General features: G+C 43.9%; 4 protein-coding genes and 1 long non-coding RNA gene across 33 annotated transcripts; 2 read left to right on the top strand and 3 right to left on the bottom strand.

Moving 5' to 3' along the window:
* Positions 1–6,009: 6,009 nt before the first annotated feature.
* Positions 6,010–13,473, top strand: RNF139 (ring finger protein 139). The gene is made up of 2 exons (XM_065054372.1): positions 6,010–6,423; positions 11,417–13,473. Exons 1-2 carry the CDS (start codon positions 6,243–6,245, stop codon positions 13,225–13,227), a joined length of 1,992 nt encoding a protein of 663 aa, XP_064910444.1. The 5' UTR covers positions 6,010–6,242; the 3' UTR covers positions 13,228–13,473.
* A 522-nt stretch (positions 13,474–13,995) lies between these two features.
* On the bottom strand, positions 13,996–31,233 carry TATDN1 (TatD DNase domain containing 1). 7 transcript variants are annotated; one of them, XM_065054388.1, is made up of 12 exons: positions 31,157–31,233; positions 28,976–29,041; positions 28,331–28,380; positions 26,378–26,441; positions 25,021–25,164; positions 24,882–24,924; positions 20,436–20,521; positions 20,271–20,311; positions 18,793–18,869; positions 18,032–18,102; positions 17,114–17,240; positions 13,996–14,260 (listed from the first exon to the last, which is right to left on the bottom strand). In XM_065054388.1, the coding sequence occupies exons 1-12, from the start codon at positions 31,176–31,178 to the stop codon at positions 14,158–14,160; spliced, it is 894 nt and encodes a 297-aa protein (XP_064910460.1). In that variant the 5' UTR covers positions 31,179–31,233; the 3' UTR covers positions 13,996–14,157. The 7 variants fall into 7 exon arrangements, with proteins under 7 accessions (XP_064910460.1, XP_064910462.1, XP_064910461.1 ...); XM_065054390.1 differs by having other exon boundaries at positions 31,135–31,213; XM_065054389.1 differs by lacking the exon at positions 31,157–31,233 and adding an exon at positions 30,757–30,975.
* NDUFB9 (NADH:ubiquinone oxidoreductase subunit B9) lies at positions 31,222–36,083 on the top strand. The gene is made up of 4 exons (XM_005507318.2): positions 31,222–31,366; positions 32,067–32,259; positions 34,739–34,852; positions 35,837–36,083. Exons 1-4 carry the CDS (start codon positions 31,281–31,283, stop codon positions 35,966–35,968), a joined length of 525 nt encoding a protein of 174 aa, XP_005507375.2. The 5' UTR covers positions 31,222–31,280; the 3' UTR covers positions 35,969–36,083.
* A 905-nt stretch (positions 36,084–36,988) lies between these two features.
* On the bottom strand, positions 36,989–166,038 carry MTSS1 (MTSS I-BAR domain containing 1). 23 transcript variants are annotated; one of them, XM_021294253.2, is made up of 16 exons: positions 165,308–166,038; positions 148,344–148,405; positions 145,544–145,617; positions 72,286–72,370; positions 70,937–71,028; positions 69,160–69,234; positions 63,526–63,537; positions 57,736–57,893; positions 56,395–56,502; positions 55,453–55,550; positions 53,214–53,424; positions 45,462–45,581; positions 44,297–44,491; positions 42,044–42,208; positions 41,144–41,306; positions 36,989–39,753 (listed from the first exon to the last, which is right to left on the bottom strand). In XM_021294253.2, exons 1-16 carry the CDS (start codon positions 165,377–165,379, stop codon positions 39,209–39,211), a joined length of 2,235 nt encoding a protein of 744 aa, XP_021149928.2. In that variant the 5' UTR covers positions 165,380–166,038; the 3' UTR covers positions 36,989–39,208. The 23 variants fall into 23 exon arrangements, with proteins under 23 accessions (XP_021149928.2, XP_021149929.2, XP_064910446.1 ...); XM_021294254.2 differs by having other exon boundaries at positions 41,144–41,303; positions 165,308–166,037; XM_065054374.1 differs by having other exon boundaries at positions 36,989–39,900; positions 53,214–53,340; positions 165,308–166,036.
* A 12,375-nt stretch (positions 166,039–178,413) lies between these two features.
* LOC135578698 (uncharacterized) lies at positions 178,414–192,492 on the bottom strand. Its single transcript, XR_010470788.1, has 2 exons — positions 187,869–192,492; positions 178,414–186,711 (listed from the first exon to the last, which is right to left on the bottom strand). It is a non-coding gene; the product is annotated as an uncharacterized LOC135578698 (long non-coding RNA).
* Positions 192,493–211,683: the final 19,191 nt, after the last annotated feature.

The following is a 211,683-nucleotide window of genomic DNA, read 5'->3' on the forward strand; positions in this document are numbered from 1 at the left end:
ATATCTGAAACAGTTCTACAAGGCTTTTGCTTTGCATATATTGAATTAGAATTGCCAGATCTTGCCTCTGAGCTGTACAACTCACCACATGCAGCCACGTACCACCTTGTAAAGGGGAAATAAGTTGCGTGTAATCTATTATTATTTTTGTTAGCTTTAAAAGCAACATGTAGAGCGAAGTTCTATATGTACTGATGCTATTTGCATTTTCAAAGGGAAGATTTGCATTAGTGAGGTTAAAAATTAACACTGGATCTGCATTTTATTTATTCTGTTTACAACACAAAGCATGGCTGCGATCAGGGAAACTGCTTTGAGGGCAGCATTTGCTCTTCCACGTGCTCCACACAAAATATCACAATCATTTCTATTTCTCCCTCTCAGTCAGGCAGACAGTTTCTGAACTGTTGTCTGGCATTTGAAAAAAATGAGCTGCACCAGCTGTCAGGCTTTTCCAGCTTCCCACCTGTTTTAGGAAAGACAAGTTTTTCTGTGAACAAATAGATAATGAGCTCACAAGAAGTAACAGCTCAGACCAGATACAGAACAGAAAGTAATATAAAAATAAAAAAAACACTGAATATTAATTCCTAGGACAATTTTCAAGCATCTGCTCTGAAATACTGTAGATACATATTTTACTACTTTAGCATTCTAGGGTTATTTTTACTCAGTATATAATTTGTGGTAAAGCATCCTGCTTTTTCTGCCAAGGATTAATAAAAGGACTAGGGGGCTGGGGAAACAGTTAAGAGACTGCGACACCCATCAGGCAAGAACATAATATTGCCTGTCTCTAGCAAGATGCACTTGAAAAATCAAACATCATGGCAGGAGAAAAAGGCATACTTGGCAGTAATTGGAAAAAAAAAAAAAAGAAAAAATAAAAGAAGAAGATTTTAAATTATTCTTCCTTTTTGCTTGCTTAGTTAAGTCTTTAAATCAGGTCTGGAATGCATAGTTCACAGCTCTGAAAAAGAAAGCAAACCTCTGCAGCAGAAGCCACAATATGTGTGTGTGGCGAGTTAGGAAAGACATTTCTCCATGTAGTGCTTGGAAAACAACACAACAACAACAGTGTAGGTGAAAGATCAGGGAGGAGCGATCTCCAGTGGAGCATTTCCCAAAGGCCCCAGCACAAAGAACTGGAGCCAAGAAAGCCAAAAGTGAGCACTGCCCTCAGCACAGAGCCTCCTGGCAGAAGCCGGGCAGCATAGCTCTGCTGGGCAACCCTACTGTGATGTCCACATCTGCCATCCTCACCAAGGCCGGTGGCAGGTGGGACATCTCTCCTGTAGCCAGAGAGACACCAGAAAGGGGCTGCAGACATATTCCAGACCTCTCTCTTTTCTTGTCTCCTTGCTAAGTATACTGGTCACAGTTAGGAAATGAGAGAAAAATGCCAGTGAGCAATTGTTGCCATAATTCATTCTCTTTACACACATTTTCAGAGGAGACAAAACTCAAAGGCTCTTTCTCTGCACAGTTTTATAGAAAATTGTACAGCCATAAACAGCAAGGTCTAACCTGTTTATTTGCAATCATCTCTTTAGAGAGTATGAGAAAGTCTGTCATTAAAGGAATACATGGAAAATTACAGAACTAAGAGATGTTCCTCATGCAGATGATGCACTTGCATGTGAGCCTTGTCTCCTGTCACAGATGACCAAGACTCATCTCTGTGTTTTGGCTCTCCAGTGTGTGCCTCACTCTGTCAAGACAGAAATGCCTCTTCTAGGCTTCTTGAACATTCCAAGTGAGCATTCTCTGCAAATAACAAACATAAAACTGCCTTCCTTCATTGAGCGAAACAGAACGAGCGCTCATGTGTTACAGACATTGTCACTTCACACAGATGTGAACTCAAAATCAATCTTTCACACAAACAAGTTATTGCAATTTTTGTCAGATGTTTACTAGGAGTATATTGCTTTCTGCTTTCTTAGCTTCTTTTAAGAAATGCTAACTAACCCCATGGCATTTCACTGTAGAGAAGGAAAAAAACCACAAACTTAATACAATAACAAATCTTAAGCACATTAACTTTAATACGGAAATTCTTAATATACTGGAAAGGTATACAATATTTACATATTTTACCTTAGCTTTTCAAATATTATCTGGATTTGCTCTTTTTCTTTTCAGAAGAAGACAAACTGTTCTTGGGTAAAGATTACTGGTGTCTTTAATTATAATATTAAAAATAGTCATGAGTGTAAATTGTTTCCATTGAGCCTTAAGTAGTAATTTGTTAGTCTTTATATATTTCACAAGTACCACATTGGAAGTGCCACATGAGAAAGTCGATCTGTACCAAGCTGCAGAACAAGTCAGATGTCTGTGCATCTCTCTGCGTTAGCTGGCAATTAATTCTCATTAGTGGCCACCACCACTGCATTCAGGCGGGCAGGACTGATGGCACAAGCTGTTCGCCACAGGAGGTGACGAGCAGCCTCACCGAGGCACAGCTGGGTGTCACCCGCATGCCAAACCCACCCGAGCCAGCACTGATTGTACACTGAGATCTGGCTTTAAGAAAAATGCAGATACACTGGCCTCTTTTATGCTAGAATATCATCCCAGGAGAAGAAAATCCACTTTAGGTTCCTTTCATGATTATTGGGTTTTGTTTCAGTTCAAAATATAGACGTCCGTACTGATTGTAGTGAAAGAGCTGTCATGACAAAATGAAAGATATACTGTACAGAGCTTTCTTCTTATGTAAAGAATGCAAAATGATATTGGGTGATTCACTGTAAAAGGTATCTGAGAAGGAGAAATGAAATTTGGAAATAGTTAATAGATTGCTACATTCGTTGCAAACTAAAATGAATTTTTGTTGTGCATATTTTGCACTGTTTTTCTTAGCAGCCAACTCTTTTTCATTCTTAAAAAATGTATTGTCATTGTATCAGGCTAAATGTACTTGTGGTATTTCAAGGCAAAGATATCGTGTGTATTTAAAGCATTTCAGGATCTTGTAGTTAGAAAAAAAATCTGCATTTTTATTCTTATAAAAATGTGATTTTTGCAAGACCATGTGATTTCACAATGGCTGATGAAAGCACTGGCATGAATCCAATGAAGCCTTTGCCTTGAGGGGCTCATGAGAGCACTTAAACTAAAGCAGGAGCTTTAAAAACTCAAAGGTTGTTTTGCCAAAAAGTGATTTTAGATGTGGCCATCCTATATGGGCACAGACCCTAAACACAGCCTTGGCAGACTGGCATAGAGGTAATGCAGTTCTGCCATTCTGTAAGATAATAAAGGTTGCTTTGTGTCTGGGTATTTCAGCGCACGCTACTTACACAGCTGTGGTTCACAGAAATCATCAGACACTGCACTTGATAATTTGAATTTATGCAGTTCCTCTTGTTCTACAAATCTCAAAAATGTTAATACCTTTTGAAAAAAATTATATGAACTTTGACTACTCTAAACTGTCAAAAAAAATTTCGTTTTTACATGACTGAGAGTAAATCTCAAACCTTCTGACCCACGTTGAACAAAACATGTGACTTACATTTGTTATTGAAATAAATGGATCTATGACTTTCTGACTCACAGAGTGAGACGGGAGGTGTATTAAACTATTTGGAAAGTATTTTCCGGTGGTAAGTTTTTATTTATTATGAAACGGCTCCTGGGGTGTGTTCTCTTGTGCAGCTGTGTCATGGGGTGTGGGTCAGACACCTGGCACGTTCACCACGTCAGCTACGCTCTGCCACAACCACACGCGGAGCAAACTTCACTTGGGAGTTCAGGACTGTTTGCCCTTAACAATCAATCTATCTAGACAAATAAAGGAGCTTTCTACTTAATTTGTATGTTAGTTTATGAACAAGAAGTTCCCAACTAAGAGAACTTGTTTTAATGGGACTATCAAGATGAATTTGCTTAGAATAGGATTTAACCCCCAGATTTACAAATAAGTTGAGACTGTATTTAGCCCTAGAAATAACACGATAAATTTTCCTGAATTTGTACATATAACCAAACTGAATTCAGTAGAATCATGCTTGTGTAACAAAGTTGAATTTAGTTCATTATTCCGCATTTGAAACTACGTATTGCAAATTGCAAAATTAAATATATCCAGTGAGTGTCATCTTCTTACGTATTGTATGCATGATAATCATGTTTAGATTTTTTTTTTAATTGAACTTAAATGAAAAGTAGAAGTCTTAAACATCACAACAAGTTTTCTGAAGAACATGCGTAAAAAATGGTTGAATTTGATCTGCTATGCTTTGCTAACACTAGGATTTCTGGAATGTTTGCAGCCTGGAACTGTTCATGCACAAAATAATTTGTAGATATCCATGACTGTACTTACGTGCCTAAATAACAGCTGTAAAATATGCCTGTAAATACACATATTAAACCTGAAAATTGATGTAACGGATTCTATTTAATCCACATGTCCTTAAAGCAACATAAATATGTACTAGAGCATTGCCTCTGATCCTGAAGCCTGTATTGCAAATATAGATTTAAGACTCTTGTATGAGCATATTAAATGAAGTTGGAAAGGCCTTGAGAGCGCATGAAATTCCATTTCCTCAAATGGTGTTTTAACTTGTGGATTTATTGAAGTTACACCTCATATAAATAAATATTTTCACGTGGATTATTGAGAACTATTAAGTACCCAGACCTGATTGACTTACATTGATTTTAATTTCTAATCAAATATTTTTTATTTATATTCAGCAGCCTTATACTTAGTTGAGGAGTAAAAATTATTCAGGCAAGTCTGAATCATGGTGATTCAGCCATCTTCAAATCTAGGTGAAATAAACACGTCTCACATTTTAAACCCTAACCTCTATTATTTGGCTTGCGGATACTTACTGGGCCAGAGTTACGCCTTTCAGCATGTGATTAAAACATGCACTTTGTCCACATCCATGGATTTTGAAACACAATCCTTTAGCAATCTGGCAGCATTTCTGGCTTTGTTAGCACAGGGCATCGCTTAGGAAAGCTCCTCTGCAATGCTGTCATTGCCCGGTCCAAAATCCTTTCAAAATAATAGAAAGGCTTCCGAGGGCTTAATCCAGGAGCCCGTCGGGCCCAGGCCCGGGCTGTGTGGGCAGGTGGAGCTGGAGGCTGGAGTGGGAATCGCAGCACAGCAAAGGCCAACGGGCACCAAAACTATTTCAGCTGCGGCCTGAAACTGGCTTTTCATTGCACAAGCGATGGAGCGGGAAATGCCTCTGTTTCAGATGGACTAACGTTGATTACACATTTGTGTTCTATTTATTTTAAAATTGAGTCAGCGTGAAGTTTCTAATAGCCCCTGTATCTGTGCCTTCTGTGGAGATGTATAAGTAAGGAACCGATTTCCAAGGAAAATGCCTTTTTTTCCATATGATCCCACTCGATGGCTACGCACTGAACAAGACAGGGCTTTTGCGTCACACACGAAGGAATAGAAATTCTGCATGACCCTCGCTTAATTAAAAGCTCGTTGGCTCTCTAGGCTCGCTGTGTGGCCGGGCAGTGCTGGCGCGGGAGCCGGGGAACCAGCAGCCCTGTCAGTCGGGCGGGAACCGCCTGTCAGTCAGGCCCGCACAGCAAACACGAGGTTTATTCTTTTAAAAGGACTCCGCGATGCAGCAGCGGCTTCAGGAACATGAGGGCTGACCCCATGTTATGTTTTACGTCATAGAAGGGGCGCTTTGTTTCGCCTCGCTGCTGCAGCCGCGCCAGGCGGGGCAGGGTGAAGCCTCCCGGGGGCACGCCAAGGCGCACCCCGCCCCGGCTCGGAAATGCCACTCGGACCGACTCCTGCTCCCGCAGCCCGCTGCCCCCCGCCGTGCAGCCTCCCGCGGTGCGCAGGGGCCCGGCACCAGCCCGGCTCCTCCGCCGGGGCCGCGCAGGGGACGAGCCGCTCCCGGGGACCCACGGACCGACCGGCCGCCTCAGGCGGCGCGTGCGGGTCCCCTCAGCCGCCTGAGGGCTGGGCGGGAAGCAGCGCGCGCCGGCCGCCTCCTTCCGCGTGGGAGCCGGGGGCGGGGCCGCGCACTGCACCGCCCGCATGGCCCCGCCCCCCGGCCCCGCCCCCGCAGCCCGGCTGGAGCGCGCAGGAACATGGAGGCGGCGGCGCGGGCGGGCGCCCGGGCGGGGGGCGCGGGGCGGTAGTGAGCCCACCGGCCGCCTTCCCTCAGCCCCGCCGCGCCCGCCCACGCCGCTCCTTAAGAGGCGGGAGAGGGGGGCTGCCGGCCTCCGCGCGGGGAATGGCGGTCCCGGGCCCTCCGCAGCTCCCGTGGCTGCGGCTGGGCCCGCGGCTGCGGGCCGGGCTGGAGGTCGCGCTGCGGGTGCCCAGCCTGTTCCTCATCGACGCCATCTTCAACTCGGCCCCGCTGCCCGGGGGCTCCCTGAGCGCCGCGCTCCTGGGCGTGCTGCTGCGGCTGCTGGGTGAGACACCTTCCCCTCCCACCCCGCCGCCCTTCCCCGCCCGTCGCGCAGCTCTGGCCTTGGGGTGCCGGGGGGTCGGTGCCCCCGCCGGGCCGCGCTCCGGGCCCGTCCTCGCCGCCTCTGCCCCCGCTGGCCTTGTTTGAGCCGCGCGCAGCGCACGGGCGCCGCTTCGGTCCCCCAGCGCCGCGCCGGCTGCTGCCGCGGCTGCCGCTCTCCTGCCATGTCTCTCACCCCTTCCCTCCCCTCCGAGTCTCTGCCCGGGGTCGGTCATCCCCCCCCGCCCCAGCGCCTGCACCGCAGTGCCGTGTGCCCTCCATCCCCGGCTCCCAGCGCCCATCGGGAGGGATGGGACGGGACGGCCCCTCCGCCTCCCACCGCTGTCCCCGCGGCGGTGTCAGCCCGGAGGCGCAGGGACGCGGCGGAGCGGCGCCCCGGGCGTGGCGGGGCCGCTCGCCATGTGCGCGGGGACCCGGGGCCGTGGCCTGCGCCGCGGCGGAAAACGTGACTCCGCGGATATAGATTATTATGGCTTTTAAAGCATTATGGATAGCGTAATGTCTTCCCGAAACACGCTGCGAAATCCTTATTTTAGGAACAGCAGTTCAGATATGCAGGAAATGTGGTTCCCAAATGGAAGAGAAGTCTCTTGAAACTTGCCGTTCGTTATTTTTAAGCTTTTTTTTCTTCCCTGGGATGAAGGCTGAGAATGACTGCTGTAACTAGGTGATACTATTTTCAGTATTATTTGTAAGCGTGGGTTCCAGCGGGGTTGGAGCCCTGTTGTGCTGACTGCCGTGCTGGCGATGCCGCATCGTGGAGCTGTGGATCCTGAGGCGGGAAGGAAAGAAAAATCCAAAATGCAGCTGGAGTTTCTTGCAGGCCTGTGACGTGTTGGTAGCGTGTTTTGTTTGATGGTTGTAGCAGAAAAAAGTCGGAAGGAAGTAGGTGGTATGGCTGTTGGGAAGAGCGGTGAAAAGCAAGGGTGCGCAGTGAGAGGTGCAGTGGTGACGGCATTGCAGAAGTTGAGGAGCGCAGGAGAAGCAAAGGGTAACCCATAGTGAGCCGGGGGTGAGAGGAGAGCAAACAGAGAAAGTGACAAAGCAGGCGCTTGGCTTGGGTGGCTCCTGCTTCCGTAAAGGGTGCCAGTTGATGTCACTGCTGGTGTGAGCAGCGAGGCTGAGGAGATCCAGACTTGCAGCCTTGGCCTGGCCTTGCAGCCGTACCTCTGGGACGGAGAAGAGGTGCCTCCTCCCGCTCCCCATGTTCTGGAATCACTGAGTGTTTCCCACTGAAAATTCCTTTTTAAAAACATTGCGTTGAAGTGCCTCACCAGCATAACTTTAGGAGTCCTTTGTCGGATGAGCCAGGGGCTGTAGAAGTGCCTTGAAATTACTCCCACGTACATCCCACCCACCCTTCAGTGGGTGTGTTATTTGGTGATCTCTAAGTGTGTGATATTGGGATTAACAGATTAAGGCGCTTTCCAGGATTGTGTTTATATGATCACTTTTCTGGATTGGGAGAAGAAGTGGGTAATCTCTGCCTCCTACAAAAGAGCTTTGGGAACAGATTATGCCAAGAGACTTATCTTGCACTTTGAATCGAGGGGTCTGTGGTTCTTGCCTTTCCAAAATTAAAGAAAAATTAAAATGTAACCACTTAATGTTAAAGATCTTCCCTGTGGTTCAGACAACAGAGTGCTTTTGCATCTATTTTTTCCTTATCTGAATTTAAGGATTACAGGGTTGGGGTTTTGCTGTTGTTCAGATAAACCAAAAATACTTGGGTTTGGATCATTCTGTATTTAAATAGTGGGGAAGTTGCCCTTTTAGTTACCATTTTCAGGCTTTGAAAGACTGATCCAAATTTTTCCTGCAGCACGATACTATTTAGCATAGGATAAACATGCATTTTACATTCTAGATACAAAGATTGTTGCTCTGGAGAGATTTGGTGGCTTTCAGGGGTGCTGTTGAACAACTCTGAAGTATTCTGTGAGCACAGCTCTTCAAGAACGCCAGGATTCCTCAGTTGGATTATTGCATCACATATTTTCTATACAAGTACATAGAGTTACAGCACAGAACCAAGTTCTATGACTGGAGCACAGTTTTTCTTTTTTCATTAACCTTGCTTTGTCTCCAGCACAATGTTTACCTTTCATACCATTGCATGTGATTTAAGTCTCTCATTTCCAGCAGAACCACCACCCCCAGGAGTGTGAGATTGTAACTTCAGACGGCAGCCCGTCCTCAGCGAGGATGCTGATTTTGGAGAGGCTTACTATAGATACTATAGGCTGTAGAAAGATGTGGAAGCACACAGAACAGCTGGGACTAGGGAAAAAAAAAAATTTGTCAGTTCCATGTGATTAAAGTATTCATGTGTAAAGGTAATTGAACTCCGCAACTGACTGGAAGTTGAATCCTAGGTAGTGTGCTACTGTACCGACAAATTGCAGGAGTTAAAGGAAAAAAGAGACACAAATTATTTTAAAAGTAAATGTTTGTGGTTTGATTAAATGCTGTGTTCAGAGGCCATACTGTAGACAGTTGGTGATGGGGTGGCACAGGGAGGAACAGTAAAGAAGAGAAGAAGTATAAACAGAAATAGGAGATGCATCTTCTCAAAGATGCAGAGGGAAAATGGGAAAAGATTTGCTGTTTGGTGGCACAGGCAGGAACAGTAAGGATGAGAAGCAGTATAAACAGGAGATGCATCTTCTCAAAGAAGGAACTGCAGAGGGAAAATGAGAAAAGATTTGCTGTTTGGTGAACACTTTGCAGGACAGGGGAAAGTCTCTTCATGGCAAGATGGGCCGAATGACACAAGTGGCGATGGGGGAGAGGAGAGGAGCGCTCACCTCCCCTCCTGACACTTGAGGAACCTCCTGTAGTCTTTGAGGTTCCTTTGGGGGTTTTTGACTTTTCCACACAAGCGCTGACAGAAATGCTTTCTCTCTTGTTAGTCCCCCTTTAGAGGAACCACTAGGCCTGGCTTTTCTATGGGCTCACTCTAGCCCTGTTTTTAGGGATGTCTTGCACGTGGAACACCAGTGTTTTAGGGTGACCTATAGTATCCAAACACAGGCCTGTGACTGCAACTGTCAGGAAGAAAAGTAAGTTCTGTTAGCAGGTGTGTTTCAGAGCAGCCTGCTTAGTTCAAAATGTGTCTCCTTCGGCATAAATGATCAGAATTATATAAATAAGGAGCTGTTACAGGCATGTGAGCCTTTTCTGTGACTTCTGAGGGAAGGCCAAGGGTACAACCTTGTCAGCAGCGTTACTTTTCCTGTAGTGTTCATGGTGGTATGTATGCAGGAAAAGCAATAAAATTGTCCAGCGTATTTAAAAATAAGTGCTGTATGTAACGAATATGCTGCTTTTCATGCAAGAACTGAGCTATGATACAAGGCACTTTCTGAAAACCGATTGAGGCTTTTCCTTGGTCAACTTCACAAGGTTACGAGGTTAATGATTAGTTGAGGAGAGTGGTTTTATATCAGCCAGTGCTGCTGCCAAACAAGACTGGTAAGGAGCATTAAGAACTGTTTTGTAGTCTGTCTTTTGCTATTGAATCATGTTGACACTCTCCCATCTATTCAGTTCAGGGTGGGTGGTGGTGTTTGGGCTCTTTTTGATACAAGCAACTGGTAACACTACTGGTGGAATCAAATACTGGTTCTTAGAAAAAAAATTTATTCCATGATCAAGATACCATGGCTTAAAAAAAAAAAATATATATATATATATATGATATGTTTTTTTTTTGTTTTCAAACATTTGATTATGGAGGATTTGGAACAATCTAAAATACAGTCGTCAGAAAAGACGGATGCTGTCCTTGAGCAGAAAGAGGATTACTTGGATTTCATTAGTTTTAGTACGGAGATTGAAAGCAACTTATAATCAAATATAAGTTGTAGAGATTGAAATCTCTCCAAGCTGGTTTGGATGAGAAAGCAGTTGCATTGACTAGAATCTGATTGAGAAGCCCAAAACAAAGGCAGTGTGTTTCTTGAAGGAAAAGAATGTTTAAGGAAGTGAATCTAGTGATAAACGCAGTTTAATTGAATGTCTGTTAGGGCAGAGCCACTACCTATTGACTACATAGTGATGCAGTTCAAAAGTTGCACTATAGAAGGACTTGACTGCAAGGTCATAAGATACCAAAGTACTGCAGATGCTGTGACAGGATTTCTCATAGGAAGGTGCAGACTTCCCAGTCGTGGTCAGGATGTGTTCACAGTCAGTATGAGGGGAAGGTCAGCAAACAGGAATGTCAAGATCTGAATCTGAGTTCTAGCGAGTAAGATGCAAGTTTGCACTGGCATTGGCAAAGAGGCGATTGGTGCGGCTTTGGGTTCTGTGTACAAAAGCTTTATATTGCGGAAGGTCTTTTCCATGAGGCTTTTGTTTCAGGATGCCTTATCAAAAATGAAGGTAAACTGAAGGGAATTGAAAGAAGAGTGCCCTCCCCCCAGTAAACCACAGCAATTTTTGAGGTTTTTTCCCATTAAAGGGTTTAGCTAAACTGTTTCGGTGACTTATCTTTAGTGTTCCAGCTTGGACATCTGTAGTTGAATGCTGTGGTCAAGTGAATGAGGGTACTTAATAATGAATGAGTAGAACTTTCTTTGCATATAAAGGTGATGCTATATCTGGCAATTCTCTTCTGCTTTTAGAACTTGTCTACCCTTAAATTTCAAGACTAAGGCTGGGAGTTGCTACTGCTCTAGTCTGAAGCTGCAGATGAACTTAACAGTAATTGTGACTGAATGCTGGCGTTGGCTTTGCATCGCAGCTGCAGCACGCAGATGTATTAAAAGCAGAGATTATATCATCCTCTTGCCTCTTTTCTGAAAAGGGCACCCTTGGTAAAGTTACAAGTGACTAACTGGGAAGCGATACATGAAATGTCACTCCAGAGTTAACAGGTTAAAATCAGTTGCTGAATTTCTGCTGAGAACTAAATGATTTCCATCTGTTTTTAGGTGTCTTTGTATCCAGTGTTGTTCTGGTTTTACAACAGCGAGCACTTTTCAAGTTTTACATGATCGCCTCGGCATTCCTGCTGGCTGCGACTTCAGTGTTGGTGAATTACTATGCTGCTTTGCACATAAACTTCTACAGTGCCTACTACACAGCTGCATTCGGAATACAGATCTTCCCTCACAAAGGACCTTCGCTATGGATGGCACTTTCCATCCTTCAGCTCACCTTTGGAATCGGATATGTTACACTGCTGAACGTGCAGTCCATATACTCGCAACTCATCATCTTGGATATACTGATACCTGTCATTGGCTTGGTTGTTGAATTACCTTTAAATGTCCGGCAGATACTAGTTTTTATTTCAGGCCTAGTTCTGACACTAAATACCACAGTCATTCTAGTTCAAAAAATTAAATGGTTCTATTATTCGATGCGATACGTCTACCTGCTGGTGAGGCACATGTATCGCATTTATGGATTACAGCTATTGATGGAAGATACATGGAAAAGGATTCGGTTTCCAGCTGTCCTGCGTGTCTTCTGGCTAACAAGACTCACAGCACAGGCTGTGGTGTTAACATATGTTGTGAAGATGGCTGAAACGAATACAGAAGAAAAATTCTTCCTGATATCATGGGATAACTGCTGGGAACTGATCTGCAGTCTGATCATAAGCGGGTGTGACTCAACTCTAACCGTGTTGGGCATGAGTGCTGTCATTTCCTCAATAGCGCATTATTTGGGACTTGGTATCTTGGCCTTCATTGGATCAACTGATGAGGATGACAAAAGGCTTGGTTTTGTAGCACCTGTCTTGTTTTTCATTCTGGCTTTGCAGACTGGTTTAAGTGGACTGAAACCAGAAGAACGATTAGTTCGCCTGAGTCGAAACATGTGCCTTTTGTTAACCGCAGTCCTGCATTTTATCCACGGAATGACAGACCCCGTGCTGATGTCTCTCAGTGCCTCCCATGTGTCATCATTTCGCAGACACTTCCCTGTACTGTTTGTTTCCGCTTGCCTTTTCATCCTGCCAGTTCTGCTCAGTTACATCCTCTGGCACCACTATGCACTAAATACGTGGCTTTTTGCGGTTACAGCATTCTGTGTAGAGCTTTGCCTAAAGGTAATAGTTTCTATCACTGTTTATATATTGTTTATGATTGATGGCTACTATAATGTGCTATGGGAAAAACTTGATGATTATGTCTATTATGTTCGTTCAACTGGCAATATTATTGAGTTTATATTTGGAGTCATCATGTTTGGCAACGGAGCCTACACAATGGTTTTTGAGTCAGGAAGTAAGATTCGCGCTTGCATGATGTGTCTGCACGCATACTTCAACATCTACTTGCAAGCAAAGAATGGCTGGAAGACTTTTATAAATCGCCGGACTGCTGTTAAGAAAATAAACTCGCTTCCAGAGGTAAAAGGAAGTCGGTTACATGAAATAGATGATGTCTGTGCCATCTGCTACCATGAGTTCACCACCTCTGCTCGCATCACTCCATGTAACCATTATTTTCATGCACTTTGTCTTCGGAAGTGGCTGTACATTCAGGACACTTGCCCCATGTGCCATCAGAAAGTGTACATTGAGGACAAGGAAAATGCCAACGTCTCTAACAACAATGGGTTTGTGGCACCAAATGAAAATCCTGTACAAGTTGCAGAAGGAGCTGCTGCTGCTGAAAATGAATTAAATGAAGATAATGACAGTTCCGATAGCGATGAGGAAGACGATGACTGTGTGGCACAGCACTTGAATGAGACTCTTAATGCTGACTCTAATTCTCTTGGCGATTAAGATGTCCTTTACTAAGCCGCGAGGTATTTGTTTAAGATAGACTTCAACAGAATAAAAGTATCACTTTGTAGTTATTGTACTTAAGCACAACAGCAGTATCTCAGTGTCCAGTCTGTGAATGGTGGTTGTTTACTGTGGTGTGTGCTAATGTAAATATACCTCTAATTTTTGCTGGTCTCTTTCATGACCACCTTAAAATTATGTACATTATTGTACATGGAATAAAATGTTTTCACATGTTTTTAAGATGGTTGGAAAAACACTCTTTAATTGATGTAGTGATAGTGCTGTGCCAAAGACTGTAATCCAGTAATCCCCACCCAATGAGTTCTGGGTGCAAATGAAAAATACTGGTGAAAACTGACTGTTCAGCGGGTCAAATCAGAAATTAAAAGCCTGAACCAAAGCAGCTTTACTTACAAATTCAGTATTAGCAGAGCTTTATCGTGAAACAACTAGTGAGTTATGTTTAAAAAAAAAAAAAAAATAGGTTGGTAGACTTAATGTTATAGCATTTGCGTATGCGGAACAAAAGATGAAACTACTAAGCATTCTGGTTAAGGAGTAAAACACACCATTGATCTGTTAAATGCTTCTGAATTACCAGTAGCAGCCTGAAGTGCTGTGCATGTGAGCTCAGCAGCCCGGCGTTCATCCTGTGCTGCCTACAGGTAGTGACAGGAGCTGCTCAGCTTGGGCTGTCCTTGACATCCATCCCGAATCTTGATGAAAGGGAAACAGGGCTGAGAAACTGCACAAATGCAGACCACCTTTTCAAAAGCAGCTTTAATTTTGTACCATATATATATAAAAAAAAAAGCATTACACATTGGCTTCCATTGGTAAGAAGTTGCAGATAAGATAGTTTTTAAGTTTTTGCAACATATTTAGTGAAGTTATGCTGAATAAATGTAAGAAAAAAAAAACACTTTATATATTTGGAAAGAAGACTTTAATAGTGTTGTTATATAGCGTATTGGCCAACTCAAGGGGGTCATCTTCTCTTACCGCTGCCATTATTTCCAGTATTTGACTAAAAAAGAAAGATTGATATTAGAAGACTCCAACTCAATACTGAATATATTTCAGACTGCTCTGCATGTAGAAGTACAAGCCACTGAGGTTAACCTGGAAGAAAAACCTATACTGAGAGCAACAGGGTAAGGTGCTCACACATGCACCATCACTTGTAGGTCACTAACTGCCGTTCCCTTCACACTGAACGCTGGTTGCTCACTGGTACAGATTGATCTTTGGTCTTTTGACTCATTTGGAGGTAATTAAACAGCTTTCTGTTTCAAAGAAAGTGTCATTTTGTGGTTGTCTTTATCAGTGGTTTTAATTTTTCAGAGTGAAATTTGTTAGTCTTTCAAGGCTAAAGCTGCACTATGAATAAACTGGTCTGTGGCAAAGCTTAAATTCCAGATACAGCCTTATCTGAGAGTAATGCTGCCAAAGTAACTTATTCCTACCTCCCTGTTCTCTAGATTAATGGTGATTAATGCATTCAGACATTTGCAGTAAATGTTAGATGAACAATTTTAAAAGGCTGATTGCCTTGATACAATCCAGGAAAAGGAGGCAAAAGAAATGGCATGAATAATATTAACACTAAGTAAGCAGAAAAGCAGGCTGCTATCCTTTCTCTATGCTTGTATTCTTGATTTTGTATCAGTCATTCTGAAAAAAATATTCTGTGCAGTTCTGAAGATACTTTATGCTTCCATTCACGGTGAAGAGTAAGAACCTCAAGCTTGGTGGTGGGGTTTGGTGGTTTTGATTTTTGGATCTTGCCTCTTATCCTGTGCAATAGCTGAACTTCTTTTTGAGGCAGAGTAGAAAAAGTTCCTCTTAATAATTACTGGAATGCAAATATTTTCTTAGATGCAGAATTAGCCTATTTTATGACCACTCCTGTGCTTTGCAACCAAACAGCTTCTTGATTTAAGGGGATGTTCAAGGTGGATGGGGTGAGATCAGGCCTACACGAGTAGCAGATGATACTGAAGAATTTCACCCTTGAAGAGTTGGTAGCACTTACAGATCTGTCCCCACTTGGATGCAGTAGGATGCTACATGTTACTGTATCACTCTCTATATTAAAACATTGAAGGAGAAAAAAGAATCCTCTTGCAGCTAAAATTAAAAAAAAAATAGCTTCCAAGGGCAGTAGTACAGTTATAAAAACATCACCATCGACACTGAAAGGTGTCCAGCACTGCCAAAAAAAGACGAGTGGAAAACTCCTCCTGCCAACTGAGCTATATTAAACAGTATATATACCCAAACATTAAATATACTTTGTGGCTTGGGGTAACTTTTCCCTCACACTAGATCTTGCTAGTTGAGAGTCACAAAATTCCAGTTCTCAGTTACCAGCTACTTTTCTCCTAAGGTCTAAGAAGTTCTCAGGTTACTAATCTACAGGTAGTACGGGTTATAATTAATGTTGAAGGGACAGTAACTTTGAAAGAAGGTTGAACTAAACAAGAATTTGTTTCATAAAAGCAAAAGCCAAAGTATAGCATGTGTGCTGCTCTAGGAGAGACTCCGTGCGTTTGCAGTTCTGGGGTTTCTGGAACGCTTCTGTACGCTGCAGCTACGGCAGCAAAGACGCAGGGGCTGTTCACACACAGCCTTGCCAAAACAGCAACAGCAGAGCTCTGCCACTTGTGATCAGAGAGCTGTTCTCACTCCATCTCTTCCCTTCCTCCAAAATCGCAGACTGGCCCCAGAAAGTCTTAAAATACTTAAAGAGCCGTTCTGTGCTAATGTGAGCTCTTCATACATGAGTTTCAAAGAGTATTACAAATCAACAGAACTGCATAAAATACATCTGAACACAGGGAGGTGTCACCACGTGAGCTTAAACTATGCTTTTAGCATGATCAGTGGTCTTTCCTTGCTAAGAGTTTCAAGTTTACCCCCAAAGCAGCAGAACTCCCTTCAGTTCTCAAATAAACTCTTGTTTAGACACCTTGCCAAATACCTTGATTCCTTAGTAGTATCCTGAGCAGTATTTCAAAACCTAGTTCCAAACAGGTAATTCACGCAGCTTTTCATAGAAATAGATCCAGCTTACACACACAAAAACAGTACTACATCACAAGAAGAAACCTTCCTGAATTCCTTTTTCTTTTCAGGGAGTTGATAACCAAGAAGATTGGCCTGGCTTTATTAACAGTTGTGAAAATTCAGGCATTTCATCTACCAGAGATGTTTAATGGAGATAAAACATTTTCACTAAAACAACAATACATTTCCCTGCTTTTCACACCTCTGCAAAGAAGCATGTGAAAACGTGGCAGAAAACGGTTTCTGTACTTTCTTCCTAACTCTGGAAGCCCCTGGAGTTTTATGTTGATGGCTGTTATTCATACCTAAACATCAGTGTATCACAGTGTTCTCTGAAACTTTGAAACTCTGAAATTGTCTGTTTCAAACAGCGTAGCACAATGACAAAGGGACCCAAACGCAATTCACATGAGAGCGGTTCACACCGGAACGCCTGTGACACAAGCACAGGCCCTGCTCGGTGTCTCAGGGCTGCCCCAGCCCTGGAGGCCGGAACAGCTCCCGTGTTCCATCAGTTCTAAAAGTAACTGGAACTGACTGAAATTTATTCAGATCAGGTTACTTTACAGGGTTTAATCCTTTAAAAACTACTGGTTTCACTTTCAGGGAGCTTTTTACATCCAGAGTTGCTGAAATGGGAAAATTAAGACACTTAATTTTTTTCCATAGCCTATGAAGCAATACCTTACCCAAGTTTCAATAAATTTAGAATTCATTTCTATTTACTACATTTCCAGTGAACTGATTTCTTCATTTTGTTTCCCCTGTGCAGTTTGAAGCATTTTAAATAACAGTCCAGCAGTACACTTACATTATATGGCAGGGCTCATTTCTGTCCTTCAAGCAGTGCCCTATTTCCCATTTCTTTTTTGTAGGAAATGTAGTTTTAATATATTTTGATCCAGCGTGAGTATTTTTCACTCCACACCAAGGTGCATCTGGTTTAATTTGAAAAAGAGAAGAGTAATGTAACATCTCCACAAACTTTGGATTTTTATACTGTTACCTTCAGGATTTTACATTTAAAAAAATCCACAGTAATAGTACATAACACTTATTTTCTCTGACATGATAAAGATAGCTAGATACACTGTATTCCACAGAAGCTTCCTGTATACTTTAAGAGGTCTGTACTTCACGTGCAAATTCATTTAAGGATTTAGGCAGTTTGTGGTTTTCCTTTCTCTGATTCAGACATTAAAATAAATACTGTATTTACAACTGACAGTAATTGATAATTGAAATGAACATGCAAAAAACCACCCCATCCCTGGTCAGTCAACTAAAATCGCTGCTCATTAGGTCAAGAGGGGAATTCAAACGTTCTTCCGCCTTATACTATTTAAAGAGCAGTTGTTTCCAAATGCCGGCAGTGCTCCCAGCAGCAAGACCATGGCCACTGCCCCGTGTCTGGGACATCTCCAACAAGCTGGATTTTAAAAAGATGCTCAAACAGGATTCTGATACTCGGGTACATGTGAAAATCTGTGCTTGTCAATTTGCCTTTTTGATCTTCCCCTGCAATGTCAGGCACTGACACGGCAGCTCACTCCTTCCAGCAGAAGGCTGCAATGGAATATTTCTGAAGCCCAGAAACTGCTTTCCGAAGGGGAGAAACAGCCAGTCCTTTTCCTACTCTGAACTCCTCAGGTCTTGATTCTACCATACAAGTGTATATCCTTGCTTAATGGTGTTGAATTCACAAACTAACCAAGATATAAAATCTTACCAGTCTCTATCATTAGTCGTTCACTAGGAATTGATTTCAGTGTTTCCAAGTTGGCTTCTGTTTTCAATGAACTAGAAAATCAATGTTTGGTTAATTAAAAAAAAATTAGCGTATAAAAGTTTGCCTCTTAAAATGTTTTGCAGCAAAGGCATCTTCCTAAATAATACGTTAGTGAGTAAAATTTGTTTCATTTTTAAAAGTGCTGCTTGTAAATTCAAAGTTTGCAGAAAACGGCAACAGTGGGGAGTTCCTCGGCGAAGCCGTCTCGGTGCAGGACGCGGCAGAACCCCTGTCCGCCCTGCCCGTGGCTGCCTGGCCTCCCCAACCATGCAACTGGTACAGCGCTGGCTGGCTGTGGGCCAGGGGGCTGCTGAGGAGCCAGACTGCGGAACCAGCACATGAGGCTGCTCAGGTTACGTTTGCATTATTCCTGGATTTGACACGGCAGCTTAAAACGATGTTATTTTTTTAAACACTTTTCAGAAAGACTGCCTCGAAATTCAGAAGGCCTCCTTCCATATTCGACAACCTTATTTATTTACAAACAAGGATCAACCTGAGAGTAGCGGAATGGACCTAAAGACTAGATTAACTCATAAGTCGAGAATTTCTTATGGCTAACAGACTAATGAGTGCAACTCTAAATCTGTCAGATGATTAAGCGTCTAGTGAGCTTTGAAAACTTGACCTCATTGTTTAAAAGAAAGCAATGAGTTCACTACAGCTGACGTTTTAAAATAGTTTTATTTCTTGGAACTTACCAGCCATTTATTCCAATATAAAGATCCAAATCTATTATAGCCGCTGCGTCTTCTTTTGTGCCATCAAAAGAATGTACCTAGAACGTATATGCATATAGATACACACATCATACATTCAAATATATGTACTTCATTTAACACTCAAATAATTTAAAAGTACTTATTAATTTTTATTTGTGACATAAATACCTTTGATAGTACACATGACACATCAATACAAACATAAAGATGGGACACGGCTCAGTTGATTCTCAATTTGGGCTCAGTTCAGGCTGAAGTCACTTGAGTACTGCAGTAGAAGAGGTTACTGCATTTTATTAGTGATAAATCTGGGTAGAAAAGGCCTACCCAGTGATACTGCTGTTGGCTCAGGAACTTCCCATAGCCGACAGCTGGGAGACTATACACAGAAATAATCCTGCGCACACCGAATTTTTACATTCTTTCCTCAGTATTACCTACAGGGCACTGTCAGAGAAATAGTAAGAGCAGTGTCACGTTCTCCAAGGATTTTAGTCCACTGGAACTGGAGAGACGGCCTCTTTGGTCATCTCAGGGACTAAAGAGGCATGTGGCAGGTCCCAAGGTAACACCAGTGCAATGCAGCTGGGAACTGCAGCTTCTTGGCCCGAGTGGAGTAAGGACACTGTCTGGTTCCCCAAGCCGAGGGGACATCAGGAGAGGGCACCTGCTCATCATTTCTCCACTGGAGATGGGTTTTGCAGAAAAGAGTGACAAGAGAAGGGAAGGAAGGAGAGACTGTACAGGATTATGTAAGAGCACAACATGCAAAGGACTGAGCTAGGGGAAAGTTCTTGCGGTAACAAAGGGGAAACGTGTGGACTGAGATATTATTGCAGGTGTGGTCTGATGTCAGTAGGACAGAATAATCCGAACATTTATTACTTTTGGAAAATCCTGCCATAATGGAAGTGTGAAAGAGCGTTGCTGGACTTTCTTAAGCATTTCATCCCAAGTTTTTCCCGTTATGTTTTTGAATTAAAGTACATGATCTGAATATCTAAAGACAGGAAGCAATCAAAAAATACATCTGGATCTAATCTGACAACGATGTCTAACGTCAGAAGCAAATGTTTGAGGTTATGGCTTCCACTGGGAACACGCACCTTAATTATCTGCGGTTGGAATGCACTGCAGTTACAGACACTGAAGAATTGGGAAAAGGCCAGTGTCAATTATCAGGTGCTTAATCTGTCCTTCTGACAGGCCAAGAAAAACTGCTCATGTCAGCTGCAGAGCTTTTTCTCAGCCTATCATCTTACCTTGAAAAAAAAACGGCTGAATAAGCAACAAAAATAAAAATACTAGAACAGACTAGAAAACACTTATTAATTAATAACTTAAATAATTTAACAGGAAGCCTACCTAGATTCCATGACAAACAAGAAGTTGCATATTAAGCAACTATTCACACTTATGCATGTAAAAATGAATGCTACACCGAAGTCCATACTTACCACCCCTCCAACAAATCTATCTCGGTTTCTCCTCATTATATCTGTGAAACAAAAGAAATAAAAATGTAAGACATCTTTATTACAGACTAAGGTGAAAGATTCAGGTTTCCAGAATGTTCACATTCAGAATCTGCTCTGAATATGAAATTCTCAAAGAAAACCCACCTAAAAATTCAGCATGTGAGTTTCTACAGTGGAGAAACATGGGCAGTTGCAGCTGTTCTGACAGGTCAAATTGTTTTTCAAAATACCTGTAAAATAAGAATCCCCTTTAAACAGAAACAGTGTAAGAGCAAATAAAGACAGTAAAAGAGTTTTTTGGCCAACATTTGTGTGCTTTTGTGCTCCAGAACTAAAGACAGAATGAATGTATCTGCTGTGCAAAAGCTCTTATTTGTACAAGGATTTAAAAGGAACGCTTTCCCATGGTACATTCCCATAGTAGTGATCGATGGTGGAAGACAGGTAAGAAGCAGCCAAAACCATAAATGCTGAAGAGTGCACACGTATATAAACTCTCTCGTGTAGTGCAAGTGTTGGAGTTTGGGTTTATTTATTTGTTTTTTAATGAAAGAGGAGCTGACTGTGTTCCTTCCACAAAGTTTTGGAACATCAGGAATGGCAGAGTGTGGATCACGTGGAGATCAGTTTGTGAATGATGTGAGCGAGGGAGCACTATGCAGATTTCTGTAGCCTCAAACGGGCAAAACTGCGTCAGAGCTGGCTGGCCAGTCCAGAGCTTTTGTTTGTCCTTCCACAAAGGTCAGTCTTTCCTCTCCTGGGGTGGAACAAATACCAATATTTAGGCATCTTACTTCTGCCCTGTTCTGCCTATTGTCTTTGCTCTTTCAAAGTCTTCCACTGTTTTCCCTCCTCCCCTTTGTGTGCCTGCTTGCTTTCCTTTTCACTCATTTTTATCCCTTTCCTACCTCCTACTCCTAGTATTCCTTTTGAAGGAGTGGAAAAAGCGAGGCAGCCGTCCTATGGAGAGACATAAACGTGTGGGCAGAGGGAAGGTAACCAGGTAGCCAGTTTCCCCAGTGCAGTTTCCAAAGGAAACTAATTAGCACTGGACTAACCTGTCACTTGTCATTTGCAACTAGTTCTGACCCCAGAGCACTATCATTTCCCATTTCTGTCTGCCACGCTACACCCAGGCATGCAAATTACTGATACTCAGGAAACACGGTAGAGCAACTAACACATGGCAGGACAACAGTGCGTGGGTGACTCAGTGTCCATATGTAATTTGTAAGATGACATCACTCGGATAGGGCCTGTCCAAACAGGCTGGCACTGAGCGCACATATTGGATTTATTTAGGTGTTGCTGTTAAACATAGCCAAGGGAATGGGGCATTCCCACCATCACGTGTCAAACGTTTCAAATGCAAACTCAAGTTTCCCCACAGTGCTGTGTATGATTCACGTATCCATCAGGAGAAAGTGGCAGCAAACCATTCATTCGATTTCCATTTTCCCAACAGGTATACAAGAATAATAAGCAGAAAGAAAATGACGATGCAACTGGTCATTTCAGTTTCTGCAATTTTCAATATCTTCTGTATATTATAGGTTGATATTTCTCTGATAAAAGCTACCTTCTGTGTTTATCAGTGCAGATCTTTGAGATAAAACATTTGCAACAGAAATTTGCTGTAATGTTAAAAACTCACATGAAAATTCAGGAGAATTAATTACACCTACTTTGAATCATCTTTGTAATCTAGATTCTGTGCTTAGTTTTGCTTGTTTGACAGAATATAAATTTAATTGCAACTCACGATTGCTCTTGCGGTTAAATAGCTACAATTGCTATTCAAAAAAAAATAATAAAAGAAAAGCATGAAGACTCCAGACATACGGTGATCAAAATGGTACCAAAAGAAATCAGTTGGGTGAGTAGACTGTCATTCAATATATGCTGTTTCTATGTTGCTTCTCAATAAGGAAGCTTGAGAGTATTTCTGCGTGATTGTGTGCAGACTTTTATGTTTGACCATAAAGTTCAAATTTTCAGGTTAGAGATCAAGACAGTAAGGGTGCTGAAGCAAACTGTCCTTGCTGAGACAGAACATCTCCAGACAAACCATTCTGGATTCAGGTATGAACAACAGTGCATGGGATTTTTCCCCCCTCCTTGAATTCGGTTAAGAAAACTCCTACTTCCCAGGTTGCTGAGCCTCACAAACTCCTCCCAGTAATAGAGCAGAAGTGAAACTTCTATATTCTTATCAGTCCATTTATAATGTGACCTTCACCATAAGACAAAGGCACTATCTTCATCTAACTACCATTTAAATAATCATTTTCTGATGGAAATGTTATGAGAATGGAGAAAAATTCCAACAAAGTTCTTAGGTCTTCTTTGACAAAGGAATTCCATCTATATTAGCTTTTCAATCCAAGAGAAAGGATAAAAATAACGTTAATTTATTACAAGAGAAAATTATTCAGCAGAAAACACTGCATAACTAACAGGAAAATAATGATTCATTAAACAAAACGGAGGTCATGCTCAGATAACCCACAGGGGAGCTGCCATACTTCCCTACCATGGGGTAACTGCAGCTGCCTACTACCTGTCCTAGTGACGCCACAACACCTGAACTACGGATCAGCCAAAAACCAGTGAACTGCCTCAATGCATTTCACTCTGCCTTCCCTTTTTTTAGTTCATTTATCAAGCATTATTTTCAAGAACTCACCATTCTGTCTGCTGAAGGTCATGAAAGCCAGACTGTCTCCAACCCCATAGCATTCAATTAGCAGAAATAAAACCAACCAAACCTTGACTATATTTCACAAACAGGTGAAGGATGTGAAGCAGGAAAAGCTGTCCATTCAGAAAACATGGAATTTACAAACACAGCATTTGCAGGCATCTGCCCTTGAGGATTTCAATATTTCTTTAGGAAAGACATGGACCTGTTGGAGCAGGTCCAGAGGAGGCCACAAAAATGATCAGAGGGCTGGAACAGCTCTGCTGTGAGGACAGGCTGAGAGAGTTGGGGTTTTCAGCATGGAGAAGAGAAGGCTCCAGGGAGACCTTATTGCAGCCTTTCAGGACTTAAAAGGGGCCAATAAGAAAGATGGGACAGATTTTTTAGCAGGGCCTGTAGCAATAGGACAAGGGGTAATGGTTTTAAACTAAAAGAGGGGAGATTCAGACTAGATGTAAGCAAGAAATTTTTTACAATGAGGGTGGTAAAACACTGGCCCAGGTTGCCCAGAGAGGTGGTAGATGCCCCATCCCTGGTGACATTCAAGGCCAGGCTGGACGGGGCTCTGAGCAACCTGCTCTGGGTGAAGATGTCCCTGCTCATTGCAGGGGGGGTTGGACCACGATTCTTCACTTCCTCATATTTCTTGCTTTCTTTTATTTCTCGCTCATCAATTACCTCCTTCCAAATGCAATTTCCAGCAATGGCTCTGAACAGATCTCTTAGAAACTAGATTTATGTATTTCATATGATTTACTGAAATAGCTCACATAAAGACTATGTCATTATCAACCTTAATTAAAAAGGACTCACCTACCACTTTAAAAGTGATTTCTGTCACCTCTTTCCTGACAACTCAATTTCAGTTCACTTGATCAGAAGCTTTTACTACAGCTCTTCAGCTGCAGTCCATCAGATAAGGAAAAACAGATATTTTTTTTCTCCCCAAAACATCAAGAGAGTAAGGGTCTTAAAATATGATATTCCACCAGTGTTTTAGTTTGCCACAGAAAAGAAACAGGTTATGATCCAATGTGTGCTTTGCTTAACTCTGTATACACTGAATTCTACCAAGAAAAAAAGCTCTGTCCACTTTGCAGAATATTTTACTGTATGACTGTAGCATCGTGAAGAAAGCTCTACCTACTGCTAACATGTAGCAGTTACAAAAAGCACAACTGACGACTGCCCCCCAGTGACCACTTAACTCAGAACAGCAATATGCAAGTACAATTCATTAATCACTCATTTGAATTTATCACTTACATGTCTCAGTTAGTTCCCTCTGTAGACAGAAGTTCTCACTACAAGAATGCCAGCTGATTTTAGGGGCTGTACTCGTTTCCCTCCATTCAGTATCTATGCTGCATTGTGTTCCTTCAGAACACAGATCTCTCCAGCTCCTGAGATTACCTTTATCATCAGCTCTCAATTACCTGCTCCTGTTAACACCTCCCTTACTAAAAGCTCATTGTTCTTCCACTATTGACTTACCCTTTTTGACAGGTCTGTTCCCTTCCTCATGCCTTTCGCTCAGCCTAATTCTTCCTTCACACACGGCAGGTATGTTATTCTCTCCATCAGGCTCTAAGAGTTCATGAGTATCAGCGAGAATGAGCGTCTGTCACACCCAGAAACCCGCAAATTGCGATCACCTTTACAGAAAAAGACATGCTAGGTCTAACCAGGCAGGTAGCAAAATGCAGCATATAGCACTACTGGAATGTAGCCATCTTTCTTTAAAGTCTCATTTCTGCCAAAAAAACCCAGATCCAACCCTGCAAATTGCAGGTCTAAACCCGACCAAATGTTACCTGGTAGCACACAAGATAAAAAAACACTCCTGCAAAATGCTACAAATCTATTCATAGTTATCAAATGTTTCTTACTTGAGTTGGGTGTCCTTTGGGCAAAATTCTAATCTATCAAAATCTACAAATAGAAAAAACAAAAAACCCACTTAGCATTTTAGGATTTTTAAATACATGTCCAGAAAGCAAAATGTTGAAGTTCTACAAGAACACTTACCTAAGCCACATTCTCCAACCGCCATTACCTTTGTCTTATTTTTTTCAATCAGATTTTTTAATTCCGATAAATACTGTTCAGGGCTATTCTGCTCAAATTCTCCACAGCGGGTAGGATGGCAGCCAACTGTACTGTAAAACATGTCTAAAGCAAGATAGGATTAGAAAATATTAAAAAAAAGAAAAGGAAATTTATGTAAGGTATAGACAGTATTTGTATCTGGACCTTTTTTACTGCTCATCATTTTAAAAGAGAATTTGCTTTGAACATCTTTATCTCGGTGATGATTTTATTATACTGGTATTTTCTGCTTCAAAAATGTTGGACAGTGGCTCTACTGGGAGCGTGTATGTGTTTTTTAGTACACGTTATTTAGTATACTCCAAAACTGCAACTCACAAGTGAATTATTCTCGTGGAGCGGCCCTCAACAAATCATAAAATTGTCGAGGCTGGAAGAGACCTCTTGAGATCATCTAGAAATACATTTTGTTCAAAATGCACCAGCTTATCCTCAACTGCAAGATTAGCAGACAGTACATGACTTCCCTCGTGTGCCTCTACATTAGCTGTTACAGAATTTGGCAAGCAACCCTAGCCTGACTTACCCAACTATCTAATCAAGATTATTTCAGTGCCAAAATAAACATTTTTGCTAAGTGCCTTTATGGAGAATGTAAAATCGCAGGGGGAGGGAAAGACTATATAAAGCCCTGAGCAACTTGATCTAATATCAAAGCTAGTCCTGCTTTGGTGGAGGTGGATGGGGTTGGACCAGATTACCTCCTCAGGTTCACTCCAACCCCAATTATTTTATGGTTCTGGTCTGTAAATAGTACTATAGCACACATTTCAGCTGAAATACACATTTAAGTAATTAGTGGAATGATATTTGCCTTTTCACAGAAGGAAAGGGAAAGCTAGAAGAACCATGAAGAGAAAGATACTTCCCCTGTTCAAGTTGGTCATGATATATTGTTAAGTAAAAAATAAACAAAAACCCACCTGGTCAAACCAGCACACCACCAAAAATATATTCCATACCATACAAGCATTTCATCTTATTTCTAGAGAAGAGTATTTTAACAAAATTTTTTATTACAGAAATTTCCTGTAATTTCTATTTTTATCAAGAAATGGAAATTACAGAAAAGACTGATTCCTTCTAACACTCAGGGATCTAAAGATCAACATAGAAAACTCATACACAATGCATTCATCCCATTCTGAAACATAATATCTCATTTTCATCTGGGATTCTGTAAACATCTCCAAGGGCAGGTCCTTTTGAAATCTTAATTCTGAGAGTGGAGAAGGTTACATTTCTGACCGGCAATATAAATTTAAAGTGAAAATACCATTTGTCTGTGCCAGCTGCAATGCATCTTTACTATCTTGAAGACTCCCACCTGTAATCAAAAACTTGGAAGAAGAAAAGTACTGTCAGCAAGTATGTTCTACTTTGAAGATCAAACAGAATGTTTAAGAAAACACTCAGATGCAAGTAAAAATCTAGACACAGAACATCAGGAGACAATTACTAATGTATATATAACAAACTTTCATAAATCAGTAACAAACCTCAATGGTCCTCAGGAGCTGGGAAATACACTAGGTATCAAAACCTGATTTTCTTTTTTTTCCTTTCTCAATTATCTTCTATGCTAAGTATTCAAACCATTAAATGAGTAAAATACTTCCATTTGCAGAAATATCAACTTCATCAGACAATGACTCAAGAAACTTTATTTGCATTCAATAAATGATTTTCAGAAATATTCTCCCTGTCTTACAGATGGAGAAACTAAAATTTCCCAAACAAGACACAAGTAGATAAACCACCAAAGGAGTCTCTTTCAGCGTCAGGATTACAAATTTAAGAATTTCTGACTCTAGTATTTTATTTTTACCTTAAGATCAAAGGTTATCACACCAGAATGTGTGTTTTTTGAACAACCACTTGCATGATCTTGCACCCTAGATTCTAATAAATCATGACCCCGTTGCTTTTTATCCCTACGCATGCTATACAGCACACTCAGCATCAGGTCGGACATTTCTGCAGTACGCTCCATTATAGATGGACACATCCCTACAGTATCATCAGAAAAATAAGCTGAGATGAAATCAGTTCAGCATACATACAGCACAGGGTAAAGCTCCACCAAAAAAATACCATAAATCAGCAGCTGTATAGAAAACTAGAACTATTTTCAAATAAACAGATTAAGTTTCCATGCAAGTAGAAACAACCTGGGATGGAACAGACTTCTGACAGCACACAGGCCAGTAGCAGGTCTGAGAACACAGCTAAGGGCTGGGAACTCCTGAATTCCATTTCTGAATCTACTCTGCATCTTGAAAAGGTTCTGCAACTAATCTATTTTTGATACTAAAATAGGAAAATGGCTGCTTAGTTTCAGAGGGTGCTATAAAGATTAAATAGTACTTACACAACACATATAAACACAGTAAAAGTACCATGATTCTGTATTTGCTGCAGTGTGGTAACTTCATCATCACCAGAATCTTCTTTTTTTGCCTCCCAGTTTGCTTCCCACTCTTTTCACACAAAAGCCTTTCAGCAAACTTCCAAGGTGCTTATTCCTCCTCTAGAGGTTTATTTCTTATCCACCAGATTGAATAGTGCAGTAGAACCGTTTGTTACAGTATGCATTGTATTCTATTTTAATTCACATTTCTTGTCTTGTCAATTTATTAAGTTGAGAGGTATAGGCAGACAGGACTACTGTAACTAAAGGAGTTTGGTGCACTGCTGACAATACCAATAGCCCAGTATTTACCAGAAGACTTCAGATGCCTCAACTGTAAGAATTTACGGCCATGCCCAGCTCTTCTACAGTTACCAATTTCCTTTACATATAGAAATATCTGACGGATCTCAATCAGAAGAGTTTTTGGGCTTTGATCTGTAGCAGCAACTGTTGAGTAAGAATCAGACAGGATACAAGAAGAGAGTGGTTGCCTATAATACAACTAACATGGAAAATTTTGTACTAGTTGATTGCAGTAGGTCAGAGGAGAACATCTTTCTGTTGAAACTGTATAAAAGAAATTCTACATACACATCACATATGATACCACTGAACTGAGATAACAACCACCAAATGATCCGTGCAAATGGATGACAAGACCCTGCATAGAATACTTTTGCTTTATGCTACTGAAGCAAGTTACTGCACTTTCCACTGCAAGTTCCAAAAACATTTGTTTTAATAGGGCAGCACTAAGAAACCAAAGTATTATAAAGCTGTTTAAAACACTAAATAAATTTTACTATAAGAAATTACCTTTTTCACGCCAACTTTGACTGCTCTCTCTACCACATCCAAAAAGTCGTCTGCAAAAGTTCATAAAAATGTCACGAACTCAAGGTTTTACAGCATAACTTAACTACTTTGCAACTACAAATCACTTCCATGCAGTCAAAATGCCTATCACGAACAATCTTTTAAACCACACTTGATTAATCTTCAGAAGACAATAACAAAATCAATAACCGAAGTTCCAATTTAAACCCAAGAAGTCAACAGAAGTTCTTCCACATACTTTAGGAAACTCTGTCTTTACATCTATATCTAAAAGCCATGAGAGCAAAGAAAGCATCAGTTGTAACCAGTAACTAGGATTCAGCAATGCAATATTTGACAGTTTATTGTTCATAATTCTCAAATCAGTTTTTCCATGTAATCCTAATATAAATAGATCAGCAACTGTCCATTTTGCTCTAGAAGCAAGAGTTACTGGTATGACGGCTTAACAGCAATTAAGAGAACGTATTTTGCTTAGAACACCAAACTTATTTTTGTTGCACTTTCTTCTTCAAGTCCCAGTTTTGAGGAGAAAAAAACTCTAACCTCATGTTCTGATATGTAAGAGGTTTCTATTTTAATTAGACGGATTCTGTCTTTCAGCAGATACAAAGAAACATTTACCTTGATGTTTTTGTGTTCCCCTGTAGATTCCTCTGAACATAGGATCTGTCAGGTTAATACCAATATCTATGAAAAAGACATAGACAAAAATTAGATATTATAGTTGCTATAAATTTCATTTGGAGCATTAGTCAATTAGGGAAGACAAAAGCGTATTGTAGTAGTCCCTGACTACCACATTCACAGGCCATAGAAAGCTTAAGCATAAGTTTACTTGCATAAATTGAGAGCTTAGTTCTGACTAGAAGTGACTGAAAGAATTTTGGCTGCCTGTGCAACTCCAGACTTTTTCTATGAGTGTATAAGACACACCCTCATAAACACCAAAGCTAATGCATGTATACTGTTTATTAAGGGCAAGTGTAGAGTCTTGCATCTGGGCAGGAACAACCCCAGGTTCCAGTATAACCGGAGAACGACCTGTCAGAGAGCAGCATAGGGGAAAGGGACCTGGGAGTCCTGGTGGACAGCAGGATGACCATGAGCCAGCACTGGGCCCTTGTGGCCAGGAAGGCCAATGGCATCCTGGGGTGTATTAGAAGGGGGGTGGTTAGTAGGTCGAGAGAGGTCCTCCTTCCCCTCTACTCTGCCCTGGTGAGACCACACCTGGAATATTGTGTTCAGTTCTGGGCCCCTCAGTTCCAGAAGGACAGGGAACTGCTGGAGAGAGTCCAGCGCAGGGCAACGAAGACGATTAAGGGAGTGAAGCTTCTCCCTTATGAGGAAAGGCTGAGGGAGCTGGGGCTCTTTAGCCTGGAGAAGAGGAGACTGAGGGGTGACCTCGTGAATGTTTATAAATATATAAAGGGCGACTGTCATGAGGATGGAGCCAGGCTCTTCTCGGTGACAAACAATGATAGGACAAGGGGTAATGGGTACAAACTGGAGCACAGGAGGCTCCACTTAAATATGAGAAGAAACTTCTTCACAGTGAGGGTGCCAAAGCACTGGAACAGGCTGCCCAGGGGGGTTGTGGAGTCTCCTCCTCTGGAGACATTCAAAACCCGCCTGGACACCTTCCTGTGTAACCTCATCTAGGTGTTCCTGCTCCGGCAGGGACTGGACCAGATGATCTTTCTTGGTCTCTTCTGATCCCTAACATTCTGTGATTCTGTTATTCTTTTCACATGAAAATATAAACTCGTCTCTGCCAACAAGCAACAGGGAAGGAAAAACGCAGCATCCGACGTAGAGCTTCCGCAGAGGGCCGGGAGCAGCAGCAGGGCCGGGAGGAGGAGGAGCAGGAGCAGGACCAGGAGCAGCAGCAGCAGCAGGGCCGGAAGGAGGAGCAGCAGGGCCGGGAGCAGCAGGGGCAGGGGCAGGCTGCCTCACACAACTGCCCGTTCCCCGGCCCGGGCGGCAGCACGGACAACACCCGCGGTGCGGACACCGCCCGGAGCCGCCCCGGCCCCGCCGCAGCCCCCCCGGTCTGCCCGCCCTTCTGAAGTTATTTAGAATCACGGAATCATTCCAGCTGGAGGAGACCCTCAGGATCGCGGCGTCCAACCACAGCCTAACTCTGGCACTAAACCACGTCCCTAAGAACCTCGTCTAAGCGCCTTTTAAACACCTCCAGGGATGGTGACTCCACCACTTCCCTGGGCAGCCTGTTCCTGTGCCTGACAACCCTTTCTGTGAAGAATTTTTTCCTAATATCCAATCTGAACCTCCCCTGACGCAACTTGAGGCCATTTCCTCTCATCCCATCACTTGCTACTTGGGAGAAGAGACCAACCCCCTCCATGCTACAACCTCCGGCCGAATTTCCGAGGAGTACTGACATCTTCCCCCAAGCCCGTTCCACGCAGTCACGGACAACCACGGCTGCCGCGCAGAAGGGGACGAGAAGCAGCCAAAGCCCCAGAGCTCCGGGCACGGCCCCTCAGCGCCGGCGTGCAGCCCAGCGGCGGCACAAACGTTCCCAAACTCCTCCTGTGAGCCCAAAAGCGACCGGCACCCCGGCCCCGCGGGGCGGCAGGCGGGACGAGGGGCAGGCCCTGTCACCCGAGCGGCCCCGCCCGCCGCGCTCGGCCCCTCACGGCGCAGCAGGGCTCCCCGCGGGGCGGGCACACGTGGCGGCTGCCCCAGCCCAGCACGGGCGGGGTACGGGGAGCCCCGAGGCGAGGCGGCCCTGCCAGCCCCGGGACGGGGGGACGCACCGACCCGCTCCGCTCCCCTCACCGATGAACTTGGCCCGGCTCATGGCTGCGGCGGGTCCTCCGCGTTCCCGTCAGCGCCCGCGCGGGGCGGGTCCTCCGCGTTCCCGTCAGCCCCCGCGCGAAGGTGAGAGGTAGGGCAGTGCGCAATGGCGGCCTACCTGACACACCAGCAGAGAGTGCTGAGGCTGTACAAGAAAGCCCTGCGGCACCTGGAGTCCTGGTGCATCTACCGGTGAGAGGCGAAGGGGCGTGGGCCTGGAGAAAGGTTGGGGCTGGGGGGGGCGGCCTTCCGAAACGGGCTGGGCTGGGGCCTCGGCCTCTTCGCTTCTCCCAGTCGTGACTGAAGGAAAAAGCCTGAGGGGTCACTTGTCTGTGCCTGCCACAGGCGATATGGGAACAGAAACTCCTCACAGCTCCTGGCCAAACTCTGTATTTGCGATGGTGGGACTGATGATGTTGCCAGGTTGGTTTCTCTATCTGATTTTTTTTTTTTTTCTCTAATGTGTGTCACTATGCTTAACCTCTGAGGCTGAGGGAGCTGGGGCTCTTTAGCTGGGAGATGAGGAGACTGAGGGGTGACCTCGTTAATGTTTATAAATATATAAAGGGTGAGTGCCATGAAGATGGAGCCAGGCTCTTCTTGGTGACAACCAATGATAGGACAAGGGGTAATGGGTTCAAACTGGAACACAAGAGGTTCCACTTAAATATGAGAAGAAACTTCTTCTCAGTGAGGGTGACAGACACTGGAACAGGCTGCCCAGGCAGGTTGTGGAGTCTCCTACCCTGGGGACATTCAAAACCCACCTGGACACCTTCCTGTGTAACCTCATCTGGGTGTTTCTGCTCTGGTAGGGGGATTGGACCAGATGATCTTTTGAGGTCCCTTCCAATCCCTGACATTTTATGATTCTGTGATTCTCTGTCTGCAGAGACAAGTACCGCTACTTTGCTGTCCTCCTGAGAGACCGGTTCGATAAGAACAAGGATGTGAAGGATATGGTGAAAGCAACAGAGCTGCTGAGGGCTGGTGAGGAGGAGTTCTGGGCAAACCAGCACCCCCAGCCCTACATCTTCCCTGATTCCCCAGGGGGCACCTCCTATGAGAGATATGAGTGCTACAAGGTAAAGTGGCCTGTAAGATTGTATATTGCTGTGCTTATCTTACTCTTCTTTTAGTGAATGTCAGGTGAGTGCTTTAAGTGGACTGAGCCAGCACTGTGCCCTTGTGGCCAGGAAGACCAATGGCATCCTGGAATGTATTAGAAGGGGGGTATTTAGTAGGTTGAGAGAGGTTCTCCTCCTTCTCTACTCTGCCCTGGTGAGACCACATCTGGATTATAGTGTCCAGTTCTGGGCCCCTCAGTTCCAGAAGGACAGGGAACAGCTGGAGAGAGTCCAGTGCAGAGCCACAAAGATGATGAAGGGAGTTTCCTCTTATGAGGAAAGGCTGAGGGAGCTGGGTCTCTTTAGCTTGGAGAAGAGGAGACTGAGGGGTGACCTCATGAATGTTTATAAATATGTAAAGGGTGAGTGTCACAAGGATGTAGCCAGGCTCTTCTCGGTGACAATCAATGATAGGACAAAGGGTAATGGGTACAAACTGGAGCACAGGTGGTGCTAAATATGAGAAGAAACTTCTTCATGGTGAGGGTGACAGACACTGGAACAGGCTGCCCAGGGAGGTTGTGGAGTCTCCTTCTCTGGAGACATTCAAAACCCGCCTGGACACCTTCCTGTGTAACCTCATCTGGGTGTTCCTGCTCCGGCAGGGGGATTGGACTGGATGAGCTTTCAAGGTCCCTTCCAATCCCTAACGTTCTGTGATTCTGTGATTGATAGGGCTGCAGCTTGACTCAGCAGTATCCTTTGTCTAATAGCTTACTGTCACTGAAACATCTCACCACTTGCGTGGGAGAAGCTTCTCCTGCTTCTCTGATCCTGGAAAATGGAGTTTGTTGGTCTGTCTGAACACAGCCAGAGTCTTTTGGCTGCAGTAAACATCTGCTCTTTTGCCAAAGGGTAGCTGTTCTGTGATGGGTTAGGCAGGCACAGCGAAAGGGCTGGAGCTGAACTGTGAGAAGTTATATTTTTAGAATTTAGGGCACTTCTAGAGGCTTCTTTTTTCTCTAGATTGTTCTGTTTAGGAGGAAAGAAACAGGTTTCATAGAAAAACACAGGTTTTTTACTTGCTTGACCTTGGTTCATTCAATGCATTATGAGAAGTTAATTCTAACCTAGAGAGTGGATGCATCAATTTTCTCCAGACACAAGACGAGGTCTGATCAAATCTTTACATCTAAGAAGCCATGTGAGAGGAAGAATCTGATGTGGGTTTATCAGAGGCAGAGTAAAAAAACATAAGTGAAAAGGGAATAGAGGGACTTAAGCCTATGCTAAGGTCATGGGCCGTAACAGTAGTAGAGATAATAGTGAGAGAGAATCCAGAGAGAAGAGAGTGCAGTGAGCAATAAGTAGTCAAGATTAGTATTCTTATAGAAATATAATGTGGTTTATGTTCTCTTTGCCCAATTTGAAAGGCTAAAATTGTCCTTTAACAAAATGGCTGTCCCAAGGATTTGGCTGCTACAAAATGTACCTTTAAATCTCAGGTTGTTTGTTGTTTTAATTGGTATTTGAGGGGAGTAGATTTATTTTTTTTCATTATTAGCAGCTCTGCTGTTTCTGTTCAGCCAAAGGTTTACTCAGTGATGAGAATCATGGCAGGAGGCTGAACGTGTAAATGTCACTGGATGAATCGTGTTATTGGAGCAACTTCTACATTTGCTTTTTCCAGAACTGGGTCTCTTGTGGGGTTTTGTCCTGGTTTTTGTTGGTTGTTTTTTTGTTTGTTTGTTTTATTTGGGTTGGGTTGGGGTGGGTGTTGTGTGTGTGGTGGTTTTTGTTGTCATTGGGTTTTGGTTGTTTGGGTTTGGATTTGGTTTGGTTTTTTTGTTTGTTTTGGGGGGTTTTGTGTGTGGGGGGGTGTTTGTTTTGTGTTTGGGTTTTTTTGGCTGTTTTTGTTTTCTAATACATGTTCCCATCACTGATATACTGCTGCAGAATTTTGAGTTTCACTTTTTTTCTTTTGTGACTGGGTATCTTAGTGGTCAGACCATTATCAAGACCTTAAAGGCCACTAAGTTTTTAGTAGTTGTAGACAAGCAGCAATGAGCTGTGAGATTCTCTCAAATAAAACAAATCCATAGTTCGAGGAGAGGATTTCTCAAACCTGCTGATTTTGGGAGCAGGAAGGGAAAAAATGAAATCCTCTCTTCCATCAGATGGAATTTGCAGTAAATCGAGATGATCTGGTACTTGTCTTCAGGATGCTGTGATTTATGCTGTGATGTCTTCCTGTGATTTAGGATAACATGTGGAACAAAGATTAAAAGCTCTGAGCTCTGTCATGTCGTTCTGTGAGACTAACAGTGGTCAGATAGCTCTTAAGAGAGGTTTTTATGTAGTGCTTTATTTCCTGGGCTATTTATCCATTTTAATACTGGTTTCAGTGATTGCATTCAGTTCTTTAGTGTGTGTGCATACTATATATAATTTCATATATAAAAATAATATATCTGACACTGTTAATTCTTTAAAACAGATTCCTGAGTGGTGCTTGGATTTCTGGCACCCCTCTGAGAAAGCCATGTATCCGGATTACTTTGCCAAACGAGAGCAGTGGAAGAAGCTGCAGCGGGAGAGCTGGGAGAAAGAGGTCAGTGCTTGCTCAATGCAGAGTAACAGTGTCTTGTTAGCATGCGAGTATTTTGTGTGACATTTAGAAGTGTTCATGGAAAATATCCGAATGCCTTTGGAGTCTTGTTTAGACTCTGCTTTACTAGAACTCTCCTCAGCATGAAACGCTGACTTAAAATGCCTACAGAGACATCTCAGAGCTACAGCTTCTTAAGGCTGCAAAGGGAATTTGAAGTTAAAGCTGAACCTGCAACTGGTTAGTGCAGGGCTGTTGTAGCAGCTTTGCTGAAGGAAATTCCAAGGGGATGAGATTAATGACCAGAGAATTCCTCTTCTGCTGCTGTGAAGCTCTGAACACTTTCTGGTTGCACCTTTGGAACTGACTTCACACAGTGTTCATCATTTGGGAATCGAGAAGAGTTTCTGGCCAAGCTAAACTGAGATTCAGTTGGGAAAAGTTGATGGTCTTAGAAGAATTCTTTACTTCAGTTGTAGAGAGCTGGTTGGATTGTATGTAGTGTGGAACTCTATCAGAATTCACGTAGTGGCAGCCGGCACTTAACGCTGCTGCAAGAACCCTGTGTTGGGAACCTCTGAGGGGCTGTTGGTGGCACGCAGAGCTGGGGGTGTCCTGCTGACTGCAACGGGGCTGCTTAGGGCTGCTAATTATACAGCAGCTTTGAAAGCAGCAAGAGAACGTGGTTTGCTTAATGTAGCACTGGCAGACATTAATTACTTGGAAATAAAAACCTTTTAAGTAGAAAATTCTCTTGTAAATCACTTTTTACTCCTAAAAATTCCTTCTTGATTAGGTAATAAGAGCCTGCAATGATTACTGAGTTTAAGTGAATACTGAGAAACAAGGCACGTGTCTGTCAGCCCCAGGGGTTCCTGCTGGTTCTTCCCTTCAGAAGCGGGGGCGTTTTGCTCACAGCCTGGGCACCGAAAACCACGCGATGGAAATGTGCATTTATGTGCTAAAGTGATTTTATGTCTTTTCTAGATTAAGCAGTTACAAGAAGAAACTCCTGCTGATGGTCCAAGAACTGAAGCTTTGCCTCCAGCTCGTAAGGAGGGGCATCTGCCACCGCTGTGGTGGCAGTATGTGACAAGACCTCGTGAAATTCCCATGTAAAAGTGTTATTTCACGTGATAATTGAAACTATGTTCTGTAGGCAGTAGCCATGTCAGTGACTGCATGCTACTCCAAGTAATACAAAATAAAGCCAAATAAAGTAAAATAGAAGGCATTTTCCTGACATCTTGTTCTTCTGGTATAGCATGCACACACTTCCAGTTTGTGCAATGCAGATGACTGTACACTAACTATACATCCAAAGCTTTTGAGAAGATTGACCAGCCTGTGAAGATGTCCAAATGTGGCGCTGACACCAGAGCAAGGTGACTGTACATTGCAGCTTTCACGCTAAGTTAGAAAACTCCACTGTTGAGACTGAACGTGAGCTCAGAGGGGTGGGTTTACTGGGGGCTGGGTCAAACAAGAGACTAAACGGAGAGTGATGCGGTGTGGTGAGAGCCTGTGTCCCATTGCGGAGAAAGGGGGCAGGGAGTGGGGGCCTAGAGAGAGTGCATGAAAATTAATAAACAATTTCCATGAGCCTGATAACTTGGGGTCAGGCACTAAATACAGGCATGGTGGTTTGTGTTTGTGCTACAGCTGGAGTTTCAAGATACTGACAGCAACAGCCATGGGATTTGGTTGCTCCTGGAGTGAGGGTATTTCTAACCCTGCTTAGGGGCGAAGAACATTCTTGCCTTCCCTCCCCACCTCGTTTGCCTTTTGGCTGCATTTTTCACCAAGGTATTGAATCTCACAAGACATAAACCTTCCTTACTTTGGCATGTTTCCCCCCGTTGTGGATAATGTTGCTGTAGAGCAGAGGCAAGTTCATCCCCATGTAAACTTACTCCTGCGATCATCAGTGCTGCACCTTTGCTCTGCTACTGCGCTTTCAGTGCACATCAGTAGAACACAGCTGGATGTGATTTCATTTAATTTACTTATTTTTTAATTCTCCCTTGCTTCTGTTAGAGGCCGATGGAACCTGCGTGATCTTCCTAAGTCTGATGAAGGACACCATGGATACCTGGAGCTCTGGAAGCATAGAGTCTTTTAAGAACTGAAATACAGCAGTTTTCCAGCAGTTCTTTATTTATAATGTAGGCTTAAGCAATCATTACAATGTAAAGGGAGACACACTTACAGCAATTATTTATACCAGTTTAGAACAAAAAACTGCACAGGGAGAGGTCAACTCTCAGTACAAACTAGCAACTAAACCACAATAATTTACCATTAGAAACATTTTATCTTTTAGCTGTGACACTGCTTTTACAATATGCAAAAACACAAACAATAGAACTATCCAAAGTGTTTTGTCACATTCTTTCTACATTGAATTTGGCAACATTTTATATTAAATTTTACTGATTATACTAACGTTTAAGAACTAAACAAGTGAAAAGCTGTACTCAGGTACAGTTACATCCATTTATTTCAAAGGTTTAAATAACACTTTTAACTATTGAGATTATCTCCTAGCAGTTTTTGTTTATGCAAAAACCATCTCAAAGCCTCATTTGCACAATGCATCAGCTACCGTATCAAGATTGGTGGGCTACACCACAGGCACTACTGTTTATTATATTCTGTAATAAGGAGCTTGTTTTTCAAAGAAAGGAAGGTTTAATATTTTCTACGAATCATGCCTTTTTTTTTTTGCTTTTAAGCCATAACAAAAAAACAAAGGTTATCAACCACAGCAGTGTAAAATGTTATATAGAACACAGTGACTACACAGTTACTAGAAGTTTCACATCCAATGCAGTTATGTATTAAAGCAATAAGAGGTTATGTAGGCAAGTCCAGAGCCAACAGAAATCTGCAGAGTGCGTGGTGGAAACCAGCCCCTTTTATGCCTTATTCGGTGCGTTTTCAGGCAACCCCGGATGCGCCGGGTCCCTCGGGACCGTCCGACGGGAGCGCGGGTCGTGCCCTGGGGTCTGCACATTTCTATCGGCTTCAGGAGATGGGTATTGCAGCAATAACTTACTTTTACTTCAAGGAAAAAAATCCCACTCTTAATAATTCTATCAACAGCGTTCCAAAAAACACGACTTAAAGTACAAAAAAAGAGAATATAGTGGTCAGACTCCCGGTATTATCAAAACCCCAGTATCCCTCCCCACCCCCCGCCCTTCGCCCCCTTCTTTTCGGTATTTAAGAAAAGCCAATCAACTGCCATTTAAAAGAAGTTAAGAAAAACAAGCCCCTGTATTGGAAAGAAACATTCGCAGTTTGTTAGATCACAAGCTGGTTACACCTGTCAAATTGTGAAGTGTTTTCTCAAAATATTTGGGCTTCCCAAGGTGCCCAGCCTGCTGGGCACAGTCACAAAAAGGCATTTTGATAATATCTAAGAACTCCCTGCTTGCATTTTAAAAATGTTTTCACATTTGTAACTGCCTTAAGCCTGTCGTCCTTGTTTGTATGCGCTGAGAGGATGAGTGGAACAAAAAGTGAAGGTGGAAGCACCAAGCCCACACAGTTCAGGCTGCATGCATGTGACTGAGAGTTGTTGCTGTGCAGTCAACCAAAGAAACGTGGAAAAACCCCAGTCTTTAAAACACCCAACAGAAACAGAACACTGCAATCCAGTATGGCTTATTCGGATGCATTTACCATGAAGCTACTAGTAATTAATCCTACTAGGCTACTTTTGTGCAACAGCATCTGCTATGTTGATGGCATCTCCCTCCCCCCCACTACCCCCCCAAATACTCTACCAACTGCAGGTTTCTTCCTTGCATTATATATTGCTTTTATTGTCAATTTTCACTCCTGCTTTTCAAGCTTTTTGTTTTCAATAATACTTAAACGAGGATCCGTTCCTTACAGCTCGACTTAAACTTTAAAATAAGTCCCATTGTTCTGGTTTTTAACCTCACTACTACAAGGCGCTCTACAAAAGCTTGCAAAAAAGCCAGATTTTCATTAAATCCCTTTGCTGAAGTTAACTACTCAACATTTTTTTTTTCTCCTATGATTTAAAACTTTACAAAGAGAGTTATAAAAAAGGTAAATGGGATTTGGCACCTTCAGAAAAAAATAAAAGTGTAACTTAGATCAAAAAAATGCAGAAACAAAATCATTGATATTTACAAATTAAAACACCAGTGAAAATTATGTCTTACTACGCTCTTTCACCTTGTTTTCTCTTGCAGAGTACTTTCAGGCCGTCTGTTACCGAGTATCTTAAAAAAATTCACTGATTACAGATTGGAATGGATAGAGACAAATTAGTTTCCTCACAGTTCCTTCTCGGCGGCGAGTACTCTGGCAGCTTCTCCGCTCCTAGGAGATCCGCGGTGCTGAGCGATCGTTCGTGGTCGTCTTCTTCAGCTTGACGCCGCGCCGAATGGCGTTCAGCATATCTTCACCTTGCGGGACGTCCCCGGGACTCAGCTCGGCGGGGTCGAGCTCGGGCTGGCCCAGGGCCGCCAGGGCGCCGAGCCCGTCCCGCTCGCCCTCCTCGCCCTCGGGAACCGCTTGCCTCTGCTCCTCCGCACCGCCCAGTTTCTGGCTCGACGCCGGAGGGTTGACGGATGCTTGGCCGCTCCACGAGGACGAGGGCATGCTGGGGACAGCCTGCCCACCATCTCCTGCTGCTGGAGACTCGGGACTTTGCTCGGGACATTCTTCCGTCCCAGCGAGGGCGCCGGGCAGCCCCCCCGGGATGTCAGGGACAGTCGGTGTTTTGACAGGAATCACCGGCGTCTTGATGGGGATCGGACCTCCGCCGATGGTGCCGCGCCGGACGGAAGGCTTGGTGGAAGGCGTCCGTCTGATGGTGGCGACGCCGGGGGTGACTATGACCGGTCCAAGCGTGGTCGGCAGACCTGCGGTGGAAGCAGGACGCTTGGTTTGAAACATTCTGCGATAGGACTGGCTAATGTCGCTGTTTCTTGGGATGGTGGAGGATTTGTCAAACTCTTGTTGCTCTGCCTCCTGGTCACCACTCACAGAGAAATAATCATAATCTGAAACTGATGCCAAAAGACAGAGTTAGGAACAAGCTGGAGAAGGCAGCTGAGTCATGTCAGTAAGTCTGAAGTGTGTATAACCAAAAAAGCCTGGAGATCAATAGCAACTAAGAGAGGTTCCACCTCTCAAAGGAAGGAAGGAAGCCTGAGATACTGTGACCAGGACTCTCAGTGTGGCTGAGGGCAGCACTGCAGCAGATCAAACCTAAATTGCAGGGTGCCCAGAGCACTTGTGAAAGAGAACAAGAACTGTACGCACTCAGTACCTTCTCTGAGAGTAACTAATTAAGTAACGAAGACTCAGTGTTTGTTGCCAACATTAAGATACCGACACCAGCATCCTACAAGCCATATGCTACCACTTGTAGATACAAATACTTAAAACAGTCAGTGACTCAGATGTGTACTTCAGACTAAGCAACGCGGGGCTCAGGGGACTGTGTATCAGTGATTTCAGCAGCAAATCCGTTCAGTTTGCAAACAATGTAAATCCCAGCTGTCAGCTCTGAAAATTCAGCCTCAGCTTTAACAGCTGCATTGGGTTCCTTCCTTTCCGTGTAACTGCTGAGCCAAGCCAGGCCCTGCGCACGCCCTGCTGCCTCCTGTGATTGCACAGCAGGATCCACCTCAGCTGAGCAAACAACGTGGCTGCTGAACTGCAAACACCAAACTCAGTCCCTCTCTGGTCCTGAAACACGGTACAAAACCCAACGCCCCACTGCAGCTTCCCAGCTTGCCCAAGCTGAGGTCTCCAATGGATTCTTTCTCCAGTTACAAAATTTCTGCTTAGGTAGGAAATAAAAAGTCACAAAGGGAAACCCAGAGCAGATTCAGAGTACTGACAGAGTGAGAAAGCAAAGCTCATGAGGTGGTATTTGCCAAGACAATAGCTCAGAAGGACACCGCTGCCACAAGAAGTGTGTAATGCAGGACCAGTGTCATTCCACTTAACCCGTGAAATATAACTCTGGCATCTTCTTTAAAATGGTAGCATCCTTAAGCTAAAACTCATTCTAATAATGCACAAGAAAATATTCAGCATGCTATGCAGTGATCCACATTTCTATTTAGTTAAGAAATCCAGGCTGCATTCCAAGCTGGAAAAAACTTCACAACATTCACTCCTTTCTCCCCAGCCGACTACAAAGCCAGTGAGCAATAGCTGCTGGGATAGAGCTCCTTGGCACCGCGGGGTGAGCGGCCAGGCTGGGAATGCTCTGAGAAAGAACATCTCCTGGATGGGTACCTTGAGATGGGATTGTGTCCTCGGAACAGCACGGAGTTGTGGTCTGGGTGCTGTAGCCACTGGAGCACTGCAAGGAATCCCGGCTGCTCCTCTGGGTGTCCAGCTGCAGCCCTCTCGTCAGAGCGAGTGCCAGCTCCTCACAGGCCTCCATCTCCTCACCCTGCTGGTAACACACGGGAAAGAGACTCGTTACATCTAGAAGGGTTAGTCAGTCTTCACTGACTTTTAGCTGTCTCTCCTCCCAAGCAGAGCTTGTCAACATCAGAACCCACCAGGATCACATCCAACCATTTACTAGGGCTTAGAAACATACACTTCTTTGGATGCCACTGCTCTGCAAATGCCAACACCCAATGGTATTTTCACAGAACCTCAGAATGGTTGGGGTTGGAAGGGAGTTCTGTAGATCATCCAGTCCAACCCACCTGCTAAAGCAGGTTCACCAGAGCAGATCACACAGGAAGGTGTCCAGGTGGGTTTGAATGTCTCCAGAGAAGGAGACTCCACAACCTCTCTGGGCAGCCTGTTCCAGGCTCTGGCACCTCAAAGTAAAGAGGTTTTCTCCTCATATTCAGATGGAACCTCCTGTGCTTCAGCCTGTGCCTGTTGTCCCTCATCCTATCACTGGGCACCACTGAGAAGAGTCTGGTCCATCTTCTTGACACCCACCCTTGAGATATTTATAAACATCGACAAGATCCCCTCTCAGCTTCTCTTCTCCAGGCTGCACAGACCCAGCTCTGCCATGCCCATGCTATTTCCACTGACCACACCAACGCCGCACCAGTGCTGCTTGTCAGATAAACACGCGTCAACACAAAGTACATCAAAAAGCGCTGGCAGGAGTTGGCGCATCCATTTCCTTTGCCCCAAATAGTGTATTTGAAATTAGAGCTTCACCCTTGCAGCCGCCGACACCGTCATGCTCCGAGGTCTCTGGGCCTCCTCGGGGGCCACGGCTGCTCCGCTCTGAGCTCCTCCATTGACATCTGGGTCGCGCTTTTCTTTGCGACGTTGCAACGTGTTCACCATCGGTTGATCATACGGGCCCGGTTTGGCCCAGTCCTAAGGAAATGCGCTCGTTAATGATTGCTTTCATCAGTAATTGTGCTTTAATTACATATAAAACTATGCAAAAGGGGAATTTTAGTGGAACAATTATGTATCAAACTGGATATGCCTTTGTGAATAAGGCCCCAGAAATAAATTAATTTTGAGGATATTAAAAATCTTTACTTATAAAACCTATCTCCTTTATGAAAGGGAATCTAAATTTTTGTATTCTACCTAAGTGTTCTTATATGAAGATATTTAACATTTTAATACTATCGTTTTCTCTAAATGAAATTCTGTTGTGTTAAAGCCTATATTTTCAGAAATTCAAATGCAAAAATCACTCACACAGAGCAGAAAATGTACATAAACGTTCAATCAGCAATGTAACTGTTCTGGATGTACACAAGTTCTAGCATTATGTGCTGTTATGCACGTCTTCAATTCTGAAAAATTAGGCTTGAACAGATCTTTGATACGCATCAGAGGAGCAAGTCACTCTGAGTAATCTCAGTTTGCTTACTAGCTGCAATCTAGTTTATAATAATGATCTGTACTGAAGAAAGACTTAACTTCACTCTGAATTACTGGTGCTATGGTAGAAACAGAAACTCCTCATGCCACGAGGGCAATGTTCACTCAGGGCTCTATTAAGCAAAGTCCTGAGGGTGCCCAGGAACCACACGTTGCACAAAGAGCAGGACTGATCAGTGACCTGTGCTGGGACGCAGAACCTCTGCTAAGCAGCAGCTCCCCAGATACGAGCTGCCGCAGGGGTGACCCACTCCTGAGAGAGTTTTCCTTCACCAACATGTTGGGTGCTTTAAAAATAAACAATTTGTGTGTGAGAACGAGCCACACACCCCACCGCTGGCAGCAGCTGGCTGCTGGGCAGCCTCTGCACAACCTTCTGATCAATGATTAATGATGGGCTAAGACCACACTATAGATTTTTACTGGCACGTGTCTCAGTCCAAGGTATGAGAAGGGCACGGCAGCTGTACTGACAAGAAGCCCCTTGTGCAGACAGGTATTTTGGTTTTATTAGCACATACAGAACTCTGCTTTGCCCCTGCTCTGTTTTGCTGTAAAATACACTGGCAAAGTGCTGCTAGCACAGACACAACCAATGATGCTGATCCCCCAGGACCACAGTGGCCACCCCGTGTATGTCTCAACAGTCTCCAGCTGCTGGAGAGAGAGATGAGGGGGATCTGTAACAAGGTATCTCAATTTACATGTATAAGAAGGTCCCATGGTGCATATGCAGGATCACATAACCATCCACAGGCATCTCAGACCTGCACAGATACTATCAACTGTGTTTCAGCTTTGGGAAGATTCAGGGCAACAGCCAAGAGACCTTTCTCACCTTGCTCCAGGGGCAGAACCTCCCCAGGGGAACCACCTGGCAGGGATGAGAGTCAAGGCTCTGGCGGAGCAGAGACGTTTTGATGCCAAGAAAGATCCCTGCAGATCCAGCTGGAGCAACTCCAAGAAGTTACTGCGCCCTGACTTTTTCAGTGGTCTCGGCCAGGAGAACAAAATAAGCTGTGGGAGCACTTCCAGGCTATGCCAGTAAAGCCAGGACTTTAGTCATCTCTTGGGTTCACCTGGTGACAAGCACCTTCTTAAACCACTCCAGCTAGATCTACAAGAGCATGCTGCCCATGGCCCAGGGGGGGCCAAGCTCAGCCGCAGGGAGAACATCGTGTCCTTCAAGGGGCAGTTTCACCACCCCATGGGATGCCCGGGCTGCACTGCCCTGCTCAAGAGAGCGCTCTGACGGTGCTAAACAAGCTCTTTTCTTGCTGAATAGAGCCCAGAGTGCTTTCACCCACGCTCCAGAGTTAAACTGTTCCTTCCTCCCTAGGTGTTGTCAGCTCTGATATGTTTTAGGCAGTGTCAGAATAGACAGGGTCGTTCAGAAATATCCACCACCGGATTTTTATCTCCCTGATTATCACCATGCAGTGCCCATTCAGAGTGATATTAAACAAATCAACAAGTAATTACACGGATCGAAAGGCAGCAACAACCGCCGTGCGCACACTGTTGGTATGAGGAGGTGAGGACTGCCACAACAAAAGGAACACAAACCTTCCAGCTAGGGATCTTAGATGATGGTAACATGCCTGGCCCAATGGTGTAATAATGAGCGTAGTCTGGAAGGAGGGCTGAGGGAGCCCGAGTCCACGCGCGGGAGACAGGCGGGAAATGAGGGAAAGGACCTGCACCAACTGAAGCTACGGATGGGTCACTTGATAAACTACAGTGATAAAACCCATTAGACAACTGGAAACGAAACAAATAAACAAACAAAAACAGAGAAATTAATATAAACAGAATGAATATGAAAATATACTGCAACTCTGATGCTCTAGGGAGAAAACTTCTGCATCTTAAAACAAAAGAAAGAAAACTCTTAGCTTTGCTGCAAACAAACAACAGAAAATTGATACAATGCTTGGTTCAGAAGTGAGATTGCTTGAAAATTGTTATTTGGTATAACAAATTTCAGACATGAATTCAGTCATTGTCTCCAGGCTGAGCAGCTTTGCCTTCTGTCCACAAAAGCAGCACTCTGTGAAAAAGCCTTCGCAGTTTATGTACCCGGCAGACTGCGGACATAGAAACAAAACATTGCCAATAGTGAAGCCGTTTGCATTGGTGGCGTTTATTCTACGCAGCTGGACAGAGAGGAAAAGCATCCAGCCTTCGACCATGACGTGTTCTGGCTGCGTGATGATATGGAAGAAATAAAAAGAAGAAAGAAAAAACCAACAGCAAGGATTTACCAGATGAGAATGGAGACCGCTATCACTTCCTCCCCCGATTCAGTGTATATCCCCCATAATTTATGAGTGTTTTGTTTTCCTTTTTGTTTCGGTCAAAACCAAACCCCAATTGCCCAGTGTACCGTGTGCTACCTAATGGGGGAGAGGGGAGAAGCCACAAACAGTTCAGCCTGGGCAAGATGCTCTTTGTCATGCAACCAGCTGGGTTTGGGCAGCGTTCCACAAGCTCTTTGAGCAGAAAAGGCAATGAGCATTACCTCTGTAAAATGCCCAATTTGTAGCTTCCCCCTAGCAGCTAGTTTAAAAGCAAGTGTTCCTGTCTAAAGGAGTGTGCAACAGTTCCTATTCTCATCTTCACAGAGAGGAATCCTGGCTGCATCCCATGCACAGGGTTTTTTTGTCCAAATGTTGCTGGGTTTGGATAATGAGCTAGTAGGTTTGTATATCTTTGAGATGAAGTTTTTCACCTTATCTGTGGAGGCCCAAGCCCCCATGGTGGAGCCTGAGCTGACTGAGGTGGGGGAACTGCACTCGCTCACTGACTGGCAGGTTTCAGAGGCTTCTGAAGAGGCAGAGCTGGACGAATTCTGCAGCGTAAAACAGCATCGCAACGCAGGGAAAGGGTACACAAGCCACCAAAAATAATAATAATAATAAACACAAACAGACAAACAAAAATACAAAAAGCACATACACAGAGACACACACAGGAGAGAGGGAAGGATGAGAGAAGCAAAGGGTTAGGCTTTTACAAATCAATTAGAAACTGCTCAAAACCATTGCTAACGTTCAGCAAATCTGTGAGAAACAAAATAAGCCATTTGCTTAATGCGAGAACTTGCCGCGCTGCTTGCGAATGAGGGACTCGAGGCAGCGATCTCGACTCCTCATCGCAATTTCAGCGTCTCGATTCTGTTAGCTGTCCCAGAGCAAGAAGCTGAGAGAGCTGAGAGCACCCACGGTCCAAACATGCAATATACTGAGACAAGTGATTTCTACAGAAAAGCAGATCATCAGTACTTCAAAGACACAGCGTTTAGATCTAAAACATGGAGCAGCAAATGTCACAAGTTCTCAGATATTCTGATCTGCAAAAGTGCTTGTGAAAAGCTCATCTGAGTTCAAATATTACGGAACAGAGAAATAAGTGATACTTACCAAAGCTGGAGGGTTCCAAAGTGCGCTATCTGTATGCATGTGCCTCTGTGGGTAGTATGCATACACCAAGAGCACTCCGACTCACACTTTTCTGCCCAGCAGCCACTATGAAGGTCTGTTCTCTGCTGAGGGCATAAATGGTGGCATCTGCTTGCCACCCACCCCCTCTCAACAGCAGAGACAGAAAATAGCAGGGGCTTGCATGGAGAGGGAAGGAAAATGCACGACACAGAGTGTCCATCAAACACCTCAAACATTTAGCTCCTAGCTAGCAACTTCTCTTCCGCTTTCCAGCATGTCTTTCTGTACAGTCACTGCTCTAAGGCCTCTACGACAGCACCTAATTCACCCACAGGCAGACCAAGGTGAATAACCACGTGGACCATTTTATCAGCTACAACATCATCATACACCTCCTTGAAAGTGGCATCCCCCTCAGCAGGGGTGTGCGTGCAGGTCACACCGAGTGCTTTGAAATGGTCAAGCTGTTGGGGTAGTTCTGAGTTCTATTCACTGTCAGGAAGACAGCAAGAGCAATTCATCCTTTGGTACTCCAAGCCCCGTGAAGCAAATCCCTCTAAGGATATCCCCGGCATTTTATTTTACGACCGCAGAGAGAATGGCTGAGATTTCCAGAAATGAGCTCTTGTATCAAGTTTGTGCAGCAAAGCCTCAGAAGAGGAAGGGAAATCTAATCCGAGATAAAATGTTGTCAGTTAACTTTAGATGAGATTTTGTGGTGAGTTTGCAATAAAAAGACAGCAGGATAAGAGGTACTGTAGAGGAATTACTGCTAACACCCAGAAGCTGTCTCTCTGCTCACCAGAGGCTACATATAAAGAATGTACAGCTAATAGCCTATGTAAAAAGAGATGTCGGCCTCCTGAGATGAGACAACATCACCACAAGGATTTTGGTGAAGATGTTTGGGCTGTTGAGAAGCCAATACAATACCAGCTTCCTGAGCTTACTAGCAAACTGTGGATTTAAATGAAATCTTGCAAAGCCTGTTTTAGAAAAAAAAAAAGGCATGTCACATGGTGGATTATTTTATAGAAATAACATACATCCCACCTTGTGCTGACATGGGATCAGACCTGCGAGAGACCTGTCAAATGTGTTTAGGGGACAAGTAAGCTCAGCTAACAAGGCTTGTATTCAAAGTGCAGCAAGACTTGAGGTGAACATAAGATCAGAAGAAAGTACAACTACAGCTGCTAAGGAGAGAAGTGAAAAGTATACAGTGGGTACTAGATGATGCAGTGGCTTGATGTTTTGTGGTACCCGTCACATTCTTGATTTAATGCAACTCCCTTTACAGGAGAAAAACCTTTAAAAAGAAGAATAATGACAAACATGAGCTGCAGTTGACTCTGCCATCAGACATAACTACAGTACACTAAATGGAGATGAGCCTATTTCTTCTACCCTTATAGAAAAATACATTAAAGAAAACAAGCTTTTGCACTAAAACTCCAGAGTTCTGCCTGACATTCCAGGTGGCTCAGCAAAAGAAACTGTTTGAGAAGCCCTGTAAGAACACTCACACTAGGGTTACATTTTGGGCAGGAAAAAGAAAAAATAAAAGAGCAAAAAAAGTACTTTCAGAAATTGCTTTCTAACCTCATCCTTATGGCCTGAAACACTCTCCTGGGTCTGCACGCTCTGCATGTGGCAGGACAGTGAAGGGTCTCAGTTCCAAATACAGTATCGTGCCACCTTGTTTTCCACCGATGGCCCAAAGATGACAAGTGAGAATTTGGAGTTTACATCTGATAGACTAGTCCTATTTACAAGCCAGAAACTTCATGAGATTATGTCAAGTAATGGTAGAAACGGGTCATAAATGAGGTTTATCAGCAACCGAGCTGCATGTAACAAACAGATGGAAAAGGCAAAAAATGCAAATTGTGAAGATGCAAAGAATTGTTCCATTTACTTGGCACATGCAGAAAAAAAAGAACAGAAGTGGTCAACTTAGTTTTGCAATAACGTGACTCCAAGGTGAAAGAAAAAGATGGAAGCAAAGACTCTCCCACTAACTCAGTGTGGGCATTTTCAGCAGGCAAAGGAAGAACCAAGATGCCATGGGGAAAACACCCTGGTTGCCTAAGGACATGCAAGGGTTGGTGGTGGGGAAACAGGGTCTCCTGGTCTTCAGAAACTTGCACGGCACAGGGAAGGGGAGTCTCTGGTCTTGCTAAAAAAGGATTGATTACAGCAGTGAGAAAACGCTGGACAGGAAGGCAGAAGAATCCCGAACTCCTGAAGGAAAAGTGTGCAGAAAAGGCGAGCGGCAGCAGATCCAAGGCAGCCTGGACCAGATGGCAGAAACAGACCCGAGCGGTTGGACCCCAGTGGGGAAGCAGAGACCCCCCCTTCAGCTTTTAGCAGAAAGCACGAGGGGCTGGGAACAGAAACTGCACAGTTACTGCTTGGGCAAAAAAGTCTCCACAGTTCCGAGAGCCTGTTGGAGCTGCGCGCTCACCGTACGCACCGGCAGAGCAATTTCTACTCACAGCCCATGGAGGAAAAAATTAACTACTGGATGTTTTTCAACTTTTTTTAGTCAATTGTTCTTTAAAATGATGGTTTCGTTTGAGTCATTTTTAAAATTACTTCTTTCATTTTAGCTATTTTAACCCTGGGAGATCATTATTTTTCCCCCACAGTTGCGATAATGGTGGTTTTGCTTTGCTCTTAAACCATTTCTTCTGAGAAAAAGCTGGAAGTTAACAGTACCATTAGCAGAGAGCTAAAACTGTGCTCTGCACGTTAACAACTCAAATGTATGTTATACATATCTAACTTGGTATCTGGTCTCTCAGACATTGTTCTTAGATAGTGTTCCACTGCTTGGTGTAGTATGTACAAATTCCAGCAAGGATATATACATATATATATTAAAAAAAGCTGTATTTTGGGCTAGTGGACTGTATTATTATATTTCCCATCTGTTGTCCTACTAACCTATAAAAGAACCACAGTTATCCTGGATTACCTGCAGCCTTTGTTGTTACGCTTTCCATTCAAACACAGTATTCCTTTCTTAAACCCTTCCCTTCCTCAACTAGACGGCGCTTCCAGGGCAAGGCTTTCCCAGGAGGCCAAATCCTGACCAAGAGCTTGGTCCAACATCCCTCTACAGGTGGTGGAAGACGTCTCCATTACCTTTCCAACAGCTTCGCACGGTGACTCAAGGTCACCTCCTCAATTTGTCCCACTTCCAGGAACAAGTCTCTACTGACCCTTTTTTCTAGTCAGGGACAAACTGCTGGGAAACCTGACTTAAAAAAGGAAGTTTAGGAGAAAGTGATAATTTACAGATGCATTTCAGGTTGTTTTGGTTTTCTTCCTTTTTTTAATTTTTGTCTTGTTTTGTTTTTAAGGTCAGATTTGGGAGCATTTCTTAATTTACATGGAAAACTGAAGAGTTGTAACAATCTATTCCCCCTATTCTAACTTCAAGCTATTTCAAGCAATAGAGTTTCCTCAAAAGTAGAATCTTTCCTGTTTGTTTATCTATCTGTACATGCAGAAGCAGTTCACAATCAGTTTCCCCTCTACGTCACTGTTTACAGAAGGCCATTTCCAGAATATTCCAACAACAAAGACTTAGTCCTTTGGTGTTTGACAGCACGTCAGCAATTTTTTTCTCTTCTTCACCTGCTTCTTTCTCTCCCATTGCTTTCATCCTCACAAAGTCATAAGCAGCCCCTAAAATCCAACTGTATAATTGCTTCCCCCATGCATGTTCACTCCAAGTCCACTGGATCCCTCTATTATCACCCCCCTAAATCAAACAGAACCACACTATTACCACATTGATCACAAATACCCCCAGACCTCACTTTGCCCACTGCCCATGGCAACGCGTGGGTTTGGCAGCACCGTGCAGGCTCAGTGTCCATCCAGGAGCTCGGTGCTGGCAGCAGCAGCTCTGCTGGAAAGGGCTTTGCCTGTTGTCAGGACATGCCATGGGCAACGCTGCCCAGGCCTGACCTCAAATCTGGCATTTAGAGAAACTGTTCCACGCCAGAAAAGAGACCTGTGATGCTTTTCCAGCTGTTCAGCTATATGCAAATGTGCTTGTTTAATTAAGATTAAAGCATTTCACAGTGACCTTTCGACATCCGTTACAGGCTAACACGTTTATTCCCAGTGATGTTAACAGCAACGCTACAGAAAACAGATCATACTAGACCAGTGTCAGGGCACAGTCTCGTTTTACAATTTCTCTTCTTTCTATCTTCTATGCAGAGTGTAATGACTGTAAGACTTACTACTCAGCAACTACTGGCTGAAAAACAGTCTTCATTTTGCCAGTCATCTCTCCTCTGTATCTTGTTTAAATCTCTGCTTATTCCTCACTTAAAAGTTTTTTCCCCATCTGTGATTCTAAATAAATTCAGTTTAATTTTCAGCGACACTTGTCTAAAATCTAGGTGAGAGCACAAAAGCTTCACATAGCTCATACACTCTCATTCCCATAATATGGGAATTTTATATAGTCCCCTTCTACTTTCTATTCTAAAATCCATTATTAAAAGAAAATGGGCTTTGTTGCCCAAGTAGATGCCACAGCATGCAGCTAGCAAACATCAGCAAACTGTCCACCTGCCCAAGATATATGGCTTTTAATTTCCTTTGTTGAGTCCAGAGCTTGTGTTTCTGCTTTTGGAGCGGCACTGCTACCGACAATGACACCAGTGTTTAACACCAGCAGCCGCTATGGCTGCTCCTCCACACCCACCACCCAGCCTCAAAAGCACAGCACCGCAGGGCAGATCTGTCAGTTGGTTAGAGACACACAACACGAAATAACGCTGCAAATTGAACAGCTTCTCGCTAAGCTCACAATCACAATTAGATGTCAGCACAACACACACAATTTACTTAGTGCTGAACATAACGAAGCAAGACACTTAAGCAGAGATGAAGCGGCCAGGCAATGATCTGTTACCTTTTCCTCTGCGTAAAGGTACACAGAACTAGAGACATACAGAGCACATACCTACTTCTTGTACCAACACACTACATTTGTCAAGTCAATGCCACACGGCTGCAGCCTTCTACAGCTCACGAGTAGCTCAAGTGATGCTTGGATCAGTTTGCAACTTTATGGACAGTTTCTAAAATGAAGTGCAAGCGTACGAACTTAGCTGGTGTAAATCAGCACGACTCCCATCAGCTCTCAGGATGTTCTGCCAGCTGATCCCAGCCTAAGTTCTCTCCCCTGCTCAACCGGGGAACTTGCAGAGAGAGGCACTGGGTTTTTCCATGCTAAGGGCAATTGCAAAGTTACATCCTCATCTGCAAACGTAGCATCATCATGTGGATTACCACCCTTCTATGCAGGTGCAGTGGATACTATGAAAACCAAAGATGATGCTAGCATGTGTAACTGATGCACGTATCTTAAAAGTCAACTTCCTTACCTTGTTACTATTCCAGTTTACTTTATTATTGCTCATTTACTTTTTTTTTTGCATTTCACTTAGGTTAGCCATAGCCAATCTAAACAAAACATTCATTTTATTAGTGTGCACAAAGTTCTTCAGGATGCCATCTATAAAAAAATGCTGACGTGTCCAGACTGGGGACAGTGCAGAAGATGCATTCATTTGAAAACAAAGCATTTCTATTAAAATGAAAGAGGTAAATATATTTAAAAAAAATGTTGAGCTTCCCTTGAGAACATGTTCCAAGCCTAAATGAACTAGTGTTGTTTTGGTTGATACCCTAAACACTTCACTAAGCTTGCTATTTACTAAATGGTCTGCAAAGAGTGTGTGCTGACAAAGGGGGCCCAGGAGTAGCTTAACTGTGCTGGTGACACTGGGTAAGCGCTAACTCTGAATTAGTTGGCTGCTTGCTGGTTATGGGGACTGAAGTTATCATTGCCTACAAAACCACCTACTCCCCTACACACAAAAAGGGGTGCAACTACATTTATTAAACTAAAAGATAATCTTCTCCAGCAACCTCGGGATGCATTAAAAATAAGTGATACTCAACAACGGGATGTTACATCCACTGCAGTTTGTAACTAAGGTTTATGATGGGATCTATAATGTGAGATGGTAGTTCGGCCTTGTTTAAAAAATATTGCAGTTGCTGTGTAATTTGTTAAAAAAACCCAACAAAACAACACAGAAAAGATAATTGAGGTGCTGGAAAATACACAGGTTGGAGGCAAGCAGAGCTCTGCCTGCAGGTGGCCAGCTAGTTTTTACAGGCATGGTGCCATGAACAAAAAGAGTAGTACCATCCTTCTGTACAACAAAAAATGCTCTAGAAAAGTTTTGCTTATTTATACAGATAAATCTTCTTAGTTTGACTGGGTTCAGGACACTATCATATATGACTACACAAACTATAATTTCTTATGAGTTCCATAAAGAATTAAAAATATCTCTCATTCTCATGCAGAAACCGTATTTCTGCAAGGTGTTCAATTGAGAGTCAGAAGGAGCAAGTCTATCCACAGAAAGGGATGTCACAAAAAAAAGGCAAAACCAATTTCATATGATCTGCTAATGGCATTTTGAGTACTCCAGGCCCTTTGCAAGGGAGGAATAAAAGCAGTCTCTCTGATGCCAAAGTCGCCAGTGTAAGGCTGTTCTGGCATTGATATCTGTCTATTAGACACCAAACAGCCACTAGATATTAACAACTTGCAGTCTGTGCCTGGTATTAACTGGTAACCTCAGTGGGTGAAGCGGATATTTATTCTGTCGTGTAAGGTGGGACTTTTTGCTCTCTCTCTTCTATATGGATCTGAAATTTAGGTGTCTGGCTCCCTCCAGGGCCAGAGTGAAAACCAAAGCCCCAAGAACAACTCATCCCTTTCTTCAGTGCTAACTGCAAAAGCAGCATAACTCACTCCAGCTACAGGCCTAACTTTTAGATGGATGAAGCGCAGCGAGACAAACCTTATCCTCAGTGCTTAACCTGACTCCAAGGTACCCCAAAACCACACCAGATCCTTTCTGTGTAAGGTGAGCCAAGCTACAGAGTCCAGCTCACGCTCAGGTTTTTGTTCTCATGCTTGCACGTACCTGGTTAGGTGCTTCTGGTGGCATGGGGGATGGCGATTTGGACTGGAAAGCATCCTGGGACATGAATCCAGAATCATGGGAGGACACACTGGACAGCCTCATGGGTGCCTGCTGAGGCAGATTGGAGCTGCGATAGCGATAGTGTGAACTAGGTGAGTGCGAGTGCGAGCCACTGGACCGGGAATCACTACTGTTAACGCTGTTCAGACTGCTGTGAGAGACAAAAGGAACAAAGAAAGGAAAGGGGAGAGGAAAAGACACAAGGGTGGGGTGGGGAGAGACCCATATACAGTACAATTAACATTCCACGTGTCTCTAGCAACAGGCAGCATAAACCGGGAAAGAAAAAATGTTGACAAATTAAATTTAGATATATATATATATATATATGCACATATATATCAGTAAAGGACCATAAGCATCTGCAGTATCCCTTGCGACTAGAGAGAAAATGGCGTTTTTCCTTGAATTTCACTCAAAGGATCAAATTCTGTAACCACTCAGAGTTCAAAATCGGGTTAGGGATGAAGGTATCGCTACATGCCCTCTTTAGCATTTGTGCAGAACTTGCACAAAAAATTTCTGCTGCTGTTCTCTCTCCTATTCCTGATTTGCACCATGGCCCAAATTTTCAAGGGAATCTCCAGCGGATGGTCCAAATGCATCCTGGTTCATCTAAAAGTCTGCCTCTAGCTATGCTGCGGCAGCCAGTCAGCAGCCCAACGTGTGGGACTTTCGAAAGCATCACCAAAGCCCCACGCTTCAGAGTACCTGGGACAAGCTTTGCTCACATGAAAGCTTTCTACCAGAAAAAAAAGCATGTGATGGCATGTTGAGTGAAGTCAAGCCTCTGGGTATGCACCTTTAGTCAATAACAAAGACCATGAGAGAACTGAAACCCCAAATTAATATCCATGAAAACAAAAATAATTGATTTTTCAAACAGAGAGATTGGTTTTTAATCTCCAGTACCCATGAATGACAGCAACGACGCGCCAGCCGCAACGTGGGCGCCTTTGAAGTTTCCTGCTGGGGTGGCGGAGCAGGACTGGCAGGACGCCTCAGCCCGAAGGCAGCTCCCTTCCCACCTTGGCTGGCTAGCTGAAGGGACGGCTCTGAAGGACACCTGGGGAGGACCGCACCTCCTGCTCACAAATGCCACGTATGCAGAAGACGTACAAGTCGGCTGCGAGCAGGGGAAGAAGAGCTCTGCCTTATTTTACCCATACACAACAGTCTGTTACCATGCAAGTTTTACTGCCCAAGAAGATGAGGATTGATTGGGAACACATGATGGACTTCTTTTCTTTTTCTTTCTTTTTTTTTTTTTTTTAGCCATTTTCTTTTACAGCTTCAGGATATTGCATCTTTAAGCCTGTGCTCATTGCTCTGAATATGCATGTGTCCACACATATATATAAAAGTACTGCAGCTTTTTTTATATATATCTGCATGCAGAGACAAGTCGGTACATAGAAGAAGTCATGTTCACTTGCTCTGACATGCTATAAGTAACTTTGCTCAAACACAGGGAACCTGTGGTACATTATTCATAAAGCAAACTAAAAGGTAATCATTCAGGAGCGGCTAGAAAGGTGTTGAGCAGAATACACAAGAGGCTATCTTCCTTTTCGGTAAAAGGAAAGAGTAAATGTAGACACCAAGGTATGGGGGCAACATGCTAACAAACTGTTTTATGAGAGAAAACAGTTTTTATGGAGAAAGCATAGACAGAATCCAGTGTTTCAACATATTCCAGGACAGCATTAGACAGCATTAAACAGTCAAAAAAACTTGTATCAAAAAAAGCATTTCCATCTACCAGACTGATAGGGCAATTGCCAAGGATGTTTTTCCTTTTCAAACAGTTTAACTTACTGATTAGTAACAGCTACTTAGAATAATCTAAAAAGTCATCACATGAAAAACAGAAAAGGAAATTATGAATGAACAATCTCAGAGCTTAGATCAGTACAGTCTGCTCTTTGATCTGAAATGGATTCAAGAGAACTGAATCAAAAGCATCTTCAAGTTGTCTTGAGTTCAAAAGTTGTTCAGTCATGCCCATCCTTTTTAATATTCCCAGTCACACACTTAAACAGATAAAGACCACAAGGGACTGATTTCATTAAGAGTTGTTATTTAAGATTTAAGTATGCATACAAATCCATACCACAGCCTGAACTTGCCTCCCTTTGCCCCCAAACAGGTTAAAATTAAATATTACCAGGCTACTTACCTGCAAACACTAGATTTTCTGGACATGGTAGTACTGGGAGAGGATGGAGGAGTCTGATAAGACCAGCTGTAATCAGAACCTTTCAAATCTAAAATTACCTGATGAAAGATAATCAATAGCATCAAGGACATGGAAATTTTTTTCCCTCGATTCACAGAAAGCATCTGCTTGTCATGCAAAATTTGCCACCACTACAAACTTTCGGTGCCAGTTGACCTAGTCTCAATTCCCTTCCAGAGTTATCATGGAATCACAGAACGGTTTGGGTTGGAAGGGACCTTAAAGATCTCGTCCAACCGCCCTGCAATGAGCAGGGACATCTTCACCCAGATCAGGTTGCTCAGAGCCCCGTCCAGCCTGGCCTGGGATGTCTCCAGGGATGGAAAAAATTGAGTTCACACAGCAGGGCTGGAGAAAAATGTCCTATTTGGAGTCATCAAATGATACACATTTTCCTATGCCTCTTAAGGACAGCACGGAAAAATGTTCAAATGTTAAGACTCCATCAAGCTGTCTAATCCCAGCAATCTTGTGACCACATAAAGACACGGATTCTCAATTGCAGGGTGAGGAGAAGACACACTTTCCTCATAAACCCTCAGCATAAATAGGGCATCTTCATATACTTCCAAGTGTTACTGCTACCACTTCACACTGGTCTCACCAAATACCTCAGGAGCACTCAGTTGGTCCTTCAAAATCAATTTTTTTTAATTGCACATATTAAAAATTACTTCGCTTACTTTCTTTTTGCATAGAATAGAAATCCATCTCAATTCAAAAGGTTTCAACGAGCCAAAGACAGCATTTTACATCTACATTTTACATCTACAAAACATAACACTAAGATACTAAATGCTAGCAGTCAATATTTCTTAAAACACAAAAGGAAAACCAGTACAAGCTACAAATAGGAATGTTTTCCAGGTAAGAAGAGCTAACCTGTTCACTTGAAGATGGCAATTTGTGTGGATCCATGGTGAGACTTTTCAGGTCATCTGATATGGTTTGTAAATGGGTTATTTCTCCTAGCATTGATATTTCTTCTTCCTGAAAAGATAAAGCAAGGCTAATCACAGCCTTAGTTTTAAAAATCAGACCCATAACACAATACACAACCTTCTTTTTGCTGATGACTGTGGGAACGCCCAGGGGAGCTGCTTTTTCTTTACTATTTATGAAACAAGGTTGGAAATATTCGAGTTTTATAACTACTTTAAGACTGGTTTAAGTTCTGAAGCCCAGAAATCCTTTCTCCCGCCAATGAGGTAAGACTGAGCCTTCTTTTTGTGACATCTTCAGAAAAAGATTGTCATTTCTGCTGCCTTAGGAAAAAATTTAACTCTTCAATGTATACTCACCAATGTGCCCTAAGGATTTTAACCTTGAACCTAAACAGGTGTTAAACTTTTTGCTAGTTTTTGCAAACTTTGAGACAAAGACACAATACAGGTACAGAGCATTAATACATCTATTATCCATTCAGTTAACTCAGATGATTCCTGTACTGTAAATTACTATAGTAGTCCCTTAGCTAGCATAGTAATTTAATCCAGGTTCTCAGAGTCTGCAATTCGCCTCCTCCTGCTCAGCCATCACCTCCCCGCTTCTCTAACCATGGTTTTCTGTTGAGACTGATCCTCTTTGTAAACAAGCATTGGGAACATTTTCCCAGTGTGCTGGAGGCCCTTCAGAAATGCATCATGCTTGCACAAAGCCACAAGCGATTCATCGTCAGGCTTCAGACAACCTGAGATTATGAAAATATACTTAAACCTTTTCAATGAACTGAAAAGGCTGTCATGTAGGAGGAAAAGAGCTGCCAGAAAACTGCATGGGAGGAGGCTGCAATCTGTCAGATAATGTCATTATATACACAGGGGAGGTCTTGAAACATTTATCAGTCGTAGCACTGAAGTAGGAGTAAGGAAGATTTATATTAAAATGTGATGCTAAGAAAAAAAGCAGAGGAAAAAACTGCATTAGCAATGTCTCAGGTTGGCAGGCAAAGGGAGCTGAAGCCCACTGAAGTCTTTATGCCCATTGTTTTCTCATTAGCCATATTGAAAGCGTTCAGTGTCTTCCCTCGCTGAATTAAGCCAAATGCCTGCAAGAAGGAGCCCAACTCTTACCACTTGCCAGGCAGAGATGCAAGCTGAATTTCGGCTAGTTTCTATGACTTTAAAGATCCATGCCTATGATATAACACGCTACTCTTCTTAGAGGCTTTTGACCCCTCATCCAACTTCTGAATTGTACCGACTTAAAACAGAGAGGTCTTACTATCACAGGTCGCAGCATCGAGATGAAAGTACAGAATCGACCACGCTCCTCGATCAGAGCTTTTCTGACAGCTTGCTTCTCTGTTTCTTCAAGCAGCAGGTACTTATCATTGACATCTTGTAAAGCACTATCCAACTGGGGCTGAATGTCACCCCGGCCTGTATGCAGGAAACAATCAAGAGTACATTTTGTCAAAACTGTGCACCTCCATAGCAGACCTTCTTTTCAGCCAGCACTGCTGCCATATTGTGCTTTTGCAATTTGTCTCAATCAGCATTCTCCCTTAATTCACATCAGTAAGGGTTTTTTTTCCCAATTAAATCAAGCATTTCATAGCATTTGCCTTTTTCTTTTTGCATAGAATAGAAATCCATCTCAATTCAAAAGGTTTCAACGAGCCAAAGACAGCATTTTACATAAGGACCTTCTCAAAGTGTCAGTTGTATAAATCCTTCCTGTAATCTTGGCTGAAAATCAACTTCTTACTAATTGGGAGGATATTAATCACTAATCCCAGGTATACTCCTTTTCCTTCCTACTTCCTTGCTCAGCAAGGTCCTAATGACAACTTTGTAGAGTAATTAAGGGACTGAATGAATCTCCAATATGAGAGGATATTAGGAACATGTTACTAATCATTGGACCACTGGATTCAAGTACTCTACACAAACAACTGCTAAAAGAGTTTCCTTTGTGCCAAAGTCCAAACCAAAACAAAAACTATCAACATCTCAAATACATAATAATGTCCAGTATTTGTCTATGGAAATCAAAAGAAAAAAACCCAACAACAGTATTTTGCAATCAAAAAGCTTCATTGTGTTAATTATAATCAACTCATAATACCCAAAGTTTCTGTGACAGTTAAGTACCTTATTCTGCACTAACTGCTTACTCTGCATCATGCCAAAAATTATTCCTCTAGGAATGAAAAGCTGCTGCTTATCTGCAGTATCACTGCATCAGCAATGTCGCAGTTGCAAGATGTTTTCATGCTGCTTACACCCCTACATATTTTAAAGTCTCTCGGTTGTGTAAATTTGTCTCAAATTTGTCTCCCAGAAACACCATCACACACAAATCAAGTATCCAGGTACATATTCATGCTACTGTTGCTTAATACGGGGAAGATAACACCAAAAAATGGTGGGTGAGTTACAAGCAGCTACCCAAAATCCATTTTTATGGACAAGAACCTTTCTCCATAGAGAAGCTGAAGCTAAAAGCAAAAGGAAATAAAAAAAAATCCCATGTGTGTAGCACAAAATGCAGATGACTCAAGGTCAGTGTTACGAAAGAAAACCTTTGCCTTATTATCATCCCTACTTCTTGAGTACTCCAAAGCGAGGATAACTCATCAGCTTCCCAGCACAAACACACAGCCAGAGCCGCAGCAAAGAGTGGGATGGAAGCAGAAAATCACACTGGCTTAGGGGTATTATGGGCTGGATATATCCAAATCTCTGTACAGAGTTAGACCTGGTCCAGATAAAGCTGCACGGATACCCACACGCAGAGCTCTGAGATGCATCCTCGAAGAACCATGTGTGGTGCAACACTCTAGATCATGTTGACCAGTGCAATGTGGTCATAAAACTGTTTTGGAAGTAAATAACTTCCAAAATAACTGACTCTGAAGTTGCAGTCACCTGCTTCCTCTCAAAATTAGCATCTGCCAGAAACAAGTTATAGAAGAGTTTTGGGTAACACCCTGAAGGTCTTGTGCCTTCTCACCCGTCATCCTTCGGAGACAAACAGGGCCCTTCTGCTTGAAGACCATTCTGTACATTTCTGGACCTTCCCCATACTCTCCTTTGCTATCAGATGCAGTGATTAAACATTTTATACCTCTCTGAAGTTGTTCTTTCAAATTCTTGAAACTGAGGACAACACTATTGCTCAGACTCCTGAGAGCTGCCTGGAAATTACAACAGATGAAACAATCTCACATAGTTTAAACCTCAATACTGGCTCAGTGCTGTAGATGTGTCAAATGAAAAATACCTTTGTTGTAAACTAAATCACACTCTCATTAATTAGTTCAGCTCTGGAGAACTGCTGTGAATGTTCAGCATATGATCATGCACTTAACACAGTAAAGCCTTGTTAAATGCACGCACCTACGCATTGAAAAGACACACACTTGGAAAGCAACTGGACTCCACTGACAAAGTGGGTTCAATTATAGTGAATTTTGGTAATTTACATGGATCTCGTAGAGCAGCACGTCTCAGACCAGAGCAACACAGCACCTAAAACATGGGGCAAAAGCAAACCTCATTTACACCTGTGTAACTCCCTCAGTTCAACAAAGTTATCAGGATAATGTTCAAGCTGTGTATTTTAACCCTTTGGCAAAAGCAGACTTAAAACTGCATCACTCTCTCACATCTGAAACTGAACATTGTGCTCAGTTTTGGGCCCCTCGTCATAAGGAGGACATTGAGGTAGTAGAGAGAGTGCAGAGGAGGGTGACGAAGCTGGTGAGGGGCCTGTAACACAAGTCTGATGAGGAGCGGCTGAGGGAACGGGGGCTGTTCAGCCTGGAGAAAAGGAGGCTGAGGGGAGACCTCATCACTGTCTGCAACTACCTGAAAGGAGGTTGTAGCATGGAGGGGGTTGGTCTCTTCTCCCAGGTAGCAAGTGATGGGATGAGATGGAATGGCCTCAGGTTGCACCAGGGGAGGTTTAGATTGGATATTAGGAAAAAATTCTTCCTGGAAAGGGTTGTCAGGTGTTGGAACAGGCTGCCCAGGGAAGTGGTGGAGTCACTATCCCTGGAGGTGTTTAAAAGGCCTTTAGATGAGGGACATGGTTTAGTGCCAGAGTTAGGCTACAGCTGGACTTGATGATCCTGAGGGTCTCTTCCAACTGAAGTGATTCTATGATCCTATCCTCTGTACTTCTACAAAGTTTCCTTGTTATTCCTGAGCTGAGTCGGGATATGAGCAGACACGCCAACTCCTCACCGCTACTTTCACGGCTGGTTTTATGCTATGGCTGTCAGGCACCTACGTAGTCAGTGCAAACACACAAGTTGTCCGGGATACAATTCAAAGCAGGAAACAAGCTTGGGTGAATCACTTAGATGAAGCTCTAAAGTCAGATGTTTACATGGTACAAATGCAGCTCTGCCCTGATGTCTCCTTGCAACTCACCTTTTAGGAGCAGGAGAGCTTTATTAACATCCTTTGAAAGCTGCATAATGCAGACGTCAGTCTAGCAAGTCTTTACGAAATCAGGCAGAACTCTTTACACTCCCTGAATCACCAGCTGCCTCCCATGGCTCTCAGATCTCTGCCCAATTTAACCAGTTTCCTTTACCGAGCAGAGCGGAGCCCCTCGACAGCACTCCCACAGCCAGAGGACACCAAGGATGTGACAGCCATCTCCTGATCACCTCTGCTCCTCACCTGCCTCGGGTCTCTGCCAGTTTGAATCCACCACTCATCTCAGAAGGGAACACCGACCACTGGAGAGCAATGGCACTCTTTTCCCCTCTGAGTTTATGAGGGGAAGGTCACTTGTCTGTGACATCCCTGACAACTGGTTGCACTATTTTTGCTGTGGACATGAGCCACACTTTCATAAGGAACATGAGCAAATGATTATTCTCTCCAGCACATATTCTCTGGCCTTTAGCTTACCCGCCCAGAAGTATTTCCAAACCAACACACCTATCATAATGACAGAAAATAGTTCCAGAACAGTCTCAATGTGGAGCAGCTGTAAAAGTGCCCCTGGAAGGACATTCCTAACCCTGTTGCAGACAGGTCTGAATGACCCACGAAAGCAATCAGCTGTCAAAACCAGCAAATGCAGCCACAGGCCTCTGGTCTGGAACCAGCCAGACACGAACGTGATGTATGGATGGCTCTGAAGAGCATGTCTGGTTGCACTCAGGAGAATGAGCCAACAACCTGAAAACCAAGGAGAAATTCAAATCCAGCCTTGCTCAAAGTGGAGCTCTGGTGTTGCAAAGAAAAGAAGAAATGAAGAACCAGAAGCTGTGGATTGACTTCTTCAGCAGCACTGTGCTCCAGCAGCCCTGGGACTTGCGGCTTGACACGGGCAAGTAACAGCTAATGAACTGCAGAGAGCTGAGCTGCTTCTCATCGATATTAACGTGAATCCACCGCTACTCCACAAACAGTCTTACAATGTTACCTTCAGAGCAGGTGCTTCACATCATGAGCATCACACGCGAGAGCTCTAAAGGGCATGCATTAATACCTCGGTTTTACAGTGTTCTGTGTGAATCTCAGCTGAAAGGCTCATGCAGCATCTTAACCGTACGTCAAAAAGTACTTTAGTAAAGAAAATGTATTAGGGAGAAGGAAAAAGTTAAATCTATTTTTCAATCTAATTTCATGCCTATATATTACAAGACAAACTAGCAAAGCTGTCAGCAACAGCAAAGGAGAACAATGCTCTCAGGATAAGTCTGACAAAGTTAATGCAATGTTATTGACAAAGTAATGCAGAGAATATTGGTGAAATTATTATTTTCCACATTCTCACTTAAGTAGTGCTCTCTTGCAGTTTTCAGGCACCTGCACAGAAGTTGAATACTCAAGATGGACACTCTAGAGTGACAGAATTTACACTGCAGGAGACAATGCTGAGTACACCTGTACCTGTACAAACCAAAGCAGGTTCAAGTCATTCATTCCCAAATCACCTTTATCACAAGAGCACACCTGCTTCAGCTGCCAGGAGGAACAACCCTGCACAGTCAAGCCAACAAATTAACTAATATGGATCTAAGAGGAGAACGGAAGAATTCTGCCTCCATTAATGGAAAGGTGGAAAACCTCATTGCTGAGGTTAATTTCAGACCCCTTCAGCAACCAAATCTGCATCTTTCTGGTGGCTGCTGGAGACCCGAATCAGCTGCTAAAAATGCTAAGTCGGCCCTTAAAATAAAAGCTCCAAGTTACCAAAGGAAACTTCCAGATTGAATTACAAACCAGGAAAAACACAAAGTGTGGTTTCAAACAAGGGGACAAGCAGCATGCACCGCCGTGCCCAGCTCCAGGAGTCCAGCCGAGGCGCCTGGGTTAAGAGTCTCCCGATCTCATCAACCCAACTTCTCCAAAGGCACCACCTACATCATTACGCCTACAAGTGGAGGTACGATTATTTCTTTCAAATTCAGAAGCACCACATTTCATTCACAGGAAGATCTTAAGGCAGCTAGCTTAAATTTGCAGTACAACCGAAACAGCACTCCAATTTAAACAGATTTGGGATGTGATCAGGCAGCAGAAGAGGAGAAAACTGTGATGCTGATTTCCACCCCTTCCCCAGCATGAAGTTAAATGTAGTGATTTCTTAATCTATTGGTTAAGAAAGGTGCATGCGATTTTCAGAAAAGAAGGGGGACTTTGATCACAGGTTTACAAATAACAACACTAAGGACTTAAAGCTCTAGACTTTAAAAGTCATATTAACAATAAGATATTCAATTATTTGAACATCACCTTGATGACGTGTCTATTCCATTTAATTTCCCTCCCAACCGTGACATGATTTATCAGTCCACATTAATCCCTTTCTAAAATAAACCAGAGGTTTATCTACAATACTGATTTTCTTCTTTTACAGTGTTTCAATTAGATGCCAAAAGAAAATAAATCAAAAGATGGTTTGTTCATTAAGATTAGGCGATATTTTAGTTTCATTAGAAATTAAAGTCTAGGCAGTTAGTGGAGACCAGACACCATAAAGAGGCCACAGCAAGGGCTACAATAAACCAGCCACCAGGGTTACAGCATGGCACAGACTTACCCAGAGCCTCAGCTGTCAGGCAGGTGCGCATGGTGAGAAATTGCAGGACACAAAATTGACACAGAAAGGAAAATAAAAAAAGTCAAACTGGTATTCCAGCATTCCTAGAGTTCAGACATTATCATCAGTGCCAAGACAAGAGAGTGAGCAGTCTGGACTAGATTATTTTCACTTCTTCCGTTGCTGATAAAGACAAACGCATTAGCTTTGCTTCCTGATGAGCTGTTGCAAATAAAACTCCGGGCTATTTACCATGTAGTTTTATTTCTTGAGAGACTTAAACCAGTTTAGGAACTTTGTTTAGCTTGCAGATTCCTGGGGGAGAACATGTTAACATGTGCTTCAGAGAAAATGCACAACACGGACAACTGTTGGACTCCGGTCACACTGAGGAAGGGGCACAAAGCTCATCCCCTCGTGGGGAAGAGGGAATTCGGGAACCTGTGAACTCCAGGCATTGGAAACCACAGCGCTTTTTGATGTTCTTTACTGCAATTACATTAATAGATTGTTAATTAAATGAAAAACTAATTGCTGATGCAATGCGGAAGAACATCAAAAAGATCAACCATGATATGTGTATCTTAATTAAAAAACTTTATAAATAAGGTTTTGCAATGAACCTGGCTTGCTGTCAAAAAATAGGGGAACTATCAAAGAGGCATTCAAAACTCAAGGAATGAAAATAAACCAAAGAAATACCTCCAGTCAGTGATTTTGCAATAAGTCTTTGTTGAGCTTTTAAAAAGTGGAGTTTACATTATGAGTTTAATGGGGGAAAAAAAAGAAAAACACCAAAAAATCACACAGGCACCACGGCTTCATCCATGCGGGAGTTTTCCCCTGCAACAGATAAGAACATTTGCTCATCAGCTGCCCTCCTGAGCTGTATCGCACTGACTCCACAGCGAGCCCTGGCTCTCGCTTCAGCCGCCACACCAGCTGAGGGGACCAGGCTGTCCCCAGCACAGCCAGGGCCGGCCAGGGGTCCTCCCTCCCCAGGGCAAGGGCCACCTACACAAAGAGTGTGAAGCACTTGAATGAGAGGGTCAGCATTTGCTTTAAGAACTGAGATGCTCCTCAGTTATAATTACGCTGAAGAGCTTTGTGTTTTTCAGTTCAGAGTCACAGGGTTTATGCAATCATCCCGGAGAGGAGTGCAACAATATCAGAGCTTCAAAGAGCAGAGTGTAACACAAAAACAGCTGCAAAGGTTCTGAACTACAAACAGGCCATCTTTACTGACTGGGAGGAAGGGAAGAAAAAGCACTTTTGGCAGTTATTACAGTAAATTAATCATCATGTTCTACTCTCCCAACTTCCTCAAAATACTTTCCAAAACTGCCGCATGCTCAAAAGTAGAGTTTGTTAGTCTGGATACTCAGCGTTGATGGGACATAAGATGAAACGTACTGAGTGTTAAGGGCACTCTGCAGACTTCTACAAATGGCTTAGAGACAAAACTCAGTTTTCACACTAACACGTTATATCATTGTGAGTGTTACATGTAACTTCTTTTCACCAATCTGCTTGGATTTAAACATTTTCCTCAAAGCTCACACACGGTGCCACATGAAGAACCTGAAAATGAAACCTACCAGTCAAGTTACAGGCAGAAGGGAAGTTTGTCTAGGTAATCATTAATAGCCAAGCTGAGATACAGAAAATAAAGCCAACGTGCACTCCAGCTTTTCATAAACATTCAGTTATATTTTGTCACTTGATGCTTTAAGCTAAGAACCATGCATTTTGTTAACTTTTCAAAATGGTTACATGCAGAGCAACAGCTGCTGTCTCTCCTCTGAATTCAATATAACATCAACAGCTTCTAGCAGCTATGGATCCACTGACGAGGCCTTGACTCAGCAGAAACCTAAACATGGAATTTATTTTAAACATACGCATAATTATCCTGCTGACTCAGGTCAGCTGGCCTGACTTCTGATGTCCAGTGTTTGTCTGGAAACAAAGAGCCATTTAGAAGATGTGTGCAGGTCTATGCACTACGTTGCTTAATGTGTTCAGACAAGAGCGAAGTTTCAACGTTGGGGTGGACAACAAGGGCATGAGGACAAGGATGCATGTTGAGGATCACCGTGACACCCCCAGGGACTGTGTGGATCTGGAGGTGCACCAGGATCCTGATTAGAATACAGATATGTAGACTTTATTTTTTTAATAGCCAAAGACAACAAAAAGACTGAAAATTAGCCCCGTAAGGTTCTTCAAAGTGCAAGACCTTCATTTACACAGACTTGTCATTTTACCAGACTCTAGCCAACTTCCAAAAAGGAGCCCTAACACCTTTTTGTTTTGTTTGGAAAGCTTGGTGTTTTCCATGTTGCTTCAAGCTTTGGAAACACCTTTATTGCAATTAACACACCTCCTCTGCAAAAATAATAAATGATCTTAAACGCTTGGCCTGAACTTTCGACTTGGTGCCATGGAACCAGGACAAGCAGCCCATGCACAAGCCAGAGAACAGGCAAACCCCCCCAGATCCAGCCCCTTAGCGCTCAGGTGGGGTGTCCAACGTGCGGCACTCCTGCCAGGACGGGCCCATCGCCCCCTCCCAAACAGCCTGGAGATGTGGGCGAGGAGCCAGGAGCTGCTGCTCATGCTGCAGCCGTGGGCTACAGAAGGGAACCTGGGCAGCCACGACACAAATGGGAAAAGCAGAGGGTTATACTTGAGTTCCTGGATCTGAAGCTGCCCAAAGCATAAGAAAATCACTCTTCCATCCAGTCACAGCAGAAAAAAAGCTTGAAGGGCGTTTTTAGTAGCATGCACAGTATTGAGGCAAATCCAGAATTTGACAAATATCTCACTTGCCCACAGATGATCATAAGGTTAATTCAAAAATATTCTTACAAGCACGAGGAAGGGTAAGAATTGGTGGGTTTAGAGCTCCCATAGGTGAGTCAGTAACTCTACAGAAAAATCAAAGGGACAGGTCCTGCTTGAGGAAGATCACAACAAAAGAAGTAAGTCAGGGAAACAGGAGAGCTGAAGACACAGGAAGCCGTTCATGCACTTGGCAACATGCCTGCCAGGACAGTTTCATCCAAGAGTTTCCTTGCCCATAGTTCAAACCTCATTTGTGACCTAAACCACAATCCCTTCTGCAGCTTTATCTTTTTAAAAAGAAACCCCTTCTTCATTTTTCTCATCCCTCAGCGACAGCAAGAGCAACATACTTCACCACGTAGCACATTGAACAGATCCATCAAGATGGGTACATACAAAAAAGTTTTCATAACAACATTTGACATTGCACTCAGACCAACGCTTTATTCCTCCAAGGTAGGCAACAAAAAGGCACAAAGGGGAAAAAGCATCAGCTACTTCTTTTCCTTCCATGTTTAAGCTCTGTAGGTAACTTGCAAGAAGACAGGGTGAACTTCTTCCCACCTCCCACCCGTTGGTGCTGGGAACCCCCTGGACCAGCAGCTTTGGGCATTCCTTCTCACACCGCACTGCGTCTGTGCTCCCCAGCGGCCTTGAGAACAACTCCCAGCTCCTCAAAGATATTGAAGCTCCTCCCTGCCCCTGTACCTGCTATCTGGGAACCTTCACTGCTCCCACCTTCCCCATATGTGTCCCCCTGTGAGCAGCTTTAACCCCACCTCAGTCAGTCCCACTGGGTTTGTGCTCTGGACCCAAACACCACTTGTGTTCCAAGGCTGACAGCACAGAAATACAGCGGGTTCATTAACAACTCCAAAAGCATGTCACAACAACAAAATTAAGCAAAGGAATGACATTAAAATTAAAAACCAACCAAACAAACCCAACAAAACAAAACAAACAACCAAACAAAACACCCCGTTCAATCACAGCACGGCTGCTATAAAAGATTATAGCAAAATTATGCCTGTTCCACTCCCTGCTCAAAGATATTTAATCCTGAAGGAGGACAAGACACCAGTGTGTTGACCCTTGTCACTAGACATGGCACACATTTGGGGAGAGAGACAAGAACCCAGAAAATCCAAGGAGAAAGTCCACTTGCTTTAACCGCTGCTGACAGACACCTATGGTGGCATCTGCAGTATGAGAACTGTGTGTTTGATTTTTGTTGTTTTTTTTCCAGAGGGCTTTAAGTGCTTCTCTCTCCCACCTTACAGAAAACGCTGTCTCCTCCTGCAAGTCTGCGGATTAATTTACTCAATGCTCAGAAGCCGGATAAAAGGGAGATGGAGCCAGACAGCTGTCAATTCATAAAGAGGTTGAAAAAATGGTTTCTTCTTCCCAGATCACAGACATGCTTTTCTCAGCTCTCACCTACCATGCACTGAGGGGTTGTTTGTATCACACAGGGACAAGAAGTAATGAGACAAGAAAAGCAGGGGGAAAGGAAAAGAAACGGAGGAAATGTCACAGACTCACTCAAGCTGTTGGTCTGAAGTCAGACAACTCATCACACAAAATGAGAAACACGTTTACGCATCACCCAAAAATCTTACCACAAAAATCATATCCCCCTAAAGACGGCCGTTCTGATTTAAAACACCAAACTTGTCCACAGACAGACTCACACAGAGCCTCCTGAGCCAAGCTCCCTCTTGCTGGCCGCCACCTCTCCCTCTCTCATCCCTCATCTAAAGTCAGCTATAAGTCGGGAGCAGTTTCACAGTCATGTGGCTTTCTATCAGAGTCATTATTGACAGTTCGAGACAGCTTGCCTCTTCTGGACAACACTCGGACAATTTAAAAAGTTCAAGAACCTCCCCATCCCAGAACTGATTTTGCTTGTCCCTGGCTCACAGCTTTTAGGCAGGAAGGACAAGGTGCAACCTGCAGGTCAAGAGCTGCTCAAAGCACATGTCCTACCGGGCTGGGAAGAGCCCAGTGCCAGGAAAGGGAACCCGAAAACCTGCTTGTGTACAAGCTCTGTCACATTCTTCCAAAGCCTGGTGGGGTTTGCACTTGGCCAAGTAAAACCCTTAGTGATGGCCATGCTGCAGCTATCAGCGATGCACATTTACACTAACACAATGATAAAGCTCCTGTGACAAGATGGTGGTGGGAGAGCAACAGGGGCGCGAGATTCGGCTGCTAAAGAAGCCAGGTTGCCTTTGTGGAGAACTCCCTTTCTTTTCTTACTCATCTTTAGTTTTCTGTGGTTGCCAAGTGCCCTCCCCCTGACAACAACCCATGCCACCTTCTCACACTGAGGAATAATGTAAGGTTTAGAAGATTATAGGCTGTTAAAAAAAAAGAAAGGTGGTGGAAAGGGAGAACTAGGAGAAATGTTAATAGTTACAGAACATTTACATAATGGCTTTTTTTTATATTATTCCAAAAGATTCTAGAAAATGTTACAGGTATCTGCACAAGTCATGTTACACTGTCAATGTTCCTAACAGGAATAAGTTAGCAGAAAGCACTCTATTTTAAAACATGATTGACTTAGTACAAACAGTTTTAAGGCTTTTGTATAAGAATATTAGATGGCAGCTTCAGAATATGATTTAAATGACACATAGTAATTGCACCCTGGTGTTCAAGTACGTAGCAGGAATACATTACAGGGGACTGAATTATTACAATAGAAAGTCCTACTGCTGTTGGATCTTTGTCAATGAGCACAGCACAAAAGGTTTTTACCAGTTCAAGTATGAAGCAAGTTACCTTTCTTTGCTTTTTTCTGTAGCTTCAGTGTGTCAGACGATTTCTTTTTTATCTCTTGGCGGGCTTTTTTGTATTCTGAAAAAACACACAGTCTCTATTATCAACACACTCGATGCCAGAACGAATGTTTGTCACAGAAAAGGCTATGTTTAAAGACATTAGACTACAAATTTTAAGAGGACAGCTAATCGCAATCAAAGCAACTTAAAATTTGCATTTTGTAGTGCCTATGCATTTGGCTTAATATAACATTTTAGGGTGTGAGCACATTCACATACCAAAATCTTTCCCAAATAAACAGAGCCTTTACAGAAATAACAACTGAGAACACAGTACTAAATTAGAGTGCTTTTCATTTCAGAGACTCATCCACTCTCAGGAATGGAAAACAGAGATGACAGGTTTCTCGAAACATCTGTTTTCAAAAATAAGTATCCAAAAATGGCAAGGCAGACAATATTCTGCGATCCCTCTCCAGCATGAGAATCAGGCAGAGGGAGAGGGTGCTAGAACTTCGCCCAAGGAAGGGTCACATTGCCAGCTCTTGCTCATGAAGTGGAGCACACTGCAGTTGTCCTCGTTTTCAGATGAGCTGCAAATCCTGGGAGAATTAAAATCCCAGAACAAAATATTCCACCTCTAGTCCAGGCACACTAAAGGTACCCAATATGAAAAGTGATACTTTAAAAAAAAAAAAAAATATATATATATAAAAGGCATGTATATACAAACACACATACACTTTTAACAGAGAAGGTCAATGCTATTACTGTTCTATAGATGGAAAACCAGAAGCAGGCTGGTGATGGGCACAGGAACTGTACTGGGGCCAACTGCACCCCCAACACCCAAGTCTACCCACTAAACCCTAAATCTCACTGCCACTTTGGCCAGGGCCACCCCTACCTGCAGGAACCCAGGTGACTCCTCCCTCCTGCTTAACACTCTACGCAGCACAAGGTAGAAATTTTTTCAAGAGCTGCTGATTGAGCTGCTTCTATTTGACCACAGTAATAGTGGGGCAGGAAGCAAATCCTCTTTTGGAGGCCAAGCATGCTCCTTCCCACCAGTTCTTGCCCTCCTTAAAATAAATTATGGTGCTGCTGCTTCTTTCAGGCATAGCAAAAGTTTTCAAGTTCCAAGGGGGCCATCATCTCCAGCACAAGTTTTGCAAAGCCAAAGCCATCTACTAACAGGCTCTTGCTGTGCAAGACTTTGCTGACTTCTGCTCATTCCCCCAGGAAAGGCTCTGGAGCCACCACCAACACTGCAGCTCTGAGCATCCCATGTCCAACGACACAGCTTCTCCGTTCCCCAGGTGCACATTTTTCTATTGCATCAGATATAAAATAAGGATGCTGAATGTTTTACAAGGCTGTGCATTCTCTGGAGGATGCTGTATCTGAGGCATAACATGATCATACAGTTAGCTTTTAATTACCCCCCGGGGCTTTGCAGGGATAGCTGTGGCAACCCCAATCCTCAGCACTATTGGAGGTCATACAAGTGAGAGTGGGCTAACACAGTTAAAACTAGTCACTGCTGACCAGTCTAGAAAAACAACCCATCCCTTGGGGTCCTGCAAACTAAACCTTCAAAATGTATATCCAAGAGTTAAAAATTTGTTAGGCACTTTGGGAGAGGAGCATTTCAGAAGAGGAAAGTTGCTATACATATTTAAGCACGTCACTCAGTTCCCCAGTACAAACAAGCAAAGAGGAAGAAAAGCTGATATTACAATCTTACTCCTATTAAAGAATTCTTCCTCTGTAACTACCTTTTGCATGGTCTTTATCCAGTTGATTGGCCACTTTCTTCCACTCTTCCATCTGTTCTTGAAGTGGGTTTATCAGACAGTCAATTAAAGCACTAATTTTGTTGAAAAAACACAAAGAGCAATCAAATCCTGCAGATGCCCCTATTCTTATATAGAGAGCCAAGGTCAATATTGGAGTTATTTTTACTTTTTGCTGCGACAGCTACCAGTGTCATAATGTAAATATCAGAACATAAAAATGTTTATGCTGGAGAAAGCAAAAGAAAGGACTGGATCAAACAAATTAAATCCACAACACAAGATAACCAGAATTACTGCACAAAACTCCAGGACAGTGAGGAACAGAGTATAAACCAGAGGAGTGACCTAAACTAGGGCCAATGTAAACAGTTAGATCCTACTCATCTGTCACACAAAGAGCAGTTTAAATGGATACTCTGGAGACTGGAAAGGTTCATGCAACCATGAAGATTATGAACTTAAATAACACATGTATATGCACAAGAAGACAGAGCAGTTGTACAAGCAACCAACATCCCGCCCATGGATGTGCCTCACCTCTCACCAGTGGAGTCCATCATAAAGCACTAATATTGCTCCACTTATTAATGAAATTGGGATCAAACCATTTAAACATCTAACTCTGGGGTAACTAGACACTAAAGTTGTCTCCTCACAGCCAATTTCACAAATATCTTTATTTTAAAAGGGAAAAAGCATACCAGGTCATCAGGCAAATGGTAAAGCATTATTTTGGCTCACTTCAGGTCAAGTAAAACTTTTAAGTCTGGTTAAAAAAGGCACATGTGAAAACTACTACTTACTACAGAAGCGGGTTGTTTACGTATAGCCCAGCTTACACGAGTTAATCCTCTCCCATTACCTCTACAGTCTAACTGCAAAAAGGGAATAAGAGGTTTTGCCTTTTCCATACTTGTTTGTGGAAAGATTGTCTCTTGGTCATGAGGTATTTGGGCTCCCCAGTAAGCTGAGGAAGCAGCACAAAACTTGCTGCTACTTTAAAATTTAGTGACAAAGCTCAAAGTCCTGAAACAAGGACAGGTTGGTCACCTCAGCAACCACCTGCTCAGCACCGTGCAACAGGAACTAACAGTGGGAATTTGCAGCATTAAGGGTGATTTGAGGTGATGGGCACCATCTCCAAAACACACGGTGAAATCCTGCATGTTCACAACACCTACTGCGCTACGAGGGAGAAACCAACTGCTGCTCTCAGTGACATGGTCAGAGATCAGCTCGGAAGCCAACGCTGGTGAACAGTTCTAGGTGTTTCCAGTAGGAGATGAAAGAAGAACCTTGAGCTCTGGGCCAGCTACAGAGGCACTCACCTTGAGAACTGCCGGAGTTTGGACTCTATGCTTCTGTGCCTCATGCACATCCTGGTGAGAGCAGACCCGATCTCTCTGGTACCACCTGAAAAACAAAACACAAGGCAGGTGAGACCCCTGATGAGATTTCTGCCTGTAGTGTAGACCTGCTAACCATAAGGTGAGTGCCAAATCTTCCAGAAGAACTATAAAATAGATTCATAGTAACTGTAGAATCAACCAGGCTGTTAACTGGGCAGACCTCAGGGATATCTACCACCTTGGGAACATTAATTTGTGTTCATCCAGAGACCAGAACTGAACAATTAAACACAAAAGTAGTTCTTCCCAGCAGCTCTATGTGCCATGAGGCCCAGCTCTGTGACAGAAGAGTTAAAGAGAAGGGCTTGAGATGTCAAAAGACAAGAAGCAAAGCTGGCAAATGAGTGGGCATCTAGGGATAGTTTATTTCCACATTTTGGAAATAAACCTCGGGGATCCGATCTTGATTCCTTAGACTCAATGACTCAAAAAGATTTTGCTCCTCCAGAATATGCGACTATTCCTACATATTGCCTCACAATCACTGACCCCGCCAGTGGACCACAGGTACTTGCCATCTCAGACCACACATATTTTTCATTACATCGCCAGAAGGTGGCACCATTTGCTCTAGACCCTCATTCCGTTTCTGACAACTGCATGACAGCAAGAGTCATTTTTTGCAGGTGTCGCTCCTCGGAATTTTTCCCTTTTAAAAGCACGCATTCCTCCATTTCCCACTCTAATCAGCATTATCAACTTTGCTCAGCCTATTAAATTTCAATATAATTTTGTTTTGGTTGGTGTTAGTTTTGATAATTGCTTAGTTCCTATTCACAAAACAAATCTACTGTTTTCAGGGTACAAACATTAACCTTTGTACAAAGCTTTTCCAAACGTTCTCTGGAATGGTGAAGACATCAGCATCTATTGAAAAGTCCCATTTGATTATTAAAATGACCTTAGACTTGTAATATACAGTAAAATATCTTCCTTAGGCTTTAAAAGGGTATTGTGCAAGTAAAAAACTATTTCCCTAGTAAATAAAATTGAAAATTTTAGTAATTTTATTTATTTTTTAAGGACAAAAACAAGTCACCATCTTCCCGCATTCTTGCAGAATTAAATCCTGTGCCCACGATATGGCTCTGGAACAAAGACACTAAATAACTGGAACGAATTGTGGCTATTTGGTATTTTCCATTGTTCAAAAAGATAAACAGAAAGTCCTTTGTCACTTGCCCAATTACTCATGTTTTTATAAGGAGCTTTTGAAATAATATTATTTGGTAACACTGAAGAGCTGCAGCCTCGCTGGGTGGCTGGGAAAACCATCCGGACTCCAGGCTGGATCCAGACCCGTCGCTGCGGGCGATGCTCCACTGGCACAAGCTGCGATAGACTCTGGTCTATAGAGAGGATGGGGAAGGGCATAAGGGAGAGAAAGCAACTGGAGGAAGACGACAATGTCCACAACAAAAGTGGATCTCTGTCCCAAAACACGGGACAGAGCTGCTGCCAAATAAAATAACTCAGAGCCTCATGTGATGTATTTTCAACGGCATAGATGGAGAAATCAACCAAAAGCTTTTGTCACCATCAGCAGAGCAATTCCCAATGAGTTTAAGCAAAAGGAGGGTTTTCAGGTTGAAAACTCACTGAAGTACTGGAATACTAATGAGTGTCAATGGTTAAGCGACACTGCTTTCCTAAGCCCATTATATGAAAAAAGGAAGAGTTGTTTCACAACAATAAATAGGAAATAAAGCACCACGTGTTTTGGAGACTAGGAAACAAGGGTCAGTTACTATCCATATTAAGTTGCAAGCTAACAAAATTTTAACTGAAATCCCAATAGCCAAAGTATAAATATATCCCCTCAACACATAGTACAGATGGATGGGAAAGGTCAGCAAAACAGCTATACAAAGTCAGGTCTATACACTGGTAGTTGTGTTTGTTTAAAAAACGCAATAAATAAAGCCTGGGATAAAAAGGTTATTCCACAGAAAAAAATGGCAAACCAAACTGGTTTGGGATGAGGGGGGTTACTGGTTCTGCCCACTTTTTGAAACTTCATGTTATCTACAAGTGTTTATAAGAAAGAGCATGGAAGTATGAGGTGTTAATTTTATTCTGTGAATAAAGACTACTCCAACAAAGAGAAGGAAAAGGGAAAAACAAAACAAATGGTTCTGAGAAGTTCTGAATGCCCCTTTTGGAAACAAGGTGGGGCGGGAGATGGGTTTAGGAGCCTGCTTGGGCAGCGGAACGAGAGACAGTGCTGGGCAGTTTGGGAGGGGGGAGCCAGCGCCCCGCTCGGTCAGTGCGGACCCGGGGGGGCTGTTGGGAGGTTCCACTTTAACACCGAGTGCCCAGGGGCCAGGCAGTGCCGGCGAGGGTCCGTGCGGGGGTCTGAACTCCCAAAGCAGCAGCTCCTGCCAACCATTCACTGCCAAAGGTCCTGCTCAGCCCTTCTTAGAAAGCGTTAATCCCCCCCAAACACCACCTAAATTATAAACTTAACCTGCCTAAAAATGAAGTGCTGGGGAACACGATCGCTCCAAATGGCTACGACAAGAAAGGACTCCTGTTCCTCTGCAAAATAACTTGCTATCATCAATAAACTGAATTTATTGATAAATAAACTGAGTTTACAATAAACTGAATTCAGAATAAACCAAGTTTAATGACCTTGAAAAGGAGATTTCCATAGTGCCGCAAAATACCAACGTCAGGCTTGCAGCAAACGCATGTCCCCTATACGTTCCTCCCAGCCGTCCTCTGCTCCTCTCGCTATAGCACCGTTTGAAGAGTTCTGCACAGCCTCTTGCCACAAGCCTTACGATGCTGCTGGACACTGGCAGGAGCGAGCTTGGCTTTCGTTCCTCACAGCCACCTTGCAGGCCCCACTGCCACCAAACCCTGTGCCTGATGGTTCACGGACACAGGGCGAGCCAAGGGGGGCAGGTGGCAACACCCCGAGGACCTTCTGTGGCCACCAGCTTCAGCCCCAGCAAAGGGGAATCCGTCCGTTCAACGCACGCTGCTACAATAAAATCATTATGCATTTCTAATTCCCATTTAAAAGCTCATGTTACTGGTGTGTAATTAAATGCAGGAGAGAGAAGCTTTGCAAGAGACAAGGGGCTTTTTAGATTTGGCACCCACTTGATTAGCAGAGGCAAGAACCATGTCCAAGTGTCCCTACATACCCAGCCAGGTGAGACAGCCCACCAAGGTATGGATACACCTCCTGCAGGCTTTCTGGATGCTGAAACATCCAAATGCTGAATGCTGGATGAAAGTTTCTGGATGCTGAAACTTTCCGAATGCACCAGCATTTCGGAAAGGATCACCTCCTTGGATATGCCTGAACAATTTGTGTTTTAGGGGTGCATTAGCAATCCCTTGTTAAAAATCCACCACCAGACTGAAGGAAGGACAGTACCAACCCATCTCCTCCCATGCCTGAATGCCACCCCTCCTCCTCAATGTATTAAGTACTTCAACAGCACCAGAGCTAAACAGAGCTTTACTTCCTTGTTCCCAACTATATCGTCTGTGAAGAATCAAAATGCTTCCTGAGGAGGCAAAAAAAGTTAAATACAGGCCTGTCGCCACCCCTTGATTTACTGAGTTGGAGCACCATGGCCATTACCAACGCGTTCCGCAGTCCTTCCAGGAACACGTGTGGTACACAAAGCGTTTATCTCAGCTGCCAGCAGGTTTCTGCGAGGGCTGGTTCTCACCAGAACTGCACTGATGCTCCTGTTTCCAAAGGGCTGGGATCAGCTGGCTACACAACCTGGCAGAAGGGAACTATTTTGTACCACTGCAGTGGTTTGAAAATGTCCAAACATAACAAGGGATGGTAGCTTCAATTTGTTTCTTTAACGCAGTCTCAGCCAGACAGCCTTAGTGAACAAGAGTAACACATGCTTTATATGACTTAGCGTTCCATGTTACAGCAGTAGTTAACTCACAGAGGAGTGGGTGGCCAACGTGCATGCTTGGCGAACAGAGACGGACCTTACAAAAGCACCATTAATGTGTGTGCAGGGCCTGGTATGGGCTATGCAGGTGAGTATTCAAAATCTGGTAGGAAGTTTATTGCGCTGGGCTATGCCACAGCCATATAAAACCTGATTCAGCTTCCAAATTAATTTACAGTTTATATTTTCAAAAGACCAGCTCCATAAGTGACCAATTGCCTGCTTACTCAAGAAGAGACCCGTGAGCCAGGCAGGCAGGAGACCAAGTGAAGATATTACTACTTTTTTGGAGCCATCAACCCACAGACATGGTGGCAAAAAGAGCATCTGAAAAGAAGCATGTCAGGAGTATGCTGAAAGCACTGCCTGTCTCCACTTCACTTAGAAGCAGGTCTTTGGCAAAATGTCATGACTTTTTGCAGGAGCTATAATTTCCTGAAGAGAAACACTTCTCTTTGGCGACCAATGACAGAACCTGAGGGAATGTCAGGAAGATGAGCCAGGGGAGGTTTAGGTTGGACATTAGGAAAAGGTTCTTCACCCAGAGAGTGGTGGAGCACTGGGACAGGCAACACAGCCCCAGGCCTGACAGTGTTCAAGAAGTGACTGGACAACAAATTTTGTTGAATTTCAGGGTTGCCATATGCAGGGACAGGAGTTGGACTCTATGATCCTTGTCGGTCCCTTCCAACTCAGGACATTTTATGATTCTATGAATACTCTGGGCACACCAGCAAACTTCATCAAACCAAGTGTATGCTGGGTGGGTGACCTGGGCTCCATCCACGGCTCTGCAGCTATGCAAATTCAGCTACTGCGCCTTGGGCTCTCAGTTTATAAAATTAGGCTGTGAATTATCCTCTTCTCTGACACACTACAACAATTCGTCCATTAAGGCAAACAATGCTTGGGAACAGTGTAAAGTAATACTTCGAAACCAGAGATGAGAGCTGTATTCATCAAAATTCCCACTCAGAGAAAAGTGGCTTAACAAAATGCTCCTGTCAAATTTGATTAGAAAGTGGGTGATAACATCAGCCTTATTTCTCCTAAGTAAAAGGCAACTCTGCAAGGCAAAACATGATTTTGCTCTCACCTGCCATGCTTCTCTGTGTTCCTGCCTAAGCCTGTGTAACACCAAAACCCCTTTTCACACAAGATAATTAAACGAAAGCCTGCGGACCACGACACTACAATGAGTCCACTATAAAGGCATAAATGATTTTCTTTCGATGCTTGCTTGTCATTCAACATTGCAGAGAGACAACAGGGAGAGACTGTAGGAAAGAGACTCAATTGTTTTATTGGCGTCATTATGTTTGTACTTAATAATGATCATATATCAAGGAAATGATTATTTGATGAAAAGTGCAGCTGTACAACTGCATGGCCTCTGTATACTCCAAACAACCCGCTACAATCAACCTCTTATCTTCCTCCTCCCGCTTCACTGCCAAGCAAGCCCAGAAGGCTCAGAAGACGACGGCCTTTCGGGAAGCGCCTTTAAGGCTCCAACTTATTAACCAGCTCATCTTTATCTTCAAGGGCAGAGTCCAAATGTGCCAGCTACCTCCCTGTTTCCCAAAAGGGAGAGAACGATGAAAAATGGGTGTAATACTTTAGTAATTTCAAAGATATCAGAAGTGGCTTCCATTTTCGAGCAAAGATTAGAGCAGGAGCAGAACAGAGGCCAGATTATTAAATCCAGCCCTGAACACGGAGGCTATGACAGGATGACTAACAGTGGGACATTTTCAGTTAATGGTCATTACTCAACCCTTATCCAAACTCACGCTGTTAGAAGAGCAAGCAGTTTCCATCACTGATTACACAGGGCATGGATCGTGATCTTGCAAAACTGTTTGTGTGGATGCCTTCGTGAAACTCAAGGGTGATGGGCTCGGTTCCAGGGTGTTACAGCAGACAGGGAATAAAGGGGGGCTTTTGCCTAAAAGTGACCAGCACAGGGGCTGTAAGCATTACCACTAGAACAGAAACCTGAAAATGGAGCTATGGTAAAACTTTACATTTCAGGATGTCAACAGCTTTCGTGTAAGTTGGGAAAACATGTCAAGAGCTGCAGACAACAGAAGGATGTTGTTCAGCATCTAGCAGCGAGGGAAAGAAAACAGGACACCCTTATTCCTACAGCTACTAAAAGCCTTTCTGACCAGTGCTTAGCAAAGTCTCTGAATGTTGCTGCTCAAAACCAGCTTAAAAACATTTCCTGAAGTATTTAAAAAAAATTTTTAATTTAGACATTTTTCAGAGAAGACTGGATCAATAAATGGAGATTCAAGGTCAAACTCACCTAGGGATTTTAGATTAACCCAACTTAATAAAACAACTGTGGCAGACCATTGTCACATTCTCCATCTCGGTAGTTGTCATTGCAAAGGAACAGCTTGCTTGCAATATTCAGTGCCATTTGGGGTGAATTACTTGGAAAACATATTTAGAGGGGCCTGATATGAAGGTGTCACATTTGCCAGAGCCCCATGCAGTTCAGATGATCCTGAGAAGAAAACGTAGTAGGTGGTCTAGTTTCTCTTTTGCAGAAGAAACTAGCATTTGTTTATGGATGGGACTAGCAGGATCTCAAACTGCATTTGCACTGGTTTTAAAGGAGGAAGAAGAGTTAAGGAGAAGAGTGGCAGATCGTTAAGTAGTAAAGAATAAGCTAAGACCAAAGGAACAGGAACCCTACGCCATCCCCAGCCCACAGCCTGCCCTGGCAAGCACCAGCTTTAGGAAGTCCTTAAAAACAGACTATGACCACGGGTCAGCCAGTATGTTAATGAACACGCAAGAAAGCTCTTATGACTTCTTCTGATCTAGCTTATTCCTCTCCTCAGCAGCATTTTTGCTTACCCTAGCTGTTCTAGCAGAGCACTGGGTAAAATCCTCACCCCATGGGAGTCAACACGAGCATTGCTGTTAAACAAGCAGGGGCAGAATTTCACCCTTGCACACAGAGGTCACTACACAGTCCGTCCAACACATTAAATACGGTCATGAATGAGCCCTGCTACGATCTTCGGACAGTTTGGGTTCAGTCAGGGCACGCTGAAGAGCCCACCTGTTGCTCTCTAGTTTGAAAGAGGATGTCACCCAGATGGAAATGCTTTGGGAAGGTTTAAGTTAAGTTATTGTAGGATGCATCAATTGTTTTCTGGAGAAACTAAGCAGTCTGTCATTGATTCACAAACTTGTAAGAGACACAACATACATCACTGAACTGTGACACCCCGTTAGAGTGGTAAAAGTCCAGGCAGAAGTGTTTCCAGTGACAAAAGCGTCGAGTTTGAATATGTTTGCGTCAGCAGTACAAGGTGACCTGCTCCCTCCTCCTCTCCTTTCCATAAACCACGCTGCTGGCACAGACAGCAGTGCTTTGCTTCTGGAGACTTCTTTCAAGAATTAATACCCATTCCTCCTCGCAGGTGCCTGTTGCTCGTTGTTATGAACCGCTGAGTTCCTCATCAAGGTTTTAATGCCACAAAAACAAAGCATCATTAGAAACAGATTTGCTTATAAGAGCGAATACCACACTTGTGTTTTCCAAGGGCCGTTATTTACATTTTATTCTTTGGAATACAAATAATTTCATTACTGAAAACACACAGGGTCTGCTGAACATCTGTACTCACAATGAAGATGTGCCCACTAATATTGTTCATACCTTTTCCCCATTTCTTTTCAAACTCAGTCAAACGTATTTCTGAAATCAGTCTACGAATAGCTACGTAAACCTGACGGTCTTAATCCAAGCAGATCCAACCGCTATACCCACTAATGGCTTAAGAAAGGCAGGCGATGTGAGTCATCAAGCTTGCTTTTCAAAAACAAAAAAGGAGCACGCTAATAAAAAAGACTCTTGGTAATGGAAAGGGAATTCCTGAAGCTGCTAAAGAACATGGGGCCAAGCCCGTGTACGGCTTCAGAGTTACCCCTCACCTCTACACCATCCCAGCGCTAAGCCGCAAGCCAAGTGGTACCCAGCAGCCGGGACACTCGCTGCACCAAGGACCACGATCCACGGCATGCTCTGGATGGCCAAAGACGGAGGCCTGGTCAGATGTATTTAGATAGCCAGACCCACTGATCTTCTTATCTTCATGAATCTGGCTCTAAATGAACACTTAATGTCAGCCTGATGTGTGAAGAAGGCTGTAACTCAAGATCTTTATATTCTTCTGAAGTACAGCTCTTTATTTTGTCTGGGCATTACAACTGCAATGTAATCTGATTAGGCACCAGCAATATTCAATGAGGGGAAGGGATAATACACTTACAGCAAACGGCCTGGAACACCGAGTGCAATTCCACCACACACTCTGCAGCACATGCAGTGCTTATTTTGAACAGCAGCTTCCACAGAGACAGTGAAAAGCCTACGGGCATCTCTCCTCTTTGTGTTTCGCTATCGGCCTTGCAAACACCTCTGGCCTCAAAAGTCTAAAGATCCTTAACTCAGGACTCCCAACCACCTGTGCTGCTGATCCCAGTGCAGCAAGGACTTCAGCTACGACCAAATGGCTGCTGCCTCCGAAGCACAAAATCAAGCACGATCAGAACAAGCAGGTGCAAAAAGCAGAAGAAAAGATCTTTTTTTTTATTATTTTTTTTTAATCCAAGTCAGCAGATCTAACTGAAACCCCACAATAAGCAGATCTGCAGAATGAGACAGTGCTATTTTTACATGCTGTCATTTCTTCCAACAGAGCACGCTTCCTTAGAGAGTGCAGGGAAAGATCACGGAGGGACAGAGGGAGGTAAAATAATTTAGACCACCTTAAGAAATTATCTGTTCAAGAAATTTTAGAAAACATATGTTAGGGTTCAGTTAGTTATTCAAGGATACAGCATCGTCAACTCATCAAAAGACTCAATGCACACCTGAGCATTGAGTGCAGCATCTGAGTCCCTGGGCACAAGGGGAAGCTCTGCCCCTGCCCCAGATATTCAGGGACATGGTTCCCTCTCGCTGGGGCTGCCTCGTGCCTCTGCTCAGCGTTAACAACCTCTAACTGCAACAGGCAGATATGGGGGGATGCTGGTGATGATGCTTCAAAAGGCAATAAATCCTCTTTTTGGTACTTTCTCTGCTGCTCTGTGTGTCCTAAAGGCCATTGAAAATCATCTCAAATATGTATTGCAATATCCATAGCTCAACATCATCCCCCCTGATTTATTTAGTGCGCCTCCAAACTCATTTCAACTTGGTTTGGTAGAAGCTTAACACTGCACCACCTTTGCAGACTCCTTTAAAACTCAGGAGGCTCAGCAGACACACGGAGAACCTGCCCACCTCTTGAATCGAGTGGCAGATAATGAAAGGATAACAAGAATCCAGGGCAATAGTGTTTACAGTCATCCAGATTTCCCCAAAGCTCATTTTGCCCAGTGCTATATTTAAAGACAGTTGTGTTGTTCATTGGGTGAGCTCGCAAACAGCTAACTAGTTTTGTCCTCACTGAGAAGCTTTTTATTTTTTCTGGTAGCATCCCACTTATTTTCAGCTTCAGCTTTCTCAACCTTACTACAACATAATGAATTTTCACAAAAGCAAGCGAGAATGTCACCGCATGGGTTTGACACCAGCTGGCTGCTTAAGCCTGCAGTATGAAGGAATTTGCTACACAACACTGAACTTGGCTTTAAAAAAAGTAATATTCCACCTGTTACAGAAAGTGAAATGAGGACAGTCTTCTCCAGTCAGAGAAAACAGAGGTTGGCACTTTTGCCCACAAACTTAATAAACAGTGCTCAGAAAGACACCGCAAACTCTGAATTCAAGTTCTTTAATTTAGAAAAGGTATGGGCATTTTCTCCTTTACTTGTAAGCTGCAAGAGGAACAACCTTCACACACGAATGAGGCTGAATGCAGATCAGGTGAGACAGCTTACGAGCACAGGACCATGCTCCCCAGATCTCTGGCTGCTTTGAACGCACAGATTCACACGCTCCACAGGCAAACTTCTGTTTATTCCACAAATCCTTCCAAACCATCGACGCTGCCAGGGTGCATTTAAAGTGTGCCTACTTAAACCACAATGAGTGCAGCAGGAGAAAAGCTTCCTTCAAGAGTTCTTCGATTCACAAAAAGAAAACAAAGCACATCTTGAAGAAAAGATCAACTGGAGCTGCAGAGGTGAATGGCACTACAAACGGCACAGGCACTCAGCAGCGCTGACTGGCACGCAAACACTAAGGACGGGCTTATCTCCTTCTGCGAGGACAGAGCAACTGGATTTCTTAGAATCATAAAATCATTTTGGTTGGAAGAGACCATCAGGATCATTGAGTCCAACCATTAACCTAACTCTGGCAATAACCCATGTCCCTAAGAACCTCAACTGAACACCCTTTAAAACACCTCCAGGCATGGTGACTCCAACGCTTTCCTGGGCAGCCTGTTCCAACGCCTGACAACCCTTTCCAGGAAGAATTTCTTCCTAATATCCAATCTGAACCCCCCCTGGCACAACTTGAGGCCATTTCCTCTCATCCTATCACTTGTTACCTGGGAGAAGAGACCAACTCCCTCCATGCTACAACCTCCTGTCAGGTAGTTGTAGACAGTGATAAGGTCTCCCCTCAGCCTCCTTTTCTCCAGGCTGAACAGCCCCAGGTCCCTCAGCTGCTCCTCATCAGACTTGTGCTCCAGGCCCCTCACCAGCTTCATCCCCCTCCTCTTCACTCTCTCTAGTATTTCAATGTCCTTCTTATGACGAGGGGCTCAAAACTGAACACAGAATTCGAGGTGAGGCCTCACCAGTGCTGGGTACGGTGGCACAATCACTTCCCTAGTCCTGCTGGCCACACTATTCCTGATACAAGCCAGGGTGCTTCTTCTTTCAAACAAAATCTGTTGGACTGTAGCAAACACTGCACTGAGCACTGGACGAGCAGATCCACGCATTTCTGCTGTACGTGCCCGCTGCAAGCACACACATGCAAGGCACACCGAGGTTTCTAAGATCTGTGCAAGGAGGCTAAGTTTTAAAATACCACCCAATCACCATTAGTAAGAACAACAGCAAGGAGCTTTAGGAAACCAGTATTTGAATCAAAGACTAGAAACCTGAAGACAGAAGGAAAACAAAGATGAATTAAAAACAGCTTTGCAAATCCTGAAATTTAAGCCTTGAAAGGGGAGCAGAAGTGTTCCTGTGCCCACAAAAGTTGCTTTACAGATCTGCTTCTCCATTGTTTTAGCTGTTGCCCCACTACAGTACAGAATACCTTTTGTACCTCCTCCCCAAAGGAGAGGACCAGGAGGGGATTTGCACCTTACACTCCACACAGGACAAACCTACAGAGTACTATTACCATTCCAGCCAAGTCCTGCTCATCTTAACAGTTCTTAATTATCAAACCAATTGGGGCTGGGCAGTTTTAAATAAGGCTGCGATCCATACAGAGCGCTGGTAAGGATTTCATAGCAATAGCATGCAAAACGACATTCATATGCTTCTCAGGGGATGCCTCTCCTTCCACTGTGGGGAAGTCCACGTGCCTGTACTGTTCCCCTCCAAACACTGGTGTAAGGTCATTCCTTTCAGCATCTCATGTAAAACAGACACAAAACAAGTCAGGTTGGAGGCACCTGAGGCCCATGTGGTCTGCTGCCCTCTGAATGTGGAGCCAACTTTGATGGGCCTCCTGGTGGCCTGCCCAGCCGGGCTTTGAGTGTCTCTAGGGCGGAAATTTCTGGGCTCCTCTTCCAGTTGCTGACTAGCACCACTGCAAATATTGTTTTCCTTACCTAAAATCCAGAGTCCATTGTTCCAGCAGTTCAAACTTGTAGTTTTCCAAGAGCCTCTTGGGAGGCTGTGCTCCCCTGACACTGGGTCATCAGCATAACACAGTAAATACATGTGGAAACTGTTTATTAGTCTTATCCAAGTAAAAGCTTTGATGCCAAAGGAATTCAAACATGCATTTTGTGCACACAAAACAACATTGTCACAACCCAATCTGGGAAAAAGTGACATCTGTGGTATTTTCAAAATGACACAAGACAGACTAAAGTTCACCTACAAAAAGTGGCCAGCCCAAGCGCTAACTTGTTCAAATTCATCCATGTACATTTACTTTTGTTGCATTTCTTGGGGTTTCTCAAAAAATGAATTTGCAGTACTTCATGGTGAAGCTGATTTTAGAACAGAAACATTAATCTGATCATTTGACATCCCTGGTAATGCAGGAAATCTATCTAAATCTCACAGCTCCTCATACGCTCTGGTGCTCCCATGTTCTTCTAGCAGACCTCATCAGCCGCACCTACAACACACAGTTGGCTGCGACCTATTGCTATTAATTTATCTATTAAAGACAAAGGGAAGTGTCTGACCTAGGCTTTAACCACTGTAACACACAGGACTAGCTTATAAATTACAAGGTGAGAGGAAAGTGCTCAGAAAGGGTCACCTCCTATTTAGAATTTATTAACTCCTCTCTCCAGAGGCCACCTTGATTTAGTACCGTGTAACCCATATTCCCACATTTCAGAGTGATGTCGTTACACAAAAGGTTTCTCTTCCTTCCATCCTGCTCAGCCATGTGAAGCAGGAACGATCAATTCACCCAGCTTCTCTCCCAAAGACAGTCAACTTGAGGGACAGGTCGCTCAGAAATTCCACACAAGCAAACGTGTTCACAGTTACCGAGGGTACGAGGAAACCCACACTTGTAACACTGTGCTCGACATGCTGGGGAAGAAAAGCCCTGGATCACTCAACGGAAAGTCATCTTGCCTTGTGGTCTCACAACCAGTTTGTAGCACGCAGGACCAACAGAGATGACGAGGTTTTATTTTGTTAACCGGAGGGAGAGCCCCTGGGTTTTGGAAGCTTTAAGACGTGGGCTCTAGTCCCAAATCCCCAAGCGTAAGCTTGACTCAAAGCCATGGGCTGCTCACCAGCGTGTTCAGCTCTGTCCTAGACTGAAAGGCATAAATCTTGGAAGACAGGTAAAAATACAGTTTGCAGAACAGGGATGCAGCTGCTCTGAAAAGGGGTGCAGGAAAGAAGCAGTTACTGCATTGTCCACCTTCCCCTGATGGGCAGTAATGCTTTACGGCACTGATTCATGAGCTGAGTTTTCCAAAACCATGGTGTGTGCCCACCCCTGGTCCACAGGCAGCGCCAAGCCCAGGCTGCAATGCAGCTGTGTCGAGATCAGGGCAAACCAAACACATCTGAGAACAAAGCGTGTTCTCACTCGGCACCCACCAACAAGCGACCCCCACACGAGCTGCTCAGCAACATCCATGTACCTTATTTCAAGTCTGCACTGGGAAGTCATTTATGGTTTTATTTAAGGCGAGCTTCTTGAAGGAGGGCAAAGGTGTCTCAAACTGTTTTTCCCAGGGTAATGTGTGTCTATATAAAGCTCTGGAGGAGCAGCTAACACGTGGGAGTTTAATAAAACGACACTGTTCTCCTTCCTTGACACTCTCCTGGGCACCGCAGGGTCAACACAGGCCAAAACTTTTTGCAAATTTAAAGTTGCAGATAAAAAGAAAAAGACACTAACACTTTTCACATCATTTATAGACCAGACATAACATGTTCCAGAAAGAATCAATCTGTTTTTCCCGCTTGTACAAATACCCACCAACCAACTTAACCATGTTAAACAGCCAAACACTTGTACTGGTAACTAGCTATGTTACCACAACATGCCAAAGTGAAAATGAACCTTAATAACGTGATTCAAGCAAGATTTTAAAATACATGTTTTTTTAATGTGCTCATTTTTAATGTGGTCAACTTCTGCAGTTACGCTCTGGTAAGCCTGACGTATCATCAGTCTTAATAGACTTCCAATGCAACAGCAGTTTCTGATTTATTTCCCTCCATCCCACATCCTCTTCAGAGTCCATTCCTATTTCAAGCATCAGTACCCAATGCTTGCACCATCTGCAGGTTGCCAAGCCAGTTTATCTATAGAAAAATGGATACGAACTACTTTGCCAACAGAAGAAAATACATCCTGCGCTGGAAACTCTGGCTAGCTCGTGCTTTTCTCGTCTATCTATAAATACGGCAATGCCAACTCCTAATTAAAGCACGCAGGTTCAAATGGTGTAAAAGCTGTAATCACAATAAGACATATGTAAGTCTCTAAATATATATGTTAAGAAATGCAGCTAAAAACCCCTCCAAACAAAACCCTGTAAAAGGATAAGCACGCTCAGCTTTTTCCACTAAGTGAAGGAGAACAGAGAGCTGCTGCTGAAGGCTGCCCTGTGCAGAAAGCACGAGATACGCCCTAAGAAGCCCAGGAAACACAGACCATGAGCTCTGTCGGTACATGGTATTAAAGTCACGCTCTCTTCAGGCTCCCGAGGAGCCCTTTGGCTGCCGGAGCGTCAGTCCGTGACGTAAGCCCGGAGTAACTGCAATGCAGCACTCGCACGGGCACCGATTATCTCTGAATTTGTCTTCCGAGGCAGCAGCACTGTCACTCATCCCCAGCGAACTCAAGGGCATGACTTGAACTGAAATAATTGCCACGATTCATCTGTCCAGCTGCAATCCATTTCAGATACAATGGCCTGCAATAGGGTCTAGCCTAGATTTTTGTAACAGCTTGTTTAAAGTAGGTAAAATAAATGATTCAATTAAAAAGATAGCCCCCAAAGAACTGGTTTTTGGTACGGGAGTAAGGACAGCCTAATTGGGTCTTGATGTAAGCAGTATTTCTATGGTTAAGAAAAAAATCTTTCTAAAGAAAGTAGTTAGTCTTGTTAATCTGACATTCCCAAAAGGATCAAAAGGCCGTGAAAGGCACGGCTTGCAGGACAGACTATAATAAAACAAGAACAAGGCACCTCAGTTGGCAAACGAGAAGCCAAGGATACATGTGGGACACATTCTATGCCATGCATTGTCTTCCTAACCAGGAGGTGTGGGAAAACACACAGTAGCAGAGGTGGGAAGCACTATATTTCCTGTGGAGACTGACGAATTGTAAACGTTAATACAAACAGAATCACACTAAAGGAGCTCTGGTTCATCTACTAACAAAGCTTTACACCAGGTTTGCTAAAATGTCGACAAGCTAGGGGTTAATGTAGGCAGAAAATAATTAAGAAATGTATTGAGCTCCAAAGAGCGACAAGGCAAGTTATCTGCTATGAAAACAAAATTATCCTAACACTATTTTAAAGCACTTAAGAAGATGATTGAAGACAAAATAGGTACAAATCAGCATCAGCAATTACCTATCTAGTGTCTCCTCCCCCTTCCTAGAGGCAGCTCTTGCAAGTCAAGTCACAGTCGCGATGGGCAGGAGGAGGGCGAGGATCCCCAGGGACTTCCTTTATACCAAGAACCACACGTGAGAAGATTCCCCTTTAAACCTGAAGTGCATATAGAAGGCAGCATTATATGGCTGCCTTTAAAGTTTGACTGCCTTTCGCAAAAGGAAGAAAAAATAATGTCAAAAGAAATGAGCTTGCAATAAAAGGTAAAGAGATATTCTTAGTTGAAGCTACTTTCCAAGAGGGCACCACCTTCCTTCAGCCCGACCCCTGCATGGGGCAGCCTCTGGGGAGTCACAGGGACAGGGTGCTCCTCATCCCAGTGTAGCTGCTGGCTACCAAATATGAACTTTTGCTTTAAGGTTTTGTTAACAGAGTTGTGGTGGACACATCAACTTCCATGCTACCAGGCTTTGCCAGGCAACAGTGTGGAAACACCGACCTGTATCCACCCTGGGTAAGTCAAACTGGGGAGACCATGAGCACTCAGGGCAGGATGAGCACTTACCTGCGTCACCTCTCTGCCAAGGCACACACCAAGCACAAGTGTCCTGACAAGCAGGCAGAGACCAAAAGTAAAATTCCTATGCAATTTGCTAACGTAACAATATATCCCATCAATTTATTCTGCCATCTGTTAGTGAGGACAAAGGTCAATCTGAAATCTAAGCAAGCCACCAGCCCTGGTGGGCGAGGCGTCCTCCTTTCTGCAGGCAGCACTGCACGAGCGGTTGATGTGCTTGGGATCTCAGCCAGGTTCTTTTGGCTCTCTGGCCAAAGTACTGTAGTGCATTTGCAGCAAGGCTGACCAGGGGCAGCCTCAGGCACAGCACAGACCCAGGCACGAATGTGGCCCACTGGATCTGCAGCAGGATCACAGAAACATTTTGGTTGGAAGAGATCCTCAAGCTCATCAAGTCCAACCATTAACCTAACTCTGGCACTAAACTATGTCCCTAAGAACCTCAACTAAACACCTTTTAAACACCTCCAGGGATGGTGACTCCAACGCTTTCCTGGGCAGCCTGTTCCAATGCCTGACAACCCTTTCCAGGAGGAATTTTTTCCTAATATCCAACCTAAACCTCCCCTGGTGCAACTTGAGGCCATTTCACCTCATCCTATCACTTGCTACTTGGGAGAAGAGACCAACCCCCTCCATGCTACAACCTCCTTTCAGGCAGTTGTAGACAGTGATAAGGTCTTCCCTCAGCATCCTTTTCTCCAGGCTGAACAGCCCCAGTTCCCTCAGCTGCTCCTCATCAGACTTGTCCTCCAGACCCTTCACCAGCTTTGTTGCCCTTCTAATGGATGCTGTTAGCCACCCTGTTCCTTTGGAGATTTTGGTCCCTTCTGTCTCTAAGTGACTGGCATCAGCATCTCCCAACAGCAGCTCTGTAGCCCTGGAAAAGGCCACTAGTGCATCCAAGGACCCAACTGAAAACAAGAACCACTCACTAGACATGAGAACACCCAGCAGAAAGAGGGGCATAAAGACAGAACTCAACACAGAGCATCTCCCAACACTTTACCACATGTCAGACAATATGATAACCTCCCCTCAGATCACAAAATAGCTTTCTGCAGCCCAGACCTCTCCTCTAGATAAAGTGTTCCTCAGCTTCACTTTCTTGTTGGCCACCAAGGTACGAGAACTTGGCAGCTGATAGGAAACACGTTTTTCCGGCACTTTGCTCTTTCCAACCCATTCCAAAAGTAAGGAAATGGCCAAGCTCAAAACATGCCAGTGGTCTATCAATTTAGCGGAGCCAACACTTCCGAAAGGAAAAACTTCCAGGCTTAAGTCATACACTGTCTTTAACGGAGCCTCTCAAACATGCTCGTTCATTTATAGCAGGATATGCTTCCTGCCATAAAGCATCCATATGCAGAAAATATTACCAACTTCCTTCAAAGTCTATATTTAAATTGGTGTGATAATGCACCGCTGGTACTCTCTGCTGATAATCACTGCTCATCACTGACTTTTGAAGTGAGCTACAGGTTTAGAAGCTTTAGCCCTGGGTTCTGCTACTTCATCTGCAAGTTTGTCTCCATCACCATCGAGAGGCTCCCCAGGAGAGCTGCCAAGACAGACACCACCTGTCCTGGTGACTCACGGCAGTAAACTGCATGCGATCTAAGCAGTGTGAATCATCAAGAACTGCTATTTAAACCAAGTCCAGCATTTTGATAAGTAAAGTGTATTACCTTCATCAGCCTGGAAGGCTCTTTTAGAGCAGTGAGTATGGGAGGATCCACCAGGCAAAGAGCCAAGTCTTCTCTCTACAAAACCGTTCTGATGATTGTTTCAGTGACCGCAGGGACAGGAGTGACAGTCTTGTCCATGTGACACAGTTCCCCTGCTCACCTGCATGGACAAGTTAACTCCAGAAAGAAACAAGTCTGTTGTTTTCTCAGCCAACGCAGTAAAACCAGAGGTCTATGGTCTGTTTAGGCAGAACTAGGAAAACCTGTTTCCTATAAGATGCTTTTGACCCAGTGAACAATAAAACACTATGAAATCTGAATACTGAACACATCTGGTTGTGGGAACCAGGGGCCTGAGCCCCAGTTTTACTCCTGGAATCCCCTGCGATGAAACAAGAATGAACCCCCCAAATACCTGTATTCTAATTTTAGGAAAATTTGGTTGTCCACTGAAGACCAATGCCACATTGGTGGTGTTTTGGGAAAATTTGGGCAAAGCTACGACAACATTTTTCAGCACAGCCTCTCTCATAAATCAATGCATCGAGGTCCACAGTGTGAGCCTGAAAGATAAGCACGCTGAGCCTCATCTTCAGAATACAAATCTCCAAAGAGCATCTTCTCAATTTCCCCCAGTACCTTCAGACATAACACCCAGAGAGGGGTGAAAAAAAGGCAACACAATTACAATTTCTATGACTATGACCTTTAAATGTTTAACTAGCAATCTATTCTTCACAGTCAAGATAAGCAGCAGGTGATTAGCTTCACTACGAGACACTACGCCCCTGTAGTGCAATAATTCAATTAGACACTTTAACAGCCTTTAATTTTGTTCAGGATCTGCTTACTAGAGCCATAGCCCCCTTGCTACAATTCTGTTTTGCCTCTCAAGCCAAGCAGGGTCAGTCCGGGTCAGCGCTGGATTGAAGGAGGGGTCTCGTAGAAAATCCCAGATGCCCTAAGAACTGGGGCTGATGTTCCCGGAGGAGGCAGTGCCAGCGAGAGCTCTGGGAGAAGGTCTGGAGCTGCCACCTGGACACAAGCTGCAAACTTTCACTGAGCTACAACCAAGGCCCTGATCCTTACTACTCACTGATCTCAAAACACACATCTTTCTCTTGATCAGGCAATCTTCCAGGTAAATCGGACACACTGTTCTTCATTTTCTGTTGTAGCTGCTGCAAATACACTCTTAAGGGGCTGTCTCACACCTCCAGAGACAGCGTCAATGTGGTGATGGATGTGTGAACACCTACCCAACTTCACCTTGTGCCTGATCCTTTCCCCAGCCGGTGTTACAGTGTGAGGAAATTGCTGGAGCAGCTGAAAAAGTTTCCTGTGTAACATGTAATACACAACTTCATTGTCATTCAACCACACCTGGATTTTAGAAGTTATACAGGAAAGCGCCTGCAAGCTTGAACTGTGTTCTTGACAGCCAAGGTTCCTTCCCCTCCTCCTCCAGAGTAATTTCTTTTCCCCCAACAGCTTTATAAGCAGTTCTGAAAAGGAAAAGCATATTTCCCTCCTCCTCATAGCTGAGTCAGCAATGGCCATGGCAAACTCCCAGAGCACGCATGCACCCTGCTGACCTCTGCACCTCTAAAACTGTTTCACTTTTCCCACAGAACTTGAGTTCTCCAACCCCACACGCCGGCACCATGTCCTGCAGTTGCACCCGTGCTCCAGGACCAGCCCCTGATTTCTGCTCCCAGTCCAGAGGGTCACCAACACAAATATAAATCAGCAGGAAGGGTAAACGTTCTTTCCACCAACCCATGGCCAAATACGCTTACTGAGAATGAAACCACACACAATGCTGCCTGTTGTAATCCTGCACCATGGGGCATGCAGGTTAAGTTTAAAAATTTACTTTCGTAAGTGTTAGCTTAAAAACTACCTTTGGTCTCCCTTTACCAACCATTTCGTAAAGCTTAAGAATCTGTTACTGGCTGCAAGCTAATAGAGAAGTGCTTTAGCTTGGACAACATCTGCTCGTGAGTTCTGATCCAGACATCCTGGGTTCAAACTCCACTGTCATGGTCCCTTATGGTTGTACAGAAGCAGCAATTAAAACAAATGACAAGCTTTCACAGAAAGCAATGAAACGTTTGTGTTCTACAGAAGGTAGTTTGATCAAATCCTTTTATTAAATATTCTTCCAGTTCTTAAACCAAGTTTTCTGCACGATGGAAAGGGTTGTTTTTATCTCATACGTACCCTGGTTGTATTTATAAGGCTACATTTAGTATGATTTTTTTTAATCCAGGATTAGGCTCACCAAGAGTCTTATGAACACATCAGTCAGGGGTTTGCAAGGAAAATATCTGTACCATAAGTTCCAGTATGTATGCACATAGCTTCATTAACATAAACACTTCAATCCCAGCAAAAACTGCATTTTCATTGGGTGTTGCACCGCTATTCTCAGAAGTGTTAAAGCAGAGTTACTGCTTAATAGGTCTAATATTACCAAGATGTGGGGAAGGCCTAATAAGAGCTTGCAACACTGTATTGCAAAAGGGCTGGTTACAGCAGGAAGATTTATGTCTAATACATCTGTACCTATACGAATGGGAAATGTTTAGTTTTGTAAAAAACCTAAAAAATGTCGCCTTGTAATAGAAAGTGAATCAAGACAACAGAAATTCATCTTACACAGCACAAAGATAAGCTGGCAAAAAATAAAATCAGGTAAAGTCACGTTATCAACCTTGTGACTAGAAAACAAGAAAGATGCAATCTATTTGGCTTCCACTTAAGTCCAAAATCTCATATGTCTTTCTAAGAAGGCCTTAAACTGAGACTCTTATCTGCAATTATAATCTTGTACTTTGGTTCGCACAGTAACAGTGAAGGCACAGCATGTAGGCACCACAATCTCTTTCTGTTTCCAGCTCTTCTAAAATCACTTTAAACACTCCAACCTCTCCACACTCCCACAAGAAAAGCCTGTTGAGTCACCACAAGCAACTGAAACACCCAAACACCTGTGACCTGTGCAGAGCTGAGGAGCATTTCTACCTACAAGATTTCACCTCCCCAACAGACACCAGCTGATTTTGAGATGGTATTAATGCCTTCAAAACTTGGAACTGGTGACTTCTGGAGCTTTCTGCCAAAACAAGGTACAGCACAGGCGTCAGCAGTGGAGGTTGACAGAGGGAAAAGTCAGAATAAAGCATATGTTTAACAGCTGGGCTTGGAGAGGTCGTAAACCTTTCCTTTTTAAAAGCAATGTGATGTCCACAGCACATCCCACATCCCAGGAGCGTGGGAGCAGACACGGCAGCCTGGGCTGGAACTCGAGCAGCTCCTGCTCTGGTGGGTGAGACATAAACACCACTGTCAGCCTGAGAAAGGACACAGGTTGTGCTCTTGTACCCTCAGCACACAGGAGACGATCCTTTCCTATGAGGAACGCAAGTGACTGACATTTGGTCAATTAGTTCTCTATTAACATGCAGCCGGGGAACTGGTGACTACAACTTATTTTTCCTTCCTGAATTGATAGAAGAGACATCGAAACATGTTATAATCTGCAACAGAGACTGATACAACCAGCTGCCCAGCAGACAGTCCCTTTCACAAGGGCTTAATTCTCCTCGAAGAGCTCGAGAGCAGCTTTACTGCCTGACGGATAAGTCATGTTTACAGCAGATCCTCAGAGCTGCTCAGCCTCCTGGATGAATTTAGAAATCAGACCAGAGGGTAGATTTGCAGAGCAGTAATTAGCACAGGAGATGATGGAGAAGCAATGGAGAAGAATAATTTAGTCTGTGTCAACATAAGGTCAAGGATCGGAGGGGGGCGTCCAAACTGCTGGGTAGCTCATGGGGAGAAAGGCAGGGAAGGATGAAATGAGGCAGGGAAGGATGAAATGATGGGAATCTGCACTCTGAAAACCCAATTATTCCCCCACAGACCAGCTTGAGCAGCCTTAATCAGCTTTGCAACTATTGTTCCTTCCCAGGTCTGTGCTTTTTTTTTATTTTTGTGTTAAAAAAAGGCAGGTAGTGGGCACTCCTGACAGGCAGCGCTGCTGTGCTGCCAGTGACTGTAACAGCACCCCGTGTGTCGGCGGGCAGAGTATTTCCCCACTACTGCCTTTCTGCTAATGAGTCAGCAAGTGCCTTCACCTAAATAACACACCACCAGCTCAATCGGGCTTGTTGCTGGGCAATTGCATCCCAGAACAGAGCAGATGGGAGAATTCCCGTTGTACCAGCTGGATTCAACCTTGCAACTCTCTACAGTCACTTCCAGAAAAAAGTCAACGGGGGTAACTCCAGCCACCATTTGTGCAGAGCTCAGCGGCACCACTTCCATCTCAAATGGACTGCGCCAGCATTGAAACAAAATAGAGACATCGTTAGACAAAGTCAAAAAGATATAAATATGAGACACAGACATAGGCAGACCTGCTTAAAAAAACACAACTCAGGTCAGAGGAAGGCCAGGAACCACCAGGCAGCGCAGGTCCTTCTATGTTCTCCAGATCTAAAGCAGAGGCATGGCAACAAAACTCATACATTCCCTCTCATGTGCAAAGAGACTAGAGAATTGGTCAAATGGTGTCTGCAGGGCTAGTTTATTGGTGCTTCTCTCCATCCCCAGGAACTAAGCATCTTCTTTTTTAAGTCAGTACAAACCTATTATTGGCGTTCTAGTTATACATAGAAAGCAACATCAATTCTGTCAATAGTAACACATACTCCTCAAACTACTACTCCTGGAATTAAATTTGAGAACACAAGTTCCACAATAACTGCACACTCAAGAGCACAGAAACAAACAAAAGTACTCATATTCCTCACACTCTGCCATGCAGAACAACACAAGCGGATTCCCAGAAGAGCTAAGTAGAGAGTCACAGATCAACTAGGAGGCGGACAAGCCTTCCTGCCATGAGAGTTTATTGACTTTCTGAAAATGGATAACATGCATTAATTCAGTAAGTAAAAAGTGGTTCAAGAAGAGAAATAACAAAACAAGTAAAAGGAGGAGGCCAGACCCAGCCCTTTCCAACTTCCAACCTGCCCCTGCCCTCTCTCCTGTTTTTCAGGGCATTTCTCACCCCAAATCTGTGCCTGGCTGAAACAAGCCGCTGCAAACCCGACCCAGGAGACAGTCTGTCTGCTGCTCCCATTTAATGGGGCACAGCAATTCCTGAAAAAAATAAATCCCAGTGGCCAGAATAAGTACACGAACTTAGTACAAGGTATACGTAAGAAGAATTATTAGGTCTCACGCTGTAACAGCACTGTGAATCACAATGACGCCCCATTTGCTATCCCCATATGCCTTCAGGTCAATGATAAAAGTTCACTTGGCACAGAAACAGACCACGAAGGGTTTCACCTGCAGTGTTTTACTTCTAGCTGCTTGTGATAATTCAAAACTTGTCTGCTTTGGTGGAAAAAGATGGAGAAGTCCCACAGAGTCTCCAGGTTGGTGAGCACACGGGGCTGACAAGCAATTCACCAGGATGGGACTGCCCCGCTATGTCCACTAAGTTCAGGATACACATTAGACACGTCGGTGATCACAGGAATGCTAACAGCAGGTAATCTTATCTCCAACAACTCCTTTTTATTGGGAACCTGTAATCTGAACTCTCAAAAATCACAGCAAGTGTTACAGGAGTTGATGCCGGTGTTGCTGTTGGAGCCGGTCTGCAAGAGTTGCCAGACAGGGTGCGTTGGAGGGGCAGACAGGCTGTCCCAGCGAGCCCTGTTTGCAGGTGTGACAAAAGGGCCAGCGAAGGACCCCACAGAGACGGTGCCATGAAAAGCAGGACTGGTACTACCCGCGGTAAATGGCCAAAGGAAACTACAAGAAGCAGTAAAAGGAGGAAGGGAGAGGGGAAGGCACAGTGCCTTCAGAGCACAAATCCACTGACGGTAGGTCTTGCTTCTCCTGTTTTCTACACAAAATGACTATGTAATCTGCCATCACAACCAGACTCCTCTGCGTGGCAGGTTTGCCATCTCTCCTCTTGAGGCTACAGAAGATTTAGCAATAGTTTTTCAGAACTTCCACCAGAAAGCACATCCAAGCCCTCTGGTGCCAGGCATATCCAGTACTGGTGACAGTGACCTTCCACCTCCCAGGAAGTCCCACACTGCTGCACCATGTCCTGCCTTTCAACACTAAATACAGGCAGCAGCACAAGCTTGTTTGCTGTGCTCCACAAACCTCTGTCTTGCTCTTGTTGGAATCAACGCCACCACACCACTTGATCTAAAGGGATATCTGTATCTTCAGTTCACAAGCAGACACTCCCACTTAATACTCTTATAACTTTGGTGCTGGCTTCTCTGCTGGGAGCGTCTCTCTGGTGGGAAAGCGATGGTAACCAAATCTATTTGCTCAAGCCTTTGGAGAGCTTTGAAGGTGAAGCAATATTCAGCCACTACCAGCGTGTTGCCAGTTCAACTCTGAAGTACAGCTAAGGACCCTGCAGTCACACTTCATCTCCTCCATCACTAATTTCCTGATAAATCATTGATGTGTGTAAAACAAAAGATAGTGAAACTGTAATTATCTTTCCCATCCAAACACACCTTGTATTTGCTGGCCTTGCAACCCAATTGTGGGAACTCATCTGGGATCACTGGGGAAACTAAGAGATGGAAATGTTAGTTCTGAGGTCTACATATTTTTTCCATGATTAAAAGGGTCCCTCCAGCGCTGGTTCAGACACGAACTACGGGAGGTAAGGAACGTGCTGGCTAATGCCCAGGGATCTGTTCACATTCACTGCACATTCCTTAGTACATTTGCCAGCATGATCCCTTCTTTCACAACAGGTCCTCCTATTTGGACAAACCTCATTCAACCTTCGTTTGCCAAGGACAAACAAAACTGAACGGAACATCACAGTGCTCCCAGCCAGCTACAGCACAGCTCTGCCTTTATTGCTCTTGTTGTAGAAGAGACATAACGTGAACATTTCACGGGAGCGATCAGGGAAAAATAGTCATCTCCTCTGGCCTGCAGGGACCATTTCAGCTGAAAACCTCCAGATGCTGAACAGGGAGACAGGCCTGAGAGCCAGAGGCTGGAAGAAGGTGAAGGGGCTTCACAACAGCCCTGTGTGGCCTGAGAGCACCAGGGCCCACGACTGAGAACAGCTCTGCTGTGCATCCAGGATTATTGATTATCTGCTCCTAATCTCACGACCCAGTGCTCAGGGGGAAAAAAAAAAGAAGGTTCATATTATATACAGAAAGATAGCTATTTAAAATCATTAACAGAGATTTATATCTCTGAGCTAGTCGTCCGTTCTCCAGGGAAACCAGACAGCTGCATAGCAAGAGACTGAAAGCTACAATAAAATGAAGAAATGAGCTTCAATAAATCATTAAGCTGAAGCTCATAATGTTTATCTGCAATGTCATGTCCCTACAATCTACAAAAGCAGATGTGCAACTTTTTGTTTTTCTTTCATCAACTATTAAACTGTCATGTAGCTATTATAGAAGATTGAAGCTTCTTTTTAAAAGCACTGAGCATCAGGGATTGCAGTTTCTTGTCATGGAAGGGATAGTTGCATGCCAATCCATATCGTGCAGGAGGAACTGGAGATAAAATATATGGAAATAAACCCTTGAAGGAGAGGCTGGTCACCTTCCGCTGGTGTTCTGGGAGCTAGAGGTGCCTAAAACTTCATTGACAAGGCAGCTCCATGAGATCATTTTCACCAGTTCTGCTCCATCTTCCCTCATTTATTTTTTTCCGGTACATCCCATCTGTACATTTCCCAGTGTATCACATATACAGCAGGGCACAGGCAGGTCCAGGGCCGGTCCGAGGCCCCACAGCAATGCAGGCAAAGTCCCGTGCAGCTCTGGCACTTCTGCCCAGGAGGTGGGAGGAAAGGTCAGGCAGAAAGGCTGGAAGAAGGCAGATCCCTTGCAAGAGCTGAAGGAGGTTTCAGGGTCAGATGTCACTTCCCTACACCTTCACTCTGCAGGTGCAAGGGTGGAGAAGGGAAAGGACAGCCCTAGAGGCATCACGACTGCCACTGCAGGGATAAGCAGGCGGTGGACACGGATGGTTGTGCACCCACATCATCTCCAAGAAGCTGGTGTAGCTCGAGGAGACATGTCACCACTTCCCCAAGACTCAGCGGTGACCACAAAAGGGGGCAGCCAGTGTTGCATCGTGAATGAGGTCCTTGTGTGACCTCCCTTTGAAAGCTCAGAGCTCCACTTGCTCCCCATAGCCCCACAAACACCACTGACATTTTCCAGCGTTGCACTGCAACACACTGTGGACACAAACCCTTGGCCTCTTCCTCTGGAGCTCAACTGCAGCCACTAGCACAGAGGGAGGAGAAATCAGCCTTACAGGTGTTTCAGAGATGCAAATATTTATTTTTAAACCTTGTTTCCTTTTTTTTAGAAGGCCGCGGGAAAACCCTCTGCTCCCTCAGGCTTGATATCCAAAAAATCAGCATTTGTTTGTTTTACCGAACAGAACTTGCTCTATCCAATTGAGACCCAATCTGTTAATCTACAAACAAAAGCAAATAAGTACTGAAATTATGACTAAGGGGGATTTCAAGAGGCCTACAGCTTACCGTGTTTTTTTGAGGTATTACAAATGGAGTCTTGCATTTATTCTACTGTGTTTCCTGCTGTCACGAATGCAAAATTCAAAGCTGCTGTGCTGCTTTTGTCTGCTGCTGCTGATGGAAAGTACAACTACGTGTTCAATCCAGCCTGGGAGGGCTGCTCTTTAGAAGCTAATTTGAAGCATGATTTCCAAAACCCCGACCGTACGAATCCATGAGCAAATCTCTCTACTGTTCTACGCAAGCCCTCAAATTACTGCTACACTCAAGTCCTTGAAGTCCACCAAATCAACAAGCTCTACCCCACATGACCAAGGTTCACAGAAGTTCATCCCCAGCTTATGTAACAGACAGAATTGGTGTGTTTGCCTTTAAAAAAACCCACCAAGATAAATACTAGGGTCAGCAAACATGCTGTGCAATATTTAACAAGAAAAAGCTGGGGCCTTAACAGGATTTGCAGCCTAGAACTGCTCCTGAAGGCAGCAAACATGACATGATCATTCTGACAGCTGTGACAAATTAGGTTTCATTTGCCTGAGAGCCAGCCATGTTCATTTAACTGCAATTACGGGCACATCATGATCCCCACTCCAGAGAACGCACCCAGCCAGCCGCCCAGACAGCAAAACAAAGTGTTTTGTACAGATCGACGCATTTAAATGGTTCTTCTGTGATACCACCAAGTCTCCAAAAACAACCATTTGTTAGTATGCGCCAATAGCTTCTTCAGGGGTTCCTCGTGGCCACTCAGCCCTTTTTCAACCAGTGGAACAGCAAAATCTGGTTAAGATGCTTTAAACTCTCTAAGTCTTGCCCTGTGTGTCTGGTTGCCGAACGCAGTGCTCACAGGAGAACGTGCTATTTAGAGATGTTTACTCTGTCTGGTCTAATCCAGGAGATTCGAAAATGGTCTGTTTCATCCAGCCTGAAATCTTATTTGGAAAGACTAAACATATAAATTAACTCCTTTTTGTAACTTGCCTTTATGTCTGAGAACATATCTGGACTTTGTAATCTTTAGAGTAAAATCCCACACACATATCTAAAATTTCATAAGAACCCTTTCCTTATCCCGTTATACTTCAGACCCACCGAAGAAGAAAGCTTCAGTCAATTATACGTGCATAATTTCAACATATTTAGGTGGTGAGCTAATTTAAAGGAAAAAAAAAACCCAACACCCTCCAGGATGTGGCCATCAGCTTCCTTGAAAATTCCTAGATAACGCATCCACGGCATGTCTAACCCATTTAGTCACGCCACCAAACATCACTCATTTTTCTTCAAGGAAAGCTTTATTCCCGAGCAGCGCTTTGCAGGCCTATGCGTTCTATAGGCAGGAATGCAGGAGTCCTTGTCCGTCTGTCCATTTGCTGTTGAGGCACCAGCTGCCGGCAGTAACAGGTGTTTTCTGGTTTTCTTCTCAAGAGAAAGTCGCAGGCTCTGTCTCGGGTGGAATGCAAAGCCCCAGCGCGCACGCAGGGCCCGACGCGGAGCCGCATTCCTCAGGCGAACGCCCTCTATGCGGCGCGGCCACCACGGGGGCTTCCCGGGGACCAGCTGCATTTGGGGACACACTCACAAATTTCAGCCAAATCAGCACTCGAAAGACAGTTCCCCCCCCTATTTCTTTTCCCCAAGGAAAAGCAGTTTATCAGCACCCGCAGAGCACAGTACATTTGCACAGTTCAACATTAACCAGCTCGCAGGACACCATGAGCTGAGGCTGAAGACTCTGCCCTGGCAGTAGTTAACTCTTATTCAACGTTCCTATGTACGGAAAAATCTTCAGAAGTTATTTTCAATAACTTTCTTTTTTTCTCCCCCAAACTCTGCAGTGAGCCAAAATAGCTCAATTTTCTGAGAATAAGATATGCGGGAGGAAAAAAATGCAAATAGCGGGATGAAGAAAAACAAGCGGTGAACATGAGGAAAAACATGCAAATGGATTTTTGATAAAAAACTGCAAAATGACCCATGACCAAAGCAAACAGGCATGTGAGACACCACCAACATCGTCTGAGTAATATTTAGCAGCGAGGCATCACACAACTGAACGCACATTTCAAAATGAAATCAGGTTTGTTTCTGATCTTCAAAGGCTTATAAATGCATTAACCTTTACTTGCTGTGTAGCCCTGCATATTTAGAGTGAATGAAGCTAAGCGTGGGCTTAAATAACTGTAGGATTCCAGCTTAAATCACTCATGCATGGATGGAGTCCTTCTTATACTGTTGTGCACTCGGCATTTTTAGACAGCAGCAGAGACAGACAACAGCACCCAACATATTCCCAATGGGAACGTGATACAAGCAATAAAGCAGCCACCCAAAATCTACTCATGTTGCCCATGTTTGCAATATAAAACGTTATGTTTATCCTGATAAACACAGCTTTTGAAAAGGTTATTTCCCTCCCCCTCTGCAAACAGAAAATGTTAACTTCATCATCTGCTACACACACGTCAAACTATCTCGCAAAGGAAGAAGTTGCAAGAGCACAGCCCTGCATTCCTCTGCGCCAAAGGACCGGCCAGAGCATCCCGGCAGAATGCCCAGAAAACCATCCTAAAGTTACACTAACCTGCCTCAAACTCCTCTGCCACAGCCTGCTCAGTAGACTTAATTTTAAAGCAAGCCTATGAGATATGCATTTATGGACAAGTCCTCAAACCGGTAAATTCAGAGGTAAAGCTCAGCTTACCTTTTCATTTAGTGTAGTCATTAAAAGTGGAAGAACAGGCTCCTCTGCCTGCTTTCAGATGAACCCCACCAACACGGCTAAATCACGAACATTTACTTACTCAGTTATAAGTGACCGCTGCACCGCTGAGATCTGGCTCCAGCTAGTCTTTACTCTTATTGCCCCCCTTGTTTTTTTCAAATGCCCAGAGGAACATCCATACTGTAACACTAAATATGACAGCACCTGCAAGCTAAATTATTGCCTACAAGGTGTATCAGCAAAGTTCAGAAGAACCATTTCATACACAGGCAGGCAAAATGCTCAAAATGTAAGAGGTCATTTCAGCAAAGCCCAGGGATACAGGAGCCAGAGCTCCTTTGGCAGTTGCCTGGCAACACTCCACTGTCTTATATTAATTTATATTTATATTATTTTTTTATACCTTTACACTCATCCCAAGGTCTCACCCAGGGCTCTCCCCAAAGCAAGTCTGGGATTTTCTACCACGGAGGGAGCGTTTGCTTTCTAGAAGCCTGGAAACAACCAAGTTCTGCCAAAAAGCACAAAACGTGAAAGCTTTCTGAGAGCGGTTTTTGGGACGGGCCCTGCGCCCTCCGGCCTCAGTTTTGCATCATGACGTGCACTTTGGCAGGCTGATTCTCAACAAGTTCCTCTCATGGCTGCTACCCTTCATCAGCATCCAGCCAGACACGCAGCGTGTTTCATGAAGAGATGGGCTGCACAGACTCCATGAGGTAAAAATATCAGTTAATGGGAAGTTACTGTAATATTAAAAGCATTTTTATGCTTAAAAATCATTCAAGTTTATTCCCTTGTCAATCAAAACAAGGCAAACTTAAAATTCAGGAGGACCTCAATTTGCCACTAGTTTTTCCAAATTAAAGAAAAAAAATATTCAATTATTTATATCTGGGGAGAGAAATCTCCCCCCGTCCCACTTCCCCACTGAAAGGAAAATAAAACATAATCAGTGTCCACACAAAAACACCCTAAAGCCCTTTGGGCATGTTTTGAAGAAGCTATTTAGAGTAAGGAACATGGGCATTCTCTAGCCTTGTATTTATAATGAGGCTCCACCATCCCCAGGAGCTAAAGCAGAATGAAAATGGGTCACACATCTAATTAGCACTATTGAAGCGTGAAGCCCAAACATCCCTGAAATGTAATAGATTTTTTTTTTAATAACTCTAGCTTCATTAGAATATCCCAGTCACCTATGTGAGATGCCAGAAGCTTAGAGAAAAAGGTAGCATAAAGCGGGCATGTATCCAGTGCCATGCTGCTTTACCAGTGGGGAAGGGGAGACAGCGTTTTTGACAAAATCTAATCTATTAGCTAAAAAATGAAGTGATTGGTCAACCAGCCTAGCGCAGTCTTTTAATAAATTTCTATTATTTAAAAAGAAAGCCAAAAAACAACACAACCCTCTGGACTGCAAAACCAGCAGACAAGTCCACAGGAGTGGATGAAGCATGTTCAAGAAGGGCAGTATCTAAAGCGTACAGAGGGACAGAAACTGGTGGGTTCCCACTCCTTCTCCCCAGAGACACACACGCATTGCCCCACCATTTGCCCCTCTCCCCACGTTTATCAGCAAGCTGGTAAGGGCTCCCCTGCAGCCCCCCCTCCCAGCTCCACTCCTCATCTGCACCTCCCTCTACAGCTGTTATCACCATCCAAGTGCCAGACATCACCAGGCACGTTGGGCTGTCATAGCCGAACATGTTTAAATTACAGGTGTATGCGCTGGCAGAGAGCACTAATGAGCTTCTCCTCCTCCTTACCGACGAGAAGGCACAGGGAGGTTGCAGGGCTGGCTGGAGGGGAAGAGAGGTGGCAGATGACTTTTCATGTGTGTTTACAGTACACATGGCTCCAAAGAAGAAGCACGATCTCCCGTAGGTCAGGCTGCCATGCCTTGCTCTCCCCTCCGCTTCCATAGCCTGCTGCTTGCTCCCACCTCCCATGGCTTGCTTTTCATACAATCATAGAGTAGTTTGGGTTGGAAGGGACCTTCAAGGCTCATCTAGTCCAACCCCCATCCATGAGCAGGGACATCTTCACCCAGATCAGGTTGCTCAGAGCCCCGTCCAGCCTGGCCTTGAATGTCTCCAGGGATGGGGCATCTACCACCTCTCTGGGCAACCTGGGCCAGTGTTTCACCACCCCCACTGTGAAAAATTTCTTCCTCATGTCCAGCCTGAATCTCCCCTCTTCTAATTTAAAACCATTACCCCTTGCCCTGTTGTAACAGGCCCTGCTAAAAAGTCTGTTCCAATCTTTCTTATAGGCTACTTTTAATTACTGAAAGGCCGCAATGCGGTCTCCCTGGAGCCTTCTCTTCTCCAGACTGAACAACCCCAACTCTCTCAGCCTTTTACTTCAGGCAGGCTCATAATCCTACATTCAGCACCCAAAACTTCATTTGCTTTGGGCTGGACAAATGCCAGTGAAGCTACTGGGGAAGCACCCCCAGGGAACAGCAGTGAAGCTACGCAGAAGCATCCTCCTTTCTATACTTAAAAAGGGTCTTATAAGAAAGATGGGAAGAGAGTTTTGAGCAGGGCCTGTTGTGACAGGACAAGGGGTGATGGTTTTACACTAGAAGAGATTCAGCCTGGATATGAGGAAGAAAATTTTACAATGAGTTTTGTGAAACACTGGCCCAGGTTGCCCAGAGAGGTGGTAGATGCCCCATTCCTGGAGACACTCAGGGCCAGGCTGGATGGGGCTCTGAGCAACCTGATCTGGTTGAAGATGTCCCTGCTTATTGCAGGGGGTTGGACTGGATGACCTTTGAAGGTCCTTTCCAACCCAAACTATTCTGTCATTACCCAGCAGCTCTGTTCACCCCCCTGGAAAGACTCCCAGTGAAGATTTCTACATGCAAAACCGCTCTCCATGTGAACAGGACTCTGCGCTTCATTTCGATCAAAGTCAACACGCTATAAATGCCACTCACCCGTGAGGGTTTGGAAGTCACTACAGCCTTCTGGAAAAAAAAATGCATGAAAAAAATCGGATAGGGGAATTAATTGAGCCTGCAGCTGTCTGCTCTACAGATCAGACATCATGAAATTCATCTTGCTGCACAGGATTTTTTTTTTTTGTACAAGAGATGTGCAGAGGAAAGCCAAGCAAAAACCAGAACAAAGTGTTTACTCTGCCCATCCGTGACCAAGCTCTTAGCCTGCAGGCAATGGTATCTTTTGTGGGACTTTGACTATAAACACTTTGATGCACCTCCTGCATCCATTTTGCATTTCTGTTCATTACAGTGTTTAAATTCTCTCACCACAGTGAAGAGTGAGGCACATAACTCCATGCAAGTGAAACACAGTATTTAATTTTGTTTAATCTAGTAACTCCCTTATCTGCAAAGGGAAGCAAAAATGGACACTTGAGCTCTGATTATAAAGGCACGTATAAAATTTGTCTGGTTTTAAATGGTGTAAAATGGGAGTTCACAAACCACTGAACTCTCTCAAGCTGCTCAGGTGTGATGGAATTTAAAGCTAAAGCAAAGCAAACAGGGATGGATGCTCCATGCCAATGATGGAGACGGGCAAATGCTGGAGATCACTGGTCTGGCATCTGAAGTCCAGACTTCACATTATCACTGCTGGGGTGATAGTTGCCACTTTTATTGCTTGTATTGGTAGAATTTTGATTACATTAGTACAAATACAACTTATTCCAAAATTTACTCTTCACCATTTCTTCTGTAATCGAAACTTACTCTTCATCACTTTACTATAATACCAATATTAACAATATGGCTATGGGAAGACTCAGCCACTACGAATCTCTTACGTGCTCTGGACTGTATAATGCTTGATATGCCTACATTTTTTTTCCCCCCAAGGAAATTGTGCAGCAATTGGTTAAAGAGGCTCCAGAAGGCCCGAGACCAAGTCTCCTGAGGCGCTCAGCTTCCACCGAAGCTCTCTCACCAGCTCAGGCAGCTCACTCCACACACAGTTCTCAAAATGTGGCCTCTTGCCTAAATATGTAACTGGAAGACGACCTGTGATGTTCTCCCCACCATGGCTGATACTGGGACCTCCAGGTTGTGAAAAATGCCCTTCAGGGGACTGAGGTCATACACCCAAACCAGGCTCCTTGCTATCCAAATGGCACATTCGAGGTGTCCCACCCAAAGCAATGGACAAGGCTCACAAGAAGCCAGGAACAGTGTCCAGAGCCTCTACCACCAGAAAGCCCCATTTACCATGGAACAGAAATAGCAGAGGGGAGGCTTTCAGTGGAAAATGTGATGAGAATAGAAAGCAAGAGAGTAAAAGCCCTGTCAGCACATTTCATAGACAGTCTTTTTAATGAGGAGATAAACAGATAAAGCTTTCAATCCATGTATGGAGCTTTTTTTTTTAAATTTGAAAAGAAGCTAACCAAGCACACAGGATTCAATAGAAAACAAAGGCTGCACAAAACATTTTCTGACAAGGCCTAAACAATCTGAAAAATGTCAGTTCTAGTGCCACAGAGAAAATGAAGGTTCTCCCCATTCCGTGCCCACCCTATTTATTTTCTTTAATTACCTCTTCCTTTCAGATATCTGGCTGTGCAATGAAGTTCACAAGCCCATACAAAACCCAACCCCCAGTTCAGCGCAGGACCCAGCTTTGCTGCAGTAGCACTGGAAGGCAGAGCAAAGCATGGGAGCAAACTGACCTTCCTTCCCTCCTAGAGACAGAAACAAGCCACATCGTTTAGATCCAGACCTCCCCAGGTGCCAGAGAGCTCCACCAGCATGGCAAGACTTGGTTCTTACTACACAATTGCCAGCTATAGTATTTGCCACCCTCTAGAAGCATTTGATAATGTGCTGGCTTAGCCAAAATCAAGTTAATTTTCCATGCAGTTCGAATATTTTCTTCTTAGTAACTAGCACAGTCTTTTGGTTTGGATTTAGTATGAGTATAACGTGATAGCAACCGAGCTTCCCATGCTCTTCTTTCAGCAGCTAGGCTATGTTTTGGAGTAGGTACAAAAAGAATGTAAGGATTCACATACATTTTAGCTGTTGTCAGGGAGATCAAGGACTTTTTCAGCTATCCACCTGCAGGTGCAAAACAGCAGCAAGGAGGGAGAATAAGGGGACAGCACCTACAGTGACACCCGGGCCGGTCCATGGGATATTCCCTTCCATTAGCATCACGTTCAGTATATAGCTAGAGCCGACGCTTACAGGTCCTAGTTGCGGGCTGGGGGTTTAGCGTGACAGATGTGCAAAGCAGCTGTCCTGCCAATAACACACTAACTGTTTCTTCAGTCTGATGCAACACATTTAAACTAGGTGTGTAAATGGAAAGTCAGTGTTCAAAAGCCAGCCTGAAGCTATTAAGCAAAAAGACAGATTTCTTCATATGAGGATCATTTTAAACACAAAATTTGAAAGACATGAGATGGGACCCAGACAAGCAACTTCACAAAGGAAAGGCCTACCTTCAGATGCCGTGCAGCAGCAGCAAAGTGCTCTCCCACCAAAGTGTCCTCCATTGTAACCTGGAACGGTAACCTCAGACGGGGGGGGACACCTTTTCTTCAGTGGCCCCTTGCATTTTCCCCCATTCCTGTTGACACTCACCCTTTGGGTGGAATCTCCAAATGAGTGATTATCTCCCATGCACAAAGAGATTAAAAGCCAGCAGCCTCCAATGGAAGGCTTTATATCCCCTATGCTATGCTCTCCTGGGTAGCATAGCATACATGGCATCTTCAAAGATAAATGATTTAGGGGGATTTTCAGCACAATCAGAATCTGCTCTGCAAGTACAACCACAGCTTTATTCCTGCTGCTATAAGAAACTGCATGTGTACGTATAGCAATGGACTTTGACCTAGACAAGGTGACATATCTACACAAAATCCAAACTTAAAAATGGAAGCAAAACCAGTTTAATATATGAAATCCAACTAAGTGAGAATCATACTCTACAGATAATAAATCTTGTTTTGGGGTTTTTATGTTTCAGAGATTGCATTTCAGGTTAGCAGAAGAAAACCATATCCTGAAGAGCCAGCCACAGAAATCCATTATAAACACATATACACCTAAATATGAGACATGGCTGCCAGAGATATTCAACAAACTGCAAACATACTGCATATTCCACCATCCTGAATAGTCCCCAGGGACCACTTTCTATGGTAATATTCAAGATGTGTGTCACCATGTAGGAAGCAGCACAATTCTGTAACCTGTTACCCAGGTTGTACACACCATGCAATTCAAAGCATTTATGTTTTTTATTTGGAAGCAGAGCTAAAAACTGCCTCCTGCATGTAATTATTCATATAGAAAAGTAGAAATAAATTATTGCCCATATGCCCATTTTGCTCCGCGTTCTCTTGAACGAAGACGCCGTGGTACGTGACTATGCACGTCTTCAAGGCTGTATGATGCAGTCTGTACGCAACCACTCAAACTCCCCCTTTCTCATCTGGATTTGCTCAAATAGCTAGTTAGAAGGGTATTCTTCCCAAATGACAGCTTCAGTGAACACTGAGTTTGTTTTACAAATTCTTGCATCCTTGCTTTTATTTTGCAGAGGCAAGCTGGGCCAGATTAACAAGAGCAGTGTAACAAGGGCAGCAATAAATTCATCACCACTCAGGCTTCCAAGCCGCAGAGGTTAGAACAGCCTACCCAAAAGTCCTGGGCACAAAAGCTTTCCGTTCACACCAGGGAGACCTCATTACAGGAATTCCTATGTGAAATTCTCAGTCTGAATTGAGTAAGAGACCAGATAAGATAACAAGGACACAGCCTATTTTCAAAAACCTCTTCAAAATATACATGCTCTCTGAATAGATGCAGAAGTTAATAAACCTACCTAGGACTACAGATGGATCCATTAGTTGCACCAGTGATTGCTCCTGAGATCATGGAATAAGCCCAGAAAAATGGGAAACGGCACAATGAAGTACTCACAGCAAAGCCAACCGTCTGCAGTATCCCAATTTATTCTAATAGTTGGCCATTTCAACACAAAGTATGATCTTCTTCTTGCATCTTAACCCTAACCTTTGAGGTATACCCTGTACTGCCTTCCTCCAACACCTTTGTTTAATTTGAAAGCTGACTTTGGTATTGAGAAACCTGAGTATGCTACTTATTAAATTGCTGAAAAGGAATTCAACAGTTAAGCATTTTTTCTAACTTGGTATTTCATCTGGTCCAGAGCATTCACCTCTCACTCCCATCAATAAAGGAATTTGTTAATGGACTTTGTTTCAGTCCCACTCACTTTCATGGCATCCATCTACAGCAAGGAAGTTTCTACACAGATGGCAACTTTCCAGTGTTTGCTTTCAGACTGCTCATCATGAAAAATACAGATATATTCCTTAACTATTATATACATCAGAGCCATAACTCAAAGCCGCAAGTAATTACCTTCTCTGGCCAACATTCAACAACTCATTCCCTTTCTCCCTGGCCTGCCAGCTGCCTTCAGCACAAGCAGCCACGTTCCTCCTTTTAATTGTCCGCTGCTTTGTTTCTTGTGGTTTAGTCTTTTCCCATTTTTCTCCCCATCTTTCCCACTCTGGCTTATTACAGGGGCTATAGAGGATTCCAGCCCTGGCTTTTTGCTCTATGCACTCTGCAAAGCTTCCTGCTGGGGGACGAAACTCCCCCTGAAATCTTTTTATTGTGATCAGTAGGAATGCAGCATCTTCAACCCTTAAAAAACCAACCAAACAAACCAAACCCCCGTGTTTTCAGTGCTCTCAAACATAAACATACAAACAACAACTTGACATGGATGACTCAGATTAGCTCTCCTTTTCAGTCTTGTTCTCCATCCTAAATGTCTTGGATAGCTTCCATTTTTTGACAATGTTCAGTCATTACTTTAAGTGAAACACTGCCAAAAAAGGCAGACGCCAAGCACGCTCTACCACGTTTTCTGATCGCTGGAGACGCGAGACATGGCCACCGATGAACAGACCCAGCTGCACGGGGCTGCTTTCTGCTTAACCCTTTCTCCAGATCATTCTGTCCAGGTTGTGCTTGTGAATTCTTTGCAAAGGAAGCAGCAAAGATGTGCTTTTCCCACCATTCCTAGTATCAAAGCTCATATGCAGGGACAGGAGTTGGACTTGATGATCGTTGTGGGTCCCTTCCAACTCAGGACATTCTATTATTCTCATAATTAAGTCTGTGTTTCGGTAATGCTAATGTTTCCTTTTTTGAGACACGTACTGCTGCTTGGGTCAGATTTAGCTTCCCCCACCCCCCAAGCTTTTTCAGTGTACTTCCAATCATTGCTTTCCTTCTGGTTTTGCACTTCTTCAATGCCTCCATCAAGCTTATGCTTATTTTGACTTTCAAGGACTATATTGTGCTACTGAAGTGTCAGCTCCAGTCTCAGGTTGACCAGCCATTCTAGATGCTGTTGCTCACTGCGTAAATTCACAACACATACCAACATGATTTTTCTTGAATGAGTTAATCATTCATTTAGCCACCTACAACACACATCTGTCTTTCCTCACAGCTTTTGCAGTGCTTGACCAGTAAATTTTGCTTCTTGCCCATCATATTGATCCTCTTGTCATGGTTATACACCCTAAGAAGATGGTGGAAGAAAAAGCTTTCATTGGGTTCAGCTCTCTACAATCTTGACTCAACACCAGTCAACGTAACCCTGCATTTATTAAAAACCGGCCACAAAACAGCTCAAAATATTCCCAAATATTATTATAACTGAAAATACTCCCAACTATTTAATAAAAAACATTCCCTGCCCAATTGCTGCTTTTTACTTTGGCAGTCTGTCACAATAATAGCAGCACTGATACCAGCATATGGAGCAGACTGCAGTATTTTAAAGTTGCCAACAAGTTTAAACAAACAAATTGCAGAAATTAAAGTTTAAGCAAAACTTTCTTCCCAGAAACAAATACTGACACTGGATACAAAATATGAAAATGCCAAGCCAACACAAACACCGAAGGAGACAAAACAAAACCAGGCAGGAATTCCATTTTGGCATAAGTGACAACAGTTTTCTGCCTGGCTCACAAAGCAGCGGTTTCACTTCTGAAAAAATGAAGTGTCTGTAGCCCCAGGTCAGTTCTGGAGCACCTGGCAGGAGTGGGGAGGATGATGTAAAGCACCGCGTTCCCTCTGCCCAGTGACTCACCAGGCAGATGCTCGCCAGAGCTTTTCTGGTGGCGTTTTAATAGTTTCACGCAGGGCAGACTGGCAGCTCCCGGGGGCTGCTCTTCCGACTAAATATTACACTGGCAGATTACAGACTCGAGTGGACAAGCCTTGGAGGCAAAACCCAGGGTGTGCAACTTCAATGATAGAGGCTTGCTTTGATGTGACCTACAGGATTAACCGTAATCCTGGTGTGACTAAATATGTTCTTTGAGATTTTACTGCCCAAGAAGGAAAATTTAATGACACCTCTACTTCTTTTTGCTCTTCCAGGCTAGCAAAAGACTGGGCAAAAGATAATACGCAGTGCACTTAGACCCCATTTCACAGTAGCTGGTTACTTGCTCCCTTGTTTGGATGGATGCTCATGCAAAACTTATCAAGACATTAATAAAAGAGCAATCCAGCTGTCAGGAAATTAATAAAAGAGCAATCCAGGCATCCTTATTATTATTTCCTCTGAACAAAATGCATTCCGTAGTCCTCAGCTCCACGTGAGCTGTTGCCACGCACTCAGAAAGCGGCTCCATCTGCCTATGCAGACGCTGCACAGGCAGCAAGGAGCCCTCTTGTGCAGAGCCCTTTGAGTTACCCAACATGAGCCGCTCAAATCAAAACACGCAAAACGAGAACAAGTCAATCTTGAAGCACTGTCATTACATTGCCAAGCCAAAATGCAAAAGCTATGGATCTGAACAGTGAGCTCTGGCTGAAGTAGCAGCCCATCACCTGAAAATGCTGCTTTGAGAACATGCTGAATATAGCACAAAATGTTGTGAATTTATTTTGCTACGGCACACAATCACTTCAGAGTAACATTAAATTTGGCCACTGCAAGAGAAGCAAAAGCACTTAGGCAGATTACAAATAACCAAACCTTATCTCACAACCTTTTCAATCAGATGCTAAGTAGCAACTTATCTCAATGGCAGATCATCGGTATCATCAAGGTTGCTCCATCAGGTTCTTCCTACAGTCCAGTCTAATATTACATCAGCAGGTCAAGTGAGGACACAGCCCTTTAACTTTCTGCTTTAACTGAGACTTTGCAAAAGAGGAGCGACTTCCTAGAGCTTTTTTCTCTGCTCAGAGAAGGCCACCATATTCACACATAACTATCTGTAGTGCTTACAGGCAATGCCTAAGCAGTCCAGGACCAGGTTCTCCCAAAGACATTGCCTGTAGGCTCTCCTATGTCATTGCTTGTGCTGAGCAGGGCCTGAGCACTCTGAGCGGGACTAACAGCATCTCATCCAGACGGTTTCATTTTAACAGTCAGTACGCAATGGACTCTGGTTTAAGTCCCTTCTGGCCATATTTTCTAGAATTAACTTGAGGCAAAGAGTCCATCTATACATAGTCTGGCTTTGCCTCAGCCCGAACACTACAAGGTGAGAAGTTTTGGTTGCACACAGTTAAGTAGTGGATGTGAAACCAATCACTTCAGACAGCACTGTGTCATTATTCAGAAGCTATCCAGATCACAGCAAAATCCGGGACCATAAGAACACACAGGCTCCTGAGCCTAGGCAGATACTTTTCAACTTAATTGCTTTTCCTGCTCTACAGATTACCCCAAAGTAATTTGTCCCAGTCTGCATTCCTTCAACTGCTTGCTCATGGTAAGTACCTGCTTATTTAGCTGTCCTCGGTCACGTACGCAGCTTGTGAGCTCCCTGCCCACACTTCGCCTCGCCTGGAAATCAAGCAGCTCTTTCTCGAGCTGATTTTGAACAACATTACACTCTGCTTCGTGGTTGAAAGCGAACTCATACAGAAGGTCTGACAGGCCACAAGACCATTTAGTGGAGAGGAAAACAGCACCCAGGGTAAACAGGCTAAACTGGCCTATGAAAACACTTCGCAAACTCCTCGGAGGAAACCTTTGTTAAGTGTTGGAGGCTTTAAGCAATGGGAAGTCACATGCTTAAATAACCCTGTGGAGTTGCATCCCCACATCAAGGCTCAAAGGCTTTGCCCCACATTGCAGCACGGACAGCTGATCCCAGGAAGTAAAATCAGCACTATCCTACCCAGATCTAAAACAGGGTGCTTTGTCTAATTGCTCAGGTTAAAATAGCCTCACAGAAGTCCAGCTCGGTAGCTCCTATGAGAAGCTATAGGATTTCCTCAGTATACATTAGTCTATTACCTATTACAGTCAATAATGTGAAATTTGGCACCATGTTTACAGGCCGGGTGCTGACTGCACAGCAGGCTGCACCCTGAGCCAGGTATAAAATACCAACTGCTACCTGCTTCTGTCCCAGATAAAACTCCCAAGACTGGAAATCCCAGCATCCACACCTTTGCATTGATGAAAACAGAGGGATGATTCATTTCTATGCATGCAGAAAAAATAACTTTTTTCATTATCAGCCTCACATGGCCATTTTTGCCACACAGCCTTGAATAACCTAGACACAGGAATTAAATTGTTTCACTTCTCACTTGTTGTTACCCAACATTAAGTCCTGCTATTAGTCAGATGTACAAACTTCACTTTTCACTGAAGTGCCTGGATCTTCATTTCCATTTGTAGCACCGCAGTGGCCACAGCAGCTACATAAGGACCACCAAAGCAGAGAGGACACAAAACTTTGGTACTGCTAACACACGGCACATCAGGCACTCTATCAAGACTAAACCACAACAGCTATAGCAAACCCCATCTCTTGTGCCCATTTCTCACTGCCTGCATTTAAGTCTGTTGCAGCCTGTCAAGTATCTGGAAGCTTTTCCTGCCATCTGTTTCCTTCCTCTGAGGGTGCAGCAGTTTTCCATCATTGCTCTCTCACAAAAAACATCTTTATTTCTGTGAATCTTCAGAATTATTTTTTAAACAGGCTGTGTATTTTGAAGCTGCCTGCGCAGAGTGTAATAATTGTCAGTGAATTAGACTGATAAAGTTCACCCTGTTACACGTGTCTGCCTCCATCCTCACAGACTCACACCAAAATCTATTTTCCCCACCCTTGCTTTGTGAACGGGTCATGTTAAACCAAACCAGTTAAAGCAGCAAGAATACACCAAGCTGTTTCCAGAATGCAGTGGCTTGCTTGCTCCCTCCCACAAAAAGCTGTCACACCAATTACCAAACCAATTAAGAGCAACTAAGCAAGAAGACAGATTTGTAGAAAGACTTGCTTGAGTTTCAGCGCCGAGTGGTACTTTTATTGTTGCCCTTTGAACACCAAAGTTTACAACAGATTGTTAATGGTACCTTTTCTGTAGCGCAGATGAGCATCTGTCTCCGCTCTGTATGTAAATATTGCCCTTTTCCTCACGTCCTACAGAAGGCACCTCAGGATTTTACCATTTCAGGAAACAGGCTGCCCTAAATATTTAAGGATCCTTTTGGAGTTTTACAACAAATAGCCCTAAAGGTACATAAACATCTACTTGTAGTTATAACAATGTCTCATTTTTCCATAATGCGGAAGGTATATTAGATAACAAACTGTCCTTAACACAACAAATAATAACACAGCACCTTAAATAATGAGTAATACCCTTGAAGAAACAGTGAATTAAAAATGAGGGTCATTTAAATAATTTACTTTCTGCAGCTACCAGCTTTGATAACCACAACTGGGAATGGGCTGGCTACTTAGCATTCATTTTTCCCTTTTTTTGATACTGCAGCACTGTTGCAGAAAAAGGAGTGCAGGATTTCTCACAGCCAAACGTTTGCATTTTAAACTTGAGGCTAAATGACTTGTAGTGGAACATTCCCCTTAAGAACGCCATTGTAAAAGAGTCAGCAGAAACACTGTGGTATTAATATCACATTTGGAAGTAAAGACCAAAAAATCTGTTTAGAGTATACTTTGCAGTAGGACCTCAGAAAGCAAAGGGGAACAAAAAAAATGTCCTGCATCAGGTGCATCTATTGTATTTGAGAGTTTTAATAATAATGTCTTTACATAATCTCACTGGAAAACACCAGGACAACCTGACCTACATGTTTTAAATAACCTGATGCTTCTACTTTATGGAGAAGCTGGTATTAAACCATTAAGCTAATAGTCAGAGCTGGCTACTGTTTGGGTTTTAATAAGATCTGGTCCCAGCTGATAAACTACAGTGAGAAAGACCTTTGCAAATGGAAGCTTCGCATGAAAACCTGGTCATGGTAACACCAACTCAATTTTCCTTCTTAAAAAGAGGCCATAAAGCCAGCACACTAAGCTGATTTGCTCCATCTATTAAAAGATAGCAATACCCACCCATATTCCAGCAGGTTGTGGGACCAAAGGTATTTCCAGCATAAGGATGTTTCCCAGAAGGGTTTAGGTTTTGCTGTTCACATAAAGAGAGCAGAACCTTACCCATATTCTACATATTTAGAATACTGAGGAACTACCATGTGCCATGCTACCTGCTAAAGCAAAAAAGAGCAACAAAATTCAGCACATCTGCCTCCACGCTGCTGAATTGGTTGTAGAAATCAGAGCGGAAATATTTGTAACGGTGAAATTGTGCAAGAAAACGAGGAGGAGGCAGTGTTGACAGGAGGAAAGAAAAAAAGGCATTCTTCCAATTAACTCCAAACTGCCAGGCACTGCTTGCCTCCCTTTTTCCACCCTCACAAGCTCCCTGCTATGAAAAGGCAGCTTCAGTGCAGCCGTCCCTCCCCACACATCCGTACCAAGGGTGTTTGTATCCTCCAGGTCGCCTCTCCAGCATCGCTGCTTTCCCATGACCAGAGAACAGCAGTAATTCACAGCGCCACTGAACAGCAGACTGGGACACGCGGGACAAACGAGCACTGTTAGATTTGGAATGCCACAGACTGCGAGATGAGCCCCGCGGTTTCGTCTGCGACCACTGGCCTGGCTGAAGCTGCTGCCTCTGCTTATTAGATGAAAGGGCTCTGTCTGCTCTACCCTCAAATTCCCTTCTATCTTCTACCCGGTCTTTCTCCAAAGCCAACACGATTCTGGACAATAATGCCTAAGATGTTTCCCAAGGGCTTCGTTACACGGCAGCTCCCGAGGGGCAAAGAGAAAGCGCTGAGCTGAATGTTCAACCTCGCTTAATTCCATCATTTTTACAGCAAATCTGCCTACCCTGACTGCAGCACAGCCAACGTCAGTGGTTAAAAGGCACTATAATTTAAGAAATTGAGCTATCTTCTGGTTTTCTAGTGTTTACAGTACATTCAGTTCATGTTTTCAAGTTCTCCTGTGCTCAAAAATGCTGGAATTCTTTTTAATCAAGATTCACATCAGATTCACAAAAATACTTGAAAAATGTGGAATGCATTCTTCGAATACAAGCCCAGCAACTCTCCACATTTGTAGCATCTCACAAAGACCTTCAAAGAAAAAGTCCTCTCTAAAATGGCAAGCAAATAGCAGAGCACTTTCAACTCCCTAAAGGTAGATTTGCTTTGGGTTCAGATGTTTGGGGCGAGCTGTGCTGTCTGCACAACCCTAACCATTGCTTGCCATCTGGATTTCCCTTGAGAAACATAATTAAAATCAAGTTAAAACCCTACCTCCAGCATCAGGGAGATAATTGAAATCCAGGCAGTCCCAAGACTCTCCTCAAATTGAGGAGTTGCTAAACCAAAATGTAAAGCTGCGGCGAGATGTTTATATTAATTATACTAACCAAGCATCAAGGGGCTCCTATCTGAGGGCACTTTTCCATGGATAATTCATGGCAGCTTTTGAATGATGGTCCATAATACACTGTGCATTCCTCAACAACACGAACAAGCTGTTACAGCTACTTCAGGCTTCCAGTATCAAAGTGCAGTGGCTGCTTAACTCCCCAAAGGAACCAATCTGTCAAATATTATCTTGCAGTGACTCCTTTGTCAAAACGGAGGGGCATTTAATAGTTTCGTTTCCAGCAAAGTACTGCCTTGTAAACACCCTCAATTATCACCATCCAATGAAGATACCAATGAGCTAACGGCCTGAATTTTCAGGCAAAAACATCTTTGAATTTCTTTTAATAAATACCTTTTTGCAATCCCTCCTTATTAGGTTTTGTCTGCTTCAGCTTCTCCCCTCGAGGTTCTGCTCAGCAAAGCTTTTTGCAATTCCTCTATATAAAACTACACAGAGAGTTACACCAATACAGTGGGTCAATCTGTCCCCCTTTTATGAGTAAATCAATTTAATTGACTAGCCACACAGTTAATCAATTAGATTAACGGTTGACCTACTTAAAGATAGGGAAAAGTATCTTATACCTATTTTCTAGAATGTAACACGCAACACAGCATCCCCACAGAAACAGCCAGGCAGGCCAGAGAAGGCAGGCTGAAGGCCAAGGGCACGCACAGTGCTGGGAGAACACTGGGTTCAACGGGACGCAAAGGACTCCATTTGACACTGATGCGTTCACGTAGAGTTCGCAGTCTTGGGGTGGGAAAAGCAGCAGGACAAAGTCTCTCTGTGAAATACGGAAAGCTATCTGCTCAACACACCGAATTTTCCCCACAAGGCGACTCAAACGATCAAAATTTGCCCCTTTGAATTTTCGCAGAGCTCTTCAGAGTTTGTGGCTTGGGGTTTGACAAGTAGAGAGGAAGCAAACGCCACAATTCCCTGTTGCGTGGTCGACTTCCTTCGAAAATCTCTCCCCAAAAGACAACGGCATGAAGTCCTGTGGACCCGCATTCCCAATGCTGCATCTACACCCATATAAGCCATCTATCCTGTGGCAAGCTACGGCACAAGAGCCTTATCTGCACTGCCCCCCAACCGCAGTCAGCAGTTCTCACTGCACGCACGGCCAAGAGCCCTACTTCTGTCTAGGCATCCATTTATTGGAACTCTGATTTTCTAACCCTATTCAACCGACAGCATTTTATGGCCATGCTGAATTAACGGCTGATTCACATTGTTATTCCAAACTGTTTGTTTACATTGGGGGAAAGTTGTGAGGGCTTTCATTGTTGCCGTTTTGGTTTCAGAATAACAAGCTTTGTTGGGAGAAACAGTGCTTCAGACTAAGGTTACGGGTTCACGCTTCGCAACAAGGCAAGCAACAGCAGCTCTGCTAAATCCGTCCCCACTCGACTCCCAGCTCCTCAGTGTGCAGCGCAGTGTCACACCTGCATTGCTGGCTGACGGCAACGACCAGAGCAGAAAGCCCCTGCAAGTCTTTTGATGAAAGGCCCCTGTGCCACTGCCGCGCTACTCAAAAAGACCTATTTGTACTGGAAGCTGGAGCTAGAGCAATCCTAATAAGTCATTCCTTCAGCTATTTGTCAATCAACATGCGGGTACCTTGATGAGGGCTGCGCTGTCTCCTAGTGAAATGTGCTTTCTTTCCGTGCAGTCAAGCTGAATGTCATAATTCTAGCTCATATCAGACTACGTGTAACGTCACTTATAATTAACGAACCTCAAAAGCAGCAAATAATTCTTATTATGAGACACAACTGAACAAATGATGTCAGGTTTTATAACAAGGCAGTTGAGCCACAGGCAATGCATCAAACAGCTACGTGACATTAAACTTTCTTCAGAAGAAACAGTCACCTGCTCTCTATTAATTTATTATTTGATATTTAAGGACTGACAGCACTGAAAAAGGAGTCATTCCATGAGACAGATAGCTGTCCTGCCTCTGGGGGAAGTGCTGTTACTGTCATGGAAAGAGATTTAAGGCTCGTGTGCCATCAGCCTGGGTCTGCCCCGAGCAGCTGTTCAGAAACCCCCCGCAACCATTCCTCAGGAAACCACAGACTCAACAGCACGGCCAGAAGCTTCCAAAGAAATGAAAAGCATCTCTCATCCCTCAAGAGAATGTGGGTAAACATAGAGAAGAACGAACAAGGAGGGGAAGCAGAGGGAATAGCTGGAGCTGAGGCCAGTTTCTGCGGAACGCCTCTCGCATGAGGCAGTTCAAGGCGGGAGGACATCATGAGAACGACTCTGCTTTGCAAGGTAAGTTAGGACAATTCACTCATGGTTCTTGTACTTGCAAGGCAGACCAGCACATTTCATTCAATACCTAATATACACAGAGAAAAATAACTTTATCATTTGTATTCTTATTTACTCCCAAGAGTATCCTTTCCTTCCAGTTATGCAAAAATAAAGAAAAACTGTCATTCTGGCTGACTTATTTTATTCATTTTTTTCCCCCGACTTTTCTCCCTACTTTTCCCAAAGGCTTTTCCTGAGATACTCAGATTACTTCAGTTGAATACTTCCCCTTCAGTCCTGGTCCCCTGAGTAAATTTCAGGGTCTTCTAATGAGGCATTGTCACACAATTTAGTTCTGAGAGTCACCTAAACAGTAGCGCTGTGCAAGGACAGCAGCAGTCCTTGGGATGGATTAATTTTACCCTCCACCAATAACAATTTCAATAGCCACAATGCAAGATGAAAGCTAAGAAGAAGAAAAACAAATGGGCAACCTGATTACAGGGGAGTCCAGCTGCCAATGCAGTAAGCAGAGCCTCCTGCCATTTCATTTTGTTGATATATTCAGTGATGGCACAGAGCAGGTACCGCTACTCCCTGCTGAATAGGAAATACGTGAGATAAGAGATCAGGAGTACTGGGCTACAAATGGTACATTTCCTAACCCTTTTGGACAAACTGACCACACTGTTGCTTTTCTGATGCCTGGATTTCGTTTCCTGGCAGATACCTATTCCCTAGCTTAGAGGTGTGAAGAAAGCTGGGCTTGATATCTTGAAAGCAGCCTGCCAGTACTCCTCAGCCCTTCTCCGACCCCTCTATCTCAAAAACAAGAGTGTTGCTGGTCGAGTGCCATCCCGACCAGCTGGCCCTCTCAGCTCTCTTTACAGCTGTCTAATATCTTTGTGTGACCTTCACAGCACTAACCAAGTGCAGGGAGGACCAGGCAAACAACTCAAGAACACTAAAAATATCCCAGACTTGCATCAGTCACAGGACTACGGCTCTGTGGAGAACAGAAGTCGCTGCTTATGTTGTGTCGCACCCCTGCTTTCCCAGCTCAAAGGGATTTGTGCATCAACTAAGCTCAGACTCTTTCCTTTGGGTTATTTTTAAATGGCAGTGAAGAAATACAGATCTCTACTGCTGGGTTTTGTCCCATGACCAAAACAGAGTATTAGGAGGCAGCTCACTGATCCCAATCAGCAGTGGCCATAATTCAGCATTCAACAGCGTCCTTGTGCCAGTGCACCACCACATCAAAGCTCTGCCACAGTGGGTCATCCTCCCGTGATTTACTAAAACAAGGCTTCCTCTCACCAGTTTGTCAGAAGACTCAGCTGAGGAAAGTACTTGCTCAGTGCTTACCTTGGAGAGACAGCCCTCGCAGATGTGGAAACGCAGCCATGCAAGCTCCATACGGAGCTAGGGAGTACCAGGAGCTGCCGGGAACAGCTCACAGGTGGATTCAGCTACTTAACTCCCATCTGGTTAAACTAAAATGCAACGTTACGGATGGATGGGGGTTAAAAGGAAGAAAATAAAAGATAAATTTCTGGGCCAGAAAGGGTTTCAGGGATTAAAGGGTGAGCAAAACATGTGAAGATGGGGAGAAGCTGACAAATGAAACTCAGCATGAAAACCAACTTTTCCGCTAATGTGAATGCTTGCCCGCAAATGAAACCCTCCCACTACCGACAGAAATGCTGGTTATAGTAGAAAAAGCATCCGTATTTTCCCCTCAGTTTTGAAGTGGTGACTCACAGAAACGCCTGTGCATTTCCCAAGCACACCGAACTCTGGTGCTCTTTGAATAACCTGCAAGAAAGCCTCCCAGGCGGCCAGTGACCCACAGGCAGGCGGTTCAGAAGAACAGGCGTGTGTGGGTGCACAGAGAACGAAAAGCCCTTTTTTCCTGGGCTTCCCCAGCAGCTGGTGCTGTGGAAGGGCTGAGGCTACACAGGCCGAGGGCAGTTGCTGTGGGACATAAATAGGCAACAGCTGTTTGGCCACATGCTCGTTGGGCTCCAAAGGGTTAAACTCTGTCATCATCCAAAACTCTGCACATGGAGATGCCTGGCCCCAGGGCAAGACCCTTCCCTCTGCCTGCAGCATCACTGCTTCAGCCCTTTGGGATACAGGGAGGGGGATGAGAAGGGAAAAGGCTGTGTTGTTCTCAAGGGTCAGAAAAAATTCTCAAGTTTGTCTTTTTTTAAGACAAAGGCAAGGAGGACATCGGAGGGAAGTGAAAACCCAGTAGAGAGTGCCCTGAAGTACTCAGGGTGTGCTGAGCCATCACTCCATTCCGTTTGTCGTGTGACAGCACTAATGCAACACTGTGCGTGTCACTACTATTTCAGACCAACAAATCCAAGAACATGTTGGTGCACGGTGACAGCCACCCTCAAACACAAGAGACACAAGGCCTGGAGCACCTCGCTGCTCAGGGAACACAACCCAGCCCCACACCACAGCTGCCAGGTCCACACTGAAGTCTGGGGTTTTCCTTGGCACCCTTCTCTTTTTGGGGGACTGGCTGACACCTTCCTCCAGCTGTCACCACCATCCACAACACTCCAGTTTCTGTGGAGACAATCTCCTGACTGGGACACACAAAGGCAGCACTTTTTGGAAACAAACTCCTTGAAAGGAGTCGAGAGCAACCACAAACAGCAGCTTCACAAGAAAATATAGAACACAGCCTCAGCCTGGTCTTCCTGTCAGCCACGAGTAGAAAGAAAGGAGCATTTTGGGGGAATCATCTCAGACTGGGGTGAGACAGGCTGACCCACCAGACAGACAAATATAGCAGTGTATGGAGTGTTACAGGAGCAGAATGGAGCCTAGAATGGTTTTTGAATTGTGAACTTTAATCCTTCTCGAATCCTTCCAACCGTGTTGCAAAGATGGTTTATTTGCTGTTGTTGGTCGAAGTAACCAACAGAGCCCTTTCCCAGCTTCCCCCCTCCCCTGGGGCTGGGACGGGGCAGATGGAGCTGCTGTCACTGCACCCACATCCAGCCGTGGCCACTTACTGTCCCAAATAGTTTGCATTCTGCATCTACTGCCAGGAATGCATTCCTCTCATCGCACGGCAGTCATGCAAGATTTAATGAAGACACACACCACACCTGAAAAAAAGTGACTGAAAGAAAAGGATGAATTATTTAAACTACCAGTGTATCTCTTTTCCCCATCAAGAGCAATCACGCAAATGCCCTCCTCTGATACAAACCTGTATCAGGTAACCAAGTACCAGCTTTCTGGGGCAGAGACCAGGAGCAAACTTGTTTTTTCCCCAAACCAGATATGATACAAACACTAAAAAAAAAGTTTCTCAAACATCACAAAGCAATAAACACAACCATTCGTTTCCCAGGGTGGCGAGGAGCAAGAAGCATGGACAAAACAAACCGCCGTACGTTAACAAGAGATGCTATTTCTGGTAGAAGCCTGGGCCCCTCACTTCCTTTGACCAATGATGTTAATAATATTTGGCAACAGAATCAGAGCTAGAACAAAAACAAGACCAAAGTGTTTATATAGTGAATTTACAGCACATTTTGGAACTTCTGCAGACGCTTATTTCACCAAGCCAATGCTGTCCCCTTCGCCACTGAGAAACACAGACCACCGAAGAGTCCCCGGGAAGCAGCACTAGGGCCTTGCAGGGGAAACGGGCCTGACGCCACAGGTTTATGCCAAAGCAAGTCTGTCCCACTGTCCCCTTACATGATAAGTTCAGTTGCAGTGAAAATCTTAGGGACAAAGCACTGTGCAAAGAACCACTCTGAATTACCGGGAGGAAAGTCAGTTTTCCCCATATCAAACCACCTTAAGGTGAACTGTGGCAAGTGGAACAAAGCTGCAGTTTAAAAAAAAAAAAGAAAAAAGGATGAAGAGTACTGTGACGATCTTGTCAAAGAGGCCACAAGAAAATAGCAAGTGCAATGGACTGGATTTGGCTACAGTTTTTTCCATTTACTCCAATAATGTCTGCTCCCTGAGGAGATCCCATTTGTCTCAGCCAGCAATATTTGGAACACCGTATCTTACAGCAAGTCATAACCACAATGCAGAAGACCACAGAAAGCAAAACAGTGATTCCTCAGGAAGAAGGAGGTAAGTTCATATTTGTCAGGTACTGTAAGGGAGATTTCAAAGTCATTGGTACAGAGAAACTTTTCCATTTGCTAAACCTGGTCAAGACAACCTACGCTATTCATAAGTGTGGCTACACAGGATTGACAGTCCCAAATTAATGTCTGAATGCAGTAAATAAAATCATACACTACAGTATAAGCTGGGTTCTCATGCAGCAAGCGCAGTATCTGGAGAAGAACAAGGATGGTATTGTAGAAATCACCAAGTTACCTAAATGCTCATTCCCCTTTCACTGGTATTTCACACCACTTGCTGTGTCAGCACGCCAAGCAGAACACACAGTTCTACAATAAACACTGGCGCTGTTTAGTCCAGTGCTTTCTCTATTTTGGGTGTAAACACACACATAAGGACCTGATCACACTGGAACTATCCAGCTTTACGTGCCGCCTTCTTCGTCCCACTGAAGTTACAGGTACCTAGCGCAAATTATCTTGCCAAAACCAGATTTTTCAGTAAAACCGTGGCACAAAATGTGTTTATTTCTAATCAGGCACTCCACAGGTATTTGTTCTTCCTAAAGCCACGTTCTTAACCAAATGCAACTCCTTTTTAATATCTTTTTGAAAGTTAATTAAAGGAAATGCAATCCATTGCTTTAAATGCATGGACCAAGTTTGCTCACCAGCCCTTACAGAGCAGACAGCTCTCCTCAGAAAGTAAGTTCAGCAAAATGAAAAGGAATGCTGGGAGACATTAAACCATATAAATCAAGTCCCGCTAGTCTGTAGGAAGCAAATAAAATGGTTAGCTACTGTTATACTGTTGCTAAAATAACTTTATACTTATTACAGCTTGGCTGTTTGTTGTGTTGATATTTAAAGGCATTGGGAACCACGTAACCAGCCCAGGTCTGCAGACACCTGGTATCGGTCATCAGGCAGTTGCACACACATTCATTTTGGGGGAACCAAAGTTAAGCTGCTTTGAGATACGCAAGAATTTTCTCTGGACTCGTCATAAAGTGCTCAGTCTCAGTAAGCCAAGGACAATACGCTTTCATGGAAGCCATACGGCCTATTTATTTTAATCCTATTTTAAGCAGAAGCCAGCAGTATTTCCTCGCAGTTGGTCGACATCAACAGGATGCAGCTTTCTGCTAGCAAGCGCAGGTTCCCTCTATCCGGGGATATCTTCCAGAACACATTTCATGCCATTAAAACACTCACATTTAGATTAATTGTATTCTGTGTGTCCCATTGTTAAACTATTTCTCCATAGCTTCCTTCCCTGGAGTTCATTTTCTTCTTGAAAATAGTAATAAGAAAATAAAATGCTCTCTCAGAACTAAAGGGATATTCAGTAACTAATCCATAAAACAGCAGACCTATTTGAAACCCCGCTTTTGCAAACTATCGGTTTCTGAAAATTGTTCTTTTCCTTTCACAAATAACTAACTGGGCAGTAAAGAAAAAAATGTGGGGTTTTGTTGGTTTGTTTTTTGTTGTGTTGGTTTTTTTTAAGAACTACTACAGGAATAGTTACAAACTGTATTAATGGTTATCAACTGTACCTTTTTATGGTAGTGAAAAAACAGTTCCAAATTCCAGAATTAGTGCTGTTATTACACACTTGTTTGGCTTGAGAATTGAATGTGCAAACACAAGCTTCCAAGTGGCTTCTTTCTATTTGAGGCTTGGGTGACTAATTGTGTATTCTGATGCTGCTTGATTTAATATCTACTCAATTCCCCTTCTGTTTCTGTGGGAAAGAGATTCAAAAGACTTTGGAAGCAAGCTTTCCTGACTGTGAACCAGAACTTTATGATGCAGTATTTTAAAAGCAAAATTAAATCTCACAATTGCACCAACATAAATCTATCTGCTTCTTGGCAGAGGAAGTCAAAATGTTTCTGCTAGCAACATGTGAAAATGGATAATGATTGCAAAAGCTGAACTACGCCCTAATCCTCCCTCCTGCTTAATACGAACAGTGCCACTGTGCTACTGCAGCACCTACTTCTGAGAAAATGTTTATAAAGAGCAGCAACTGAAATCCAGCTACCTCAACATCTAAAGCGTCCCTTAATTCTACTGAAATATTAACCATTTCAGATCCAACAGAATACTGAGGGGGAGGTGGGCAAAAGCCCAAGTTCTACACAAACTGGAAAATTAACTTGAGTTGACATCAAACTAAAAGGATTGAACATTTCCTTTTACACACCTGGGAAGCCTCCAGAGTAATCCCCTAAATTTTGTTTCTTTGTCATACAGTCTGATAACAAATATACTCTGTCCTGCATGAGCAATGTGAAGCTCGGCCTCCCATTCAAGCTCTAGTTCTCAAATCTGTCAGACCCTCCAGAAACCCATTTTTAGTTGTTCAACAAGTATCTGAAGCTAAAAGCAGACACCTATTATACCTACGTGGGTGTGCAAATATAGAAAATACACTTTTTTGCAGAGACTTGTCTCTGGAAAAATGTAACCTAAACATGTCTGTTATTGGTTACTACACTGCAAATATGGAGTTTAATACAGTACTGTAATTAAATGAGTAAGACAGAATAAACAAACCATTTAATTATTTAAAGAACCTGCTACCACTAAATTCACATATCTGTTTAACCCTTCCTTCACCCGGCTCCACAAGGTTATATTGAACTTCTCAATTTCCCTTTTTGTCTCCCTGTTTTAAGATGCTGATTGTTTGGAACATTTACTGTCAGGTGAATGTTGGGAATGAGAAGTCAAAACAATTTGTGTAGTCTTAATTATACAGTAACAGATTCACATTTTGCTTCCACAAAGACTAAATTACAGCATTTCACCCAAGACTAAAGACACGGGATGTCAGATTCGGCATCCGTGCCTCTCCGTGGACTGTCATTTATCTCTAAAAACGGCACCAGCAAACAAGGGTGCAGCACCAAGACGTGCTCACAAAGGGTGACTTATTAAGGCCACATCTCACATACAGCCCAGCACATCCACTGGCAACGGCTGGTGCTTCACCCAGGAAAAGACTGATTTATTCTTGGGTTTTAAACCTGTACTCCTACCTACTAATTTTGTCAAAAAATACATGCAAACTAACTGAGCCAGACATGCTTCTAAAGCCACATGAGCTTCAATGAAGTTATGAATTTGCTGTTGAACGTGCGTGTTTTCAGTGCAGATTGGACAGCGTGATGTAAAACACCCCAGACTGTTTAACTCATTACCTATTCCCATGTTCCCTCTCTTTCAATTAAAAAAAAATATATATATATATATTTTATATATATATATATATATGTGTGTGTTATATATATATATATATATATATATATATATATATATATATATATATATATATATATATATAAATATAATAGTATAAAACACTCCATCCTGTTTCTTCTTTTGGGCACCCAGGAGCAAGTTCACGCTCCAAGCAAGTCAGTGCTGACACCCACAATGCGTTTGCTGCCACCTTGAATTCATCCACCTCTCCTCAGAAGGTTCACTTGAACCTTGCTACCTGTCCTACTCAAGCACCAGGAATCCCGAAGGCCGCCTCCCTGCCTCTCCCTGCCCCTCAGACGCTGGAAAGACGACGGCAACAGGCGCTCGGATCCCAGACGCTCGTGTCATCGCTTGGCACGCGTTCCCAGGTCAGCTGCGCGACGCTGCTTCCTCTTCCAAGAATGAGGAAACGGTGCCAATCGCTTTTCCTCCTCTCGTTTTTAGTCGCTGTTTCACAATTAAGCGCAACCCTCATGACACTTAAAAATAAAAATGTCCGACCATCAGTTTTCTCTTCCTCCCACCTGCTATGTGTTTGATGTGTTTACCCAAATATTTAAATTACGAGGTTCTCCTGTGCCCGAAGCAGTGATATTTGGGGTATTACCGGTATTTTTACAAACGTACTCAAAGTAATTAGCAATTAAACACAGATGCATCTTTTAGCAGTTAAGAAACACTGAGCAGCACTATTTAAATAGATAAGATCCTGCTACCAAGAAAATATGATTAGAAGTGGATGCTAGTGAAAAGGATCTAATATGTTATTACAAAAAGGAAACAATGGAAACAATAAGCTCTGCAAAATGCCCTTTTTTAATTAGAGACTGTGTTGAATATAATGCAGATTATCTGGGAGAATATGTAGATATCAGAAAAAAAATAAAAAGAGGAGATAGGGATTTTAATTGTGACAGAGAAGATTTAGCAAGAAGTTAAAAAAGAAATTCTTTGTCAATTAAGAAAAAATTGCTTGAACTACTCTGGCACCTGATACCAGTTAAAGGCTATTTGGATACTACAGGCTTTGCCTTTTTGTCTTAATTTGGTCTGTGTTAGAGACCACACAAACATTCTTCTGCTAGAAGCGTTTGTTTTTTAAAGTTATTATTAGCCATGAAAATCTAAAGCAGATCTGTTCTCAGCTACATTCATAGCCCAGATGTGGATATTGTGAAGCCTCCGCACGAAGAATCAAAGCCAAGATTCCAGAGTCCTGAACAAGAGGATCCACAGGAGATGAAAAGGAGGCTGTCTTCAGCATCTTACCAGCTATTTAGGGGACTATGACTTCATACTTGTTTGTTCTCAAGTAGCACAGATGTGCTCCATCAATTCATAGAGTTGGAAGACGATGTGTAGAACGAGTGTAAAGGAAAAACACCCAATCAAAAAACACTTTTGCACCCAAAGTTGTGGCAGTACAGACATGGGGTTGATGATCTTCAAGGTCCCTTTCAACCCAAACCATTCTACGATTCCAGCAGCTACAAAAATACACCGTATTTTTACTGCTGTGTGTATTACAGTTTATGTTTTACAGCACATAACATTTAGTTTTTTAAAAAAAAAATTGCCTCCACAAATGTGAACACTCCTTCCTATTGCTTTTTCCTCTCCCACTTCCATTCAAATGTGGTGAGCTAAGCAAAAGCCCATTCACGGGAATTAAGAGCTAAATACTCAATCCACTCTCGCGATGAGCAAGTAGCCTCAGTCAGTGTCCGTGCCAGAAAACTGCTCTGGAGGTTTATAAACAGGCCCCTGTATTTTTTAATTTGAATGAAACATGTCTGAGCTATTAGAGATGCCCATACCAGTAAGACCTACTCAAAAACTGCAAGACCTGTGTTTTTCTTTACCTTTAATGAAATAAAACATTATTACTTTTAAAAAATAAATGAAGATTCACCAATTAAAACAAATCAAGATTCACCTATTTACCCATGCTTCTGGACTAAATCCCTACATTTTTAGTTATTTCTGTGGTGTAAACATCTCAGGAATTAGAAGAGGTAGGGGTTGTCAAGTTTTTACTCTGATGGTACTATGAACAAAACCTTTCCTGCTGATATTCTTGTTCCAAGGCAAGCCAAGCCACACACACATGGCTGAGCACGCAGGCATTGTCTCAAAGGTCCTGTAATCAGCAAGTTCATTAAGAACACTGTTAACTATTAACCTCCAGGTTACTGACCTGCAATTGCATTATCACTCAGCTTCCAAGCTCCTCAGCCAGGTCCGAACACAGTTTAGCCTTTTCAGAACACTTAGCGACTGGCAAGATCAGCGCCTTGACGAAGCTCAAAGTGTGGCAGATGCACGGAGCCAGCACTAACTCTTCCTGCAGAGCATCCCATTCAAAATGAAGCACTGAACCTCCATCCTGAGACTTAAACCTCTGTAGATCTGTGCAATTTCATCTTCAACCAACCAAGAAGTAAGAAAAGTTCCTCTAACCACTAGGATGACCACTGTTTACTGCCAAAGAGGTCCCGCGTGCCTAAAGCGGCAAATTCTGCAGGAGAAGGGTATTCTGAAGGTGACCATACTTTCTACTTGGTGCTGCAAACCTTACTCATGAAGAAAGACAATGGTCCATCTGGGTAACGGGTACACAGGGATCCTCCACATTTTACCTACTGTCTTGGTCCACAATTCTTTCCTGTCTATCTCCGTAATTAATCCAGCAGATCTATTAAGGCACCATTTCCATCGGCTAACTCACAGGAGCTATACATCATTTCAATGCAGCCTTAGAATAGCTCGTTCCCAGTCCCTTTACAGCAGGCGATGACAGGTCATACCACCTGCAGTTTTATGACCCGTTGCGAACATACAATGAAAGACACGTGAAGGTCACAGCCCATTGTAGAGACGCTCTGTACAGGTCACAGGAATTTGAGACAAACCAGAGATCAAGCAGTTGAAGTTGTTACTGCTTTAACAGCACAAATACGAAGCTTACCACTGAAAGACAGGCTCTAAAGTGAGTAACTGAGACTACTAGATGTGCAGCACAAGAAAGTAGCCTTAAGATAGGATTACAAATAATAAAATAATTTCATATAATAAAAATATTCCTTGCCAGTCTGGCAGCTGTGTAGAGGCACTAGCAAACCTGCAAAGGTCTAAGGCTGCCTTTTCCAGATATACTGGACACATCCAATTGAAGCGGTCTGGTGTACAAACCAAAATTGCATGTTACAAGCTGCTGGACATCTGTTGCTAAATGATCTCTTAATTCTTCCGAGTCTTCTTAAACAGAAAATCTATCACCCTCTATAAAAATAAAAAGTACCAAGTAGTAGTTGATATAATTAAATTTAATGCAATTAAAAAATTGCCCAAACCTTAAGACCACCCTATAAACATGTAAATTTCACCATTATCAAAAGACTAGTCAATCAACTCCATGAACAGGTACTCAGATACCTTGTTTATATTGTTAAGTGCCCATCGCTTTTGTTCAGATTGTTGAAATTTCAATTTACACACACAAAGCAGTATTTTCTTCTGGGTTTTTTTTGCAAGGTGAATAGAGACCAGCATGTCATTTCTGTCCAATTAAAAACAAAAATCCTGAATGTAATCAGTACATTTTCTCTCTAGATGAGAATGACAAATGAAGTCGGTAATGCATTGTGCCGTATTTCTGGTCTTAGAGCTGCTTGAAGCCTCTACTTCCAAACGCAAGTGTCTCAAAAATACACAGCAGTGAATGTAACTTGCCCTATGCAAATGTCTCTGACTTTAAAAGCAAACTAGCTCCCTCAGTGCCTATCTCCTCCTTGTAGTGCAAATAAGAAAGGAAAGACAGCGTGCTCAGATTCCCCCTCTGTTATTTCAGGAAGCTGTTTGGGAAAATAGTTGTTCGGGCTCTGCATTTTGGAGTCGCCTGAACTACCCCGGCCACCAAAGGGCTTCCCTGCAGCCCAGCATGGGGCTGCAGCCACGCACTCCGCAAAGCTCCTTCTGCTCATCCTCATGACCATTCCTGGAAACTCTTATTTGTGCAGCCCAGAGCACAGCTCCAAGTACATCTCTCTAGTCAGAACAACACGCGCCTGACAGTGTTATAAACCACTCTGCACACGGTTCGAGTGAATCCGTGCAGCTCCAAGGCATTTTGTAAACAAGCAGACATGCTGCATACCAGACAGAAAGATTTAACAGCAGAGAACTAGGAATTTCAAATGCATGCAGGACATCACTGACTTAATTATAGCAACCATCACACTTTTTTTTCTTTTTTAAATGCTCGAGGTTACTTACCCTACTTATTTTAAAATGTCAGAACACTGGCACAAAAATGGGTACTAATCACATAAATAAGCAAAGCAATATGCCAATGCTTCTCTTTGTACAATTCTACACCAATAACACCCACAAGTTTATCTGCGTTTCTCCACATCTTCTGCGCAGCAGGGGATGAACATGCTTACAGCAACACAGGAAAAAGTACCTGGAAGATGGAACACACTGGCAGGGCACCACCTCCATGAATCCCTTCAGACTGAAGCAATTTCAACTCTTACGCTTTCACAGACTTCTGCCCAAACAGGGAGGTGGCAGGAAACGGAGGAAAGCTATCTTCACTTACTGTTATTTTATATTCTTGCTCTCATTTTTAGGCAAGTGGACTATGGAAAGAAAAATAAACCACAAAGCATTACCACAGATGGCAGTTTGGCATCCTCCAGCCAACCTCACACCTGCACCTTCCACGGCCCCTGCTGCAGCTGTGCTTTTTGTCTCCTCCCAGCACAGACAAAAGCTGCAAAAACACACAAGTGTGAAGCAACCCACCACCGTCACCATGTATTTCACTAATGAATTAAGTCCGTAGGAAATGAAGATGCAAGTCTCCGCTCCTGGTTCTGCTCCCACGGACACGGCTCTGCTTGCACCCCAGGAAGAGGGAGTCTTCAGGCAGTGCGGTCAAGGATCGTTTGCTGTGGGGGTGGGGAGGGGGGATACTTTTAAATCTCAATTAGAGAGGGGAAGGAAAAAAAGCAAGCATACAAAACTGATAATTCTAAAGAGACCTCGATGGTCACCAACACCAGCACGACCCACAGGAGCTCTGTGCCAAACAGGGCGTCGTGAGCTCTGTGAGCACAAAAGCGGATCTCTTCCCTGCAGTTTTATTTAGACTCTTGCAGCTAACCACAGCAAAACAGGAGTTACCAGCTCTCCCCGCAACACCTTACATATTCCTGGCTACAGCATTTCATTCTTGCTACGGCTTGGCACAGCTGTTACCATAAGCACCATGAGATTCACATGGTATAGAAGGCGGTATGTTTTCCTGCCTGCCCTGAGATGTGGCAAGACGATCCCTCCCTGTCTGCAAATTTTATGCAAAATCCACAGATGATAGACACCACCAAACCCAACATCTCTGTTTCCTTCAGTACTCAAGTCAAGCAAGGCAATCCAAGCAAGACTTCTTGTGGGTACTAGCTCGGTTAACATTTTTTACATGTATTTTTATACAAAAAAGATGCAGTCGGAGGATTTCCAGCACCCCCGTGACTCCACAGCCACAGCCTGTTCCCACGCGCCTCTGTGCCGCAGGGCTGCAGCCACGGCTGCGTCCAGCACCGCGCTGGCAGCGGCCTAAGCCCTCACCAGTCCTCCAGAGATAATCAGGTTAGATGATCTAATGGTCCTTCTGGTCCTTAAAAAGAAAATTAGCTGTGAATCACTTCGATGCTTTGAAACCCTGGTACAGCTTCTCCTGCAGACCCAGACCAGCCACTGCAAGATGAAACTCAAATCAAAGCTGAGTTTTTCTTTTGTGGCCAGCAGCACGAGGCTGCAGGCAGACATATTTCAAAACCAAGGTGAAGCAGATGACCAGGAAAGAGGGTTTGTGAAGCCAGACTGGCTGCTCCCTGTCCGCAGGACAGAGAAGCATTCCGTTGGCTAAAAAGCAAAAAGGTTGGGAGACAAGGAACCTGAAGGGCTTCCTGGCCTGATGCTTTCCATCCGTAAACCCCCAAACTGGCAGGGACAAGTCCAGCACCCGTTCATCCACTCACCTCTACTTATCAAAGCACAGTTCTCTCATCAACTGGGCCGAACTTGTCACCTCAGACATGCAACTGGAATAACTTACCCTCTAATTATGTTTCACCCTAACGCTTTAAAAAACAGATCTGAATTATGCACTAGATGGCTATTAAGGATAACCCAAGAGACCTTTTTTTTTAAGCTTAGAAGCTACTTTTTCTCCAAGATCTACCCATCCAGTTATCCATACTACGGTGGTTCACTGATATTTAAATTATCTGAGGCCATTGCTGTTCAGTGCTCCCTCAGAGATCCTCCCAAACAGATTTAATTAACTGGTAAGTTATATTGAGAACATATCCATCTGAACTAGAGATGCTGTTCCGCACGTTCCTGCCAAAGCAACTCTACTCCTACTCTTCCTTCAGCATAACAGTCTAAAAATAGCCTTATAAAAATATTAAAATGGTTTTCATCATAGCTCGAACTAGTGAGATGGCTTTGACAACTCTTCCCACAAAGCAAACTCCCTGTAGGCCTTTTTAAAATATCCTAGAAAGAGTTTCAGCTCTACCTACAGAATCGAAATCTAAAATAAGTTAACAGAAAACAAAAGAGGAGGTAAATTACTATAAGTGAAGCGTTCACTGGTGCGTGGAAAGGTCTTTGATCAAATATAGTGCATTTAAGAAATCTAAATATCATGTTATTAAAACCTGAACTAATATGGCCAGGGAAGTAGAACTTTAGAAAACAAGGCTTTCAGGATTGTCTAGTTTGACACCTTCTTTACATGGCAGAAACAAGTTTGTCTGCCTTAATCCTTCCTATACAACCACTGAGAAAAGTCTGTATGTGTTATAAGAAGAGCAGCCGAGGTTTTTAGGGATCAAGGAAGAGTAACAAAACTGTAGCTTGGCCTAACCCCACTCAAACAATCAAGAACACTTTATCTTGTTCATCTCTTGTTATTACCGGTCCTCTTGCGAAACCACGCTATTCTTCAAGTTGCATATTTCTGAGTCATCCAACTTAGCGCAAATACACTGAAAATGCTGCAAGAAACATGGAGTGCCACAGACAGAAAGGAAAAAGCACAGAGTCCCGCAGAAGCTGAAAACAAAAAACCACAGGTAAGCCTCTTTCCAATGAAAACAAGAGCTGCACACTGCAAAGCAGAACTAACTGAACCAGACAGCAGAGTCCCGACAGACCTATGAAAAACTGGGAAACAACAGTTATTTCAGACTTCTTACCAAAACCAACCAACCAAAAGTAGTTGCCCCCACGATCCTGTGAGCACCTGTTCAGCCTCAGTATGTTTTGGGGGAGTTCTGGATATGCAAAGCAGCATATCTGGGATCCCACGTAACGTAAGAAATTAGGTGGCAGGAATTCCAGAGTCGCAGGAGTGCCATGGCATCCTCTGCTGGATCTCCAAAACAACAAATATTTAAATAAATTGCACAAACTTTACAGATGTTGAGACCAGAAGACATTCTCATTGCTATAAATAGGTCACTGAAAACAGATGTGCCTGGTAATGTTTGACATCCAAGTCTTGTGGTCAAACTACCCTTCACACCTCGATCCCAGGGGATGTTCAAACCTCTACAATCCAGGGCTATTCTTGGAAGTCTTTATTTTATTCTCCCTTTAACTAGAACTAAATCTCCCTTTAACTATAATTGCAATTATGTAAATTGCTGTTATTGCATTGCTTTGCTTGCATTGCATTGCTCGCCTTAAAAAACAAAAAATCCAAGTTATACTTGGAAATTATAAATTCTGTGTATCTACACACTGAAGCTATTGTTTGGGGCAAAATATGTCACTACAAGGAAGATCTAACAGAAGAGACTCATATTTGCCTTATGTCCCTTCAACCTTTTATCTTTGCAACTGTTGGAAGCAGTGAATCAAAGGTAAAATGAACTGACTTGCCCCAGTTTGTTTCCATGCAACTTAAAGCTGTATCATTAATATTTAATGTTTACTCCCATTGGTCACAAGAAGCTTTTTACATGCTGAATATGTTTCATCTAAGAGACCTTTTCTCTTAAAGAAAGCGAAAGATATTAATACACACTCTCCAGCTTATGGGTAGACTGAGAGGGCACAGATTTTGAGTCCAGCTTCCTCTTCTTGACAAAAATCACACATGAACACACTCAGAACCAAACTGCGACTAACCTGAAGAAAACAGAAGTTAAGCATTAACGCAGAAATATACATCACTTTATCCACGACAATCACGACCTCAGAGACCGAGATCCAGACAGGCTGAAATTCTGACCTTTTTCAACAGATGAGGCAACGGTTGAAAGAGCACATTAGAGACAGGGAGCTTTGGAAAAGATACTGAATAGTTGTGCTTTTTAACCTGACCACGCTTCAGCATTCATTAACCAACCTCTTCACAGAGCACAGGACGGACTTCTTGCCACTCTGGCTCAAAAGTCCCTTGGCAATATTCATGCTGGGCAGATGGGTGGTTGTATGCACTTTTGAAGGCACCAGCTTTTTCCCTGTGAGAGAAGCCATTAACTCCAGCACAAAGCATTAACAAGAAAGCTTTATTCTAACAAGTACATTTGTTTTAAAATACTTGTGTCTAAACTTTAAGCTCAGTTCCCTGTGCATAAAGTCACCCTGCAGTAACATCTCAATCACCTTCTTCACTATCTCTATAGATGCACACCAGAAGTTCTGCACTTCCACACTAGTTGGGAACACAGATCAAGCTTTTTCTCCCATTCCTGATTTTGGAAGCCATGTTAAGTAAGAAAACACACCGTACAGAACCACAAGCCTGAAAACAGGCAGCCACTTCAGAGGAAATAGCTTGAGAAACATGGAGTTTGTAGTTCCTACTAAGGCAAGCCTTTAGACTATCCGCTAGTCTAAATCAATTATCCATCCTGAATGCACATGGCGCGTTTGAACCACACAGTCTGGAGAGGGCTTTGCATCGTAGTACATATGCGGTGACAGCACTTGTCTCCCCAGCAGCAAGCTAAATTTCAGCTTAATAGCTCAAACATTTCCTTGACTATATTCATAACCAAGCCTCCTGCCTGCACAGTGGGCGCAGAAAAGCTACATCTGAACTCTTTACCTTTGAGCCAACATTACTAACGCTCACAGTGAGCTGCTATTCTCCTCGCAAGATAACCTAGATTCAAAATGAATACACATCCATGACAGCATTAAAAGGAAATGTGCTCTTTTGGACTCCAGTGATTTTGCAGAGTAGCAGAAAATGAACAAACATTAAAAACAGGGATAATCCATCACAATATGCACTTGAAGTATTTCGCAAATGTACTTTGGATTTAATTTATTTATAACAACTCAATATCTCAGACTTGCATCACTGTATTCTGTAAATATAACAAATTTTTACCCTGAGACTTCATTGTAAGCACTCTGCTTAGTACCTGCTTGCAAGAAAGGGAGACTTTTCACTTCCACACAAGTATGTCGATGATTTCTCAGCAAAATCTGTCATACTCATGAAAGCTAGTTTCCAATAGTGCTTCTCAAATTGTTCATCTGGTCATATCTCAGTGTCAATTTACCTTGGATTATTTAAATGCGTCATTACCCTCTTCTCTTGATGCAACCAGCTTAATCCAGAAACAATTAAAAAAAAGGCACTGTTATACTTTTTTATTATAGACTTTGATGCGTAAGCATCAAATATATGACCCCTCTGAACAGACTTTAATAGAAAAGGCCTCATGGCAATCATTTATTTTACAGTTCAAGCCTGGCCTCAACACAATCCACTGGAAGGACTGGAGGGGCGGGCAAAAGACTATTGCTGACTGCCCAAGCCAAATTTCCGTACTTAGGGGACTTCTCTAGACAGAAACCACTACTCTGCATTCCTTACCCACATCCACCACAAGGCAAGTTTTATTTTGAAAGTGACTGTAAATGAAAAATCATTTTCATGCACTTGATCCCTCTATGCCTTTCTGGACTACTTGCAATCTGTGCAAACTGGGCTCTCTGTGCTGCCCGGCACCCTGAAAACTACAATCTACAAACTAAGCTTCAACCCTCTCCATCCCTTTCCCTGCTTAACCTGGCAAAACAAGTACATTTAGTAGGCGTGTCTGGGCCTAAGTGACAGCAGAAGCTGGTCCCGCAGATGAAACCACATTAACAGAGCTATTTATCATGGTTAGCAGAACAAACACCAGCTCTGCTTCAAAACAGAATAATGACAACAGCAATGGCTGCTGCTCTTGGGAGAAAAAGCACACAGTTCCTAGGCTTGTGTTTCACTCCAGGCTGCACTGAAGTGACTCCAGAACAAACATACATTGGTGTATTTTTCAGTATTTTCATTCAGCAGCTCTCCCTTGGGAAAAAAAAGGGGGGGGGATAAAAGGCTCCTCCCCACCTCATCTCCAACTCCCACGTTTTGCAAAATGCCTATTTTGAGACCTCAATGCACATGCCAAAGTGCACACGCTACTACTGTAGCAATGGCAGCCACAATCCCCAACTTCTTGTTTGTCATCAAATACTCGTACAGGATTGCATTGAACTTCAAAATCCGCTTAGATACAGCTCCGAAGCGAAGTCCCAGCCAGCTCCTTGATATTAGTTACTATAGAAACCAGTCCCTGGGCACAGGCGCTCACAGCAGGAGATCATGCAGATTTCAATTTTACATAGTAATAAATGCTGCAGGAGAGGAGAATTTCACCACAATTGCAGGGGTTGGTTGTACAAACGCAGACCTCTTCCACCCTGTGACACCACGGCGCTGCAGATGAACGTGCTCTCCTCCCCTCCCACGCACGCAATTGCCACCGCCATTAGTTTTGAAGTGGTTTCCACAAAGCCTGTGTTGGGGTGGCTGCTGCAAACGTTGCAGCATTTTTCAATGGCTTCATTAGCTCAGAAAATGTACTCGTTTGTACATGCAAGATGGGCAGGTGAAAACAACAATAAACGCAAAAACTGGAGAGCTGTAGAAAGATTTAGGTGTATACAAATATAAGTACACACAGTGCAGACATTTCACAGGAAATACTGACAGGTCACAGCGCAGAGCTCCTTTGGAAACAGCCCATCTTCCTTTCCTCTCCACGCTGTCCAAAAAAGCAACCGGAATGGAGGGCAGGTCACGGATTAATTTGTAGGGAAAACCACCGTAAAAAGCACAAAGGCAAGGGGAGGGCTCTGAGCCCTGAAGTGAAACAGCGAGGTAATTGTATCATTTTAACTTTTCAGAAGTAGTTCTACAGGTTGGACTTCATCAGGCATGGGAGTGGAAGAGGAAGACACAGCACAATGCACTTCTTGTCCTAGGCAGATGCTCATTTTCTAATGAAATTCAAGAATCAGCGGGGACTCTTCCCTGCCTCTCTAAAAGAGCCTGTAAGCCTCAATGGTGCACAAGTGTTGCTACCTCAACCAGTGAAAAAGAGCAGGGAACTGCCTCACTGACAAAAACTAACATGTAGGGGAGGAGGGAAAGGGTGAACAGCTTGCACAGCAACAGGGACAAACATTTGTGCTGACAACACCCAACAAATCATCGAGCAAACAGAAGGACAAGAAAATGAAGGAAGATGGTCTATTTTTAAGTAAGACCTCATTATCACCATGAACGTGCACTGCCTCCCTGGCAGCAGCAGGTATGCAAACATGAGCTGGATCATATCGCCGAGTAAATCATCTGGCAGCAGAACACTAGTTTGCATGGACACAGAGTGAACATACACAATCTACTGTCCTGACGCCTCCAAAAGCACGTGGAGGGGCATCCTTCTGGGAGGCAGGAGAGAAAAACACCTCACAAATTAACATTAGACAATGTAAATGTCACTGGTGAACAGAGCTCCATTGTTTTGGACACTCCATCCACAATTAGTCTGCTGGAGCTTGTAATTTGACTTTTTGTATACCTCTTATGTCATTACAAACAAACATAGCTTCTGTCCAGGCAGGGTAGGGACAAACTTAGGGAGCTGGGGAAGACATGCCAAGTCAAAGTGCACATCTTTATACCACAGCCTCCACACAAGCTGCCTTGCTGATACAAAGAAATGCCACAAGTGGTTCAAGGCCCCTATGGACTGGGATACAATGAGGCTGAGAATCACAGAATCATTTCAGTTGGAAGAGACACTCAGGATCATTGAGTCCAACCATAGCCTAACTCTAGCACTAAACCATGTCCCTAAGAACTTCATTTAAACGCCTTTTAAACATCTCCAGGGATGGTGACTCCACCACTTCCCTGGGCAGCCTGTTCCAACACCTGACAACCCTCTACGTGAAGAATTTTTTCCTAATATCCAATCTGAACCTCCCCTGGTGCAACTTGAGGCCACTTCCTCTTGTCCTATCACTTGCTACTTGAGACAAGAGACCAACCCCCTCCACAATGTGGAGGTGTTACCTCCATGAGGTAACTGCCTGGACTCTGCTCAGGTCCACGCCTGCACCCTAGAGCTCTGTTGAGTTCACACGAAGCCAGCTGACAGCACCAGCCTGATCTTTCACCAACACTTTCTCTCTTGAAAGCCGCCTCCGAGGTGACCAACAAGAGGACAACTGATCAGCCTGCATTTCAAGACAGCTGCAAGGCACAAGGGATGAGGCAGCAGAAGCACAACAACTGCTCCGCTGCTGTCGCAGCACCTCACGGGCACGCTCCACAAGGCAACAAGCACTACCCTACTTTACAGAAACCAAGCTTAGCCTCAACTGATATTTTAATTCTCCTCCCACAGCACACACTACCTCCTTTTCTGTCTCTGGGTAAGTAAATAAGATACTAAAAAGAATGCAATGGAAACAGATCTTCAGCTACCTTTGCTATCCAGCTGGTGACAGATAAGAAAAAAAATTTCTCCAATAACTTTCTTGTTGTGGTTACTATAGAACTGTTGCTGTGTGCCAACTAGAAATTTATCACATCAAAAGGCTGACTGAATTAGCCTGAAAGGGGATCTCCCACCACAGGAACATGTGCTACACTGGGAAAACCAACCACCAACCAAAACCTCAACCTCCATTTCCAAATCCACATCTCATTATCAAAAGGATGCTTTTGCATCTTTGCTTCTAACTTCATAAATTATCCAAAGGAAATTCTCAGACACATTTATGACTTATCCTCATTATTTCCCAAACTGTTTATGCCATCAAAAGTTTGGTTCTGTTGCTAATACTGAGAAAAATCTTTGGAGCTACAAAACCAGTATTAGTTACTGAAACGCAGATGCTCTGCATGAAGATGCCCACAGAGATTCAAAGTCAACATGCAGTTGCGAACAACAATCAATCCATCTATCCCAAGCCTGCAGAAAAAACAGGACCTGATATTCTATCCTACTAAAAGCAACACAGCTCCCTAAGGAAGGTGAGAGGAAGAACTACAACTGAGTATCCAAAAAATTAACTCTGCTGCTCCCCCTCCCCACACTCCCAAAGACTTCTGATTCAGATGATAGTGAGTAGATTTACACCGAGTCATGAAAACAAAAAAGGCCAGCCACTCCTACCTCGACACACCTGCCCACTCCTTGGATGAAGTATTAAAGCAGCTTATTTGCTTCTTCCCCCTCATCCTTTTATTTTTCTCCTTCACAGAAGTTAGTCTTGCATTCAAATTTCCTGTTCGCATACACAATCACCTGGCAGCTTTATCCCTTCCCAAACAACACTTCAGACTCATAGCAAAGCACCTTAGGCTCAAAAAAAGATACTTAGTTGTACGGCAAATACAAACTCTACTTATGGGTCATATTGTGCACCGTAGTAAGGAACAGCTGACTACATCATAAATTACTGTAGTGGTTATTTTCATCTGTTGCCCTAGAAATTTCTCATTAGGTAGGGGCATCAATGCAGCACAAGTGTTGCCAACGATGCCGAACTAGATTTTGTCTTGACCTCGGTGAACAAGAAAAAGGCTAAATCAAACAAATAATATTTCTTTATGCTGCAACGGACACGCTCACCCAAAGAAAAGGCAATGGTAATGTTTTACCTGCAGAGCAGCCCTTTTAACCCCCCAAAAATAAAAAACTAGTCATTAATAACCAAACCGCTTTTCTTGCGTTTGGGCATAGAAGATATTCATTCCATACTGACTGCTGCAGTCAAACAGGCTCACAACAGCAACAGAGTTCTCAGGGTGCCACACTTGTTAGAAGACACAGACTGACATTTGCTACTTGTGTAGAAAAAAGACAGGAATATGGAAACAGAGAATAATAAGGCGCTGCCTGTTACGTGTGTGTTTTGTAGTTTTAGCACTTGTAAGCAGCATTTCCAAGTCCCACTTCTCAAAATGCAACAGATGTGTAATATGCATCCAGCTTCAAAATTGTCTGCCAACGATTCTGAATTGGTCCTGTGTTTTGCATCATCTTCATGAAAGTATAATGGAAGACTGAATGGTTCATTTAAATAATTTTCTTCCTGATTATGTTATATTTGAAAATCCACAAAGAAAAAGCCTGGACTGTATTATTTTACTTCAAAGACTCCATGGGAGGAATAAGTGCTTATTATAAAGTCTTATCTTAACTGACAGGAAGCTCAAACAAAGGTTTCGTTATTTGAGTATGAGCATCTGATGTTAAAGACGAGTCAGAAAAACAAAAGAACTGGACAATGAGAATCCCTTTCCTCTTGTGCCCAGCTTTGTTTTCACTCTGAAATTATGCACAGGTCATCATCACAACTCCTCGGTCCATAGCCAGGAGCATAGGAATTTATTTCCAAAATACTTAAAAGATTTTTGGTCTACTGCTATAGATTGTGGTGTCTCCTTCCCCTCCCCAGGTTCCCTCTTTCTTTGTTTTATTTTCATGGGGGGAAAAAAAAGTCACCTTTCGGTACAGTTCATAACATTTTGCTGTGGTCCCCAAGGATTTATCCCTGGGGTCACACTGTGCCTGATGTTGCAGTGAGTGAGATACGGGTTCAGAAGGCCTAAGCACACTTACTTGGGAGATAAGAGATGCTAATTCCAGCACTGCAACACTTCATGCAGTTTGTCACCTTGGAAAACCACTTCAATACATACCATTTATAACCTGGCTAAGGTGACAACGAAACACCCAGAATAAGGACTACTCATATACACTCACACAATGGCTGGAGCAACACAGATGCAGAGTCTGCCCAGGAACACAGATCTGCAGCAAAGGTTCTCTTTTAAGCAGCTTTATTAAACACGAAGAGAAGTCAATGAATACTGCAGCACAAGAGCTACCCAAGGCAGACACTTGTAGATATTAATCAGATTTAATTTTGTAAGTAAAAGCATTAAACCATATTTACATTTCTGCATGCTGATAGTGTTTCATGCGGCCTGAAAAAAGTACAAACACTTAAATGCAGCACTTCTTCCAGGCTGATATATCCTGCTCCTCAAAAGGGTAACATTGAAATGGCTATGCTGGTTTTGGCAGCCTGTCACTGCTGTGTGCCATGCAGGCTGAGGCTGAGGTTTGCTTCCAGGTCTGCTCAGTTTTCCAGGTCTGCTCAGTATCCCTTTGTAGCTGGTTGACCTCCCACAGCTCTGCCCTCCCCAACCTCAGACCCTCTCTGCCCACCAGGCACCCTCAGCTGGAATTTCCTAAAACTCTTGTCGGTAGCTCTGCACTGCCTTAAAGTCCCCCCAGACATCCGTGAAATGAAAGAGATGGAAAACATAAATAGCACCAACCAGCATGACCAATGTCAAAATTACCAAAGGCAGGGAACACATACCTTTAGTAGCGCTTGCCAAGTTCAAACAAGGCAACTTCAAAGAGCGTTACAATCCATGGAATCCAACTGGCCAAAGAAAGCCACGCGATACTCTGAGACATATCTTGAAGTAATTTAACTAATCTTCTAATATCAAACACACCTATGTATATGTAAAAACCCTTCAATATGAATGAAAAAAAAAAACCCACAAGCGTGGATATCAGCTGCCTCATTAACAATCTCACTTTGAAGATCAATTTTAAGCTTCATGCTAAATCAAAGCTTTTAGATCATCTCTCCATAAATTTTAATTTACACCTGTGAAGATGCAGGTAGGCAAGACTGGGGCAGGTTTTTTCCACGGAAACTGCTGACAGTGTATTAAGTAGATACAAAAGAAGTGTGCATGTCTTCACAATAATCTCCCACATAACACAACGAGGATAGTTATGCTTCACACCTACTTTGTCAAGTCCCTGGTTTCTAGCACTTACCTACAAAGGACATTCAAATACAGCAGAGACAGAAGAATATGAGCACACAAAAAGAAAAGCAATTTTCAAACCTCATTTTTCATATCCTTCAAATCCAACTCATTATATTTTTATATGTGATATATGTTTGTATTTGGGATGCATAGTTCTTGCTTTCATAAGAGAAAAAAAAAATAATGCACAAAATATCAGGTAAAATTAGATCAGACTTAAATCTCTTTCACGCCTCAGTTAGAATGGATGCAGATAAAAACTCACAATCACACACCTCCCAAAAAGGAAGCTTCACTGAGGCTTATAAGGGTATCCTGAAGTACCTATTTAATTCAATATTTTGTGAGTATTCTCTTTAATAATCGTAGTGAAAAATAACACCACATTCCACTGCAGACTATTAAGTTCTGCCAGACTTTGTGCCAAACAGATGTAGCCTGAATAATACAAACTCCTAGATACATGTGCAAATCTTGTCAGAGCTCAAAAGTCAAAACATCTGAAGGAATTTTGGCTTTAAAATTCTCTGGTGTCAGCAGAAAACAGGACACATTGCTATATAGCTAGCATTATTAGAGAATTAGCAACCTAAGGTGACAGAGTCCCCCATCCAAATGATGCTTATCATGTGATTGGACCCACAGAAATAAAACCTTTTGCTGACAGATGCATCAGAACTACTTTGCCTGTGATTTTCCTTGTGAGGCTGAAATCAAAAAGCGTTGAACTGAGGGAACCGAACTCGGGGCAAAAGAGGGACTAAACTTTGAGCTGATAAGCATCTAAATGGAGAGACAACAAACAAGGAAGCAAAAGCTGAAATGAGCTGGTCAGGAAATTCATCTGTGTATTGAGTCACCACAAAGCACCAGATACTTCACATTCAGGGCTTTTCCTACCTCTGAAGCTACAGAATGAGGAAAATACAGCAAAGTACAGGTTCTCCAGCTCATCCAACCACAGGTTTTATCTATAGGCAGAGCTCCAGTTATACCCTCTATTTGAGCTCCAAATGGGAATGTGAAAATAAACATCACTACCATTGCAGAATTAGAAGGAAGTAAACGACATAGAAAGAAAGATGCACCAAAAGGGAAAAGGCAATGTTTGGGAAGAGCGGTAATGGCAAATGAGGTAAAGAAACATATCAGCTGGAACAAGGACTGGAGTTGATGAAAACAAGCTGTCATACTTGAACACCTGGCCTCTGCAAAGGTAATCATCCCCTCTGACGTGTGTGTGGACATGAACGTCCATGTAAACACTTTTTCTTCTTTCAAAGCGAATGCTGATGTAAACAGATTAAAGAGTAGCCAGCGAGTGATCCTGCTGACTGATAAAACTCTTTCAGCAGTGAGATCAGTGGGTTTTAAAAAAATAACAGGCCACTTTCTGTAAAACTATAAGCAATTACAGATCAAATGGAGCACCCACATTCATGGCACTTCAGTCATCCTACACGGAACAAACACTGTCCCTCTGAAACAGGCATCTGCTGCAGTATTTTCATGTACATATCCCAGAAAAGGCATTTGGCTCATGCAATGATCAACCAGCCTTTGGATTTAAAATATACCAACCCTCCCAGCCTTTGTCATGGGAAGCGCTACACAAGCCTTGTATATCCCCAAAAGCTGAACATGAACTTTGCTCACTTTGATTAACTGCTAATTGAGAACCCTCCGAACAGTGTGAAGCACAGCCAGGTGGTCAATTACACAATCAAATACATGATTTTATAAACTGGGTAAGTGACAGGCAAAATTTAACAAAGAACTGTTCCAAGTTAGAGAACTCCTCAAAGGGAAAACTGGGAGCCCATTAAAATCCCCACACTGGAGAAGAAAAACGCTAAGTTTGCTTGATTTTGTTTTCTGAATATGGTTCTTTATACTAAAAGCAAAATACATTTGTCTGAAGTTGTGCCCTAGTAAGTCATAGGGAGTTTAGCCATCATCTTCAATGGGGGCAGGCTTCTACCCCTGTCCACAGCAAGCTAGAAGGATTTGTATTTGTTAAAGGACCAATGTGCAACCTCAGAGGTGCTCCAAGGCAACAGGCAACTTATATGTAAATAGCTGAATGAGCATAAGTGGAAGTTGGGTTGGGAGGCAGATCAGAACCACCAACTAGCTTGGAATTTTGATTCTTTGCCCAGAACATCACTTTCTAAAAATAAAAACAAAATTCCCTTCTATCCTTCCAGTCAGGGAAGGCAGAAAGACAGAACAGAGGAGCTATACAAATTTGGCAGGCCTGGATTTACAGGGCTCCTTTTGTAAAGGATGTGTGCGAAGAGATAAGAGACAAGACACGACGCTTGTTGGACATGGTCCAAATAATACAGCAGAAAGTGCAAAATACCCTTCAAAAACTTGCACAAGCCATTTTTGTCAGAGATTTGGAGAGCTGCAATCGTTCTGGTATCTGAATACAAGTTCTGTAAGCCTGCCAGTGCAGCCAGAAGATGAGTCTCAAGGATTTTGGTAGGGTTTACTTTGTTTTCCCTTTGGTGGAAGAAGAAGAAATAGAAGGGAGCATGCTCTAAGGAAAGACACAGTAGAAATCCAAGGTAAGTTCTGCCTTGGGTCTCATCCTTAGTTTATTACACTCTCTGGAGTGGTTTATTATTTTACATGAAGAGATTACCCATAATTTACAGAAGGTATGCATATAATGAGGAACTTCTTATCAGATTGTAAATATTAGCTTTAAAAAAGAAAAATATACTGTTCCCTCTTGTCATTCTATGGTTCAATACTTGCACCAGCAGCTGCTACTACTTCTCTTAGCCAGAAATGGAGGGAAACTGAAGTCTGGCTGAGCTTGCGCACTGTTAATGGAAATGCACACTCTTTACATTAGCAATATTACCTTCTCACTCCCCAAATCAAATGCCAAGGACACTTTAGGACTTAAAACAAAAATGTTATGAAACCCTAAGGTTAGAGGTGACCAAGAGCCACTCACTCAGCAGTGACACATGCACTTTGGATTTGCTCTTCAGCAACAGAGCCCAGGGACACAGCGACCATGGGGAATGTCCCACTGCTGCAGGGACATCTGCACGCGATGTCTTGGTCACTGGGCATCCAACATCAGAGAGAAGCAGCCTTTTGTTTTGTTGCCTTCCAACTCAGCAGCCTGGAAAGACTGCCAGCTGTGCTACTTTGGCCTCTGTACTCACCAACAAGCTTAAACTGTCACCCAGAGAAGCCAACAGCCCAGGGAAGTTAATTTTGACCAGTCATGGCAGACTTCAAGGCCAAGCAAAGATTTTCCTCAAAAATACAAGTCCAGGCTACTATCATCATTATATATAGATCCCGAAGGCCACAGCATCAGCCGGTATCAGCTTTAACTTCAGCAGTCCCACGCTCATTTATACCAGCTGAATATCAAGCCTTTTACATTTACTTAAGGTACAGAAGCATAAGTGAATACAGATTTCAGTAAATCTTGCATTCTAAAATATTATTCATCAACATATAATTCAAATGGTAATTAAGAAGTGTTCACATGATTGATGACACATTTAAATTACAGGTTTCTAGCATTTTTTTCAGTAAAGATTACTTCCTTTTTCACGTGCCGCTTCTGCAAAGTGCAAGTCCATCTAACAGATGTCTCACAGATCTGCTTCTCAATGTAACAAGTTAGACTTTTTTTTTATTACGACAAATGGTATAAACCACACAGCACTCTGTTAAACTCAATATTGACACATCTGCTTACCACGTGTATTAGTAGCCATGTCAGCCACTTTCTGAAAGGCATCCAAGAAGGCAGCAGCTGCTACTACTGTAGTCCTGAAATGCATACAGATAACAAAACATTAGCAGTGTCTCATTGCTGCCTATTTAATTATTGCCAAAAACATTTAGGCTTTTAAAGAATACCCCTGTGAACTTGCAGAGGCCACAAAAAATATCCTCTTTTATATCTGAATTTAGCCTTTTCCCTCCTTCATTTCTTAATCCCTTCCTCGCTTTGTGTGAGCACTATGGACTTGGAGGCAGCCACGCTAATTCCGTGCTGTGAATTGCACAGGACAGGTGCTGTTTCAAAAGAGCACAGCCATCCCCCTTCTAGCTGATTTCCTCTGATGAACTAATATTAAGCAGTCAAACATGAAAAACAAATCTAACATACATTATACTGCACCCATTAGTGTACAAATTACAGCCACTGCTGTTTCCAGGGAACACGTATATTTTAAGAATAAGCATGCAGGACCTTCCTTTTAAGTAGGATCCTGGCCAAACACTTTCCTCAGTTTCTCATCTGAGGAGCATGATCAACCCTTGAAACAGAAAACAGCAACTTTGGGCAAATGAGATTGGTCAGGAGTTCTTGGGCAAATGCAAAAAAAGGCAAAGAAAAAAAACCCTCCACTTGGAAGAAAAACAAACAAACACACAAACCACAAACAACACACCCACAAAAACACAACCTCCAAACTCCCCAAACAATCAAAACAAATGAAAACCCTTTCTGATGCAGTGCTCCTCCAAGCAGGTCCCTTCCTGAGAGGTAACCCCAGCAATCTGAGACTCCACAATCCAAAGTGTCAAGCCCACCAGCCCCATCTCCCTCCAGGTTTGGAAAGCACCTACAGACCACAGGTCCGTTCAAACGGACAGCAAATATGAGTTCCATTTTTGCAAATATGTTTGTTCTACATAAGCAGTCCCTAGAGTTCTAAACACCTCAGGTCAGTACCAGACTTCTGATGGTGTAAGTCTGGTTGACCCAATTTAAGTGAAAGTAGGCCAGGGCTCTACAGGTAGAGCACAACTGTGCCCTCTCCACAGGTACCTCGTGGTTCTCTTTCTGCACATCTTTTCTACGAGTAACTCTGATTTCCTCTCTCTCCAAACAAAGTCCTGAAGGAGGCCCATCAATTTCATTTTGTTTCAAGAGCTCCTTCCTAACCTCAGAAAAACCCAGGAGACCTCCAGGAAAGCCGATCCTCGGCCAAAAAGACCACAGGACTGCTTAATTAGGCCAGATATTATGCAAATCTCACTCCAAATATGCTCAAGATCCACAAGACAAAACTGGCAGCACAGTAAGTGGCCTTCTGACAGCACAAATGATTTGAACACCAAAAAAACAGGCTTGGGAGGACCAAGCGCATAAGGACTCTTCATGTGCCCTGGAGACTAAAGGGAGGGCAAAAAAAGCCCTGGCAGTTAGCTAGCAACATTGAGCCCTGGAACCAGATAACCTTTCCTGGGATTTTCCTTAACAGTGTTTGTGTCCTTCATCTTCCAAACTTGTGGGTCATGCTGTTTTTGTGTACCATGTTGTTAATTATTAATTATATTGCTAATAACAAAGTTCCATTTCTCCCGTAACAAGATCCAGGAAGACCTGGCTCCAGCTCAGGTGACATCTGCTGTCCTTTATCAGAGCACACAGAAACGAACCAGAGGCAAAAGGCTCACATTTGCTAGAAATGAACAGCACATCCTCAAACACAGGCTTCCCAGCTGCCCGCTTGCATGTTCCTGTAGCTAGAAAAGCACTACAGGGATTGAATGTGACACCACAGGACTGGGAATAACAAAACTATCCCTCATGCCTTCCCAGAAGGCCTGTGTTTAAAGAGTACAAAGGGCTAGGAAAGTTCTCCATTTCTCTTCTTTCTCTGCTTCCTCCACACTCACTCAATGTGACATGACTGCTGGAAAAGGAAAAGCTACATGCGAGTGTGATATTTTAGGCACAGCAGAACAGCATATTCCGGCTGTTTATGGCAAATGAGCCTAAACCTGAGCTTCTTCAGGAACGGTTCACAACGCAACGTGGATCCGCAAACTAGACTGATAATAACCAAACACGTTGCCACTACTGCTGCTGCTGTGAAAGAAAACACCGATGCTCTGAAGAGCACAACAGAGATTGTGGTTTGGGGAGAGTTGGGAAGAAATGGAGCTTGGATTCCTATCTGTAGAAAGAGATTTTACAAGTGAATGAATTCTGGCGATGGGGAGAACTGGTCTGAGTGTGATACATATGACACTTATTAAATAATCCAGAATGCCATTTGCAATGTATACCCCAATAATGTAATTTTTAATCATCCCTGATAAGTGATCCAGCACAGGAATTCCCTTCATTTTTCAAGCAGAAGAAAGTGCTGTAAAGACTACCAAAGACTATTCAATATTTTGAGCCCTCTTCTAATATAAACCTGCTGTATTCTACGCTAATAAAAAGGACAACATAGGGCTAACTGCAAACGTGTGTTCACCAAACAATAAAATATCTTTGCAATTTTCCATCAGAAGCCATGAAATTTAGTTCATTTAATGTTTATTATGTACAGCTGGTGGTAAATTATGTATTTTCCTAAATACATTAAAACGGCGGTAGTAATATGTGAAAAATTACATACATGGGTGTTGACTAAGAAATATGCACAATTATAATAGGGCATGCTTAGCAAATTATCCTGGCAGAAGTTGCATTTAATGTTTGTACATACAAGGAATTGTAAGGGATCTTGACTGTGTAAAACAAAACTTACCGAAGCTGAGACTGCAGTTTCCCAGCTTTATTTATAAAGTCTTCCCACACCGGGTAACTTCCCTGCAAGAAAAACAAAACACAATAATGAATACTTGATTTGAGCATTCTGGTGTTGATACTCCAGATCAAATGAAACTAGAAGTAAAGCAATAATTAAGGCTTTACTAAATCCTAATCCATTAACACCAAAATATATTTTCCCAACAAGTTGTCTCTCACACCCTTAGACACCAGTCCCAAGCAGATGGGATGTCAACTGGTTCTGAATCCAGATGAAACAGCAGGTCCCCTGAAGAGGCTTTACAGATTAAGACCACAACAACAAACACGCTTTACTTCAGGTGGATACTGCAAAACCAAACCTGTTAGAAGCGAGGTGGTAGGATATTGCAACATCACGTACAAAGAAGCTCCCAAAACCAAAGGCAGGATCTCAGTTGTCCTTCCCTACGAATGGCTTTTCTGTGTCATTACCAGGTTCCCATCCTCTTTTAAAATAAATAATTAATTTTAAGGCCTTTACAATAAATGTCCGAGTTGAACAAGAGGCCACCTCAGATACCATCTCAAGGTAACTGAGCAATTGGGCACAGAAAAGGCACAGTGGCCATAAGACAACAAACTTCCCCAACAGCCGCCCTGTAACTGCAAGACCTGCTTCCAAACCCCTCCTGAACGACCTTAGAGCTGATTTCTGAATTGAAGCTAATAAAGCAGCATGGCGCTGCGTGTATGAGAAGTTCTGCAGGAGGTTTAGTTCCTCCTGACTTCGAGTTTCCTGTGAGCTTTTCCCCCATTTAAAAAATCTGTTAAAAGCCCAGGGTTCTGTTTAGAATATGGACAACAAGTGTTCTTGTGAGTCCTGACCTTTATTTCCCAAAGTAAAAAAAAGTGCTGATTTTTATGGTTAAAAAAACCCCATGCTTTATAGAGCAAAAAAAGGGTAAGTTGCTCTCTGCAGAGCAAGTGCACGTTTTCTGTTAAAAGCAAAAGCTGTGGTGGAAAGAAACCTCAAAACTTCCCTTTGAGTGGAGTCTAGAGAGTAAAATAAAATATGCCTGCTTCCTTTAATAAAGGTATAAGACTTGCTGTTACCAGAGTAACGACACAATAAAACCCAGATAAGGCAGATCCTCAAGGCTAACATTACCCCGGCTCTGACTAGAAAAGGTTGCAAGCAAGTGCAGTTGCTCATAGCAAACTCAATCCACCCCAATAAACCGCTCTGCTTTTTGCAAATAAAACAGAATCCATTGCCCACACTGCCATGAGAAGCCACATCTTGTTCGGGGCCAAGACAGACCCTTCCCCAAAAGCCGACAGCCCAGTTCCAGCTGCTCGGTGCACCCCGGCAAGGCAGCTCCCAGATATTCACACACCACGGGGGAATCCGTGGGATTAGACCTGGAGTTAAAGCCAAGGGCAAATCCCAAACCTCCCTTTCAACTCTGGCCTTCTCCACAATTTTATACACTCTAAATATTTTGAAAAATAAGATGTTTTTGCAGAGATCTCCCACACAGTCACCGCACAGCAGGGCTTGGGCAGTGCCGTGATACACCCAGATGCAGAAGCTGGTGCCATAAAGGCACCGTCAAGGGTATTAACTGGTACTCTGTATATTTTTCAGCAAGGCTCGTGGGTTTTTCTGCTAAAAGAGAAAAAAAGTGTAAAACGGGTGTTCGTAAAACCTCATTATACCTACACACAAGGGAAATGCAGAAGGGGAAAGAGAAAATAGCAGTTATCTGGATGGCAAGACCTAGACTATAAAGTGCATTATGCTATGCAAAAACTGTCAGACATTTAAAAAATGAAAGAAATCCACCAATTCTTGGAAAAAGGGGGAAAAAAAAGCCATTTCCTTAAACCTATTAGTCTTACTGCAATCCCTCTGCTCTGAAGCCCGTCTCTCAATGTCTGCCTGCGTGCCGTATATGCATTATGCATGTGGATGCCAGGAGCCCTGAAAGCCCTGACAATGAACAGCGGGGCCTGAGGCTTTGCCGGATTCTCCAGCAAAACGCAAGCCGGCAAGCGGAGGATACCAAAGCAGCCCGATTATGTTTCCATCTCGGCGGTGTATTATCCAGCTAAACGTGCATGATGGCACACGGGAGATCGACGCCAGCCTTCAGCTGCTTCGCAAGGAATCTTAAGACACTCCTATCAAAACACAGCTCAAAAAGAAAACACTTTTATTTTTTTAATTTACCAGGCTGGCCACAAAGCAAGCAAAATTGGAATAGCCACCAAGCATTTTTCCATGGCTATTTATTCTTCGTCTTTAAAAATGTTGCTCTCTTCTTGCCAAGCTTACTTAAATAAGCTGTAACAGCTCACCTAGACTGTTTGCTATATTTGTTTGGTTGAAATCAATGCTATCTCTTCACTGGGCCACTCTTAGGCTGGCCAAGAGCACCTGATCTTGTTTTGAAAAGCTTAAATATGTTTGTTTGTTTTCTTTTTAAATGTCACTGATCAATAGCTGGGGTGGTGGTATTTGTTGGGTTTACTTTGGGTTTTTTTGTTGATATTTGGGGTTTTTTTTGTTTGTTTGGGTTTTGTGTTGGGTTTTTTTAGTTTGGGGGTTTTTCATTTCTTTTGTTAGTTGGTTTTTGTTTGTTTTCCTTCAATTGTTAAAAAAAAAAGGCATTTCAGCAGTTTTGCAGCAGTGGCATGTATTCCTGCATCATCTGCTCAGCTTGTGGTATGTTGATCTGCTTTTTGCAACCCTGAATTCTCTTTAATAAACTCAGCTGAAAAATAAGAGGAATTTATTTTATCTGTGTTCCAATAACTCATCCTTCGTTTTTCCCTGCTGAGGTGGCCATGTCCACAAGCTCACCTCTCTCTTAGTGATACACAACTCAAGTCTTCCACACAAATTCTGCTGTCCCTTTGAGCTTTTCCAAACAACACTTCCACTATCACATCCCTGCTGAAACCAAACCCCCCTTAATTCCTACCTACAGCAGGAATTCCTACCATTTCCCAGGCCCTAATAACAGTGGTTTATCCCACTTCCAGCACTTTGGAAGCAAGGAAGCCATTTTGCGATGCTTGTGGGGACAAACCAAGGAGATGACACTGGAATCAAATATGTGCTGTAAATACTGGGGAGCAGCTCCTTCTCCAAGACCTCCTTGTGTGCCACCTCAAGCGCAGCAGCCCCAATGTCACCCAATGTCCCACCTCCACATCTGCAATAATAGTTCTTGCTTGACGTCAAGAGGAATGGTAATGGCAGTGGAGACCAGATGCTAATGGAGCCATAGAACTTCATCCTTGATTTGAGGTGTCTCTCAATTTAAACACGAAGAAACAGCAGGTGGAATTCGATGTCTTTGTCCAATAAGTGTTCTTTGCAACATGACGCCACTTTTGAAGAGTAGTAACACAGTATTTTCAAATATTGTCTCTCCCAGAGCTTCCTCTGTGCCGTCTGCAATTTCTGATTTCAATCAGCTGATAAAGGAAATAAATTTTCCCTCCTTTAAATGTCAGGATTAGGTCCCAACATTTTCTCTGAAGGCAGCAGGCCTCCTCCTCCTCAGAGAACAGCGGCTACAAGAATCTGGGTCACAAATCCTCTTTTTAGCTCCTCATGGGTTAAAATAGAAATCAGCTATGGTGCAGGTTTGTTTAAATGGTTTTCTTGAAAATCGCTAATAGTTTAATCTAGGGACTTTTTGCCCCCAAATAACCTCATACCCAATTATTACTTCACCATCGGATGAAGAAATTTGACATGTCTTCCCTGAAATGGGTGTTTCACCATCAGGGCACAGCGCTCCATGGTGCCAAGTCCCCCAAGCTGCTCGGAAGGCCCGGCCCTCGCCTGCCCACCCATCGGGACACATCACCTGTAAGCCACAACATGCCATTACCCTACCCTATTGCTTAATTAGTCAGTTTATAAGTGATTAGTCACCTGATCCCAGGGCCCAGCTCCAGCTAATCTGTGCTAAACACAGGCAGGGGAACCGCCTTTCCACCTCAGGGCTGAAAAACAAAATGGTGCCTCGTGCCTGTCACCATGTAGCCAGTCCGCAATTACGGACATGAAACAACTTCCCCTCAGGGACAGGCACCACAATGAGTGTTTGAAAGGCACAAGGCTGAGCTGGCAGAGCACCCGCAAGTGCCAGACACCAACACCCAGACCCGCGTCCGGCCAGCTGGCATCCTCCATTGCCGCCATCCGCCCTCCATCGCCGCAGCTCCTGGGGACGTGTCCTCCCAGCCTGGAGCTGGGGCAAGAAGGAGCAGGGACCTGTCTTCCTTCAGTGAAATCCCATCCCACATCCAGACCTATAGCTGTGGGCAGACATTTTAGTTTTTGTCCATCTTCCTCACCATTCAAATCTGTTTTAATTGGTAATAAATTTCGACTCCTCCGGTTGAGTCTGGTTTGCTCATGACAGTGACTTGTAAGCGACTTTCCTTGTCTTTGTCTCAACCCATGAGTTTTTTAATCTTATTTTCTGCTCTGTTTCATTGAAGAGGAGTCAGAGAGCGTGGGCACCCAGCAGCTGGCCAAGGTCAGCCCACCACAGCAGGGAAGTGGCAATGACCACTAACATACATCATTTAAACCCTGGATGGATGAAGAACCTTTTTATTCTTTTGGTGAACAAGCACAGCCATTCTACACTAACACAACTCTACATGAAACTTACTGAAGTTTGTTATTCCCTTCCTTTCAGGCCAGCAATTGTGACTCAAACAAGAAATAAGTAATTTCTCAGTAAAGGAAGGGTAGGTTTGCAGCAAAGGATCATACTTACTGAAATTGTTATTGATTACATCTAATGGCAAGAATAGGAACCCAGATTGTTGTATTTATTTAAGATTACAACTTGAGTATCAGCAGTCTTGACAGTTTAAAACTCTTCTGTCACTTCTCCTGCTACGAAGCTATGATTCTTCTTTTTCCATTAAGAGAAAAGACACTTTCTTTAATAATTTATTTCCATACACCCCAACTCCCACAGACGAGACACATTACATCTTCTAAAACCCCTCAACAGCATTCTTTTAAGTGTTTTCATTTATCAAAAAGGCTTTTCAGCCCTATTACCAGCTCTTGCTGGGACACCGAGTACAAAGGCAGCAGGAACAGTTTGGTATCTTGTTCACAGCAACAACCCATATAAATTTTTGGGGCAGAGGGGAAAAAGACAGAGAGCTGCTCTACAGTAAAGCAAACTCAGAATCTAATTTTGGCTGTTCCAGCTGAAAAGGTAGGAGAGAAAAGGACCAGGCAGTGCCTTGGTTTTATCTTGCTGGTTATCAAAGCAAGAGCTGTATGCTGTCCAGAAGAGCACTGAACAATGACTATCTTCAGACTTCAATAAAATGGAAAAAAACCACTACACAGCTACAGGAGTCAGGACTTCACCTCAGCGTAGTCATTCAGCTACGACCAGCTAAAAAGCTGAGTTCCACACACACATCACTGTTATCAAGCTTCACACCCTAATAATACATCCAAACGCCATCCATCTCTCCTTGGAATAAAATTCTAACTTTGCTCCTGCATGTATCCTCCGACCCCTTCAAACATGCTGAAACAAAATGTTGTTTATATAATTTTACCAGGTATCAGAATCAGAAGGACTATTAGGAATGTCTTACTTCTGTAGCATTTAGTACGTGACCTCCAAGCAGCAAAGAGACTTTTTTGTGCTTGACACCACACAAAGTCACAGATGTCACACACAAAAAATAGCCTGGATAAGTAAGTATGTTTGCCCATAGAGACAATCACTTTTCCAAGGGGCCTTGAACAGGCAAAAAACAGGAAAAAGTGGAGGGGAAGGGGACAGGAAAACAATGACAGCCTGAAAAAAATAAAGGGTTTTGGTCACAGATGTCTCAACACATGGGAAGATGCAACGGTCGACAACCAGTCTTCCTTCCCAGCTAACATCTGGCACTGGAAGTTTTTCCTCTTTTCTAAAATAATCAGTAGTTAACTGGGGAAAAGGGCACTTGGGCAGCCACAACTGCAAGAGTTACAAAGCACTACCAAACACTAATAGGTTCCTCTGTGCAATCCACAGATTTAGCCAAGTTCATGACTCATAAATAGGATTGCCTAGTCCTTAAGCCACAAAAGCTCCTGCAACACACAGGTGTGCAGAGAATGAACATCATTGTACACAGAGTTCATAATTGCTCTTCTCCGTCCAAAGCATTCTGCTTGTTGGCTTCGTCTCTTTCTAGATTGAAAAATAAACAATTCAACAGCCTGTCTCATGAAGCTTTCTAAGCTGTATCTATTTCCCGATCACTCAACAGAATAGTCTCAGCCTTTCAACAGACTGAAACATAAATTTTACTGGCAAGAGAGACTCCACTCTTTACGAAGACACAGAGGTGTACACAATAGCTATTACATTACTTCTTTGGTTTAATTTACCTTAGTCCAAATTCAGAATTGGGTTGGAGGGGACCTTTAAAGATAACCTATTTCAATTTCCCTGCCATGGGCAGGGACACCTTTCATTAGCTCAGGTTGCCCTAAGCCCTGTCCAAACAGAACATGAACACTTCCAATGATGGGGCATCCACAGCTTCTCCAGGCAACCCATTTCACTGCCTCACCACCCTCAACGTAAAAAAAAATAAATATTCTTCCTTATGTCCAATCTAATCTATCCTCTATATACTCCCTATTTCTTAAATTCAAAATCAGAACCAAAACAACAAAGTCCCAATACTGATTTCATAGAATCACAGAATGTCAGGGATTGGAAGGGACCTCAAAAGACCATCCAGTCCAATCCCCCTGATGGAGCAGGAACACCCAGATGAGGTTACACAGGAAGGTGTCCAGGCGGGTTTGCATGTCTCCAGAGAAGGAGACTCCACAACCCCCCTGGGCAGCCTGTTCCAGTGTTCTGTTATCCTTACTGAGAAGAAGTTTCTTCTCAGATTTAAGTGGAACCTCTTGTGTTCCAGTTTGTACCCATTACCCCTTGTCCTACCATTGGTTGTCACTGAGAAGAGCCCGGCTCCATCCTCATGACACTCACCCTTTATATATTTGTAAACACTATAAGGTCACCCCTCAGTCTCCTCCAAGCTAAAGAGCCCCATCTCCCTCAGCCTTTCCTCACACGGGAGATGCTCCACTCCCTGCATCATCTTTGTCACCCTACGCTGCACTCTCTCCAGCAGCTCCCTGTCCTTATGGAACTGAGGGGCCCAGAACTGGACACAATATTCCACATGTGGTCTCACCAGGGCAGAGTAGAGGGCAAGGAGAACCTCTCTCAACCTACTAACCACCCTCCTTCTAATACACCCCAGGATGCCATTGGCCTTCCTGGCCACAAGGGCCCAGTGCTGGCTCATGGTCATCCTGCTGTTCACCAGGACCCCCACGTCCCTTTCCCCCACGCTGCTCTCTAATAGGTCATTTCCCAACTTGTACTGGAATCTGGGGTTGTTCCTACCCAGATGTAAGACTCTACACTTGCCCTTGTTATATTTCGTTAAATTTTTCCCTGCCCAACTCTCCAGCCTGTCCAGGTCCCTGGATGGCAGCACAGCCAGCCTTCTGGCGTGTCAGCCACTCCTCCCAGCTTAGTGTCATCAGCAAACATGCTGATAGTACACTCTATGCCCTCGTCCAAATCGTGATTTCAAGAGCATCCCATAGACTGATGTTGACCATCATCTGTTTTCCAGTGATGCAGGACAAGAAACAATCAGTTTTACTTGCAGCAGTTTGAGGCTGGACAATCCATCCAACTAGATGACCATTTAACAGGCAACTCTGACAGGCCAGGGAGCTTCTCTTCACTGGAGCTCTTCAAGGAAGGGTAACACATTTATACAGAGGTCTTCTAGGAAAGCATAATACACCCACAAGGCAAGGAAAGCAGCTACCTGACTGCAAAGTCTCTGCTGTCTTTCAAAGCTAAAGGTACTGCCACACACAGGGGAAGTTTGGGCTTAGTTCCAGCAGCAAAAGGGACTCTCAATTAATGCAGAACACTTGCTGGGCAAGGAATGAAAAGTCATCAACAGCAAAAGACAAGACACGAACTTCACAGGATTTCACAGCAAGAGCTGAACGCACGCATTGCTGAATGGAAGAGGAGACAGGTACAAACTCAAGGTTTGAGAGATTATAGTGCATGCAAGTGAAAGTAAAAGCATGTCAAAAATCAGATTAAGGTGTCATTTAACCTGTAACTTACCCTTCAGGAAAGATAGTAGGAGTAATTAAAATCAAAGTCTTGTATCCATACATCTATTTACATTTTTCCTGCCACTTGTTTAGGGAACGGCAGGTTTAGAAACAAGTTTCCCTCAGCATGCACAGAATAAATAAGCATGCCAAGCTTTGCTTTCACAAGGTGATACATTATCACAACATTGCAAATTATGCAGCAGAACACTACTGAAGACATCTCATGCGCTATTATAAAATCTGTCAACTAGATTTTTCTTCTAGGCTTCACAGAACCACTCTCTCAGTATTTTCTGAACTGTTTCGTTTTTCAGTCGAAACAGAGCATTAGGACATAGAGATAAACACATCATGGAATAATACCTTGAGGAAGTCAAGACTAAAAATCCAATCAGGAAAGTCCAGAAAAAGGAAATCAACCCACTGGGGAAAAAAACACTGAGATATCAGTTATTTCTACATTCCCAAAAACACCTGAAGAACTCCAAAGAATGCCCAGTTCCCTGGGCACTGAAATGTAGCACTTCTTCACAAGAACATGGGTATTTATTAAACCTCACTAACCGTTTAAAGGGGAGGGAACCTAAGTCCAGTACCATCCTGTTTTTAGAGCTCTAGTCTTTAATTTGTATTATAATAGAGCCTGCACTGCACCAGCCCATATTTAAACGTCCCCAACGGAGAACACCAGTTGCCCCATGGTTGCGACTGCAGTCTGTAGCACAGCAAGGACCTGTGAAAACTCATCCCCCTTGGTTGCTTCTTGACATCCTGGCTCACAACCCAACTCATGGGCCTCTGTGCTACATCAAGAGGGTCCACGTCAAACCTGTGCCAAGCACAACCCAGTTCCATAGTTCATAAGACAAACTGAACTCCAAAGCAGCCACTTCATGGTTTAAATCCAAGATTGGGTAATTAGCAAACAAAAGTTATACTGTGAGAAGATGCATCATACACAAACATAGAGTCTTTCCTTCTCTAAACACAGGAAATTATTCACAGAGGGGACACAAATGGGGAGAGAACCAGTCACAGCTTCTAGAGACCTTTCATCCCATGCTATGATAAAAAAGCTGGATGTTAAGCCGTCTTCCAGAGGAAGCATTTAGTTCCAGATTCTTCCCTGCAGGTCTAAAGAAGTTTGCAAGCCTGAACAGCATTTCTCCTCAGAGACTCATCAATACTGCCTTTCATCCACTCGATCATTAAGTGGCCACTGTGCATAATCGGCAGCTATTTCCTAAACCCACAGTATTTCAGTTGGATCAAAATGAAGGTAATTGCATAATCAGGAGACACTCATTCAAGTTAATGCCCACACAGTACAGCCTCAAGCCAACAGCCCTGGGCTGGTAACCTCACCAACACCGCTGGGGTGTCCTCACTTCTTCCCAAGTAAGGACAAACCTTCATTCCTGAGCATTCCTTGCTTGATCTCAACACAACCTCCATCACACGAGCAGTCAAAACAATCTCCAGGACCCAAGAAGTGGCATTATCTGTTGCCCAAAGTACTGGCAAGCATCTCACCACAAAAGGATGCCACTGGGGAAAAGGCAGCAGCCAGGCAGCAAGTTTTTTAGTGCTTTATGAACTCCAGCTCCTGCCAGAGAGTCAAGTGCAACTATGCTTGTCACAGGCTAATTCTCTCCATTACAACTCATGAAACAATCACTTTGAAGCGCCAAGTCAGACACTTGGTTTGCTCATGAACAGTTTTGTTTGGAAGCATCTTGTCACAAATGAAGCTTTTTTAACAGAAAAAATGCCAAATTAAGCCGCTATTAAGCCACTACACAAAGGGCTTCAGTGATACTACTAAGCACACATCTGACTTACACAGAAAAAAAAAATGCTCATGGTGGCAGCTCATGCAGAAAACAAAAATGAGAACAAAGAATATGAACCTTTCTGTACCATCAACCAAACATCTCTCGTTACACACTCATCACCAGCATCAAGCACACCAACAGAATCAGTGTTGACAAGCTCATTCCTGTAAGTGTTCTTTTTAAAAAGATCCAAGACGATTTGTTAAATGCTGTCTGCACACCAGCTAGCATCCTAGAACTAAAAGGAGCTACACAATGCTCATGGTTGTTCATCAGAAAACTGAAAAATACAGAGCTCACACAGAGCCTCACAAGACGGCCAAATTCTTCACACCTATGGTTAAAATGCTCCAGCTCTCCACTAAGAAACTGAAATGTCCCATAATTTCAATTACAGGAGAAGGATTCAAGACACTTCTGTGGAGAGTTGATCAGTCATTTGTAGATGACATCTCTTCTTCCTGCAAATACTGCTTTATCACAGGGAGAGGAATAGCAATAGGTCTTAAGCAGTGACAACGAAGTGGTGTGTATGTGTGGATAGAAACATGTATTATACCGGGAGACTAAAAAAAAAACATCCCCTCATTAACTCAGTTTGTCTTTCTGTAAAATGGGAGCCATTCTTTGGAGCCAAGTCACACACAGAGCACTTCCATGATGAAAGCTGCTATGGCCTTAACCACAAAGCTACCAGACATTTTGTCTCCGGCCCTTTGAAACATCTCAGCGTCCAGGCTGTCTCACAGCCCAGCAGCAAGAAGTCAATCAACGTCCTTAAAGGTCAGCATAGACGCCAGGGAACGCGGCAGCGCTCGGCACCCTATGCTATCAAGGTAGACATAATTTTGAAATTTAAAACATGCACTTGAAGAAGAAAATGCATTTCTACACGTAGCCTGGAGAGCTTTCTCTGCTCTAAAGAGTGGCCTCTTTACAGTACTAACTCAACCCTCTCTGTACCCACCTTTGCATGCTCTGAAGACAAAAAACCCTTTTTAGATACAATTCCTATTCTTCTCTCTGCCATGTCTCTGCTTATCTTCAGGACCACACGGTCTCTGGGTAGCCTATGAACCTTAAAAATGTTTTTCAGAAGCTGAAAACACACAGGCTGTTAAGCAGAAGATGCTATTTACAGGTTCACAGGAATACTCTATCAACTGTAGCAACTTCTGTATTTTCAAGAACACATAGCAAAAAAAAATGGGTTTTTTAGGTATTTTATATGAAAGGCTTTGGCAGAGCTCCTGCGCACTCGGAGCTGCAGAAGGAAGCAGCAAACTCTCCGAAATATCAGCCTCTGTTAGGTATTAACCGGTGTAATTACACAGACTTCTTGTCCTCCAACATTTGTTCAGGCAGTTGTGCTTCATGCAGCGCTGCACAACTCCTTCCACACTTAGAGCCTCGCAAGCCCAGCTATGCAGCGCTTGGTGTCCTGCCAGAGCCAAAACAAGGACTCTTAAAAGACATTAGAAGTCCTAGCCCTGGGTATGCCACAGAATAAGCCAGCCTTGGACTCACACAGAGAATGACTGGCAGTTGTATGAATTGTTAACACTCACCCAAAAGTGTTTGGATCAAGAAAGAAACTGTCCCTAAAAAATAGATGAATTGTAAGTATGTTCCCAGCTGCGCCCTGTTGCATGAACCCCAGAATTTAGCAGGGATGCAGGGGCTGCCTTCCCACACCATCACTCAGCCTTCACTGCACATCAATCCCTCCCCTTCCAAGATGTTTACACAGAGATACTGCAGCTGCTTACAAAAGACAAGGAATTTCAGCGTCTGCAAACCAGCCATTTGGGCAAGCAGGTTCTGGGAGGCAGCAGGGGTAAGAAATCAGTGCACACAGCTGAGCCCAATATGCCTCAGTGGTAAAACCTTTCAGGAAAAATAGAGATCAAAAGCTGCATAAATGAAGTAATTTCACGCTTTTTGGGAAGGGGGAAGAAATATTGTTTCGCTAGGTTTGGGATAAATCGTTTGCCCTAAAGACTGTCATGCAAGGGACATACCAGCGCCACACAGCACGCGTGGGAAAGGGAGCACAGAGACGCCCTTTCCTCTCCAAGCCTGTACCTGCCTGTTGCACATGAAACATTTGTTTTTCCTTACAATAGTTATCAGCCTTAACTGCTGCACTGAAACTAGACCTCAAAAATCATTGAGCTGAGCATTCCTAATCTCCACAGAGATCTCAAACTTCAAATAAAGCACAGCTGAAGAGCTGTCATCTTACGACATGTCAGGGTAGAACAAATTTGCCCATATTCACTGATACATGCGGGCTGTCCCTTGGATTAACACAAACACAGAAGACCTACAGCTGTGCATGCCACAGTAACTGCCTCAGCATTTCTATTTGTTTCAACAAATATTTTTTCCCCACTCAATTTATATTATTTGTGTGAACAGCACAGGGCCATCCCTCGCAAGCAAATCACTCCTACTTAACGAACGGCTCCTCATCCTTGATGTGACCAGCCCCAAGCTTCATCTTCCACGAAGAAAGCAAGATTAAAATACTGCTTCTCACCGGTCACTTCCTAATGGGAGATAAGAGGCTGCAAAAACAAAAATGTTTCCCATGCCTGTATGTTCACGACTTTTCTGCTTTAACCAAGAGCTTCACATGGCAAAAGCAAAGGTGCAACACCCTCTTGCCCCAGGGTCCCAGCAGTAGCAATGGAGTGAAGGGCTCACCTCCTTTATAGTATTAAAGCAGAGGTTACTGCCAAAAGCAAAAGGCTGATTTTATTGAGTGTTCAAGCTAGATTATTATAAATAAGGCACATACACTTAAAATACAAAAAAATCTCAAAAAAATTCTAGAATTTCACTCCTCCTTTTGGAGCCTGGTTTTTGATCACCAACAGGACAATGTTTGCAGTCCTCCTCATACCTGCGCATCCTTCACATATGGGGAGATGCCTGAGACCAATTGGGAATCTGCACCCATAAAAAAATTAGTATAAATTAGTATATTAGTAAATGAGTATATTAGTAAAATTAGTACAAAGGAAGTCACAAGCAACCTGTACTCATCCAGCTGCTCATTACCCATCTTGCCAGGTAGATACATATACAGCAAGCCCCTGCCCTGCCGAAACACACACTGGCAGAAGCGGTGAGACAAATAAAGAACATGAAAAAAGGAAAAGAACCAGCATCAAGCAAATAATGAACTACAAACACTGCCAATTTCAACAGTTTCAGAGGTGTTTCCTTGTTTTTCTTTTTCCTTCAAGACAGCAGAGAACAATGCAATTAAAAGGAATGGAAAAATCAAGACTCATAAAGAAAAGCAGCATTAAGGAGAATCTGCTCTGCATGAGAAGACAACATCTTTTGAAACTCATCCACAACAGGCCCTCCCAAAATTTATCTGCACTGATTTGCTTTGCACGACAAGAAATATTGAAATTAACGGCACATTACAGCATCTTATTTCTCAATTGCCAGAAATGAGTTACAAACCATTCACATCAAATACTCTCTTCCCACAGGGAGCTACAGAAACGATGCCGCATTCAAAGAGAAACAGCACAGCGTTTGCATGCAGCACACAAAACTACTCGTCCGAGGGGACATGGATGTTTTATTTTTGCTTTTATAAACTCTGAATGCTTTGAAAAAGATCTTGCATAAGAGAATAACAAATTGTAAGTGCCACATACTCAGCGATGTATCGGAGGAAACACCAGGGCTGTGACAATGGACCAAAACTTAAGCGTGGGATGGGCAGACTTTTTCCCACCTTTATGATTCTTTAATCTGATCTGGAAATCTCAAAGCATCGAAGCCCAATTCTAGAGAACAACAGCCAAGTACAGTTCCCATTGTGGACTTTCCACAAACAACCCTGTCACCACATACTACTCAACAAATATGACCCTTGCTTTGCATGGAAGACATGGATTCCCCCCGTCAGGAGACTGAAGTTGAAGATGTAAATTAAAGTGCTGTATAAATGGGATGTTTATTACCCATTCTTATATTCAAGTCAATGACATTGTTTCTCTAAATCACTTAGATTTACACTGAATTCTTTTGGAGCTTGTTCTGTTGGGTAACAAACAAAAAAACTATTTTTGGTAGAGGATGGAGATAAATCTGTGGTTTCCGGAGAAAATATTAAAGGCAGCTCAAGAAACCTCAGCCAGCAAGAGATAATCTTGCTATCAAAAAATGTGATGTGCTAGTCATGCTGGCATATATTGCCCTCATTAAGTTTCACAGTTAATGCAGTATAGAGACAAGTGGAAACAATCACATTACTCAGGATTATAATTCCAGTTTCTGCAACCTTGTCGAGATCAAGGAGAGCTCAAAATTAACAACAGGTACACCTGAGCTAGTTCTGTGTTAGTGTGAACAAAGAGAAAAATCAGTCCACACACGCTGTATCTTCATCACCTCGGCTGCATCCACTGGCAAGACTTCAGAGTCATTTTAATGCCCTGTTGATTAACCCTACCATCTTTACAACTAGGTTTCAGGCAGAGCAATACACATGATAAGAAGAACCTGCAAATTATTGGGTTAAAAAAGAAAAAAGAGAAAAGGTGGATGCTGCAGCAAAGCCCTGAGCGCTGCAGGGCATGTGGGGCCTTGATCACAGGCTGCGATGAGAAACAGGCACAGATAGAGCACCCGGGTGTGCGTGGGCAGACCCCCACGCAACAGCTCCAGGATTCTGCCAGCAGCCTGCCCACACAGACCTCGCTACGGGAAACAGCACTTAGAATGCTAATTTCTCACTTTACTACTAACGATATGATGAGTTGAAAGGTTCTGGTTAGCTGTCAAAAAATAGCTACTTCTTCTTTGAAATTGTCACAATCCTTTGTGCAGAATTCACAAAGAATCCTAGTGCATCTCATAAGCCGCACAGCATTAGCTGCATCAAACTGAGCTACAGGTAAAAATTACTTATTCTGCTCATGCTAAACAAATGAATAGATTTCTTTTAAACCGTAACAACCACCACATTGCTAAACTCCCCCGGCACCCCCCAAGTAATTGCCAGTTCACAAAACAGGTTCCACTACTACGGAGGATTAAGAAAAAATATTCACACCTGTGCCCATCTCCATAAGTTCATGTCAACATGTTTTTGATGAGCAGCATTCCCATGCAAGTAACAATGTGCAAAGGAAAAAAAAAGAAATAAAGCCACACAGCAAAGGCCCGTTTGTTTAAGAGCAAGAAAAATCAAATGCATTGCTTATAGAAAGAAGTGGAGAATAAACATACTCGGTGTCCCTCCGTGCTCAAACCCAAACCCACACTTCATCTGGAACAAACATCTCCTGCGTGTTCCCTGCACAGCCCACTACAATGATTCCAAGATTTGTGACCATTTCCTGCTTTTTCTGGGGGGTTGTTGTTTTAAAGTGTAGTCATTATTAAAAATACGAAGGGGCTGAGAGCCCAAGGAACACCACGGCCAGGACTGCAGCATCGTCTTGATGGATACACACACACACACATTCGCCTCCTCTCTGCATCTGCCTGCGTTTGACAAGCCATGCTTTTAATTAAATGTCTCCTAAGGTCTGTTGAGAGCAAAGTGCATATGAACCCTTGCCAAAAAATAACTCGTAGGGCAAACAGCTCTTCTGCCACCTACAAAAATTACACTGGAAGCCATTCAGCTCTGCCAGGCTCCCTCCTAAAGCAAACCCCATCTTCCTCCAGCACTACTTGGCGGCTTTTTCTCCCGCAGCCCTCCCTCCTCATCAGCCCTGCACTGATTAAAACACCCACAGAAATCCCGTGTCCCTGGCTGGCAGAAGCACAGCACACATGGTCACTGCCTTTAAATTACGGTGGTCTCCCCATCATCTGACGTGTCCCTCAACATCTCCTGACCAGTGCATCCTCCCCAGCCAGCCCTGGGAAGATGACAAGCTGCCCTTGTCCAGGGGAGCACTGCAGTATTCTGCAGTACGGCTGTGTGCTGCAGCCAGGGCACCCACAGCCCGGGCTTTTGGGAGGCACGACCGGCAGAACACACCAATGCTTTCAAGCTATTTATTTCCAGGAGCTCAGGGCAGGAGGCAGCCGCTCGTCCACAGAAAAACCTGCAGAAGTGCCCTTGGCTGCCAAGCATAGATTGGGAGTGTCCCTCTCCAAGGCACCCTTTGGTAGAAGGGGTCGGCGCTGATTTCTGATGGCTGGTAGAAAAGAGCCAGCAACTTGAGACCTTTGCATTTATGCACAGAAAGCAGCAAATACCACCTCCATGAACATGCACACCACGAAAATAATACCACACAGCCGACTGAGCAGCGATTTTAATCCAGGCACCCATCAACTTTTGAGCATCTCCAGGCTGAGATGATTTTTTAACCCGTGGTGCCCACCAGCATGGCACAGAAACCCCAACATTGCCCTTTGCAGCCCCACCCCACGGCTGACATGCACCGTGCCCGTCTCCTCCACACCACGCTCCCGCCTCGATGCGTTTATCCTGACAGCCCAAAATAGCCAAAAAAAAAAAAAAAGAAGCGTAGGAGGGGAAAAATAATATTAAAAAAAAAAAAAAAAGAAAAGACAGGTTTGGAAAATGCTGACCCTGGTGCAAGATAACAGATTGCATGTTTGAGCAGGAGAGACGGAGAAAAGAGGGAGGCAGAGGTGGTGTCCTGGAAGCAACTCGCAACCCCCAAAACACGGGGGTGAAGCATTTACAAGCAGCCCCTTTCCAGGGGGCTTCCCCAGCGGGGACACGTACCCAGCCCCGGGCAGGGTCCCCGAAATAGCAGCAGGACCCGGGGCCGGGCCGGGAGGTCGCGCCGCCACCGCCCCCCGGTGCTGCCGCATCTCATCGTGCAAAGTTTCTCCAAGCCAGGTGGGGAACAGGTTTCCTCTCACCCGGGTCCCTCCAAAAACCCTTCGGTCTCTTACCTTCATGTCGCTGATGATGGTCTGGAAGAGCCCTCCGAGCGCACTACATTCCTTCTCTATCACAGCCTCCATTTTCCTCGCCGAGCACACTGGAGGAGGCAGAAACTGCTGCAATTTCACTACTGAGCTAAAGAAAAATGAGACACCCCAGCTTCCCACCTCGCGGAAGAAAAAAAAAGGAGGTGGGGAGCAAACGAGCCGATGTGGGCAACGAGAAAAAAAGAAAAACACAACACACCTGAACCCCTGTCTGCCTACACCTCTAAAAATGTAAAACCGGGGAAAAAATACAATCCAGCGCTACTGCCGCCTGTCTCTCACACGCTCCTGCCCGCCCCGCTGAGCAGCACCCGGGGGTTCGGAGCCGAGCGGGCACGACCCTCCCACGCACGGGCGGCCCCCAAATCCATCTCTGCGCACAACGGCCCCGGCGGTGGCGGTGGCGGCGGCCCCGACCGGCCGGCACGGCGGCGCGCTCAGGGCGGCGGGAGCCCGCAGCCCGTCAGCTCCGCGGCGCTGGGCAGATGCGCACGCACACCCCCAAAAATAAGAAAAAAAAAAAAAATATATATATATATGTATCTATAGATCTATAAAAATAAATGAGATTGCGCTTCAAGCCGCTCCCCGGGGCGCAGCCTAGGGGGTCCCTGCCAGCCCCGACAGACCGGGCTACAGCTACAACACCCGCTCCGCTGCCCGCCCGCTCCAGCACACGCCCGCCCCGCCCGCGCGGCGCTGCCCGCCCCGGCCCGGCCCCGCGCTGCGCCCGCCCGCGCGGAACGCCCCGCCCCGCCCCGCCCCGCCCACCGGTCGCGTCACCAGCGCAGCCGCTGACTGGGCTCGGCGGCCGGCGGGCAGCGGGTTAAGGGTTCGCGCCCCGCTGGCGGCGGGAGCGATGCTGCCCCCCTCCTCTACCCACGGGGCGCAGGCGGCGAACCCGTGATCTGGGGGAAGCCGCGTCCCACCCCTCGGGGCGGCCCCTCCTGAATGGTTAGCGCCGGGCGAAGAGACTATTTTTCTCATGACATTCACAGAAATTGCCAAAATTCACTTGGTTCTGGTGAAAAACACCTGCCTCAGCCCAGTGCTTTCGAACACCTGAGTTGAAGGCACTCCGTGAGCCTACAAACCTGGTGTAGAGGTGGTGGTGGATACCCCATCCCTGGAGACATCCCAGGCCAGGCTGGATGGGGCTCTGAGCAACCTGATCTGGTTGAAGATGTCCCTGCTCGTTGCAGGGGGTTGGACTGGATGATCTTTGAAGGTCCCTTCCAACCCAGACTGTTCCATGATTCTACAGTCAGCAGCAGCTTTAATCACAGAGTATGTGGGGCCAGGTATCCCTCCTGTCCCACAAACGCAAGCCTATATTTAAGGGTGTTAACGTAAGTTATATAAACCATGGGTTTTTTTAAGTCATTCAGCTTTCACATTATGCCAAATTTTGCAAAACATTCCTATCAAAGTTATGCATTGATACATGCACAGAGGCCATGGCACAGGTCCTGCAAACACGGGTGCCTGTGCTTCTGCTAGGGACATCAGCAACGTAGCTGAAAGTACTGAGGTCCCTGGGACTCTCCATTTCACTGATATAAAAGCATGTCCCCAACTATTATGGGGAGCTCAGGCCTAAAGATTCTGTAATCACGAACCCCAGGGGAAACACAAGCCTGGAGAAACAGGCTGTGTCACCACATGATTTTATAAAAAAACAGATGCAGAACCAGGAAAAACTAAGTCTGGGAGAATAAGCCTTAGCCCTTACAGTGAGGAGGTTGGGGGTTTTTCTGTCTTCATATGTACATGCACACACAAGTACATGCACAACCATGACTGAGATGGAAGTTTAGAAACTTAAGTTATTAAAATTAAAAAGTTGTGAAATGTATTTATGCAACAAACTCTGCCTGGAAACCAGTGTGGTCACCATGATATTTTGCTTTTTTCCCACCAGTATCTATGTACACTCATGTGACAGATTACGTTCCCCATGTTAATTTAGCACTGAAGAGAAAGGCTGGACAGGTGCCCTGCTTCCCGTGGGACCGTGGCGGCACAGGCTGCCGCAGCAATTTCCCCAAAAAGCATAAATTGAGTGCTTTTCCTCACTTCACTGCAGGAGGAAACACCACCCAGGTCTGACCGAGCCATGCATTTTTTCTGTATGACCCTTTCTCCCAAAGAAGAGCCCAGCAAATGCCCCGGTGGTTTGCGATAATGACACCTGTCCATCACACTCGGATCTTCAGGTGCTGTCACACAACTGGCATGACAGTGGTCCCCTGGGACGGTGTCACATCCAGCAGTTCGGCAGGGAAAGCTGGTGGCCTGCTTTGCTTTCTTCAGCTGCTCCGTTTCTGGGATGGCCCTTGTTTTAGCACAAGTAGGGGTTTGGCTGCCCCCCTTCTGGGAACGAGAACTTCCAGTGCGAAAGTGAAGGTAGCAGAGTGCACGATGCATGTGGGACAGGGGGAAAAAAACCTCCTATAAGGAAAAGGCTGTTGTTTAAGGACTGCATTGATGCTTTCGTTAATAAATCGGGGCTCTCTGCTCTGTGCAAAGCAACAGGTCTTCATGCAGTGATGGAACAGCACGCAGGTATACAATAGACCAAGGAACTAATCATTTCAAACCTCCACAAATTATAAGTAAATTAGCCACACGTTGTTAGAGAATGTTTTTTACCTTGCAGATTTGAAGGAGAAGCCGTACTCGGCACTGGTTATGATGAGTAACCTGCTGAACCACTGTGACTCGAGTGTGCCCAGTCACAACCTAGAGATACCCTATCAAAACTGTCCAGGTGGAACATTTTTGTGTCAGAACGTGCTGGGTCATGAAAAATGGAGGCATGGCGATTTCAACAAACTATATATTCGTAGGACAAAAAATCAAAATGAAACATTGCAGACAGAAAACTATTTATTCCTGTCAGTATTTTTAATTTAAAAACCTATTTTGTTAAATTTTCATTGTATGTATCATTTAGAATAATGAAGTTTTTAATTTTATATTTTAAATTTTTGTTTGCAGCAGAACACAGCAAAAAATAAAGCAAGAGCATATAAATTAAAGCCATCAAAACAGGGTCATGATGACTGACTTTTTTTTTCTTTTGCATTGAAGGAAATTTCAGACTTCTAATTTTATTCTGTCTTTTAGTGACTTTTAATGATAGATTTTTCTGTGGGATGGTAATTCAGCTTCAACCAGCTGTAGAGTGAGAGTTAACTTTTTTTTTTAAAGACCTGAGTCCAAACGGTTGTTTAAAGTGTGAGTTAAAAGTAGTTTGGTGATGCTGCGGTAACGTCAGGTTACCATCTGTCACATTATTTCTGGGATCTGCGTGATTGATTCCTAGCAAATCACTTCCTGCAAGCATTATTTGCAAAACTTTCATATGGGCAAAGGCTATTTCTGTGTTTGTGAGCCATCATTACTGGGGAACATTTCATTACCAAGTGATGACATTCTGTAAAATATCCCGGCACATGGGCAAATGCCAGCGCCACTTCTTGATGGTGGGTTGGCTGCGTGCATCTTACTCGGCAACCCCCAACAGATGTCCACCTTAAAATTTGTCAACGGCGCAATCGTAACCCTTGTTCTGACATCCTTCAACACTTTGGGTGCTCTGCTGATGGAAAGGCTCTTCCACTGAGACTTCAAGAAGGCTGCTGGTTAAGATATCACAGAATCGACTGGGTTGGAGAAGACTTCAGAGATCATCAAGTCCAACCCTTGGTACAACTCCAGTCCATTTACTAGATCATGGCACTAAGTGCCATGTCCAATCTCTATGTAAAAACCTGCAGGGATGGTGAGTCCACCACCTCCCTGGGCAGCCATTCCAATGCCTGACCACTCTCCCTGCAAAGAATTTCTTCCTAATATCCAACCTAAATTTCCCCTGGCAGAGTTTAAGCCCATGCCCCCTTGTCCTATTGCTGACTGCCTGGGAGAAGAGACCAATCCCCACCTGGCTAGAACTTCCCTTCAGGTGGTTCTAGAGAGTGATGAGCTCACCTCTAAGCCTCCTCTTCTCCAGACTGAACAACCCCAGCTCCCTCAGCCTCTCCTCATAGGTCTTGTGTTCAAGTCCCTTCACCAGTCGTGTTGCTCTTCTCTGGACCCGCTCCAGCACTTCAATGTCTTTCCTGAACTGAGGGGCCCAGAACTGAACACAATACTCCAGGTGTGGCCTCACCAATGCAGAGTACAGGGGAAGGATCACTTCCCTTGTCCTGCTGACCACGCTATTTTTGATACAGGAGATAAGAGGGTGGATATCTCTGGAGATAAGAGGGTGGGTTGAGCAATGACTTTGTCAGTTTGCCTGGCCAGGGTTGTTCCAGCTGCTCCTCCCGGGCTGGGTACAGAGGCACAAAATTCAGCAGAGTGAACCAGGGCACAAACCCATGAAGGTCAGGAATCCACGTCCTGCTCCTCGTCTGCCGGCAGACTTGCCGTACGACCAGAGTGTGTCCACTCACGTTTCTGTGCCTTGCTTTCTCCTTCTGTACAATGAAAATCCCATTTTTAAAAGCATTCTGAGTGGTTTTGCTCAGAGCACAAGTGCGAAATGTCACTGCGATCAGAACAAATACACACTGTCAACGTGCCATAAAAACATTCAGCTGGTGCTTATTTAGGTCCTGATCTTACACAGATTTAAGCCTACTTATGAATGCGAGTAGCCCCGTGGAAGAGCAGATTACACATGCACTTCAGTGTTATCAGATTGAAGTCATAGAACAACAATCACAAAAGGTACTTAATCACCTTTAAATTACAGTGTTCCTAATTTAGCTAATGTTATTCCCCAAAGGAAAAATTACCTCATCTAGCATACAATAAAGAAAGAATCAAGGGCTGTTCCTTCAAGTGGCTGACAGTTCAAAAGAGATACGATTTTTTAAAAAATAGGTTGCTAAAGGCGGAACTATTTAATTGAATTATCTCTTTAAGAAATTGATGCAAATTAATATTATAGTGCTTCATTATATTGCCACAGAATCTTTCATCCCTAAGCCTTCTTAAAATATTTTAATAAACTTGAAAAGCAAATGTGGGCTCTTGATTTTTTTTTAAATGAACCAGTATTCTGTCCCTGTTGGAGGCTTTCTAATAGTGCTTCATAGTTTGAAGGATGGTGGTGTCTTCTTCTTTAGAGACCGAGGAAAAAGAGCCCAAGAGCTTCCAAGAGACAACATGATTTCCTTCAGTCCCCAAGGTGCTCACCATGGACAATCCTGATCTGTCTATAAAAGCAGATGAGCTCATTTTACAATGGATGGAGAGGCAGGATGACAGCAATACAACCAGGAAACCCAACAGAATCCATGTGATCCAGCCATCCCAACTGCGCTACAAATATTAAATAATTAACCCTCTTTATGACTAGCAAAAAATCTGTATTATATCTAAAGAGGCTTAATTATTCACCGGTCATTCCTGGAAGTGGGGACCTGGTCAGGAAGCATTCACTTTTACTCAGGAGCAGCTGGTTACAATCTCTGGTTGCAGAACACGAGAAATAACAATGTTGTGGTTCTCCAGCTATATTTGGGTTATTTTTATGTCCTGAATTGCTTTTCAACTACCACGTAGCATTGCTGTAGTGGGGATACCTCTGCAATTGTTTCTGCTTGCTGCTTGCTGGCAAAGTAACAGCTGCTATTGCTTTATCAGGATTGATTTCCATAGAAGAGCTCCATCTAAAGCCTACCTACAGGCAACAACTCTGCAGCAAAATATCAATGCGGTCTCATTTTCGGCTGCAAGCTTTTCTCAGAAGGAAAACAAAAATGCATTTTCAGCAAAGTCCAACATGAGATATCATTCATTCGGAGCAGAGAGTGGGCAAGATGCTGATTTTTAAGGGACTAAAATAATCTTCCCCTACACTGACAAGTAGGAAAAATAGTCCTTCCCACATGTTTCTCCGTGCACAAGGCACAAAAGCTGAGAATCAAGGCTTGCATGTTATCAAGGGCGTTACAGACAGGTCGCATTTTGTAGTAGTGGGAATGTGAAATGTTCTTGCCCACATTTGCCACCTCAGGCTGGTAGATGCAGAGAAGGCACTCAGGTCTATCACTTCCGTCCAAGCAATGCTCCTGCCATCGCTCTTAAAGCTCTTGCATGATGAACCTCAATAAATGGGCAGAGGAGCTCTCATGGCCAAGGATATGTGGGCACTTTCATCCTGTGCAAGTCCACAGTCTCATTGTGTGACCTCCTCCCTACGCCGTCCCATGTCACCGGCACCGGAGCTCAGGCTGCTGTATGATGGTCATGCAGGGACCTGATTTGGCTGAAAATTAAGCCTACAACAAAAGGTTATTTTAGCCCAGAAGAAGACTACCTTTTCATGTTTCAAAGTATAACCATTCCCATGCTCATTCCCTGGGAGATACCTTCTTGTTTTGCATCTCCAGCCAACACAGCTTTAAATATCCAGAACTGTGGATCTGAACTCTCTTTCAAACTGGCTTCATTGCCTTACATCAGGTTCTGGTGTGGACACATTCACTCCACAAAAACTGGCCTCCCTTTCACATTTTAAAGCTGTTTAGCCAATGCATCTTGAAGTCACACCCTAAATTAATTCGGATGAAATTTCCTGAGTGTACCTGTGTAGACAAGCAGTAAGTGAAAAAAAAAATCAGGTTAGTTATGCTTACAGTTACATACACGCTTAAAAGCTTTGTAGAAGTAAAGCCTATGATAGGTATCACTTTTGCAAATAGTTCATGCTATCTTCTTTAAAGCAGCACCAACTTTGACTTCAGTATAATTATACATATATATCACAGTTGCCTCTTGGGCTGTATCTACAGCACATACATTAGTCCAAGCCTCTGTCAGCCATTTCTCCTGATATAAAATGAATCTGAGTTCTTCTGTACTTCCCATCAAGCAGAAATTTGTAGTGGGTCACTATTCCTGAAATCTGTGAGATCCGTATTTGTTGGTACGCACAGAATTCAGTGCATTGAACCACCTCAGGACGTGGTCATGTGAAATATAATGCAACACTTTCTCCTATAAAAGAAAACATTATTTTTTGCCAGGCCATAAATCCAGCTTTTAAAACAAGCATTACATTCACAAAGAAATGGTTTAGAAAAAAAAAAGAAAGAAACTTATTTCAATGGGCAGACTTCCAGCTCTGTGTAAGTGCGGAATAGTCAGGTTTGGTTTGGTTTTTTTTTTCCTGTCTCTATAGTTATGTTTATTTTTTGAAATTCTGATGAAAGCAACTTGAACACAAATCCTGTTTTCCAGACCCAGACACCTGGGATGTCAGTAAGGAGGAATCGTTAGGTAGAGGTTTCTGCTATGGGTCAAAGTTAAACTTCTGCTGCAAACCCCACGGCATTTTGGGGGGATCAGGTCATGCTGAGAGCCTGCTAGTGTACAGTGTCTTCAAAAAAGAGAAACAGAAGAATTAGAAACAAGAGGAGCCCTTGCAATGAAACAAAGAAGGTGGACAAAAAGAAAAATCTAGTCTACTGATCCAAATAATGCAGGCAGGCTAGCACGTACTGGAATTTGGGACTAAAACCAAAGAGAGCTGACATGAGGACACACTGCAGGGAGGGACAAGCGCAGCGATGAATGGTGCCATTGTGTGACTATTTTAATTAATTTTTGTAATGAAGCCAAAGCTCTAATTTACCACATCCCAAAAGTAAATAGAAAAGGTTGTGACCTTAATTTTGGAGGTGGGGAAGGAAAACCTAATTGCAAAGTTGTCATCTGTCACTCATTATTGCAATTGGATAGATACACTTGGTGCATTACTATGAATAGTCCAGATTCAACAGTCAAAATACTGGGTAATGACAGTTTCATTCTCTCTTCCCTTCATCTTCTTTCCAAGTCTTCAATTAGTAACATTTTGTACTAGTTCTATCACGTGGATTGCAATAGTCCTGACTCTACCAGACCCTGCACTCTGTACTCCCTACTCCAGATTTAACTTATGGGGTCATTTCCATGGGCCAAGGGAAAGATGCGCGGACAGATCTGAGATTAGAGTGAACTCCTCATGTCTTATCAAATGCTCCACTCCTGTACATGCCCACATATAAAGAGCACAATACTGTGCACTTGCTAAATGACGTGTGTTCTACTCTGGATCTTTTTGTTCTTTACCCTGTAATGCCAGTTTGAAGAGGAAATCTTCCAGCATCAGAACATGAGGGATTTAAGCAGAAATGTTCATAATAAAAAATGCTGATCTAGAAAGTTCTGCTATGGCAGAAACAAAGGAGTGATCTGTGTGAGGCTGACTAATTCGGACAAAGCACGCTGGTATTAAACAAGGTGGATATTATTAGATTAACACCTGTAATGTGGTAGTTGTCACCCAAAATAAAAATAGCAGATACTTTCTGCCCCCAAATCCCTATGTTAATCGTCACTTTCCTTTCTCAGCATATGCAGAAGCAGCTGCCTTTATTCTAGAAACATAAAAGTTTCTCCTGGCCCTGTCATTTTCTCATTATTCCCACTCAAAATCCTGAATTACACGGCACTTCATCTGTAGTATGTCTTTAAAGATTCAGTATCAAGGCACATTATTTAGCTGGTTGGCATCACTGTTTAACAGTTTATGTGCTGAGCACAAAATTTGATGTATTCTTCTCCCAGGAATCAAGATTATGAGGAAAATTCACCTGATGCTTTCAACAACTGAGAATAACCTCATAAATGACTTTCTAAACTTCTGTCAGTACAGGGAAATAACAGATCTTCCATCTTCTGCATCTGTTGAATGAGGAGTAGACTGTCTTCTTTTTGAAGGCCATGTTTTAACAAAACAAGAGTTAGTACGAGTCCTGGCGGCTTGTGCTACCCGACAGGATGATCTAACTGTGTCTTTTGACTTTGAAGGCTGTGGCTGCATCAATCAACCTCTAAAGAAGACACAGGGTTTAGCACAAATCTTGAGAGACAGCTGCCAGTCTTACTGATGCTCAGGGATGATACAGAGGGAAAGCGCTGATCCTTTCATGCTCTTGTCCCAGTGGGTTGAGGCAGAGCAGCAGGAGGGAGAAAGTTCCCATGATATACGATCTATGCATGCCCAGTGGGCGTTGTGTTGGTGTCCAAAACTGTATCTCTTCTGAGGACACTAATGCTGTTGGCAGAAGTAATATCTTTCATTAGGCCAACTAGGATATTTGGAAAAAGTAGACAAGTGTTTGAAGGCACAAGCCTTTCCCAAAACCTGCGTGAAACGCAGCAAACTTCAAAGGTGAGTAGAGACCTTAAAACCAGAAAAGTTATTTCTCAGTAACATTTGATGCTGCTCTCATGTGTGAGAAAGGAAAGCGTCGTTTTTTTAGAGGAGAGCTTCCACATTGGTTTTGGTTTCAGGGTTAAAACTATGCTCCCTGGATATCTGGGTGTTGGTTGACACCCATGTCTTTTAGCCTTTTGTCTCTGAATCCCGTGGCAACGCTGATTTCCCAGGGGAGGGTGAGCGGGGCTGATGGGCCTTAGTTCCAGCTGACAGAGGCTGTGGCGCAGGGTCCCCTCCCACGATGCTGCTTGAAAGGGGGAGCAGATTTTCCGCCCTTCAGTTGCAAAAAGAGCGCTTGGCTCTACTGTCAAGGCCGCCCTTCGGCTCTGTAGGTCCCAGTCATCTGCAAAGAATCACTGCACGCTGACCTAGATACTCCGTCAGCTCAGCTGCGGCGCTGGCTCCATGAGGAGGCTGCCATTTCCCTGCTCTCTGCTCTGCCCTACATCCTGCCTCGCAGATAAAACAATAAGAGGGACAACTTAATGTTAATCAGAATAGCATTTTCCTCTGATGATTTTTCTGGAAAACAGTGTTTCCTAGGGTATTTTGTTGCCTTAATCTTTCCCAACTGCTCCCCTTCCCTGCCCTTTCATTACGTTGCTTTATCTCAGAAATCCTGCCACCTTTCAAACATACGCTGTCCCCAAGAGAAGTGAAACATGCCACCTCCATCCCCTCCTTTCCTTGCATCTCCACTGCGTGCTCCACAGTGTGTCAACACAGACTGCGGAGAGCAGTTTGCTAGATAAAAAGGGGGGTCCAGAGTACGGGTGAGCCTGGACCTCTGACAGCAGCCGTCTGAGATGCCCACATTGCACTCTGTTGATGTACTATTAATGGAGCACTCAGTCCAACTTAAGAAGTACAGGTGATAATATGAAGATGTCCTTGCAGCCTCTGATTTGTACTGGGAAATTAAAAAAAAAACAACAACCCAACTTAATTGCCTGTAAAATTTCACTAGTGTCAAATTAGATTGGCAAATCTAATTTTTCCTCTAAAACACTTAAAAACTGTAAAGGTACCTCTGGGTAATGGCAATGTCCATCCTAGAGTCTTGCTGTAGAGGGCTACAGGGACACCACCAGCAGAGCATCCCAGAAGGCAAACAAAACGTTCTCCTTCTTTTTTGCTTCATGTGGCAGCTTTAGGCCTGGAGAAGACACAACGCCCTGCAGCGTGATGAAGCACGGTACTGCACTGTCTTGCTTCCCTTGGTAGTTCCAGGACAAATGCTGCCTGGATCTGGAGACCCCTTGGTTGAACCTGGTGCGCTGTAGACCTCTTCAAGTCAAATCCCTGGTCTCCTTTCTGCTTTGAACCACATGGAGCCACAGACTGGGTTCTCCGCTCCTCCAGGCCACATTTATGTGGCATGAAGTGAATAATTCAGACTAAAACGCTCAAACACCGTCCCTTGGCTTCCTGTCTTCATTGCATGGGCACTGCAGCCTCAGAGGGACCGGCCACCCCTGCGCCAGGGCTGTGGTGGCATCTATCTGGCAGGATGGAGGATGTGCCTTCGGTTTGGCATTCAGTGTGACAGGGTGAACAGTCCCACTGGTCATTCAGCCATGCGTGACAGGAGGAGAGGTCATTAACGACTGTTTTCTTGCAGGTTGTTCACATAAGTGGGAAGAAAATATTGCAAGGCAGAGCAATAAACATCGTAATCCACTCAGCGGGATTTGCAGGGCAAGGTGAATCATGCAGAAGTGAGGGGAAACTGTGCGACTTTATTCCAAGATATATAAAAATACAATATTGGAACCTGATAATTTCTTACCATTGGAAAGAAATCCAGTACAGACCAGCACCTTGAGATAAGTGAAGGATTCCTTGCATTCAAGTGACATATTTTCCTAAAGAAGTGTGAAGCAAAAAGGAGGTGAGGCCTGACAGCCCTGCCCTGTACTCTTTGGCTGATCCTTTTCTTCTTGAGATTCTCATAATTGCTCTTGTTGATGAAGTGACTGTGACAAGGGCTGGGTCTGGGGAGATGTTAGCCCCATTTTCACCTCATGCCACTTCTTCTTCCTCCCTCACTAACCTCTGATCAAAAGGGATCTTTCTTTCACATCCATGGTTTTGCCAGGGCAAGACCTCAACCCCACGGTGAAGTGTGGGTGATGAAGCTGGGTGGGAAGAGGGAGTGACAGGTAAGCCGGGTGGCAGCAGGACTGGGTTTTGAGAAGAGCTTCCCAAGGAACAAGTGTGTGAGACGGGTTCCTACTTTCTGAAGACTTCAGAGCACTTCTGTTGCTAAGGACAGGGCCTGGACTTCATCAGAAGAAGACCAGCAGCCTTGAAGACCAGTTCCCAGCCGACTTTTGCTAAGATAGTCAGGTGACAGAGGACACAATGTCCTGAAAGTTTGGTGCCCCACAACTCTGGGGAAAGGCTTCATGCCCCCGTCCTGCACAGCTGCATTAGCTGAACAGAATCAAACTGAGCTGGAACCTGCCCTGGGACAAACCAGCTGGACCTTTTGTTTCTGTCTTTCCCACAAAGGGCTCCTGAAGCTGAGAACTGACTTGCTGTCCCTACCTCTCAGAGCACAACGCAAAGCCAAGATCTTCCCCAGACTGCAAAGGTGGACAGTGTGATGTGATCAGAGACACAAGGCTGCAGGCTATATGATATTTTAAGCAGGCATATATTATGTGACAGTATAGACCATATCTGGGAGGGTTTTTTTTAAGGAAGAATCTGTTATTAGAAGCTTTTGTATTCAAATTATTGTATTAGAGTATCTCACTGAAAAACGCAGACGTTTTATTTTTGTATACAAAATACACTGCAGAGCACTGCAGTGGTACCAGCGGATTAAAAATAAGGTAATAAGAGAAGCCAGTGAGCTGGTTTTTCTGTCACCTGCCAAGAGTTCAACATTCAGTCGAATTCAGCAACTTTGCTCTTAAAGGTACTGAGCTTTCCAAGTAATAAAGTAAATGCAAAGATGGCAAGCAGTGCGTTTAAAATATTTATCAGAGCTAGTGCAATAAATATATTCCATTCTCCCTTTTCTATTTCTGAATTTACTTAAATGCAGCTAGAAGAAGTAATTTTACAAGGAACATAATATTATTCCCTTGCATTAACCATGCATTGATTGCCAATGCAATCTGGGACAGCGGTACCAAAGAACAAAGAGGAAATATGCTTCCAGATTTTGGTATTTCTCTCCCACTGTGATCACTCGTTGGACTTGCTTTCCCCCTCCATCCCATCCCTCTGTCGCAGGCAAGAAGCTGAGTGTGCCAGGGCTGTGTGAGAGCTGCTCCCCCTGCTCCTGTGCAGACCATGCACGGAGGGCACAGCACATGCATGGCTGCTGCAGCGGCAGTTGTTTGAAAACACGGTGTCAGCTCGTCTCTCTGATATCCCAATAAAACAGAGCTTTTGGGGCATTAATTTTTCAAGATGTGGGTGGTTATTTATACCATCCCAGTCTATGTAATGGCGGAGCCTTGTTCTGCCAGGTGGCTATTTAATTTCTTCAGGATTCAGTGCACTTTCCACTGATGCTAGTGGCAAGTCTCCCATTTATGTTGCTGGAAGAAAGGATTGGCTATTGTGATAACAGCATATCGTATGTGAAATCTGATAATGAGGATTTTGTAGATATGGCATTGCATTGATTTAATTGATTGAATGTCTTTTGCATGCCTTGATCTTGAGCAAGACCCTCTCAGCTAAACTTAATCCTTGAAACTAAAGCAGAATTTAGTCAGATTATTCTTTTTTATGACGGCCAAAATAGAGAAGGAAAAAAAGAAAGGAAAGAGGGATGTTTTTTTATGCTGAGGGCTCCCACATTTCACCAGTGATAGGAAAATTTCTGTCTTGAGAGACACTGAGGCTTTTATGAGCAGGTGGGAGCTGGGAGGCAGGAGCAGGTGTCTCTCACATTGGCGAGCTCTGCCAAAGCCCGGATCCACCTCTGCGCCGAAAGCTCGGCAGGCGTTCCTGCCGTCCACAAATTGCTGCCAGCTGTCGAAGAGGAATGGCTCAGCAGAGACTCTCCCGGGCTGTGTTCTGGCCAAAACTCAATCGGATTACAAAGCAATTGCTCCGGTCTGTCCCAGAAGCAGGAAACCACCATCAGCTCGCTGGTGCGGCCTGGTCTCAGGACAGTGCTGCTCCTCGCCTGCTGCGATGTGTTTGCAGAAGCTCCCTGGGAGCACTGGCTGTCCTTGCAGGTCTTATGAATGCAGCTCTCCCTTCTTTCCCAAGCTGTGGGAATGATGGCTTCCTGAAAACAAAAACAAAACTAAAGGAGGAAGAGAGGACTCAAAGGTGCACTGCTGCAAGCAGATTTTCTACAAGCAGTGGTTTCTTGGCAAAATATCTTCTGAAATTCCAGGTGCAACATTCCCCCAGAGCACTACCACTCGTGTATAACTGAAATAGCAAATATCTTTCACCCAAACAAGAAAATTGCTTTTATTTCACACAGTTTGGCTCTGGACAGCCTGTCTGTAGATTGTCATTGAAGTCAAATCAAAGACACCTGACCAGTTCTGTAGTCAGCAAGACTATGCAATGATAGTTTGTAATCAAAAGTATTTTGGAAAAGGGACAGAAGTCTCCCATTTTGGGGACTAAGTCAGGCTCTGATTATTTGTGATTAAAGGCAAGACATTAATGAGAAACAGACTGTCACGCATGCACCTGCCTGTCACATTTCTTCCCTCTCCCTCTTTATCACTGACCGCCTACGACATGATGAAAGACTTGGGGATGGATCTTAGTAGGATGCCTCAGCTGAAGTCCCTCTTAAGCCCATTTGTAAGCTTGGCCTTCAGCAGGACTCACTTGGAAGAAGAACTAAAACATTTCCAGGACCGTGCAAAACAATTCCTGCTTGGTGCTGACCTTTCCACCACAATTGTATGGAGCCTGGTACCGTCCTGTGAAATTCTCCACTCTTTTGTGATAAATCACATCCTTCTCACAAATAAATACCCCTAATCATCCTGAGAATGGGATTAACAGTTTCACATGTCACTGGGCACCATGACCAGATCTTTGTAGTTTCAATGGGAAACTGCTGGAAATCAAATGTTTCTGCAGAGGTTGTTTATTTGAGGGGCAACTGGAATACTCCAGTGATCCAGATTTAGTTATTTTTGGTGTCCCTTTCCATAGGGAGTTGGCAACCTATTTAAATCCAGGGGACCATGACTAGCTATTCAAGTCTTGCTCTGCTGGATTTGTGCTGTGTGTATTTTGGAAACAACGTCTGCTCTGAGCAGCAGACAGAGCGATGCCACAGCCACACCACTGAAAAGCTCTTGTGATTTTGATTTTTTTCTCTTCCATTTTCAGTGAAGGCTGTCCTCTGTTCTCCTCCTTTCTATATTTTATTGCCAATGTGGAATGCTTTAAAAATGCCATTAAGGAATGTGTTACCCAGTAGGATCTACACTACATTTCATTCTCTATGCTCTTTCCAACAGCAGCCAAGCCCTGAATCTACAATATAATTCCGATGATTGAAAAAGCACAAGCATTTTCTGTTTGGGAAGTGTAACTCTGGGGCTATTGAAAACAGGCTTCTAATGCAGTGTGCAGAGCCCACAATTTCTTAAGTACACAGTGATTTTTATATGTTTGGCCTGATTTTTCTAAGGTGTTTATTGTCTGAGGATCTCAAGCTAAAGGTCTTTAACTTCTCAGCAGAGGAGACCAGACATGGAGATTCAAAAGTTAGATCCCAAGAATGAGCTTCCCTAATTAGTGGAGTCCAATGACTTTACCTTGTTCCTCATCCCCACTTTCTTTTCCCATTCCTGGGAGAAGTCAGTCTGATTCCTTCACTTGTACTCTATCTTTCAAAAGCACTTCTGGAGCCAACACTTTGCCATCCTCACAGGGTCCTGCAGCAAGGGGCGACTCAGCCATGAGAAGTGGTTTCCAGACACAAACCTGCCCCTCACAGCGACTGTGAGTGGGGAATAATCACTATGTGTGCAACCACATTGGCCTCTGCTACTGATAGGGGGTGTCAGTGCTCTGGGAAGGCCCTGGCAGAAGATGGGATTGTAGTTTTTTACACACTGTGTACTTTTGTGCACTAAGATGATGTGGGGTTTCCCTCTGCATGGCTTTGTCACCCCCAAGCCCTGCCTCAGGCTGTATCCTTTGGGACAAGCCGGCAGTGGGGCTGGGAACAGACTGGCTGGGCAGGACCGGGATGCTCGGGGACGTTCCCACTTCTGCTGTGGGCTCACCACGTGAGGCTACAAGGACAGGTAACTTCTCTGTTCTCTGTATTTAAAGACTGAAAAAGTAACTCTGACCCACCAAGATTAAAATAACTTCAGAATTTGGGAAGTGTCTTACTAACTGATCATTGCCAGAAAAGGAAGAGAAAAAATAAGCTGCAAAAAACCTCTTTCACTTGCCTTGTTCTGTTTGTAAAAATGACATTTGATTAAAACATCTCTTGAGCATGTAGAACTCAGCAGTTCCACTGCCATCTAATTCCCATAACCTCTACCTGCAAGCCTGGGCCCTTGTATCTCACTTGGCACAAGCAAAGAACCTGGCCATCCCACCGAGAGGCAGAATCCTGGTGCAATGCACAGGGAACCCTATGAAGTAACTGCTGTTAAGAGCAAATTTCATTAGAAATATTGGTCAAAGATGGAGTAGGTAGACAATAAACCAAGGGCTAGCACAGAGCGTGTCCTGCAGAAGTCACTAAAGCTACTTTGGTGTCTTCAGGAGTCATACTGAGTGTGAAGTCTGGGCCATTTTGTGGACTTCAATCTACTCTTGTGAGTAGTTCTGGAGGAGGATGGTTTTAGAGTCCCTTCCAGACAGTTTCTGGCCAGAGATGTGTAAGCATCTGAGATACTACAGATAATTAGAATTATTTTTGTTGGCACAGTTTGTTAAGAAATGTCTTTAGTGATACAGTTGCACAGTTATTTGTTCACAGAATCACAGAACAGTTTGGGTTGGAAGGGGCCTTCAAAAGTCATCCAGTCCAACCCTCCTGCAATGAGCAGGGACATCTTCAACCAGATCAGGTTGCTCAGAGCCCCATCCAGCCTGGCCTTGAATGTCACCAGGGATGGGGCATCCACCACCTCTCTGGGCAACCTGGGCCAGTGTTTCACCACCCCCACTGTGAAAAATTTCTTCCTCATGTCTAACCTGAATCTCCTTTCTTTTAAATTAAAACCATTACCCTTGCTCTACTGTAACAGGCCCTGCTAAAAAGTCTGTCCCTATCTTTCTTATAGGCCCCAAGCTCTGCAAATTATAATGTGAAAATAAGCATTACTCTGCAAATAGAGAAAGGCTGGTTGGTCTTTACTACATTCCCAATGAATAGCACCGAAGTTTGTCCTTAAGAAGCTACAAAAATTTTGTCCAATAGGGCTAAGAGGGTCTAAAGCCTAAAGACTGGCCTCCACTCCTGGAAGAAGCACTGGTGGGATGCTGTATGCTCTAGCACTTGGCTGTGTTCCTTCCACATGCTGTCTTGCTCCAAGCAGATGGTGTCCTCAGTTCAGTACCTGGAGTCTGTACAGTTGACAAAGTAAGTAAAGCATTTCCAAGTTGCTGGGGAGGGAAGAGATCCTAATTCAGCAGTCCTGCTTCACCTCAGCACCACCCTGTGATCTCTCAGAGCCTGCCGATGGCAGACAAAAGGAGGGTAGACAACCAGAACTGCGTCCTGCTTTGTTTCCAGCTGGTGTTGTGGGTTTTACTATGGACTTGCTGATTTCCATCACAGCTACTCAGTTTTCCTGTGCTGCTGCTGCTTGGCCACACTGGCACTGGATTGCAAAGAGAACGACTGGTGGTGTAACATTCTCTGCTGCGAGAAACACAGGTCTTTCCACTCGCATAAAGGAATTCTTACAACACAAGTCTATTTGCTTGTGCTTTTCCTCTCTGTACAAAACCTATAACTATTTTTATCCAGCTAGACACAGACCTTTTATAGTTATCTCTGCTTATTTTCAAAAACCTTAATATTTGGCATGTATAATATTGGTTCCATTGATTTTGTGTTGCTTTTCTTCCATTTTCCCTAGTGCCTCACCCTCGTGGATCCCAGCCCATGGTCAAACAGGCACAGGCCAGATTCAGCCCTCTCTGCCCCTCTCTGATTTAACCCAGCCCCTTCCCCCAAACCAAAATTAATAAAACCTCCTCACAATAGTCAGTCGCAGTGCTGGTGGCTTATTTCCAGTTCTTAAACTTACAAACCTATTTATAGCTAGAAAGGCTTGAAAAAGGATCATTAAGGGAATCCATCTGATTCTAGGATTTTCCTTATGCAATTACGCAGTGTAAATAACAATGTTTGACACCTGCTTTCCTCTCCCATAGAAATCTCAAAGCAGTTCACAGCTATGAATTCACTAAGCCACTCTCAGCCTGAGTGCAGCAGAGAGAGGAGCCGTCCGTGAGGGTCTCAGACTGACACCATGTTCACATCTACTAATGTTATTTTTCTTTTAAACTCACTGACTCGCTCTCACTCTGGCTGTGACCCCACTCCCGCACCTCCTCACTTCAGAGGCTGAAGCATGAGTGAATTAGACCTGCACAGATTCGAATTATATCAAAAATATTGCACTACAGTGCTCAGAGGTGACATTCAATGGAGACCCCGAGCTCCTCTCTTTATTCTGAAGCCATTAAGCATTATCATTCATCTATAAAATATAGCACAGTTACACACTGATGCAGAGAGATTGTTTTTTCCTTATTTCTTCATTTCCCTTCACTATTGATGTAATGTGAACATCAGGGCGTGAGGCTCAGGAGGTCCATCCTAGGCTTGCTCTACAGTGGCAACCTGAACTAATTTTTTCTGCAAATTATATTTTGTTATTTACCTTTGATTCTGTTGAGAAGCTGCAAAGCTGCATTTAGTGTTCAGAAACCAGTGCTAAGTTGGAAATGCAATGTTTTACTCATGGAAATGTGCTTCAAAGCCAGAATTTCTCTTCTAGATCATGTCTCCACCCAGAGAAATCAGAACTCAGTTGAAAATAATAAACTCCAAGCAGAAATCAAACTGAGAAGGCAGCCACATGAGCTTACCATGGTTTTTTTAATCCCCAAATTCATGTTTTTCTGCTTTTCTGTTACCCTTCACTCTAAGTTGCACTTTGCTGCTGGTCACAAAAGCTCGACTGTGATATGCACCTGTTTGTAATTTCTTTTCGTACAGTCAGGCCAGTGTTACAAGGACCATCATGTTGATTTAACCAAGCAAAGCCATCCACCTGCACCTGATACAGCCCAACGATCGGTGAAAGCATAGCAAGGCCAGATATTTCAAACACTAGATACCTCCTTTTGTAACCATTTTTCACAATATATGTTCTTTAAACTTCAAGCCCGCTTTCTCCCCAAAAGTGTCTTTTGGTGGAAGCGTTGATTTGCTCTGAAAAGTTTCTTCTCGAATCATCCTTTTCATTGAATCTTTACTGTGGGCCTCGACAAAGGTCTCAAAGTTAGTTTTGTTTTCCCTGAGCAATCGTTGACCTGTAGATCAGAGGCCTCATTCTGAAGAGTGCTGGCCATGCTTGGGCAGCGCTGTGAGCTCAGGACTCCTGTATTACATAGATGTGCTCCTCTTGGACCTGGATAAAGCCTAAAAGACACACCTCAGTGAGATTTCCCCTAGAAAATAAAGCAAAAATTAGCTTTATTTATGTAGCACATTTTAATCCAGGTCAGAATATTAGGCCTCAGCCCTGAGAACTCAAGTGCATCTTGTTGTCTTAAGGTACCTTCTGGGTGAAGGAGTATAACATAGTAACAAAATGAGGATGCAGGGATTTTAGCTAGTAAGTGGGGTTAAGGGGAAGGGAAAGAGGAGCTAGAATCACAGTTATTTGTAGGGCACCATGAGGGATGACTTGGGGGTGAGACCAGAAATGTCTCTGTAGACATCAAGTGCACAACTAAGCCTTGTCAGGTTCCACAAAGGTTTTCTACTCATGTGCAGAGCTTGATCTGGTTGGTCTTCTCGCGGCTCATGTAATAAGGTGGATTAAAAACCTTTTTATCCTTCTACTCCTTCAGACTACTTGTGTAAGGTGCAGCCACTTTGAAATGACGATGGACTTGACAGAAACTCACTGAGATTCTTTAAATTAACAGATTCTTCCTCATTGTGTTCACCGGGAGGTGTTTAAGTGTCTTTGTCCACAGCATGTGCAAACTTCCTACTATTAGTATTCCCTGATCCAGGCTAACTCTGGAACCTTTGTTTAAGAGAGTGCTGCTACCCTGGACCATAATAATTCCCAAGACCACTCCAACACCTTCACAGTGTTGATTTTCCACCAGCCTGGTCCCTGGTATTGTTCAAGCCAAACAATTGCTGACTCACTTTGTGGTTTAGCATAATCTTATTTCCAAACATGAAGGACTTTTTGCCATGCTCAGTTGGTGCTAATTTCTGTGAATTCCCTAATCGTCCCCCAGTTTTCAGTGCATGTGTACCCTTGGCAGGTCTGCAGTGACACTAAGTGCATGTCTTCACTACAATCAAAAAGTGGCTGCAGTTTTGTAGAGATGTAACAGAAATATCCAGTTTAAAGTAATCATAAATCATAATTAAGCACTTACTTATTCACAGCAAGACAAACCAACCCCTGATGAATCCCAGTCTGCACAGCCAGCTGATATTTCTGCAAAGTAGACACATCCAAATCCCCCAGGCCTTCCAAGGTTTGAAGAGCCTGGAGGATCAGGTCCTAAATAACTCACTAAAGGTCATGAGGAAAGTCTGAACAGGATGTGGAAACAGCTCTCCCAAGTCACAAGCTGGCACAGCAGCCCCTGGAGCACATTTTTCTCAGCCTTTATGTCCTTTAAATTTTCTTCCCTCTGTAAAAACATGTACGACCAATCTTAGTTCATATAGTACAGGGTCATAGCTGCAAAAGTAGTCACAGAGCAAGTCTTAAGGGAAAAGAAAGAGAATGGAAATGGAAATTAAATGGTCCAAAGGCCTTAATTTTATGTGTGCTATAGTGTCATAGAATCACAGAATGTCCTGGGTTGGAAGACACCCACAAGGATCATCAAGTCCAACTCCTGTCCCTGCACAGGACAACCCCACAGTTCACACCATGTGTCTGAGGGTGTTGTCCAGTCTCTTCTTGAACACTGTCAAGCTTGGGGCTGTGACGCCTCCCTGGGGAGCCTGTTCCAGTGCTCCAGCACCCTCTGGGTGAAGAACCTTTTCCTAATGTCCAATCTAAACCTCCCCTGGCACATCTTCCTGCCATTTCCTTGGGTTCTGTCATTGGTATTGATATACTACAACTCAGAGGTGAGTAAAACAACTTCCATGACAATGATATACCTGAGAAGGCTGAAAAAAAATTAATCCTGGAAAACAGAAAGGAAGAATACAACACAGACGAGTAGAATTAAATGGGGATGTGTCTGCTGTCCATGGCAAGCTCAAGTAGGACCCTGCTAAAGAGGGCTGAGAGGGAAAAGGAAGGTCCCAGCACCACGCGGGGGACAGGAGGACTTGCAGAGGTCTCCTGCTCGTGAGAGGGCGGTACACTGACAACATAGGAAAGGCGATGGAAAAGAGCAAGGAAAGCCAGATACACACCGTGTTGTCTGTGGAGAGCTGCTGCAAAGGAAAGTCCACCCAATCTTTGCTAGCTTTAGCTCCATGTGAGGATGAGAAGCAGCTCACTCAGCTCTTCCAAACACAAGAGCCATCTGCACAGACTGGGTGGCTCTCCAGCATCCATGGGGACAAACATACTCCATGGCAAAGCAGGTCTCATCTGCTTATGATGAGGTCAGGATGTGGTTGTTCAATCTGACTGCATTAACACTGGGGAAAAATTGGGGTAAAACAATAACCCTCTTAATGACACAGGGTTCTCCAATCTCTCCACTTACTAAACCAGCAATATTTTAAACCAACCTTTTTATTTTTTACCATGGCTGGATCCTGGGGTCTTATTCTATCTGTCACATCCAGTCTGCTGAGAGATGCAGGTTCTGTGTCTTAGTCTGTGGTATGATTTTCTGCTTGTCCTTTTGAATGACTTTGCCCAAAGGACTGACAATAAAAAAATGTGAAAGCTGATGTCAAAATAATTTCTTTGAGCCTTTCTTTTTGTTTTTTTTTTTTTCCATTATTCTTGACATTTTCTTTTATTTGAGTCTTTTTTCTTCCCCTCTCCACTTATGTTCAGTATTAGAGCAAAGTTAAACACATAATACAGAGAATTCTGCTTTCAGATCTCCTGGCTAGCATTGACCCTCTCTCATGTGGATAAGTGGGAGGTCTGCACACCACATACAGTCTTTATATTCCTGCAATTTATGAAGACGCATAGTTTTCCATTCATGAGTGCACAGGAGCACGGTCAGTATGGAAGATCCTTTGACTCCTGCTATTGGGAGTTCTTCTGCTATTTAGCCAGAGCCAAAAGCTACAGAAGCATCCCAGAAGCAATCTCAACCACCAGCAAATTTAAAAAAAAAAAAAAGGAAATGCTCCATATTGTCATACAGATGATCCAAAATAGATCTCATTAGGTCCTTCCATCCTGCTGGCCAAGTGGGATGATGCTTCCAAGAGGAGCTAACCCAGTGCTTTGTGCTTGTTCTGGGTAGGAAGCTGGGACATGGAAGGGCTTTATTATAGGAACCGACTCTTCCTCTGCAATATTTAGAAGGATGTCAGGGCTGTCTGGAGTTTTCTTGTCATATGCTGTGTGAATAACTGAAAGGAAGAGGGCCCATGTTGCTGTTTACATGCTGTTGAGCATTAATCATCCCCAGTAACGTGGCCTGTAACGGGGTACCAGTGTTAATTCTCCCTCTCCGTGGCTCTCAGGGGCCCTTATCTCGTAGGGAGTGGAAGCCAAATGGCAGCTGAGCAAGGCTGGAAAGGATCAAGAGCAGATGACATTATTTCAGCGCTAATCCCTAAATAAGGCTGTTTTAGGAAGACAGCTCATCTCGTGGCGATACGATATTAACACATAACTGCTGGCACAGCTGGCAGGGTGGTTTCTCCCCCTCTCAGACCTCTTCATCTCTTTCTAAATTGTTTCATCCCAACTCCAGATTTTCTGTTTTAAAGCCCAGGATCTGTTCTGCTTCTAAACATATTTACAGGTATTTCATGTGTTTAGGAAAAACAGGGGCTGATTTTTGAATGAATGCCACCATTTTGACATGTGTGTTTGGGAGACAGCCTTTCCTTACCTGTATGTCAAGGGTGACATCTCAGGATCAGACATGGTTTGGCTGCCACCACGGCTTTGTCCCCAGCCATGGCCACTTCTCCCGAAGGCAGCGCAGGGTAAGCATTTGTGCTCTCTGTTTAGATAAAACATAAGCTGACACATTTTTACCCTGTAGTATTGACATTACAGCAACTCTTTAAACAACATATTAGATGGTGTACTGACATGGAGAACATGCTGGTCCAGCTCCCACATCAAAGACAATGAAAAAGGTGTAGAAATCACAGATGCACCACGTGGGGTTATTTCAATCCACCCATGTCTTTAATATCCACAGCTAAAAAACGGTTAAAATGAAAATTATTTTGCGCTCTGGGATCCCCGGCAAACCACAGTGCCACAAAGCTTGTAAAGATTAATTGAATGCTACAGTCAATTGGTCTTAGTGAGCTACTCAAGTCGCTGCAAAAATAGGATTTGCCTTGTGGCTGAAACAAGGGACTGGGAATCTCCTGGCATTTGTTACAGTCTCCACCACGGATTTGAAATGGTGGCTTAAGGCAAAGCTTTGTTTTTCTGCCTTGCTGTTCTCCTGCCTGAACTAAGCAGTATTTCTTCTCTTGCAGAAATGCTTGTGCTGGGGGATTAGCAAGGTGTACCGAGAGCCTGGCACAGCGTGGGAGCAGCTGGAAATTCCAGGGGCTGTTTGCTGCAAGGGCATGTGTTAAGTAATCGTGGGGCTTTTTGTTGCTTCCATCATGGCTGTTGCTGTCTGTCAGCAGCAACGGGAACACAGCAGCGAATGCATCATCACCGTCCTTTGGCATAACCCAGGGGGTGGACCACAGGTTGAGTAGTGTGGACTGATGAAGGTAGGGCACACAAATGGTTTTTACATGGAGATATACACGTTTTCCTGGCATGGGTGATGCACACAATGAAAACAGTTTGGAGAACTGCTGTGAGCAGACATGCTTTGCAAATAACGTTTGTTTTGTTTCAAAACAATCGGGGAGTGATTGATATGCACAAAGGTATTGGCAGTGCCACAGTGAGAAAATTATACAGGCAGTCACACATGACATGTTGACTGAGTTCACATACCAGGACACCTCTGAAGCTCAGATTTGCAAAGCAACTGAGCCTTCAGATCCCACAGATATTCAGTGGGTTTTGAGTGTCCAACTTCTTTCAGCATTTAAAGTAGCACCAACTTGATATGAATTTAATAGAAAAATGGACATTCATACACTTTCCTGAGTTAAGGCCAACGATTCCTGGCTTGGGCTACAGAGTTGAGGAGATGTTGTCGAAGAAAGTCGGAGGTCAGTGCTGGTAGTTGCTCTGTGGCGATGGCCAAAGGTCCTGCTCCAGTCTGGCTCCCACACTGGTGGGGCTGGCAGGGGTGGCCAGGAGTGGATTACACCAGAGCAAAGGATCAGGCTTGCTCCAGGGGAGAAGAAATCAGCCACCTGTAATTACCCACAGGCAATCAGGTAAGAAGGGAAACTTGTTTCCTGATTGCACAGCAAACCATTTACTTTTTGCAGATTTTGGGTTGATTAGCTTCTCAACATACAGAATTTCCTTCTTATTTGTTCCCAAATCCAACCCTGTAGCTCACAGACCATTCCTCCCAGCAGGTAATTCTGATTCATAGAGAGTGCTGTGAGGTCTGTTCAGGACACAAAGATGACTAACTCTGCGGCAAGTATCTCCAGCAAAGATCAAGCAATGAGATTCAATCAAAGGACCTAGAAGCAGGTTCTGACCTCCTTTACACCAGCTGAAGTCTCAAGTAACTCCAGTAGCTTCAAAGGATTTATCTCTCTTGGTTTAGGACAAGTAGTCCAAAATCTGAACTTACCTCCCCACTGTATGCAGCAGCAACTATTTTATATGGGCAAGGGTGGATCCCACCACAGCTGAGTTTGGAAAGATCTCAGTTTTTCACACGACTCTGGCAAACGAGGTCCAACCTGGCCCACTTTGAGTTGTGCCTTACCATAGGATCAAATTCTTGAGTGTTCAAAGTATGAGGTTCTCCCAGGTGGACCTCAATCCACCTTTCTCTCGCTATGGTGATTCATAAATAGGACCCGGTCCATCACTTGCTGGCACACAGGACTGGTAATTGGGATTATCAGATTGAATGGCTTAAATCCTGCCCTTCATTGCCTCTTAACCAAAATGGTGACTTGGATGAAGGAGGGAGAAGACAGAAAGACTTAATGAGTAAACTTAGGTGATTTCAGCCTATAAATTAGGGTTTACTACTGTTATTATATATATTTTGGACTGGACACAAACTCAGATCCCTCACTACTCAAGCTGTAAATGTCAGGAGCTGTCTTGGCACATTAGAGAGAGACAACACACAGGATGCTGCTGCCTTATTTTTTTCAGAACAAAACTGACCTTTTCTCTTTCCTCCAACATTGCCTGCAGGAAGATTTTGGCCGTCTCTGGGTTTTATATTGTCTGCAGAATGAGTCTCCTTTTCCACCTCAAGCTTTACATGGCAGGATGTGATTGTCAGACACTGCTCTCCTTGCTCCGTGCACACTCTCTGACAGTGCTGACGTGTTTATTATGATTAATAAGCATTATTATTCATAGCACAGTGGCAGCTAGAGAGTCTAATGATACATTAGGGCCCTGTTACCATAGGTCCAGTAGAAACTCATAGGAAGAAGGAGTAATTTAAACAGACAAAGAATGTTATTACTGTTGTACAGGTGAGACCCAGAGAGATCTGAGAATTCATCTGATACCTCACAGGAAGCTTTGCAGAATCAGAAGCTGAACTCACATCCCCCAAGCTCCAACCTCTAATTTTAGTGAGACGGAAACGCAGGAGGAAAACTACTGTCATACAACCAAGTGCATCACAGGATACACACTTATTCTCTCAGTCCCATGGACCTGAAGCACTTCAGGCTTTTTTGTTTCTGTTTCTGTGTTTCATTTCCCTGGTGATTATTTCTTCTTATCTTCTTTGACTTGCAGCTTGTGAGTCATCATTGTACAGAGAAAATTTTCTTCCAAAACAAACAGAACCCAGTTTCAAGCAGGAAATCAAACACTGCTTCTCTTTCTTTCTTTCACTCTTTCCTTTCTTTCCTTTCTTTCTTTCCTCTCCTTCCCTTTTTTGTATCAAAGCAGTACCAGATTGGGCCCTAGAAAAAGAAACCCAAGTTCCACTTGGACTAAGATTTGACTGCCTTTTATTGTACCTGATACCAGTTCACTTTCACAAGGGCAGGTGTGGAGCATTTTAACACCTCTTTACTGCTAGATTACCTTGTCTTGCTGGCAGTGGGGTTATTCTTGTCCTATACAGGACATTTGGCATGATCCCATATAAATATCTCAGTAAATTCCTTCTAGTTCACATGAAGCATGAAGTGATGTCTCCATAATCTCTCTTTCAACAACTCAACTAAGATTCAAACTCTTCTTGAAAATTTGTTCATGATAAATTTGCTGAGCACTGTGTCCTGCTTGGGCAGCATCTTAAGAGCTGCCCCTGTGTTCTGAGCTATGTCTGACCATGACTGTGCCATGGTCATGGAAGGCAATACAGAGGGATCTGGACTGGCCGGGTTGTCGGGCTGAGAGCAATTGTCTGAGGTTCAACAAGGCCAAGTGCCGGGTCCTGCACTTGGGTCAAAACAACCCCAGGCAGCGCTACAGGCCCAGGGAAGAGTGGCTGGAAAGTGCCTGGGGGAAAAGGACCTGGGGGTTTTGATTGACAGCAGCTGAACATGAGCCAGCTGTGTAACCAGGTGGCCAAAAAGACCAAGAGCATCCTGGCTTGTGTCAGGAATAGTGTGGCCAGCAAGACTAGAGAAGTGATCATCCCACTGTACTTGATGCTGGTGAGGCCCCACCTTGAATCCTGTGTTCAGTTTTGGGCCCCTCACTACAAGAAAGACATTGAGGTGCTGGAGAGAGTTCAGAGAAGGACAACAAAGCTGGTGAGGGGGCTGGAGCACAAGTCTGATGAGGAGCAGCTGAGGGAACTGGGGCTGTTCAGCCTGGAGAAAAGGAGGCTGAGGGGAGACCTTATTGCTGTCTACAACTACCTGAAAGGAGGTTGTAGCATGGAGGGGGTTGGTCTCTTCTCCCAAGTAGCAAGTGATAGCACAAGAGGAAATGGCCTCAAGTTGTGCCAGGAGAAGTTTAGATTGGATATTAGGAAAAATTTATTAATGGAAAGGGTTGTCAGGCATTGGAACAGGCTGCCCAGGGAAGTGGTGGAGTCACCATCCCTGCAGGTGTTTAAAAGGCATTTAGACAAGGTTCTTAGGGACATGGTTTAGTGCTAGAGTTACACTGTGTTTACACTTGATGATCCTGATGGTCTCTTCCAACCAAAACGATTCTATGATTCTGTGATCCTGTTTTTCTTAATTTACCCCTGCTTCAGCCTACATTTTCAGCCTCCTCAGTGCAGGTAGTTAGTTTTCAGCTGCCAGAGAACTCCTAGCTGTGAGTGCTCCTACACTATGGGCGCTACCAGAAATCACCTTGCTGTTGTATTTTCAGTGAGGAAGGAGGCCATGAAGGGTTGACTCTACATCAGCATTTTCTTTCCTCTTAGCTGTCCTGCTTTGTTTCATGGCATACTCACCCAAATGGGTGTGATCATAACCTTGCCAGTCTACACCATGCTGTGGATCCCATCCCAAATACACAAGGCTACAGCCTCTTTAAAACCTCTGGGAGATCTGTGGGCCAGATGGGGACATCCAGGCATTCAGCACATAGCATGGGACTGTTTCTGGTGTTATTCAATGTGTGGGATTTCCACTGATGGAAAGAAGTCATCTCCTCTTCCTCCAAAGAGGCAGCAGCTTCAGGGTACCCAGTACAAGTATCATCTCCCTTGGCTGCTCAGAGGAAGGAGGAACCTTTCTCTGGAGTAACAGCCTCTGTGGATTGTGAGTGCTGTGGAATAGTAAGATGTGGGTCTGTGATCACAGAGGCTTTCCTTCATCAGGGGAACAGGTTAACAGAGCCCATGAAGAGCATCTTCTGCTGCAATGGCAGAGAGGTGTGTGGAAGAGCAATGCCTCTGCTGGAGCTGGCTGGGGTACAGAGCCTTCCAACGCTGTTGTTCCAACATAACATCGCTTCCAGAAAGCTGAAACAACATGAACCTGACATACAGGTAAGGACTTGAGATACAACAACATGCATTTATTAATGTTCCCACACCAAAAATCCTATGGTACTAACTCCCTTTAGAAAGATGACCCTTCAGCGCTGCTGCTCCAGCTCACATATCACTGGCTGTGAACACCTTTTAGAGGCCATAAACACATAGATCCCAAGACACTGGCAAATAGACACTGGAAAATTTGGTCAAGGACATGGACTTGTGGGGCATTTTGCCTCCTGGTGTACTGCAAACCAGTACAGCAAAGTGCTTTCCTCATTATGATGTTAATTTTTTCAAGGGAGGTAAAATGAAGCAGACGTTTCCTCAGAGGAAAGAGAGCAGATGGCAAAATCTCAAGGCGTGCTGTGTTTTGAGTAGAAAGACAGCATCATGAATGACTGGATTTGAAGGCAAAGACCAGATATGATTTAGTCTGCCCTCTCCTATTCCCTTTATTTAAGGACAAGAGCTGACTGCCTTTCCACTGTATTTCAAAGGGCTGCTTCAAATGACATATTTCAATTCCAGGCATCTGCTCCTTCCAAAACACTGAATAGCCATGGTGCTTTATAACACTCTCTGCAGCTGTGGATTTCAGGGGCACTAAGCACACAACTCACAAGATTTCCAGGTGGATATTTGAGTGTGAAAACACTTGAAAATATGTGAGATCTTGAAGACAAGGGCCTTTTTTTTTCCTTTGGAGAAATGAGACTGTTAAACTCTTCTTGTTCAGTGCTGAGCATATCAAACATCCCCAGATTTAGCCATAGATGCCAAGTAGCAGCAGAGTGACATGGCTGTGAAGAAGCACGGTCACTAATACTGCTGAAAGCCTTTGAGCCTGTTCATCTCTCCCCTGAGGACCTGCTGCATGGAGAGGCTGACATTCTTCCCTCATCTCCCATCTCTCTTGAGCACAACAGAGTCACCTCCTCCTGACAGCAAGAGAGGTGGCTCTTTGTGGACCATCCATTGAGTACATACAAGGAAGTACATACAACTCTTGTGCCATTTCCCCTCCAGCAACCTTATGAACATAGGTCCTGATTACAGAATCACAGAATCAACTGGCTTGGAAAAGACCTCAGAGATCAAGTCCAACCCTTGGTCCAACTCCGGTCCATTGACTAGAGCATGGCACTAAGTGCCATGTCCAATGTGTCATGTCCAATCTCAGTTTAAAAACCTCCAGGGACAGCGAGTCCACCACCTCCCTGGGCAGTCATTCCAATGCCTGACCACTCTCTCTGTAAAGAATTTCTTTCTAATATCCAGCCTAAATTTCCCCTGGCAGAGTTTAAGCCCATGCCCCCTTGTCCTATTGCTAACTGCCTGGGAGAAGAGACCAATCCCCACCTGGCTATAACTTCCCTTCAGGTGGTTCTAGAGAGTGATGAGGTCACCTCTAAGCCTCCTCTTCTCCAGACTAAACAACCCCAGCTTCCTCAGCCTCTCCCCATAGGGCTTGTGATAGACTGGAAAGAAAGACTGAGATATTTCTCATTGTAGCCTCAGTTTACAAACCCCACGTTTACATTTACCTTGGCAACAGTTGCATTGCAGTTCCCTTATCTTCATGGCTTTGCTTTCTCTGTGCTTTGGCATTTTAAACCAACAGTTGATGTCAAAACAGAGTTGGGCTTTCCCAAATTTTCCACTTTTGACGGCAATCTTGTCAGTCCTCTCAAACCACAAAGACGTGCGGGTGGTGAGGGAGTTCTCTGGAGGGCCAGACGCTGTGGGAGCGGCGTTGACTGTTCGGTGTGTCTCACTCTGAGTCACTGCTGAACCCATCGATGGAGACGGGGAAACACAGTGCTTGAAAAGGTACCGTATTCTGAACAAAACAGGAAAAAATGCCTTGGATTCATGGATATTAAAAATTTGGTGAGAAAACGTTGCTATTTAAAATGAAAACCTAATAAAAGAAAGAGCTCTGCTGGATCAAGAAGTCCTGTGGGGAATGAGACTGAAACACTATCTGGTGTCAGGTCCCTTGAAACACTAAATGAGGAGTTCACCAATTAGCAGCATATGTGAACAGCTCTCTGACCTAAGATCGCTTTACTCAGCACACATTATCTGATGGCTTGGAAGTGAGAGGGAAGTTGTTGTCCCCAGGAGGCAGAGGGTCACCGTGATCTAATGTCTGCATTTGCAAAGCCAAGACTTGTTACTCATCCCTTAAACGTCTGTTTTAAATAGTATTATTTTTAAAAGTGTCCACAAGACAGACTTGTAAAATTACAATTACTTGTAAAAAAACATTGGTTCAAAGACTAGTATCCAAGTAGCCTTTTCACATTGTATAATAAATGTATTCCCTGCATTTCAGATTTCCCCTGCAGTAAATAATGGCTTAAGTAATGAAAATCACATTATAATGAGAATGATACGATGTTTTAATGAGACCAGAGCTAGGAAAGCTAAGTCAATTTTCTGTTCTCAGGAATCAGGATAAAGTTTGTCATTAACATATCATGACCAGCTCTAATTGAGTAATTAATGACAGTAGCAAGATAATAACGAAGTGCTTAGCAGTGTTATTCTAGCTGCTGCATAGACACATCACAAATGTCTGAGCTTTGCGTAGACTAGTTTACAACTCAACAGAGAAGACTAGAACAGAAAGTCCACAGCTGCCAACACCAGGAGCACCTACAGGCGGATGACAAGGTGGACTCTTCCCCACCCTTTCTGTTGAAGCTGAACCCTACACAAAGAAAGACCAAAGAAAAGGTCTCTCATGAGTAAGTAGCCACTGACACTCCCTCAGGGAGGAGAAAGCCCAGAGCTCTGCTCCTCACTCCTAGTGCTACTTATACATGTCATACCATCATGCAGGACCAGAAAAGTCCCTGGTGCAAGGATCAACCATCACTCCTCATTCCCCACCCCAGAAGAGCCCAAACAACATGCCACAGAGGCAGGATCTCTTTTACTTGCCTTCTCTCACAGGTACAAACCCTCCACTCCTTTTTGCACAAGACCCCAACTACAGCTGGTGATGTGAAGTGTGGGGGACATTTCCTTCTCTCACTGACCTGCAGCAGACCTGTGATGATGCTCACATGGAAAGGGAAGCAGAGGCTTTGAAATCTCTCAGGTTGAGAATGTGAAACCCAGGGCTCATGGTTTCTTGGCAAGTGCTTGAACCAGCAAGTTTTTATACAAAAAGAAGGAATTATATGTACCGGTTATGTTCAGGAAGACACACACACACACACACACACACACACACACACACACACACACAAACCAAACCCAAAACAAACAACCAAACAAAACCCAACCAAACAAAACAAACAAACAAACAAACAAACCAAAACTAGCTGGTAATCTCTGCCCAAGGGGAGGATTATGGTTATGTATGGGCGTGCTCTGCAAATCCCCAGTCTGGATGTTTGCTTTTGTCTCTTCCTGACCGTGTGCCCAGGAGACACCCAGGTGTGCAGGAGCCTTCCACAGCCTTCCACTCTCTGGCTTCCATGAGAAGAAGACATTGGGTGCACAGGCTGGACCTACTGACCTGTCCCAGCCAGGTCCTGGCTTGGCTGTATGGAGGACTACAAAATTAATTGTGGATCATCCATATTCTGTAGCCAGACAGCTGAATGTCCCAAGGTACTAGATGATACCTAATCTGGGCTTTCAGGTACATATCTAAATCCAAGAGAAAGTTGGCATTTCCAAGACTGATGACTTTTCACGTTTCAGACTGTCTTATTAATGTCCCACTCAGGACTGTTAACGCTGTGGGCCCCATTATGGGATGTCAGCTCTCCTCACTGTCACAGTGCTATAGGTTCCTTAGCCTGTGCAATGCTGAGGGCCTTCTATGTGCCATTCTGTAGCCTACTTTTCACTTGAAGCTCTGTGCCCTTTCTCCCAAGCTGCCACAGGAGTGTTTTTCAGAGCTTCTGGGGGAGTTGTTTGCCTCTAATGTCACTTGTTTTCACAGAATCACAGAATGTTGGGTATTGGAAGGGACCTCAAAAGATCATCTAGTCCAATCCCCCTGCCGGAGCAGGAACACCCAGATGAGGTTACACAGGAAGGTGTCCAGGCGGGTTTTGAATGTCTCCAGAGAAGGAGACTCCACAACCCCCCTGGGCAGCCTGTTCCAGTGTCTGTCACCCTCACTGAGAAGAAGTTTCTTCTCAAATTTAAGTGGAACCTCTTGTGTTCCAGTTTGAACCCATTACCCCTTGTCCTATCATTGGTTGTCACCGAGAAGAGCCTGGCTCCATCCTCGTGACACTCACCCTTTATATATCTGTAAACATGAATGAGGTCACCTGTCAGTCTCCTCTTCTCCAAACTAAAAAGCCCCAGCTCCCTCAGCCTTTCCTCATAAGGAAGATGCTCCACTCCCTTCATCATCTTCGTTGCCCTACGCTGCACTCACTCCAGCAGTTCCCTGTCCTTCTGGAACTGAGGGCCCCAGAACTGGACACAATATTCCAGATGTGGTCTCACCAGGACAGAGTAGAGGGGAAGGAGAACCTCTCTCAACCTACTAACCACCCCTCTTCTAATACACCCGAGGATGCCATTGGCCTTCCTGGCCACAAGGGCACAGTGCTGGCTCATGGTCATCCTGTTGTCCACCAGGACCCCCAGGTCTCTTTCCCCTATGCTGCACTCTAATAGGTCATTCCCCAACTTATACTGGAACCTGGGGTTGTTCCTGCCCAGATGCAAGACTCTACACTTGTGCTTGTTATATTTCGTTAAATTTTTCCCCACCCAACTCTCCAGCCTGTCCAGGTCTCTGGATGGCAGCACAGCCTTCTGGCGTGTCAGCCACTCCTCCCAGCTTAGTGTCATCAGCAAACTTGCTGACAGTACACTCTATTCCCTCATCCAAGTTGTTGATGAATATATTGAATAGTACTGGTTTTCCCCAGTTGTTCTCACATGGTTGTTTTCATGCTATCATTCTCATGGCCTTGAACCTTCAGATGCTGACACTGTTGTTGAGGTTGGTGGTTGGTTCTCAAGTGGAACAATTGCTACCAGGGGTGAGACTCATACCTACCCTGTCCCTTGCCCTTGGTGGTAGCTTTCAATGAGGGGACCCAACAACACACAAAGATTAATGACCAGCCAGTATGTGACACCCACCCTCATCAAAGTGTGTTCCCAATGGCACCACAAGCAGGAATAAAGGACAAATTCCCCAAAAGCAGTTCCTTATGAAAACCGTGTAGTTATTATGGAACATTATAATGGGAGGACCCTGCTACACTGGAGGGGACACCCAGCTTGGGGGGCCCTATCACTTGTCTTCCCAGCTGGCTGCTCAGAGAAATTTCTGATTCTCTTATCTCTCTCTTTGCTTCAACACTCATGCCTTGTTGTCACTGATAGGCTGGTAAGTGCAAGTGCTGTTGGATAAGATGATTGCAAACGTGGTGCCCTAACTCAGGATGTGGTTATGACTATATCTGAGAAAACTCATACATCTAGGCACTTGTCTTCATAGTTCATCTTTCTTTCAACCAGGCTGATTCAGAAATGTTCTGGGCACTTTCCAGGAAAAGATTCATGAGATCTTCAGCCCAGCTTAAGCTCAGGTCTTTAAAAGAAACTTTGTTTGCCTGTTAATTATCAAAAAGGCTCTCAGCATTGCCAGTTCTACAGTGATGGCTTGTGTTAAGATTTCATGATGTTCCAGAAGTGTGAACCTACTTCCTTGGTGCAAACAATGATGTCAGTTCATGTCTGATGAGGTTTTTTAATCACCTTTGTCTTTAGACCCACCCAGTAATTAAGACTCAGAAACGGACTGTACGAATATGTTTGCATGCAAAAGATGATGCTCTGTGTGGAGTAGCTGATTATATTAGCAGCTTCAATTCTGGCTGAAGATTCCCTTCGTCCTGCCAAAACTCAGGAGTCAATCCAGCTACGAAAGATATGATTTATTTGTATCTTTGCCAACTGCTGTTGGAGATTCACTTCAGCCAGAGTCCTAACCAGCCCAAACCCAGACAAAGCACTGCAAACACACAGAGATACAGAAGGCTCAAACTGAAGATGAAGTTTAACTTCTCTGCATCCTGGAAGACAGCTGCGAGATATTTATTGGCTGTGATGATACATGAGATAGAAGGGAAGATGACTAACAAGCCTTTCACTTGAAATTGTGGCTGAATGTCTCATGACCAGTAACGCTCAACTGCCTCTAGGCAAAAGCCTCCATCAGACCCAAAGAGCAGACAGTGCAGTGAATGAGTAAACGGAACCTGGGACACAGTGATTTCTCAAATCACTTGCTGTTGCTGATTCCCGTCCCTGGTGCTTCGAGCTCTAGTGTGCAGCCAGCAGTGTCCTTGCTCCAGAATCTTTATTGGCTCAACAATGTCTAACATAACTCACCCATTACATGTTGTCTAGGGTTCGGCTGCCATGGCTATAAACAGAGAAATAAGGTGAGATAAGAGATTGCCCAAATCACTGGCAGGAGTAGAAGCTGTAGAGCAACCTTGGCAAGGCTGCTTTTGCTATCTGCCAGAAAGCTGAGCAGAGAGGAAAACAAGGCTGTGCCCGTACGGGGGACACGGTCCTTGGCATCCTGCTAGAGGAGCTTGACAGAGGCTGCCAGCACCCAGGATTTATGACAACCCACCCTTTCGGCTCAGCAAGGCTCTGTGTGAGCTGAGACCATCCCCCCATGCTCAATGCTTGCCAACAGCATGGCCCCGCTAGAAGTTCAGATGTGCAAGGGGGTTACTAAAGCCTCAGGAGGCACCGCACAGCACCAAGGACCCTCAGCTTCATCATGAGCTGGTGGCAAAAAAGGTTTTTGGATGACACACTCCATAGCTCCTATTTGCAACAGGCAAACCCTCGTTAGGAAGGGGTCGGGGTCATTTTGGAATGGGAGCCTGGCAGATGCCCAGATAGGTGGTGGATGCCCAGAGAGGTGGTGGATGCCCACACATTACCTGAGCTGTGGTAACTGTTCATGTACACACTCTCACCCCTTAGCAAGTAGCAAGGAAAGCGTGTTCATCTACCCCTTTTCCACTGAGGCTTAACGTAAAGTGTTTTACCTCGTGGCTGCCGTAGGCGAAGCGTATGAATCAGTCAGCTATTGCAGCGCAGCTGACATGTAAGAACTCAGCCGTGTGTCTCAGCCCTCTGGGCTGACTATTGTCACAGTGTCCTTCCTCCTGCATTTGTCTCGGCTTGTTTATGACCTTGTGTGGTTGGGTCACACCAGATTTACTTTGTGTCTTCCCTTAGCAGGGGCAGATTCCCATTTCATTTTTGCTATGCAGTTTTTACTTTTCTGGGCTGCTGTGGTTTAGGCTCTTCTCCCTCCATACGGGGAGGGGTTCACTGAGATTTAGAAGTATTTTTAATGTTTTTACTTAAATCCCCCATTGCTAAGCCTTTCTATTCATATTCAGACATGTTACCCTATTGCTCTCCATGCAAGTAATAAAGCTCTCTTCATAAGCAAGCAAATAACAAGAAAAAAAATTAGCTTAGCACCAAAAGCTCTTTAAAACAGATAAAGTTTAAAGCCTTACATAAAAAGTGGGGCTGATTTTTGCAGTCCTCATTGTACCCAGCTGAGCATTTTGTCATTGTAACTTTGGACTATAGCAAAAGAACCTTGCAATAAAAGGCTGCCATAAATTGACCTTTTGTTGCAAATTCTGCCATTCAAGCATAAAGCAGCAAGAAAGGCTACATAAGCTGTGTTAAAAGTAGGTCACTGTACATCCACTGCTACCATGGCTGGTCCTGGCTGTGTGTTACTAACTGGGTTTCTTGGTTTGAGCAGCGATACGCACACAGGCGAGATGGTGAACTTGCTAGGCAACTTCACACAGTGTAGAAAGGTCAGAGTCGTGTTGAGGGTGTTTAAAAGCCTTGTTCCCAGGTAGGGCAGGGCTGCTACAGACCATCCACAAAGCCGCTTACTTGAGAAATGTGTTCTGATGGCAGGGATGGTGTTTCTGCAGAGGCTGGTAGATGTCACTGCCATCCCTTAGGTAGGTCCTAGGACCGCAGAAGTGACACTGGGAGCTGGTGGGATGCTCTACTGGTAATACTACAGCTCTACATGCAGCAGCAGTACTGCAGGTCTGGGTTGCTTGGCTTTGCAGAGCTTCTCTCTCCTCACTGTGCTCCTGTCCAGGGCTGGGACAACACTACCTGTGTGGGCTCCCTACCACAGCAGAAGTCCTCTTCATCCAGCCCAGGGTCTCTTGCCTTTCCACAGCAAAGTGCTTGCTCTGTTGTGCCCTGCCAGGTACAAGGTAGACAGAAGGGGGTGAAGAGATTACTTGCACTGGGGATCTCATCACTTGCAGTCTCATCTTTTTAGTCTCCATTGTTGCATGAAGCCACTCAGTCCGCTATAATATTAGCTTGCTCTCACCTAGAGAGCAGAGAAAGAAACTTTCACCTCCTCCACAACTCTCTGAACTGTCATTGATTCTTTGTCATTGGTCCCTCAAAACACTCAAAAGGTCTCAATCTCTGCAGCTCCAGGATAGTCCAAGTGAAAAAAACAGAGGAGGCTTAACTCATCCTGTCTCCTTCCAGGGCTACGTACCATGGGTGATGCCTGTTAGAGGATCCCTGATTTTTTTTCAGTATTGTCAACATTACTAAAGAGAAAGTGGAATCCAAGCCTCCAAGAGTCAACAGGATCTTTCTCCTTTAATTCCAGTGGGATGGCTACAGACATTACCTCAGAAAACCACCATGCTCCAGGAAAATGCTTAAGTGCACAAAGCTCTAAAATGCCATTCTGAATAGGAGTGAACAAAGCTCAGGTCAAATGTTTCCTTGACTCAGATCCTAACCAGCATAACAGAGATGACAAAAACTGAGTGAGTCAAGAGGACTTCTCAAGAAAACAATTATAATGTTTCCCCTGACTGCCCAAGCTTATCTAACTTGGCTGCACTGACTGGCCCAAAACCAGACTCGATTCAAGATCCAACCTCCTCCTGGTGATTGACAGCAGACTTGGAAGGTGATGGAGAGCACAAGCACTTCCCCAGAATGGGAAATCCAGGGGCCAGCTCTGTCTTGTCCTCAGCTCAAGGGTTTTCTTTGACATCTTTTACTTAGGAACAGGGAGGAGCCTTCATTTACTATCCTTGACATAAAATGACACAATAGACCGAAGAGAAGAAATTGTTTTCCTTTTGTCTCCATTATAGACTTACACAGTGAAATAATAGGCAGCCTTTGATCCTGTTCTGCTTGTGTTCTGCATCATCTTTGCAGCTGAGTGAAGAATAAAACATAGGATATGTAGATTTAAGTACATTCAAAGTAACAGAGAAGCTAGACTTTATGATTTGAGCTGATTTATTGCACAATAAATGACGTTTCTGTTTTAGTAGAAAATCTGTCCACCCATCTCCTTTCATGGGCTGCTGTTCAAAAGGGCTTAAGTACTGTCAGGGTAGAGAAGAGGCAATGGAAGCAAGCAAGATGCTGGTGCCTTCTCAACAGAGGAAAGAACAAAAAAGTGGAAGTCATTTGTTTTGTTTTGTTTCGTTTTGAATTATAGCACTGGGTAGATGTTAAGCAGGAAGGTTCTTCCCAATGTTTCTCTACCAGTTCTGAGTGAGTGCAAATGGAAGCATGGTTCCCTGTACCGAGGATGGACTGCTGTTAGAGGATGTAGGAAGGCAGCTAGGACATCCAAGGCCTCCTTAGAATTACAGCTGGCGAGAGGGGTCAAGGACAGCAAGAAGAACTTTTTCAAATACATAGCAGATAAAACTAATACCAGAGGCAATGTAGGCCCATTGATGAATGGGGTGGGTGCCCTGGTGGCAGAAGATACAGAGAAAGCAGAATTACTGAATGCCTTCTTTGCCTCTGTCTACTCTGCCGGAGGCTGTCATGGGGAGCCCTCTACCCCTGAGACCCCAGATGAAGCCAGGTCAATGGAGGAGTTTGCTTTAGTCGATGAGGACTGGGTTAGGGAGCAATTAAATAGTCTGGACATCCATAAATCCATGGGTCCAGATGGGATACATCCGCAGGTGCTGAGGGAGCTGGCTGAAGTCATTGCTGGACCGCTCTCCATCATCTTTGCCAAGTCTTGGGAAACGGGGGAGGTGCCCGAGGATTGGAGGAAAGCAAATGTCACTCCAGTCTTCAAAAAGGGCAAGAAGGAGGACCCGGGTAATTATAGACCGGTCAGCCTCACCTCTGTCCCTGGGAAAGTAATGGAACAGCATATCCTTGGTGCCATCTCAAGGCATATCAAGGATAAGAGGGTTATTAGGGGCAGTCAGCATGGCTTTACCAAGGGTAAGTCATGCTTGACCAACCTCATAGCCTTTTATGAGAATGTAACAAGGTGGATGGATGATGGCAGAGCGGTTGGTGTGGTCTACCTTGACTTCAGTAAAGCCTTTGACACAGTCTCCCACAGCATCCTCACAGCTAGGTTGAGGAGGTGTGGTCTAGACAATAGAGTAGTGAGGTGGGTTGCAAACTGGCTTAAGGAGAGAAGCCAGAGAGTGGTAGTCAATGGTGCGGAGTCTAGTTGGAGGCCAGTATCCAGTGGAGTGCCTCAGGGGTCAGTACTGGGGCCAATATTATTCAATATATTCATTAATGATTTAGACGAGGGAATAGAGTGTACTATCAGCAAGTTTGCTGATGACACTAAGCTGGGAGGAGTGGCTGACACACCAGAAGGCTGTGCTGCCATCCAGCGGGACCTGGACAGGCTGGAGAGTTGGGTGGGGAATAACCTAATGAAATTTAACAAGTGAAAGTGTAGAGTCCTGCATTTGGGCAGGAACAACCCCAGGTTCCAGTATAGGTTGGGAAATTACATATTAGAGAGCAGTGTAGGGGAAAGGGTCCTGGGGGTCCTGGTGGACAACAGGATGACCATGAGCCAGCACTGTGCCCTTGTGGCCAGGAAGGCCAATGGCATCCTGGGGTGTATTACAAGGGGGGTGGTTAGTAGATAGAGAGAGGTTCTCCTTCCCCTCTACTCTGCCCTGGTGAGACCACATCTGGAATATTGTGTCCAGTTCCGGGCCCCTCAGTTCCAGCAGGACAGGGAACTGCTGGAGAGGGTCCAGCATAGGGCAACAAAGATGATGAAGGGAGTGGAGCATCTCCCTTATGAAGAAAGGCTGAGGGAGCTGGGTCTCTTTAGTTTGGAGAAGAGGAGACTAAGGGGGGACCTTATTAATGTTTATAAATATATAAAGGGTGAGTGCCATGAGGATGGAGCCAGGCTCTTCTCGGTGGCAAACAATGATAGGACAAGGGGTAATGGGATCAAACTGGAACACAAGAGGTTCCGCTTAAATTTGAGAAAAATCTTCTTCTCAGTGAGGGTGACAGACACTGGAACAGGCTGCCCAGGGAGGTTGTGGAGTCTCCTTCTCTGGAGATATTCAAAACCCGCCTGGACATGTTCCTGTGCGACCTCACCTAGGCGTTCCTGCTCCAGCAGGGGGATTGGACTAGATGATCTTTTGAGGTCCCTTCCAATCCCAAACATACTGTGATACTGTGATACTGTGATACTGTGAAATGCAGGGCAGGTGGAACAGGTGTCCCGAGATCCCACGTAGCTAAAACACCACAATGTGGGGAGGGACACTGTAAGGCAAGCAAAACCTGATCCAAATTGTTTATCTCACATAAAAGGTGTTGCATTTAATGTGCATTTTTGACTAGTTTTGAAGGATTTGCACCAAAATATATTGAATACACTTCTAGATATTATACACTAAAATGCCTGAGTCCAGTATTGCACAGAAGACCCAAGCCTAAGCAAGACTGATTAAAAAGTGCTCTGCACTTGAGCACCAGATTTTTTAAGTCCCCCTGAAACAATTATCACAGTATTTCTGTTATCTCTGTAAGCCTGATTTACCAAAGAGTTTGTGGGGTCAGACCATCTGTGCATTCACACATGTGTATGTTTGTGGATGTGCGCAGCTGTAGAATCACATAACAGTTGAGCCTGGAAGGCACCTTTGGGGACCATCTGCTCCAAGCCCTGGTCAAAACAGGCAGGTAGAACAGTTTGCTCAGGGCTGCATCCAGTCGGGTTTTGAGCAAGACTGCACAAGCTTTCCAGGCAACCTGCTCCAGTGTTCAACCATGGAACAGTAAAATGTTGTTGTGCTTACACAGAATTTCATATATTTCTATTTATGCCCATTGTGTCTCTGTGGTGTCACTTGGTGCCACCACTGAGAAGAGTCTGGCCCATCTTTCTTACTCCTCCAGTCAGGTATTTACACACATTGATAAGGTCTCCTGCACCTTCTCTTCTCCAGGCCGAATCATCCCAGCTCTGTCAGCCTCTGCTTGTACGACAGATGATCCAATCCCTTAATTATCCTTATGGCCTTTTGCAGGACTTATTCCAGTACATCCATGTCTCTATTGAACTGGGGAGCCCAGCACTGGACACAGCACTCGGATGTGTCTCACCAGGGCTGAGCAGTGGGAAGTGTCACCTTCCTTGACCTGCTGGCAACACTGTGCCCGATGCAGCCCAGGAGGCTGCTGGCCACCTCTGCCGCAACAGCACATCGCTGGCTCATGTGTCACTCTCAGTTTTTTATCATCTGAGAACACATTGAGGGTGCATTTGTCCCCATTATTCAGGTCACTGACTAAGAGATTAAACAGTACTGGCCCCAGTATCAACCCCGGGACACCTCAGTGGTCACTGGCCTCCAGCCGGATTTTGAGCTGCTGATCACAACCTCCGAGCCCAGCAGTTCAGCCAGTTTTCAGCCCACCTCACTGTCTGCTTATCTAGCCTGTGCTTCAACTTTTTGTCTTGAGGATTTTATGGGAGACAATGTCAAGACCCTTGCTAAAGTCAAGAAAAACAACATCCACTGCTCTCCTGTCATCCACTGAGCCAGTCACCTCATTGTAGAAAGCTATTGGGTTGTTCAGGCGTGATTTGACTTTTGTAAATTCATGCTGACTGCTCCCAGTTACTTGGGATTATTTGCTCCATCACTTTCCCAAGGATCATGGTGAGGCTGACTAGCCTGTAGTTCCTCAGATTCTCCTTCTTGCCCCTGATGAAGATACAAGTAACGTTTACTTTCTACCAGGCCTCAGGAATTTCCCTCAGTAACCACAACCTTTCAAAGACAATTGAGAGTGGCCTTGCAATGACATTGGCCAACTCCCTCAGCACTCATGGGTGCATCTCATGAGGTTCCATGGACTTAAAAATGTCTGGTCTGGCTAAGTGTTCCTTAAATTCATCCTTATCCATCAAAGGCAAGTCTTCCTTGCTCCAGACTTTCTGGTTTTAGGAACCTGGGATTCCTGAATACTTCGACCTTTTTCCATGTCCTTTATCATCAGTTTGTCTACCCCATCCTCACCTCATCATCACTGCAACCAAGGCTACACCTCGTCTTCACACTGCTGACCAGTTCTTCCTTGTTGGTAAGTGTCAGGTAGAGCAAAGAACTTCCTCTTGCTGGCTCCTGCATCACCTGTGTCAGGAAGTGGGTTATCATCAATGCACTCCAGAAACAGCCTTGATTGCTTGTGTGCTGCTGTCTTGTCCTTCCAGCAGATAACAGGGTGGTTAGAGAACCAGGACCACCAAATTTCTTCCAGTTATCCACCACTTCTTCCCAGTCAGGTGGTCTGCAGCAGACACAGTTGTTCACACTCATCTGGCCTTTAATCCTGACACACAAGGTCTCAGCTGGCTCATCACCTCTCCCTAGGCAAAGCTATGTGCCCTTCCACTGCCCTTTCACATGGAGCTCTCACACCCTCATAACTTCTGAATCTTCTAACTGATTTCAGAAAAATATCTATCATCTCAAGCATGTAAAGTTCCTATTACATTTATTCATGGAAACTTGTCTCCATAGGTGGGGGTGAGGGATGGATGGATGGAAGCACAACGGGACAGTGGGATGTAGGAGGTACTCAACCATTCTTATACACCGGAAATCCAGGACTCGAATAAGTGGAGACCCAAATAAAGGGAAAAATCAGACTACAATATTTCTACTGTGTACGAAACAGTTTTATATTTTTTATAGAAGCATTGTAGGGCTTTGGACCTTCTAAAATAGAAAAAATCTGAATGTTGTTCTCAGAAGAAAGGAACAGCTACATCATAGGACATCTCAAGGGAACCGAAGAAAAAAAGTGAGATGTTCTTTACACAGCAGGAGTCCAGATCACAAAGTTGTTATCCAGTCCTATCATTGCCTGTACTTTCTGCAAGAATTTTGACTGAGCTACAGCCCCTTAAAAATAATGTATGCACTTAAGAATTTTGTGCTATCAGAGAAAACACGAAATATCATCCATTGGGTCATACACCTTGGGACTCTCATTTCTAAGTATCTCATGAACACTGGAGCTGCCATTAATGTCAGTCACTGGTACACTTTTGGCACCACACAAGCTGTTTCCACTTGTTTGTTCTTTACTGAAGGCCACTGACACGCTTATACCAACCCAATAAAGAAGAATGAAATAAAAATCCCTGACCCCAAATGTAAAGACACAGCTCTCGCTTGATGTTTCCGAGCCCGTCATCTCTCAGATTTACACGGGGAGGAGAGGGAATGAATCCAGTCACTGGACGAAGTGACAAACTGCCCTTCAAATCCTGAAGAATTATTCTGATAGTTGTTTCTGACAATATGTTTGTTAGTTTCCCGGTGTAAACAGACATATATTCTGTGAAAAAAAAAAAAAAAAAAGATTTAAAACAGAGTTCAGAGTTCCCACAGCCTGTTTGCAAATACAAACTTGTTGGAATTGTTTTAAAGCTTATCACTCTTTGCCTGCTTTCTAAATAAGCAGGAATGAGGAACAAACCCATCAGTTGTTACCTCAGGCAGGTATCTTTTTCAACAGGGCTGCTCAAGCGCCGAAGTCCAAGCTCAACTCGGGTTGCTGCAGGTTGGCCATGGGAGGAGCCTCAGCACCTGTGTCCTGCTGAGCAGACCTTGGAGCTGCTCCCAGCGCAGCAAGAGCTGCCCTCACCCCAGGGAATGATGGCACAACCAGCCCCATGCTAAGGAATTAGATTCTTCTCTTTTGAAATAGTTCTTTGTTTCCATAAATAATGAGTAAAATTCTTAAAAGCGCAAATCTTCTTTCTCAAAAGTGGCAAGAAGCCTTGAGCTCAAGTCTCCAGTACAGCTGCAGCTGAGTTACCTGATCGCAGGGATCTGTAGGATTCAACATGTCCAAATACTTTTGAGAATCTGGGCCAGGAGTTTGAGTTTCACCAATAAGAAATGAAACAAGGGCTCCGAAGTGCTGGTTTTTTAGAGTCCTTAGCTTTTCTAACGTGGCATTGTGAGACACATCAATAGGACCAAAGTGCCTCTTGTAATTGTACAAGAATTTTTTGTGTCTGGTCTTGGCTGGTTTTGAAAACTTCACCCCAAATCTATAGCTACTCATCTGCCTGTCCAAAAGCCCAACCATTCTGAGAAAGATCTGCTGTCAGTTACAACCTGCAAATCATCTTGGTACCAACATGCTTGGTGGTTAGATGCCTCCATCAGGCCAGAATGGCACTTTGCTAGGAATTTGTATGAAGTTACGTTGCACAGGGACAGTCCTCCCCAACCTCACCATCTTTCCCTTCTCCATTAATATGTGATGAGCGTTACATATCATTCCAGGCAGAAATAAGAGAGCATCAGTTGGAGGCTGAAAAACAGCCTTCCAGGCTTTGGTAAATCTGTCTTGTAAATGCAAGTTGGTGTCCCAAGGGGCTTTTATATTACCTGCAAGGGGACCACTCCATGGTCAATGTCAGGAGATCTCTGTCACTATAAATGTTCCTCCTTAGAAGATCTTCTGCAGCTCTCAATCATTTGTAAAGAACAATTTGCCACCACAGCCACAGGACATCTTAAGCACAGATGTCCTTTCTGTTCTTACTGCCAACACTCAGGATGTCGGTTTATTGTGTGTTTCTATAGATCTGGTTTAGAGAAAGGATTTCTCTCACATACAAACAAACATTTCAAGTATCAAACTTGTCTCCAGTAGGATATTGCATTTTGTTCTCCAAAGGGTTCTGATATGAAACCCTAAAGTCATACAAAAGCAGTGAATATAAGAACAGAAGTATTTTATTTAGTTATAAATACAAACTACAGGTAATATTAAGAAAAAATAGGGAAAAAAACCCATGGAGCTGTTATTTCCATTCACTCACATCTGCCCACACTGCTTCCGTATGAAAATGACAGGACTGCAGAATTAAATTCAAAAGCGATATAAAAGAAATTTCATCTAAGTTGAACCATTTTTAGAAGACCTGAAGCTGACCCGGCCTTTGTGGAGTTTGTTTTGCTAAACCAGAGATGTTATTTCTCTATTTGCTATGCCCATGGGCCAGCAGCAGCTCGGGGCTGCTCCGTGCCACCCTCCCATGGTGACGTGCCAGAGATCATTCTGCGGGAAAGGCTCGTGTTAGCATTACTGTAAACGACGTGATGTGCTAGTACAGATGTCAGGTGAGAATTTCACAGTTACGATAAAAATCAGCACAAAGCCTGTAGCTGGCCAGCGTACCAGGAAACCTCTGCAGGCTTATGCAATCCTGATTGTTCCAGTTACGTCAATCAAAATTGCTCTGGCTCAGGAAAAATAAAGCAGCTACAGACAATTATTTTCAAATAACAAAACTCCTGACATGTAATTGAAGGAACGCTGAACTTTGCTTTATTCTCATATAAAAAAAACATTCCATACATATCAGGAATTAATCAGAATTCCCCTTTCTCTGTCTTGCCCTCTTGTAAAATTTACTTTTAATAACTGTCAGCTTCCTGAACCACAAAGCTCTCTCTTCTATTCTGCTGTTATTCACTGGGGCAAAATAAAATGCTAAGGCAAGAAGAGAACACAGGTGTGTTTATCCTGGGTCAGGGCAAAAGGAATCTTCACTCGGGCAGGAGCGGGAACACAAGCAAGGGGCTAATGGGTTGTTTCTGGACTTTGGCTGCTGCCGCGGGAGGTCTCCTAGAGGGGTTTGCTAAAGGACATCAGCCAAAACTGCACCTCCACCCGCACCTCCTACTCCCACGTGCTGCCCACCTTGATGGCTTATCTTGGACGGAACATCATCATCCTCTTCCTGTTGTAGAAAGTCCCGAACCTGCAGAGAGCAGAGGAGTGGGAGGCATCTTAAACATCTTAAACCATCCCACTTCCCTCGCAATCTGAAACCTTATCATTGCAATCAGGGAGTAAGCACCAGGGAGAGGTTTCAGTGCCTTTCATCCCACTGGTGTCTCCAGACTGGAAGCTTGGAAATAGCACAATCCAGCACAGATGTTATCGTGCAGCTCCCTCTTACTGCGGTGCTCTTCTGGTGAGGGGACACTTGCCTTGTGCCACAAATGGAAATACCCTCATGGAAGAATGTGCTGGCACTGTGCAGAGGTGACAGGCCAGCATTGAGCTCACCGCAAATGTAGATAGATCTTGGGGAGAGATTTTTCAATTGTTTAAATCCCATCAAATTTCATGGCAATTAGGTGTCAGTCGCCTTTCAAAAATCCAACTAAGCACCTCTCCTTCATACCCGGGCTTTTAGCAATGGATAGTGCCTATAAAACCACTTTTTCTGTGTGTGTAGAAAGAGGGTTGAGGCAATTACTTTGCTGAGAAAGTACAGGGAGAAATGAAGCTTAAGAAGCTGAAGCAAAGAGAATTACACTTAGAACCTACCATGTACCATTCGATATAAAATGTATAAAAATACTCCGAATATAGTGGTCAGTCCAGGCACTAGTGTTTTTTTTTCTTTTGCTTTACTTTGTAGACTTTGCGATAAAACTCTTGTAGAATTTAATTTAATACCCAACAGAATTATCTCCCAGACCCAGCTCTCTTTTTCTTCTACACACACACACACACAGTGTGTCAGTGCAGTAACAAGCTATTCCTGCTGCAGGATGATGAGAAGATGCGTCTTTGGTTCATACCTAGTGTCATATTGACTTGGAGTATTGACTACAGACCTCATTATGCCAGGGTCTTCGTGAAGAGTAGAAAGAACTGGAGAGCAAGCAGGGAGGGCCCTTGCAAGAGCAAGGAGGGAAACAGAGCACCCCATGGTTTACAGTCACTTTGCAGTTGGGTAGGGAGTGATCTCTTTCCACTCCTTGGAGGAGAAAAAAAAGAAGCAGTTGTAAGACCTGCTTCACATCCACTCTCCACAATACTGACTACCATGGGGTAACCATCCTTCCCTAAAAACAGCTTTTCCAAATCAAGCACATTTCCATAAGCTAGCATAAGCACATAAGCATACAAACCAGGTGTCGTCCTCGATCTTCAAACGTGTGACCAGTTAGAGCATTCATGCTAATTAAACATAATCTTAAACTATGAACAAAATGGTGTGAAGGAATGACTGCACGGGTAACAGACAAATGTTAAAAATACATCGGAAAGAGCTCTGTTTTCCAAGATAAATCCAGCCATTGGTTTTCAGCTACAAACATGGCCCAATAGTTTACCATATCACTTTGAAGCTCATTGCTTGACCTATGTGTAGACCATATATAAGCTTATCTGATGTTGTCTCAGCATGGATGCTCACATTTCTGACCACATTTTTAACACCCAATCTCCTCACCAGAAGATGTTTTTACTTGAT

This window comes from Columba livia, chromosome 2 (genome assembly GCF_036013475.1).
Source record: "Columba livia isolate bColLiv1 breed racing homer chromosome 2, bColLiv1.pat.W.v2, whole genome shotgun sequence".
NCBI classification, from domain to species: Eukaryota; Metazoa; Chordata; class Aves; order Columbiformes; family Columbidae; genus Columba; species Columba livia.

What these genes read in the sequence shown, in the direction of transcription:
- MTSS1 (XM_021294250.2), bottom strand. Translation starts at nt 165,379, where the DNA reads ATGGAGGCTGTGATAGAGAAGGAATGTAGTGCGCTCGGAGGGCTCTTC. An exon ending in GGATAAAGACCATGCAAAAG is followed by an intron (nt 69,235 to 70,936) that starts GTAGTTACAGAG and finishes GTGTTTTTTCAG; the next exon opens with AATACAAAAAAGCCCGCCAA. An exon ending in GGACACAATCCCATCTCAAG is followed by an intron (nt 39,901 to 41,143) that starts GTACCCATCCAG and finishes TTTTGGCATCAG; the next exon opens with TTTCAGATTATGATTATTTC.
- TATDN1 (XM_065054387.1), bottom strand. Translation starts at nt 30,758, where the DNA reads ATGTCAGTACTCCTCGGAAATTCGGCCGGAG. An exon ending in CCTCGGAAATTCGGCCGGAG is followed by an intron (nt 29,042 to 30,727) that starts GTTGTAGCATGG and finishes TCTTTTTCATAG; the next exon opens with ATATTGGTATTAACCTGACA. An exon ending in GGGAACACAAAAACATCAAG is followed by an intron (nt 28,381 to 28,975) that starts GTAAATGTTTCT and finishes GAACTTTTGCAG; the next exon opens with ACGACTTTTTGGATGTGGTA.
- NDUFB9 (XM_005507318.2), top strand. Translation starts at nt 31,281, where the DNA reads ATGGCGGCCTACCTGACACACCAGCAGAGAGTGCTGAGGCTGTACAAG. An exon ending in GAGTCCTGGTGCATCTACCG is followed by an intron (nt 31,367 to 32,066) that starts GTGAGAGGCGAA and finishes CTCTGTCTGCAG; the next exon opens with AGACAAGTACCGCTACTTTG. An exon ending in GGGAGAGCTGGGAGAAAGAG is followed by an intron (nt 34,853 to 35,836) that starts GTCAGTGCTTGC and finishes TGTCTTTTCTAG; the next exon opens with ATTAAGCAGTTACAAGAAGA.
- RNF139 (XM_065054372.1), top strand. Translation starts at nt 6,243, where the DNA reads ATGGCGGTCCCGGGCCCTCCGCAGCTCCCGTGGCTGCGGCTGGGCCCG. An exon ending in CGTGCTGCTGCGGCTGCTGG is followed by an intron (nt 6,424 to 11,416) that starts GTGAGACACCTT and finishes ATCTGTTTTTAG; the next exon opens with GTGTCTTTGTATCCAGTGTT.